Here is a 288358-nt window from a genome sequence, read left to right as displayed (position 1 = left end):
TTCCACCCAAAATAATCTTCCAGAAATTTATAAAACAACTGAAAAGTATTATATTCAATAAGAAATGAGTATAAAAATGGTCATGCCCTGGCTGGTTGGCTAGAACATCGTCCCATACATCAAAGGTTCTGGTTTGATCCCCAGTGGTCAGGGAGTGTGCAGGGGGCAGCTGACCGATGTTTCTCTCTCACATAAATATGTCTCATGTACTCTCTCCCCACCTCCTTCCCTTCCCTCCCTCCCTCCCTTCTCTCTCTCTCTAAAATCAATGGCTATATATACGAGGGTGAGGATTTTTTAAAAAAAGGAGGGTCATGGTTGAAAAAAGACATAAGTAAAGACTTATTCCATAACCATTTTTCTGAGCTAATATCTTCATACTGACAAGTATGACCAAAATATGTGGTCAGAGTGTCACTGGAAAGTGGTGCTATGAGGCATTTCTAGGTATAAGTCAGCATTTGTCTATTCAGGCTTTCAAGTCACCAGTAAGATTTCACTCTCCAGCAACCAGCTCAACAGCCATTTTTACAGCAGTAGCTTGTTGAGAGAAAATTTGAGAGGAATGCATGTAGAGATACGTTCAGAAAGCTCGTTAGTAGGCACAGGTGATTTTCATTACCTTATGTATTGGTGAGCTCATTCATCTGCTGATAAAACTGAAAGTCGGCAGGGGGCTCCAGGCCTGTGTCAATGTCAAGCCCCCACAACACATGCAGGGCCCACATGTGGAAATACACAAGCTTGTTTATGACTATGGAATGTAGCTTTGTCTCAGAAGTAATCTCACATCTGGAAAAAGATGAATTTTTCAATAACCAATAAGGTGTCAACTGTCTACCTGCTTGAAAAACAAAAGTTTTATCTCCATCCGACAACTTTCACCAAAATAAACTGAATATAGTACCAAAAACCCCTTGTATCAGAAATGCACAGTTTAAAAAATAATACTAATACACATATGAACATACCTGTGTGTGTGCTTAACCCCATTAAAGTAGGGGAAAAATGGATGTTTTTCAGTGTCCTGGAATGTGGAAGACATTTCTAGGCTTGAAATAAATCTAGAAGTCACAAAGGGAAGTATGATAAACCTAACCATGTAGAAATGCTCAAACTCTCCATGAAAAAAAAGAAGAGAGAAAAAAAAGACCAAAACCAGCTCAATGAAAAGAAATAAACTACACAAAAGTATCTATAACATATAAGACAAAGGGCCAATTTTCTTAATATTAGAATGCTTTTAAATCAGAAAAAGACAAATAACCTAATAAAAAAATTGGCAAAGGTAACAGTTCACAGAAATTAAATACAAATGACCAAACTACAAGTGAAAAAATACTGAGCCTCATTTATAATTGAAGGAATGCAAAATAAAACAATAATTAATGTTTTCACCCACTGCATTGGCAGTGACTAAAGGGTTTGCTAACACCGAGTTGGTCGGGGTAGAGAGAAATGGCCATTCTTGAACATTTCTGCTGGGAGGGTGAGCTGGTTCCTCCTCTGACAGCAACATGGTAATAGCTGTTTCCATATTTTGCAATGTAGAGCATGCACCCGTGTTTTTGTACTCATAATACACGGGATTATTACACCAACAGTATATAATCATTATACACATGTATAATGCACATCCTTACTTTTCCCTCAAAAATTTGGGCAAAAACGTGTGCATTATACATGGCAAAATATGGTAATATGTAAAATATGGGTACTCTTTGTCTCAATAGTTACAGCTCCTAAAAATTTATCCCACAAGTATATTCCCACAATGTGGAAAAGATACAAAACAACGATGCTGGCTGCAGCATTTTTTTCTCACACTAAATTACCAGTAATAAACTGAAAACTGGCCCATCGATAGGTGAAATAAATTAAGTATAATGCAAAAGAACGAGGCTGTGCACACCGATGCTGGCAAGTGGCCCAGCGTGCACTGTGACGTGCGGGCAGGAGAAACCAGTGGCAGTACAGCACACAACATGTACGGAGAAAACTTCCATAGAGATGCGGAAGAAACTGCTAACTAGTGACTCAGGGGAAATGAGGGCTTTTACATTTTCCTCTACTCTATGCTATTTCAATGTTTTTAAAGATCATCTATATCTTCTTAATTAAAAAAAGTCAAATACTAGCTGTTGAAAAGTACTTTCATTTGTGTTTTCATAAGAAAGAAAAAAAACAAGGGGTAAGAAGAAAAAGAGGTTCAGGGCCATCAATCTAAGAGGTAAATTCAGCACAAATGGGCCTCCAGCCCTCAACCAGCCCAGCCCCCCTCAGAAACACCAACCCCATTGGCAGAAGTCAGAAAGAACACAGCCACTGCAGACCCTCAGTCCTCTTGGGACATGGGGCCCAGTCACCTGTGGGAATTTGAATTTGGAGCAAGAGTTGTCCACCACCAACCAATTATATCTTGTGCTTGGGCAACAGCACACAGAATCCAAAAAAGCAAATTACTTGGCTTTAGGTTGCATGCATTTTATAATTCCATTTGAATACAGACATAAAACATTCCATTTTATTCAACAAGGGGGTTTCTATGAGGCACTAAGCCAAGTACTAAGAAGAGAGCAAGAGTGAAATAAAACATGGTCCCTGTCACCAAGTCACTGAAAATCTAGTGAGGAAACAGAAAGACATACAACCAAATGGAAGGCAGGACCAAGGGCAACCTGCTCCCATAAAGGCGCACCGAGAAATGAACCACATCTGGAGGACTGGAGATTTCACGGAAGAGGCAGCATTTCTCAGAGCTGAAGAATCTGTACGATTACCTTACTTTCCCCTCTTTTCTGCTTCCTCAAATCCTTTTCTCTACATTTATGTACAACAGGTCAACCTGACAGGGCCTGCCCTTTCTCCTGTTGCTACACTCATATAACTAAAGACAGTACCATCTCTTTTGTATAAGAGACCAATTGGTGCTAGGTATACTTTTCATTAATAAATATACTACCACATGTCTTTGATTAAAGTTCTATGTATTCAAGAGTTGTTCTATCATACTCATAAACCACTGAAACAGCTCAAAATATCATAAATTAGCTTACAAACATCTTTTCAACTGTTCTACATAGATTCCACGTACTAGTTCAGATTTTTGTTTCAGAAAATAAAGTCACTAAGAACAATCATGAAAAAAGCCAGTTTAGGATTTTAAGTCTATCATGGAAAGCACTCAATAATCTAAGCACAAAAATCTCTTATTTTGCCTGTGTGCATTTTGGGGATGTTTTTTTTTGTTTTTTGTTTTTTCACCTAACATTGGTCCAGATCCAGATGGGTACAGAGCTGCTGCTCTGTTGGAGAGAGAAAGATGTCTAACAACTTAAATCTAGAAAATTAAGTGGGTTTTTTTTTTCTGCCAGAGCCAGGTATACTTTTCAATATTAATTATAATACCATAAATACTTCTTTGATCAAAGTTTACTTTTTCAAAAGTTGTTCCAGCATACTCATAAACCATAAAACTCATAAACCACACAAAACACACTGGACACACCTCCCAGGCTTGCAACGTGCACTGTCACAAAGAGCACAGGTCCGATGCTCACAAAGAACTGCGTCTAACCGGGCTCCACACTCCGCAGCCGATCGGCTTTGGCTATCACTGCATGTCTCAGCGCTCCCGTTTCCTCCCGAGTACAGTTTCCCTACCTCACAGAGTTGTAGTAAAGATGAACAACAATCTAAGTAAACCCCCCAGTCCACTGACTGGCACAGAGAGGCCATTAGCAAATGATAGTTAAGGTAATCAGGGTTACTCCTATGAACCCAACTTTTGAAGCCGGTGTGGGGCACAGGTATGTTGAGCCACTTTGGGGGACCCAGAAAGCAAAAAGTAGAAAATACAAAGCTTCTCTTCTGCCACACTTAAGAACAATCAGAACACATGATTTCAAAAATTATGACAACTCTGACAACAAGTCTTGGTGGTGGTTGAAGAATACATGTATATATGTTCATGCCCTGGAGTCTACTCCAGAGATTCAGCTTTCCCATTTACTAGCTGTACGACGCTGAGCAGGCTGCTTAGAGCTGCCCTTCCCTCAACTAAAACAGAGCCAACAACAGTCTGCCAAAGTATTAATACTTCATGGGGATCTTGTGGAGGTTAAATGAAATGAGATAACCCATGGAATGTTCTTAGCGCAGCATCTGGCAACAGTAAGTGCTCCGAATGTTAACTACCATACCGTCCACAAAATCCCTGGCGCCCCTACGGAGTGACTGTAAGGGGTCTAAAGTGCTTGCTACACTAACATGTACTTCAGATATATGTGCTATTTTTCAATACTCTGCAGAGTCCAGTGTGGCTAATAAAATAGTAATTATTTTAAGAGTTCTATTCAAGTAGCCTTTAAAAACATGTAGTAATTACTGAAAAATATTCAAACAATAGAGAAATATACAAGGTAGAAAGTATGCTCATTCAGCCAACCCTCCCCCCACTGCAGCCCCCAAGTCACCTTCCTAGGGGAAACCACTGGAAGCACTGTAGTGGGCAACTCCAAATCCTTGTCTCCCAGTATATTCGTGAGGTTGGGAGGAGGAGGGATTAGTTTTTTCACAAAATGGGATCATACCACATGTATTATTTGTTTATTCAATAATATGTCATAAGTCTTTCCATATCAATGTAAAAAATCTTAACTCGTTCTTTATAGTCACTGCTTGATGGTTCAAATTATGGATAATTTATTAATCTATTATTTTAGGCATTTAGCTTACTTTTATTTTTTTTGCTATTAAAAATAATTCCCGTCCATGTGGCTCCGTTCTCGCAGCAACACCAAAAGGTTGCGGGCTCCATCCTTGGTCGGCGTGCATATGGAAGGCAACCAATCGATGTTTCTCTGCCACATCAGTGTTTCTCTCCCCCACCCCCGCAAATCAACACACGTATCCTCAAGTGAGGATTTTAATACATACATATGTACATACATACATACATACATACATTCCACAATGAACACTTTGTTTAAAGGGCACTCAACATATGTCCAGATCTTTCTGTTGGACGGCTTCCTAAAAGTGGATCTGCTGAGTCAAAGGTTTTACACATTTTATATTTTGGTAACTACTGCCAAATCGTCCTCCAAAAAGAACATAAATAAAACAGAGGACAATGTACTCTTTGTCATTAACCATCTGCTTAAAACATAAGAACAAAAAGTACACTATTGTATGGAGAAACTGTATATTTTTTCCATATAGAAAGTGGCCCTCATCTTAAAAAAAAATCGGAACTACAGTTACAATCCATTACCCTTCTCAACGTCAGAGCTGCTGACTGCTCGCTCAACATTACTCAGACTCTGACCTTTCCTGCAAGGACCTGACTCACGTCAAAACCAGTTTTCTAGTCCCTAGGCCAACTGGTTTGGTGTGGAGGGTGGTGGGAGAAGAGACTCAAGAGCTGCTGCTAACCACATCTAGCAGCCTTGCCAAACCCACCAAAACAGAGTTATTCCATTCAATATTCCCTTAAAAGCTCCACTCTTTGCTGTTACAAAGCAGCAATGGATTAAAACCTCCTAATCAATAATCATTGGCCTACAGGTAGTTTACAGGTTTCATTTTACCCCACAATATTATTACAGTGAAGAGCAAGAGCAGATAAAGGTCATGTTGGTAATTAAAGCTATATTATAGAAATATGCACACCCAAGATATGATTAAATAAGAAAATATTACTCAGTTGAGTATCATCATTAAACTTGCATTAATTTATAAATATTTAAATGTACCATATGATGATCATAAATAATGTTTTTGACAGTTTCTAAAGTAATGCAACCCATAAACCCCTTGAAAAATGACTGCAGAAGGGAAACAGTTGAGAAAGTATACAAGCCAGACTTACATTCAAATGCTGTGGTTGTTGCTTCAGGCAGAACCTGGCCTATCACATCCTAAACAAAGAAAGAATAAAGAAACACAATTAGCCATCTTCTTTATTGCTAACATGTGGCAAATCCTAGAGGAAATATGAGAACCTGGAAAAGATTTTTGACACGATGTGGGCATAAACTATAAAAACATTAGCTCATAATCACACTTAGCCTAGCAATGTAAACCCAGGGCTTAAATCTCTATTTAGGGGGCGGAGGGAGGAGCTGGGGTAAGGGGCAGGGGGATCTTTACAAGATCTTTTCTAATTTGGTTTCTTCTATAGGAGACTGTCGACTGTATTGTAGTAGAAAGAGTAAGGGGCTTGGGAGTCAGACTGGCCTGGGTTTGAGTCTCAGCTCTGCACTTACTTAGCTGTGTGACTGGGAACAAATTACTTAACCTCTCTGAGCTTCAATCTGATTATCCCCCAATGTGGGTCCAGTAATACTTACAGAAGTAATGTAAAAATTAAGTTAAAAATATAATTAATATAAGCTAGCCTAACACATTGTAGACCGTCAACAAATGTAATCCCTGATATGTAACTAGCAACACCCTTACTTGCATTCACAGTGGGAAAAGCTCAAAAAACAAGTTTCCATGATGACATAAACCTATAAAGCTACATTTAATAGAAACAATTTGTATCAACCTTTACTCTTAAGCAACTGAAAAATATATATTTAATGACAATAAAATTAAGGTGGTCTAGACTACAATAACTTTTTTAAATTATATAATCTAATATCAATGTTTAAATGAACCTATGAAGTTGAAAATACTTGAAAACTAGTCCGCAGAGACAGCGTAAAGAGGCACAGAACACTTTTGAGAACTAGTCAGGTCTGGGAAAAGTGACCCTCTGTTACGTCCACCCAACCCAATGGCCTGTAAACTGCATCGCTCTCCGGTAGCCCTGCCACAGCGTCCCTCCTGGGCTGTGGCAGGACGGGCACCAGGCAGCCGGCTGACAAGCTGACCAGGAACTATTTCTCAGCAGGGAGCCCACAACTCCTCCAAGCTGGGCACTTGGCAGAGTGGGGCTTCGACTTCCTTCTAAAAGCAGTTCTTCAGAAGCTTGTGCTGCAGTGTCAATCTGCATAATAGTCTTGCCTCTATGGTGCTTCCCCCCCCACCAAAAAATAATCTGCATATAAACTCAATCCAAGGGAATGACCTTCAGCAGCCCTCACTCTTAGGGCCAAAGGAGATGGTTTTTCCCTCTGACTCCTCTTAGCAAGTGAAACATCAACTTTTAGAGGAACTATTTGTTAAAAAATAATAATTCTTTCTAGCCCTGGCCAGGTATTCAAATGGTTAGTGTTGTCCAGATACTTCAAGGTTGTGGGCTCAATCCCCAGTCAGGGCATATACAAGAATCTACCAATGAGTGCACAAATAAGTGGAAAAACAAATCAATGTTTCTCTCTCTCTCTCTCTCTCTCTCTCTCTCAAAAACAATCAATACATGAAAAAAATTTTAAGTCTTTCTACATACTTGTAGGTGGGAAGTATTTATTGACAGGTAAATGGTAACTGTGGAGCGAGTATGACATAAACCATACAGACCATCAGTGTAAAGCCTGAGAGTGTGACTGGAGCCAGACCATGACGGTTGGACAATGGCTCTGCCACTCACTTGCTGAGTGACAAAGCCTCAGTTTCCTTCCGTGTAAAATAATATCACAACGGTACCAACCTAGTAGGACTAAATGAGTCAGTATCTGTAAAGTGCTTAGAAGATTGTCTAGCACGTACCATATTAGGGTCTGTTAAATAAAACAAGTCACTGATGACTGGAACAATGCAAAGCTGACCTCAAAAGGAAACCTTACACTTCAGCACCCGACAACCAGTGGAGGGTGGCCACTCACTCACTCGCTTCAGCCTTCCACAGTATTTATTGAGGACCTTTGGTCGCCAGTACGGGTGAAAAACAAAAACCAAAAGAACAGAGGACTCTACTCCCAACCCTCTAAGTCTAGGTTACCACTGGTCACCTCCAGGAGCTCCAGGGTGGGGCTCCAGGAGTTGTCACTCAGACAACCAGTCCTGAGACATGAACTCCACATAGTAGCAAACTCATTCAGGACATGTCCTGCCTATGAACAGCAGGCCCCACCGAACAGCAAATCTCTAATAACCAGGTGAAAACCCTGCTGGGCAGCAATGGCATCCTTCGCCCATCAACACAAACGAGGAGCCACATGTGCTTTACATTTAATGGGGGAAAAGGAGAAAGAAAAGGCGAACCTGCTTGTGAGAACCATCTTGTTTTATTAGAGGAACTGAAGCGGGGGGAGCGTAACGACCAAACCTAAAGAGTCTGAAAATTAGTATCTACTGGCCATCTCTAAGCAGGGCACTTTAACAATTTTATTTATATTTTCCAGTTTATTTTAAGTGATTTAATTCAAAGCAACCCGGTCTTCTTTTCAACATAACATTTACCTACCCTTAGAGGTTTCAAAGAAAACTTGTTTAAATATCTTGACAGTGATCAATTCTTCATCCTTTTTTTCTCCTTCCTTCCCATAAATCAGTCAAAAATCGTACAGGCCAAAAGTATAAGTAAACATCTACAATGCACCAGGAGCACAAAGAACACACAGCTTCAGGTGAAAGAAAAATAAGACTTAGGAAGATTACAAAACTACAACCTGGTCACAGACATAAAGACAAACCTAGAACACCAACAACTCAGAGCACTTGCAGTATGGTAACAGCCAGACAAGAAACATATATAAGTAGCAAGCAGTATTTGCCAACTCAGGAGGAAGGCAAACCAGACTCAGTGTAAACGGGAATTCACACAGATGCGGGCAATCTGAGCTGGGACTTGGGAGGCAGGATTCGAGCAGCAAGAGGGAAGGGGTGACATGCTCTCCTACCACTCCCTGGTTCAGGAGGTTCAGAACTCCCGCACAGCTCTCCCAGAACAGTGGACTCTGTCTCCAAGGAGGAAGAGAAGCACACAAAACTGAAAAACAGATAACCCAAACATTTCTGCCCTTGAGCACCAGCTAGGTCTACTGCACACTGCAGCCAGTCACCAATTAACTCAGACAAAGGGCACAGGTCCAAAGTGGCCAAATGACTTGCCCTGAGTCTCCCGGTTATTTGATGCAGCTGTGACTGGAGCTCCCAACTATTGACTCCTGTCCCAAAATAATCTGTTACAGTTGACTCAATGACTACAATTTTTTTCTGGCTTCTGTGTCTGGTTCTGCCAAATCTAGCTGTGTGACATTCACCTCTTCCCACTCCGGAGTGCTTCCTCATTTGAAAACTGGGATGAAGTAGGTTTTTATTAGAGGAAGGGGATGCTTTCAGGATTCACTTGGCTTTAACTTGTAAAGTCCCAAGCCAGAGCTGCTGATGTGGTATTTTGCCAATTTCTTCAGGCAGAGATGAGATGAACCTGGAGAACAGACCACAGGAGCCCTCCAAGATCTGGGCTTTGAGTTCAAAGAACCTGAAGGAGCACCAGGAGACGGGGCAGCACTCGCTGCCACAAGCCCTTCAGCAGGCCTTCCCGACAGAACCCGCCACACCTGTGCTACCCTGAGCAAGCGTGTGTGGGACACACAGCTCTCTGTGCTCTAGGTGGTGGGACCTTTTGTGCAAAGTTCACTTGTAGGCCAGTCAGCCTTGAGTCAAAGTACAATGGAGGGATGCTTGGGAAGTAGAAGACCCAGACCCCATCCCTTAAGTCCTAACCGCACCACTACAGCGCACTCACTCTGTTCCAGGTTGTTCTAAGTGCTGTCACATGTATCAACTACACTAGTCCTCAGAACTGTGAGGTAGGCACTATCTTTACACTCCCAGTCCCCTTTCTTTTAAATAACAGATGAAGAAACAGAGACACAGAAAACACTTGCCCAAATAAGTCTGATAGGGCTACTAGCAATTTAGACCCGAGAAGTCTGGCTCCAGAATTTGTTTTTAAACATGGTACCATTCTACTTAGTAACTTCTGGTACCTCAAATAAGTGAAAAAAAATCTCATGTTTCCCTCATCATAGAAACAATCTCACGTGATCCTCACAAGTCTGTGAAGCAGGTGTCATTGTCCGTATTTTACGAGTAAGGGAACTGAGTCTCAGGTGGAGCTGCTTACCTCCTTCCAGGGGTGTCCAACCCACTGCCCAGGATGGCTACGAACGTGGCCCAACACAAAATTGTAAATGTACTTAAAACCTTTTGTTTCCTCATCAGTTTTCATTAGTGTTTGTGTATTTAATGTGTGGCCCAAGACAACTCTTCTTCTTCCAGTGCGGCCCAGAGACACCAAAAGGTTGGAAATCCCTTAAACCACAGGTGGCAAACTCAAGGCCCGTGGACTAAATCCGGCCCTCCACCTTGTTTTATCCACCTCAGCACCTTGCTTCTACCTGACAGCAGTGCCAAGCTCCTTGCCCTAGTTCAGGAGTAGTTATATTTGTACAGTCCTAAAGTTACATTCAGCCCTTTGAAGGCAACCATGAGGCTGATGTGGCCCAAGGTGAAAATGAGTTTGACACTTCTGCCTTAAACCCATTTTTTAAAAATTCAAAACCTAGTGTGCCACTCACAAAACCGTGATTGCATGCATCCTCTTTGAAGCTCCCTCATTAACAACTATTTCAGTGTCCTATGAAACACCAGAAACAGGAGAACCAGAGACGGCCATCTCCTCCAATTTATCATTGGTGGAGGAGACAAACAAAATTATAACATAACCTACGTGCTTTGCCAGAACACAGCTGTGGGAACACAGAAGAGGGGCAAGTACCCAAAACTAACGTGAAGAAAAAGTGAAGATAGGCTGTGGACAGGTAGGATTTGGCTAGCTGAAGAGAGGCCGAATGGGCATCTGGGAGAGCTCAAGGTTAACTCTATATGCCTGGAGCTCAAAATGCTTCAGGTGTGATGAGATATGAAACTGGTGCCGGGCAAGCATGAGCCAATCAAGATGGGCCCAAAGGACCATATTAAGGAATATGGACCTTATCATGAGGGAAAACCTATATGCCTGTGAGTGTGTGGAGAACTCTGCGTGTAAAGAGGATGAAATTTGGCGTCCAGGAGTGGAGGCTGCTGGTTTACCCTAGCCCCTGCACGCCTGGCCCAGACACCTAAAAACTGGGTGGTCCATAACATCCAGAACTCAAAACAAAGGTACAGGAATCAAAAGTTGATTGGGTAACCTCGGACAGCCAAAAATCATATCACAGACCTTCCTGCTTCAAGAAACTCCACCCAGCCCTGTCTTATCTGGCAGGTAAGTTCCACTACAGATCTGATACTTGCAATGTGCTTCTTGGTATCTCAGCTCTGCCTCTGATACCTCAGTTATTCAATAAAATAGGAACAATACACTGTCTGCCTCAAATGGATATTAAAAGATGAGAAGGGCACTGCAGTATGTGGAAATAAATACTAAGTAAGAGGGAGGAAATCTGAGCTCTGGTACTAACTCCCCAACTCACAAGTAATAGAGCTTTGGAAAAGTCATTTCACCTCACTGCTTCTCAATAACTATCTGCAAAAAAAGATAAGAGGGCTCAACAAGCCACCTCCAAGCAGGTTACACCATGGTCTCACATTCCATGATTTTATTTCCAACACATCCCGAGTATTTATTATGAAAGCAAGGGTGCATCACTGATTCAAAAATGCACATTTCCCCCTTCTTTAATATCTCTGAAATCAGACTGTTTTCGTACAATGTGTGGCAGGTCACGGTTTAATGGGCAGCGTTTTTTTCTCAGTATATATAAGAATATCTTTACACCAATGACACCTTACATTTGATGAAACATGATAGGGTACGGCTGCCTTGCTTCCCTTTCCTGCTGGTCACCAAGTGCAGGGAACTCGACGGAAAGGTATTGCTGGAATCTGGCCAGGGATATTCCGAGAAAACACTTGGAGAAAAACTCTCTTCTAGACTCTGCTTTTTGTATCCTAGTTGGGTACTTCTGTGCCTACGTCCCAGTCCAGGCTGTGAGCTACTTGAGGGCAGGGGCTCAATCTGATCATCTCCACTTTCCCAGGGCCCTGCACATTGGCCAGATTTCAGCCCGTACAACTAATCAATGCATGTGGCTGAAGCAATAAAACTGACCCTCTAGGAAGCTAGGAGTGGCCAGGCCACTGCCACTAGCTCAGGCCACCAGAGTCAGATGCTGACTACTCCACAAATCCCTGCGCCCCACTCGCTGGGATTTGGACTCTGAAATTAACACTCACCAGAACATCCCTGAAGAGTAACTGCGGCCCGGAGTTCACTGTCCAGTCCACCGCGCCCCTATTTGGAATCTTGATGCGAATCACCAGCACCTGGTTCTCCATGGCATGGAAGGGGCCAAAGGCCAGCCANAAACTGACCCTGTAGGAAGCTAGGAGTGGCCAGGCCACTGCCACTAGCTCAGGCCACCAGTCAGATGCTGACTACTCCACAAATCCCTGCGCCCCACTCGCTGGGATTTGGACTCTGAAATTAACACTCACCAGAACATCCCTGAAGAGTAACTGCGGCCCGGAGTTCACTGTCCAGTCCACCGCGCCCCTATTTGGAATCTTGATGCGAATCACCAGCACCTGGTTCTCCATGGCATGGAAGGGGCCAAAGGCCAGCCACAGCATTACAGGTTAAAGGGGCTCACATCGCGGGGTAGGGGGTATCCATGGCCCCTTGTTAGGCGGAGGCTCCAAGGGGTGACAAGCAGACCGAGGGTAAAAGGACAGAGGGTGAGGGGTATCAGAAAAGTGGAGTGACCAAGAAGGGGCCCGCAGGCGCCGACTCAGGCCCAGGCTGTATGGGGTGGTGGGATGCCTCCCTAGTGAGCGGGGACCGGGCTAGAGGCAGGGACCAGTAGTAACTAGCGGAGGTCAAGAGGTTCTAGAGTCGGGAAAAGGCAAAACGGGACAGTGTAGCTCTCGGCCGTCAGTGTGGGCGAGGATTCGGCAGAGAGAAACCCCCGTTTTAGGGGAATAGAGCGGCAGGTGTCCACTCCTCCTTGGAGGGAGACAGGGGGTCCCAAACTGAGGGAGACTCGGTCCAAAGCGGTTAGGAAGAAGCCGCGGGGCCACCAGACTACGAGAACGCCGAGGGTGGGAGGCCCTCCGCGGGGAGGGTCGGGAGAGTCCTCTGCCCCAAGCCGAGCCACAAGACGCAGCACACGCCGGCTCAGTCCCAGCCGCCGGCTGCCTGAGGCCGTGCGTCCCGCCGGCAGCAGCGGAGGGAGGAGAAGGAGAAAGGCGGCAGCGGGAGCACAGTTACTCCGGAACCAAAATGCTCAGCGCCGGAACCAGCGGAGCCGCGAGCGGATCCCGCCTCCCGCGGCGCCATGTTGGAAGAGGGCAGCTCCCCGCCGGCCCCGCCCCTGAGTGCGAGGGGGCGGGACCCGGGGGGAAGAGAGCGCTGGGCACGTGGGCGAGGAGGGTGCAGACTGGAACTGCGCCCTCGAGAGACCCTGAAGTCGACAAGTGATCCTCCGCGCAACCGAGCGACTGGGTTTTGTTTCCCGACCCTCGTAGGAGACAGCGAGATGAAAACGTGTAACAAACGAAGGAGGAAACTGAAGCAACGTTGTAATCCGTGGTAAACCACTGGCTGCTGAAAACTGCGCACTGTTTGTCTTTACAGACGTATGAAAATGCCAGAGCTGCTGCTTTCTTCTGACTTTGTGAAACCTTGTACCAAAACATTCTTTGGGGTTTGTGCACCAACTCGGCAAGAGCAAGGCAAAAACAAAGCAAAAAAAAAATTGAATTGTTACCTTTCCCTTCTTCCGAGTCACACATCCAGAGGCTTGTCAACTTCCTCCCACATTAGCAAAGCTTATGTGGCTCTTTCAAGTGAGGTTTTTTACCCCACGATTGCTCGGAAATATCGTACAGAAATGCAGAGTTTTAACTGCCTGGAGACAGCTGCAGTAGTGACATCATCCTCTCTTACTAAACTAGTCCATAAATTGTCAAGTAGATAGCAGTGTTTATGCAATCGGTAGTGTCACAGGCGGTAGAAATAACCCTTGGTTATTTCTTGAGTGTCCTGTTAACCTCGAGTTTTAAAGTGTGTAATTTTGATGATTTATGGCACCTGTACAGACATTTGTTTAAAAATTGCAAGTGTAGGTTTGTCCTTTACCTCTTTCTAATGAAGGTGCACATACCACTTTACCTTGGGGGCTGAATTTTGTATAAACTGGTGGGCGAAGTGTCATTTTTTTCTAACAGATAGTTCATGCAAGAGAAAAAATACTTTACGTGTTGGTTAGTTTTGGTATAATACCCAAATTTTTTCTGCATATATTTTCTCTGCCCAAGTTTCTCTTGTATTTAATTTGGAACTCCGTTGTAGGAGACAGGTGATCTCTTTTCAGTCAATGTAAATTAGTAGCCTAGGTAGAAATTCATTTACTCAGATCTTCCAAATATTCTAGAAATTGCCCCTTTCCACCTGCACTTCAGTGCTGTGAAAAATAAAACACTTGCTGTAGGTCCCTGTGTACATTTATAGAAAGTTCATTTCCTATTATTAGAGAAAATAGACCATGAAACTAGAGATTTTCTGTGAACCTATGATTTGTTAAAACGGCTTTTTTATTCATAGTACTGTGGTGAAAATCAACTCAATTTGTACTTTCAATTCTTTTGGATATATATCCAGAAGTGGAATTGCTGAATCATGAGGTAATATTAATTTTGATTTTCTTTTGGGGGAACCTCCACAGTGTGCACTCTTTTATATTCCCACAAACAGGGTACAGGGTTCCAATTTCTTCACATCTTCACCAACATTTATTTTCTGTATTTTTTATAGTAGCCATTTTAATGGATATGAGGTTTTGATTTGCATTTTCCTAATGATAAGTGATGTTGAGCATCTTTTCACACACTTGTTGGCAGTTTGTTTATCTTTGGAGAATTGTCTACTCAAGTCCTTTGCCCATTTTTAAACCCAGTCATTTATCTTTCTGTGGTTGTAAAGTGACTTTTTTAATGAGAAAATTACATTTTACTGCTATAAATTTGGAGAGATTTTCATCTCTTTTTACCTCCCTCTCAATCATGAGTCATTCACCCAGAATCTGACTCCTCCTCACCACTTCACTGGTATAGTCCAAACTACCATATTTCTCTCCTACTCTTCTGTTTACACCCTTGCTCCTACTCTCAACAGTCTATGGTCAACCCCTTTGCCAAGATTAGATCAAGTCACCCCTTTGATGAAAATTCTTCAGATGGCTCCCTTGCTTGATCAGAGTAAAAACCAACATCCTTTCATTGATCTACAAAACTCTACTTGCTCTAGGTCTCAAACCTCATCTCCTACCATTCCACTCTTCCTCATTCTCACCAGCCTCCTTTTCACTATTCTTTGAACACAGACATCCCACCTCAGGGCCTTTGCATTTCCCATTTCCTCTGCCTGGATTGCTGTTATCCCCAGGATCCACATGGCTGACTCCCTCACACTCTTGACTCACGGGTCTTGACTTAAATGTCACCTTCTTGCTGAGGCTTTCCCTTAGCACACTGTTGAAAACTTCACACCAGCCCCCAAACCACCCCATCCAGTGATACGAGCACGCTGGTGTACACAACTTTTAGTTCCCTTCCCTAGTTTATTTTTCTCCTGGCACTTAGTTAACATGTCACATGTTTTACTCATGTGTTTGTCTCCACACTAAACTATAACCTCATGAGGAGATGGAACTGTATGTGTTGTCTTCACTGCCATATTTCTAGCACCTAAAATAGTACCTGGCACACAGTGGGCACTTTAATAATCCTCATTGAATGCAGGAGTGGATTTTGAAGACAAAGTGGATTGAGCAATAGGAATGTAACTACCATCCGCCTCTCCTGCCTGTCTGGAGCCTCATTGCTCCTTTGCCTTTGCACCACCACCACCACCACCAAGACTAAGACGACCATTATAGACTCCCATTGAACCAAAAATTCATGAAATCTCGACATGATGATCCTGTGTTCAAGAGTTCCACTTGTCACCTTCAGTGGTGAATGTGGGCCCTTGTGTATAACACTCAGCTATGAGGGGCGACCCCCCCAAAACTGGAATCATCTTCAGGAGGGCAGACCCCTTATAGCACAGACTTCCCCCGCTAGGGTGAGTGTTCTAGGGAGCGATCTCTATCAGTGTACCAGCTGGCGTTGTTGTAGGACACTGTTATTGGCTTCAGCAAAATAAAAATTTTTGAAGACTCTTTCAACCCATTTGCCCATTCCATGATGGGTGATTTCTGAGGGCACACTGCACTGAGTGTTCAGCAGTTTTTGACCAAAAATGGCGTGACCCCCGTGTCCTACCCCCCTTATTCACCTGATCTCGCCTCAAGCCACTTTTTTGTTTCCCCAGATGAAAAAAGTTCTCAGAGGGAAACGTTTTGCCGATGTGAAATAAGTGGAATGAAAAGTGGCAGAAGCACTAAAAGGTATCAAAATCGATGAATTCAAAAACCTTTGAGCAGTGGGAAAAATGTCTCCATAGGTGTATTACATCACATGGAGAGTACTTTGAAGGTGACTGAAGTTGAAACGTAAGAATAAATACACAATGTTTTATCAATAAATTATGGGGGGTTGGGTCCCCCTCCTTGTATGTATTGATTACTTGATTTTTAAGAATACAGGATGGAAACTGACTTTTCATTGGAGAAACTTGGCTGATACCATCCTATCCGAATGATCAGAGTTCACATCACTAGTTCTCTCAGACTGACTGAGATGCACTCACATCATGTACTCACTGAGATGGTGCAATAAGAAGGGGATTTGACCTCTGTGTTCTTCTTCCCCAAAATTCATAAACCTAATCTAATCCTGGGAAAAAATCAGACCCAAATTGAGGGATATTCTACAGAATACCTGACAAGTACTCCTCAAAACTGTCAAGGTAAAAAACAAACAAACAAACAAACAAAAACCCAAAAACCTGTCTCAGGCCTGAAGAGACTGAGGAGACATGGTGATTAAATGCAGTGCAGGACCCTCAGTGGAACCCTGGGACAGAAAGAGGACAGTAATGGAGATCTGGTGAAATCTGAACGAAGTCTGAATTTTAGTTAGCGATACTGTACCAGTGCTGACTTTTTTGTTTTGATGGGCGCCCACTGATTATGTAAGATAGCACTAGGGGCATCTGGGCGATGGAATACAGGACGTCTGTATTGTTTGCAACCTTCCTGTAAATGTAAAAGTATTCCAAAATTTTTTTAAAAAGTGGGTTTTAAACAGGAAGTTGCATTTCTGTATACCAGAAATGTCTTGGAAATTTTAATTTTAAAAGGATATCATTTACAATCGCTGTAACCACCAAACAATAAACATCAGCACTTCCCTCACAGCACTTAGTTGTCTATTCATTTTTTACAAAGAGGAGTGTGAAAAAGCATGTACAAAAATGACCGGACACAAATCCCTGGCAGTGTGACAGGAAAATCTGCTATCTTTTGTTCCGGCAGGATTGAAAAATACAGTGGGACCCATTCCAGCAGAAACAACAGTTCAACAGATACTCATGGGGAGCCTACTATGTGCTAGGTACTATAGATTGTATGCACTTCAGAAATAAATTCATTCTTTACTTTATAAGCCATTGGATTTAATTTCCACGTTATACATTCTCCTTGAGGTGGAGTAGACTGCTGTTCATCCAAATCACTTAAGCTTTATTATTTCCCTCTTTTCACTATTTAAATGCATCTATATTATTTTCATTATGTTCACTAACAAAATGGATCTCACATTTTTGTGGCATTTTACAGCTTGTAAAGCACACATCTTTTATCTAACAGAATTATCCTGTGCATTATAGAGAAGTCTGGCCCTGGCTGGTGTGGCTCAGTGGATTGAGCACGGGCCTGGGAAGCAAAAGGTTGCTGGTTCGGTTCCCAGTCAGGGCACATGCCTGGGTTGCAGGCCAAGTCCTCAGTAGGGGACACATGAGAGGCAACCACACATTGATGTTTCTCTCCCTCTCTTTCTCCTTCCCATCCCCTCTCTCTAAAAATAAATAAATAAAATATTTTTTAAAAAGTCCAGAGTAATGGTTAAGAACGTGGAGACTTTAGACTGAATGCAGGGATTGGAATAATGCTCACCATGTTTTACCTTGCGCAAGACTTCTTGGGTTCTGCAGCTAAAAAATGGACATAAGAATAGTGCCTAATTCACAGGGTTGCAATGAGAGGATTAAGTGGGTTACTTTGTATAAAGTGCTTAGTTTAGGACCTGACACAAATGAATGCTATGTGTCAGATAAACTCCTTATTGAATATGTGAAGACACTATGGCTTAGAAAGCTCTAATTTTTCTGGTATTCAACCAGTAATGCTCTTTGCATCCCACACAGTGGAACAGAAATAAATACCAAACTAAACAGCATGATTGGGAATCAGACAAAGATATTCAAGAATAATAATAAAATTGCACAGTTAAAGGAAACTTACAAAGTCANAGCTACGCCAGCCAGGGCATAAATAAAATATTTTTAAAAAAGAAAAAAGTCCAGAGTAATGGTTAAGAACATGGAGACTTTAGACTGAATGCAGGGATTGGAATAATGCTCACCATGTTTGACCTTGGGCAAGACTTCTTGGGTTCTGCAGCTAAAAAATGGACATAAAAATAGTGCCTAATTCACAGGGTTGCAATGAGAGGATTAAGTGGGTTACTTTGTATAAAGTTAGTTTAGTTTAGTTATTGTTTGGTCTTAGTTTAGGACCTGACACAAATGAATGCTATGTGTCAGATAAACTCCTTATTGAATATGTGAAGACACTATGGCTTAGAAAGCTCTAATTTTTCTGGTATTCAACCAGTAATGCTTTTTGCATCCCACACAGTGGAACAGAAATAAATACCAAACTAAATAGCATGATTGGGAATCAGACAAAGACATTCAAGAATGATAATAAAATTGCACAGATAAAGGAAACTTACAAAGTCACCAATCTAGACCTCAGCCCAGTTCAAGAGTTCCATCCATATCTACCTACATAATTTTCTTCTGAACAGCTCCAACAGGACTCGCTGCTTCAGGAAGTAGCCTATACCCCAACTCAAAACATTCTTGTCTCTTAGTTACATTGTTTCTAGTTTTGCTTAAAAATAATACTAACTCTTCCTAGTACTTTCTGTTTAATGTTTCACTTCATTTACTTCTCTTTATTGTTCAAGTACAGTTCTCTGCTTTCCCCCCGCCACACTTCTCCACCACCCCAGCCCTTCCCACTCCTTCCCAGTTCCACCCTCCCATGTTATCGTCCATGCGTCCTTTATAGTTGTTCCTCACTTCACTTTACTTCTACAAATCATTCTGTTTGACTTTAAAACAGCAAAATTCCTGTATGAGAAAAGAGATGGTACCTTTTGAAATGCCTCAAAAGGAATGCAGAACTGATTTTTAAAAATAATGGAGAACTTCCCCAATCTGGAAAAGAAAATAGATTTATAGGAAGTCCAGGAAGCTCAGAGTCCCAAACAAGTTGGACACAAGGAAGCATACACCAAGGCATATCATACTTACCTTACCCAAGATTAAAGATAAGAAGAGAATCTTAGAAGCAGCAAGTCAAAAGGAGAGTTATCTACAAAGAAGTTCTCCTAAGACTATCAGTTGATTTCACAAAAGAAACCTTGCAGGCAGGGAGAGGCAGGAAAGAAGCATTCCAAGTCATGAAAGGCAAGGACTTAACATCTAAGATTACTCTATCCAGCAAAGCTATCATTTAAAATTGAAGGGCAGATAAAGTGCTTTCCAGATAAGGTCAAGTTAAAGGAGTTCATCATCACCAAGCCCTTATTATATGAAATATTAAAGGGACTTATCTAACAAAAAGAAGATGATCAAAACTATGAACATTAAAATGACAACAAACTCACAACTGTCAACAACTGAACCTAAAAAAACAAACAAACAAAAACAAACTAACCAAACAAGTTGAACAGAAACAGAATCACAGAAATGCAGATCACATGGAGGGTTATCAGTGGGGAGAAGGAGGGAGGGGAATGGGGGAAAAGGTACAGGGAATAAGGAGCATAAATGGTAGGTACAAAATAGACAGGTGGAGGTTAAGAATAGTATGGGAAATGAAGAAGCCAAAGAACTTAATATGTACGACCCATGGACATGAACTAAGGTGGGGGAATGCTGGTGGGAGGTGGGGTACAGGGCAGAGGGGAATAAAGGGGAGGAAAAAATGGGACAGCTGTAAAGCATAGTCAATAAAATACATTTTAAAAAAAGATTCCAATCTTTTTCAGAATACGTAGAACAGTGTAAGTCAATTCATTACATCTGAGATATCATTTCAAAACTTGTTCTTATAAAGGTTCCATGTGATCCCCAATTCAAGTTTCCCTTATTTTATTAAAAATGAAGGCAAGCTTTCTTTTTAATTTTGAATTATTACACATTCATTTACATACAGCTTTCAGTATATGACAAATACTGGAACCACACAAAAAATTAGTAACGTGTGGTTCTCACCCAGCTCCGTCCAGAGGCGGTCTTTGTGGACCTGCATGCAGATCCAGAAACCGCCAGGTCTTGCTGACGGGTGAAATGACCACAGGTTGCCCTCAGCATGGCCAATGCAGAACTATCTGTAGGATGAATGGATGACTGTTGAGTGTAATCTAAAATCAAGTGACCTATTTAGAGGTTTATTCACAATTTCAAATTCTTTGTTCCTTTATTTTACAAAATTTGGAGATTTAAAAGTATAAGAAACTAAAATTTTGGCTTCATCTCACAGAAAGACCTTAACACCGTACACAAAGAAAGCTTACAAGCTAATCTACTTTTATGAATTATTTTCATCCAGTTCTTAAACATCCGCTTTTTTTGAAATAAATATATCTACTTTCGTTAAATTTATATCTACTTTTTAAAAATTATATCTATTTATTAGAGTATTGATATTTTATATTTTTATTCTTCCTTTGGAGTTTGGGTAAACAACTTTTCAGGTATGATTTTAAATAATCCATTTAAGTGAAAACAAAGTGAAATGATTCACTTTGTGTTTAATAAATTCAATGTTCTGTTTATAGAGAGATTGTTATAAAATTACTGATATATTCTAGCAGAAGTAGTAAACGTTATGTCAAATAACTGCTTAAAAAATCATACTACGTAGTGTTAATGATGTTACCTTAACATACCAGCTTCAGGGGCTGCATAATTGTTTCTGCCAACCCATAAATTTTTGAGTAACAACAAAATTATTGTGATTTTTCTTACTAAATAATTCATACATTACAAAGCATGTATGTAACAAGGTCCATGAATCACTAAAGTATATAATGATCATATATCTAATGACATATCTCTTTTCATAAGATGAATTCAAATAGATTTATGTATTTAGGTTAACTAAAAAATACTGCATTTATAAGGTTCATAATTCTATCATCTTCAACAAAAAACTTCTTATCTCCTTTAAGAATACAGCTTTAATGATTGGCTTTTAAAAGCTGAAAGCTTTTGTTTGTCAAAAATCCTTGTGTTTAAGGTACTTTTCATGAAGTTTTACAGCCTTTAAATTGATGCTATAAATATCTCTGATGATAAATTAATAATATAATGGAGTACTATGTTCATAAACTGTATTTAAAATGATATAAGTGCAACTAAAATAGCTATAAGCAATACTATATAAAGCCTCATTCTAGTAGTAGCTGATATACTTTATCCAGCAACTAGGATCTAAAAAAAGATATTTTCATTTACCAACATTGTACATACTTTTCTCTAAGTAATCTCAAACCAAGTATATCATTTTCTTTATGCTACTAAAAATTATCCCAAATGAGATTTCTTTTACTTAATTAAAACTAGGTTTCACAACTAAATATTTTTAAATTCCAAGACTGCAACATATGAAATGATGTTAAGTTCACATTTTACCTAACATTTTTTCAAACTCAGTTATTTTCTATAGAAATCATGCAGTTATATTTTAAATTATATTGAATTCCTTACTAATTTTTAAAAATTATTTCTGTTTACCCTGGCTGGTGTAGCTCAGTGGATTGAGTGTGGGCCTGCGAATCAGAGGATCGCAGTTCGATTCCCAGTCAGGGCACATGCCTGGGTTGCAGGCCAGTTCCTGGCAGGGGACACATGATACATTGTATGTCCCCGGCAGAGGCAACCATACATTGATATTTCTCTCCCTCTTTCCTTCCCTTCCCCTCTAAAGATAAATAAATAAAATCTTGAAAAAAATTATTTCTGTTTGTAGAGAGATACACAGACACAAAATTAACCACGTTAAAGCGCACCATTCAGTGGTATCGTATGCATTCACACCACTGTGCAGCCATCAGTGCATGCATCTCCAGAACTCTCTTCATCGTGTGAACTTGAACCTCTGTACCCACTGAACACTAAGTGCCCAATTCCTCCCCCCCTTTACTGGATTTTTAGCAGGTTTACTCAGAGATAATTCACATGCCATACAAGACTTCCTTTTAAAGTGTGAAATTCAATGTCCTGAGTGTGGTCAGAGTAGTGCAACCATCCCCACGTTGGTTTTAGAACAGTCTCATCACCCCCAAAGAAACCCCACACCCATTAACAGTCACTCCTCATTTCCTCCCAACCTCTCTACCCCTAGGCTGTTGCTAACCCACTTTCTGTCTCTGTAGATTTGCCCATTCTGGACACTCCATATAAGTGGAATCACACAATTTATGACTGCCTTCTTTCACTTAGCATAATGTTTTCAAGCTTATCAGTACTGCATGTATCAGGACTTCATTCTTTTTTTCTGGCCAAATAATATTCCATTGTGTAAATATGCTATATTTTATTTATCCATTCATCAGTTGATGGATATTTCAATGGTTTTCACTTTTTGTCTAGAGTGATTAATACTGCTCTGAACATTTGTGTACAAGTTTTTGGGTCAACATGTTTTCAAGTCCTTAGGGCATATACCTAGGAGTATAATTGCTAGGTCATATGGTAACTCCACGTTTAATATTTAACTGCTGAACTTTTCCAAAGTGACTACACCATTTTGCATTCCCAATGACAATGCATAGGGGCTCCAATTTCTACACATCCTTGACAATACTTACTGTCTTTGATTTTAGCCATTCTAATGGGTATGAAATGGTGTCTCATTGTGGTTTTGGTTTGCATTTTCCTACTAGTTAATGTTGAACATCTTAGTTAATATTGGTTATCTTTTTATGTGCTTGGTAGGCATTTGTGTAACTTCTTTTGATAAATGTGTGTTCAAATCTATTTTCATATTTATTATTTTTTTAAAAATTTTATTTATTTTTAGAGAGAGGGTAAGGGAAGGAGAAAGAGAGGGAGAGAAACATCAATGTGTGGTTGCCTCTCACATACTCCCTACTGGGGGAGCTGGCTACAGCCCAGGCATGTGCCCTGACTGGGTATCGAGCCAGTGCCCCTTTGGTTTGCAGGTCCACTCTCAGTCCACTGAGCTACACCAGCCAGGGCTCAAATCTATTTTTAAATTAGATTGTTGAGTTATGAGTTCTTTATATAGTCTGGTTACAAGTCCCTTATTAGATACATACTTTGCAAATTATTTTCTCCCATTCTGTGTCTTTTCATTTTCTTTCTTTTAAAAAATATTTTTTTTAATTTATTTTTAGAGAGATGCAAAGAGAGGGAGAAAGAGAGGGAGAGAAACAGTGATGTGTGGTTGCTTCTCAGACTTCTACTGGGGACCTGGCCCACAACCCAGGCATGTGCCCTGGCTGGGAGTTGAACTGGGAACCTTTTGGTTCAAAGGCTGGCACTCAATCCATTGAGCCACACCAGCCAGGGTATCTTCATTTTCTTGATAGCATCCTTCAAAGCACAAAAATTTTTAATTTTGAAGTCCAATTTTTAAAATTCTCTTATCATTTGCCTTTACAAACTTAAATGCTTTCCCAAAGTAGGAGAATTTTGTAGTAGTTTTTATATGAAATCAGTTTCTTTACTAGGATCTAACCGAACTTTTAGAAATACATTTACTAACACCAGTCTAGATTTACTTATTCCCAGTTGTATTAAATGTACTCTCAATTAGCAGAACAGACTTCTGGGAAGTAGCTGGATGGCCAGGCTTGTGCCAGTGGAAACATTTTCATTTAAAGAAAAAAACTCTCGACATCTGATCTCCACTTTATGTTAGAAACATACTCTGTGGACTGTCGTTGCTGCCAGTAGTAACACTTCTTATTGTTGGGAAAGCTCTTGTGAAATATTTGTCAAGCACATAAAGTGGTAAAAAGTGAAATATAGTAATTAAGATTTGTGTTCTATTGATTGTGTAGCTAAAGTAATTCTTCATTAGTAATGTAAGATTTAATAAGTATAAGTAGTTAAAGATTCTGGCTTGGCACTAGTCATTAACATGTAATTGAACTAGTAAAAAAGATCAGTTAAAGTTTCGTTGATTACCACCTTATCTTTGAAAGGCAATTAGAGACCTCAATCATTGCAACAAGATTTGATTGTGCAGCCTTTATTGGACATTGATCTTTCAGCAAAGTGCAGTTACATTTTCCATTAATTTACAGTAACACAGTTTAACTTTGATACCCTAGACTGTTGACCCAGGTGAGATGTAATGCTAAGTACTTGTTTAGGGTAAGATGCCCCCAAACGTTACTTCACTCTGAATGGCAAGTGCTGAAGAGTAGATACCTGAGCCAGTGGCTTTGGGATAAAGTTTCTGTTATCTGCATTAGCTTTTGAATGAAATGAAACCAAGATCCTTGTCTTTATGTCACACCCCCCTACCCCGCCAGTCATTCAAACATCATTCCTTCAGAGTTAGTTCATGAAGAATTATGTTCTGTGACTACCGTTTTGAGATAATATAAAAAGGACACAAAATAAAATGTCTATATAAAAAGAGATACATATGGTGCTTTTTTTTGAGAGAAACATTGATTTGTTATTCTGCTCATTTATGCATTCATTTATTGTTTCTTGTATGTGCTCTGATTGGGAATGGAACTTGCAACTTTGGAGTATCAGGACACAATGCTCTAACCAACTGAGCTACCCAGCCAGGGCTAATACATATGGCTTTTAGGAATTAAAATTGTTTCAGTTTTTACTGATGTCAATAATAAAATGAGTGACTAAATATGTGATGAAAGAAATTATAACTGTATATTTTGTTAAGACATTAGAACTGAGAAACTAGGGGTTTTTATATTATTTTTAAATGATTTTATTTATTTATTTTTAGAGGGGGAGGGAGGAAGAGGGAAACATCAATGTGTTAGCCTCTCATGCGCCTCCTACTGGAGACCTGGCCCACAACCCAGGCACCTGCCCTGACTGGGAATTGAACCTTGGGTCTCAGGCTGGCACTGAGCCACACCAGCCAGGGAGGATTTTTATATTATTGTAGCAACTTCTATCATGCTCCCAACCCTGTAACTTCATCTTTGTGGTGGTTCATCACCTACACAGGAACTAAGAACTCTGACTAGAAATTTCTTCCAATACTGAATAATTGATTTTTATAGAAATAACAATAGGGTATAAGGTTTTATACTAAAAACACATCACTAAAAAATAATTTTTGCCTTAATAATTTTGTATTATATTAAAGGCAAAATCCCATTAAAGAAATGTAGGCAAAAGGGGAAAAAAAGCTGTCTTTGGCTATTTCATTGACTAAGAAAACTGCTATCCAGGAGGCTGGGGTCCACGTGGAACCCCTTTTTGTCCAAGTCCCCCAGGACATTCAACACACTGACACAAGGTGCCATCAGGGGGTGTTCCTTCCTCCTCTCACATGGTCTTAAACATCTATTAATGAAGTCTTCTAAGTATAAATATGTATGGAATAGAAGAATGAGGATTACAAAAGCAGCTTTTACTGAAATAAAAGTACATTTGCTTATAAGCCTATTCCTCATACACGTTGAGATAGAAAGGTTTCCTGTTTTGTCCTCACATTACAGGTAGAAAAACAGAAAACACAAAGAAACAGTAGTTATTGGTCTAATGTTAAAAGGTGGTGCTTGACACTCAAAATAGAATCTCCTGACTTCCAGCATTTACACTTTCTCCTTTTTAGGCCACAGTGCTTCTATGTAATATACAAATTTAAAGGAAAAAAACGTAAAACATTATTACTGTTCAATGGGAAGCTTTTTTTCCAAAAGGTTTACCACAAGACTCAATAAATCCACTGAATGATATTTTAATATCTGAACCATGCCCTTAGCCTTCGCCGAGTTCATCCTTCACCGTGATCAACTCCACAAGGGCAAGAGGTCTATTGATTTTCATGTAATACAAGAAAATATTACATTTGCTTAATTGTTACACAGTAAGCGCATCAGACAAGAAATCAAGCCTCTATTTAATGCTGCAAGCAGCAGAGAATTACAGGGATCAATAGGGTAGTTTGTCAAGGATGTTCTCCAAGGAGACTTACCTATCACCATATGGACAAGAAGTCACACTGGCTACAGCTATTGAAAAACAGGTAAGCAGAGTCAGCAGTACAAATTATCAGAAATCAAACAGGCCAGTGTGAAAAGAAGTGCAACTATACTGAAAACCTGTATGTATGGTTTGGTAGTTAAAAACCATTTTATCAGCCTTGTGTTGGGACCAAACCTTTACAAGTATTGACAAGACCAGCAGCCATGAAGGAGCCATATTTGACTTAAAACTTATGAGCTACAGTTACTTAACTCTGCCCATTATGGAGGAAATCAGTTCTAGCCTTCCTTGCAAAATGCTACGTCAGTTTTATTATTAATGAAGCTTCATGTAACACTATCTCCTTTGTGTAGGCCGTTCATTTAACTAGTGTCAAATATGTTCTTCTGAACTAAATATATTGGCCTAAGTACTTCCTTGATTAAAGTGTTACTTAGAATTACTTTCAGATAAGTGAACAGTACATATATTTGAAGAACAGTTCACTCTCTGTAGCTCATTTAAAATGACTACCTTTAACGAAGCCAGTTTCTATCACTTCATTATTCCGGTGCTTCCACCTGAATCACTTCCACACACTTTCTCTACTGATTTGCCGGAAGCAGCACCCAAATGTCAGATTGAATTTTATAAAATATTTCGCTACAAAAAATGTGTAAAAGTTTGAGTATCGCAACACATTAACATAAAATGATATATAATGTATGTTTGTAATTATGGGAGAGCTCATAAATCTTAAACACCCATTGGTTTAGAAATTAAATAGTTCTACTTAGTTCTCCCTAAATTACTCCAAATTTCTGAAATCTACCATTCATCTGGGTATTTTGTAAGTACCCCCAAGGGTAACATTTTTTAATGACTTTGCTTTCAAAAATGCAATTAACTTAATAAAATTCTAATGCAAAACTGCCATCAGGGTCTTTAAAATTTCAGCCTACTTCCCATCACCAATAAGTCTATGGATATGTACCATTTCAGCTAATTGCTTTTATAAACAGTCATCGAATTTATTTTTCTGGGTCTTTTTGGATCTTAATTTTACCACCATGCTATTTTAACTATTAATATGTCTTAATTTCATTCATCTTGCTGCATTTACATTAACCAGTGTATTACTATAGTTGGCATTGGAGTCTTCAGGCAGTAAGAAGATAAACTAACACAAACAAAATAGAACTGAACTCACAGATACAGAGAACAGACTGACGGCTGTCAGAGGGAAGTGGGGTGAGGGAGCTGGGTGAAAATGGTGAAGGGATTGAGCAAAGGAAAAAAAAACCTCATTGATAGCCAACAGGATTGTGATTAGCAACTGGAGAGGGGTTTGGGGGGAGGTAGAAGAGGAGGAAGGGGGTGTAAATGGTGGTGGAAGGAGACTTCACTTGGGGGTGGTGAACACACAGTACCACATACTGATGATGTATTACAGAATTGTACACCTGTAACCTATATAAATAAAACCTATTTTATTTGCCAATGTCACTTCAATAAACCCAATAAAAATTTTTAAATATTTTCAACATTATACCCGGACCTCCCTTATCCAGGTAAATGGCACAAGGGCTTTAACAAATTTCCCCTTAAAATCCTGGCAGCTGAATGGTTTAGTTTTCAGATAGCAATTAGAACTGTCATCAATTTTGGATTTACCAATGGTATATTATCTCTACAATATATCCTAAAATCCCCTACTTCTTTTTCCAATATTATATAAAAGATTTTCTCCTTCATTCTTTGTGTGGGTGTATTTTCTCTTCAGAGAGAATTTGTTAATACCTAACTATAGAATCTATGTGTTATAATCATTTTTATCTGTAGTTTAATCTAGTTCTAGGGAAATAACATAGTGTAAGTATCATGTGTTTCTAGTTCCCACTGGCTAAACCAAGTGTGTGTGTATATGTGTGTATAAAATATATAACAATGTTTGACAAGCTTTGCCTCTTGAGGGCCATGATTCATTTTAAAGAACCAGACACTGCAGAAAGAACAAGATGTTTGCAAAAGTTTTATTTCAAAGGATCAAAAATAAATATTGCACATACACATGAGAAAATCCATTAATATTTATATTTTCCAATGCATACTTTCAATACATGGCACCTTCATCTTCTTTATTTAGAAAATAGACTGTTACTGGTCCATAACTGGTGTGCACAGTCTCTGTGACTCTAGCAAACAACCAGGAGCCAAGTCCATATAATAAAGTTGGAATACCTAAAAAAGAGACCAACATGTCATTTCGGAACACCGATACTCACTAATCATGCACCCATGTATTTGTCATGATACAAATCACACTTTAGCAATGTCAACAGATTATAAAATAAAATTATAAAAATATTAGTAAATAATGACTGTAAGAGCTTGATTTCATCTGTTCGTGGAACATGGTAACAACCATGTGCGGCTAGAGATTTTTTAAACTATAGATAGGGGTGGTAGAAATTCTAATTCAGAGTGCTTTACAAGCACTAATTAATTACCTGTAGGTAATTATGAAGTAATTCTATATTCTTTTCACAAATAAGCAAGCAGGGAATACCCATTAATTTAGTGGTAGATACTCCTGGTTGAGCACCAATCACTAAGTCAACTTTACTGTACTGTAAGTAAGACAGTACCACTGACAGCTAAAGTAATTTTCTTTGTACGACTTAAAAGAAACTGGGTCAAATAGCTGTCTTCAAAACGAAGGCAAAAGTTTATGCTAAGGACGACTTTAGTATGATAACAAGCAAGAGAAATGATCCCACTAGTATGTTTACATTTGACTTTAAAACAGTCTCGTTTCAACTTATTTGACTCCAAATAGGAGTCACATAATAGACTGCACCAACATGTTTCCTCCTTGGAATATTCCTGTTTCATAAGATTTTGCTGATACATTTAAGATTAGCTGCCATTTGTGACATGAAACTAAACATACACTACACTGAGATTTGGGCATGCACATGAGCACTCGTATGCATATGAGACTGTGTGGGACACAAACTTCCACGATTCCTACCTTTTTTAAGGCATTTATTTAAAATCAATGACCATTACCATAATAAAACATGTATAAAACAACAGACACACAAATCAATAACAAATACTGTATGCTCTACACAGTATTAATTTTATTGCTCCCATGTAGAAATTGGACAGAAAATGGCAATTTAAAGAAAGAGCCGTACGTTTGGAAAATCTTTTTCTTTCTAGTTAATAGGGAAATCAACACATGCTCAGGACCTAATATCAGTAACTTTTTTCTTATTTTTCTACAAGAGTACATTTGCTGTGTTATGCTCTTTTTGAGCTTGTAAGTGCATTGAACTATTTTGTGCTTATTCCCTGAAGCTGCATCCCAGCCACTGTAATGCCAAAGATTAATCAGGAGAAGCATCACTAGCTGGCAATGAGAAGAGGCAAAAATGCCCATTCAAGCTGGCACCTCTCTATTTTTAGGAATATACTGGGTCATAGCTTGTCATTATCACAGAGTTCCCTGGAACGCCTTAGAAACCTTTTACAGTATATTACCTCTTTACCCAAAAGCATCCCTAAATACTCCAAGGGAATGTCACGAAATATCCATAAAAACTAGCAACATAAAGCTATTTATAAATCATTTAACCAGAAAGTAAAAAAAAAAAAAACACCCCAAACCAAAAAACAAAAAAGGCAAACGGAACATGGGGTGGGGCAGTGGGCAAGAGAAAAAAAAGAACCAAACAGGTAGAAGTGAGCAAAGAGCAGAGGGAGCAGTTGAAATAAAAACTAAATTTAAAATACGATATCACAGCTTCAAAAGCTGCGTATCAAACAAGTGAGGAAAACAGGCTGTAAAAACAATGATTAATTTTCTAATACACTGAGAGCAAAATATGCCTCTTAAACCAATTGTAAGGACATAAGGAACAGCTGGTGACACTGAAAATTTTGTTTGTTTGATAGTATTTACTACAGTTTTCCGTTAAATATTAACACTTAAAAAATCACACAAATAAATGGCTAATTTTTTTTAGCTAAAATGGAGGACTGATCAAAGATTAGTAGCTTAATAACTACATTATCTCTTATAAAGAAACAAGTAAGAACCATCACCAGTAATGCTATTTTATAGGGGACTGAGTTGTGATAAAGGAGTCAGAAATTGTATATATATACACACACACATATATATGTTTTTTTTCCTGCTGTCTATCTGATACAGCCGGGCTAAAACACTACATGGGAGGAGTTGCCACTTGTCCTACATAGATTTTCACATTAGAAAAAAATAGTTTTCTTTATATCGCGTATGTTTTAAAGTCTTTAAGATTCCATGAAAAATTAAAATTTGTTTCAGCCTTTCTGAAACATGTAACATCAAAATGAACGGGAAAGTCAGTCCTTTGCATAATAAATCATTCTGAGTCAGCTGAACAGTAGGTAAACAAACCACTGTCAAATTAAGCACTTAAAAAAAATTAGAACTTCAAGCAAGTCTCTGATTACCCATTCATTCCAATGGTAGGTTGCTTTTCTTAAATCTCAATCTCCTTCCCAGCTGGATACCCAGACTGATAGACCTTCAGTACCACATCAGCTTCCACAGAAGGAAGGGCAGAGGAGAAAGAGAACAAATGGGTAAGAGAGTGATCTTTATTATTTACAAAATATAAAAATGAATGACTCCAATACTTTCTAATTTGGAAGGGAAGACAATGAATAGAATCCCGAGTATTTTTATTAACAGACTATGTATTTGATGACCCAGAGGGGCAACTGTGTCTCACAGAGTAGGAAAGAATCCTATTATCCAATGCACAGTCCCTACCTTCTAACAAAACTATAAAATCAACGGTACCAAACTGGGCAGTACATTACTCTTTAAAAAGCCCAGAAATAAATTCCTTTTATCAGTGTAATCCAATTTGTATTAAAGCATGCATGAGCAGAAAGTTTTTCTTTTTAACTTAAAACTCTTCTTACCATCTAAGAAGGATTTTAGAATTTCTAAAAGATCCCAAAGACCATTCAATAACTCTTCAACCTTCTCTTCCCCATAAAAAACTACAACGGTTTCTTTCTTCAAAAGGATTACCGTTCTATGTGAGAATGTTCTGGGTATCCTACTTTTCTTTGAATTTCTTTCTGTCTAAACGAGAAGCCCCTAATCATTAAGGTGTTCCTAAAATATTAAGTTTTAAATGGTGAAAACTTAAAAAAAAAGCATTCAGCTCATGTTATCCTTTTTCTCCCATTCTACTTTCCTAACCTATTATAATATTTACATCTGGGAGGAATGATTTTTTTGATTCTGCAAAGCTAAAGTAAACTTTTATTAAAAAACTTAACTCTTCTTGAATTTAGTCATCACGCCAGTGTTTCCAAATAATTATAAGTTGAATTTTCTAAGTCACCTCATCATTTCACCTGTTATCACCCTCAAAATTAGGTGGGCATGCTCTCTCTCTCTACAGTCCATCAGCCAAACAATAAGACATGTTTTAAAGGATTACACGTGGCTAAATAAACTGCTCCTTATTGGACTGAACCCAAGACAATCCCAGTGGGTAATGACTCAAAAACCCTGTAACTGACATATGTGAGTTATTATAAGCAAAAATATACACACCACATTTAAATTTAATGAGCAATCAGACTGTATTACAGTAATGCAATTGCTCTAGCTTTAATTCTAATTTTCAAACCTGGTTGGGTAACAGAGTTCAGCTCCCATGTCTAGATTTTGAATTACTGAAATCTGGATTAATTTGGTATCAGCTATTAATAGGTTCAGAACATCTTGAGGCCTATTTTTCACTGACCTATAAAAGATGCCCCAAGTCAATGTTCAAGCCTCTTCTGTCATTAACCAAAAGAAAATAAGCATTCTGCAAGAGTAAATACTATCAGAATTACAATACTCCCATAAAAACCTACAAATACTAAAGAGGGAGAGTCTTTTCACTGTATTTTAGGCCTATGAACTGAAGAAACCAACATGACTGGTGAAAATCTTTAGTGCTATTGGTAAAAGGAACCTGATGACTTCTCATATAAAGAAAACAAAAGAAATTTAAAAGCAGTTCCAGTTTTTAGAATATGAACGCAGGTGCAAAGTTTGTTCCTGGGGCAAATCCTGTCGTGCAGTCAGACATTTTTTAACTTGAAAGAAACTTTCCAGTGGCTTCCACTCTCCTCCTTGCTGCCCATCGTAGGGGTCCTCCCAGTTAACAATGGCAGGAAGGGGGATAGAATGCCCCCTCCCTATGGTGATCCCTCAGTACAGGCCTGTGGATAACGCCCACTTTCCAGGGACAACTTAGACCTGATAAGCATCAACTGGCTGGGGGCTACAAAAGACCAGGATCAAGGCCAGTGCTAGAAGGGTGCAGTATGGTGGGACGCGGAGGCAGTGTCTGGAAAACCCAGTAACATTGGGCGAGCGCGTGCCCGGGACAGCCTACACCGGGCGAAGCAGGGCTCCTCTAGGGCCAACGTGGTCTGACCTTGGGCCGGAATCTTGACCTCTGACGAGGTTCGTAGGCGTGCTTTTCAAACAGTTGGGCCGTCGTGGGCAGGACTGCCTCACCCTCCCGGGCCACTCACCGAGGTTGACGACCTTGAGCGCCGTGAAGAACCGATCCTGCTGGGCCAGGTCCTGCCAGGGGGCCTTGGAGCAGTGATACTTGATAAAGGGGAAGCAGCCCGTGCGCAGAACGTGGTAATTGGCGCCCTGCACCGGCCAGTTGAAGTGCGAGAGGCCGAACTGGTCGTTGCGGACGGCGCTGTAGGGCACGCAGAAGGAGGTCCAGTGCGGCAGGCGTCGCTGCAGCAGGTGCTGCGTCAGCACCTCCGAGGCGTGAGGCTTCGGGCGGGAGGCGGCGCCCGAGGCCCAAGGCCGGCTCAGCAGCAGCCGCAGCGCGGCCTCGTGGGCTTTCCGCACGGCCTCCATGGCCAGCCTCGCCCGCGTCCCCGCCCCCCAGACGCCGTGGGGCGCGCTCTGCCGGGGGCGGGGCCGCCCGGGCGCGCGCACGCGACCCCCACCCAACCCCGCCCACCCGGGGTGAGCGGCGGGGACGCTCCACAGGCCCCCCGCGCGAGTGCTCGACAGACCCCGGGGAGCGGCAGCGCGTGCGCACGAAGGTCCCGCGGCCTCCCGCGGAGGGAGCAGACATGGCTGGCGCGGGCCCGGTGATTGGCGCAGCGGGGTGAGAGGCAGCGGTGCGCGGAAGGCGGCGAAATGGCCACATTGACCTGATGTAGTCCTAATAAGCCCGGGGCTGCCGGAGGGCGTGGGGAGGTTTTATCAGTATGGGTGTGATAAACTTATGACTTAAATAACTATCCTGTCAGAGAGCGACAGAACTCACACCGGTCTCCCAGGTTCTGGCTCAGGTGACATCTTTAAGTGGGCGTTGTCGAGGAAACTTGGCAGAAGGCATCCTCAGGCTGGTGAGTTGAAAGCGGAGCCCCCAGGTTTGCACTGGCTCCAAAGTCAAGAATTACTACGTTTAGGTCTTCGTGGTCGTGTTTACCGTGTAAGTCTCAGATATTTCAAATTAAAAAAGTTTATTTTTAAAAAACGTCCCAGATCTTTCCGTGTGTCACTGGTGATCTCTCTGAGAGGCTGGTGAATGCTAGACCAGGGGAATGTTTTAGTTAGAAACCTTCATTCATAATCTTCAGTCACCCATTATCAATCTATTTAGGAAAATAGGTTAAACTTAAACTTCGCTGCCTCTTGAGATAACTTGCACAACTGCTTTCTAAGGAAGCATTTTCTTTTCTTTTCCTAAACTTACCTTATTTGTGGAAACCACATGTAAATAAGATGGTGTGTTTGGAAATCACTGTATGTAAGTGAATAATTATGTGTAAGCATCATATAATAATTACTAATGTTGACACTCAAGAGGAATGTAGGATTGTGTGGCCAGTTCGTACATTCCCCAGTTTTTATTGATTCATTTAACAGAGATGGAGCACACGCTACCATGTGCTAAATCTTGGAGGAACTTGTAGTCAGGCAAATAGTTTGAGCTTTACCTTATTCCCTATTAGATAGCAATTTTTAAAAGATTTTAGGTAAGGTGGAAATGGGAGGGAGGTGGGGAGGGCTGGGGAGTGGGCTGGGATGGGGGTAAAAGGCAGAAAACTGTACTTGAACAACAATTAAAATTAATTAAAAGTTAAAAAAAGATTTTAGGTGGAGGCATGACGTGGTTAGATTGGCACAGAAATGGCTGGAGGGAGGCTGAGACAGGAGTCAGGGAGGTGATTCAGTACTTTGATTTTCAAATTAAAAAGCGTTGGAGTCCTTTTTCAAACGAACTCTGTCACAGAACCTCATCATAAATTAAATGGAGATGGAAACTTGTGTTTTATTACTAAACATTTGTAAGTTCAAATTATTAACATTAACTTTATAGGTAAATAAAAAAAAACAGTGAGGCTGGTTTGTTGCTGTCTTGGGGTTTTTTTCTTTTTGTTTTGTTTTTAGCAAAAGAAAAGAATTTATTGGAAGGAAATTGGGTAGCTAAGATAACAAATAGCAAGTCTGTAGACCTAGCTCAGATCATGTATTTTTGGGCTCCTCTGCTACTGGACTCTTGACCGTGCTGTTCTGTGCTCAAAATATTTTAAAGTTGGGGGGTTATGGAGAACAGCTGCAGTTAAAACAGCCGAGGAACAGTTTATTTCTTATTTCCTCTGTTTTGGTTGTATACTATCAAGAAAATCCTGATCCTTCCAGAGAAGTAGATACGAATAGGAGTGGTTATTAAATGATTCACCCTGAAATCTTGGGTAAGCACTTTAATTACAAAGATGGCAGGTAGAGATTGATCCTGAGAGCTACACTAAAATGATAACCTCAAATCAATGTGTGGGCAGTTTTGAAATGTGTTAAATTTTGGCATTGAATCATTTTGTGGAGTATAAAAATCTATTTAAAAATAAAAACAAGTCAAATATTTGTGGAGCTTCAAGTATATCTCAGAAACCCTAGATTCAGTGGGATATAAGGTAAAAATTACTGATGAAGAGAAACAGAGATTTAAGGTTACATTGTATTATTTCATGAAGTCTTGGGAAAAGGATGGGGGAACCGAAGGATTCCTGTTAGGAATCCTGGGGTAACTGAAGGAAGATGCTCTCTTGGGAAAACCTCATTAGTGCTGATAATTTCCCTAATCCAAGGCTCTTTGACTATCTCCCTCCTTTTTCTAAGGTAAGAAATTCCTACAGATAGCTAGAGGACCACCTCCAGGTAGTTGATAATCACCCAAGAAATAGAAATTAAAACCACAGTGCAATACCATTACACACACACAAGAGTGGCTAAAGTAGAAAAGATGAAAAGTACTAAGTATTGGTGAAGAAATGCAGCTATTAGAACTTTTATACACTGCTGGCAACTGCTTTGAAAAATTGAGGGGGGGGCGCGTATGTGTGATCTATCCAGAAAGTATCCCACCATGTAGTATGAAAAATGAATGCGAGGGCTACACAGTATACATGCTGACTCAACGCATCTACCATCCCCACTGACAAGTAGAGAAGTCATCATTGTTCGCACATGCGCATTCCAGTCCACTCTCCTTGGCTGCCAGGTTACATTGATGTCATGCAAATTGTTCCTGTTGTATTAACAATGGCTGGACTTTCCCAGACAAACCTTGTATATTACAGCTGAATATACAGACATACCTTGTTTTGTCTTGCTTTTCACTTATTGTGCTTTGCAGATGTTGTGATTTTACAAATTGAAGACAAGACTCTCCACCAGCAAAATGATTACGGAACCTGCAGTGCCTCTGAGCTGTACCTGTATGAATTCCTTCTGACCCAGCAGTACCACTCCGAAGTGTATATTTGTGTTAGTGTGCTCGGGCTGCCATAGCAAAACACCACAGGCTGGGTGGCTAAATAACAGAAATTCATTTCTCACAGTTCTGGAGACCGGAAAATCCAACATCTGAATGCCAGCTGATTGGGTTCTTGGTGAGAGTTCTCTTTTTGGCTTGCAGCTCGGACTTGCTCTAGCCTTCCACAGCAAAGAGCTAGTTCTGGTGTGTCTCTGACTCTTCTGATAAGGGCACCAGCCCTATTGCTATTGGATTAGGGTCCCACCCTTATGACCTTCTTTAACCTTTATCAATTTCCTCAGGGATCCTATCTTCAAATACAATCACATTCAGAATTAAGGATTCAACATATGAATTCAGAAGGGACACAAATAGTCCATAGCAATAACCAATAGAAATTATGTGCATATGTTTTTAAAAGACATACTGTAATATTCATAACAATACTTATATTTGTAACATTTGACCTAGAACATATTCACATGCCCATCAGCAGCAGAGCAGATAGACAAACTGTGGCATATTCACATGACAGAATGCTGCACAGCAGTGAGAAGGAATGATTTGATCCAGAAGCACACACAATGTGTGTGAATCTCACACATGCAAGAGTGGAAGAAGCCAAACATTGAAGTAATTACTATATGATTCCATTTATATAAACTATAAATTTACAAACTAGTCACATCTCATTTATGCTGGCAGAGGCATGAGAAGGGTCATTCTCAGCAAAGCAATGAGGGAGGAGGCTAGTGTTCAGGAGGAGTATGAGGAGACTTCTGGGACATGGGGATTATCCTCTTTTATTTCTATAGCTTTCTTAACAAAATAGATTTTATTTTTATGTGTGGTTTTAGGCTCTCAGCCAAATAAGTGGAAGGTACAGAGATTTCTCATATGTTTGTGCCTTGTGCATGCATGGCCTTTCCATTATCAACACCCCATATCAGAGCAGTGCATTTATTATAAATAATAAACCTACAAATTATTCTCTTTCTTGTCTGCACTCTAATTAAATGGGTGTATTCAGTTTGTGGGTTCTTTTAACTGAACATGTATGTGTACTTTTCTGTATTTAATACTTCAATAAAAAGTTAGAAAATGAATTCTACAGGTAGTGTCATATTATTAACATACCTTATTAGCATTTATGAACAATTATGTACAGAGAACATAATAGTGGACATAACTGAAACATGGCCTTGTATATACATAGAATATTTATTCTTATATTGCTTTTACAACCTTACTGTGAGATCCTGATTTTCTCACAGATTTATTTTTATTTTAAAAAGATATTATTTATTTATTTGTAGATGGAGGGAAAAGGAGGGAGAAAGAGTGGGAGAGGAGCATCAATGTGTGGTTGCTTCCCATGTGCCCCCCTACTGGGGACCTGGCCCACAACCCAGGCATGTGCCCTGACTGGGAATTGAACTGGCAACCCTTTGGTTTGAAGCAGGGCACTCGTATATCTCTAATAGTGTGATTTAAAAGAAAGTAGGGTAGAGTTTAATTTCATTGCTATTCTCGGAGAATTATAGGCCAGAACTGGACGAATATGTCAACATGTTGGTAAAAAATAAAGGTTCTATGAAAAGGAGGTAGAAATGTTTACATTTGAGACTTTATTTACAATTTCTAGTTTGAGACTTACGGACATCTGGGTGAAGGAAAGATGGACTGTGGAGATGATTCATATTCCAGCATGCTTTGGAACTTAAAAACATATCTAACTGAGCCACCCAAATCTACAAGGAACCCAAATCCGCTTAATGGTCCAGTGCCCTCTAAGCCAAGCTCAGCACTAGAGGAGGTGGCAGTGAGTTACCCCTACAGCTTGACGAATGCTCATTAATTCTCCCCATGCCCCCCAGTGGCAAGCACTGCTCACAGCTCCGTTCCTATAGCTCTGTGTCTGCGCCGGCAAGGACAATGTACATTAGCTTTATGCGACGTTATCTTCCTGGAAGTTCTGAATTATGGCAGAAGTCAGGAAAGGAAAGAACGGCTGTATTCTTATCTCAATGATCTTCTTGAGCCCTTCTGTGGAACTGATTGATGTTTTTACAGCCCCTGCAAGGAGTCAGCTGGCAGCTGGGAGTGCTGTACCCGAGTAGCAAGAAGAATTACTCGGGGAAAACATTTTACCGTGAACATAGTGGGTACAGAATCTCATCCAAAAGCATCGTGTCCAAACTACTCTCAAGTTCTCCCTGACTGGAGTGTAAACTTCCTAAGTCTGGAGATTTATGTCTGTTTTGTTAACCTTTGTGATCTAGCACCTGGACGGTATTTGGTGTATAGTAGTTACTCTGCTTGTGGAATAATACGTAGATAAAGTTAACCCTACAATATGTAGGGTTGTTACAAAACAGAGTTCCAGGGAGTCTCCCCCATTGGCCAAGATGGCAGTAGGGGGAGGTCCTTACACTGAGTGCACACAAAGCTAGAAATATCAATGGACAGAGCCCAGGCATGTGAAAAGGTAACAAGATAATCAGAAAAGGCCCTTCCCCCTCCCCTATGGTACCAGATGGGGGGTGAGATCTGGGGAAGGCAGGCCCATGCACCATAGAAGTCAAAATGGCACAGGGGGAGGTGTGGGCCAAAGAGACTGTTCGTCTAACCTGAGGATAGAAGGGATTGGTTGGGAGGTGGCCCCACCCAAAGTTTACCAAAGTTTGGGAAGTCGATTGGTCATTTTGAGAAGGCACCTGGTTCATCCCACACCAAAGCTTCCTTGGGGAACAAAGCTCACTCTGGCTTACTAGCACAGTGCACTCAACCTGTTCTCTCCTTGGGCCACATGGCTGCTAAGGAGGGAAACTCTTGCTCTCTCTTCCTCACCTAGTGACCCTCTTGACCATGGATTTGCATGATCTCTTGTCCAGGAGCTCGCCGGCAGCCACATGGCTCATAGCCATGCAGGCTTTACTCGCAGGCTCCCAGAGGGAGTCTGAAATGGACAGTTGCCAGGAACAAGTTAAGCTGCTTGGATGGAGAGTAAGACCTGTTAGCATCCACCTGTGGACTCCAAAGGTCTTTGAAATGGAGCAGGAACTCTGGACACTGGCTTTTGTCTTGGTCTTGATAATGGTGGTTGAACTTTTTTCATGGCAAAAAGAGGAAATGGGCTTTGAGACAATAGTCCACCATTTCCCCAGATCACACGGCACTTGAATAAAACCTTTTTCCTTTTGCACCAGCATCTGCCTCACGAGTCTGGCTTTTGTGGTGACAGGCAGCCAAGCTTCCATTTTTGTTTGGTTACAGGGTCAGTGGTTTTAATGAAAATTTAATTTTGATAGTTGGAGAAATTAAACTACAGAATAGGTAAGAAACACTTATCTAAAATCATATACAGGAATCGAGAATCAAAATTCTGGCCTACCAGCTTTCAGTGAGCTTTTTATTAAGAAACATTTCCGTTCCCTTCTTCTGCTATGGATGCTGGAAACTAGCGGCAAGGAGACATTTGTGACTTTTTGAAACCAGACAACAATTTATGCTGGGAGATAACACAATCCATTTTATGGACATGTTTCCAATATCACAGATCTTCATAATATATCATCAGCTTTCATGGAAGCATTTGAAAACATGGCCCAATAAATTCACCTTGTCACGTGAGCCATGGTTAAGGCCCCAGCTTGGCAAAGCAAACCTTGTTTTACTAACAGACGTGTCCATGAACAGCATATGACATTTTATAGCACAAATAGTATTTTCATATCAGGCCTAAGATATTTCGGCTTTATTGCTGATCTTCAACCAACAATGGCTCTTAGAGCTTAGCTGGAAGCCTTCATGCCCCTCCCCAGTCTCACTGTCAAGTAGTTAATGATCTATAAACAAATATGGAGATGCCCTAAGGCGGCTTTCCATTTAAAGGGGCCTTGAATCATCACATAATAGAAATACTGAAGTCCACCCTGATTTGCGATTTGTCGGTTTTGGTTTTAAGGTGACTGGTATTTTCAGATGGGACAGGTTTTTCATGTACTCTACAATAAACATTAAATCTTATCTGATTTTTCTGTTCAGGAGAAAATTTTCAAAAATGTTTATCTGCGCTGGCAATTTCCATGGTATGAAATGCCTTTCTATTTGTGTATGGATAAGTGAGCACATTTCAGTTTCTTAAACTAAAAGTTATGGCCACAGAGGGTCCTAACATCAATGTAATAACACCTACCAGTTCCTGAGCATTTGGTCATCCTAGGAGGTCTACACCTATTGTCTCATTTAAACAGTGCTCCAAAGCAGGGGTTCGTTTTCCTCATTGTCAAGCTGAGGAAACCAACTGTCAGGGAGATGAAAACACTCGCCTGCCTTCACAGAACCGGCAGGTGGTGCAGCTGGGATCTTGCCCTGCACTGGAGGGACTCGGAACCCCACACATTGACCACAGTTGAAAAGGGTCATGTGACACTTAGGGGGACAGTACTGACACAGTTCAACATTCCTTAGATGTTGCCCAATCAGTAAGGATTCAAAATCCAGAATATGGCCTGTCTAGCCCCCAAGTCTCTCTGGCTCAGAGGAAGTGTTTCTGAAAAACAAGAACATGACTTTTCAAAACTGGATCACTTGCAACATTTGTTGTAAAACAGTGATTTCTATGTACATTGGAAGTACCTTTAAAGTATCTTTAAAATTGAGAACCAGCTCTGCATTGAGGAGTTTGGGTACCATCAACAGAGACCCCAAGTCAAAACAAGTAATCAGACCCTAAGATGTGGGTTTTGTTGGGAAAACCTGAGTAAAAAGTATGTGGGAATTCTTCAAACTGTTTTTACAAGTGTTCGTAAGTTTAAAATTTTGTTCAAATTTAAAAGTTTAATTTTAAAAACTTGGGTTTTCTCAGAGAAAGCATCTGGCCATAATCTGAGTAGCATGAGTAATACTGCTGCTATGGGTAATAGGCACACTTAGTCCACGCCAGCATGTCAGTGAGCCATGGCTTACTTACTTTCATTCCTTACTGCTGTTTCTCATCAAGCAAGATGTTAAAGCTAACTACACGCTCTATTAATTATATGAAGGTGAACTTGAGTCATATTTGTTACTGAAGATGATTAATAATTACCAGTTTTGCACACGTTTCTGGTGCATTTCAGTAAATAAACAGGGTACATTGTTGGGTAGTAATTGATTAATTAGCACATTCATCCTACACAGCTCAATGGTCTAAGGGTGCTGAGTTTGAGATATTGCTCATAATTATTATAAGAAACAAATCTGTTCCATTTTTCAGTTTATTCTTCTGTATGCTCAGGGTTTTTTTTTCTAAATCGAATGTTTAATGGTTCAAAACCTTATAGGTTTTATTCAGATAAATCAACTCATGAAAAATTGCTAGTCATAATCTCAGAATCTTGTTTTGGTGTGAACTAGGGTGAAAACTTTCACAAGGCTAATTTTAACATTAGATCTTGCTGTTAAACCAGATCAAATCCGGTAAATATAGGGCACTTCCCCGCCATGCAGGAAATGCTCATTGAGCACCTATGGGCAACAGGGGCACTGGAATCTCATTTGCTTCCCAACCGCATCACATAAGCTCAGGATTGCAAGTGTCATCAGGTTGGCACTTCGCAGCACTGAGCAAATACACTGTGTAATCTTCAGAGAAGTATAACAGCATGTATTGGTTGCTGTTAACTATGCAATAATTTAGGATCCCCGCCCCCAATTTATCGAGCCAGCATGCAGTTGAGAGATAGTGTAGCTGAGAGAGCTTTGCACAGGGAGTCGGGGTCCTGGGCCCTTCTCCATCTGTACTCTCTTAAGAAGCTATGTGGCTCTGGGCACATCACCACCCCCTTCTCTAAGCATGGATCATTCACCCGGAAAATGGAGGCTTCAGCCAGGGAGGACGAGGTGCAGGGGGGGCCGGGACTGCAGAGGCAGATAGACCGAGGTTAGAATCTGGGTTTCCTATTTCTGGTTTTATTGTTTTAGGGAAATTATTTAGCCTCTCTGAGTTTCTGCTCTGCTTACTTGAGTTTATCATAAAAATGAAATGGAATATGGAAATAGTTTCTAAACCATAAAATATAATGTGAATATAAGGCATTGTTAGTATTATTACTATCTTCACTGGTTGACATTATTGATAGATATTGGAAGGATGTGTCAAAACGCCCATGTACTGTTCTAATAGGAGATCATCAACATCCTTTATGCCATTGTTAAAATCACATTGGGTAAGAATTTCTCACATAACTTCTTCATAATTTATTTCTAAGTGAAAAACACAGTCTGCAAAACAGTGTGTCTGATGTGATCCTATTAAAAATTATACACACAAAGATAAAGGACTATATATAATAGAAACTTGGTATATAGTCAATAAAAGAAAAAATGCAATGTATATTAATTGAGCACTTTTACTACTGTTGGGTACTGTTCTAGGAGCTAGGCCTATCCTTTTACACTTAAAATCCATTGGGTGAGACAAATAATAAAGAACGAGCCCATCTATCATGTAATACATATTGTTAGGTGCTTTAAAGAAAAGTGAAGCAGGGTGATGGGGTAGAGAGTCAGGGTGCTGTTACGTTAGGGCAGTGGTGGTGGCGGGGGTGGCCTCTGACCTATTGGGGGTTGGTTGGAGCTGCGCTGCAGGAAACTGCAGGGAGGAGACTGTGCTGGGCCAGCGAACAGCGAGTGCAGTGGCCCTGGGCAGCCGTACCCCAAAACGTTAACAGTAATTATCCCCAGGTGCTGAAAAACGTGTTGATTTTTAAATTTCTCCTCTGTACTTTTCTGTTTTTCAAATATTTTTTATTTGTTTTTAATTTTTTGTTTCTTTTTTATCACAAGCAAATGTCTATAATTAGAAAAATAAACACAGGTATACCGAAAGACAAAATGATCATAAGAAAAAGTTCATAAGTAGTGTTAAAAGTTTACATCATCTATAAGTTTTTGTTTTCATGGTTTTAGCACCAAGAATCTGAGCTGATAGTGAGAAGGAAGCAGGGCAACTTCTGCCTGGGCAGCGAAGTTTCAAGAAGTGTTTAACCTTGGCAGTCGGTGTGGGCTTTACGGAGGGCCACAGAGTCGTCCTGCTTCTGTCCCCCCCCCCCCATTCTGACCTTGCTACAGGAACATCGGAGCACCTCCCAGAACAGCTGTGCCTGCCCGTGTGCACATGTGGCCCCAGAAACTGTATTTTAGGAGGTCTTTAAACATGTGAGATTAAAGGTGCCAGGTAAAACTAGTTTCACCATTTTGTCTCATTTATGCAGCTCTAAGAACATACCCGCTACACAGCAAAATAGAATGTTACAAAATGTACCTTCCCTCTCTCTCTGAGTCCAGGTGTGACTTAACGAAAAGCTCAGAGACAGCACTCCAGCCATCCAGCCTGTTGCTGCAAAGCAGATAGAAGGAGGAGATGTCCTCTGGCTTATACAGGGGAAAATGCACATTGAAAGCTTTTCTTCTGATGTTTGTCCCATCTATTTGCACCAAGATCTTCTAGTACAGAAGGTACACGTAATATCAGTTTAGATAAAAATGCCTTCAAAACAAAATGTTTCCATTACTTTGAGTGATTAGTGATACCTATGAGCTCAGTGCAAGAAAATGAAGGCCCCAAAATGCAAGGTGTGATCCCAGTTTAAAGGAGATGCTTGGCTTGCTGCTGTTGGTAGTCAGAAGGGTTCCTTCCAAGAGAAAAGTGTTTGCATTACAACTCACTCTTTTAAAATTGTAAAATATTTTGGAACCAGTTAAAATCGCAGCCCTTTCGCATAGTAGATGGGGAGATTAAGAGATTACATGAGGTTGTAAAAATATTTTCATCCATTCTTTCCAATAAGTAGAAGAGAAAGCTACAAAAAAGAAATCACCTCCTTGTGGGATAGATAAAATTTTGCCTTTTTGAGACTTTGATCATGGTGGCATAGAATCACAGAATATATCCTTGTCACTTTGGATAGCAGAACTTAACAATAAAGACATTGATGTATAAAAATACATCTTACCTAACCTCCCCCAAATTAGAGTCTTCTTTCACTTGCTCCATTTATTAAAAACAAGTTCATTATAAAACAGAAAATACGAAAGAAAAAGTCCACCATTAAGAAGCAAGCACTGTTAACATTTGGGGGTCTGTTGTTATAGTCTTGTGTGTGTGTGCACATATAATGCACACATTTGAAAAAGTCATGCAGTTGCAAAATATGCTTCTTCACTTTATAAATATAATTTCATTTTCTTTTAATGTAACCTATTCTCCTAATACATGATTTTTTAAAAAATAGCTTTTTGAGGTATAACATTCAAACACTGCATATATTTAAGGTGTATAATTTCAAAGTTTTGATACTTGTATATATCCAAAAGACCACTTTCACAATCAACACAGTGAAGCTACCCATCACACCCAGAACTTTCCTTCTGCCCGTTTGTGATCCTTCTATTCCTCCTTACTCCCCCAGCCCACGTCCCCCAGGCAACCGCTGACCTGCTTTTTGTCACTGTAGTTTGTACTGTCCAGGATGTCACGTAAATGGATATGTACTCTTTTTGTCTGGTTTTTTCATTCAGCCTGTATATGGAGATTCATGCATGTCTCTGAGTTTGTCAGCAGTTTATTCCTTTTCACTTCTGAGTAGTACTCCATTGTAAGGACGTCCCACGGTTTCCCAACCACCGCTGACAGCAGGCATTTGGTTGTTTCCAGTTCGGGGCTGTCACACATGAAGCTGCTGTGAAAGTTCACGTAAGAGTCTTGTGCACATACTTTCTCTGTTCTTGGGTGAATGACTAGGAGTGGAATGACTGGACCGCATAGTAGATGCAGTGACAATTTTTAAACAGTGGAACAGAGTCCCTCTCGATAGCTACTCCATAATTTTTAAGCAATACCCTGTTGTTGAACATTTAGATCTTTCTGGCTTTTCACTATTGTTGAGAATGATTTATAGAGTTTTGGCTTAGGAATGTGGCTATAGATATTGAACTTGAAAAACAAACTGAAAAATGAGTAGAAAGACATTGTAAAGGAGACCTGGAAATGAAGAATATGTTGTCAGATAATTTTGAGTTATTCAGTGATTGCAAAGTAGGTATTTTGTATCATCTGCTGGGAAGCAAAGTGGCATGAATCTTTAAATGAACCAAAATCTGAATTTGAATATCAAATTTATTTTGCAACTAAAGGGAGGTTGGCTGTTTTGGTGTCGAGTTTATGGGACCATGACTTCATCATGACATTCTTCAGGAGACAACGGCAATCAACTTGGGTGTGGCCCTTGTTTCCGGGAGCTATAATGAGCCATCTGGCTTCCTTTATAACATGTTGTTAAATTTTAAAAAAATTTTAAAATGTGGCATTTTATTCACTTTTCTTTTTCTCAATATGTATGCATGCACGCGTATAGGTGATGTATACAGTGACAAGTGTGGAAGTGAAACAAAATGTTAACAAAATGGGTAAGAAATGCTCAGGAAAAGCATTGTCACAAAGACCCCAAACCCACAACACTGCTCTGTGCGTGGATGCCAAAGTTGTATTTTTCTGTGCTATGTGTCGGGTCTTCTTACAACGAAACACATTTTTTTTTACCAACAGATTTTTAAACAGCAGGGACATGCTTATTATTTACTGTTTTGGTATCTTTCCCTCATTTACATAAATACCCCAGAAACCAGCAGTTTAAAACTAATAAAAGCCAGGGCCCTCCATCAAGTGCAATAAAGTTTCACAACCACGAGTTACACTGTTAGAGTGAAAAATAAACCTATATATGTGGTTATTAAGGGGTTTGGGGGAAAGTGTATAATCACATTTCAAAGTGAGAACTTCCATTTGAAGAAGCAATGCAATCATAATACTTAAACATTTATGTAGAATACTTCATCTTTGAAACATTCTCTTAATATTGGCCAATTAATCTCTGCTGCTTCCCTAAGGAGCAGGTATTACTATTTGCCATTTTTCTAGTTAGAAAATTGAGGAAGGTACGATCAGCCCATCGAGAGGGAGGGCTGGGGAGACAGGTTTCTGGCCCTCATTGTGCTGTGTGGCTCCTTGGGATGCGACTCCTAGGAGAACACATCAGATTTCTGTTCCTCATCAGCACAGACAAAGGAAGAGGAGGCCAGTCTGCCCGAGGCTTTCAGACACAGTTCTACCCTCTGAGGCCAGTGTTTGGAAAGAATGGGACGTGGCAGTGCGCATCTGGACTGGCAATGGGTGGGGCCAAACTTCTTCCCGTGAGTTAAGCAAAGTCCAGTGCCGCCTCCCTCCCCCAAACCTGCGCCCTCACAATGTCTTGGCAACTCAGTTTATAGTTTTTCGAATCAGATTTACTGTGACGGGTACATTTAAAGAGTTGGACAAATGTGTTATGCACATTCCACCCAGAGAAACAGTAAAATAAAACCAATGAGCACTTACATTTTGGGAAATAGAATTAATGTATGCTTGAGGAATTCTAAAAGGTAAACACTTAAATGTTAAAATACTTATTACCTTCCCCACAGGGACAGTGTTGGGAATTAATGAGATAATAAATGTGAAGTGCTTTGAGCTTTTTAGAAGAAAGGTGCAAGATGAATACAAATGATTATTAATTGTTAAAGCTTTCAGATGGTTTATCTGAAATATATTACTTACAATAAAATATATCTTTTTATAATTGAAAAATAGGATACTTGAAGTTCTTAGGATGACATAGCTCAACCTGCTCTCCAAAGTTCTCCCGGGTCACTCCATATCCTATTGGAAGTCTTTTTGAGCCCTTCCCCATTTTTGTGAATGGGGCATCCCTCACACCCATCTTTCAGAGGAAACTGGGGGGTGCATTTCCCAGCCCCCACACTCCCTGCAGCGCCCCCACCAGGGGGCGCCTCCACAAGGTCTCACAGACCCACCGTCCAGGGAGAGCTCCGCTGACACCACCTCCTCTTTCCTTGATTTCTGTGATCACATCATTGTAACACCCCATGTTGCAGTCAACTGTGCAAGCTGATTTCATTAGCAGGAAGTGTGTAAGTCAAACCGTCCTTCAGTACTTGAAGCCACTCAAGAGTTTGTTATAAGAGTGCAAGCCCTTTGATGATCTGGGACAAGCGACATTCAACTTCCTGCACAGCATGCAGGAATGTGTGGTAACAGAGCGCAGATCCCAGACTTCACTTAGCCTGAGACGCGGGATGCGACACCCTCGTAAGTCTCCTTTTCCTCGTATGTAAGATGGAGACAAGGAGTGGTACCTACTCACAGGCGTCGTTGTTGGAAAGATGCGACAGAGTAATGTGTGTAAAACTCCTAGTGCTACACGCCCGAGCCAATAAAGGTAGTGTATGTAGATAGTGGAAGGCGGGTAAGTAGATGCCACAGTTTGCCATTAAATATCTATTTGGGTTCTTTAAAATCCATGTGGAGTGGGTGGTGTGTAAAGGGAGATACCTATTATCCCCTAATTTTGCATTCCACAATGGTAGTATGGTTTGCTTCTCAAACCACTGCAAACATTCAATATTACAGGATGGGCCATTTCTCTGTTAAATGTTTGCTTCCCCCTCAATGGCACACAATTTAATAAAAAAACCTCTTATTGACAGATATTTCATTTTTCTCTTTAGAGTGGTAAAAACCAAGTAATCAAAATTAATTTATGTTTAGGAGACATTGTAAACATAGATACAATGTTTTCAAACTTACCTGGGTTTACCAATAGCATGGTGCCTTCGCTGCACATGTGTGCTAAGAGATAATGGGCTATGCTTCTTTTCAAATGTTCTGTAATTAAAGCGTTTCACTAATTTAATCTGGTCCTCTGGCTTCTTCCACTTAATTACTTGAAGTGATTGTTTTATTATACCAATTTTTCTCCTTTCACTTTGAAGCTGTAGGTTTTTTGGTAGAGAAGCTTACTCACTTTCTAGGGAGACCTGAGTCTGAGTATCGGGCCTGAATTTGGAGAAAGGCATTCTGCGCGCATGCAGAGAAGGAAAGTGCATTGTGTGAGAAACCCATCATGTGGGTAAAAAAAAAGGTACGGGAGAGTGAACTCATTTGACTATCGCCAGCAGCCTGAGGTTCAAGAGTGCTAATCAGAATCCACACACACCACTTCCCTGACAGATTCCGCAGTTTTGTTCAGTTAAGAGCGGATCGAGCCGTGTGAAAGGTCCACTGCTGTGCTGAACAAAACAGAGACAGTTTTCCTTTAAAGTCCAGAGCAGATGAGAGCCATAAGGAGACAGAGGGTTTCATTTACTCTCAGGACACGATCGTGCCAGTGAACTAATGAGTCTCTTGGACCTTATGTTGCTCTGGCTTCAATCGAGGGGAGAGTCTAATGGGCATGTAGTACTTCCTATCCGTCAAGTGTCTGGACAATGGGCTCCCTCATATGGATCAGAGCGATCTGGCAAGAAAAAGAGGTCATCCTCGTACCTAGCACAGGCGGGAAACCTGGCTAATTAATGTATTTCCAACTATAGCGAGACAAAAGCTGACACACACAGACACACGGTGATTTTATCGCAGAAATGCAGCCTGTGGCTGAGGCATAGTTGAAAAATTATGGAAATCCCATAAGGAAAAAAATACCCCTTCTTTCCCCAACATACTCCAATATTTATAAAGATATCATTCTTTAAAACCACTGTGTGATGTTGCTGTTGACACCTGCTCCTTTCGCTTTTTGTTAAAGCTGGATGATGAATAAATATTTGGCACAACTGTGAAGCAAATGCTGAGAGTTAATGTCAGCACTGCATACTTTTAACAATTCACCCTTTAAAGGTGCTGTTGAACCAAGCTTGCAAAAATCCTGCTGCTGAGTCCAGTGGAGAAGGAGAGGACACAAATGTTTGTTCAAGCTGCAGGGCTCGAGTTACACTGTATCTTAAACGAAGAGCAGATACTGCCCCCTAGACAAATTCTGCGGCTTTCGTTAACAAGGTACTGGCTTGCCTTAATTTTTTGAAAAATAGCAACAATTAAACAATAGTGGTTTGGTACAATAAAAATACAAGGAATGATAAAGGGTCTCTTTAAAAATACATACAAATGTAATTTTCTTTTAGAAAAGATGTTTTTGTTTGTTTTGCCAAATATCAATGATTAAGCTTTTATTTAATTTTTTTATGTGCAGAAGACAAATTACTATTAGAAATAGGAGGAGAAAAGTTTATGAAGCTTTAAAAACAAAATCTCCATTAGCCTGAAATTTAGGAAGAGGTAGATACAGAAGTCGTAGCAGTAAGACTTGTAAATTTCTTGTTAGTTATTTTTTCCCCGGAGTGTGGAAAGAGGAAGAGATTGTTCAATACTCTCAAGTGAAAATGCAAATAGGTTTTGGTTTAATAAGTGAAATAAACAATTTTTTTAAACAGAGCATTACATTATAATCTGTTCTGATATGCCTCTTAGCAAACAAAGCAAAGTAACTTTTTCTCTTCACCTCTTTTATTCCTAAGAGTAAAAGAAACGTTGCCTGTTCTTGGCTCCAGATGGGAATCCAAAATCAGTAATGTAGTCCAGGATCATTCACTTATCAGGTTTAGAGAGCTGGTTTTTTTAAAATCATCTTTAGACCGTAGCTCTTCTTCAAATCTCATTTTGTTTTCCTCTGTGACTCCTAGAATCACTTCAATATCGTTAATGGTGGTCTGTAAATGAACAATAAAAATAGTACTCGTTACTTAAACACCTCTTGCCACTCTTCCCTCCGGCGTCCCCACGCCCAGGCTCTCACGGCCTTTTGCAGGGGAGTGTGGTTTAGCCACTTCGACTCCGGTGCGCTCTGCCAACCAGCGCCCGTCTACAAATTGTTGGCTATCAGTCTTGATGAAATCAGTACAGAACCTGAGAGTAAGAGCTCGGAAACATTTACAGAAATTTTAATGGCTATTAAATGTAATAATAAAAGAAATGGGCTTATATTTTATACATCTTTAATTTTTTAATTTTTCTAATAATTCTTTTTTGTTGTATTTTACAATGTTGATCCATTATAGGTCAGAAAAAATAACAAATAATTTGAGAGTCACTGGTCCAGTCACCCCAAAATGATGGCTAGTAGGATGATGGGAGTATTTCTATTGGTTTCTGGGGGGGAAAATGGCACCTTTCCATTTTATTTTATTTGGCTATTTTTTTTACTGAGGTAAAATTTACATACCATAAAATTCACCCTTATAAATTGTACAATTCAGAGGTTTTAAATATATTCCCAACCACCCATCAGTACTATGTAATTCCAGAAGAGTTAGCCACCATTCTGAATTTACCGCACCCCCCCGCCCCCCGCCCCCTGCCCAGCTCCTGGCAACTGCTAATCTACTTTCTGTCTTTATCGATTTGTCTGCTCTGGGCCTTTCATATAAATGGAATCATACAATAAGTGGCCTTTTGAGTTGGGCTTCTTTCACTTAGTGTATTGTTTTCAAGATTCATTAATGTTGTTGCTTATGTCAGAACTTGACTTTGTTTTTATGGCTGAATGATCTTCCGTTGTACCTATTATCTACTGTTGCTTTGACTGCTTGCACTTTAGGTATCCTATCTAAGAAACCATTGCAAACCACCCAACCACGAGGTCATGACGATTTGCACCTACGGATTCACTGTATGGAGTGTTAGCCATGTACTATAATGCGATCCACCCATGTATCAGTTGATGGACATCTGGGTTGTTCTACTTTTTGGTTATTGTGAATAAGCTTCTATGAACTTTAGTGCACAAGTTTTTGTGTGAACATATATTTTCAGTTATCTTGGATGTATACCTAGGCATGGAAATGCCGGGCCATATGGTAACTTTTTGAGTATCTGTGAAACAATACACAGTGCGATGCCATTTTACATTCCTACCAACAATAAAGGAGGGTTCTGTATTTTTGTCAACACTCGTTATTATCTGCCTTTTTTTCCTAGCCATCTTAGGTGTGAAATGGTATCTTATTGTGGTTTTGATTTACATTTTTAGTGGCGAACAATGCTGAGCATTTCTCCATGTGCTTATTGGTCATTTGTGTATCTTCTTTGAAGAAATGTCTATTCAAATCCTTTGCTCACTTTTATTTTATTTACTTTTTTCTCAACTTTGTTTTAATGGGTCTCAAAATTCTGTGACAGATTTTGGTCAAGCTGTTTCCATTAAAAAGTACTGATTTTAAAAACTAATAACTTAAAAACTGCCGCACATGCAAAAGGCCCCAAATGGTCTATAAAACATTCTACTTTCCTTCTGAAGGTTTTATGATGCATTATAATCATTAACCAGCCCTTTACTATTAACTTAAATGGCCAGTTGAGACAAACATTTCTGAGACCATTCTCCCACCACCAAATAAGACTGGGGTGGCAAGCATCAGGGGAGTTCTCACTGAAAGGCCTTCTGAGCTTTCTGGGCAGACCTGGTGACTTTGCCAGCTCCAGCCGCCGTGTTGTCCGCTGCTTTGGTGACACTGACAGCAACCGTCTGTCTCACGTAACGAACAGCAAAGCGGCCCCAAGAGGATAGTCAGAGAAGCTCTCAACACACACGGGCTTGCCAGGAACCCTATCAACGATGGCAGCTTCACCAGATTTCAAAAGCTGTGGGCCATCTTCCACTATTTTCCGAGACTGATGACCGATCTTCTCCTTTAGCTCAGCAAACTTGCAAGCAATACGAGCTGTGTGACGACCCAGCACAGGTGCACATCCAGCACTGATTGGCCTGGACGGTTCAGGAAAATCAGCCGAGCTGTGAAGCTCAGCTTCCATTGGTGGGTCATTTTTGCTGTCACCCGCCACATTGCCAGGATGGACATCTTTGACAGACACATTCTTAACGTTGAAGCCCACGTTGTCCCCAGGAAAAGCTTCACTCAAAGATTTATGGTGCATTTCAACAAACTTTACTTTCGTTGTAACATTGACTGAAGCAAAGGTGACCACCATGCCAGGTCTGAGAACACCAGTCTCCACTTGGCCCACAGGGACAGCACCAGTGCCACCAATTTTGTAGATATCCTAGAAGGGCAGAAACAGGGGCTTGCCAGTTGGACGAGTTGGTGGCAGGACGCAATCCAGAGCTTCAAGCAGCGTGGTTCCACTGGCACTGCCATTGTTACGGGTGACTTTCCATCCCTGAACCACGGCGTGTTAGCACTTGGCTCCAGCATGTTGTCGCCATTCCAAACAGAAATCGGCGCAAGTGCTACTGTGTCAGAGTTGTAGCCCATTTTCTTAACTTCTTTAACAATGTACTTGTATCTCTTCTGGCTGTGGGGCGGCTCAGTGGAATCCATTTTGGTAACACCAACAATCAGCTGTTTCACACCCAGCGTGTAAGCCAGAAGGGCACACTCACAGGTCTGCCCATTCTTGGAGATCCCAGCTTCAAACTCACCAACACCAGCAGCAACAATCAGGACGGCACCATCAGCCCGGATGTGCCTGTCACTGTGTTTTTGATACACCTCTGAGTCCCGGGGCATCCATGATGCTCACGCAATGCTTGCTGGTCTGGCATTTCCACAGGGAGGTGTCAGTGGTAACACCACACTCACATTATGTTTATCCCAGGCCCAGGCATGCTGGAAGGAGCCCTCCCCCAGCGCAGCAGCCTGCTGCTTGAATGTTTCAGTGGTTCTTGTGTCAATCCCACATGTTTGTAGATCAGACAGCCGGTAGTGGTGGGCTTGCTGGCGTCTATGTGTCCAAGGACCAGAATGTTGATGTGAGTCTTTTCCTCCCCTGTTTTGGCTTTGATTCAGTGGTGCTTTTCGCGACCCTTGTGTTCTGGCGGTTCTGGTGGTTCTGACGCTAGAACCTTATCCTATATGTGACTGAAAAATATTTTCTCCCATTCTGTAAGTTATTTTTTCACTTTCTTAACAGTGTCCTTTGATGCACAAACATTTGTCATTTTGATGAAATCCAACTTACCATTTTTACTTTGGTTTCTTGCACTTAAGGTATCCTGTCTAAGAAAGCATTGCTAACCACAGGGTCATGAAGATTTGTACCTATGTTTTCTAAGTTTTGTAGTTTGGGGACTTACATTTACGTGTTCGGTGCATTTGACTTAATTTGTGTATATGCCATCTGTGATACAGGTGCAGCTTCAGGCAGGCAAATGTCCATTTTTCCTGGCAGCATTTATTAAAAATGGTGCTGTTGTATTTTATAAAAGTCTTGCTGTGGTGTTTTACACAAGGATTTTATAAAGCTATTCTTTTCCCGTTGAATTATTTTGGTATCCCTGTTGAAAATCAGTTGACTCTGTATGTATGGCTTTATTTTGGACTCTCAATGCTACTCCCTCAGTCTAGGGCCCATTCTTATGCCAGTACCCCACTGTGTTGATCGATCTCTGTAGCTTTGCAGTGAGTTTTAAGACTGAGAAGTATAAGTCCACTAACTTTGTGGGTTTTATTTCCAAGATTATTTTGACTATCTCGTGTCCCTTCATCTTCCCACAAATCTTATGATCATCTTGTTCATTTTTGCAATAATGCCAGTTGGGATTTTGATAGGCATTGCATTGAATCTGCAGATCACTTCTTGGAGTATTGCCATCTTAACAAGAATCAGTCGTCCAGTCCATGAGTCGAGAATGTCTTCCCATTCATTTCGGCCATCTTTCTTTTATGATGCTTTGTAGTTTTTAGTGGATGGAGCTTATACTTTGTTAAATTCATTACTAAGTACTTTATGAGCATAGATCTTTTAGGACCAGTGAAAGCTGATATAACACTGGGTCTATTTTTAAATGAATCTTCTCAGGCATGTTGTCGGCAAAGCAACAGTCAGTCTTGCAACTCATAAAATCACTTGGAGGAGTGAGGCGCTGTTGTCATTGTGGCCATGGCCAGAGGAACCAGGCCCTCGCTCAGGGAAACAATGTATCAGGAATTACATTCTTAGGGAGCTTCTGTTGGGCTTCTCATTTAAGAGAAAGATGATGTGGGTTCCAGTGGAGTCTTTGTAGTTTACTTGACCCATCCCAACATGATGAAGGCTCAGTCAGGCTGGAAATCAGATAAAAAAACCTGGAAATCAATACCAAGTGTTCATTTTTGCTCAGCTGGTACTTTAAAAACTCTTGTACAGATCTTGTTCCTGTTTTCTGGAGTTCAGAGACATCAAATCTGTTACACATGACTGGATAATCGGAACCGGCATCTTTAAAAGCCATTGGGGAGCCTCGAAGGTTAATGATGAATGTTCACCCCACTTTGGAGAGGGTGGAGCTCAGGCCCCACCGGTGTGCTGAGGCTTCCTTCTGTGTCTCCCCAGACACACTGCTCTTCCTGGTCTCAGAACTTCCCTGCCTCCAGAAATTCGGGCTCGCCACGAATCCCTAGGCAGACACTGACATGTAGGTCGATTATATTCAGAATTTTGGTAGCTTATATTCAGACTGTGACCGTCTTTGTTTTGGCTCCATTGTGACATTTTAATTTCGCCTCCACATTCAGAAAGCCCTGTTATATTTATAAGCTGGATTTGGAAATGGTAGCAAGTTAAAATAGGTCTACTATATTTCAAAGAAAAAGTTTCAAACTATTAAATTTAACTAACGGGTTCAGCAAAAACAACATTGACCCTGCACACTGTAAAAATGTACCACTTACAATGAAAAAAAATGGTTTAGCACTTGTTTACGATACAGCATGAGGTGTTTTCAGCCCTTGTATAGAAATCAACCAAAATCGTTAGTTAATTAACACCTCACCTTAAAATTGGTCTCGCCTTGCATATTAGGTGCTGATATTTCTTGATGGATGATGAAGAGATTGCGAGCAAAGGTCATGAGGACCCCCTGGAGATCATCACCGATTGTTCTGTTAATGATATCCAAACAAATGAGTTTACCAACGATTCCCCTCACATGCTTGCAAACAATCACCCTCTCATTTGTGCCTGTCTGGTGATGGAATTTAATGAGTGTTTTCAATCTCACAAGGTGGCAATCTTCAGGGAGATATGAAAGATGAGCCTCCATTTTAACTTGTCAACAAAAAGGATTTGTGCAATAAATATTTTTTATTAATCAACTTAGCAGAATATAGGAATAGATTCACTCATTCCCAGCAAAAGGCTACCACCAAATGAGGACAGTAGTAGTAGCTCATTTTAAAAATTAAGTGAGTTTAATAGGATTGTTCGTAAGTGTAATTCATGCCTAACAATTCTCTTGTCTACAGAGACATTTGCACCTCAGTATTATTTTCTATTTCACGCACACAAGTGACTCCTGCTACCTATAATGCGCCCCACCCACTTCCAGAGGAGAATGTGCCCCATTCATGGACAGCTATCTTTATAAAGCCAAACACACATTTTAAGGAGATTTCAGTCCTGATTGGTGTGGCTCCGTGGGTTGGGCATCATGCTGCAAATTGAAAGGGCGCTGGTTCGATTCCCAGTCAGGGCACATGCCTGGGCTGGGGGCCAGGTCCCTGGTTGGGGGTGTGCAAGAGGCAACTGATTGATGTTTCTCTCACATAGATGTTTCTTTTCCTCTCTTTCTCTCTCCTTTCCCCTCTCTCTAAGAATAAATAAATAAAAGTCTTTTAAAAAAGATTTCAAAGACACTTGCAAACCATCCTGTAGAATTACACTGTGGTTAATGAACATTCCCACACAACAAGGTTATTGGAAGTTTTAACCTGGGAACAAACCTCCAGGGCATTTTTTTCTAGCTATTTTTCAAACTTTGCTTCTCAAAGGAAAATAATAGATTAAATGAATGGGTTAATTTTTTAGAAGGTGTTCTGTTTGGAGGGGGTGAACCTAAAAAGCTGGCTGCCCCTTAAGGCAGCTGCAAAAAACTTTGGAATTGCTTCTTCCTTAGCTGTTATGGGTAGAGTAAGCCAGCTTATGTACAAGTCGCTGGACTCTCAGAATGGCTGCCTTCCAACCTGAGCATGCTTCCTCTTGGGTCAGGGTGGGATTGGAAAGCTTCCCAGGGCCCAGGGCAGGAGACCAGGGTCCTCTGTCCTGTCATCGACTGTGTGACTTTGGGGAAGTGATTTAACCCCTCTGGGCCTTCACTGCTGTAGCTCCGAATAGGAGGGATTGGGCTAGATCAGTGCTCCCCAACTTTCTGAGCTCCATTTCCCAAACCCAAGCATGGCCTACCCCTACCCTTTATAGCTCCTGAATATTAATCTCTCTTCTTTTAGAGGGATAAGTATTCCTCAAGGCAACTTCAGGGTCGATAATTTAAAAAATGAATTTGTGTGTGGGGGGACATGGAAACAACTGTACTTGAACAACAATAAAAGAATAATAAATAAGAAATGGGGTTGTGTTTTATTGCCACAGGGTCAGTACATATCAGACCCTGGGTGCTTCTAAAACCGCAGACTCCTGGGCTCTGCCCAAGGTCAACAAGGTCAGAATCTTTGGGTTTGGAATCCAGGATTATGTAGTGTCCCCAAGTCCCCCAGGTAATTCTCATATATAGTAAAGATCGAGACCTGTATTTTAACAAATTATAGGTGAGGGTACATGTGTGTGCATGCGTGTATAAGTGGGGGCCACACATGGATTCGTGCCCCTCTCGCCACTCCTCCTCCTCAGTCTGGGGGGGTCCTGGCTCTAAGCTTGGGAACCAAGAGGCTGGGTGACCTTGAAGTCCTTTGTCTATTAATTAATTTATTTCTAGAATTTCCTTCACTTTCCCTTCCCTGAAATTTCTCCTCAGAATCCACTGTGCTAAGAAATACCTTATTAAATGGAGCTGGTATGGAGTTCCCCTAGCAAAGCCAAACCACAAAATTCTGGCCTGTAAGGTCATCCCCGTCTTGGAGCCGTCACCTTTCCCGAAGAGGTGGCCAGTGGCAGTCTTCACCCAATGTCACCTGATGGCCATAAAGCCAAATAAGCCCAGCCACCACACAGAAGGCCTCTCCTTAAAGCTCCAGAGGAAATGAAGCAACGCAAAGGGGGAGAAAACAAAAGCTTCTATCTTTCATCTTTTTCAATATGAGTTACAGAAAATGAGGACCATCTCTTGGTCATCGTCTATTTAAAGTTTTCTATTCTCAACCTCCATGTCCACACCTTAGTGTGATCTCTGATACACCAGCTGTAATTCCACACTTTGAAGAAATTCCTCACACTGAAGAAAGCACAATGGGATGCAAGGGAGAAGCTCGGTGATAACCTTCAATCCTGTCTAATGTCCAGGGAAAGTCAATTTGCCAACTTGGTACAAACTTGCACAAGGGGCGAAGCACCTGACAATAGTCCAAGAATCTCTGTATTCTGTAAAAGGTTCCAGGGTGGCCCCACAACATAGTCATTGTGGTGTAGTGAAAGGAACACTAGATTCAAGGTCAGGAGACACAGTCTAGTGTGTGACCCCAGCAAATCACATCCCCTCTCTAGGCCTCAGTTTCCCTTCTGTATAATGAGGGTCAGTTGAGAGGCACAGTCCTTCCTTGCTGTAATGTACTCTGGCTCTAGGACTGCAGGAAGGGACAAGAATAGGATGGGTTAGAAAAGAGTAGGCAAGGCTCTCGTGGGTCTTTCAGGAGGCCCATGAAACCATGTAGGAAGTGTGAGTAGTGATAACCATCTAGGAGGTGTCCCAATAGGATGATTCCTACCACCAAAGCTAGTCTGTGGGTCAGAGCCTCCTTGCCGGAAACCTCAGGGGCACATGGAGGCACAGCTGGGTGGGCTCCTCTCGGTCTAATTATTCATTCTGTAGGTTTCAGCATCAAGTCAACGCTGCTGCTTGGTTAGTTTGATGATTGAGGGTTTCGTTTTTCACAAAACAGTCTCTTCTTCCAGCTCCTCAATTCTGGGATGGTTTTCCTCTTGCCTGGTTCCTGTGTGCCCTAGTACCCACCTGGGTAAAGCTTCCCTGGCCCATACCTCCGGATCTCTGCCTCTGCCCCATGGACACTGTTGTCATCTCATCCTGTGCATTCTGGGACACGGGCCCTGTTTCTGAGTGTCAGTTTCCGCCGATGGGCTCCCTTCATGCCATCCCCCTGTCAACCTGGGTCTCTGAAAGCAGCCTCCTCCTCTTTGAGCTCCTACGGTCATGCTCCCTCCACCTAGCCCTCAGGTTGTTTTTTCCCTCTTTGTAGTTGGAACCTTCTTAGCTGATTGCTTGTCTGGCTGTTCTTCTCCCCTCCTGAAGGGCACTCACTCCTCACTCCTCCTGGCCTCATCCCCTGTGCGTGAGGGTCTGTCCGGTTCCAGTCCCAGCCCAGCTTGTCCTTTTCAGTCCATCTTTCATGATGGCCAGTGCCCAGTAAGGCGAGCTCATGTCTCTGTGTTGTGACTTGTAGTTCTTTTTTTTAATACTCACCTGAGGACATGATGACTCATTTTTGAGAGAGAGGAAGGGAGAGAGAGAAACAGCAATGTGAGAGAGTAACATCAATCAGTTGCCTTTTGTATGTGCCCTGACCAGGGATCTCTTGTATGTGCCTGTGGGGGACCGAACCCACAACCCAGGCATGTGCCCCAACTGGGAATCAAACCTATGACTCTTTTGTCTATGAGATGATGTTCCAACCAAGTGAGCCATACCAGCCAGGGCTGACTTGTAGTTCTTATACAATCCCTAACTAACCCATTGTCTAAATTCCTGAGCTTAGAAATGTACTTGAACCTTACCCACATAATTAGAATAATAACTATACAAATTTCTTATTTCCCAGCTTGCCAACTTCGAATCCAGTTAAGTGCTTGGTTCTCCCAGTCCTGGTAACTGGTTGGTATCCTTTGCCCTGATATAGTCCTGGCATCAAAGGGACAAGTTTGGAAGGAGAAGGACAGGAAATATTTCATCTCTGGTCTTCTGGCTACTGGTAAGGGGCTGCTGCCCCTTCCTGGCTCATCAGGAGTGGACTCGCTGCACCGTATTTACTCATTTAGTTGGTTACCGAGTGTCCACCCCACCACCACATCAGCTTCGTGGGGGCAGACACCCCTCCTTTGGTTCACTGCTGCATGCCCAACACCTGGATCTGCACCTGGCACGATTGGTTCAGTGCTCTCACATTTTCCCATAGGTGAGGGTAGGGCAGGGAGGGAGCTGAAGGACAGAACATCACAAGGAAGTAAGAGCAGCTCCCGCCCTGCACATGCGCAGAGGGCCTGCGGCTCCACCGTCATCCCGGGTGTGAATGTGTGCTCGTTGGAATGTTGTGGGTCGAGTTGTCATTGCTGTTGCGGTCATGGCTGTGTAATGACAGGCTGGGGAAGAGAGCCTGGATGAACAGTGAGGGGACTCTTTTAAAGGGATCCAGTAAGTTTCACAGGATCACGGGACCCTGGGAAAGGTCGGGACCGGAGGGCAGGACTCAAACAGCCAGCTTCTCCTCCTCTCTGTGAGCAGAAGCTTTTAAGACTGCAAGCACTAGATCAAATTGTAGCCACATCCTAGCTCCAAAGGGGAAGAATCCAAAACATTCGCACCAATTCAAAGGAATCAGTGTGGGTGCACGTATGGTGCCTGCAGTAGCCGACAACACTTCAATAACACTTTGGTAACACGAAGGACTGTGCTTTGGATGGGGATTGAGAGCTGTCCTGTGTGCATCTTTGCCTGTTTCCATGTGCATCAGTTAGGACCAGTGTCCATCTGGGGAGCAACTGAGACCGTTTGGAATGTTGATACTTAATGCAGAAATTGGCTCTTGCTTGGTCAGTTTTTTTATGAGACCAGATCTTGGTGTGTATGTGTGTTTCAGTGTGAGATCACATTGCTTTAGAATGATGTCATAGAGAGAGATGTACAGGGCAGAAACCATTCCCCAACAAATTAGGAAGACTTAAAGGCACCAAGTGACCATATTCCAAGTTATGAAATGAGACACAATTCCAGATGGTAGCTCTCAAGTTCTGAGTCCTAACTGAGGAGACGACCCTGCTAGCCTTGCAGTCCCCCCAGAGAGAAATTTGCAGGAAACAGGGAGATGTAGAGAAACCTTCTGAGTACGGGAAGCAAGGCCCTTCTCAGCATGCGTGTGCCTTGAGAAGCCTGCATCGGGGGCCAAAACCGAGCCTGGGGAGGGCCTACGGACCCTGCTTTTTCGGGGGCCTCTTGCCAAAGTCACCAGAACATATTCCTACATATGCTGGCAAGCCTCCCACTCAGATGCCGGCAAGCATCTGAGCTGGTTCACCCTCAGTCCGACTTCTTGCGTGTGAGTGTGTATGAGTGTGTGTGTGTGTGTGTGTGTGAGAGAGAGAGAGAGAGAGAGTGTGTAATGTGTTGTTGAAACTAGCCTTACTCATCAGTCTGGATAATTAATTGATTATGAACCCCCACTGACATATCTGAAGCCATTTTATAAAATACTTGAAGATCTAAATAAGATTAACTTCCAATAAATCAGCATGCTGATTAAAGTGCGTGAGAAGCATCATATGTACTGGCTGTTAGAGTCTATTTTCTTAGCTCATTACATCTCATAGACATACGTCATACTCACAACATTCCCAGCCTGTCCCTCTTCAGGTGTTCATATAATATAAAAACAGTTCCTTGTTTGTCCTATAAGATTTGAACAGGGAGAAAAGGAAGAGCACATTACATTGAAAACAAAGTAAAGAAAAATGTACTGCACTACGACCACTAAGAGGGATTTGAATTAAAGCCTAAAGCTATGTGCAAATATTGTGAGAACCACATTTGGAAAGGCCGTCTCCAGAATACGAGGTGGATATGTTCTAGGATGGTGGTTTTTTTTTAAAGTTGAGATGTAATTTACATATATCATAGTGTAAAGTTAAGGTATACAACATGTTCATTTGATGTAAGTCCTCTATCACATCACATAGTTATTTCTGTTTTGCAGTGAGAATGTTTAAGATCCAGCCTTTTACAGTTCCGGAGTATGTGATGTAGGATCGCTGTCTATAATCACTGGGTCCCCGGGATCTACTCATTTTCCAGTGGCCAGTCTGTGCCCCCTAACATGCAGCTCCAGTTCTCACCTGCCCCCCACCCTTGGTAACCCCCATTCCATTCTCCATTTCTAGGGGTCTGGCTGTTCGGATTGCACAGATAAGTGATATCATAGGACATTTGTCTTTGGCTTATCTGATTTAGCACAGTGCGCTCAAGGTCCATCCATGTTGTTGCAAATGGAAGGATTTCCTTTTTTCTCATAACTGAACAACATTCCCTTGTATAGGTATCTTCTTTCATCCATTCATTCACCAATGGACACTTGGGTTGTTTCCATATTTGGCTATTTAGAAAAATGCTGCCATGAACATGAGGGTACAGATATCTCTTTGAGGTGGTAATTTCATTTCCTTTGGACAGATACCCAGAAGTGGAATTTCTGTGTCATACAGTATTTTTTAAAAAATTTTTGTGGAACTTCCATAGTGGCTGAACCAACTTACATCGTCAGCAACAGTGCACAGGTGCCCTTTACATCTCCACCAACACTTGCTCACTTTGGTCTAGGACAAAGTGTTGGGGAATCAGATCCCCAGAATATCTGCATCAGAATCATTGAGTGTGCTCATGACAACGCATTTTCGTGGGCATCACCCAAGCTCAGGGTCATGGGGAGGGGATGTGCCTTCACTTCCCGGGGACCCTCGAGCCCGCCAAAATATGAAGTCACTGCTCTAAGAGCAATGGTGGGAAACAGAAGCAGTTTGTTGTGTGGAAATAATTCACATTTCAGTGGAAAACAGTGTGTTTTCCTGACCCTATGGGAGCTATTTCACAAGTCCAGGTCATAGACAACCGAGAGACAAGCAGGTTCTGTCCAGAGTTTTCTTTACTTTTCCTCCCGCTCCCTTTATGGGGAAACCAGTTTTGCGCTGTTTGCATATTCATTTCGATATTCCTGATCTATTAAGATGTCTCTTTTGGGATTCCGGTTTGTACTGGTTATAACATGTGCTTAATTCTTCACTGTTAAATGACATCTTCATCATTGTTTGATTTTGCATCTGTATGAGAAACATTTTTTATTATGTTTTGAAAATTATCTTTTACTAGTTTTCTCCAAATTCATAAAAGTTAACACCAGAGTTGTCCAATGGTGGAAATGGCTGCCCCATGAAGTGGTGAATTTCTCATTTCAGGAAGTGCGGAAAAGAAAACATTTTGGGAATTTGGTAAAAGATACCCTGGGCCCAGATTTGAATGCCCACTGACTCCCCGTTGTATCAGGAAATCTGGGCATTGGACTAAACATTGGACTAGACAGTGGCTCCCAATGCTGGCCGCACATCAGAGTCCTCTGAATGCTTTTACAAATATAGTGCCTGCCCCCACCTCTAAAAAGCCTGATTTTGTTGGTCTAGAGTGGGCCCTGGGTATGGTGTCACGCTGAGCTATTTTGGAGCCTGAGACAAAGGAAAAATCGGTATGTTTTCATTTAAATTGTTGATATTGTTATGGGTTTTTGCATTCATTTTGATTTTTCACATATTGCATTGCAACACTATTCACCTTTATTTCCAAGGGTCTGTGTGTGTGCTCCCTTAAGTTTTGTGTTCCAGCTAAGTGCCTCAAGGGCTCACCCTACCCCCGGCCCTGCCTGGGCATCTGTGCTTTGCAAAGCTCCTCACTGAGGTCAGTCTAAGGGGCAGCCAGAGTTGAGGACCACTGACTGACCATCTGCAGGGTGTCTCATGTCCTTTACCGTGCTGTCCAGTGTGGCAGCCCTGGGGCATGTGGGACTGCTGAGAACTTGAGACACTAGTTATGGAGACAGAGATGTGTTGTAGCTTTCCAAGACTTAGTTCACAAAATAAACTATCTCAATAATTTTCATACTGATTCCATGTTGAAATATTAGCTTTCTGTTTGGGGAACATCTTTTTCTTGATGCTAATTTCTGAATCAATGAGATAAGCTAGGTTATGCTGAAGTAACGAAAAAACAAACAAACAATTCTTAGTGGTGTATAACAACAGGAGTGTGGTTTGGGCTCATGCTCCCCGTCCCACATGGGTGGGCGGGGTTTCTGGTCACTGCTGGATCACCTGGGGACCCAGGCTGAAGGAAGCTCTGTCTCGGTGCACATCCACGATTTCTGAGGCAGGAGAAGGACATGGCAACTCACGAAGTGGCTCTCACAGGTTCTGTGTAGAAAGGACATACTTTACTTCTGCTCATATTTCACTGGCCATGCCTGGCTTTGGGGACAGGGCCAAGGACAAACAATTTGTCGTGTGCCTAGAAGGAGGAGAATCAGAGGTTTTCCATAGTCCTGATGATTGGCACCGTGGCAACATCCTGGCCTCAGGAAATGATCGCTGCTGCTGGTGAAACTCTTTAGGGCCATGGCACGCTGCCTTGGAGTGTGTGGGGCCAGCCCTGCCCCACACTGTCTCGGCAGTAAACAGGGCACTTCCCTCCACGTGGCTTTCGCTGAAACTCCCTTTCATTAGGAAATCAGTGGCGGTGGTTTGGAGTACTGCGGAACCACCAAGCATGAGACCTACCATGTTGGTTACAAACTCAAACAATGCTTCCTTCCAATACTCAGCAAGGAAGAATAAACTCATAGGGTGGTCTCATTTCCCTTTTTTGTTTTTTCCCTGAAAATTTGGACAAGAACCATCGGTTGAAATTCTGGGACAACAATGGGGAGAAAAACATAATGTCGAGAATAAGGACTTCCAAGGGTTCTCTTCGGTGGCACTGACAGCCATCTGTTGTTACTGTTGCTTCTTTTTCTGGGAAGGGCACCGGTACTAAATGTGACCGAGACTGGGAGCTCCTAGCAGAGGTGACACCGATCTTTTCAGACTCAGCGTAACCCAAAGAGGCTTAGAGAAGCTGATGGTTAAACACAGCTGTTTTCTTCTTTTGTAAGGTAGTCGTGGTGGCTATGAAGAAGTTTGTGCTTCTTTATTTTAGCTAAGAAATATGCAAGGGGTGCCTAGATGAAATATTTTATTTGAAACGTTTCCCAGAATTCTTGGATGGGTTGGTAATAATATTTTGGAATACAGACAGTTGTTGCGGGGGGAAAGGCATGTAGGGGTCTGCTTGGTGGAAGAGAAGAATCATGTTTGACTGTGGAAATTACTGATTGAAATGTCAGTTCCACAGAATGACTGGCTGTGTGACTTTGGGAAAGTGCTTAAGCTCTTTGAGCCTAAATCCTGCAGTGTGACCTGCTAGAGATAATGTCTTCTTACAAGAGAAATATGAAGATTGAAGAGACAATGAAGTAGTAGCGCCCAGCTCAGTGCCAGCACGTAGTAGGTGCTCTGTAAAGGCTAAGACAGGCTATTAAGAAAACAAATGATGCTTCTGACCAGGGGTGGACCCCAGAGTGTGAGAAGATAAGAACCCACCTCAGGAAAACTAGAGCAAGGACATTGTTGAGGAATTTCCAAATTTTCCAAGTAGTCATGTGACTTGTTTTTCTCTACTCAGATTTTTAGGACCCTGTTTTTCTTCTCTCTCTCTTTCTTCTTGTACTTCATTTATTATTTGATGTTTTTCTTTCTGTTTATCCTCTCCTCCTTATTTTTTAAAATGGATTCTTCCAGTTTCTGGATTTTATCCTCTCTTTTCTTCTGCTATTTTTTCTTCATATGGTTCTACTACTCCATTGCCCTCAGTTCATGTTTTTCTTTCTCTTCCATTTCGTATCTCATCTTTTTTAAAAATATATTTTTTATTCTCACCTGAGGACATCTTTTCATTGCTCTTAAAGAGAAAGGAAGGGAAGAGCGTTGTGAGAGAGAAACATTGACTGGTTGCCGCCTTGTATGTACCTCAACCGGGATTGAACCCACAACCCAGCTATGTGCCCTGATCAGGAATCGAACCCGTGGCCTTTAGATCTATGGGATGACATTCCACCCATCTGAGCCACACTGGCCAGGGCTCATATCTCATCTTTTATAGCCGTTCAGCACAGCACAGGTGACCTGGAGGCAGAGCCGTGTTCTCTGTGCCCCAGGAGACTCCTGTCCGTAAGTCTCCTCACCCTCGGGGCAACTTCTCCCTCACACCACCACACACTGTTCCCTCGAGCCATGGCGGTCTGTTTCCTGTACTCAAACTTGTTCTTAGAAATGAATCTGATCGACTCAGAGCCACAAAGGTATAAATAACATAAAACGCGGTGCTTTACTTTTCCCAGGAGTACTGGAACTTCAATTAAATACAAAGCCTTTAGCCAAAGAAATAAATCTCTAATAATTCCAGGCACTAGAAAGTTATGGAGCACGTTTTCTTCCAGGCAGGACACTTTCCCTGCCACATACGCCTGTTCCCGGAGCTTGTTCTGCTTTGATCATTTAGAAGAAAATAAAACAGATAGATTCAGATAACGTTAAAGTTAGATTTAACCAACTTCTGGTACCTAGAAGTGTTTTAGTCTAATCAGTTTGAGGCTGAAAACTATTTAATTTCAAAGGGATTGTGTTCAGCAGCTGTAACAATTAATTTCAGGTAAATCAGTTCAATCTGGCTTTTCTCATTCTTTCTATATTTTACTAATGTTAATGTAATGTGCAAGGGAACACCCGCTCCATTATACACACTTGCAAACAGCATGAATGAACTTAACCGAAGGGCCTCGTGCTCCCTGACGTGTGTGGCGGAGGTTGCCATGTGTCGATAGGGCCGTCCTCTTCGCTGACGGCCTTGTGTGTAAGGTCCACATGCTTTTCAAAGTGCATAGGGACCTTTACATAGCCTACAGGACCTATAAAGACTTGACTCCTGAAAACTTCTGCATGTCCTCAAGTAGGAAAAATAAAAATAGATGGAGAACCGAGTATCTGCAGATCAAAACATTTGATTAGTTGGTTATTGCCCAATTCTTATGTCATTATCTACAAATTGCATTTAATGTGAGAGGTGAGTTACTTTAATAATACGTTTGCTGTGATGTGGAATGAGTCTGCCACGTGTCAGAGTGCACGGGTCACTCGGGCCTTGAATAGCCATCAGTGTCGGAGTCTTGAAAATAGGAACCAAAGTGCAGGAACGTGAAACTATTTCTCCAAGTAACATGAGTCTCTAGGCACAAAACAAGGTTTCTGGTTTAGGTAGGAGATATTACACTTCACTCGCCCCCATCCATCTGGGCAGGGAGCATCAATATCATTAAAAATAGACAAAAATGGGAGAAATTGCTTTTACTAGAACTCTTTCTTGAAAGAGTTCTATATGTAGGGAGAAGAATGCTGCTATGAACTGAATTGCATGCCCCTCCCTACAATTCACAGGTTGAATCCCTAACCCCCACGTGACTATATTGGAAACAGGGCCTTGAAGGAGATAATTAAGGCTAAACGGGGTTGTAAGGTGGAGCCCTGTCCAGATAGCACCAGTGTCCTTATACAAGAGGTTACAGAGACACCAGTACACCAACACACACTCTCTCTCTCTCTCTCTGCCATGTTAGGACACAGGAGGAGGCGGCCTTTTGCAAGCCAGGAAGAGAGCCCTCACTTGGGACCGAACAGACCGGCATCTGCTCCATGGACTTCCCTGCCCCAGGACTGTGAGAGACGAATTTCTGTTGTGACGTTTGTGATGACAGTATCCAAGCAGACTAAGACGAGGATGGACACTGATAAGCAGCTTTGGGTGGGATCAGGGAGCTTGCAGGTATGCGTCAGGATCAAGAGATGGTCCCCCAAATTCCTCTTACATCTGGTGAGCTACAGAGCTTTTGCCTTACCAAAGTGGGTGTGCACGTTTGGGGACAGAGCCGAACTTCCCAGGACAAAGAGCCACCCCCCCGTGGAGCTCTCTTTCCACTGTTCCCCAAGCAGCACCCAGCCTTCCTCTAAAAACACATCCCACTACTGTTTAAAGAGTATCTGTTTGAAGGGGCCCCAGATTATTAGCTGCCTAGATCATCCACACACCTGTATTTATTTGGTCTAGACCTGGCTAACTGTCACCCTTCATACCTCGATGTCATAGCCGATGCCGTTGGCCTTACACATCTGGAGAAAAATGTAGTGGAAAAACAGCGAGAGATGGTTGTGCCTCAGCTGCGTGGTCATCACTGCGTAGCGATGGGTGGCCTGCGACTGGAAAAGACCATGACTGAGTGTTAAGACTCTCTACAGAATGTTTACATAAACTTCTGCTTTTAGAATAGTTGTAGATTAACGGAAATTTACGCAGATGATACAGAGAGTCTGTGTTAACCCCTATTGCTAACACGTCACAGTAATGGTGCATTGGCTGGAACTAAGAAGCCAAATCACTACATTCCTATTCATTTAAGTCCATACTGTGTTTCCTTTTCATTAGTCCCCCCTTTCTGCTTCCAGGATCCCCTCTGCGTGTGGCATTATATTTAGATGTCTTGTTTCTTTCGGTCCTTCTTCTCTGTGACAGTCTTTCAGACTTTTCCTTGTTTTTGATGATCTTTTAACAGTATTGAGGAATACTGTGCAGATGTTTTATAAAATGCTTCTCAGTTTTGGTTTGTCTGATGCTTTTCTCGTGAGTAGAATGGGGTGGCATGTTTCTGAGGGGGCACTGCCTAGGGGAATGGCATTTTTGTCCCCTGGTATCAAGGGTACTTGTATCAACATGACTGATGAGGCCACTCTTGACTTTCTGGAGAAAGCCGCTTCACAGGCAATCAGTGTGTTTTTTTTTTTTTTTTTTTTGCATGAAAGAAAGAATGGAAAAATGAGGTATGCAGTAAGTGGATAGCATTTCCCTCTGACTCGAGACTTCAAAGGATATAATTCACGGGACTTCCAGTGAATGAGTGCTTTGGGGCAGAAGCAGGTGATTCACTAAGCACAGAGGTCAGTCACACCATCCCTAGAAAAGGACAATTCTGGGCAGTCACTCCAGGCAGGCCGTGAGCTCAGAGGACATCTTTTGGAAGAGGGTGTGGCTCTGGTGGACTTATCAGGAATTATTGCTGAAATAACAGGAACGAGCTACTAGAAGTTCTGGCTCCACTACTCAGTCACTTGGGAAGACCTGCCATCAGGCCTGCTGGCCCTGCTGCCCTGCTCCGTCCTCCACAGTGAAGGCCCACAGGCCTGAGCTTTGTATGTGGAAGTGAACTGTAAATACTCTGGAATTCCATTGTGGCTACTGAGCATGTAATTGCATGGTAATTACCATGAATTCACAAGATAATTCCAAGGTTATTTTTGTCTTCTAAACTTGTCTTATGCTGCCATAGTATATAAACCAGCAAAGACAAGCTCAGGCCCCAGTCAGGGAGGGAGAGAGGTAGGCAGGCATCTGGTAGCTGGATGCAGCTCAGTGCCGTTTATCCGGTCTCTAAACCACACAGAAGAACTCAGTGTCCACTACTTGTGGACAGCAAGTAAGGACAGGCTGTCCTGAAGTTTCTTCCTCTCTACAGAGATAGACTGCAGTGCCCAGTCCACCTAGACCCCAGCTTGTGAGTCATACCGAACCTAAGAGAAAAGCTAGGACATTTGGTATATGTCTCTAAGCTGCCATCTTTCCATTACCATCACCATCCTGACCTAGACGTCTTCGGCCTGAGAAGCTGCTTCTCCTTCCTCCATGGGAGGCAGGGGTGCCAGCAGCACTCTGTAGTGGACACTTCCATGGAGCCAGACTGACTGAGGCTCATAACCTCACTAGGCCGCAGGCTAGATGTGTGATCTCGAATGTGGCATTGAACGCCTCTGACTTCTGATGATTAAATAAGCATCTAGAGCAACTCCTGGCACCTGATAAATGGCAGCTAGCTCCTTTTTTTTGTTGCTGTTTCTTTGAAAGCATCTATAAGACCTAGAACACTTTGGACCTATACTAATGTAATTTCCCAGGCCGGTCCTTTCCCTGCTGGTCCCTGGTATTCTGAGCATTACCACCAGATTGTCTCCCGAACCCAGGTTCGTCAATGCTCAGAACTCTTTCAGGTCTCCTCCTCTCCTTCATGGTACAGTCCAACCCTGGCTGCATAGCTCAGTTGGCTGGGGCATCCTCCTGATATGCCAAGGTTATAGGTTCGATCCCCAGTCACAGCACATACAAGCATCAACAAATGAATGCATAAATAAGTGGAACAACAAATCAATATTGCTCTCTCTCAAATCAATAAATAAAAATTTAAAAAAACAAACAAACACGATGTAGTCCACAGACCCGGCTTGGCAGCTGGACTCTTTCAGACTTGCTCAGTGGACTGCTCCAACCACTTCTCTCAGTCCCTGCTTCCCAGATTCTCCGCCTCAGCCCGGCTGGTTCTTTGCCTCTCCCGACACACCACAGGCTCTTTGGCTGTTCTTCCTTCTTCTGGGGGAGGTTTCTCTCTCCTCACTTCACAGAGACTGTCCTAGTCTTCAAGGATGGACCATGTTCTATGTTGTGAACAGTGTGTTTCCGGCCCCGCCAGTCTGCAGTAGTGTTTCCCACGAACTCGAGCAGTAGGTTGCAGGGCTTTGCTCAAATAGCATGCCCGTGAGGGCTGGGCTTTTCTTCCTTTGCGCACGCTGTTTTATATTTCTTTCAACTCCTCAGGGTGGGGAGGGTGTCTAGTGTCTCTGTATTCCTGGCGCTCGGTGAAATTCCTGGCATATAGTAATTATGCAATTATAATTAATTAATAATTATGCAATTATAGTGCTAATAAAGGTGAACATACGTGATAGACCTACTTTTTAAAGACGTAACCAAATCTCTGGTTTCTGTGGGAAAAAGTTGTCAGTGACCCGGAGTTGCATTCCGTCCAGCCTGGCAGTGCAGGTGGCAGTGCCGGTGTGAGGTGTACGCGAGTGTGCAAAGACCTTGGAACAGGGTCCCGCACAGAGAAAGCACTGGACACAGGGTAGCTCTTATCATCATTTGTTAATTAAAATAATTTCGCAAATAAGGACAATTATTTAAAATAGAAGCTGCCCAGCTGTCCCATAAACCTTTTCATTAGAAAGGGAAGTGAATCAGCAGGCCTGGGCTTTGTCACTTCCTTAACAGGATGACCTTGGGCAGCTCACTTAATTTTGCATGGTCTCTGTTTCCCAGTCTGTAAAATGGGTATGATAACCTCTGTCTTCTTTATTTCTCAAGTTTATTTTGGGGGTCAAATATGCTCATGTCTATTTACCGTATAAAGCATTATACAAAGAGAAAACATCATTTTTAAAGGGTTGACTTGTGTAGCCTAGGCCCTTCAGATGCTGTGAAGTCTACCAAGGACATCACCACCTGCACGGGTTTATGGGATCAGAAGACCCCTCCATGTCCGTGCAACTCGATCAGTGCTCACCCAATCTCTGCCTGGCTCAGAGCAGACTGGGATCCCGTGGATAAAGGCAACATGCCTGAAAGCGACTTCATCACACAGGCGGATGAATCCTCTTCTGGAAGAAGAGCTTTCTTATGGCCTCAGCCAAACACCAGAGACTTCTTCAGGGATGAACTTAAACTCTTCTCTGGGGCCAGATCATTGACTCTCAGCCAACACAAGGCAGGTTGGGTAGTACAATGGTCAGACACACAGGCTTGGACGTCTGGCAGACCTGGGCTGCTCTGTCTTGGCCCCCACACTTGCTTGCTGAGAGACCTTCCACAAGTTGCTTGACATTTCTTAACCTCAGTCTTCTTATCTGAAAACAAGCGTAATACTGGCACCTGCCTAATATATCGGGTTGTATAAAGATTCATGTAAAGCGCTTAGTTAAAGTGCCTGGAGTGGCATGAAGGCTTGATACATTTTGAGTGTTATTATCATACTTTTATGTGCCTTGTAGTTATCTGCTGACCTATCTGTGTTCTTTAATAAGGCCGGAGCTCTTTGCTATTCATCCCTATGGCCTCTGGGCTTAGGAGAGTGTCTGGTATAACAGCAGTGAGTAGATACTTGCTGAATTTACTTCCAGTTGATTCTTGCTGAAAGTATTGACTGATAGCTAAAGGAATGGCTGATGAGGGCTTAGGAAGGGAACTGTCACATTATTAAGTCCTTATAAAAGATTCTGCAAGAGAAAGACCTTTTAATGGAAGGCTGAGGGATGGAGGGATGGGCCCTTCCTGTGTCCGCTTACAGGACATGCCCCCCCCCACCCCCCCGCACCCTACCTACTCTCCCCAAGGCTGCCTGGGCCAGGCCTGGTGCAGAGTCCCACTTTACAGACCCCATCAAATCCAATCTCTCAGGAGCCCTTGGGGGTCACATGGTCCTCCCTTATTTTACAAACGAGGAAACTGAGGCAGGCAGAGGATCCGCATTCATGACCCCTGACTTCCGACCAGTGCTCTTCCCTCCAAATGCCTGCTGGCCACATTGGGAATGTGTGGGAATGCCAGAGGGCTAGCCTCTTCTAGTAAAACGAGGGGAAAGAAACAGAAGACAAAACATTATCGGTAGAAGCCGAGTTTTATTAAACTACCTTTCTAAATCACAATCTAACAAGAATGCTTCAAGCTAAATAAAGGAAGCTGGAAATACTCCTTTTCACTGGAGAATATAATTTTGCTTCAGCCACAATTTAAATTGATTTAGTTCCGAGCACCAGCACTTGAAGTGTAGCGCGTATTCTGTTTTTGCCATGATACTCATGTTGACAGTGATGCATTTCAGTTGACATAGTTGAAATCCTCATGTAATAAATCTCTGCCTGGAAATTAATCATGTTTATAATATTCTGAGAATTAATAACACCCATTGCTCAAATCATTAACTTAAAAAAAAAGGAGCTTCCAAAATCTGTTCTCAGCAGTAAGGGACCACAAATAAATGAATGTTTGATAAAATAATCCAAGTAGCAGTTTAACAAGCGTAAACCCGAATGTGGTTGCAATAACACAGAACTATTGTTTAAGGGTTGGCAGAGGCTGATGAGGCTCTTATTTCAGTTACGAAGCAGGCATCCACATGCATAATGAACTGCTCTCTGAATTATTAATGTGCTGCTTATTTAGCCTCATCTGTCTAGAAGATAATGTATCCTAACTCTAATGAGTGATTGGCCTTGTACATAATTACAGTAGCAGCAGCGATGGGGGAAATGTGTGCCTTCAAAGAAGGAGTTCTAAAAATAAAGTCATCACATAAACTTCGTTGTTGTTGCATTCTATCAAAATCAAACCCGAAGCATTTGAGAATTCATAATAAATTACAGGAGACAGAATCATTATTAACATCATAATTTAACACAAAAGGTTTTACTTAATCATTCATTACAGACCATGTGCTGTTAAAAATGCTTATAAATGACTTGGGCTGTTTTAAGATGTTCTCGGAGGTGGTCCCTGTCGGCCACTCGACAGCTGCAGGGTGGAGGGGCCACACGCAGTGAGGAGGCCTAAAAACAGGTAGAAAGGGTAATGATTCACGCCCATTCTGACAGAATGTTAATTAAAAGTTCAAAAGTTGCTAGGTGACTCCTTTTCATTTGCAAAGCATGCTCCTCTGGGCCTCATCCGACTGTGTTTCTGCATTCGGCTGCTTGTCTTCGTCTTCGAGGACACTGGCTAGGAAACCTGTGCACCTGGTCCCCACGGGTCTGACTGGCAGCTCGGTGCCGCCTGTCATGGGGTAATGTCTCTGACGTGGGGTAACAGCTCTTCCTGGAGTCCAGGAAAGTTTCCGCTCCCTGCTGCATTGCACGTGACTTAAAGGAACAGGCCCACACGAAGCATTTTATCGGTGTTAGTTCTGAATGCACCCTCATCACGGCTCATCCACACACTTCCTTTTTCTCCAGTCTCCACAGGGGGCTGTCGACGGGCTGACTGTGAACCTGGTGGCATCACAGTCCGTTCACACTGACTAGTTCGAGAAGTTTCAGTTTTGTTGTAAATTGTACTGTGTGTGCAAGCATGCCTGCTTTTTAGAAAATTTGCCTATCACACATGTGCACATGCATGGGAGCATGTGCGTGTGCACACACACACACGCACAGGGGCATCAAGGGGTGAATCCTCATTTATCTTCCCAAAACCCAAAGCGCTTTCAATTCATCCCGACATCAGAAAACCTGCACAGCTTTTCCTCAGTGATGGCAGAGACATTTGAATTATTGAAGATCATAATGCCTCCCTCTCAAGTGCAGGCAATTGCTAGAAGTGTTTAAAACTCTTGATCACAGGAGAATTCTCGCATGTTGCCTGTAGCTAGGATTGAAACCTATAGGCAAGATGGGGAAAATGAGCAAGTGCTCCTAATTCTAAGTACAACTTCTGCTTACAGCCTTCTTGAAGCCTCACACTAAAACGCAGCAAACTGTCTTTGCATGTCCCCTGCTGAATACTAACTCAGCTTCCCGCTTCATGTCAGGAATGCCATGGAGTCAGGTTCGCTAAGTCAGGAGGACCCACGTTTTCCTGCTGTTTCTCCCTTCAGCTGGGAATTGAACTCAGGGTCCTGTAGGTCCCCTCGGTGAGGATGGAGGTCACGGGTTCAGTTGGACCTCTGAGATTCTCAGAGGGTCCTGGGGGCTAATTAAAAACAGTCTGTTTCTCCTCTCCAGTCCCACTCTACTTCCCTTCTTAATAAGCAAAAAGATCAGGGGATTCCTGTGAACAAGGTCACCTCTCGGGACCAGTGGATTGAGGAGGAGAAAAAGGCTACTGCCTAAGTCCCCTGAGACATCTGGCACCCTCCAAGCCTCCCTTCCAAGGGCACACTGAGTTCCCGCCCAGGGAGGTGCCGGCAGAGGCCCTGGGGGGACTGTCAAACAAGGGCTCTTTAAACCCAGAGGCACCTCCTGGGCCCAAAGAGGCTCGGGGCAAAGGCAGGGGAGGCTGCTGTGAAAAGGCCCCTCCAAGGCACCAGTGTGGGGTCCTATCCATCACTGGAATTCCTCTCTTATCTGTTTGAAGTATTTGGATCTCCAGGAGAGTTTCATTTGCAAAAAGGGTATGATGCCCACTATTGCAGAGGCAGGAGGAACCCTCTGGCAGATGTCAGAGCAGCTGTGGCCAGAGAGTCCGTCCACTCTCCTATCCTGTCTGCGCACGAGAGGCCTTTGTTCTCCTTCCCCATGGCTCACCCAGCCCACTGTCCCCACAGAGATCCAGCCTTTGCTACCCCGGGTTCTGAGGTTGGTGAACCTCAGCCATCCTAGCTCTGGGCTGATGGTGAGATGGGCAAGCGGGGTGGTGGGAAGAGGCAGATTGTTCGCGGCCTCACTGACCCAGCCGGGGAGTTGGGATTTTTCTGAAGATGAGAGGAGTCATTTTTCAATCACAGGTATGGGAGCCACATGCTCAGATTTGCATCTCACCTTGGCCACCTGACTGTGTGTGTGTTTGGGCTGAAGGAGAGACAGGAGGCCTGGGACCTTAGCGAGGAGTTGTTACAATGGTGGTGTGAGGCAATGAAAACCCAAACTAAGGCAGTTTGTTCATGGAGGGAGGGGAGGGGTCAGAGTTGAGGAGTTGAGGCAGTTTAGCATCATGAGCTGGCTGCTGACTGGGGGCAGGGGGTCCAGTCAGCCTCTGGCCTGACCCATCAAGAAGAAGTACAGGAAGGGAGACAACGAATGAGGTTTTGGGTAGTTTGACCCTGAGGACTTCATAGAGAAATTCTGTAAAATATCAGGCTTAGGAGTCTGAAGCTCAAAAAAAATGGGGGCTAGAAAAACATGGGTTTTGTGAGAAGTTGCTGGGAATTGAAGCAGCGGGTGTAGATGCGCTTGCCCGGGGACGTGAGCTGAGAAGAGAACTGAGGGAAACGCCAAGCAGATGCGCCCCTGAAACCCCCTGCTCTCGCGCCCTTCAACCTAGGTCTCCCTCTTTCTGGAAGGCCGCGCCCCTCTCCATGGACCAATGCGTTTGTACTCCAAAAGGCCACTTCTAAGAGGTTGACTTGCCCCAGGTTCTTTCCTCTCTCTAACCTGAAAGCACCTGGCCCCGCCAAACCCGGTGAGCAGCAGCCGAGTGCGGCTGAACTCGGGGAGAGCTGGGAAACCTCTGCTGCTTACCGGCACCGGCAGGGCGTCCTGATGGCTCACGTTCCTCTCTTTCTCGAGAACCGGGCGGGGCACCGTGAGGATGCCAGAACTGCAGTCCAGATGGCCATCGGTCAGGTACAAGGTGAGTTGAGTCAGGGCCAGCTGGTTACTGTAGGAGAGGTCAAGGTCTGTTGCCCACACCTGATTAAAACGCGAGCGTGGGCGAGGTTAGCCTCTGGTGGGAGAAAGTCACACCCACCCTGCCCAGCCCAGCCTGCATCAGCCCCAGCTGAACCAGTGGACATGTGACTGCACAGAGTGGCTGTTTTTGCTTCCGTTCTACTTCCTGCCGGAGAGGGCTGGAGCCTCCAGTCTGACTGTAACCAGAAGATCCAAGGTTCTCGTGGGAAGTTACACAAGTGGAAACACCTGGCCAAGGTAACCTGCTGGAGATGCCCCACTGCGACATGCTCCTGTGGACCTGGAGCTTTCTGCCTGTGGTTTGCCATTTCTAAGAGGGTCAGTGCAATGTTTTCTACTGAGAAATGGGACTGGACAGAAGCTTCCGAGGATGGGGAAGCAGAGTTAGAGCAAACAGAGGGGGAAGAGTGGGCAAATATGAGAAAAGGGAGGTTTGCCCTGATTTCAGAAAAGGCAGCTGGCCCCTCGGGGATTTCCAATATGATACTTAAAGGAAGCTTGAGGTTGGCATGTAAGTCTTAGCCCCACCGCTGCTTTACTATGAGCGCACAGGAAAGTCACTTCGCTACCCCAGCATGTCCCAGTGTCCTTGACTGGGAACCAGTGGTGACACCCACACAAGCGGAATCACAGGATTACTGGGAGAATACTGTCACGCAGTAAAAACAAAGAGTCTTTGACCATAGATGTATGTAATCTATATGCTGCTATTGTATAAGCTACCACCAGTGCTGTCCTTTAATTCCTTCAGCAATTAAAGATATTCACCGAGCATACACTCTGTGCTACACCAGAGATGACCAAAGTGGGCCGCACGCCACCTCCCCCCCTGACGCTGTGGCAGGACGTCCTGCATTGCCCCTGTCACCTCCCACCATAGGGTCTTCCTCCACTCAGTGCTCAGTCATTGGAGTGTCCACGGTGGCAGACGACATTCTGTGATCAAGAAAGGGAACACAGAGACTTGTGTGTCCAATGGATTACAACACAGTGCAATGCACGTTGTAATAAAAGGATGGGACAAAGTACTATGGGAGCAGGAAGGAAAGACAGACCAAGTCTGTCTGCTGAAGTCAGGGTGGCCTCGTGGAGAAGGTGGCATCTGAGCTTTGAAAAGCATCACACACAGGGTGGACTCCCATGTACCAAGTACCTACAGTGTGCTAGGTGCCTTACTGACACCTGAGATACTTATAATACCCTAAAGAATAACATCCCTGGGGCAGAGATAAGGAAACAGGTGCAGAGAGATGCCCAAGTCCACAAGCTAGGGAGTGGTGGTGCTGGGATTTGAACCCGGGTCTGCTGGAGGGGATAGCATCGATCTCAGTCCAGCCAGTGCTTGCCCTGGACCAGTTTCCCCGTCAAATGAAAAGTTAGAGCTGCAGAGGATTAAAACATGTTCTCGTTTAATATAAGCCGTGCCATGGAAGTGTCTTGTGGAGAAAACATGAAGTATGGTATTTCTGGAGTAGGCTGCAATTAGCAGTAATGCATTTTCACTGTAGGAAGTTGGAAAGGAACACATTTTCATGAAGACTTGATTAAACATTTTTTTCCTTAGAAGGCCTACACGTGCCCCGCTCACCAACTCGGTATGTTAAAATACATAATACATCTGCCCTAGAGTGGACTCCTCTCAAACAAATCTAGCAGCGAGTGACTTGAGTAAGCATTGAATGCAAATGGCATCATTATAAGGATATTAAGAGGTCAAGCTGTCAAGGCCCCTTGCTAAACTGAAGCTAATTTCAGGAGTCATATCCGCACAGCAATGCCCTTTTATAATAGCAAATAAATTACATTCGCAACAATTGTTAAAAACTAACTGCCAAGTATCTGCTGCAGTTGTAAATATCCTATTTGTCAACTTAGATATTTCCTGCTGGATGGCAGGGAATGTAAATCAGACGGGGACAGCTACTTTTCCTTAATAAGAGGGAGCTTGCTATTCTCACTGTGTTAGCCATTTCTTTCAGACCCTCGATCCTGATATTTCAGGGTCCTTGACCACAGGGACATGACTCTAACAAGCCCGATTCTTGTTTATGTTAATGATAGGAATGTTTTGGTGGTAAGGATTTTAATGCCACGGTAGTACCACGTGGGAGAAAGCGTGAGAACCAAGGGGTCTCTGTGCCTGGCCCTCACCGATCGTGCAAACTTGAGGGACTTATTTAAGCTCTCTCCATCTCTGTAGCCTTCAGTGGGAAAGGAGCAAATGATGGTACCTATGGGATTTCAAAAACAAAGTAAAATAAAGGCACATAAAATTGCCTATCCCACGACAAAGTTTGATACAAATATTACTTGTGGTTATTGAATGTTTAAGAGCAGTAGGACCTTAGGAGACACATTCTCCCTGGCCTCTGGAGCTATTAGGTTGCCCCAGGTAACCTGTTCTCCCCATTCAGAATCATGGTGTCCAACCTCAAGTCAACTCAGTCTAGTAAGTGGTTAGGTTTGGGCAAGATTGGTATTACTCTGTCTCCACCGATGATGCTGAGATTGAAAAGCAGTTTGGGGTTTTGCCTAAGATTATAGGGCGCAGGCCAGAGCTCTGGTCTTCTGGAGCCACATACATTTGCTTTCCCAGGCTGCCCTAGCCCCTTGGTTCACAAAGGAAATAGAACACATTTCTTTAAGGCTTTTCCTCAACAGCAGGCTTGCCTGAATTGCTCAGATAATTTTCTGTCTCCATCTGGTTTTTCCATCGCAGACACTGCCTGAGGCATGCTTATTTTGTGTACAGGGGTTCCTATCTCCCCCTCTAGACTGGCAGCCCCTTTGGGAAAGCTGCCGAGTCTTTGTCTTCCCACAGCACCCAGCGTCTGGCCAGGGAAAGGCTCAGACCTCACTGTGAACTCTGGGCAATTGTCAGGAGCAGGGCGGGTCTCCTGAAGCTGGTTTCAGATTCACTGAGCATCTCCTCTGCGGCAGCCCCAGGCTTTCACACGCATCTCACTAATCCTGTTCTCGACCTTGGACTTCAAGTTTCACTTTAGAGCAAGGGTGTCAAACTCATTTTCACTGGGGGCCACATCAACCTCCTGGTTGCCTTCAAAGGGCTGAATGTAATTTCAGGACTGTGTAAGTGTAAGTACTCCTTAACTAGGGGTGAGAAGCTCGGCACTGCTCCGGGTAGAGACCAGGTGCTGGGTGGGATCAAACAAGGTGGAAGGACATATTCGGCCCGAGGGCCTTGTGTTCGCCACCTGTGGCTTGGCGCCTATCCTCCCTCTGCACCGGACATGCCCATCACAGTCCCAGTGAGTGACGAGGGCAGCCTGTACAAAGGCCCTGTGAGTGTGGATGCAGAGAAGTGGATGGATTTTTAAATGTTCAGAAGGGTGCTTTGATATGACTTGCAGGACTTATAATGACTAGCTTGACAGGTTAATTGATTAGATGTGGGGGTGAGAAGAAGCATCGAGGAGGGTTAAGAGCTGGAAAGACCCTTAAAAATCATCTAATACAATCAGTTTACTTTGTAAATGGGGCAACTCTGGGATGAGAAGTGAAGAGATTTGCCCTAGGTTACAGAGCCGGGGAGCGAAGGTGCGGGTGGGAGACCCAGGTGTTTCAGCACCCAGTCATAAATCACTTGTTGATAGTTTGATTGATTGGTGATATTCAAAAATCATTTTGTTAAAAATGGCTAGAATACCAGAGAGACTTACATCAAGGCCGTAAGAAGCATAAGCAACATAAAAATACTCATCTCAGCGTTACTTGTGATGTTGAAAAACTGCAGCCCTCCAGCCTTTGGTATTGGCTAAGAGGGTTACGCCACAGTCAAGTGATGGGATGGTCTAGGGTACTGTTACTAAAGGTAATGATCGTGAATGACTTTTGATGATGTGGGAAGATACCACAAAACTGCAAGAGAAGGATATAAAGTCGTACGGGCAATGTGACTTCAACTTTCCAAAAATAATACTGTGCATAGAGAAGACTAGTTGAGCTTCTAACAAAAGGTTAACAGTCTATCGTTAATTGTAGCAATATTATGACAAGTGCAATCACATGGACCTTCTTGTCTATTCCAGATCAGCACTACGTAACCTGGTAACCAGTAGCCCCTCGTGGCGATTTAGTACTTGGAATACAGCTGGTTCACACTGAGATGTGTTGTAGATGTAAATTACGCATCAGATTTTGAAGATGAGGGAGATAAAAAATGAAATATCTCAGATATAATATTTTATACTGCTTATATGTTCAATGATAATATGTTGGCTATGTTTGATGAAATAATACACATTAACATTATGTTCCTCACTTTTTAAACGGGCTACAGAAAATAAAAATGACACATGTGGTTTACATTCTATTTATGTTGGATTGATCTGCTGGATTCTTCAGCAGGGGCGGGGCCAGGAGGGGGCAGGCGGGGGAGTGGGCGGGGAGCAGTGCTGCAGCCGCCCAGCCCTCCACCGACCCCACTGGCTCTGCATAGGACACGGCACTCACTGCAGCTGCCTGGGGATACCTGGGGTAGGGTGGGCAGAACACTGGGCAGAACACGGGGCAGAAGGCAAATCCAAGACACTGCAGCAGCCTCATCGCTTTTTCAGAGCCAGGCAGAGGCAAACTTGCCCAGAATTGTTCTGTTCCCAGGCTCTGGGCCCTGTTTGGACCACAAGCTTTGGAATGAAACGCTAATAGCTTGCTTCTGCATGGGAAGGTGTGGCCAAGAGGCCCAGTATGGAGCCCTTTTGGCCTTAGGTATTCCAGACAGGTGGAGGCTGCTGGCGCACCCCTGCTGCTTCTGCCTCTTTCCCGTGACAGGCAGGATGGATGAGAGGCAGAGCTTGCAGATGTGGGCAGATGCGTGGAGGCCTATATTTTGTGACTCACTCCAAGTGCAAATAAAGTTCTATAGCAGAGAGTTTCGTCTTGCCAACCTTCTCTTATGGGCGTCAGGGCGGGTATGGGATTGAGAGACTAATTTATAGATCGAATGACATTCATTGGAGACTTACAGAATTTCAGAGCTTTAAGAATCTGTAGATGGCCCTGGCTGGTGTGGCTCAGTGGGTTGAATATTGGCCTGTGAACTGAAAGGTCACCAGTTCGATTCCCAGTCTGGGCACATGCCTGGCTTGTGGGCTGGGCCCCCAGTGGGGGGCTTGTGAGAGGCAACTGATGGCTATTTCTCTCTCACATGGATGTTTCTATCCCTGTCTCTCCCACTCTATTCCCCTCTCGAGAAAAAAATAAAAGAATCTATAGATGTTTTGCAGACCCATCTCTAGGCTTTCTTTCCTCCTCTCCAATTGCCTTCTCCTCATCCTCCTCATTTGGATAAGAGGAAGAACGAGGCTCCAGAAGGGCGAGTGACTTGCTAAAGGCACCAGGGTCTGGGACAAAGAGCTGTGATCCTGAGCAAGTAGCCTCTTTAGCCCACACCGTCCTCGATGAATCACTGGGGATAATAGTGCTGGTGGACCTTTCCTCAGTTGCCTCTGGGCGCATCCAGGAGGTTAAACAGGGAATTGTGAACATTTCTCACTTGTGGAGAATTTTTTAAGGCACCGATTCGCAAACAAAGGCAACCAAGAGATGCCTCACTAAGATGTCACACCGCAGAGGCAGCGGCCGACTGCAGGGTGTGCAGCGCAGCCCGCCCTCCTCAGTGCTTGGTTTGGCCGGGGGAAGCACAGGCCACTTCTCTGACCATGTTCATGTTTTTATTCCTAGTCCCAACCTGGCACGAAGTCTACCAACGGACTGTTTGTTTTTTCTAGAGTGAGACCAAGCCCTCAATCTGACCTGTGGGTCCCCATAGTTCTGCCTAAACTGTAGAGGCCAGGCCACCTGCCCTGTTCCTCTGCTTGCTGGGTGGTGTGGCCACGGCCACAGGTGGGCCGAGGCTCCCTCTGTCCTCACTGGTTTGGCTGCAAACAGAGCCGAGGGCTTATTTCCCACTTACAACTGTGGAGGCCCATTGGGGAGTGTTGAGCAGAGAACCAATGTGATCTAACTGATATTTTTAAAGGTCGCTCTTGTTGTGCTGAGGAGATGAGACCAGGAGGGGTCAAGGAGGGAACCAGGGAGGTCAGCCAGTTAGGGGCTGTTTCGGGAATCTGGGTGGAAGGTGATGGTGGCTGGACTGACATGGTAGTACCAGAGGGTAAGGGACGTGGTGGAGGCAAGTGGCCTCGCTGGGGGAAGAGCACTGGGCTTCAGAGGGAGAGTCGGCCTTGCCCTCCACTGTCCGCGTTGATCTCAACTTCCTTCTCCTCTCCGGGCTTCAGTTTCCATGTCTATTAACAGTCTTTGTTTCTGAGGCTTTGTGAGGAGCAGGGACTACAGGAGACGCTGCGTGAGACTGGCACTGCGGGGTTGGGCAGACTCACAGATCTCTTTGGTCTTCTTTCCTGTGTGACTTCAGAAACAGAATCTGGGGCAGGCCTGAGAATTCCCCTGCTTGGCTCTTGCCTTCAGCACTCTTGCCTGCTTTTCAGAGGCTGGGAGCACAGTGACCGCTTCTCAGATGTTGTTTAAAAACAGGCCCCAGAAACCCTGGCTTTCACTGAGAACATACTTTCTTGATGACACCTTTGCTCACTTTCGTCTTTGAATCACCAGGGAGAATTGAGCTCTCCAGTGCGGTAAATAACGCACCTGATACTTCATTTTAAAGAAGGTGGCACAGTGCACTGCAAGAATTTTAAGTTAATAAAATATTAATGTGATGATGAGATTTGTTAAGAATTGTTGGAATTATGTAAAGAAGTCAATAGGCAGAGGGAATTGCAGCCTCTTGGCATGTTGCCACCTAGTGGCAGCTGCTGGGATGGCCCCGTCTCTCGGAGAGGCAAAGAACTGCTGTTGCCGCTGCCCGGGACAGTCGTCTGGGCCTGGTCAACAGTTGAGATTCAACTGTTGAGATTTGTGCCTTCCCCTCTGTTTTTATTAATCCCACCTACCCTTCTGGGCACGATTTAAATCGCCGCTCCACAACGCTGTGTCTGAGCAACAGAGAGCAACCATTCTCTGCACCATCAGCCCTGGACACCACCTTATATTGGGCCTTTGGCGTCCTAGGGCCAGAGGCACAAAACACCCGTGCCCCGCCACTGAGCACTCAGGGCCCAGTGGTCTGCTATGCCTGGGGTCTCCATGATTTTCAAAGGCTTTCAAAATATTTGGACTCTGAACAAAAAGACTGGGAGGGTTTCAGAACATTCAGAACAAAAAATTACTGGCTCCCAAATAAGAAAACTGCAAAATAACACTGTTTTGAAAAGATCAACCAAATTGACATGTGAGTGAAATACAATACGATTCTCATGCAGTTATGTTTATTCCATGAGAGCGCATTGAATGCATTTGATGTGATGGAGGGCAAAAGAATCTCTCAAACAAAAACAGAGCTCGGAGAGGTCTCAAACAGTCTGTCCTGCAGACCTAAATTGACCTCCATCATCCCCTCGTCCTCATTTATGGCTGAGGACTCTGGGAGGTGAACTGACTCGCTCGCTTCCCTCAATCAGGAGAAGAGCTGGGATCAAAGCCCAACGTTTCCATGACGCCGAGTTACCAGCGTTAATAGGCCGATTCCTTTGTAGTGCCAGAAGTTTCCCTGTGACTTTGGGAATTTTTTCAGGATTTGCAGGAATTATGTTCAAAATTAATTTGAGGATACAAAATGGAGAATATTGACATTAAACCTCCATCATCAACAGCTGCCTTTGTTTTTCACTGTTGCAAAAAAACAAAATCACAAATCTTTTCATATACCCTTGCCTTCTTGGCTTCCTTTTCCAAGTTTCTCCTACTTCCTCTGTAAACTTATCATTCCCCCCTCTATTACTCTTAAGATTGATGGCCTAACTGATATTATTTTTATTCTGAATGTACAGAATTAGTCGCTTTTTATTTTTAAGTATTTCTTTTTTATTAAGAATTTTGGGAAGCCTGTTTTTAAAAACTCTGACATTAAGCACTAAACTACAATGGCCAGGAAAACCCGACCTTTGTAACCTGCTGCAGGTTTTCAGGACCAGCGATTGTATACGCTCCTTCCACGGCAATCCAGCGGTTCAGTGTACCAATCCCACGCTGCAGAAACCCTCCTTCTTTAACTTTCACGCTGTAAAGGTCAGGGCTGGTGAATGTTGGCTTAGAAGTGATCCTTCAAAGTTACCACAAATAATCTCTAAATGGCTCTTTTGGTGAATTTACAAGCTCTTGTTCTGTAGTTCCAACAGGGAGGGTTCCTGGGCCTAGACCTCGTGGGTGTGGAAGACTGCTGTGCAAAGCTGGTGGGGGTGGGCACACTGCACCAGTCCTGTCAGTGCAAGGAGTCGGCACAGTGTTCACCTTTCCTTCTGTTTCCTCAGCAGCTCTGTTAAGTCATATATACATATAAATATATCTGATATACATATATATGTATATACAGGGTCCAACCGAAGGAACGCCTGCTTGAGTGTAGTTGGTAGGATATGGGTGTAATAATTTATAGTTTTAATTTGAACATTTCATCCAAAATGTCATATGGTGTGCTTGAGTGTGATATTGTTGTGTTACAGAGTTACATGCTTGTGATTTTGTAATAAAAAAGGATGTTATTTATGCTGTAACCTGTGTGTGTGTGTGTGTGTGTGTGTTTTTGAAGAACTACCTGTGTTGCAGAGTGTGTACACAAGAAAAATGGAATGTCAGCGCTATGGCCTTGGAGTTGTTCTAGTCTAGACCCTCACACTCTGGCTATGAGGCTCAGGAAGGAAAGAGGCCTGGTCAGGAGCAGAGCTCAGAGCTCAGAGCTCACAATTTCAAGTCCAAGCCAAGTTTGCTTACATTTAGAAACTCCTAGACAGGAGAATCAGACCCCAAACTGGGACTTCTCTTACTTGCCTCTGCGTCTCGCACAGTGTCTGGCACGGTGCTCCCGCCTCATGTAAGTGTGCATGGTCCATCTGTGTTGGGTGATTCAATGAAAAAACCCAGGATGAAAAAGTGTTTCCCTTGAAAAGATGGACAGGAGAGACCCCACTTCAAACCACAAGGATGGCTGAAATAAAAACGACGGCAATAAGTGTTGCCAAGATATGAAGAAACTGGAATCCTCGTACATTGATAGTAAGATTGTACAATGGTGTAGCCACTTTAAAAAACAACAGATTTTGGCAATTCCTCAAAAAGTTCAACTTTCAACTACCATGTAACCCTCAATTCTACTCCTAGGTATATAACCAGGAAAAATGAAAACATGTACACACAAAACTTTTACATGAATGTTCATAACATTATAATAGTCAAAAAATGGAAGCAACCCAAATGTCCATCAACTGATCAATAGGTAAAAGAAATGTGGGCTAGCCACACAATGGAATATGATTCAGCCGTCAAAAGGAACGGAACATTGATTCATGTTACAGCATGTTAAACCTTGAAAACATTATGTTAGGTGAAAGAAGCCAGTCACAGAAGACCACCTACTGGGTGGCCCCCTTTATGTAAAATGTTCAGAGTAGGGAAACCCACGGAGACAGAAAATGGTTTCCCCTGGCTGGGGAACAGCGTGTGGGGGATGATTCGTAACAGGGTCAGACCTTTTTGTGTGTAAGGGACATGGTCTAAAATTAGATACTGGTGATGGTGTGTGATTCTGTGACTATACTGAAAAGCACAGCGGTGTATACTTCAGGGTGAATTTTGTGGCTTGTGATATCTCAGTAAAGGTGTTATACACACACTCACACACATTCCAGTTTCTTGGAGGCCCACTTTTGGAAGGACACCTACCCAATTTGTATGGGCCCTTGTTTGTACTACTCAAGGGTGAATAATGACTAAATGAGGGAGTCTGTGATACACCACCTTCCAAACTGCCCTCTGAATTTGAAATTTTTTCTTTCTTTTTTTTTAAGGTTTTGTTTATTTACCTTCAGGGAGAAGGTAAAGGAGATAGAAAGAGAGGGAGAGAAACATTGATGTACAAGAGAAATGTTAACTGGTTGCCTCTCACATACCCCATACTGCGGACCTGGCCTCCAACTCAGGCCTGTGCCCTGACCGGGGATTGAACTGGTGACCATTCAGTTTGTGGGACAATGTCCAACCCACTGAGCCACACCAGTCAGGGCTGCCCTCTGAATTTATTCTAGTCATTCTTCAAGCCTATACCTGAAAAAAGCATTTCCATATGTGGGTAAAAAATACCTGTTACCTACACTAAAGCACACCAGTGCCCAGCAAGGGTTAATACCCAGGGCCCAGTACGCAGTCGTGGGCCGAAAGGGTTAATGGGCTGGCACCTGCCAAAGAGACTCAATGAGCCCCAAGGACACAGTGTCCCAGTGTCCCTTTTCTAAGAGCTGCTATACTTCACCCTACTTCCCTGCACAGGCTTTCATTTCATATCAGCCCCTGGACTGAGGGAGGCTGGGCCCGGCCACATCAGAAAGGCAGCCAGGCTGGTCAGTGGGCACGCGGCACAGAAAGCTCTGTCTTGGGCATGTCCACTTCTTCCCTCCTGTTGCTCCTTCCAGCTCTTTGGCTGTGAGCCCCTGCCCCCAGCCCTTGCTCCCCACAGGGACACTTCCTCATCCCCATGGTGTTAATCCTGTAATCCAATCAATCCGGACTCCTTTGCAGATGGTAGAGGGCTGTTTACGGTACTGAAACCTTTTGGAGTTGGTTATCTGAGACACAAATCTGGGCCCCAAGACTTTGCCCTCATTGTCTGTGGACTCTGGCATTTGAAACATTCAGCACCCAATGAAGCCAATACGCTTTCTTTTTTCTAAATATCAGCAATATTTAGAAAGCTGCTGATTTGACTGCCCGGAGGCCAGACCCTAGGTGGGAGACTTGTGGAGGGAAAGGGGAAGGAAAATTAATGTATATTAAGGGCCTATTATGCACACAACACTCTGGTATTTTCCTATGTGCCCTGACAGCCTTGTGAGGTAGAGAGTAACACCCTCATTTTGTAGAAGTGGGAGTGGAGGCTCAGAGGACCCAGAAGTGTGCCCAAGTTCCACGGCTAAGTGGCAGGGTTTCGATTAGGATGCAGCTGCGTCTGACTCTGAAGTCCGGGTTTTCTCTCCCAAGCTTGACCTTGGAGATTACTCTTCACCTGGGAAGGGAATCAGCTGCCAGGTGGAATGTGAGTGAGCCTTGTGAGGCTGGCAGTCACACCTGGAAGCTCCACCAGTTGCTCAACGGTCTGAAGCTGAGGAAGGCCTGTGATTTACTGTGGGACTTTGGGCAAGTCACTTAACACCTTTCTGCCTCAACTCCCCCTTGTCTGTAAAGCACTTTGAGAGCCTACAATACAGGAGCTGTATAAGGGCAAAGAAATACTTCCTTTCAGTGAAGGCAAAAGCCAAGGTTCCTCTGTGATCAATAAAAGTCCTGGTACCTTCCAGAAATGTACGGGAGAGCTTTAGGGCCCTGGGAGAATGCAATTGAGTGGCTGCCCGCAGAAAACCACCGTAGCTTCACCTGAGTGGGTGTGGGCTGTGCCGCGCTGCTAGGCCTCTGCTCCTCTGCGCCTCACCCCCTAGCTGCCTCCCACGGCTGACGCCCTCCTGTACCATCCGTCCCCAGGTTCAATTCTAGCAGATGAAAGAAATGGCGTTAAGGGGAATATTTCCTTTCTTCCGCCCTCCTCAAAAGAACGCAGGAGAAGGCCCGCAAGTCATAGCAGGTAAGTGTACATTCTTAGTTCTCGTTCTACCTGTCTTTGATAATCATTTTATACAGAGCACCCAAAGCCATTTATAGAAAAGAATTGTGAAAGGATTTCATTATTTTCTTCATCAACAAGTGAATAAAAAGTTTCAAAATACATTGTTTTCTCCCCGCTCACATCTGAGAGAGCGTATCCTTTGGTATACCACACGTATGGTATACCACACGTCTTTAATATATATGTATGAAAGCTTATAGCTATTTCTCTGAAGAGTGTCTTCTTTATATTTGCCTCCACTGAGATGCCCTCTTGTCCTGTGCACTTCTATTTAAGGAAGGTAGGGCATTTGGTGGCTGCCGCCTGGGTCCAAAAACTCAAAACCTGTTTTTCCAGTTCAGGGAAGAAGAGCTTCCATCCAGGCGCCCCCGGCGGTGGTCAGTGCCAACCTCAGGAAAGTCTGCGCTCTTATTGGAGCCAACTGTGACCTTTTTCTCCACACCCTTTTCCTTTGTATTTCCTGCCTGTGTTCTCCTTATGGGAGGTGAATTTTGTCCTTTTATTTGGGTTTGGATTTGATATTGGTTCCTGGCTTTGCTTGATCAAGTCTCAGTGGGTAGATTTGGTATAACTTACATACTGAGACATTTGTGGAAATGTCTCAAAAGGAAAACTGGAAACAATTAAAAACGGACTTCGACAGGTAGGTGCTCTCGATTGGACTAGCAATTTGGCCTGATGGGGAAGACCGACTCCCTGAAGAAGGGAAGCGTTTCGTGTATGTGTTTATAAGGGCTTGGAACAACAGGCAGCGTACTGGAGCTCATGTTTAAGGAAGTAAAATGTATGTTTAAAGAAATTGTATACAGTTCCATTTATGGAAAAGATTCATGTAACTTTATAAAGGTTTTCGGGGATTTTAAGGGATTTTAAGTGCTGTTTTAGACTGTACTAGTAGCAGATGTTCAACGGCGTGTTTAAGGTTTTGTTTTACTGAAAAGGCGATGGATGACTTGATATTTTCTTTTTAAAAAATCATACCAAAGCCACTACATTTTAAGTATAGCTCAAATTCCTTATTTCTGACAAGCATAAAAGATATAAAATAACATAAAGGCTCCTAAAGATAAATATTGCTATAGTAGAGCTGGAAGGTTTTGTTTGCTCGCTGTTTCCCTCAGAATTCCAGTCTTTTGTGTCATTTCTTGTGCTTTTTCTATGAAGACAGATGGTGTCAGTAATTGCCTATATATTTAATTAAGTTAAAAAGCTACATAGTAAGGTTTTGGCAAAAAGCAGAAAATTCCGGGCTATGAGCAAGGAAAGTAAAAGGAAACGGACTGATAGCCTAAGACACTGTTCCTCACCGGGTACACATGCTGATGTCCATGTGTGTTGGAATGTGAGACTGGGTTTCATTAATCTAATGGCAAGAACAAAGGCATTTATTCTGGAAGGTAAAGCCCAAACTAGAAATCTAGATGGCAGTTCTCCGACACTGTTGACCAGCTAGATGGGAACGACTGCCCATTGTCCACACCACCTCCAACTGCGGCCCAGTACCGAGTGGTTATTCTGAATTCCTCCGACTGTCAGGGTTTTTTTTTGTTGTTGTTGTTTGTTTTGTTTTGTTTTTGCCTGGGATTTTTCACCTAGCAGGCTAATTACTGTGAAATTATTATGGAGGAAAAAAGCAGTAGCTACGTGTAGAAAGTGGTTTGGAAAACTGAGTGAACCATTCTCGTGGAGTCTGTTTTCAATGTTCCCGTCCCATGAATCCACCTTCTGGCTCAACGGCAATATGGCGCTCCCAGCTGCGGCGCCGCAGCTGGGCCTGCTCGCTGCAGCTCTTAAGGCTTAAAAATGGCTACCACAACACTGATTTTATTCCATTTCGCTTAGTCATTAACATTTAATGATTACCTTATGTGCTGAGCACACGGATGGAATATATTAAAAAAAATAGGAGATGGGTTTTCTGGCTTTAAGCTGTTCAACTCAATTCAACAAGCATATTGACGCTCTACAAGAGAAACGTACATTTTCTTTGGCGATGGTCCTTGAGGAGGAGGGAGCGACTTGCAAAGCGTGTCACCATCAATTCAGTGCAGCACCACAGGGAGTTTCTGCCGGGAGAGGGGGAGCGGGCTCGGCAGCCAGCGTGGCTTGAACCCTGTCGTGGTCTGCACCCTGGATTTGCCACTTAGTAACTGTGTGACCTTGAACATGTCACCCTAGCCTCAGTCCTCATCTATAAAGTAGGGATGATAATTCCCGCTTCTCAGGGTGTGAGGATTAGGAATATTACATGTAAAATGCACACCAGAGTGCCTGGCACTTGATAGAAGTTCAATATATTGTTAGTGTTATCATTAATAATTGCTCTGGCCATCGATGGCACACTGTAGCCCTGAGACGCTGGGGCATGAAGGCAGTGGTGGGGGTGGGATTGATTCAGCCGGGTACCACACGAGGAGCTGGGTTGTGAGACATGTTGTGAAAGATGGGAAGTGGTGTACCGGCAGGAAAGAGAGGCCAGGCAGGCTGCTGGAATGAAGATGCTCGTGGAAGGCAGGAGGAGAATGCATTTACTGAACGTGGGAGTCACCAAGCACATGAGCTTGCTTGGCCTAGAGAGCACTTTGGATACGACCGATGGAAAAGGGAGCCGTGCTGCATGACCGGCAGGGAGGGGGCAGTGCAGGGCTGTTTGAAGAAGTAGGTGAGCCTAGCAGGGTGTCCAACCCTTTGGCATCTCTGGGCCACACTGGAAGGAGAAGAGTTGTCTTGGGCCACATATTAAATACATTGCGACATGTAATCACAACAAAAACTCTTAATGTTTTAAGTAAATTCACAATTTTGTGTTGGGCTGCATTCACAGCCATCCTGGGCCACATGCGGCCCGCGGGCTGTGGGTTGGACACCCCTGGGAGCAAACTACCTTTCACTTTGTCTCTCGAACAGGTAAAATAAGCTAAAATGGGTGTTAAGGACAATGTTGCAAGGTGATTTTTTTTTAGGCTTTAAACTTTACCTTTTAAAATATAATTAATCTTTTTTTAAGTTGTATTTCTTAATTACAGGTGACATGCAATATTATTTTCTATTAGTTTCAGGTGTACAGCATAGTGTTCAGACAATTATGTCATTTATGAGGTGTTCTACCCAATAACTGTAGCACCCACCTGGTACCACACAGAGTTATTATGCTGTTATTCACCGAATTCCCTGTGCTGTACTTTGCATTCCGTAACTGTTTTGTAACTACCAATTTGTACTTATCAATTCTTCCACCTTTTTCACCCAATCCCCCAACACCCTCCCATCTGGCAAACTTCTTTGTTCTCTGTTACCTATGAGTTTGTTTCTGTTGCTTGTTCTTTAGATTCCACACATAAGTGAAATCGTGTGGTATTTGTCTTTCTCTGTCTGACATATTTTACTTAGTATAAGACCTTCTCAGGCTACCCATGCTGTTGCAAATGGCAAAACTTCATTCTTTTTCACGGCCAGGCAATGTTTTACTGTGTATATGTACCGTGTCTTCTTCATTCCCTTGTCTATGGATGGACACTTGAGTTGCTGCAAGGCAAAATTTATCACACAACAACAGGCGACAGCTGGAAGTAGGGAAGGCCACTCAGCTTTGTGTTTGTGATACTTGGGGACAAGCTGTCAATACACGTGTATGGAGAACCTTCTGGTCTTTCTTAGCATCAGCAGGGAGCCTTTCCATTTCCCCCCACCCCGCTGCTGCCCCGTGTCCCGCGGAACTGTGGCGCCTCCCGAGGAGCACAGGATGTGGCGGGAGGGCCCAGATTCGCTCATTGTGAGATCTCTCAGTGCAGAGAGAAGTGCCAGCATTTCGCTCAAAAGGAAGCGAGGGTCTCCATGACGACAGTGGGCATCTGAGGTCCTGGGTGAGATGACTGGGTGGGTCTACTGGATACATGGACCAATCACAGCTCTACCCAAGAGTTGAGGTTTAGGTTTGTGTTCAGTTTGCTCAAAGTCGAAGTTTATAACATAGGGGGTTTATCAAATATTTAAGGACAGTCCCATATGGTAATATTTTATATAAGAAAAGTTGGCCACTAGATTACCTGCACTGTCGGTATTAAGAGACAAGATTGTAATTGTCACGGTAAAATTTATTGTCATCCTTGCCTTAGTGTTTGTTGTAGAAGTCATTATCACCACCATCATCATCATTATTTCTCGTATATTATAGGTCTGTTTCATTGACACAAAGATGCAGACCTTTTAAAGGGCAGGTCTTTTACTTCAGTGCTTCAAAACCCTTTGGGATCTATTTTTACTATACTAGGTATTAACTTGTGATTAACAATGTGCCTATTTTCATTTAAAAACACTGAATAATAGTCACTTCTGTTCATATCAAAGGCTCATTACATTTTAATTTAGATATACAAGGTTAACTTTCTTATATATAAATAAAATACCTTCCTTAAAGAGAGAAGGTAAATCTCATTGAGCACCCTTAGGTAGTACCTTGTATATCTTGAAAACAGAGATAGGGAGATCTTGCAAATGCGAGTACTAGAGGGGGGGACTCAGAGAGAAATGTGCATTTATTCATTTAATACATATTTATTGTGGGCCTATTATATGCGAGACATGGTGGTAGGTGCTGCGGACACAGCAATGAATAAGGAAGAACGGCAATATTTCTGTGGACCTTGGTTTTCCACTCTCTGAAATAAACATATTCATTTTTGATGCTCATATATCACTTTATGATGATAAAAATGCTCACTGACTTTTAAAACCAATGCTAATTCAATTCAGATCCATTCACAGTTTGAGAACCTGCTGAGGGCTCGGTGACAGATTTCCATGTGATTATGCCGTTTGATTTAATAAGAACAGCACCTTGTATCTGCTCAGCCTCTCAGAACATCCTGTGGGAAGGAGGGTGGGAAGTCGCCATTTGTCAACGAAGAAACCCGGCCCAGAGGGTTGTGAAGAAGCATCACACCTGGCAAGTGGGGAGACTGGGGCCAGGCCCCATTACCCATCCTGGTGAAACTATTTTCAGCTCTCTCCCTTTTTTTTTTTTCAATTCTAGGCTGATATATTTGTATTGGTAACTCTCAGAAACAGTTTTCAGAATGTATGGGATATTCTGTGATACTCATGGGGGGTCTCCATTTTTGTCTTTCCTCACAGTTTAGACTTTGTAACAAGTCTCATTTCCTTTTGTATCCAGGAAGGGCCATCCTTGCTGGTTGCCTGCTGATGTTTTCCATCTAAACTCTTTTCTTAAAGATTGGATTTTCTTTCCTTTTTTTCTTTTAAAGGTAGTAGTATCAGTGCTCAGCAGAGATAGCGTTATTTCAAAAAGCTCAAAATTATCTAAAAACAAGAAGTTTTTAGTCTGAGAATTTTAATGGAAGTCACGTTTGCCAACATGCTTGTCTAGTGATTTTATACACAGAAAGGGAGCTGGGGAACGATATGTCAGTGCACATTTACAGGAGATAGATCAGATGTGATATTTGCAAGGCTTGGAGCATCATTTTATCCACGTGTGATTCGTTCTTCTCTACCACCGCCTGTCTCAGCATCTTCATCCCTCCTTCTCACCCTCCTTCAGCCCTAATGGCCTCGCAGCTCAAATCCCACCTACTCCATAAAAACCTTTCTTGATTATTCCAAACAGAAGGCAGGTAAACTAGCATTACCTTTTTGATATCCCTTTTTATTGTTCTATGTAGTTGTCACTGAACTTCTTGTAATTCACTCTTTTGGTCTGTCTCCCCAGATAGATTGTGAACTCCCTAAGGGCAGGCACCTCTACTCTTGCATCCTTGCAGCCTCTCTGGCACCTTCCATAGTGGCTTGTACATAGTAGGTGCTCAATAAACACTTGTTCTTTCTTTTAGAATTTCTCACAAGTGAATAAGTAAGCTCAACAGATCTGGCTCTTCTAGAATTTTCAAAAGCCCATCAACCAACTGGCTGTCACATGGCTGTCACTGTGTTAGACATCACGACGGGGTTAAAAAACATTGCAAAGTGCAGTGCTCTCTGGAGGGTTTAGAAATCTCACGGAGGTGATATTTTTGCCTACGAGCCGACAAGAAGACAAAACAATTGGGTGCGTGTATATCAAAAGAAATTGGGTGAAAGGTGTGAAGTGAGCTGCCTGATGACAGGCCTGTCTGCTCTAATTGCTGTTCCCTCAGTACCTAGTGTGGGGTGGACAGCCCTTGGGAGGTGCTTGCTCAGTGAGCATGCAGTCCGTGCTCGAGGCCTTCGGGAGGTGTGTCAGGGCCCTCCCGGAACCACTAGGTGCCGCCGTCCGGGACAGGCTGGGTTTGGAAACAGGGGTACTGCTCTTTGTCTAAGGACTGGATCCCCTCACGGTGACATAGGGCAGAGCCCCTCCCATCACGTGGGAAGTCGCCTCTCCAACATGGCGGCCTTGTAGTTCCACATATCTGCATGGAGTCAGCCCATCCCCAGGGTACAGGAATCTTGGACACAGGTGCACCGCCACCAGGAGTGGTTTTGTGCTCTGCTCCGACCAGCTCCCTTTCCCAGGACTGGCCCTTTTCCTCACGTTCCCAGGTGACCCCAGGTTCTGCCTGATGATCCCAATATTTCAACCCTACATTTCCAAACTGTTCCTCCATTCTGCCACCCTAGGACCTCACTCTCACCTCCTCAAGTCTGGACAGGATTATCTGCCCTCTTGTCTGGAGCTGATTCCTAATTGTGGGTCCGTCCTGAGTGCACCACTGTTGTTTTATCCGCCTGTCTTTGGGTCCGGGTTCCCTCTCCCCATGCCAGCATGGCCAGTGACAGGGCCCAGCTGGGGCAGAGAGCAAGAATTGGAGATGCATGCAGTCACCTCAGCTCTCTGCCTCCCATGTCTGCTGCAAGACGCGTTTGTGTGTAAGGTCATGTACGTGAAAGTGCTTTGTAATTCATAACATTCTATACACATTTATCATCTTCACTACTCAATTTTTCCCGATTATGAATACAATGCATGCTTACTTTTGAAAATACAAACGCAGAAAGCACAAAAAACTGTCATGGTAACAACTTGCCATAAAGTTAGAGGCTTAAAAGTTCAGAGATCGGAACTAACATCCAGGTGTCAGCGGGGCTTCCTCCCCCACAGAGACTTTGCAGGAGACTGTCTCCTCGAAGTCCAGCTTCTCAAAGCTGTCTGCTCTCATTAGCTCACAGCCACTGCCCCCATCTGCAAAGCCAGCAGGACCCTTGTAAGAACACTGCCCCTCCTCCCTACAACCCAAGATAATCTCCTCGTCTCCTCATCTCAACAGCCTCAATCACACAGGGCACACCATTTATGGCAGCATTCACAGGTTTCAGGGATTTGGGCACAGGCATCCTGTGCCTGGGAGCAGGCTCACTCTGCCTACCACACCCTCAGTCCTCCAGTCCACAAGTAACGGTTCGTTACATCTTCTATTTCTTTAGTTTCTTTCTGCTTTGCATATATTTTTCTTTTTATAAAACTGTCATATTTTATATATTGTTTTGTTATCAGTGTTTTATCCTTCCACTATTCTTTTTTCCGTTAATCCTCACCTGAGGATATGTTTATTGATTTTAGAGAGAGAGGGAGAAGGGAGTGACAGACAGAGAGAGAGAGAAAAACACTGATGTGAGAGAGAAACATCAATGGGTTGCCTCCCGGACACACCTCGACCAGGGATGGAAGCCACGGCCTTTTGGTGAATGGGATGACGCTCCAACCACCTGAGCCACCTGGCCAGGGCTCCAGTATTTTATAAACAATTTCCTATTAGATATTCTTTAAAAATTTGATTTTTACTGTTCTCATAGCATTGACTTCTATTGGTCTGTTATAACTTGCTTAACAAATTTTCTACTATTGGAATTTGGGCTATTTAAAAATTTTTACTATCCTTAATAATGTTGTGATTAATATACATGTACACAATTTTTTTGTGATTAGTTCCTTGTAATATTTCTAAAAAGTACATTCTTACTAGTATTAGGTGTTGAATGTAAAAAATACTATGAAAATATCATTGCAATAGCTAATTTTTGAACTGGAAGGTTCTTCAAAAGTCAGATAAGCTGGCCTACTCACTTCCCAGCAGAGAACACTGAATGTGAGAAAGGAAGTGATGAGCTCAAGGTAATACAGTACTTCAGGAAAAACGCTGGAGCGGACTATTTGAAACATTAGTATGATAAAGAGCATCACAAATGAAATGCCAGGGCTCAGTATCAAAGCACAGGGGCGTGGGGCTGGGGCACCCCTGTTGACAGGAGAAGGAGACAGCTGGATTGGCTGGCAGATGGGTTGGGTACACTGAACAAAAAAATGCATTGAGTGAGTAAGTAAGTATATTGAGGAAAAGAGACTCAGGTTTATAACTGTTGGAGAAGGTACTTCTTTTTAAGCCTGGAAAAAGGGAAGTCTAGAATCTTGAGGTATTAGACTGGAGTTAGAGATATGGGTGGGAATGCATGGTTTTAAAATACACACACGGACACAGGCTTGTCAAATTAAGATCGGCACAGTTTTAAAGCTATAGCACTGGTAACACCTAGAATAATAAAAACAGAGGATGAGCCCTGGCTGGTGTAGCTCAGTGGATTGAGCGCGGGCCTGCGAATCATACTATCACGGTTCGATTCCCAGTCAGGGCACATGCCTGGGTTGCCGGCCAGTTTCTGGCAGGGGCCAGTTCTCTGCAGGGGATGCACGAGAGGCAATCATACATTGATGTTTCCTTTCTCTCTCCTTCCCTTCCCCTCTAAAGATAAATAAATAAAATATTAAAAAAAAACAGAGGATGAAATAAATAGGAAAAATGTATATACACTGACAGATACAGAAATGGTCATAGAAGCATATATACGCTTGTGTGTATTGTATGTGTATGTGTGTGTATATACATATTTCTTGCTCTGTCCACAGAGAGACCAGAAGCAATGACCCTCCAGCAGCAAGAGCTCAGATCCTAACCCCACCTCCCACCAAATGGACTCAGGCTCCTAGGCTGGTCCTATGTCTGGATCAGGGCCAGTGTCAAGTGAACCTGAAACAGCTCATTGTGCTAGAAAGTAAGACAAAGCTCAAGGTGTAGTGGGAACACCCGTCACGTACACAAGAGCCACTCTGAAGGGTCCCCCACTGGCTAACTCTGGCACAATTTGAACATCAAAATAATAACGTATGTAATATAATTGACTAAAGAGGGTAGAAACTAAGGAGTTCAAACTGGTATAAATACATACAGGCACACACACATCCATCCGTGCACACAGACTTATACACACATATGTTCACATGTGCATATACACATAAGTGAAAGATGGAGAAGAAAAAACTCTTCCTTGCAGTGGATTGCCAATGTGCAAATGTGGAGAGAATGATGGAAATAGAAAATGGACATAAGCCAGCAACTTTCAACCTTTTTCATCTTATGGTACACATACACTAATTATTAAATTCTATGAAATAATAAAAAATATCTGATTTGATAAAAATAAACTTATTTTTCACAACATGTGGCTATTGTTATATTAGCGGCTGTCATTTTTTTTACTTGACAATCTAAGGGAAAAGAGGTCAGTGCTCCTGACTAGTCAGTGTTACATGTTTTAAAAATTCTTGCAGCACACCAGTTGGAAATCACTGATTTACACAATGGAATACTACTCAGCCATTAAAAAGAAGGAAAACCAATTGGGTGTGTGTATATATCTTATCTTTTGTGACAGCATGGATGGACCTGAAGAGCATTATGCTCAGTGAAACAAGCCAGTCAGAGAAAAACAAATATCATGTGTGGAATCTAATGAACAAAATAAACTAACAAATGAACTAGAAAGAGACTGAGAGAACTAACTGACAGCTGTCAGAGGGGAGAGGGTCTTTGAGGGCTGGGTGGAAAAAGGTGAATGAATTAAACAAAACAACAAAAAAAAAAACCCCAAAGCCCACAAAATCTCAGAGAGAGACAACAACATGGTGATTACCAGAGGGAAAAATGGGGTCAGGGGAGGCAGGAGAGGGTAAGGGGGACTAAAGGGTGATGGAGGGAGACTTGACTTTGGGTGGCAAACACACAATACAGTGTACAGATGATGTGTTGTGGAACTGTACACCTGAAACCTAGATAATTTCATTAACTAATGTCATGCCTCAAAATTCATAAAAGTTAAAAAAAGTACCACTACCATAGTGGTGGTGGACTCAGGAGACCTTGGCAATGGATGCTGAGTTCTGTGGGTAGAAATTTGATGAGGAATGAGATATCTTGGACCGCCTTTCCACAAAATCTTACAAAAGGAAAAATTACAGACTCAGTTACAAAGGAAAGAAATAATGATTTTATGGTGGAGAAGCATAGCTGGGAAAGAAAAAGGAGAAAAAACACAATGACAGTCTGGGAGAAGACATTTGCAACATGGATAAGAGTCAAAGGGTCCTTATATACAAAGAGCTTCTACAAATCAGCACTTGTATTACAGCCCAATTTAAAAGGGGAAAAAGACATGGTAAGGCGATTAAGACAAGATATATAAATGGCCAACAAACATGAAAAGATGCTCGTTATCAGTAGTAATCAAAGAAATACTGAGGAAAACAAGATAGCATTTTTCTGTGTTAGACTGGCAAAAAAAAAGAGGTTGGTAATACACCAGCCTCTTCACTGTCACCACAGCGCCTGCCAATTAGAGCAGAGACTAAGGTGCTTTCTGACGGGATGTTACTTGCAAATGGCTAGACAGTACCCCAGTGATTCTGCAATTACAGTACACACATGTACTACACAGGGAACTAGCATACTCCCCTTGCCAAGGTAGAACCACCCTTTGACGTGCTCCCTGAGAATCTCCTCCCATGTTCTATCAAAAATTATCACACAAACGGCATATCCTCAAGCATCAACAGGAAGGGATAAGAAGTCACAGCCTGATGAAATCAGAGAAGCCCAGGTTAACCTTCCTGCGTCCCATCCTTCAACTGACACCTGAGCTCTTCCCTAAAAGCCTTGGTGGCGCCATCTGGCATCTGCTAGAATGCCCTATAGCTGTTCATTCATTCTTTCACCAGATATCTGCTGAACGCCTACTCTGTGCCAGGACAGAGATAGTGCTGAGAATCGAGTGAGGAGCAAAATGAGACAGAGTGCATCTCCTCAGAGAGCTTATACTCTACGGGGGCACAGCTTAATCTATCACCATGTAAATAAGTTCAAAACCATAACTACAGTAAGCAGTGTGCAGGAGAGGTCCCTGATGATATGAGACCCGAAAACAGGCAAATTTGACTGTGTCAAGGGGAGGCTTCCCAAAGAAAATGTGGCTTGTGCTAAAATATGATGGATAGGGAGGGGGTTAACTAGGTAAAGAAGAGGCAAGAGCATTTGAGGCAGAGGGGCAGCATGTGTAAAGGCCCTGAGGCAGGACATGGTATGATGACTAAGGCAGGCAGAGAGAGGCTAGTGCAGTTGGGAAAGAGAGAAATAGAGGGAGTGTTAATGTGAGAAAAAACTGGCACAAGGGACCAGTCAAGTGAAGGGTGCAATTCTTATTCCAGAACCCCACAGGAGCGTGCTGCTCCCAGGGATAGGACCAGCGCAGTGTTTAGAGAAGATTCCTCCGACTGCCCTGCGCATTTTCCCTATGGTATTCCCTGTGGAATTTCCCCATGGTTTCACGTAGCCAACGAGAATAAATAAAAACCACAAGTTAACTGTCCTCATAGTTCTATCCTTTCTACCACCCTTATTTCCCAGGACAAACATTTTGGGGAGGGCAGCCTCCTCTGCTTGCCCTCCCCCTGCTTCCCTGCCACCCAGGTCTTCCACCAGAGAGCACTGTCTCCCCTCTGGCCTCCCTCCTCCCAGGGCAGATCCTGTCTGAATGCCTCTCAGTTGGTCCTTTTCTCTCTCAGCTTGCAGGCCTGACAAAGGAATGTCAAACCAATGGAGGGCCCAGGAAGGCAAATAGAAAATGATTATTGAACAAGCTGAAAACTGCCCCAAACATAAACTCTCACTTTGAAACCATCATCAGACCGAAATGGAGAATTGTAAACCTGAGAATAAGGAATGTAAAACAAGGAGAGTGTATTTACAACACGGGGTGGCCAGAGAGGGAGGGCAGGGGGCCTTTACATCCTTTAGATAGAGGTCTGGTCACCCAACAGTAACAGAGAAGGAACTGAACATTAAGAAAAAACCAAGTCCTGCGAAGTAGCACTGAATTGGAACATAATCTAGACTTGTGCATCAGAGCCACGCCTGCACACGTGAAGGGTGTTGTAGATGAAATACTGAATAGACAAAAGCATGTTGTAGAATAATAATATATAGGAGGTTGATGAAATTACCCACATTACGTTTGGATAGTCCATGCACCATAATAGCCTAAAGGTAATGAAAGGAATGAAGTCCCAAATGGAAGACAGTGGCTGCCTCTGGCAGGAGGTGGGGCCAGGCGAGGGGGCGTGGCAAGGAGAGCCCAGGACGGGAGTGGTGTTGGCACCACTTTCTCTCTCAAGCTGGGTAGGGACACGTGACATTCATTATACTATTCTTTAAACCTTTTTATATTTATAAAATATTTCTCAACACATTATTTAGAAGAAAAATGGGCAACCTAAGTTGCTGGTGAACTATCAAGACAAGGACCAGAAACCAAGACTCTTGACTCTGTTCTAGCGATTAGCATTCTATTTAAAAACACGTTCTGTTCCTAGATGGCATAGAACGGTCTCACTATAAGACACAAGCAGGGAATTAAGGTCTAGGCAACAGAGCTATGTGGCACGAGCCGTGGTCATTTAAACTCCAACTATACCCAAAGGAGAAGACCATGGTCCTGTATTTCCAGACATAAAGCCTGGTCTCACACAGACTGGCATGGACCATGTACGTGCCGAACGTAGGGCGTCAGCTCACCCAGGGAGCAGTGAATCTTAGAGGCTCCCTCGAATTCCCTGTTGCGTGGGTGTGGACAGTACGGGGTCTACATATTTTGGTATGTCATGTGGCATCAAGTAACTTACCTGCTGTTCCATGGTTTTTGGATCAATAAAGGTCACCAGGTCTACAGAGAAGTAACCAATCACATTTCTCATTTTACAAGCGTTTCCAATTCGTTGGCACAAAGAAATGAGTACTTGGGGATCCACTGAGGTCTGAGGCACGGTGGTGCCGGAGGAGATGAGAGGGCCTTCCGCATGAAACTGGTCCCCTGTGGACAGCACCCTGATTTCTCCATTGGGCTCTATCAGCATGTCCACTGTCAGGTTGGTGACACTTTCTGCGGGTGGGTAGGCCTCGACCACGCCTCCTAGTGGGAAAAGCATGGGCAGTGAGAGGACTGGTTTACGGGCACTGGGCCCACTTAGAGCAGGAGGCAAGGGGCCCGGCCCTGGCAGATGCACTGGCTCTGGGGCCGGTCCCTGCCATGTCTTGTGAGACGCTGGGCCAATAGTTTCTATTCTCTAAACTTCCTTTCCCTCATCTGTACAATAGGCATAATAAAACCAATGGACGCGATTGTTTTGAGTCTTAGAGGTACAGTGTTTTTAATATTTAGCCCAATACTTGGCATACAGGAAGACTCGATGGTAGTTTTAGTCCTCATCATAATGAGGGAAAAACCACCGAAGTCATCCTGTCCATGCTCATTCCTTATGTAAATGATGAACCTGAGGCCTAAGGCAAATCCCTTCGGGGGAATGAGCTGCCCACAGTCCACAGTTCATGCCTGATAACTGGTGTTCTTTCTGTTCACCTTCGCTGCTGTTTGAAGCTTTGGCAGTTTAGGGCTTCATTAGGCATAAGAGAATGCTGACCACTATGTCAAGCTGAAGGATTCCTACAGAAAGCCAGTTGTAAGTCATTTTTTGAAATACAGAGCTAGCGGAAGCTGCCATTCTTCTTTTTTTTTTTAAGATGGAGAGACAGGTTTTGTTTGTTTGGTTTTTTCCCCCAGTGAGAGAGGAAAGGAGAGAGAGAGAGAGAAACACTGATGTGAGAGAAACATCAATAGGTTGCCTTCCATATGCGCCCCAACCTGGGACCAAACCTGCAACCCAGAGATGTGTCCCAACTGGGAATTGAACCTCTGACCTTTTGGTTTACGGGGCAAAGCTCCACCAGCCGAGCCACACTGGCCAGAGCACTGCTGCCACTCTTGAGAAACAAGTGTGCTTCCTTCTCATTGACAGTGAGAGCTTTTGCTTGGAATAACAAAAGCCATCTAGGCAAACTGGGTGCTAACCACAGCAACAAGGTCAGCCCTCACTAAATTTGTTGGTTAGTTCAGTGGTGTTTACAAATATCCCATGACCCTGATTTTCTGTTTTCAGGCCTAACATAAATCTTATTGTATACATTATCTCTCTCTCTTTTTTAAGATTTTATTTATGTATCTTTAGAGGGGAAGGGAAGGAGAAAAGGAGAGGAATATCAATGTATGGTTGCCTCTCATGAGTCCCCTGCTGGACACTGGCCTGCAACCCAGGCATGTGCCCTGACTGGGAATCGAACTGCGATCGTGTGGTTTGTAGGCCCGTGCTCAATCCACTGAGCTACACCAGCCAGGGCTATACATTATTATCTCTTTTATAGAAAAATTAAACATTACTTGTAAAGAATTAGATGATGTAATTTAAAAGTAAAAACAGCTGAGTTTCCCACCATGTCCAAGTGTCCCCTAGACATGGTGGGCTCAGGAGCTTGGCAGTATTAAGATACACTTGGTCTGTTATTTCACAAAAATGCTGAGGTGGCCTCTGCCCATACATAGGCTGTGAACAGCATGTATGGTTAAACCCTGAGATGTTAGCGGCTCTTAAATGCAGCCATCTGTTATTTTATACAAAGGCACTTTCATTAAATTTCTATGAAATTTAATATTTAATTTAGTTGGGACTGGCCCTCGAGAAAGCCGAGTTTTAGACGGAAAGCTGATTTATCTTTTCGGTTGGTCTTTGATATGCTTTTCTTCAGATGAGGCCGACCAGTGTGCACTGAACCTAAATACCAGTTGTTGGGGAGTTTGCAAGGTTAACCCAAGAAAACAACCACAAGACCCACAAAAAAAGCCCCTAGATTGAGGCTCTTTGGTTTCAGTAATTTTGTGACGTCAGCTGTCATCTGCATTTTGAGAGACAACGTTTCAGTGAAAACTCACTGTCCTTCATACTGACAAGACCACCTCAGATTTTTACTTTCAAGCAGCTCATTTGCATTGTGCCCTCAGCATCGTGACCACAGTCTTTTCATCGCTAATTTCTTTCCTTTCAAAGCAACTAACTCCTTTTCCTATAAAAATGTATTGCCCTGTGACAATACAGAAATCAAATCTGTAGCCCATTTTGTGGCCACAGGCACCCCTGAGAGGGCAGAAATGCATGGTGGGAGATGCAGGGTGATGGTGGTTTCAGCAGCGTCCGAGGGCCTGGGGAGTCAGCCTCACTCAGTCAGCGGACTTGACCGTGTAGGCCCGGTGTGCGAACGGGGCTCAGAGCTGGGCAGAGGTTTGAAAAGACGTGAACATACTTACTCAACCAGATTTTTGAGATGCGTTAAAATTGTAGGATCTGTGTTCCCATTGCCACATTTTATTGTGTGATTTTTCTTCGGTTACTTCTTAGCTTTGAGTCTGTTTCTTCATCTATAAAATTGACTCTTTAATAAAGCTAGTTCTGACCCCATTAACAGGAAGGAAGGAAGGAAGGAAGGAAGGAAGGAAGGAAGGAAGGAAGGAAGGAAGGAAGGAAGGAAGGAAAGGAAGGAAGGAAGGAAGGGAAAGAAAGAAGAGAGGTGAACAGGGGTCGAGGCAAAGCCTAAGCTGAGTTTGCACAGACCAGGCCAGACGAGGCAGTGGCTGGGAAAGCCCTTTCTAACCTGCGGAGCTCACGTGAAAATACGTAGATTAGATCAAGGTTTGCAGACCGAGTCTGGGAACCTCCTAACATCCCGTCCTGGATGGACCTGCTGATCATCACGTCTTCCCCTGCTAACTTGAGAAGAAAACCCTTATTCTTGGCCATTTTGTTGTTGTCGGTAACTTATTTTCTTCCAGTGGTGCTTGGGGTTGACTCTTTTCGTTTTGCTTCTGTCAGTGGGTGCGTACGGAAATTTGTAGAATCATGGAAATTCAGAATGGAGGGAACACTGGAGATCACACAGCGTTACCTCCCGGGCTTGTGAAGACCCCTTTCCGGCATTCTCACTAGGTGGCTGGCCATCCAGCTCCTCAATAAATAATTCATTCTCGGGGTTTGCCGAGCCCTCCCACCCCACCCTGCCCAGCCAGGGTGTTGCAACGACCAGCACATCTGTCCTTTTCAATGCTCTGTCGACACCGCGCTGAGGTGTGTTCCTTGATACTCACTGGCTCTGGCCAAATCTCCCGGAGCAGCACAGGCATAGCTCTGTGTGACACGAGCTGGGCTACGCACCAGCAGAGCAGTGATCCGGGGCAAGGTGGCTGATCGCTTGTACTGCCCCTGCCCCTCTGTAAGACCAGGGTGGTAACGGTACCGTCCTGATAGGATTCTTAGGGGGATCACATGAATTAACACAAACATACTCAGAATAGTGCCTGGCACACAGTAAGCACTGTTGGTGCTTATTATGTCATCATCATGCTATTAGCTTCATTGTGCTGTTGCTGTTGTTCCCCTACGATCATGACATTATTACATATTGATGTTAATATAACATTATTGCCACCTGATAGCAGTGACTCCCGTGGAAGGCTATCTTCTGTAGCCTGTAGTACTAACCTTCTCTTGTCACTCCTGTGGGTAACATAAAGATAACCTGGCTCACGCTGTAACCTGCCAGAGAGTAAGGGGTGTTGCATGGGTGTCGCTGGGTGTGATATTCACACAGGGACCTCTGCCACAGGGGAGACACACCATTCGCTCCACTCAGTCCCTCGCTCACGGACCTCCTGACGTCCTTAGAAAATGAGGAGGAGTCAGGAGGAGGAGGATGAAAGGAATGGAGGTGCTTTTATTCCAGGACTGTAGAGGACCCTTATTTAGAAATTCTACCTTCAGAGCTGGAGGCGGGACCGCTTCTACTCTCATAGAAAACAGAAGAGAGAACTAACATTTACTAAAGACCTGTTTGGGGTCGGCTCTGCAGTAGAAGCCTTCACATCTGTCTCACTGAATCCTCCTCTCAACGCTGTGAAGTAGGTGAATGAAGAAACTGGCCCTCCGGGGGTTTAAGGACGTGGCTCGTGGTGCTGGATGAGATCCAGATCGCGATCACCTGACTGCAAAACCCATCTCTCTGGAGAAGTCTGGGGCACGAGAAAAGGGCCTCAATCGTGGGTTGTGCACGTCACGCTTGGTGTGCTCAGCTCCTATTTACTTAAGAGGCTGAGTGCAAGATAAATATTTAGGCAAAGCTTAAAAGGAAAAGAGAGTCTACTGGAGGAGCACTTTTCTAAAACAACACCAGAGATGCAGGGCGTTTAAATCGGCCCCAGGTTGACCCGAAACTAGAATTCAAGGTTGTGGAAACTGACGCTCGATAGAAACTTTACAGTCTTATTTACCTTGACTGAGAAATGTGTGCAGGAATTTCCTCCACGTCGGGAAGCGTTTCTCATTGACTGGCTGAGCGTGCTGTGCTAAAATGCCCGCCAGCTCCTCGGAGATCTTCACCAAAGCTGGCTCCTGCAGAAACAAATTAAATAGAACCACAAGCAATTTTACTACAGAAATGAAAACTGCTTGTGGAGTGATTAAAAACCAGGCCTCCAACAGGCAAAAAAAAAAATGTGGTTACTGTTTACCCAGAGTCATAAAGCCATTTTGAAAAGTTTCTCTCTTTTTTCAGCCATTTCAGTTTTCCTATTCTGAAGCGATCGGGCCCCTCAGTATCGCTGCTTGCCTTGCCCTCGCCCCTGAAAGGCAGCATTCGGCCTGGGCAGCAGGGAATCCGGTTTCAGCCCCAGAGCAGTCCCACCAGCCGAATGTCCTTGGGCAATGTGCCTCCTCACTCTGGGCCTCAGTTTCCCTTTATGTGAACATCAAAGCCTTTAGGCCTGAACCTGTTCTACTCTATGACCTTACCAGGGATGACCCTGGAGAAATTACAGAGTGGGGAGGACCTTTCTTGCGTACCTCCATCTCTTTCAGCTGTGCCCTTACTCCCCTACCGGGGGCCCTCTACGTAACTGTGCAATCAGAGCTCTGGGCTGACGCTGTAGAGGTGGAGTTTTAGGTGGGGGCAGGTTGGACGAGTGAGGTGGGGGTGCTGGCCCCATTTAACTAGATGCGAGACTGGCCGCATACCATCATAAAACAACCTCAAACTACAGAGTCTCTGTCAAAACGAAAACAGCAGGAAACCCTCTGACCAATTAGAAGCTTGGCTTTTTGATAGAAAAGTCCTCAGTTTGCCAGGACAATTTTCTTTTGGAATCATCTTGGACTATCTAAAAATTTTCAAATAGAAGCCACCTCTTCAGATTTTATCTCTGCCAGAAGGAGGCCAGCCCTGTGGATACAAAACCATTTGATGGGCAGAATTCATACCTAAAATATGGACACGGGCAAGAAGAACTCGGGCTTGCTTTGGGTCGCTGGCAACTTCCAGATCGATACGTGAGCGCTCAGTGATTTGGGGAATCAGAAAAGAACCAGCTTCAGAGAGTGAGGCCTCAAGGAATCTTTGATATAATCTGTAAGCCCAGTTATTCACAAGCTCCCAGGCCTTAAGGTGGTTGTCCTCACCCTCTTCCCAGCTGCTTGGAACACCTGGCTCATTCTGGGTCTATTTCCCTCTGAAAATCTACAATGGAAGACAAGCATCTGAGAATATATATATATACTCTAGGCAGGTCCAAGTAATCTGAATAATTTCTGAAACATCCAGAAAATCATGGTGGAAGAGTCTTATTACTTAGCTTAGTAAATGCTTGACATACAAAACAAAATGTCAGAGGAAAGGGAGAGAGCCCCGGACCACATTGGTTCAGGACGGCTCCCTGCACGGGGCGGGAGGTCTGCTAAGAAGGGCAGGGGAAGCTGGCTCAGGCTACCAGCCTCTGCCCTGGGAGGCGGACAGGGAAACTGCTGTCACGGCAGAGGGTCTTTCCCCTTTTGTATCTTGCTCGAATGTACACACATTCTTTCTCCACTCTTACAGTACATTCCGTCATTGCCCAAAGCCCTGCATCTAAATCATAAATAAGAACACAGGACATACAGTCCCAACAACCTGCCTCTTGGTTCCTCCTTTGAGTCCTGTCCTCTACACTCATCCTTCTTCTTCTACACTCGTTTCAGCTAAAACCATTCTACTCTCTTAAAAAGACCAATGGTCTGTGATTCATGAAGTGGCCCAAAGCTGGGACCAGGAAGCATAGCTGTGGATTCCCACCCTGTCTGGGAAAACTGAGTGGCAAGGAAGGAAGCCACGCAGGCCAGGCCCTCTCCCAGGGCAGTGGAGACTTCCCTTTTGTTCTGCCTTCCGCCCTCCCTCTGAAAGGTGTTGGACCATCTGCCCAGTGATCTGTTATGTGATCACCCACATCAAGACATCACAGAGGAACAACTCATTCATTCATTTATTCATTCACTCATCCACATATCAAAAATCCCAGGTACTTGGAGTATCAAAATCAGAGAAGGACGGTGAATGGTGGTTGTTGGTCGGAGGAGTGGGTAATGGGGAGTTAGTGTTTATTGGGTACAGAGTTTTGTTTTACAAGATGGTAAGAGTTATGGAGACGCTGGTAGTGATGACTGCACAACATATGAACATATTTAATACCACCCAACTGTATATTTAAAAGCAGTTAAGATGGTAAATTTTGTTATGTGTATTTTAGCACCATAAAAATTGGGGAAAAATCACAGAATGTCAGGCCTTTTAAGTTGCTGAAGTAGGAGAAAAGGTGTTTATGTGTTTGGGGGGCTGGAGATGGAGAGGGTGCAGTAAAGAGGGAGGTGAAATGCTTGTCACCTAAATCCTGAAGTGGATCTCCATCCACTTGAGAAGCGAGCCCAAATTCCTCAGCAAGATGCAGGAGGAGGTGTCTCTGTGGTCTGGGCTCTGGTTCCCAAGGTCGTCTCTCCTCTCCAGGGCCTGGCCTTGCCCTGGCTGCCCTGGCTCCATCTCAGTTCTGCCTTCCTTCCTCCTCTTCCTCCCCTGCCTCACCTCTTCTGACCCTTAGTGAGTTAGTCCTGGTCACCCCTCCTCCAAGAAGCCTTCTCTGCCACCCCAGTTGGGCATCCTTTCTCTGTGACCTCTAGCTCCTCAATGGTGTGGTCAGTGGCTTTTTAAAAAAAGTATATTTTATTGGTTATGCTATTACAGTTGTCCCAGTTTCTTTCCCTTTGCTGCCACTGCCTGGTACTCTCTTCCCTACAGCAATCCCCTCCTCAAGTTCATGTCCATGGGTCACACACATAAGTTCTTTTTTCTTCTCCATTTCTTGTAATATTCTTAACATCTCCCTGTCTATTTTGTACCTACCAATTATGCTTCTTAATCCTTGTACCTTTCCCCGATTCCTCCTCCTCCCCACTGATAACCCTCCATGTGATCCCATTTTTATAATTCTGTTCCTGTTCTAGTTGTTTGCTTAGTTTTTTTTTTTTAGATTCAGTTGTTCATAGTTGTAAGTTTGTCATTTTACCGTTCAGAGTTTTCATCTTCTTTTTCTTAAATAATTCCCTTTAACATTTTATATAATAAGGGCTTGGTGATGATGAACTCCTTTAGCTTTACCTTGTCTGGGAAGCACTTTATCTGCCCTTCTATTCTAAGTCATAGCTTTGCTGGATAAAATAACCTAGGCTGTAGGTTCTTGCTTTCCATCACTCTGAATACTTCTTGCCATTCCCTTCTTGCCTGCAAAGTTTCTCTTGAGAAGTCAGCTGATAGTCTTATGGGAACTCCTTTGTAGGTAACTCTCTGCTTTTCTGCTTTTAAGACTTTCTCTTTACCTTTAAACTTTGGCATTTTAATTCTGATGTGTCTCGGTATGTTCCACTTTGGGTCCCATTTATTTGGAACTCTCTGTGCTTCCTAGACTTGTATATCTATTTTCTTCACCCAATTAGGGAAGTTTTCTTTTATTATTTTTTCAAATAATTTTTTAGTTCCTTGCTCTTCCTTTTCTCCTCTGGCATTCCTATGATTCAGATGTTGGCACATTCAGAGATGTCCCAGGGTCTTTTTATTCTCTCCTTGTTTTTTTTAATTCTTGTTTATTCATTCTGTATCAGTTGACTGTTTATTTCTTCCTTATGTTCTAAATCATTTATTGGAATCCTGGCTTCCTTCCCTTCAGTGTTGGTTCATCTGTGGATGAATTCACCTGTGGATTTTTCTTTATTTCACCTAGTGTAGCCTTCATTTCTTCCCTTACATGTTTGCTGTACTCAGTGAGTTCTCTGAGTATCACCAGTGTTTTGAACTCTGTATTTGGTAGGTTGGTTATCTCCATTTCATTTAGTTCTTTTCCTGGAGATGTGATCTGTTCTTTCATTTGGGCCATATTTCTTTGTCTCCTCCATTTGGCAGCCTCCCTGTGTTTGTTTCTGTGTATTAGCTAGAGCTGCTTTGACTGCATATTGGTGGATCTGTTACATCGTAAGAGGCAGAGCCTTAGGTATGCACCAGGCTCTGTGGGGTGGTCACAGGGTCGGGTGACCAGCTTTGCTCCTCTGTGGTGCTGTATGTGGGTGAGGGGTCGAGGGAACAATGCCACTTGCTCAGCTCTCACTCCATTTCCATTACTTCCTCCACTTCCCCATATACAACTGGTGCCCTTGTAGCTGCTGCCCTGGTGCTGAATCCCAGAGTGGGCGAATTTGTGCAGGTTCTAGGACCATGTGGGTCCTTTAAATGAACTCCCCTAAGTGACTGACAGTTTCTTCTGCTGCCCCAACCTCCACTGGTTTTTACAGCCAGAAGTTATGAGGCTTTATTTTCCTGGCACTGGAACCCTGGGCTGCGCAGTCTGGCCTGGCGCTGGGATGGCTTGCTCCCCAGGTGTCCCTCCTGGTTTTTATCCACCACATGTGAATGTTGGACTGCCTGTTCTGCTGGCTGCCGCTGCACTGCCTCACCACAACCACACCACATCCTTTCCCCTGTGGCTCCCCATCTCCGCCCCTCCTACCCATCTGGATGGATATTTCCTCTTTAAATCCTTGGTCGTCGGATTTCCGTACAGTTCAATTTTCTGGCAGTTCTGGTTGTACTTTGTTTTGAGGTTAGTTGTGAACCCCCTTATGGTTGTGTAGAGGGGCCAAGTGTTTCTGCCTATGCCTCCTTCTTGGCTAGAAGTCTGGTCAGTGGCTTTGAGGCCAGTTCTGCCCAGTGCTCGGGGCAGGGAGCACTAAATGTTTGTGGGATGAATCATGGCAGTGGTCACCCAGGGACCCAGCCCTGAGCAGCTGAAGTTACAGAATATGAGAAAATGTGAAACAGGCTCCCTCCTTGCTGCCCAGGAGCCACCTCGATGATAGCCACTTAAAAACTAGTAATTCTTACTGGGTGAATATTTGGGATTCCCTGCCTCTGAGGGGCATGGGGAAGATAAATGAGGCGACATTTATGAAGTATCACCTTGGACACAACATGCTATGTGAGGCCCAATAATTAACTTGCAAGGCTGTAGCACGTGGGAGGCATCTGGACACTGTGCCAGGTGTCCCCACCACCTCTGCTTACAAAGCCAGCTAGTCTCTGCTGTGCCCAGAGCCACAGCAAGGGGTGCATTTCCCAGAGGGGATTCTGCTGCGGGAGTCGGAGGATGACTTGTATCATGAGAAGTACAGTGCTGACGGCGTGGGCAGGGTGGCACTCAGTGGGCGACCCTGGGACACACAGAAGCAGCTGGGGCCATAATTACTTCTCTAAGAGAAAAACAGACAAATAATGGGGAGATATTAACTGTTTGACTTGTTTCTTTATTTTATAAACATCTGATAGGAAATACAAGGATTCTAGTAAGAGTGGCCTTCATACCAGTGAAGAAAATTATCTTCTTATCTCTACAAAAAAAATACAACAGGACCTGCAGCTCATATATTCAAGAAAGGGCAGCAGAATGACACTCTGTGTAAGAGTTCCAAGTTACCTCAGCCCCCAGACCCTGTCCCTGAGACAGCACGGCTTCTGCTGGGGACTCAAAGCTGCTTGTCAACTAGTGGGTGAGGCCAGAGCTCCAATCCAGGGGCAGAGGACTCCGTCACAGCGGTGGTATGACTAACTGAGGACACCTCTTCCTTAAGGCCAAGAAGGGCTCAGCAAAGGGCCTACTGATGTCAGGTGTGAGTTTCTGGTCTGGGGGACGGTTTCTGTTCCCTAGTGATTACCATTCCGCACAGTACAAACTTGACTACAACTTTAAGGGTGGGTGCTGGTAAGGGAAGATCTATAGCTATGCAGGTTCATTCTGTTTAGAATAAACTTATGTACATGCAGATACACACAGACACACACAGACACGTGTGCACACACAAAGACACACTATGCAGGACAAACCCCTATATTCTTGCGAACCATCAAATGGTACTTATAAAATACTTTCTCTTGTCACGGCAGGGTCCCATTCATTACCTCGTGCAGCCCTCCCAGGAACACTCTGAGGCCAACCAGCACGGTGTTGTCCCCTACTTTGCAGATGGGAAGTGGAGGCTCCCAGAATGGAGAGGCTTGTGTCAGATCCCTGCTGAGCTGTCAGATTCTGTTACTGCATGACTTTTAACGTGTGACTGAAAACAGAAAACAGTGGACTGGGGAGAACTGTTGCTAGTTTGCTTTCTTTTCTGCTTTTTCCACCTCCTAAAGTGTGTGTGGTGTGTGTGTGTGTGTGTGGCCTGTTATAGGCCAGCAACCAGGCGCATGTTCTCCATCTTACAAACTTGGAGTCAGTCGTTGGGAAGTTGCTTTTCATGGAGCCACATCAGGGTGGCGGACCGCTGAGTCGGTGTTTGAGAGAGCGGGTCATGGAGACCGAACGGCTCTGGGGCTGTGGAAAGTGTTCAACTTGTGGACAATAAATACATGTTAGAAAAATACCCTTTACTTTTTGGGAAAAAAGATCAGAATTCCAGATTTTCACTCTATGCCGATGGCACTGGCTCCGGCAATCACGTTAGCTGCCAGCCTTTGCGGAGCTGATGACTCTAGAGCCATTCCCAGGAGGAACTTGAACCTCATCTGCACCTCTGCACAGCCTGCTCCCCCTTTGGCCAGTATCCACATTTATCCCTCAGAGTGCGACAACAGTCATGACCTTGGAGGGCTCCAGGAAGCATGGGCCTTGCCTCTCAGCTCTCTCTCTTTTTCTGTTTTTCTATCAAGAAAGTGTAAATTTGAAGGAACAGATATTTGACTGAAGGAAATTCAGGACATCTCGGGGGAAGCTGCTAGCATATCCAATTTAATACTGACTAGAGCTACTTCAACTTCAAACTCCAGAGAGTTAACTTTCTCAAGTCACTCCTGTGTGTGTGTGTGTGTGTGTGTGTGTGTGTTGGGGAGGATGGGAGAGGAGGAAGGAGGAATACAAATTAGAACGCTCTAAATATCAGTCCCAGAAAAACTCATTTTATTTTAGAAGCTTTTTGGCTGGCTCTGCAGCGGTGAGCTAAGTAAAGCAATTTCTTGGCTAATCACCTCCAGTCTCCCACATCAGACGGTGCTTGGTGGTGTTCAAAAGAGAAACCAAAGGACCTGCCTAGATGGTCCTGCTTTACAGAGGTTTCTGATATTCTTAAGTGAAGGAATGGAGGGTGGCCTAGGCCGAAAGGCCAAGACAGTGGCCTGGAGCACTAAGCAAGACTGTCAGGGTTGAAAGGGGCCACGTGGACTATCCAAGATGCCCCAGGTGACAGAACAGGGGCTGGGCCTTCGACACTCGCACACTGTACACTGAGAATGCGGCTGTCTCTGACCTGGGTGAGTGCTCTCCGCCACATCTGCTGCCCCTCTCAGGAGGAAAAGACTGGGGAGGGATTTCAGTTGGCTAGTTGTACAAAGGTGGAGAATGGAGGGATTCCAAAATCGAGGGTGAGTTTGCCGGGCATGGGCTATTTTTTACCATTGTAGTCATTTTTTAGGTAAAAGAACAGCTCTCGCTTACTGAAAGCTTACCCAGCGGCAGGCCTGGAGCAGGGGGTTCACATTTATCATCGCAAAGCCACGCTCTGGACTGGTTACTATCTTCCCCATGTCATGTCACACAGACCTGAAGCAGCGAAACTGGGATTCAAGCCAGTTGCTACCAGGATGTCACAGCGCAGTGGGATCTGTAACTGCCATCAGTGGGCACAAAGGGTCACTTTGGGTCAGATTAGTTCATCCACATGTGACGCTAAGTCTGTGCTGTCGTGTTTATGAAAAATGGTAGAACGGACATCCATTGTTGGCTCTGTCTCTGTCCAGCGTTTCTGTCCCTCTCTCAGGGTAATGGTCAGTGTCTCTGTCCCTCTCTCAGGGTAATGGTGTCCCAAACTTCCTTTCAGGAACTGCCACTATCCCAACCTTGGCTACGCTGGTTGATCGAGAGTGATCCCACCCTCGGCTCTGAGGGTGGGCCTCCAGTTAGCAAAGCCTTACCCTGGCCACAGTCTTTGGTTCAGGACGGGCATGCGACCCAAGTGGGCCAGTCAGATGTTAGGAAATGCTTTCTGGGTCTTCTGAGAAAGCTACCAGGTGAGATGTTCTCTCTCCCTATTGTTGTGATCAAGGACAAGCGCGAGGAGGACATCTTTCAACCCTGAGGACGGCCAGCCTTCAGGCAGAGCAGACATTATGTGAAGTTCGGAGGAGTGATGGAAAGTAACTGGATCCTTGGCAATGTTGAGCCATTGGATTAAGCTTTGTCTGAAGCCAAATCTTTAAATCTTAGCTGAGATCATACATTCTCTTTATTTTTAAAGCTATTTTGAGTTGAGTTGGGTTTTCTATTACTTGGAGCTTAAACATTTTAAACTGACTCAAGTGGGCGGGCCAACCTGTGGACTGTGGAACCCACAGTGGACGCTGGAAGCCAGCAAGTGCTGGGGTCATTCCCAGGCACTGGTTCCTCCCGTTCTGCAACTGGTGGTGGAATTTCCACTTATTCCTTTCCACTGAGACCATTAGAAATAGTCCCTCTTTAGAGTGCAAAAATATGCTGAGAGGATGAAGAAAAAATGAAAGTGTTTCCAGCAAGTCGTAAACTGCTTCCCACACCTACTTAAAGTTTAAGACTGCTTTAATACTCCATGTTTAATTGTTAATTGAGAATTTAAAAAATCAAAAATGCCAACTTTGCCTTCGATGAGATGGAAAATTATGCTGCTGTAGAAGGTAACATAATGTAAAACAGCCACCATTACCAAGGCACACAAATGTTTTTGGTATGTAAAATTGCTTTGTAAAATATTTGCTCCATCTGCTGAAAGCGGCAAAGACAATTTCCCCTTGATAGCTAATGGCCCATTTCGGCTGTGTGGCAAGTGATTCGCTGCGGTGGCGGCTCTCATTAAACAGAATGGTGAAAACGCGGTATATAATTCCATACTTACGTGGCATTATCCACTCGCTGCTTCTCGAGGAGTCTGTCCCTCATTATCCAGGTCTCCACCTTGCTCCGATGTGCAGGCCTAGCAGCTGATTTGACTCGAGAAGCGTTTCGTCCAACTGAGGCACATATGTCGCGCCTCCATTCCAAAGCGCAGCACCACGGCTTCGCCCCGACCGGGAGCTCGGCAAAGGCTCCTGCGCCTTCAGCTTTCCAGCACTTAAACGGCTGTTTCTGTTTCCCCTCCCCACAGGGGGCTGTGGTTTTCTTTCTAGGCTCACCCAGTCACGCTGCATGCTGGGGTTTCGATAGATAAAGATGAAGTGATTCTTGAAATTCGTAATTGAACTTCGCATGTACACAAAAGCAGAGAAAATCTTCCCGGGGCCAAGCCTGCCTTCATAAAAGCTAGACAAACCCTGTCCTTTGGTTCCTGGCGTAGGTGGCAGCCTGTGACCGCTCTCTTTATGGGGGTCATTTGCGCTATACCCCAAACTACTTCAACAGCTGCTGAAGGAACAGTTGAATAATCCAGGGTAGTTCAAAAAAGAAGAATAGGTTCATGTTTTGGGAATGATACTAAAAAGTAGTTATAGCAGCAAGTGGCAGATTTAAAAAATGTTTTTAATGTTGGAAAATGGGTTTGAAGGAAATTGTATGCAATGGGAGTGACATCAAGTAAATACATATGACTGTTTTAAAGATTGCACCGCATTTTAAAGCAAAAACCATGCAATTTAAAAATCAGCTGCAAGTTGAAATAGCTATAATTATTATTATTGGTAATTGGTTTCTTTCCAGTTAGAGAAATATTGCTGGTTGGAAAAATCATGTAAACCAAAAAAGCTCTCTAATTGAGAATTAAAAATGAAAGAAAACACATGTGCCTTCTGGATTTAAGTTTTCTTTCAAGTGCTGGGGGAGAAGGGTGAATTTGTGGCATGAAATAAGAGGTTGTCAGGAGAAATTATATTTTCACTTTATACAAAAGGACTGGGTAAGCATCTACTCTTTAAACTAGGAGTGAAGAGCTGTACCTTTTCTGATAGTCCCATATGTACAGATGTAACATATACTTAAGGCAGATGTAATAGCATTATATGTCAATTATTCTCTTCTTTCTACAGGCCATGCTTATTAAAATACCAGGGTAATAAATCAGTGAATTCCAAAAGTGAGGATTTTTGTTTGATCTGGCACAATGACATGAAAGTCCCCGTCTTCTCAAGGGCAGCCCTCTCTCCCGGAGGGAGGGGCACAAGGGGGGGGGCGGGGACAGACGACCAGAAGCAAATGGCGCAGTCTCCAGCAGGGGCGAGTGAAACTCATTCTGAATTCAGTCCAAGTACCCACGCCTGCTCTGTGGTTTTCAGCCAAGCAGATATTTCCAAAAGAACTCTTTAACTGGGACTTCCTGGATGCGAAAACGCTAACCAATTCTCGTCCCTCTCATCTTTTGCTTTATTCCTTCCTTCCACGCTGTTATTGCGAAAAACTGGCAGTTAAATTCAATTGATTCCGAATATTCCGGATCCATATGGCCGCCAACCCTGGAGCCGAGGCGGCGAGAGCGCCTCACTGCTGTTCTCGAGCATTTGCCTCTCCCCTGGTCCCCAGATGGCGGGAGTAACATTTAAACCTCCTTTTCTCTGCCTTGTACAATAGACCTTGGCACCATTTCAACTGTTTACTCCGGTAATTAACAGCTCTGATACCCCAACAATTACAACTCCGCCACTCTCACCACAATAATGCTATGAATTAGTGAGAGCTAATGGCTGGAAGGTAGAGTGTTTCCAGACTGTGAGATCTGTGCATTTTTAGAATAAAATAAAAGGTACAAACAGCACGCTTGCAGTAGACAATGATTACCTAGTAATTAGTTTACACAAAGCTTCCTATTTAATGGCAAAACGCTGTAATTACCGTGTGACAGAAAATCAAAGGGTACTTTGTAAGCATATGAAAAATTAACACTGCAGGCCCATAGCTTTATGTACTGATTAGAAGCATATTAAATCAATAGGACACACAAACCAAACAGCTTGTATAGCTGATTATTCTATGTCCTCGGAAGGGGGACCTGGCTTTCGTTTAGCTGGGGGAGGCAATTTCCTCTCTCCTGTCATCTTCCTCAGGCACAGAGACGCCCCTCAAACCCAACCCTGGCAGCCTCATGAAAATAACCATTGAACTGGAAGAAAACATTCTAAGTCATTTTCAGAGATAAGGAAAAATATGTAAATGATTAAGACTTTCCAATGATTGTGGTGACGTGCTGCTACACTAATTAGAAAAGACACCAAGTGGAACCAGAAAATGGAGCGACCAGGTTTCGGTCGCACGGGCAGAATAATCTCTACCAGGTCAATGCCTCTTTACTCAACATGGAGAAAGTCCAACTAACTGGAATTTATTTTCTCTCTTCAAATGATAAGAAGCCAGCGTGCTATCAACGTTTGTTCTTTTAAAGGCATTAGTATCTGGGTAAATAAGTGGGTAGGCATAATCGGGTCACCATTCTGTGTCTTCAGTGACCACAATTTTATATAATGATAATTGATGCACAGAAAAATACTCCGGAACCCTGCAAGACCCTAAAAGACCTCCTGATACATCATCAAAGGAAGATTATATTATGCACACTTGTTCAATGTTACCTGCAATTTAATTGTAATGCAATTTTATGGTAATATTAGTAATAACAGGGAGCATTTCCTGAAGGTGTATGATGTGCTAAGGACATTGCTAACCGATTCACAGAGGGTAGCTCACTGAACTCTCACCATTTCCCCTTGAGGCGGGTACCAACGTTACCCCTCTTTACAGCTGGGTAACTAGAGCCCATGGTTCCCCATTAGTCACCTCTGTGTGCCTGGGCTGTGGAAATTCTAGAGCAATGGCCACTGTGTTCCAGGGACATTTGTGTTTTTCACAAGTCTCTGTAGAAAGGAGAAAACCTGCCACAAGGCAGTGGGTTGTGATGGTAGGGACCTGGAGGAGAACACTGGTCTGGGGTTTTCAAACAGGGGTCTCCTCTGACTGTGGCAACTACACTGGGCCAGGAGGAGTGTGGCTTTCAAACGAGGCACAACCACTTACTAGCTATCTGAGCTTGGGCCAGTCGGTTAACTTCCCACACACCAGTTTTTCCGCCTGTAAACAGAATAACAATGCCTTTCCTATCAAAGTAGCACCGCCTTCGTAGATAGTCATGTGGCAGTACCTAACAAGAGCCATAAAGCTGCTGTTCCTTGGTCTTTCTTCCAGGAAATTAATTCAACAAAAGGTGTTCAATTTTATAATAACCCAAAATAAAAGTAAACGAATTCCCCCCCTGCTCTCCTTTCTCCCTCCCTACCACCACTGCTACCACACACACACACACACACACACACACACACGCAAGCTGGACAAAACCTAAATTTCCAACTTAGTTGAATGGTTTACCAGGTTAGAGTAAATCAACTTGAGGGAATATTATATGCCCATTAATTGTGACATCCACATGTAAACATAGAGAATATTGAAGATCTGATGCTTAAATAGCAAATACACTATTGCTATAGCTATAGGAAATAAATACAACACATTGGGAAATTAATACACAAAAATGAAAGCAACTATGCTTGGGAAAAGTAAGTGGTACTTATTTGGTCTAAAATACCTTTCATCTTACTATATTACCTTTTAATTTTTTCAAAAAATTATGTAGTTACAGAGTTATGGTTCTTCGGGGTCACCTAACAAATACCTAAGAAATTCCACACGAAGCACCAAGCCCAGCCATCCAGCAGTGGCTCCCAGGACTCAGTTATATGGCCATCTGAATGGTCGGAAGTCGTCTCAATGAAGCCATACAATTCTAAGGCATGGATTGATTGATGGTTCTCTTCTGTAATAGTGTACTTGATTTGCTGACTGACTTCTATAAGAAAGCAAACCTATTGTGGCTTATTCTACCTTTTCTAGGCTTGGGTGCCTTGAATTAGTATATACATAATACCCCCCCTTGGTGACCTCCAAATTAATTTAAAGTGTCTAATAAAGTACACCAAAGTACAAGGAAAGGTAAAACTGCTCTTGCCAATGGCTGAAATAGCAATATTACATGGTAGCATAGAGCCAGTTCAAGTTCCTTTTTCTCCTTTTCTTGTAAGGGGTAAAACTGTGCCACCAGGACCTCTACACCTGATACCACTCACCCAGGGAAACAGAGGCCCAAAGAAGGTCCGCACAGAAAAACCGAAAGAGCGGGCAGCTTAGCTCTTCATATGGAGAAACTGCTCTACAAAAGTCTCTTCCAAACTCCTGTCAGCAGTAGTGTCTCTGCCACCAGGCCAATCTCCCAGGAATGAGGGAGGGAAGATTAACCCCTTAAAAAAAAAAATAAAAGAGTATCATCCCATAAACTGAAAGGTCGCTGGTTTGATTCCTGGTTGGGGCACATGCCTGGGTTGCAGGTTTGGTCCCCCTTGGGTTCATACAAGAGGTAACCAATTGATGTTTTCTCATGAATTGTTCTTTCTCTCTCCACTCCCACCCCTTCCTCTGTCTCTAAAAGCAATGAAAAAATGTCTTTGGGTGAGATTAAAAAAAAAAGAAAGAAACCACCACCAGAAGGATTGCTACCACAGCAAGTGTTTACCAGAGTCTCCCTACACTGTCTGAGGCAAGGGGGTCCAGGAAGGCTTCCCCCTTACACATGTGTCTTCTGAGACTTAAGCTGTTGTTCCTACTAGATGGAAAAAAATAGCTCTGACTGGCAGGTGGGAAGTGTGGAGGGTGAGCACGGTGGATTCGTTAACCATCAACAAGCATCAAGTACTTAGACGAGTTCACTGGAATCTTTTGGAGAATTAGGTTTTGTTACCCGGTAGAATGAGGAGGATAAACCAGCATGAAAAGGGTGAGGTCCATTCTCTGTCGTCACTGTGGCTGTCAGGAAACATTCTGCTCTTCCTAGAGCTCCCTACATGTCTATACTGATGTTTAAAATGTGTGTCTACAGCTCGTTAGCATTTGTTTGCTCCATGACTTTGTTTCAAGTCTCAGCTGCAACCAGTTAAGTAGCTCTGGTTCTGAATTAGACAGGTAGAAAGAAAGATGATCTTTGTACTGGGTCCTCCAGTCTACACTGAAACATGCCTCCGTCTAAAACCATTATCTGCGGAAGACGCAAGAGAATCTCCAAACGGCTCCAGCTCCCATAAACAGCCCTGGTTTTAATCTGTTGCCTACAACATGCCAATGAGAAAAATCATGGTATCGTGTCGTAAACTGCTATGCAAATGATGCTATTTGTAAGTATTAACATAATTTAGTGCTTACAGTCATAATCTCATTTCTAATAATTCTCCCAGAATGCAGTCTTTCTCTGGACTCTTAGCCTGCAGGGTAGTCTTCCATCAAGAAGCGGAAATTTTTAATAACCTGCCTGCATATATTTCGTATGTGCTGGGTGAGGCTTGATGTCACAACACTTTCATTATCAAAAGAAACAGGTCTACCAACCGTGATAGGACACGAAAACACACCTGTGCTCATGAAGTCACGCTTTGAGGTCTAAGTGGGCGCCATTATGATGGTCTTCTGGAACAAAAAAAATTCTAATTCTAAATTCTCAAAAGCTACACTCAACGGGGATTATAGTTTACTTCTACTCTGAATACAATTTTACTTTGAAGGCAAAAAATGTTAATAGTTTCCTATCCCTCTTCAAAAAAGCTCTTTGGAGCTATTTTATTTGTTTATTTAAAAAAATATTTGGGGCTTCTAACCACACCAAGGCTAAGCATGTGTCTCAGAGTATAAAAAGTTTTCTGAATAATAATTTTGCCCTTATTAAGTTAAAGAATGATTTAGACAGATTATTAATGATTCAAGATCTTCACATTTAATAATATTAATAATAATGCTAAATGTATTTTGTGACAATTTAAAATGATATAGTTTAAAATAATTGAAATGAAATAATATATAGTCAGGCTCCTAAGTACAATTCAGCCAATGTCAATATTTTTAATGTTTTTTACACTTAAAGTCAAACATTTAAAATTTATCATAGTCTAGTTTTAGGAGAATTTAAAACAAATATTGGTTTGAAATATTGAGACCAACCAATACTTTGCACACTAACACTTCAATTTTTTAAATGAAAAAGTCATATTTTCATCAATGACTCTCAACAGTTTTGCTTTAAGAAGAAACTTCTATACAATATGAAATAAAATCCATTTCAAAAATAACACAAGAGAAACCTCTATGGGCCTCAAAATTAAATACATTTTCCTTGTTTTATTTTTTTTTTCTAGAAGAGTAATTCATTTTGGTAGCCCTTAAATAATATGTAAAGAGCTGGCCGTGACAGGTTCTGCATTTAGTCCATTCACTGATGCAGGGGGAAGAAAAGCCCAGAATAGATCATGGGGAGAACAGTAACATTTGTCAGAGGGCTCTCTCTCTTCTGACTGTTCTGTAGATTTATTCCTTGTTTGACTTTAACAAGAGTCATGCGGCTCTCTCTTGCGTGCCCCTCGTTTCACTTGTCTTGATTCATATCCTCCTAGATGTGTGTGAGGACGATGGAAGCCCAGAGGGGATGCAAATCACTGTGCAGCCCACTGTCACGCACGTCAGTGGGGGAAGGAGTCAGTGACGGGAATTTACCTCTGAGTTTTCTTCACCAGTAGGTCAGCCGTGACAAAGATTTGGGATGAAGGACAGCTAAGCTAGGCTAGGCCTCTGGATGCAAAGTGAGGCAGCTGTTAGAATGGTGGGTTTAATTTATATATTAGGCCATATAAAATTACTTTAATTATTAAGCAAGTTTGGAACAGACTAAGAAGTTGTACAATTCATCCTTCCACCAATATACAATGCATGGAAGATTCTATACACTCACAGGCAAAGACATTTTACCTATTGTTCACCTTTGACCTGGAGATTTTCTGTCCAGGATGTATCACTTTTTCGGCACCTCACAGGGACCAGCAGTTACATAAATTTCCTTGAATTGTCTCCAGAAACACATGGCTGCTGACAGAATGCTATTACACATTAGTTTCCAGGTGACAACCATTCGCTAATAGAATCTGTCTCTCATAATAAAATATGGGCTAGCTTATTAATGTCAGTTGTTAGCAGCATATGATCAAGACCCACTTAGAGCAAGTGATGAGACTTGTAATACTGCCTGAATATGATAAAAAAAACTATTTCCTAATGATTACTATATCCTATTTGAAGACATGAATGAAGACTTTTAGGGCCCAATGAAGGGATGTTTAAAAGAACCTAACCAACCCATTGGCTAAGAAGGGCAAAATGATTTGCCTAAGGTTCACTGCCAAGCCCTGAAGAAGGTGCTTCCACCTCCTAGCGAAGCCTTTGGCTTTACTTCCTAACAATTCACAGACATGAACACTCACCTGTGCCCACTTCTTGTTCCAGTCTCTGCGGCCGTATCTGCTGCTCTCCTTCAGGACCCACTTGTGGCACTGGAGGTGGGAAAGAATGTCACAAAATGCGGTCCCATTTCCTCCAAACTCATAGTCCATCTTAAAGAGCCAGCGCTGGATTCCCAGGTGGTCAGCGACCAGCCGACTCAGCTGTTCTATCATCTGTGGGGACAAAGCCACAGCAACACGTCATATAACTAGTGTCCTGGATTCCTTTCTAGGGTGTTGGACTTCTCACATCTTCATGCCGAATGGTCTTATCCTCTTAGTTATTAAGGCAGATTAGAAGAAGTTTTAAGAGATGCATATATGGTGTGAAGAAACTACTAGCCAACGGGAATGAAGGTATGTTTAAAAGTATAGTCTCATTTATGAGAAGTTCTGAAATGATCATTTACCTGCTTTTCAAGGCAAAATAAACAATCCTTGAATATCTGTGATTGAATCTTGGTATTGTTTTCTCTTTTTCAGAGAGGTATGTGTTTGCTTATTGATTCAAGTGTTTGTTTTTTTTAGTTTCAACACTATAAACTAAAGTTAAAGACTGCACTAACTCTTTACAGTCTTGAAAACTAACTTTTTGGTGCTTTTTTGAGTCTTTAAATGTTATAACCTATAAAACATTTAACTTTTTCCTCATTAGCATGCTTGAATGCATTTGTGTGGTCACTTGGCCGAGTGTACTCTATCATATGTGTTAAATGAACACAATCCATAAAGGAGATAAAACACTCATGGAAGCAACTTTCCTGGAATACAGACCTATCCTACATTTTACTTAAGACAGCATTCCCTTAAGAACTGGGCTCAGTCACATGGAAAAGTAAGGGATAGAAGTTCAAGCCCTAGTACCGTGATGATAATAATAATGATAATACTAACATTGCTCTCAGCGGGAGCCGGGCCTCTGACTAAGCTCTTCACATCAGTTTTCTCATTTCAGACTTACATAACCTATAAGGTAGGTACCTTTATTAGTTTCATTTCATATGTACATAATTGAGACTCAGCTAATGTGAATCACTCGCCCATGATCACGCAGCCCTGAGTGGCAGACCAGGGACTCCGCCCAGGCTGCTCCGGCTCCCACACCTACGCTCGCTCGTTCTGTCTGCACTGTGCTGCCTCACGCAACCTGCAGAGAGGGAGGGGGGACGGTGGGGCAGCGGAAGAAGGTAGGAGAGACGCAAGAGAAGCAACTTGCCGGACCGTCAAGTCATTTGGGATTACAGCTCATACTGTTCTAGGACAGCCACGGAGAAAAAAACTCATTAGATCACAAAATGGTTTTTTTTTCCTGGCCTTCCCATCAGACTTTCCAGTCTGTACTTCCCAGGAAGAGACAAAGCAATACCGGGTGTTCGCTCTGCTGCGCCTACCCACCACTGTTCTTGGCTACGGTCTTCCGTACCTGAGGAGGCCTCTGCAACATTCTTATTCTCTTCTCTCTTGATGACTTTTTGCTCACCAAATGGATTTTTAGTTTTTTTCAACTAAGAAATGTGAAAAGACTCAAGATTATGGTTCACCTGAGGTCTGGAGCTGGAAGATTACCATTATTTTCATTAAAGGCAGTGTCTGCTCTCTTGAGTTGTATTTTTTTCAGCAGATCTTCCTGGGGATGTCACACCACACAGCAGTGTGGAAGTGATATCAAAATGGGCGTTCTTGGGATCCCTGGAAGCCCCATGCAACCATGGGGTATTCAATTAGGGCAAAATGGAATTGTCTTAGCTCCCTAATTATCCAGTTGTGTTTGTGGATAATTTGGGTGTTTAAATGACAAGCACTTTGGTCTATACACCATATGGCTGTGAGCATAGCCTTCAAAGGTTTTTTTTACTGTGCCTTCCAAAGTTCCATCCCTTCTTTCTCCAGTGCTGTGCTGAGAAGAGAGATTCCATATTTTTCATCACATTTTCCTGTATTATGATCATACTTTGCAAAAGTAGAAATGGCCTTTGGCATGTTAATATCCTATAAAATTCCTTTGCTAGTGTAAGGCAAGGTGTGATGGCCCAGCATTTTTTACTGAATATTTGGATGGACTGTATATTCAGAGATTCAACCACTAACAAAATTATCCTGTTTCCTCCAAATCCTATCATTTGTTGGTCCTGAGAATCCAATAAATGGGCGCCTGTTGATGGATCCCCTACAGGAATGGAAAGGATCAATAGTATTGTAAAGGCCATACCACGGGAAAGAGTTATGTGTTATCTGCAAGTGAAAATTGAACAATGCTTTAAAATAGCATCGCCATTTTTTTGCTTGTTTAACCAAAGCTGTCGATATTTCATACGGAGCACACGCCAGAGAGAGGACTGGCATGCTGACTCTATGGATCAAAACAGGAAATGCTCCTGGTGCTCAGACTTGATGTGACAGATAAATAAATAAACTACTTTATCATAAACCAAATGACTTTATGCTATTTCCAAACATTTATCATTTTCTGTTGGAGTCTATCTGTTCTTGCCATTCATTTTACACTGGTATGTAGTAAAAGTGGGAAAATAACTACTGCTAAAATCAGCTCATAGTCAGGGATATTTATTAACCTAAACTAAAATAATCACAGCTTTCCTTCACCAGCTTTAAGTTTAGGATGCACATCGGTAAAAAGTCAGTGCCATTGATTCCTCGCCATCTGCACATTCAAAACGCTGACACACTCAGATAGATTAGGTGGGACAGTCACTCTGCGGAAAAACCTCAGTGGAGTACTCCAATTCCTGATGATCTCGGATGTGTGTTCTCCAAATAAGCAGACTAGGACTCTGTTATAACTCTGTTTATTGTGATGCCGTTTTTCACTTGCCGTGGGTGTAATGACATCCCTCAGAGCTGGTGTGTCTACAAAAAGGTTTTAAATCCTACTTCTGAATACCGGTATTAGAAGAAGGTTTTACTGCATTAAATAAATGTGCCTGCATCTGGGCGCACGATCAACAAATAAAGTTCCACAATGTTTCATGGCAAAGATTGCCTGAGTTCTCATCAGCCAAGACAAAAGCAAGACGTGATATACATATTGCACATATGTTTTAATGTAATGTACTGTACATGTATGAACATTATTTAATGTAATGTACATGTGTGAAATTGTATCATTTTAAAATGCAGTTCACTTGTATTAAGTCTGTCAGTCAAGTATTCTACCAGGAGGCAGAGTGAAGCACTTTGTCATCTGCAAATTCTGGTGGAGGATAATGACAAGGGACCTAACAGTGCAGGGGGAACCTCTTTGCTACTCCTACTGCCTGTGTCTTTTCCAGACTCTGTGACTTTAAACAGCAACTTCCTTTATGAATCCACATATTGCCCAAGGACACTCTTGCAAGATAGAAACATTTTAGGGCAATATAAGAAGCTAATGGTATCTTTAAACTAGTCTCTGAAAAGCATGCTTGTTGAAAGGCTTGGCTTGGGGGCTCAGCAGATATGAGGCACACAGCATCAGGATCAGGCAGCTGAGAGGGCAAGGAAGAACCCCAGACTTGTCCCCCACAGGGTGCCTTGTGCACGGTTCTTTAGTTTCCCAGGGAGTGGGTGCCTGGGCTGGTTGTGATCGGCTCAGAGTCATGGTCAAGAGGTGGTCCGAAATAAAGGTCAAGAAATCTTATCAGCCATTTATCTTTTTATGTCCTTTATTGTGACAAAGGATAGCAGTTAAATGGGAGAATACCTGCCAGAGTTAACTCAGAGATATTTCTAGTGGCTAATATTTTTGTCTCTGAATCACTGGCTGGAAGAGTACACAGCTACGGACCGAGCCCAAGACAAAACCCAGAAGCAGTTTTATTCCTGGGGCCATTTTACCTTCTCCTTCTGGGACTTCCCCCCTCTTCCCTTTGTGGTTCCTTTCCCAGGGACCGAAGGGTTTTTGTGTGAGTGAAGGACGTCTGCATCCCTCTGCTGTAGGTCCTCTGCAACCTGGCTTGGCAGAAAAGCTCACTCCGCGGAACTTTCCAAACCCACCCCTTTTAGCCAAAAGAGTCACATTTCTCAGGGTCCTGCTCGATGACTGGCTAGCTAAAATGACAATGAACTAACTAATCCATGTTGAGGCGATAAAAATTGATAGATGATCGGTATACTAACAACATCTTCAATGTCTTAATCCAAATGAGTAAATATTTTGGGAACTCCAGCAATTTCCACAAGGACAATACATCTAACCATGAGGGCCTAAAGTAGACCCCAATCAATCAACCCAAGTATTCCCCATGGCCTTCACTGGGCAGGGATGGCTCCAGAAGACCAGGAGTCCCTGTGAGGTCAAGGGGATGTGCTGTGTCTGAACAGAGCCTCTCCTGTCCACCCCACGTACCTGCTGTTGGCTGCGGATGTCAAATATCCCGGGAGGGACTGGCACATTGGCACCGGCGAAGACCCGTTTGCTTCCAGACTTGGTGCTGTAGAGATGAGCCAGTTCAGGCTCTGGGCCCAGGATGGGGACATCTAACAGGTCCGCCACGGCCAGGTCATCTCTGTGGAGGAGCCCGCTGACGATGTAGGCCTCTTGTCCTTGGATGAGGTTTCTTATTCTTTTGATTGCCTTGGGACTGTACATGAGGTACGTGGCCAGGCACATGTGGTGCTTCTGGGGCAAGAGCATATTACTCTTGTTAGAAGATGTTCTTTCTTGAGTCCGCACACCTAATTTATAATGTTGCACACCATAAATGCATTATTAATAGCAGGCTGGGTTATGACCTATCCTGTTGTTTAGCAGTTTAAATTGATAAAAGCTGTTGGGGTGAGGCTCTATAATCGCTCACATCTTTAGTGTGTGGGAAATAGGCTCACTGGGAATAGAACTAATTACTACACATCTGTATTTATTTGATCCACGTGGAATTATCCTTCTGTCAGAAGGAAAAGGGGCTGGCGGCCTTTGGATAATAGTGATTCATCTCTGCAACACTTCTGGCATGGTTTAACACTAAAGTGTCTGGAAAATCAATACAAAAAATGAAGAAAAACGCCTCGCAGTATTCTTCACCGTACAGGACTCCTAGTCTGGCAACCGTTTAAGTGATTCAGTAGGAAAAAGGCACTTGGCTTGATACTCTCCTTCCCAAGTTCTGCTTCAGAGAATATGTACTTTTATAATGATTATCATGGTTCTTGGCCAACAACTCTGGGGAGGATTCATGAATAAAAAAATATTTGAAAATTTTAGCAAGACTCAAGCTCATTTTCCAATAGAAAACTCTTTTATTTTATTTTTGATTATTTAGACCCAGCTCAGCAATACATGTGATGGTCTCATTCAATTAAATATATAATTCTGGCATGTCTGACAGAGGCTGAGGACCAAGGCAGATGGTCATCGCGCACCAGAATGAATACAACCATGCTCTGCATTCAGGGAGTGGGGACACAAATGTGTGCTGCTCACGAATAACTAATACAGAGTGGGACAAGTCCATAAAGAGCTATGGAAGGCGTCGGAGGCATGGAGAAGGGAGGCAGAAGCCATATGCTGATGGGGAGAACTGGAAAGGCAAATCACTCATTCTCCTCGGGCCTCAGTTTCTTCACCTGTAAAATGAGTATAATGCTAGTCCTCATCTGATAGGGATGCTGGGACGGTTAAATGAGATAATGCATGCAAAGCACTTAGCACAGTGCCTTGGACATCAGTAGCACTTAATGAATATTACCTATTATTACTATGAGAGAGGTTGGGGTTGAGGTGATTTTTGAAGGATGGGTAGGATACTATCAGGTGAGGATGGGCGTGGGAAAGACTTTAGCCAAGTATGAACTGCGAGAAGACACGATCGTGCTCACTTTCTCTAGAGAAGGGCTGGGATTGGGAGTCAGACAGCTCTGGCTTTGAATCCAGCTCCATCATCTATAAGCTACCTGAACCTGGACAAGGAACCTAGACTCGCTGAGCCTAAGTTTTCCCATCTGTTAAATGTGAATAAAAATACCCATTTGCTGGGTGGCTCTAAGGATAAAACAAGATCGTGAATGTAAACACCTATGATAATGCGTGTCATTGCATTGCTACTCAATAAATGGTAGTACTTACGATTATAGAGAAAACTGTATTAGAATAAAGCCATTAAAATGTCATGCAAATAATACAATGCAAGATGCCAGAGTCTTAGGGAGTTCAAGGGATTTTTTAGACTTGCAACGACTTCCCCAATTCTAGTCAAAATTATCTACTCTACATGGCATGAAAATGTGGAGAAATGTTGAGCAACCATTCCTGGGGGTATCAGTGGCCCCAGAGTGCACCCTGTTGATGGGCACCAAAGCTGCTGAGTGCAGGAGAAAGGTGCTGCAGGGAGCCCGGGAATTCAGTCCTGCCTGAATCTGTAACTTGCAAGGTGATTTAGAAACCTCAACCATTCTGAGCCCCAGTCCCCCATATTCAAATGGAGGGTTGGACTAGACATCTCCAGGGTCCTTTCAGCTCTGGAATAACTTTTCCTTTAAAACCAGAGCTCTCCTGCACTTACTGCTTAATGGGTATGGAGTTTCTGCTTGGGATGTTGAAAAAGTTTTGAAAATGGATAATGTGATAGTTGTCCAACAATGTGAATGTGCCTAATGCCTCTGACCTGTACACTTGAAATGGTTACAATGGTAAATTTTATGTTATGTATACTTGACCCACCCCCCAAAAAAACCCCCAGAGTTCTTCTGAGAAGAGGATCTATTGATGCCCCCCATTGGCCCCTTCCTCCAGGGTAGGTGTTCTTTCCTTAGATCTATGCCACATGCCTTTTCCACTGTAACTGAAATCCATTTTCACAGCCTACTTCTGAGAATGCAGTTCTGGGAAGCCTGGGGCTCTGTTAGACAGTGGCTGGGTGGTGCCTTGTGTGTCTGTGTCTCCTGTCTGGTCAATCACTGTCTCTCCCCCTTGTTCCTTCCATTCCTTTCCTTTTCCCACCAATAATTCCAATCAGGCAATGTGAAAATAGTATATGCCTGGGAGAAGCAGTGAATTGCACAGTGTACAGGGTGGGCTTTTGGGGGCACCTGGATCGGTACTTCAGGGTGGCAATCCTCACACGTTAGGTCCACAAGGTTGAAGCATTTGGACATGCCTTCTCCCCTCTGATTCACATCGCCCCATGCTGATTCACACCCCTCTTTTGGAGATGAGGAAACTGAGGCTCAAGTGATTTGCCCAAAGTCACCCAGCTAGTTAACAGCAGAGGTAGGATTTAAACCCAGGTGTTAGGATGGTTGTCACGGCCCAGCTGCCACAGTCTCTCCCATTTCGCAGGCTGAGCGGTGAAGGGCTGGTGAGCATCTGAGGTGTGACGAGGGGCAAGCAGATGCAGCAGTAGATGTGACGCCAATGGTCTGAGCACGTCTCCCAGTGGGATGAGCTTCCACCTCCTCCTGGTTTGCTTCTCTCTCTTGGCAGGTACTCTACCTGACTTTGTATTACAGTATCTGCGGGACTGCCTTACTCTTCAGGCCAGATGGTGCCCTGATCCTGTGTTCAATCCGTGTTCGCAAAGGTTTGAACATGAGTGAGTGGCAGGGGACACATTTCTGACTGCAGGTCTTGTGTGACCATTTAGAGAAAATCCGTGTCACTAGATCCAGGCAGTGGATCACACGGAAGACAAAGATCTGAAATGGTCCTAATTCCACAGCATTGTAACTGCATCAAACTTATCACCACTATTATTTTTGACCTGAGACAAAAGGTAGCTGTTTGGGATATCTTTATAAGCATTAAAATGTTCAAAAATAGACACAATAGCTTTATAATAGCACCTTTACCCAAATCCAAACATTGTACAGTGACTTGGAGAGATGTACAAACAGATTTTTGGCATGCTTTTTTAAAAATCTCCTCAAAGTCATCCATTTGAATGAAAATTAGCAATGATACAATCTCTCCAACCCATTAAAAAGAAATAAAGCAGTAACTAAACATGAGCAGGAACTGATTTGAAAGAGAGTTAAATTTCTTCTGCATTCTAAAAATTTGATTGCCTATGAGTGATTACTCAAACAATTTAAGCTTAAGCTATGAGAAGAAGTATTAAGATGTACTTAACATAGTCCCTAGTTGTTTCTACTCGCCGTGATGCAAACCTGAGTTATGAATGGAACACAGTGCACCTGTGAGTGCTAACCGCCTCTCTCCTGCTTGGGAGTTGGAGTGGGCAGGCAAGGGTACCTTTCTCAGGTAATAGGATCATAGAGCTGGGAAGAACTTTGAAATGATAACCCAACACCGCATTTTATAGATGAAGAGCAAAGAACAGAGAGGTGAAGGGCTTGCCCAGGGGCACAAGGTCATCCAGGAGCAGTCATTCCAACCCATGACAGTGTCCTGAGGTCAGACAGATTTTGGTTCATACTCTGATCCCACGGGTAACTTTGGAGTAGAAAAATGAGTCTTGCTTTCCTCACCCACAGAAGGAGAGTGATCATTTCTGTCTTACTGCATTGTTCTGATAATGAAATAATAAAATGTAACCAAGCATTTGATACAGGTTAAGTTCATTGCCTTTCCCCCTTCCACACTAGCACCCTTTCTCATTCTGTGCCTCTTTAATGTATATGGGCATTTAAGACTCTCTATTAGCAGCTATCAGGAGAAAATCAAGAAATCCTACACAAATGACAGTGTTGTCTTCCTTGCTTTCTGACATTCACAGTAATTCTGCCACTGAGGCCGGGGGTGACTAGCAAGCACCAAAGCGACCCCTGCACGGGTTGTAGATACCGGGAGGTTCTTAAGACTATAAGTAAGTGGTGGAGACTTGTCCTCCTGTCTTTCCTTTGCTCATCCCACCCCACCTTTTGCCTTCCTCTTCCACAGCCCAGAGGTGCAAATGAAACAGAGCTTTGGGGGGAACATTAAGGTATCCACTTATTAAAAAAGAAAATCCTCATCTCGGTAGAAGAGAGCAAAATCTGATGACAATTCACTGAGTACACTAGCAAAGTTGAAAGGGTACAGCAGCCCTCCCCAGCCTGGGCAGGCCTTTTTTTGGTGGGCAGGGGTCAAAGTCATGGTGCATCAGAAAGGTTAATGGGTAGGAACTGAACACATACTTACTTCCTATGTAAAGCATGTGATCAGTGTCTCTGGCATGCAATCGGGGAGAGCGCTAACTTTGGTGCACCCCACTTGTGAATGGGCAGCTAACTTTATTAGCAAATTCAGATTCTTGATTATACCCCAAAATGGGTCTCCTCAAAATTGTACAGTTCATTAGGCATTAAAATGTTGGGTGGAGAACATGGGAAGTTTCAGTTCTTGTTAAAGCACAGCGGAGTTCCTTCCAAGCCGTCTCCTGCACTGCCCTACTCTGGAACACCGCCCTGTAGTGCCATGAATCCCCGCAAGCTCTCGTGTAGGGATGGAGTTCTCACAGAGTTCTTCCCATTCATTAAAAATCGGTACAAGTTAAACAACAACAACAGCCTGAACCTTGTTCATTATGAGCCATGTGACATGGTAAATAAGACGACTTTCCCTGAGGGCTAGGGGTGGAAACAGGAGGATGGAATCGGAAGGAATACCAGTGTGGAAATCAGAAACCAGGCATCCTGGTCTAGACTCCGTCCCTAATGAGCTTTGTGAGCACGGGTAGCCCAGCCATTCTCTACCTCGTGGTCCTCCACACAAAATGGAAATGAAACTGTAGATGCTACAAATTCACCTACTTGGTGGTACCACCCAATAACCTCAATTAGGCTTCAGTGACAGAGAAACTGGGAGGAGGCAGCTCAACTGAGTCTGAAAGTTAAACGGGTGTTTCTTTTCTACAGTCCAACTAGTAATGTAATCAGTAAAGCTGTTATACTCGCGATCATATTTCACCGATGTGTACCAGAGCGTTGCAAGTTATAAAATTTCCAATTTAATTTTACTGCATCCCTGACGCCGTAGTAATTAGAAGACACACTCACAGGGAAGATCTTTATAGCTTCAGGGGTGATGATTTTGAACCTGTCCTGCAGGTCACTTCTGTCCTCAAGGTTTCCCGACTTGACGGCTGCCTGTAGACTGAGGATTTTATTGTAATACAGCAGTAACTCATCATTCATTTGATGGGAGCAGATGTAGATGACACTCACATTTTCATCTAAAAACAACAGGCATGATGTTAATTACCGGTATAAAGGTAAATGACATTATAAACTCTGGCATCGGATTGATGTGGCACAGTTTAAAAAGAAGAGCATATCAAAAAGCCGCATTAAAGTTAATTTAGATTGGTTTCCTACAGATCTTAGCGGTGTAACTGGCTTCGGGGAACTTTAGCGTTTCTCTAAAGAAAAGATGAATGCTGGTAACACTGCCACCCAAAAAAATGGACACGACGGTTCCTCCAGAAGAGGAGCTGTAAGGTGCCATGGACGTGTCCTGTCAGAGAATACACAGGGAATCAGCCCCAGAACACCCATTAACATCCGTGGGAATTGCATACCACTTTAAAAATTCATCCCATTAACTTCAGTAAATTATGAAACAGAGCTATTAACTTTAAAAAACTGATGAAATGGCAATTTCTTATTCTGCCTAGTCTTGGCAGGGCCAATTCAGGGGAAAGTCCTGTCCAAATAAATGGTGTGATTATGGCCACAGCAATGGATTTCAGGAAACCAACCTTTTCCCTGTTCCATTCCCAAGGAGGAGCAGATTAGTTATATAAGACATTTACTAGTTCTTGGCTTAAAAGAAACACTGTCTCAATTTAACTGTTCTCTTTTTTAAGATGTGCTTCCTCTTCTGTACCTAGCAAGAAATCCCAATTAAATATCCCATCCAAATGGAATAGTGAGATGAGATTACCCAATGCAGGCTGAAAAATATTTTCAGGAGTATGGACAGGAAACCAGCAGCGGACGAAATTCATTCCTTCGCTCACTCACTCATTCATAAAATAACTGACTAGTAGGGGCAAAGCCCTTGACAAGACATAGGGGAAAATACAAAATCAAAGCAACTGAGATGCTGCCCACGAGGAGCAGCCATTCCGCATGCACTAAACAGCCGTAAAACACGGTGGGGCGTGGGGAGCACAAGGAAGCGCGCTGACCAGGTGCTTAGCAGAGTTCAGGGGAGGGAGCACTGTAAATATTCCCTCGGCCAGGCAGTGCTGAGAGGGGATTTGAAGACCCGGCCATTTGGTTTGGCAGAGCATACAGAGCCTAGGCTGATTAAGTTCTGGCTCAGCTGCCTCGGGACCCTGTGTACGTCATTTAACCTTTGTAAGCTCTGGTTCCTTCATTGTTAAATGAGGGATAAAATCACCTGGGGCAGGGCATAGTTTTAGGGAGTATTCAGCGAAAGAATACATTATATACCTATATTTCTGTTTGTATGGAAATAGACATGCAGGTTATGATGACTACAATGCCTTTATTAACTCTGTTTTGCGTTCTCACAACAGTATACCTACTTATGTCAACCCTCGTGTCTGGCACACAGTAGGCACTCAACAAACAGTACAAATGCACGAATCTCCTCCATAGCTTACCCATCAGTTATTCCCCACTCTACTCTCCACACCTGTGCCCCTTTCACCATTCAGTGACTCAAGATTTCACAGGAGGAGGTTGTGTCCTTTGTTGTCCCATCTTACTGATCTTGTCTTTCCCAACTCCTGGAAGGTAAGGCGTACACCCTTTCTGACATTCCCCCAGGCCCTGGTACAGTGTGGAATGTGCAGGAGGCACTCACTAAAGATCTGTGTGTTGACTAAAGGTATCTGGGAGAACGAGAGATTCAGGAGGTAGAAAGTCTTGCACAATTCATGAGCCTCAGGGCACTTGGGAGAACACGCCCCCTCCTGAGACAGGCATCTGTGGCCAGCAGCGGTGTCTTTTGAACTGACCTGGGGCTGGGCCCCCCGAAGGGGCTCTGTGAATGTAAATGTGGAGGTGGCTCCTATTTAATTTTGGGACTGAAAGGCCACACGAGTCTCAAAATAAATTAACTTAGGAAACTGTGGGTAAATAACCTGTATCTAATTGCTGAATGATCAAGTTAGTCATCTCAAATCTTGTGTTTCCAAGGAGAAAACAGAGCCTCACCAAACTAGTGGTTTGCAAGAGCAAGCTAGTATTTTTTGAAGTACTGAAGAAAGACACAGAAGAAAATTAAAATAACTTAAAGACTCCATAACAGAAAACTAAACTTTTCTTGGGAAGAAATTTCTAGGTTTCAGATGATGACAAATGGTATTGGTCGTTTTACCTTTCCTGTTGGTTTCTGGCAAAGGAATACACATCACTAACACTAACGCCCAGTATTAGTGTTGGCTTGACTGTGAATCTATAAACATTAAAAAGTGATAGGTCATTTTGGGAAGGAATTGATATGAAAATGAAGACTGCTTTGATTGCTAAGCAAGAGTCCATGCCAACCACTCTCTTTCTTAACTCATCTGGGAATTGGAAATACTAGCCGTTGGGTCTCCGCCTGACAGTCTTCACAACATGATCAATCAGATTATTTTTATTTCCCCTGAATAAACAGAATAAATGAACAGATTCTTTTCCTAGTACTTAATGGAATACATAAAGTACAGCACAAGGAATATAGTCAATATTGTTGTAACAACAATGTACGGTGTCGGATGGGTGCTGGATTTACCAGGGAATCACTCCCTATGGAGATAAGTGTCCGATTTCTTGGTTGTACACCTGAAACTCTTATAAAGATCCATTTAAAAAGATAATCGTTTACTCTTCCACAAAATTTTTATTAATTTTCCTAGTTTCTTATTTTTATTTCATAAGCAAGTCCTTCTTCTATCTTCTAACTACTATTTCTAAACTTTCATTGCTCCCCTTGAGAGGCTTCAGGATTGCTCTGCTATGTGATGAGAACAGTGTTCCAAGAAAAGGCACTTGGCTCATGATCTCAGAAATGTTCACCGTAGCGATATTTTCCATTGCAGGTAGAACCTAGACTGGATGGCTGGATTATTTAAAATAGAAGCCTCGTACTTTCAAGTCTTTTCTAATAATGAGAATATTTTGTCAAGAAATTCTTTGGAGATGCTTTGTACATACATAGAGGGGATATAAAGAGCTATGAAGAAAATTAATTCACATAAATTAGAGCAAAGTCTGCCCTCTGCTGAACTTGAGTGGTTTCCACCCAGTCAGGTTTTTAGTTGAAATAGCTCAGCACTAACAAATCAATCTCAAGTCATTAACATTTTTTGTAATGCTGAAAAAAAACAGTATTAAGTGCCTAGATAATAGATTAAAGCAATTACACTATTATTATTTTAGGACACTGTAAATTTCTAGTGCTGATGTATTTTTGTTACCAAATGGCATTTATAAAATAATAATGATGCTGAAATGTATGTGAATCATGTAAAGTATGTCATTCCAGGGAGCCGGCTAAGTTGGTCATGGATCATGTAGAATTCTTCTTTGTTTTGCTTAAATAAGGGCCAAAGCAATGATATTTTACGTTCTTATTTGGTAACTAATGAAAACCTAGTGTTTGTTTAATCCTGAATTTTGGCTAGTACGTCCCAGACTGGCTCGGTGTTATCACGGAGCCTTTGCCACCTTGATTCCCCAAGCCTGTCCAGAACCCCGGCTTCCAACGGGGTCGGGCAACGCCATCAAACCCTTGTGTCCTTTGCTCCTGGCTCCAGGGGGTGTCTGATTTAGTGCTGACCAAGCCAGTATTAGAACTTGACTTTTACAAAGACGTATCTATCACCCAAGGTTTGTGTTTTTAAGAATTTTCTCTGCAAGGCACCTCCCGTTTCCTAATAACTAAATGCTATATATTTAAATAAAAGGTTCTTCATTTATATCTTCATTTCCCTCTTACTCTTATAATGAAGACACAATGCTTTTAATTTCTAGTACCACCTTCCACTCATTTCCCAGATAATATACACGGTCCGACAGAAGTAACGCCTGCTTGAGTGTGGTTGCTAGGGTAATAATGTGGGTGTAATAATTTATAGTTTTAATTTGAACATTTCACCAAAAATGTCATATGGTGTGCCTGAGTGTAATATTGCTATGTTACAGAATCACATGCTTACAATTTTGTAATAAAAGATTTTATAATAAAGAAGGGATGTTATTTGTGCCAGACCCTGTACAATATTGACACAAAATTGTTGACTGGGTTCACTGCAAGGTTTGGTAAGTGAAGAAGCTTAGAGCTATAGGAAAGAAACTCTTATGTAAACCTACAGCAAACAAAATTTTAAAAACTACCCAAGTAAATGGGTTAAAGACGTTATTTTAAAATTCTAGTTGACTTCACTATAAATTTATTCTTTAAAGCAAAACATTCAATTGCCCTGCAAGTAAATGAGAAATCCAAGCCTTCTTCTTGGAGAGAGAGAGAGAGAGAGAGAGAGAAAGCTAAATAAATAAATAAATAAAATAAACATTTTTATCAACATCCACTGATAAACATTCCAAAGAATCATTGTGTAAAAGTATTTACTGTACCTAAGATGTCACACAGCCGCCCCAACTGCATGTTCTGCTGTGTGTCGAAGTCAGCAATATTCTGTCGCACAGGCTGGGAATATCCTAAAAGGCAGACAAGGTGTCAAAACCCAGAAGAGCAAGTGAGTACGGCAAAATGGCACACTAGGATTTTCAAAGTGTCACAGTTCACATTTCCAGGAAAGAATTTTCTCTGACGCATCTTGCAGAAACAACCTCACTCCTAAGAATGAGGTCCTTGCTTCTCAGGGGATTGAGCATTATTCCGGAGGATGTGCTAAGCAGCATCTTCTACAACAGAGAAAGGTTCATAGTTTTCAACACCGATGAAGCTGTTGGGAATCAGGGTTATAAAAACATGGGGATGTTTTCTGACATTTAACATTCAAAAGAGCATGTAAGAAAATTATGCTCAGATTTGGAAAAAAAAGAACGATTCTGGCTTTTTAACTTATGCTTCCTCTAGAGCATTTTGCAGATGTGTCCCCGGGTCATTCTAAACCTATACAAAGATTTCAGAGAGACCCCTTGATGTCAGGAATACGCATTTAAGTGATTCTAAATACTAAAGAAATATGCTTCTGCTCACACACTCACAAGGACATTTAACCTTTAAAGGGCCATAAAGGTTACCGAGGCCAGTGCACTATTTTATCAGTACTAGTGAAAGTCCTGCCAGCTGCCTTCTGGGGAAGGCAGAATAGAAGGAAAACACTGCAATGTGGGTCACTATTGTTCAAAAATCTTCCCCCAAAAGAAAAACACCACCACTTCCTACTGATATTTCAGGGGTTAAAAATGTAAGTGAATGAAAAACATGCATTTAGAAGGCACGCATACTCATAAGCAGATGCAATTACTTATATGAAATCCAGCAACTGTAGGTGCAACTTTTTAAACAAATAAAATTGCTTTTCACATTTTGAAGAGATGCTTCAATGCCTCCTTGTGGTTAGTGAGCCCAAACACATGTTTCAAGTTAAACCACTATAGATAAAGTGATTTTAAATACGGCATCTTTGAGATGCGACACGGATTTTTCCTTTTCAGCATAAGGAAAACTATAGCAATCCAGACAAGAGGGCTTCAGATCAAATGAACTCTGATAATTGGCTCTTTGCTTTGATGTCAGTGTTTAAACACCAGACAACGTCTGGAAATCAGATGAGTTTACAATTCATCTAAACATCTCCCTTTGGCTTTAAGCAGATGAACTTAACTAAACAGGCAGAAGGACTAATGGGTTGTTTGAAAAAATTATTAAATTTTAAAATAATCTGGGGAACCACCCCATGGGACATTTAAATTCATATAGACAATGACAAACAACACCGCTTTGGTGTGTGGCTGCAATATCGTGGCTTGGGATTTTGCATATGCATAATTCTATCTATACTCTGATAAATGTTTATAAAGAGGTATTGTGAAGAGCTGATATATGAGGCTATAAGAAGGCAAGAAAAATGCCTAAAGAAATAAGGCATGATTAAGAAAAGGGCCTGAGAGCTTTCCATGAACACATTTCCCTTCAAAAGTGAAGATAAAAGGCAGTGTGAGATGTCTCATTAAGATGATGTCCAATTTAAAATACAAAGGATGTCTGATCACTTTCTTGCCACAAATGCAGCACGGGAGTGAATGCGTCTGTGTTTCATTCAAGTGCTGGAGGTTAGTTTTCCAGCAAATTATTTAGTACCTCTGTTACCTCTGATCAAGGACGCGTATAAAGTGCCTATGCAGAATTATGATAGAACGGGTTACTCAGTTAACTCTACAAATACGCCCACGTTGAAGACCTGTACATTGACAATCTCAGAACATCTGTGATCCTTCATGTGATCCTCTGTTATAGAGGATCACATGAAGTAACAGATATGAAAACATTTCCATACATGGGAAGTGCTGGGTAAACACAAGGCACTTTAACATTATGAGGTACGTGCACTTCCAAAGCTCATACAAACAACAAATTCTGTGTGCCTTGCAACAGATGTGACAGACCATGCTGCATGGACAAGATACAGTGCACTGCATGTTGCCATCAGCAGAGCAGTCATTTTTTTAAAAGGTCAGATTTATTTTTATGTTTCATATCTCCACAAAGCACATGTGTTGGCTCCTAGGTGAGAAGACATCACTGGTGCTGATGGAATATATTAAATACAACAGAGACTTAGCTGGGACACTATCAGTGAGGACACTGTGCATTTGGAAGCTTCAGCAAACATGCCCAGCGGTAATGGAACATCACAGTTTGGAATATAATCTTCAAAGACGGGATACTTCACAGGTCAGACTAGAAACATGGGGGCAGTTTTGGGAGACTGTCTACTTCTACTCTGTCATGTGATAGACAGGGAAACCCGGGAAAGTGCCTTGTCTAAACCTGAAAATTACTACGGAGTTCAGATGCTACGGATTTAGCACTGGTGATAAACGTGGTTACATAAAATAAGAGAGAAGACAAGACTCTTCAAGTGCGAGCAGAGAGCTCCAGAAGGGACAAAGAGCCTTTGCCTTGTTTCCGACTTTTATTTTCGATTGTTGTGGTAGGCAGGAGAATGGGCCTCCAAAGGTACCCTCGTCCCCATCCCTGGAACCAAGAACATGAGCAGGGCAGTGCGCGGTGACTAAGCCTTCTCAGGACCGGTGCATGCCTCTGTGACAGGTGCCTGCCCTGGAAGTAGAATCACAGGTCCTTGTACTCCCATTCATTGTCCTGTGGTTGACTCCTAGTTTCTTTTGTCTCCAAGTCCTATTCCTTGCCATGGTGCCTAAGGCAGCGAAGGGGTTAAAAATGGACTTTCAGTGACTAAGCAGTTCTCATTCCTCTGATCTCCTTGGCCTGAGATGGCAGTCAGCCACGCTTTAGTCTGATGGGCTGCAGCGGTAGTTGTCAACCTTTCTCCCATGTTGAAACACGTGTTGGGAGATGTTCAAACGTGCCGCACACTGCTAGCACCATACACAGCATGGCAGCAACAGCAACTCCATCCATTTCTCTTCCACTCAGGAAAGCATGCCGGAGGCCAGCAGGGCAACAGGGCCATTGTTATAATCCTAAATTGTTCCAATTCATTAAAAAGTTAATCATTAGCCAACTTTGGGGTTCTAATAGTAAAAATGTAGGGGAACCTGTGCCACGCTTTACAGCTGATTGCACGTCCATGTTACAGTCATCTGGAGAAACGTGATCTAGACACTACGGTTACGTGCAAGTTTTCCTTACTTGTAAAGTGCGAAAGCACAAGATACTGAGGTAGGAGATAGCGTATAGCAAGAGAGAGGCCTATTGGGGTTGTTTATATAGTATATCCAGCACCAGGTTGGTGAACATAAAACTGAGAGTGGTATTTTGGGGGCTGCTGAGGGGGGTTAGGGAATTTTGTGGTGAAGATGCGGAAAGCACTGGAGGTACTCAAATATTTGTTGAGTTTTAAAAACATTCTCAAACCCAAGCTGCCAACTGGATTCTGTGCGGCTCTGAAGACCTTTCTCTCATAAGGGTGAGATCTTTCTCTCGTTTGAAATGTTCGTCAGTGGCTGGCACAGCACCGTGCACTGCTGCTAAAGCCAGCGATTCTCAAAGTGCCCTCTGGGGGCCCTTTCAGGAGATCTGCGAGGTTGGAATATTTTCTAAATAATACCAAGATGGTAGTTACTTTGTTCAACCTTATTGTTTCACAAAATACAAAACATTTATTAATATGATTCTAGATTTCACATTGCAACGAATACTTAAGAATTACTATTGTTGAGGTTTGGTATAAAATCAAAGAAGAATATATACAATTATCTGAAAAGGCTACAAAAACATAACATACTATTCCCTTTTCCAAATACATATCTGTGTAGGGCCAGGTTTTCTTCCCATGGTTCAACCCAAACAACATATTGCAACAGACTGAATACGGAAACACACATAAGAATCCAACTACGTCCTATTGAGAGGTTTGCTCACTTGCCAAGCTGTGCCACGCTCCTCACTACACTTTTTTTCTTTTAGAATGGAAATAAAGTTTTCTTTAATAAAAATGCTGCTTAGATTAAAATTGGCAATGGACTTAATTATTTTAACGTAAATTAAATATTCTTTAAATTTCTCAGTTTTAGTTTCTAATCCTGTGAACATCTGTAGATATAACCCACTTAAACCAACGCTCTTTAGGGTCCTCAATAACCATTACAAGTGTAAGTTTGAGAACCTCTGAACATAGGTTGTACTATTTTTAGGAGGATGAAGGTGACACAAATTATAGTGTTCTCTTAGTACCTGGATGGCACTTTTTAGAGCACACCCGAACGTGAACTCATCGCATGAGGAGCCCAGGAGCTGGGGCTGCTCGGCAGCCTGTCCGCTGCTGCTCTGTGTTTCCCGGTGCAACACAGATGGCTCGGGCCAGCTCGGCTATCTACCTAACCAGTGTGTGACTGATGGTTTGGGTTACTGGGTGACTATGACGTGGGTGAATACAAATATGTTTTCATTTTAATTTAGGCTAGAACTAAATCTGAAAGTTTAAGAGTGTTTTGTTCCTGATCCTAAAAGGTCAGGATATTTCTGAAAAACGCTATCTGGGAGACCTGGGCAGTACGTCTGTCTGCAGGATTTAGTGTGGCGGCACCAGAGCTGGACTATGGATTCCACGCTACTTGCCAAAATACATGTTCAGATTGCAAAGATTTGATTGAAAGTCCTATTTCCCAGCCCTGAGGTGGAAGGAACAGAGTCTATCTTGTTTTTCAGCTGTCAATGCAAAAATGAGAAAGTAGAAAGGTGCCAATGTGCTTGGGGGCACAGTAACAATGTGATTTCAGATATAACACTCTTGGCTGTGGTCCTGTGTCCACAAATGCAGGTGAGCACAAGGTCTTAGCTTCTGGAGGAAGGGAGTGGAGTTAGGAAGCAACTGTCCCATGAGCCCTTGCGGCTCTCAGTCCAGTGTCGGGACAGTTGTGTGCAAAGTCCAGTTTGTAACAGCAGAAACTGTTTTTTCCTGCACAATAGCAGGGCCCATGACCATATGGAATGGAATACCTTGGAGATCACTCATTGTATTAGCCCCAAAGATAATTTGCTGAAATAAAGTAGAGGCGGGAATCAGCTTAACTATGTTCATTGCTTTTAGCCATTAAATCCTTTAGCAATGAAATAAAATTACATACAGAAAAGAGAAAAACCTACCTCAGTATATCCCATTTTTTTTATCTTAAAGGAGGAAGAGAGGTGGGAGAGGAAACTCAACACTGGGGGTTTAATTGGCTGGCAGGTGCCTTGTGCACCCGCTCATGGCATCTGAGTCCACACTTGGTACATCTTCTTTAACGTCAGTGCACTTTAAAACATCACTGAGTTTAAGGGTAGTGCCAGGTGATGCGTCATAATAAAAATACACAGAGGTTAAGTTAAGGTGGACGAAATAATTTGCCCAAAGAAATTGTAAGCAAAGTTAGTTCACAGGTTTTGTTTGGACCTCTGCTTCTCCTAGAGGAATCAGGACTTTTTGTTCTTTCTCATTTGACTGATAGATTTTACTTAAAATAGATCCTAGCATTCTATTCCTGCTATGAATCATAGTATAATAGATCATTTTGTTGTAATTATATTTCATTAATAAAATTGATTAAAATATGCAATATTTAATTAACACATCAGCCTATATAATCTGGAAAGGATGATCTTTTTAAAAAATCATCTAATAAAATTACAAGGCTAATCCTTTTCTTTGGACAACAAATCAACAGCATCCCACCTCTTCTGTTGGTTAAAATAGCTTAAACTCTTTGTTACATCTAGGAATATGAGGTCTGTCCGGAAAAAGTCCAGCCATTGTTAATATAACGAGAACAGTTTGCATGACATTGATGTAACCTGGCAGCCAAGGAGAGGGGACTGGAATGTGCATGTGTGAACAATGATGACTTCACTGTACTAGTCTGTGGGAGCAGTAGATGCTATTGAGTGAGCATGTGTACTGTGTGGCCATCATGTTCAAAATGACTGAGTGAGTAGAGCAATGAATCTGCATCAAATTTTGTGTTAAGCTTGAACATTCCTCCATGGAAACTATCCAGTTGATTCAGAAGGCCACAGCTATAGGCAACTGGTGACTGGCAGCTTTATCATGATAACACAGCTGCTCATATATCATGTTCTGTGTAGAGTTTTCTGATGAAACATCAAATCACCCAGGTGACTGGGCTCCCTATAGATCAGATTTGGTGCACTGCAACTTCTGGCTTTTCCCAAAACTAAAATCACCTTTGAAAGAGAAGAGATTTCAGAATATTGATGAGATTCGGGAAGATGTGATGGGGCAGCTAGTGCCAATTGGGAGAACAGTGTGAGGTCCCAACGTGCCTGCTTTGAAGGGGACTGAGGTGTCATTGTCCTGTGTACAATGCTTGTGTCTTAAATCTTCTTCAATAAATATCTCTATTTTTCATAGTCCTGGGCTGGATACCTCTGGACAAACCTCGTATTACCCAAAACATATAACGGTCAATTGTGTTCCATCACTCCTCTTCTGAAAGAGGTTAACCTGCGTGTGTAATTCTCTTTATGATCATCGTATCAAGTCATGGATTTTTAAAATACACGGTAGCTACTTGGTGGTCAAACCTAGTACTGAGAGGCCATCCTTTCAGTGACAACCGGATGCCCACTGCTGCACTGTTTTAAATGTGAGGCAGTTATCAGCTACTAAATTTTCATTTTTAGGGGTCAAACAAATCAGTGCAGCCCCAATTGTCTAGCAGCATGATGTAATAACTTCTGGGCGTAATTCTACACCAGGATTGCTTTCAAATTTCCTATGGAAAGAGAGAAAGAGATCAAGGCTGTAACTTGTGTTAAATGCCTACCTGAACCTATACTCCCACCAGCAGACTTTGATTACTGAATGCCCCTTAACTCTGGAAACAGAAGGACTATATTGAGCAGACTGGGGTCCTGGTGCAGGATAAAGCAGCCATGCTCTGACCAGCCAAAATCGGCAAGTGCGCCCAGAGGAGGCGGTACACAAGAAAAAGGCACGCCAGAACCGTTTTTTAAAAGAAGGTATGGTTTGAGAACTATGTCTGTGGGATAGGTATGAGATGACAATTTAATATTACTCAAAATCAATATAATGTCCACAAGCCATTTTGTGAAACCTAAAGTGTAGCTTGTAGAAACGAATACTATTTTATCAAAGCTCAAGTATAACTCTCTTGTGAAAATGTGTGATTGGGCTTTTTAAATGTTTAGTTGACACAAATATCGGAGCTTGGTCTTATCTCTAGAAAAAGACACGACGAGCAATTTTTTCCTTAAAATGGGTTATGATGTTGTTAACAAACAAAAATTACTGTAATAGGAAAGATTTTCAGGCTTCTTATATATTTATTTAAACAATCTAGAAGAAAACTAGTTTTAATATCAGATTTAAAATAATGTTTCCTAATAGTTTTTCACCAGGTTTTTTTCTACCTAATTTGTATTCAGCAAGCCCTTTGGAAATTTTAAGATATTTTTATTTGAGACTATTTTTCATTGCCCGGTTTAGATTACTGACTATTCTTTCCCCAGCTCTGCGTCTTTGGAGGCCCCTCTCCATCGGGCTTCCCCACGGGGCCGATTGCACTGGGGTTTGGGAGGGTCCGAGGCAGGGGTGGAGGAGAGAGGAAATTTGTGAAAGCTGTGTCTAACTTTGTGCTCATCAACACTACAAAGTGGGGAGGGCGGTCCTTGTTCCTGTTTCTAGTTTTGAAAACAATGAAGAATGCAAAACAATATTTTGCACATAATGTCAGGTCAGGCCCACAATTCGTTGCAGAAGCACAAGGCTTTTGCGCCTTGTTCTGAGGATCTGAGCTGGTGAGTTGGGTCTGCGCTTAACCTCTCCGGTTGCAATCAATTACAAGTGCAATTTCTGTGCGCAAACTAATTTTGTGTGTGAAAGCAGTCCCACCAAAACAAAAGTCTACGTTAGAACGAAATTCAGATTTGTTTTGCCTCACTTACATCCTGAGAAGGAACTGATTTTTTCTATGAGTCAGAAAGACCAAAAGTAAAAGGCCTGGTATAACTCAAGAATTTAAAAAACTTTTCTACACATACTGAGATGTAAGCGCTTGAGAATCCAGAGAACTTTACCTTATTTTATTACTACAAATATTTTACTAATTTAAAATAAAATCTTAATCATATTTATATAATAACATTAATTCCTTTTGCTCTTAATGTTATATATTGTGTTATGGTTCTATGCTAAGTACACAGGCATGTATATTAACACAGGAGCATAAATAAATTGCAATTGAGTTCTATTACAGTAGATCGCTTAATGCCTTGCTCTCCTTAAAAGGTCTTAACAAAGAGCTCATAAGTAATATGTGGATTCAGTGGATTCTACTTGCTCATCAAAACCCTACCAAGTCAGCCTAGGAAATCTGGTCTCACCAAAAAAATTTAACACCTAGGAAGACTAAAAGGAAAACAAAACAAACAAGCCAGCAAATAAATCACAACATTTGGACAGCAGTTCGTGTTTTAAAAGAACTTCCCATGCAAATTTCTGAAATTTCCCATGTCATGTTGGCACACCTATTTTACTACCGTGTTGTAGAAAACAGCTTTTAAGTTCCCCAATTCATAAATGTAATTAAATAATTACATTAGTGCTAATTAACATGAAACTGCAGATTATTTAAGCGCAAAAAAACACTATTCAACTTCTTAATTATTCTTGTTCACACAGCATTTCCTTTTGCTCAGGCGCCCTAGGTGCAAATAAAGCATCCCATCTGCTCGTAATTAGAACTAAATAATTTCAGAGAATGTAGCTTATCATTTTGACTGCACATTTGATTAAAAACAGTGTACAAGCAATATCCTGGCTTATTGGCATAACAGCAATGACACACACAAGCCTGTGTTCCTCTATCATTAAAGAAGATAGAAAACATTATCTGTTATTTCAGGGGGAAAAATACAACTTTTTAGTTCATTTCATACAGATGAAAGCGAATTACAGCAAATCACCTCTCCACTGAATAGCAGCCCCCACATAATGACTTTATTTGCTTAATCCCCAAATTAAACGCCGTTTCGAGCGAGGGCCCTGTGTTATTACTCTCATCATGTCGAGAACATTTTCCTGCCGAGACCAATTTGAATAAAACAAGGGGCCTTCCTTGAACTCAATCAAGGAGCCATAATGTGGTGGGTAATAGAGGTTGCTGATAGATTTGCAGGCAAAAGTGTTATACCTAATGATGGGATATGGATAATAGTCCTCCTGGAGGTCCTGATGCGATTCCAGTTGGCTGCCAGATGCTAAAAATCAAGAAGAGCATTGATCAGTGACAGGAGGCTGTAGTGGATTCATCTAGTCAAACTTCAGCTGTTTTTCCACTGTACAGTTAAGCCAGGCATAAATTATATTAATTGATTTAATTACATACTTAAAACATCTTCCCCAATTAATTTAATTAGGTGGCTACATGATGCTACTGGCAGGGGAAGATTAGAGGCAGCTCACTTAATTAACAGAATATGAATGAAAAAAAGAGAAAGCAAACATAAATGAAATTGTGAGCACTAATTAAAAGGCTGTCTGCAAACTTAAATACTTTCTGACAAAGTGGTGACAGCAATGTAGACAAGACAGGATTTTTTTTCCTTAGCAAATTAAAGTGCCAGGAGGTATATATAGGGAGAAAAGTTAATGCAGTTACACCATTGATTTTCTGACAGACCACCATAGTCAAGGTGAAGGGACTTTTTTTTTTCTATAGAAAAATTGCGACAGAGTTTGCAGATTTCTGATTAGGGTTAAAATATGATGTATGGTACAAACAAATGCAATGTTTGCGCATCACACAAGGAGGAGAGTGGGAGGCAAGGGGGGGCTGACGGGGAAGGTGATTGGAGAGAGAAAGGGAAGATAAAGAGACATCGTATTGCAATCGTTCAAGCAAGAAATGTTTAGAAAAAGAGGTCTGCCTTAACAGCTGGCAGCCTTGTGTACCTTGGCTCGAAGGCGGAAATTCTGCAGGTGTCTTTCACGTGCTTCCTCCAGGATCTTCTTCATTCGAGTCTTATGGCAATGCAGGAGCCACGTGATGGCGATCACACCTGATGCCCACTTCCGCTGGCGATACGTCAGGAAGAACTTTCTGGCCTTGTAGCATTTCCACGTGGCTTGGATCTTGCTGATAGCCTTTAACTTTCCACCTTGGCCCTTGTACCTTTGCCCAGGGAGGTTTAGTATCTTTTGGATGGGAACTGGGTTCTCTACCACTGAGAGAAGGTCATTTTTGGTAAGTTTATTCTTCAGCTCAAATTCTGGAAGGAGGGCTACCAAATTGTTCCCTTTTATTTTGACTTCTGGTATTGCATAGTCCCTGAGAAACTTCTCGATGTGTTCTAAGAGAGAGAGAGTACTTCCCCAGGATGAACTAAAGCATTCCTTGAATTCTAAGAAGTCCGGGGCTGTCTTGTCTATGACGCCATTATAAATTAACAAGTCATAATCCCACGGTGATTTCTGAGCTTCAGAAGGTGATATGATTTTCAGGGACTGTGGGAGAAAAATGTCATCAGAGATGAAATAGAATTACGATCTTCTTTAAAGGAGTGGTCAAGACACACACAATATCACACCATCATTTATTATTCAGTGGTAGGAAAATATAGATCCTCTTTTTGGTTTAGTAACTATATGTCATATATGAAAGTCTGGCCAGTATATATCATAAAACTCATCACCAAAATAATATCTTAGAGGTCATTCAAAGCTATTATCATTTTTATAAAAGTGTTACTTAATTGCTCAAGGAAACTGAACATATAAAATTTGGGCATTTAGTTCACTTTGATATGGTCAACTGACCCCATAATCTCGGCGGTTTACTTTTTACATATGCATGAATGGAAGCAAGTCAGTGCTTTCTCACTCATAAGTGATCCACCAACCCTGAGAGACAGGGTGAGCCTTTCTTTGCACTCTTGGTGGTAACTTCAAGTACGCTCATCAGAGCTTTGCTGTCTGTTCTGGCATCTAACAGGCCATCACTTTCTAGCGTTGTGAAGCTCGGCCACCTTCTCTCAGTATCCAGACGTGATTATACAGGAAGCATTATGTTGGGTGTTGTCACCATTGCCAACACACAGAGTTGGGTTCTCTTGACACAGGTTCTTTTATTCTTAAATTTGGCGTCTTCTTAGGGATATATCTGGAGCTGTCCCCAGGTAGAATCTGAAATCGTACAGCAAACAAAACCAAGGAAGCATTTGCTTTTCATTTTGTTTCTAGCTATATGGATTGGTTTTTTAAATTGATGAGAGAGAGAGGCATAGATTTTTTTAGTTGTTCCACTATGCATTCATTGGTTGCTTCTTGCACGTCGTGCCCTGACTGAGGGGATCAAACCCACCACCTTGGTGTGCGCGGATGACACTCTAACCCACCAAGCAACCTGGCCAGGGCTGTGCAGAGTGAATTTTCAAGTCATGAAAAATACTACTTTTGTTTTTAAATGTTAAGATAGATTTTCTAAGAATAGGATGATGGCTAGCTTTTTCTCCTTTATACTTTGCTGTATGGAAAAAAACTGAATAAATGTTATTTTAAAAATAAAATCAGAAGAGGTTTGGGTCCCAACAGCAATATATGTTACATACACACCTTTAAAAAAAAAGAAAGAATTTTTGTGTCTCCCTCCACTGTGAAACCACTACATTTCATTACTGAAACCTGTTGCCCTAGGAAAAGACACTCTGCCCCAGGTCTGGGGGTTCCTAGCTTCCTGGGGGCAGGGTGGAGATGTTTCAGGCCCCACCTCTTCCTCCGTAAGCCAGGTATCAACTCGCTGTGCTGACTGCTTCTTGCTCAGAGATTTAAAGAACAGATTGTCTTCAACATGCCAATGTTTTCAGATGTATACGCCCATCTTTACCAAACTGCCCTCTTTAGTTTGAAGAGTTTTCACAGGACTCAAAGAAAACAAAGCACTCAGTCAATGTATCCATAACCATTATGCCACAGCCCGGTGTTGAGCATCACTGTATCGAAGATTGTTTATACTCTGTCTTTGTTAAACAAATGTTAATGGATATTAACTAACAAACTCAAAGCAGAACGCTATTGAAGGGAAAAGCAAGCCAAGAGATGTATTAATAACAGAAGCACTATAAGCAAACAGGAAACTTTTTATTTAACTTCGCATTCTTTTTCTTTTCCTAGGTTCTAGACAGTGGACATAATTAGACTGTCATCTCAAGTAAAAATGCCAAAAAGCAAGTGTTAACTCCGAAAGGGGTCATTTCCTTGAACTTTAGGAGTGGAATTTAAATAGCAGTGAGCTTTTTTATGCTTTTAATTTAAGAGTTGTTATAGGTGTGAGAGTGATGGGGAAAAAAAGCCTTCTCACCAGGACGCTGGCCCTTTTCTCATCTAATCAAGTGCCAAGAGAGAACGCAAACTGTGTGGCAAATGGAAATAAACCCTTTCTTTTTGGATGGGCCTGAGAGAGTTGGAGAAGTAGTGTCCCCTTCAGTAGACGCCAGTGCTAGCAGGAGAGGCTGCCGCTCCTGGCGGAGGACAAGTGACACGTGCTCCCAGGGAAATGGCCCGGGGCCACCCTCTGCCTTCCCCTGGGACTGGGTTCTGAGGGTGCAGAGGTTCAAATTCAGAGAAGAATGACAGTGCTTCATCAGCGAGAAACAGACACGCAAAATGATCACAGATGGCCATGTGTGGAGCCGGCTGGTCCTGCCAGGAGTCCCATGCTTGATTCTGTCAACAAGACCCTGAGACTCCTACAAAGAGCACAGCTATGGACAGGAGATTTACCAGAGACTCTGGGCTCCTTGGAAATGTGCAAACATTTTGAAATTCCTTATCTTTACAGAGAGCTACGTGGAACTGGGGCCACTGTTGAAAATAGAGCAACCCGGGGAGAAGTTTAAGACAGGAGAGGACGCTTACGTCTCTCCAGGGCAGTGCCGTTCCATGGGGTGGGTCTGGGGCATTCAGTTACACCAGCAAACGCACTGCAGACCTTTGTAAAGGGTAGCTGTGGGGTGACAATAGGGTTACAAATTTAACAGTGGCTCTTTGAGAACAAAGGGATTACACCTCCCTACCTTTTGGATGATATTCTGGTAAAGACCTGTTCTCAAAGGAAACACACTCTTGGACATCAAACAGACCACTCAGGCACGGGGAAACTGTGGGTTTGGAGTCAGCTAAAGCATAACTGTAGTACATCTGTCACAGAGAATGCCACACGTGGGAGCACTTTAGACTTAGAGCAAGAGAAGACATGTCTCTCAAGAGAAAGGTTTCCCAAATTAAAGCAGTGCATCAGCATTGTGAGATCCATCGAGCAGGTAGAGACAAAGCTGTTTCACAGCCTGCCAGGAACGAGAGCCCTGATTAAAGGTCACGCCATGCTTCAAATTTTGGTTCCTTCTGTTATTCTTCCTTTATCATTTATCTCCATGAACTTGTCTACAATTATTTCCTTCCTTCTATCCTTCCTTCCTTCCTTCTGGACTCCCTCCCTCCCTCCCTTCCTTTCTTTCCTTACTTCTCTCTTTTCCTCTCCTTTCCCTTCCTTTTTTGGTGCCAGATGTGCCTTACTCCTAATGTACTGTCACTTACTCAGTAGCCACATCATTTCCTTCTAGTGGGGTTGGCTCCCTGGCCCACACAGAGCCCAAACCTGTAACCACAGCCTGACTATTGGTATTGTGCTTGAACAGTGCCAACTAGTGTTCGAGAAGACATGCTCTTCTTCATTTGCAAGCTGTAATTCCTAATGAGGTAACTTTGAGAGTTCCTGGAGCAGCTATTTAGGAAAAACTCCAAATCTAAAACAAAGGGCAGGAAGCAGGATGACAGCTGCAGGTGTGGGTAAGTCACAGATGTGAAGCAGAAGAGGCAGGTCCGGAATGGCCTTCTAAAATTGAGAAGTAAGTGCCACCAAGAAAAAAATCCAGAAAATAAGGCACGCACTTCTAAGCTGAATGTCTTTATGAAAAATGGTCTTTTCATACGTGCAGACAGCATGCGGACACAGGAGTAAACTGGAGCCAAGGATCTCTGAATCGGATGTCCCCAAGGTCTCCTGATGGCCAATGGTCACGTGATCGGGGTAATCCAACATGGACGATAATTTTAGAGCATGATTTGCCTGGAAGGATAGACTAAATTATTGTACATTTGAATTTATATGTTTGGGTGTTCAGTTTCTCAGATGCCCAAATGTATCTAACAGTAATAGCGTAGGCAATTCCAATGTGTGAAAAAAAAAGCTCCTCCTGCTATTATGGGTCTAAGCGAGAGTCTAGTTTGGGGGATGAATGCAGTGACCCTCAGAGATGAGTCTTCATTACTCTCTGAAGACCAGGGATACCGTCCGTGATGATTGTTCTTTTATACATGTTGAGGGTCAACAGCATGTTAAATTTTATACAGAACAGATGTCAAGACCTCAGCTTGCTAAAATGTTAGAAAGACATATACAACATTTAGGGATATTAGTTGACTAAACAGGATTCAGGGACTCAGCATAATCACAGTCTTGAATTTTAAAGCATGAGGGATCTTGAAAGTCACTGGCCTCACCTTCACCACACTCAACAGGCTAGTATGGACCCAGGGGAATGATCCTGGCCCTGACGTCTTATTAACCTGGAATCAAGTGCATGCTCTCTCACTATCTGTTATGTACTCTTGGTTAAACTACAGTCTGCCATGGCCTGAATGCTTGTGTCCCCACGAAATTCACAAGTTGAAGCCCTAGTCCTTGGTGGATGATATTTGGAGGTGGGACCTTTGAGAGGTAATTGGGTCATAAGACTGGAGACTTCGTGATGAGATTAGGGTCCTTATAGGAAGAGACAAAAGAGATGATCTCTCTCTTCTTACCATGTGAAAATATAGCAAGAATGCAGCCTTTTGCAAACCAGGAAGAGAAGGAAGCGAACTCTCACCACACCCAGCCTGCAGAACTGTGAGAAACAAGCGTTGTTGCTTAGGCCGCCCAGTCTGCGCTCTTTGTTATGGCAGCCTGAGTGGATAAAACAACATCCTCTCTGAACCTAAACGTCTCTCATCTGTAAAAATGAGAGGTCCCTATCCAGTTGCTGTGGCGATCACAATATGTATGAAGAATCATTCACAATGTCTCACCTTAGCCTATGCAATTATTATTATCAGAGGAGAGGAAACCGAGGCTCAGAGAGGTTAAGTGAGTGGTCCGAGGTCACAGAGCTGGCTGTCATTCCCTACCCACACACCGCCAATGCCCACGGCCCTAATTGTCCGGAACTTCCCATATGGCCCATTACCAACCGTGCTCTCCACGCTCAGCCCTCCTTCTACCATTTCCTACATCAGAGTCAACCTGGCCTTGACCTGTTGTTTCTTTCTTATTTGCAAAGCAATCTGTTAAACTAACCCCTATGAACATGCTAATGAACCACAGTGTGGTGGGAAAGTGATGGATTTGAAGTGAGGAAACCTGGGACCTAGTCTGTCACCACGTCCCACTGTGGCCTTGAGAAGTCACTTCTCCTGGGGGAGTTTCAGTTTCCATTAGGGGACCACTCAAGGCACTTCTAACTTTGACACTCTGTGTCCTTCTGACTTAAAGTGCCACCCAAACAGGAGTATCTGCTGTTTAACAAACTCCTGACGCTAGTCGAGCCATCAAATCAAAGACAAGCATCTCTTCATGAACCATGAAAAAGACCCAGGGATTTTTTTTTCTTTTTACTCTTTTAGATAGGAAGCTTCTTCTAGCAACTCATGTGCCACAATAAAGAAACAGCTGTAAAGATGATCATGGACAGAGAACCCCAAAGAGTGATATCCCAGTATTTCAGGGTCTGCAAATCAACAAAATAGGTCTCCGTCCGTAGGACCTAGAGACAGCATAAGCCTTAAGTGCCCATTAAAAGTGAGAGTCGGAGCCCTTAACCTTTAGAAAGAGAACAAAAAGCGAAAATAGAGAGCTCATTGAGTGGAAACATATAAAGGAAGAGAACTGAGTGTACAGGCCACTCAGATCAGTGGCAATTTTCTAGGGATAATTTCTGCAATTGCTTTGAAAGGTATCTTTGTTCAAACAAGACTTCCTGAAACACTTCCTTAGGAGAAAAAAGATGCTCACTAGATAAATTCTTATGGGACAAAAATACTCAATGGATCAATTCTGGTTGAAGATCAAACAGAACAAAATCAGGACGATTTTTTTAACAGATGGAGTATATTTGCAGTCAAATGTGTAATTTCCTTTTCTAGAGAAACGTTTCATTTTACCGCTGCATTGATGTCATCTTTTCTGCTACCCTTCTAATATTCTCTGAGAGAATGTGACATCGTTAAGGACCACTTGGGGCAATTACGATCGATGGGGGAACCTGCTGGCGATGATAAGTGCGGGGACTTGACAAGAAGGGCATCAAAAGCAGCCCGAGTCCTAGTTTATTTCGAAAAGTCACATCATTATTTTCTCTGTGGGTAAAGGGAAACGAGAAAGCTCCAAAAGGGTCTCTATTCAAAGAAAAGCTTGACATTAGTTTTCCTGAGGAAAAGTGTGTGTATAGCAAGTCTGTTGATAACAGATCACTAAACAACACTTGCAGAATTCTCACAGCACCCCGGTTTTTCACACCCTCTATACCTACATGTGTATTCTGCTCTATTTTAATTCAAGGCACTTGTCACTCCCTGGCATTATATTAAATATCTGTTTATTTTCTGCCTCCCTCGCTAGAATATAAGTCCCACAAGGATAGAAACTTGGCTTATTTTCGTTCACTGCTGTGTCCCCAGTACCTACTATACTGCCTGGTGCGAGCTAAAAGCTCAATAAATATTAGATGAACGAATGAGTGAGTGAATGGTAAAATTTAAGCTCATAGCCACTGGGCCTGGATTTATAGCACAAAGCTGTTCTATGATCACACAGGTTATTTGAAAACTCATAATTTGAGTTTTGAAGTTTGACTACTTGGATCTGAAAATGTCCTTACCGGGCCAAGGAGTTCTACCACTAAGATTTAGCCTAAATGCAAAGATTTGTGTACACATATGAAGGATATTTATGGCAGTTCTATTTACAACAGAGAACAACTAGAAATTATTTAATCATTTTATTAATATTTATAATATAATAACTTCACATTGATAATTTAATGTCAAAAATAATGACTAAGAAACTTATATGTCTTTAAGACAGAATATTACATGGTCATTAAAATATTTTATGAAGAGTTTTAAATTATATATGTGAAGACTTTGATAAATTTTTAGGTGAAAAGAGTAAAATTGCAGTTGAATACACATTATGTTGCCAACCAAGGGGTGTGCCAAATGCTCAAATATGTGGTATTATGAAGAAAAATTTCTTGCACATTTTGGCATTTTTTCTCCTTTCTGAACTTTCTAAATTTTCTATGAGTATTCAGGTCATGATAATTCAATAAATGAAAATTATAAATTAAAAGGTAAAGATTGTATCTTGTGGCTTACTGATAATTTCACCTTTTCCTGGTGTAAATAAGTAAAATTATTAGTTACATGTAATACAAATTTACAGTTAAAGATGCTATGAAGAGAAGTAAAAACAATTTTATATGTTTTTTTCTTGTTAATTCCTTCAGACAAGAAGAAGTGTTTTGCAAATAAAACTGCTTAATTTTAATTCAAAAGTTTCATGCTCAAAAATACATGTGTGAGGGTGGCAATTTCTAATACATTACAGAAAATGGAGAATGATTTTACGAGATTCCACAGTTTTTCTTTTATTTTCAGATTTTTTTCCCCTCTTCTTACTTTAGGATGATCAATTAAACGAGGTTTCACGAGGGAAAGTGAGTCTAAGAGAGAAAAAAATAGCCTTAGACTTAAAAAAAAAACTCATCTTCTATCTCCACATTAAAGAGCTCTAATTCTTAGTCGGACCTCCCTCTCTCAAACCCTTTAGAATAAGAGAAGAAAGGAGACTGGATTGTTCCAGAATCACAAATCCAACTGGGGAGACGCTCTGCACTCTTCAGAAAGCAGGCTTCTTCCTCCCTAGACGGGGCTTGTTGAAGCCAAACCGCTGCTAGATGGCACCTGGAGGTTTTCATAGTTTATGTTTTTAAGCCTGGAAAGCTTTGTTCAAAAACAATGTAATTTGACTGTAAGGAGGAGAAACAGTTAATGCAGCAGCTGTGGGCGCAAGAGTCTTGGCCCACCTACTGGGAACTTCAGCTTTTCTCCTTGCCCTGGGGGAGCCTTGTAGGGGATGTGGAAGCTCCTTAAAAATATTGATCCAAAGACACTGAAATAGAGAACAGGCTGACAATGACCAGAGAGGAGAGGGGAGGGAATTTCAGGGTTAAAGGGGTAGGGTTACAGGAACAATTATAAAGGATACATGGACAAAAACTAGGGGGGGTGGAAATGGGAGGGAGGTGGGGAAGGATGGATGGGTGGGCTGAGATGGGAGTAAAAGACAGAAAACTGTACTTGAACAAGAATTAGAATAAAACTAAAAAATAAATTTAAAAAACAAAAAACCCCCACTGATCTGGTCTAATCTTACATGGACAGGGTGAAAGGGCGCCGCTGGGTGGGGGAGATACGTGCAATGCCACACATCTTGCTCGACTAAAATACAGAGCTGACTCACCTATAACATAATCGCAGTTTTCTAACAAGAGGTTCAAGAGTGTATGTCTGGGAAGTACTGAAGAAACTAACACTCTGACAAAATGACTAAGAGAAGTGAGAGCCCAAATTTGACACTAAAATTAATCACTCAAACATATTCTTTCTACAGAAGGAAACTTTACAGCAGGGGTATGGTTTAGGAAATAGGATTTTCTTTTATTTTTTTCTTGTTTTATTTGGAAAAAGTTTGGGAAATACAGAAATGTATAGAGATTAATGTAAAAAAGTGCCATGGATGGATGTTAACCTTTTGTTGTCTTTGTTCTAGATGTGTACGTATCTCTGGGGCTCACAAAGACAGGAAAGCCTTAACGTGCAGCGCCTTCAGACGAGAACCATCTCCACAAGAATGAATTAGGTTAAACTGTGCAGTCCCAATGTCAGATAATACAGAATACATATTACGTATGTAACATATAGCTCTTAAGTAAAGAAGACAAAAATATCTAAATTTCCAATATTTAAAAAATACAGTACATTAATATATTTATAATATAAAATTTAAATGTATAGTATTTAAACTATTTATACATTTACACATGTATTTAAATAAAGGGAACAACACATTAGGCACATTAGCCCATTCCCAGAAGCAAACATGGTCATGATTTTAACTCGGACCTTTACATCCAATAAATATATTTGCTTGTTTTACCCATAAAGTATATTTTTACTACCAGAATATTAATTGGAATCACGTGGATCTTAACATAGTTGTAAACATGATTGCCTTGAGATAGTAAAAAGATTTACTTGCTGAGAGAGGCAATTTTAGCAGCTTCAAATCTTTAAACTAGATTCCTGAAAATAAAGGCCTCAGATGCCTTGAAGTTACTACACACTCTGTTACAGTTTATTATTTTATCCCTTGGATCCTTGTACAGAGCCCGACTGACTCAAATTTACCCTTCAGCTTCTTGAGTTTTGGTTGTTTGGTCAACTGATCTAGAAGTTAGAAAAGGCTGTTAAAGTCAGAGCCCAAAGGGCAGGTGCAGTCATAACACAGGTGACCACCACTGTCCTGATATTGGGGGAAACAAATAAAAAAAGACACCAGAAATTGCTTGTATGTATGCATAATATTAAATAAATGAAATATTAAATTAGATTGGGAGGTCAGAGACATAATATCTTCTAGAAAGACTTCCATCCAAAATAATGGTGATTTAAAAAAATTGCTAGTGCTTTGGGGCTCTGGGAGCCAGCCACCCAACCCAGCTCTGCATCTGGCTTGGCCACTTTCTGGTTGGATGCCCTTTGCCTCTCTGTGTCCAGAGAAGGTCCTCCCAGTAAAAGGGAAATGATCATGGTACCTACTGCATGGAGATGCTGTGAAATGAGATGCTCCATGTAAAGCGTTCGGAACAGTGTCCCTAACGGTGTGGGAAGAATTGAGAACCTGGGATGTGGAGAGGCCACAAACTCTGGAACTTTACTCTGTCATCTGGACCCTCTATAGCCCTTTACAAGCTGTGCGGGCCTGGGGACAGTGACAACACACAGGTTTGGCCGCTGCTGTGAGCACTCATCGGGTAAGGAAGGGGCTTAGTCCCCAGCATGCACCATCAACATTAGCCGTATGAATACTCCAGATAAATAATGCCTTTGTATCCCTAAAGCACATCCTATTTTTAAATGCAGAAGCAAGCTCACAATTTCCTCACAGCAAGAAGTCAAGAGGAGCTAGAGGAAGGATCTAATTGCATTGATTAGTTTATCTAGGAGCAATTTGTCTGGGTTCGGGACTGTGTGGGAGATCAGTGCTGTAAATGTGGCCCTGTTCAGTCACGGCTCCACAGGAAAATAAGGAGACCCCAAAGGTGGGCTTTTTTTCCCCTTGAGAAGGGGCATCTAGCTCCCTCTGAAACTTTTATTGATAAGATCACTGAAAAAGGGAGGCCTAGAAGATGCTCTTTAAAATAAACCAACGAATTACGGTAAGGAGAGCTTTATAGGTGCAAAGCACTTTCACATGTGCCATTAAGCCCTCGAACCCTCATGGCAGGCCTTTGGGAAAGGTGGCGTTGTTCCCATCTGCCAGAGGAAAGGGAGGCCTGGCGAATCGAAGTGACTTGCTCCATCTGTTAGTAAAAGGAGAATCCCGCTCTCTGCTACTTTGAGTTTAGAACCTTCATCACTCATTCATGGCCCCATGGAATGTTCCCGGCTGGCACGTGCGTGCTGTATTGTGGGGACGATTTCATTTTTCCAGTGTTACCTTGTTTTAGTCGTACATGCACTGGGTGTGAGCACCCATATGCGCACACTGGGGACAACTGATCCTTTTTTTACATTTTATTTCCTTTTAAGTGCACTTTTAAAAGATGAAAATCTTAGATTGAGGTTGAAGACTGAAATGACTCAGCCAAATCTTGAGTATACTAAATAGCATTTTTGGACTAAAGCCTGAGAAGTAATTCAGTCCCCACAGAGAAAAACATTTTTTCCACCTTAAATAAACCATTTTTTTCTGAATACATGATATAATTTCTTTTCTAAAAGAAGAGTAAAAGAACTGTTGTGACCATCTCCAGCTGTCCAACGGCCTCCCATACTTCTGCCCTGCAGCAGAAGGAAGGGACACCAGGTGACAGACCCCAGATTTCAACGAGTCACACCAATTACAGACCTTCTTCTCCTGATGTCCTCTTGACCTTCTGCCTTTCCCCTACAATGAAGAATGAGACACAGTTTAAGTCAAAATGACTCTCATGGGTAATTTTACAAAACAAATAGGAGACACAGTCTCCGGCCCCCAACCCCACTGGCCCAGCTTCCCCTGCTGAACCAGCCAATTCCCCCTTTCCATGAAGGCAGGAGCTAATTACAGACACTCCCCAACCCAGACAGTGATGGTCTGCTTGCCAAAGGCCCTGCTAGCTTTGAAGAAAGAGTTTGACAAAGTAAATATTTGCAAAAACAACTATAACCAGATGCCAAGTCCCACTTCCATGGGACCCATGGAGAAATATTTACAAGGAAGGGCTTCTCGGTGTGCAGCACGCTGCTCCATGGTGGGGACTGATCTGGGGTCTCCTCTGGCTCTAGGACAGGCTGGGTGCATCACAGGCTTTCTCTTAGCCTTTTAACTTCCATGCTAGGGCGCTTTTCACAGAGCACATGAATAATTACATTTACTATTGAGGAGTCAGTTCAGAAATGTACCAGTTCAGGACCACAGGAAGGAATCTTTAACCACTACTGCTTTTAGCAGTAGGGAAAAAAGATATCTGAAGTCAATAGGAAATTAAAGGTAGGCTTAATTCAGAAAACATCATTTAAAAAAATTTAAGCTTTTCATTCTTTAAGCTTATTGTTTAAAACCTAGTTGTTTTGGACTACTTGTAGATGTGTTATCTGCAAAACTGTGGGCCACAAGAGCTAGAACACGGTGAGAATCGAAACAGGTGCCCCTGCTTGTTCCCATTATGCATATTAGCCCATGGCCTTCGCACAGCCTGTTAAACAGCTGAGTTTGAAACCATAATGGTGCAGGCCAAACGCTAGCCTGAAGGCCTGTGTGCCTTGGGATTTGGCCATTTACATTGATTTTTTTAACCCACATTTTTCATGAAACACAAATATTTGCCATGGCAACTGGGGTGTCACATGACATGCTGCTACATAAACAGCTTGGAAATCTCTTAAGGGGAAACAGCCCACCAGTGCTGCAAATCCAGTCAATACATCTTGAGGAGGATTTGGGCGTTAAAAGATGAAGGTCTGGGAAGAACAGGTAACAGTCGTACTATGTAGACACAGTGGGGTTAATTTCTTCTGTGTCACTCTTTGATTTCTCTCTCTCTTTTTTTAAGGGAGCAGCTGTAAACATGACCACAGAGGGTAAGCCCTGAAAAAGACACTGCCAGCTGTCTCCTTTCTAGGGTGAAAAGTTTCAATTATCACAAGTCAGTCTGTGCCTCATAAACATAAGAAAGCAAGCTCCAAGAGCCCAGCACCTTTAAGCCAGGAGAATCTCCGTGGAGATGAACATAGTGTACTATGGGGTCCCAATGTCAGAGGACATAAAATTCCTTCCCCTTCTTCATCACGGTAACCGCGCAAAATTGGGGAGCTTGCTTTTTTATCTTTGGCTCAAAGACAAGTGAAAAACAGCAAAACATCACAATAACACATACCATGCAACACAAATTTGGATACAAAGCACTAGCTACTGTGTTCCGGACTCTGGGACTGTCAACCAGTGAGCAGTACAGATTGACCCAGTCATTTAGTTCATTTCACAATAATCCGACGTGACTGATACTGTCACAATCTAGTTTACTTGTGTAACAATCCCCCTTGTAAAATCAAATGTATCCTGGAAACCGCTGAAAAAGTATTTACTTCTATGTGAAAGGTATGATCCTTTAACATACATGTACTACCAAAAATCTCACTGAGAATATTATAATTAAGAACAATTTTCCTCCATTAGTTAGGAATGGGAATACCTTTGATCTATGTTTCCTGGGAGAGATCTTCATGGCTTCTGGAACCTGCTGTGGTTTCTCAGCTCCAGCTAAATGGGCTGTCGGGTGAAGACGGTGCAAAGTTACCTCTTTTGAAAAGGGAAACCGAGTCACTGGTTTGATGCTATTGCGTTTGCACCTCGAAAGTCAGGTGCCTTTGTCACTCACTGACTGTTCACTATTAGTCTTTCCCAGGCCAATTCAACGAAATCTTTGTGAGCTTCGTTGACTTCAGAAGGAAAGCAAAAGGCATGGGAGGGCAACAGTTTCATCAGAATATATGAGGTCAGCTTGCCTTCTGCAAACTGCCTGGGCGAAAAGGCAAATTTTAAAAGCAGGCAAATTAGAGGGTACTATTTATCTTACAAAAATGTTTCACTTTAAGATTTCCTTAAATAGCCAAGTTTGTTGAAAAGGTAAATTCATGTCACTATATATGATGGACTATTCTATTGTGCAGTCATTAAAAAATGATTCTAAAGAATTCAAATGGTTTGGGGAGATAATTCAAGTTAAAACACACTAAATATTATTTTGAAATTAATTAAACCTATGAGCAACAACTTTCAGAGAACACGCTAGTCCACAGCATCTTGTTCACGTGTGGCATGTAGCCCACACCCTGGACGGTTCTTGGAAGAGAATCGCATCCCTCCAGTCGCCTGGCAGAAAATCTATCTGCCCTTTACAAACAGCCCAAGTCTGACAATCTCAGGGGAGAGAAATCTTTACACTACTCTTTCCAAGAAAGAGAACACATAATTTATATAAATAGCTAGTTGAGTCCAATTTAGTGAGTCCAATAAGTGAGGATTCCTTCCACTTACTTCCTTAGTCTACCCCTTTTCTGTCCGTTTTTAGCAACAATCTGGGGAGGAAGTGACAGTTGGTGATCAAATACAGCACATCGGTATACAATGTGGAATCTCACACCTTGAGGACCCAGTGCTCTCACGTTGCCTGGAGCCGGCTGCAGTGAATATCTTCGGCCATCTCTTAAACAGGAGCAGGAATTCCAGAGTCTTATCACTAAAAATCATCTCCACAAGGCAGATTTGTTTGTTGCATCGGACCAACTCAGTTTTACCACTTCTCTGGTTTCCCTGGCTTCCAGGGAGCCTCCTCAACCATGAGACTACCCACCGCCATCTCAGAGTCTGGGCAGTCAGCAATAGTGAGAGAAGACTCAATTTTAAGTCTATGAGTTATGGCCTCAACTTCTGTGCTCTTCTGCCCTGTGATCCACTTGGACTAGGGCCCTCCTGCTTCTGAAGGCCAGTTTGGACCCTGCACCTAGACTGCTTGGAATCCACAGATTTACCCATAAAGCTTGTTATCCCTATATTGGCCATCTTTTCATTTTCAGGATCTCTCAGCCAAGTGCAATTTTTGGTTAAATTCCCCTATTGAGACAAAAATAGCAGCTGACAAGTTTTCAAGTGGGCATAATTTTCAAAGTAAGATGTTTATAAAATTTGGTAGGATAAAGATCTAAAAATTGTAATTTCATATGGATGATCCATAGTTAATGATGTCTTAATTTTAAAAAATTTTTATTAGTCACCTGCAGAAATTCTGCCACTAAATTATAATTTCATGTAACCTTGGATTTTGTGGGACACATGCATTTGAACAATGTGTCTGCATCTTCAACAAAACTGTATGCTAAGGCACTTCCAATTTTGCTACTCAATTTCCCTTCTGGAAAAGTCCGTATGATAAATTTCGCCAGTTAATGCCAGGAGGAAAAAACCTGTCTTTCTGGTCCAACTTGTATGCTTTGCTGGCAGCTACTGACATGCGGCTGGCAAGTAGCCATCCCCTCTTTATGCTGAGTTTTAGTACCCCAGTATTTTTAGGGTAACAATGTGCCCAGCTCTCAGGATTGACAGTTTAAAAAATTTTTAAGAACACAGTTAAATTTTAATTTTAGATAAACAACACACAACATTTTAGTGTAAGTATACCCTGACTATTAAATATATTTAATATCCAATAAAGAACATAATTTTTATGAATGGCTTAGACTGAGATATGCTAAGTATATAGTGTATGTCCCATATCTTGACCCTGGTCGTATGCCTGCACATTCACTTCTCCAGCATTCTTTGTAGCCAGCAGTGGCCATGTGACCAGTGAGTTGTAAGGGGAAGTCCACCCAGGGGATTCCACTGTTTCTCCTCTTCCCATCTGGAATGTGTACATTTAGGCCCAGATCTGCAGGAGACCCCTTGGAGCCAAGAGGTGGCGCGCCTGAGGATGAACTCAGGCTGAAGACTATGAAGCAGAAAGAGAGCCATTAATCAGCACCACCAGCCCTAGTCTGCCTGCTTTCCTCACTTCTTGTGTGTGAGTCAAATGAACCTTATTATTTTAAGCCACCAGTAGTTAAGGTTGCCGGTATTTGCAGCCACATGCATTCCTGACCGCTACCCCTCCCGCCCGCCACTCTTTGCCTTATTGCTTATTGCATGTGCTAGGGCCTCAAGGACACTCACAGTGGCGGCAGTAGTGGTCATCCTCGAACTAGCTCTGCTTTTAACAGAGACATAGAATTCTTCTAAAGTTTCTCTACTAGGAATATTGTTTGCTTTGGGGTTTGGTTGAAAACAACAGTCAGGTTCAGAATATTCTCTTCTACTTCTACTCTGCCCAGAGGTTTTCTTTCCTTTCTTATTAATATTGAGTTATACTGGATGATTTTTTTTCATTTTGGCATAGATTGAGATGACCATAGATGGGGTTTTTCTTTTTTAATTTGTTATAATGGTAGATTATCACTAGCTTATTATAATATTCAATCTTCCTCAGATTCTTTCTAGATCATGATGAACTTGAAAAAATACTGCTAACTTTTGTTTAGAATGTTCCTGAAATTTATCTCTCTCTTTTTTCTTGCACTATCCTCCCCAGTTTTGGTATCAGTTATACTAGCTTCATAAAATCAGTTGGTAAGCTCACCTTCTTTTCTCTTTCTCTGGAATAGTATAAGATAAAAACTACCTGATCCTTTGAAGTTGGTAAATTTGCCTATAAAAAGCCTGAAGCTGTTTTATCTCAGGAATATTTTTGTGTGTGCATGTGTGTGTTTAAGAGAGAGGTATGTTTGACTACCAATTCAAATTATCTAATGAAATTGTTTTCTTTAAGTTCCACATTTTTTCCTTGAGTTAATTTTGGCAGTTTAGACTTTTCTAGGAAAATTTTCATTTCATTGAAAGACTGGCATAGACTAATCATAACATAACTTTTAAAATATTCTGTGTATCTATAGTATCTGTCTTTTCATTTAAAAATGATTTCTGTGCCTTCTTAATAAAATTTCTTTGTTCAGAGCTTAATTGGTAACAATGTAAGATATTTTCAGTGTGCACTGTGGTCATCCGATGTATGTATCCATTGTATCTATTGTGAAAGGGTCCCCTCATCTAGTTAGTGAACACATCCATCCTCTTACATATTTAACTTTTTCTTTATCAGTGAGAACATTTAAGTTCTACTCTCTTAGTAAATTTTATTTCTACAGTACAGTGTTACCAACTATAAACTGTAGTAAAACACAGTCACCATGTTGTACATCAGACCCTTTAAGTCCCTGCCAAGCACTTTTTTATTCTGTTTCTATGAGTTTTTCCTACTCTCTGTGCCTATGAGTTTAACCTTATTTCTCTCTCTCTCTCTTTTTTTTAGATTTCCCATGTAAATGGCACCATGCACCATGCAGTGTTTGTCTTTCTCTGTCTTGCTTATTTCACTTAGCAAAATATTCACCATAGCAAAATGGCAGGATCTTCTTCTTTATTAAGTCTAAACAATATTCCATTATGTATCAATATTTTACCTATATTTACACACATCACATTTTCTTTATTCATTCACCTAACAACAGACATTTGTATCTACACTTTGGCTATCGTGCATAATGCTGCAATGAACGTGGGGGTACAGACATCTTTCAAAATAATGACTTTGTTTTCCTTGGATAAATACCCAGAACCTGTTTTTAATTTCTTGAGAATGCTCCATACTGTTTTCCATAGTGGCTGTAACGGTTCACATTTCCACCAATGGTGTACAATGATTCTCCTTTCACCACATCCTTGCTGGCCATTTGGTGTTTATCTTTTTGACGACAGCCATTCTAACAGGAGTGAGAGGACATCTCATCGTGGTTTTGATCTGCATGTCCCTGATGATCAGTGACGGCAATTTAAGCACCTTTTCATGTTCCTGTTGGTTATATGTTTTTATTCTTTGAAAAAAAATGTCTAGTCAGATCCTTTGCCCACTTTTTAATTAATTGGGATATTTATTTTTTTGCTATTGAGTTAAATGGGCTTATTGTATATTTTGTATATTAAACCTTTATCAGATATGTGATTTGCCTATATTTTATCTCATTCCATAGCCTGCCTTTTCATTTTGTTGGTGGTTTCCTTTGCTGAGCCTGAAGAATTTTAGTTTGATGTAGGCTCACTTGTTTATTTATTTATTTTTTGTTGCCTTTGCTTTTGTTGCAAATCCAAAAATCACTGCCAAGAGCTAACCCTCCTGGGCTTTTTTCCTAGAGGTTTTATGTTCAAATCTTTAATAAAATTTGAATTGATTTTTGTGTATGGTATAAGAGATGTCCAGTTTCATTCTTTTTAATGTGATGGTATAGTTTTCCCAATACCATTTATTGAAGAGATTATTCTTTCCTCATTGAATATTCTTGGACTCTTCATTGAAAATTAATTGACCATGAAAACATGGGTTTATTTCTGGGTTCTCTGTTACATTCCATTGATCTATGTGTCTGTTTTTGTGCCAGTACCTTACTATTTTGATTACTAGAGCTTTGTAATATAGTTTGGAATCAGGAAGTGTGATACCTCAGCTTTGTTCTCTTTCTCAAGATTGCTTTTGCTATTTGGGGTCTCTTGTGGTCTCGTATGAAAATTAGAATTTTTTTCTGTTTCTATGAAAAAGTGCCATTGGAATTTTAATAGGGATTTCACTGAGTCTATAGACTGCTTTGAGTGGTACAACCATTTTAACTGTTACCTATATAACCATTTTAACTATGTTATATCTTCCAACTATAGATAGCCATTTTAACTATATTAATATCCTTCCATTTATATGTGTCTTCTTCTGTTTTTTCATCAATGCTTTGTAGTTTTCAAAGTACAGATCTTTCACTTCCTTGGTTAAACTTATTTCTAAATATTTTACTATTCTTGGTGTAATTCTAAATGGGATTTTTAAATCATTTCTCTTTTTGATAGTTGGGTTTTAGTGTATAGAAATGCAACTAATATTTGTTTATTGATTTTTTATCCTTCAACTTTACCAATTTAATTTATTAGTTCTGCCCATTTTTTGGTGGCGTCTTTAAGGTTTTCTGCATACAGTATCATGTCATCTGCAGAGACAGTTTTACTTCTTTCTGATTAAATGCCCTTCATTTCTTTTTCTTGCCTAATTGATCTGGCTAGGACTTCTAGACTTTATTCACTTCTGTGTTGAATAAAGTAGTAAGAATGAGCATCCTTGTCTTGTTCCTGATCTTGAGGGAAAAGTTTTCAGCTTTCACCATTGAGTATAATATTAACTGTCAGCTGTCATATATGGCTTTATTATATCAAAATATTGTACAATCCTTCTATATCCAATGTGTTGAGGGTTCTTTTTAAATCATGGAATGATGCTGAACTTCGCCAAGTGCTTTTTCTGCATCTATTAAGAGGATCATATGATTTTTATCATTGATTTTGTTATTGTGTATAATATTTATTTACTTGTATATGTTGAACTGCCCTTGAATTCCAGGAATAAAGCCCACTTGATCATGGTGTATGATCCTTTTAATGTGCTGTTGCATTCAGTTTGCAAATATTTTGTTAAGGATTTTTTGTATCTATTTTCATCAGGTATACTGGCCTGCAATTTTCTTTTCTTGTAGTGTCCTTGTCTGGGTTTAATATGAAGGTAATGCTTGCCTCATAAAATGAGTTTGGAAGTGTTCCCTCCTTTTCCATTTTTTTGGAAGAATTTGCTGATGAGTATTAACTTTAAGTGCTCAGTATAATTCACCAGTGAAGCCATCTGGTCCTGGACTTTTCTTGGCTGAGAGGTATTTGATTACTGATTCTACCTCCTTACTAGTAATTGGCCTGGTCAGATGTCCTATTTCTTCATTATTCAGACTGGGTAGGTTTATGTTTCTAGGAATTTATGCATTTCTTTGAGGTTATCTAATTTTTTTGTATAATTGTTTATAGTAGTTTCTTAGATCCTTAAATTTCTGTGTTATCAATTGTAATGTCTCCTCTTTCATTTCTGATTTTATTTACCCGAGTTTTCTATCTTTTATTCCTTTAGTCTAGCTAAAGTTTCCCCAATTTTGTTTTTTATTAAAAAATAGCTTTTAGTTTCATTGATATTTTCTCTTGTCTTTCAAGTCTCTATTTCATTTATTTTCACTCTGATCCTTGTTAGCTTCTTCCTTCTAACTTTGGGCTTAGTTTGTTCTTTTTCTAGTTCCATGGGATATAAAGGTAGGTTGTTTATTTAAGATCTTTCTTCTTTCTTAATATAGATGTTTATTCCTATAAACTTCTCTCTTAGAACTGCTTTTGCTGTATCTCATAAGTTTCAGTATGTTGTGTTTTTATTTTTATTTGTCTCAAGATATTTTAAAAATTCTCTCTTGATTTCTTTTTTGACCCATTGGTTTTTAATAAGTATATTGTTTCATCTGCACACATTTGTGAATTTTCCAGTTTTGCTCTTGTAACTGATGTCTCATTTCATAACACTGTGGTCAGAAAAGAAGTTTGATATAATTTCAGTTATCTTAAATTTATTAGAAGTTGCTTTAATTTATATTTATCTAATAATTAATGATGTTAAGCATTTATTTATGTATTTGTTGTCCACATGTCTATTTTGCTAAAATGTGTGTTCAGATCTTATGTCTATTATGTTATTGGGTTGCTTGTTTTCTTATTACTGAGTTTTGAGAGTTCTTTACATTTTCTGGACAAAAATGATTAAGTACATGTTTTGAAATATTAATTTCTAACCTGCAGCTTTTCTTTTCATTTTTAATACTGTCTTTAAAAAGGTAGTTTTAAATTTTGATGAAAATTTTGTATCTTGGCTGTTTCAATACCCTGGTTGTGATACTGTATGAGAGTTTTGTAATGTGTTATTTTTTGAGAAAACTGAGTAAAGAGTGCAAAAGATCTCTCTGTGTCTTACAATTTAATGTGAATCTACAATTATCACAAATTCAAAAGTTTAATTAAAACAGGGCACCAGGAGAATATGAAATGCTAAGCCAGACTAGGAAAAATTGTTTGCAATTCATATAACTGATAATAGATTAGTACCCAGAAAATATAATTAATTTCTATAAATAACTAAGAAAAAGAAATACAATGCATTTAGAAAATAGGTTAAAGCCTTAAGTCACTTTAAAAAATAGATCCTCAAATGATAAGTACACATCAGAAAACTGCTCAACTTTATTGGTCATCAGAGAAATAGAAATTGAACCCACCAAAAGATACCCCAACAGACTTGTCAGGATGGCTAAAATTTGAAAAGAAACCAAAAATATCAAATGATGACAAAGATATATATCATCCGGAATTCTCACATACTGCTGGCAGGAAAATAAACCAATTTTATCACCAGGGAAAACTGTTTGGCAGTATCTATGAAATCTGAGCATATGCATACCCTAGGACTCAGCAATTCTACTTTTTGATATATATCCAACAGCAGTGTGTACATATGTGCACTAAAAGGCATGTACAAGAGTGCTCAGAGCGGTAGTATTATTCATAATCATTTGATAGTATAAGCCGCTGAAATGCCCATCATTGACGGGATGGATACAGAACTGGGACACATTCATACATATTCACTCCTACAGTCATGCACATTCATCCTCAATGCCTCTCTTTCCCTCACTCCTGTCCTCCAGCCCATCCTCTGGGCTCCACCTCCAAAATACAGCCGGAATTCGTTCACTTCTCTTGATACCCACTGATACCACCTTCCTCCAGTCCACCATCATTCCTCATCCGATTTACCATAATAGTCTTTTAACTAGTCTTGCTTCCACTCATTCTCCCCTATGACTCACTGTCTTTAAAGCAGCCAGAATAACCTCATCAAAATATAAATCAGATCACCTCATCTTCCTGTTTAAAAGCAGCTTTTTAGTTTCACTGATATTTTCTCTTGCCTTTTTACTTTCTATTTCTTTTATATTCACTCTAATCTTTGTTGGTTTTTAATTATGTTTTACATGAGATCCTCAGACATTTTTCTTCTTATAGCTAACATTAAAAAACAAACACACCTAAAATATCGAGTGATGGCAAAGATATACAAAGTCTGCCCAGCAAGAAAAATAGACATATGTATTGAAGAAGTTACAAGATACAAGAAACATTGTACACAGGACAATGACACCTCAGTTCCCTTCAAAGTAGGCACCTTGGGACCTCACACAGGTCTCCCAGTGTCTCTTCCACTTTTAAAACACTCTGCAAAATCCTTTGTTGGAGTCGCCATCAGCTGCCCTGTCGTATTTTCCTGAATCTCATCACTTACCTGAAATCTCTTCCCTTCCAAAGGTGATTTTAGTTTTGAGAAAAGCCAGAAGTCTCAGGACACCGAATCTGGGCTGTGAGGTGGCTGAATCACCTCAGAGATTTGATGTTTCACCAAAACCCCTTGCATGAGATGTGATGCATGAGTGAGTACATTGTTGTGATGAAGATGCCAGTCACCAATTGTCCATAGCTGTGGCCATTTTCATTGCAATATGTTGCATCTCTCAGCTGATGAAGAACACTGAGGTAATACTCCTTATTAATTGTTTGGACCAGAGGGGCACACTTGTGATGGACAACACCTTCCCAATTTAAAAAAACACAGTTAATGTGGTCTTGATCTTGTTGTGACTTTGCCACGCCTTCTTTGAGCATGGAGAACCAGACTACTTCCATTGGGATGACTGGGCCTTCATTTCTGATTCGTAGCTGTAGACCTATGATTCATCTCTAGTTATGATCTTCTTGAGGAAATCTGGTTAATTGGTAGAAGTTTGAATCAAGTCATTAGCAACTGCAGCACAATGTTCTTTCTGCTCTGGTAGCAGAAGCTGCAGAATGAATTTTGCCGTGACACATTTCATGCCAAGATCCTATGTTAAAATCTCAGACATAGTAGCTTTTGGAATCCCCAGATCAGCTTCTAGTTCTCATACTGTCAGTTGCAGATCTTTGTTGACTGCAGCCTGTACATGTTCAACATTCTCGGGTGTTCTGCTCATTGCAGGTCTTCCAGAACATGGGTCACTTTCAACAGATTCTCAACCACATTTGAAGTGTTTGTGCCACACTTTAATTTGCACTGCACTCCTTGCATCCTCCCAGAAAAACTGAATCATCCAAATAGTTTCCACAGGGGAATGTTCAACACAAAATTTGATACAGATTCATTGCTCTACTCACTCATTTTGAATGCGACGACCACACAGTACGCATGCTTACTCGGTGGCATCTACCAGCCTTACTGACTAGTACAGCAAAGTCATCATTGTTCACGTATATGTATTCCAGCCCACTCTCTGGCTGCCAGGTTACATTGATGTTGATGTCACACAAACCATTCTCATTAAATTAATGAAGACTGGACTTTTTCCAGACAGACCTTGGTAGATTATCTAGATCTTTCAGTGGGCTCTCATTATAATTAGGATTAAATACAACTCCTCATCATGGTTTGAAAAGCTGCCATGCTGATTCCAGTGTGGATATTTAAAAAGAAAGATCCCAAAATATGCTGAGAGGTTTGAACAAATAAAGAGCTTAGTTTTCTCTCACACAAGAGCTGAAAGGAAGATGGTCCAAGGCTGTCAGGGCAGCTCGGCCAAACTGAACAAGGAGTTCATCCATGGCTCCAAAGTGTCTGCCCACCACAGCTGCATCCCAGCTAGCCAGAGAGAGGAAAGGAAAAGGGGAGATGGCGTTCCTTCCTCCTTAAGGGTATAGTCCGAAGTCTTCCTTTCCATTTGTGCATACATTCTCACTGGCAGGATGCTGGTCACATGATACCTCTGGCTGAAGGGAAGCCTGGGAAATGTAGTCTTTAGCCAAGATGACATGCGCCCACCCACAATTCTGTTATTGTGGAAGTAGGGAAGAATGAATATGGAGGACCACACACAGTCTCTGATCTAGCCTACATCCCGTCATCTCTCTTTACCTCTCCAGCCTCATCTCCTCCTCCTCTCTCCCTTGCTCTTGGCCCTCTAGCCACACTATCCTTCTTGCTCATTCCCTCCTTGGTCCTCAAGGCTTTTTGTACCTGTGCTATCCTATATTGGGAATGCTCTTTCCTAGAACTTTACACAATTGGCTCCCGCTTATCATTTGGATCTCAACTCAAGCTTCATAAATCTTCTGAGAGGCATTCACTGACCCTTCCCTCACAGACCAAGTAACCATTTCCTTATCACTCTCTGACTCACGTCGTTTAATTTCTAATGCTTATCACTTACTACTTTACTGCTGGTGCTTAAATTCTCATTTACTTACCTGGTTTTTATCTGCATCTCCCATTAGAATGTTAAGTACCGTGAGAGCGGAAATGTTGTCTAACTTTTTCTCTGGTAAATCCCCAGCATCTAAATGCTATCTCGGATAAAGCAAGTATTCAACAACTATTGTTGAACAGATTAACTCATTTAACCCAAACCCCTCATTTTATAGCTGGGAAAGCTGAAGCCCAAAGGAAGTAAATGCACACAATGGGAAATACAGATGATGTATCATAGAATTGTAGGCTTGAGATCTATATAATTATGTTAACCAATGCCACCCTAATAAATGTAGTAATTTTTTAATTAAAAGAAAGTAGGTGGCTTGCCTGAAGTTCTGCAGCTAGGCAGTAGATTCTCAGGTCAGTTCTTTCCCCAAACACCCCCTTTCACTCAGCCTCCTTGTTCAAGTTTTCTTGTACCATCTCACCCCTCAGCAAGCACTGCTCTGAACGCCTACAGCATTGATTTTGACAGCCGTTTGGTTTTTGTTCTTTGCTACTTTGTACTGGTGTTTACCTCTTTATGTTTGTCTTCTTTTCCCAACCAAGCTGCAACCCCCTTGAAAAGCCCAACTTTCTAACACAGAGAGAACATAGGCCCTGAGGAAGGATTCTACAAAGAAACTAAAGCTACTGTATTCAGTAAAGCGAAATTCCAAATCCTTACAGCTTTACAGCTTTCCTCTTGTCCTATTACTGAAGATAAGGGCTGGATGCAGGCAGACTAGGTTTGGGTGGGAGGTCACTGCTGTGCTTCCCCAACTAAGCAAACCTCCCACTGTCTTACCAGCGGTGGGAGTCTTACATGCTTCATCAAAATGATGCAGAGGAGCCGCTTTGGGTAGAACGGGTGGATTCTGCAAGGTAATGCTTGCTTTTGGTGGAATCAGTCCTCGTTCTAGCATACTCAAAATCCCTGAAAAAGGAAGATTAGAAGAATATGAGTTTGACTATAAGCATTTCCCCAAAGTCTGAGCTCTATAAATTTCACAAGTGTAACTTATGCAATGCATCTTTTTAAAAAATATTTTATTTATTTATCTTTAGAGGGGTAGAGAAGGAGAGAGGGAGAGAAGTATCAATGTATGGTTGCCTTTCATGTGTCCCCTGCCGGGAACTGGCTTGCAATCCAGGCATGTGCCCCGACTGGGAATCGAACCGCGACACTCTGGTTCGAAGGCCCGTGCTCAATCCACTGAGCTACACCAGCCAGGGCCGCAATGCATCATCTTATTTGTGAGCATATATCTAATGCCTTAATTCTCTGTGTGAAAAAAATAGCATATTTTAAATATACAGTACCTATATATTTAAGCCTTAAGTTCTAACCCAAAGGAAAAAAAGGCATTTCCAGTAGTGGTAATATGAAATAAACTTGTACTAAGATCTTTTCATTTTGAGGTAGAATTATCATTTCAAAGCAAACTAAAACTTCTTTACACTTATGACATTTCCGATTATTGATAATATTGTTTTTCCTTTTAAAATTCAGAGAAATCAGATACACAGCCTTGACAACTAAAGTGATCTTCTGTTCTGAAAGAAGGAAAATCTGTGTGATTGAAACCATGCCTCTGTTGTTTCAATGAGTCATATTCTACAAGAGGCATTTTTAGATGTTCACCAGAAGACGTGAAGGCCTTAATAGGTCATTTTAGTGTCACTGGGCAGCACGGTCAGTATTAATGCAACTAATTTACAATTCCTAGAACTCACACTGTGTCAGCATGGCTGTCACCGAGGCTTTTTAAGGACAAGAGACATTGTTAAATAAATAAAGAGAGCAAGAATAAATCAATGAATAAATGAATAATTGAACAAAGCCCGCTGTCAGGAGCAAAACTTTCATTAAGGTAGATCTATTGTATGGAAGCCAGAAGCCCAGAAACTCGGGGAGGACTGGACAGAAACTTGTGATAGGGCTTTAGCTTCTTGCTGCTCTCATGCAACAAGAAGAAAAGTGAATGAAGAACTCTGGGGCGCGAGGAAGTCCCGGTATACAAACTGTGGACCAGGCTGGACTAAACTGAAGAAGTTGGCACACGTTCTAAGGACAAATACAGCTTCCATTTGCCTTATGGCCACTAATGACTATGTTTGGTTATTATTAAGAATATTAAAGTCTAGTGTTATGGGAATTCAGAAGAAATGACTACCATAGGATTGGAGGGCTAAAGATGATGTCACTTGTAAGACAATGATTCCAAAGAAACATTCAGTTTACCTACGGCAGAATCATCTGGGGGAGGGGGTGGGGGGAGGAATTTCTTGTTACAAATGGAGACTCCTGGGCACCCTCCCAGAGCTATCCAAATTTTTGCAGCCAGGGCCTGGGAATCTGCATTATTGAATATATGCCCTGAGGTTTGAAACCCACTAGAATAAGGCCTAGGAACCCTCATTTTAAATAAGTGCTCCAGGTCCATCCTTTGTACTCTTAAAACTCAAGAACTGCTGATCCAAAGTACAACACTTAAAGCTTTTTTTGAAATCAGTAGTATTGTTTGAAACATTTAGATGAATTCTTTGTTCTCACAAATGTTTTCCACATATAAATATCAAATCTCACTTCCAAGAACTGCACCTGTTTTTGCAGAAATGAAAAGCAGAGCTTCTTTTCTCTCTTGTTCAGTGTATTTTTATTACCAGAGTGAGTTTCATTCTCTGAAAATCCCAAGAATATAAGCATGATTTTAACCCTTGCTTTAGTATATAGGTTGAAGGAATTCACTTAATTTTTAGACATACACACATGTGTGCATTTACCATTGGAAAGAAAATGTTAAGACTATGGGATGAGCAAGAGAGATGACTAGATAGCTTTTCATTAAAATGCTGGAATCTCTAGAGATGATCTGACCTTTGGTTTTGGCTAATCTACATTACAATTCTATAGAGATTAAGGTTAATTAATAGGAAACTGAAAGTCACACACATAATTCTTGTTTATACACATGCCAATAAATTCTCTCACATAGAGGGACAATTCTTCCCCCAGCCTCAAAAAGCCAGTGTGACATCTATTTGCAAATTCCTTTCAGTATTCTTGCTTTATAAATGTGTCTGTTGTTTGGATTATTCTTTGAATCAGTTGTAATATCTTACTGGTTTCCTCAATTAATGAGTTAAATAACATCGTTGATCTCATTTTATATTTGTATGAGAGTCATGGTTTTACTTAAAAAAAATAAGCTTTAACACTTTTCAACATCCCACTAAGACAGACAAAAGATTCATCTGAAGTTGCCAGAAATGGTGCAGCCCATGCAGAACCAAGTCCAGGCACATATTTTTCTTGGTTTCCACAGGTGAATTCAAAGTGGAAGTAGAAAGTTGTTGCTTCTGTTTTCCTAATTTAAATACTACTCCCTATTAATTTTGTGTTTTGTTTTTCGTTTTGGTTCCCTTATGGCTGTTAAATGATTCCTGTTGTTAGCCAAAATGACTGCAATTTGGTGATACCTGTAAATGAATTAACATCTTATAGAGATCTACTCCTTGTTGAGTAAGAAACAATAGAGAATGTAGTTTGATAGCCTGTTGTTTGTCTATTTGTGTATTTTGAGGTCAAATCAATTAGGAATTTCATGCCCACAAGAAAGTAAACTAAGTCATAATCTGGACAATTAAGTTTTTGTTTTTCCATGTTTATTTTTCATCTGTAGCTGAAATTGTAGAAAGGAAGTGATAAGCTTTTTCTATATCTACATGTCTATATATCAATAATTCAGAAAGGCCTTTATCTCTCAATGTGAATGTAAATGTTTTCCTGTCTCCAAATGGTATTAATAAATTAGATCACAAAAATCTCTTAAATTAAAGGAGCTCTGTTCTGATTGAATTATATAGAGAAATAATGTTTATATAAGATGAATATTACTAAAATTCCCAGAAAATAAGGAAATCAAGCTTCTAATAATGTGCCCCCTTCACTTCGCACATTCAGAAACTCTCATTGGGTCTCTTTACTTTTAATGGCAATAAGCTCTTTGCATAGTGCCAGGAAGAATCTGTTCTCCTTTTATTACCAATATAATTGAATGAATTCAAATTTAGTATTTAAGAATGATGCTTATTGATCAGGTCAACTAAAGGCGACTTTGTGGTGCCAGTGCGTACAAAGACCTCCCAGAAAAACCAGCCAGGCATGAGGTTTACAGGTAGGAAAGGTCACTTTCTGGTAGGCCCAAGAATCTTAGGATATTTGAAATCACCCTAGAAGAAAGGAATTTACCCAAATTTATAGATCCTTCTGTTAAAATCCAGTGGGCAGAGTTTCTTGGGCTTGATCTCTAGCCTTTAGATAGTAAATAATAGAGGTTTTGAAAAGTTCTATCTCTGTGTGAATAACACACAGCTACCTCTGTGTGAATAACCAGGCCAAACCTAATGAGACTAACCTTAGTTTGTGAAAAAACTTTTTGAGATCATGTTGATCATAATGGGAGAAGACTGTAAGAATACTATTTTTTTAAGTTTTGGAATAATCAAAAGTGATGACTAGATGCCTTTGGAATGGAACGCTGGAGCTGCCAGGGATCATCTGAACCTACCCTCCAAACAGACCATTTTATAACCCTGCTGAGACTGCGGTGAACTCAAAAAGCAAACCCTGATGAGGATGCAAATAGTTCTATCTATAGACACAAAAATACAGTCTGTCTGGTGTAGGGACACCCCTCTCCCATGGAAAATCCAGTTTTGCATCCATTTGTGAATTTATTTTAACATTCCAGATCTATAGATGTGTGTTCTTTGGATTCTCCTTTAAAGCAGTGTAACATCTTACAGATGCCCTCCTTCAATGGATGAGTTAAATATAATCTTGATGGATGTTCATTTTATATTTGTATGAGAGTCATGATTTTATATCTCCTTGAAAATTCTCCTGTAGTACCACTGTCTCATTAAATTTTCATTAACACTTTTACTTTCCCGTTGAATAGATTAGGAATTGGAAATTCATTCATTCTGTCATTCATTCAACCAATATTTGTTAAGTGCCTAATACGTATCAGGAACTATACTCTGAGGGTTAAGGATGCAGGGCAAACCAGAGAGCCCTCATGGGGCCTCTAGTAGCAAAGAAGACCTTAGAGAATTCCACGAGATGTAATTACAAACTGATAATCAATGAAGGAAAAACACCGATGCTTGAGGAAGTGACTTTTACAGGCAGAGGTACTGGTGGGGGCCTGATATGAAAATGCGTTTGACCTGACAAGGAATGGAGAGAAGGCCCACGTGGCTGCAGTGCAGAGCAGGCAGTGAGATGAGAATGGAGGGGGCAGATCAGCCTTGTCTACAGGGCTTAGAGTTTATTCAGGACCAGAGAGCCGCTTGCCTGAGGTCACAAGGTGCCTGAACTGAAAATCTGGGTTGTGTACCATGAGACTTATATATTCTTTATCATTGAAAATAAACTAACTCTTTTTTTGGATTTAGCAAGGTAACTCAAGAAAAAGAGAAGTGGGAAGGAGACAGGGAGGGCTGGGAGGCTGGCTGGGATGGGAGTAAAAGACAGAAACTATACTTGAACAACAATTAAATTTTAAAAATAATATCAATATATTAGAAAAAGAAAAAGTAGGGAAGTTTACCCTGCATTTTTCAAAACAATTCCTTCTGGATGTTGTTGACCTTTCACCTCATGCTGGACTTGTGTAGACCCAGAGTGAGGCTTCAGTAACATTTAAGCGCATCAGGAACATGTAAAAACTCTGGACACTATCTCCATTTCTGTGACTTGTGCTTTCCTGATGCTTAGATTACCTTGCACAAACCAGACATGTAGCAAGTATTCAATGAACACACAGTGAGGCATGTGTTCTCTGGTAGATGATTGAGAGATAAAAATGTGATTTTTTTTCTAGACCAAGCTACCATGTTTCTAGATTGACCTTTGTTTTGTAACATTTTTTTTATTGTGCCTTTTGCTAAAGCAAACATTGATTGATTCATTTGTTCACTCCTGCATTCATCCTAACTGATCTGGAAGAATATAAAATGGTAATAAAGCAAGAAATAGAAACTTTGCTGATGTTATTCAGTATTCCCAGAGAGTAAATACTGGTTGGCTAAAAAGTTTGGATGTGTTTGTGTTTTTCCGTAAGATGGCTCTAGTAGTGCTTAGCTGTCTTTGACTTCATTTGAAACAATTTTGTTAGACTGTACTAGGACAGCTGTCATAACAACATGCATTTAAAGAAACATCAAAATTGGTGAATTGTTGTGTACCCATTTTACTATTGAAGATGGAAGGAAATATGCAACATTTTCAGCATATTATGCTTTATTATTTTAAGAAAAGTGAAAATGCAACTGAAATGCAAAAAAAAAAAAGATTCGGCCAGTATATGGAGAGGGTGCCATGACTGATAGAACATGCCAAAGTGTTTTAGGGAGTTTCATGCTGGAGATTTCTTACTGGACAATGCTCCATGGTCAGGTAGAGCAGTTGAAGTGGATGGCAATCGAATTGAGATATTAATTGAGAACAATGACTGTTCTATCACATGAGAGATGGCCAGCATACTAAAAATATCCAAATCAATGAAGTTATTGGTGAAATGAAAAATATGTCCTTTATTTTACAGAAAAACGAATGGACTTTTTGGCCAACCCAATATTATGTAAACTAACTAAAAGCATGTGTCACAAAGATTTCTGAACAATGATGGTTCATAACTAGGAAAGTAACAGTTACACTTATGGGAAGCTAGGCAAGTTGAGTCACTTATGACTCTCGGTTCTCTTGAGCTTTGCTATCCGTCCACCACCGAGGCAGCAGACAGGCCATCCGGGCTATAGGACTTTGAATCTCCAAGTGCCAGAAGAACCATTGCGAACCAACTTTAACTCCACAGCACCTCCAGACAGCAAATAGAAAATGAGATAGAGATGATTAAAGACCATCTCACTTGGTTATATTTGAGATATGAAAAGGGACCCACTTAGGCACTCTTTACACTTCGGCCAGTTAAATTAAGTAGCAGGGAGAAGTTAAGAGGTTACTTTGGACATTTCGTCCTTAGTTATTCATTCATTCACTCTTTAATTTGCTTATTCATTTGACCAACATTTAGTATGTGTGAAAGCCTAGATATGGTTCTAGGCACTGAGGACACTGAAATAAAGAGCCTTTGTTTAACCTTTTCTTAAAAACTAGGAATCTACTGGTGCCGCAATGACTAGAATTGGAACTAAGACATGCATAGTTTAAATACTAATTACATTAATTCTAGCATCATATTTCTGCATAATAGATATTGAAGTAAGATCTTTAAGTGCTACCAAAATAGCATCAGAAACCATATCTGCTCAGAAACTTAAACATTTCCAGTAATATCAGTTAAACACAATACTTCTAACATGTAATAGCACCACCATTTAAATCAATATTGAGTCTATAGAATAATGGGCCTTAGAAGTGTCGGGACTTGAGTGATCTCGTCTGTTCAACCTTCTCCTTCCAGAGTGAGGACGGGACTTATCTGAGGTCCCCTAGGAGAATCAGTTGCTGAGCGGGAATTCAAACTCAAACTCGCAACCCCACCTCCACGCTCCTTTCTTTAGATGCCTGGACACGTAGAATAGTTATTGAATCACTGACCTCTTCTGGCATCCTCTTGTAAGACTGGTATGGGGGTGAAATAGGGGTCTGTGCGGTGAGAAGCCGGCAGAACTGTGAGGCTGCTGATGGTGGACCCTTGTATTAACTTCTGAACCTTCACCTAAATGGTCAAAAATTTGTTTTCAGCAGACGTTTTTGCTTTCAAAATGAACAGTTTTCTTCTTATAAACAATAAATAAGATTATGAATAGTTTCATTAAGTTTTAATAAAGTAGCAACATCGGCTCCGATTTTATTGCTCATGAGTAGTACCCTGTGCTATTGTCTGCTGTCAGGAGTTTGTGTAATTTAAAATAGTTAATTAAATCCAATTAACATGTTGTGTTTTCCATTATGCAAAGTCAGTATAGTAGTTAATAAAGGAACATTAAGATTTTGTTCAATTTTAATGACTAGAATATAAAAGTGCTAAATCTTGGCAGAAGAAATTTTGAATAAAGCAAAATTTGGTACAAGCAAATTTCCCAGGAAATACATATTAGACTTTTGAGGATAAAAAAAAACCCCTAGGAGAATTAAAAAATAAATATATCCTTCAACATTCAGAGGTTAAAGATGAACTCCAAGTAGAAGCTTGCAGCTCCCAGGAATGGTTAAAGACCTGAGAGCACTTATAATAGGTGATTACTTTTCCTAAAGTTATAACATGCTTTTATTATAGTTATGAAATATGAATTGTTCCTATCAAATAGTGTCTAGATTTTAAAGATTACATTACATATAAATCACATTTAATTTATAGCCCAAGAACAATACTTTTACCTTTACTGTAGGAGGTTATGAACTACCTGGGCACCCCCAGCAGGGAAGATGCAGCTGTTTGATACTTCTAGACCGATTTAAATTTTCAAGTAATTTTCCAAACATTAATTAATTTGCATAACTTCTGAGGGAACTAGGTAACAGTTTGCTATTTAGCCAGTAAAGAACCAAGACAGAAAGGTTAGTAGGTTTGTTTCAGGTCACACGATATATTAGATATATACAGATACACACACTTTAAAATATGCTGTATTTACACTAGATGCACACACTTAAAAATCACAAAATTTTAAAGTTAATCTGATTTTACATTAGTGAAATTTGCCACTGGACTCAAAAGTACTGCACCTTATTGCTCATCAAGGTCATGGTGACCTTAAGAAAAAGAAGGGGGAAGTTTCATCAAGAACCGGGGAGAGAATCCCTTTACAAAGGAAGTATCTGTTGGCTGAGCAACGCCTGTGTGGACGAAGTTGTTAGGGCCCTGCCACCGGGACACGGCACTGCAGGCAAACTGTAAAGAGCTACCATCCCACGAACAGCGAACCCTTTCATGATGTTTGGTGAGGACAGTTTGAAATGACCATGAAGAGGATTTTTTTACAGGAAAGTGAAGACTGTCAGTGCAATCCGTTTCCTCCCAGGTGAGTTTGGGGGGGGAAGGGGAGTGCTATGAGCATCGCCTTGAGGAGAGTGAGGAGCTCGTGTGCACGCGGCCTTAGCATGGGTCGCGGGTCCCGCTGACCCATTTGGTCTCCTCCTCACCGTCAGCTCTTCTCTTCACACCGCACCTCCTAAAGTCTCCCAATCAGGGAGGCTGAGAAAATCACCAAGTGCCTTGTACCCCAGACATGGCACATACAGAAGTGACAATAGTCAGCATCAAAAATGGCAGGTCTCAAGTGGAACCCAATCAAAAAAGCAAACAAACGAGCAAAAAAGAACCAGAGACATGGAAATAAAGAACAAACTGACAAGGACCAGAGGGGAGCGGGGAGGGGAATAACGGAGGACTTTGTACAAAGGACCTATGGACAAGGACAATGGGGAGGGTGTTGTCTGGGAGAGGGGGATGGGCAGGGAAGGCAACAGAGGAAAAAGTGGGGGCAACAGTAACTGAACAACAATAAGTACAATAAAGTAAAGTAAAATAAAATAAAATGGCAGGTCTTCAGCTCTCTGATTGATAGGCGGGTCAGGGAGGCAAAGGTAAATTGGAGGAAGAGAGATTCAACTTAAATAAAATTGTCAAGCACTGTGAAGATGTAAAATATAGGTTTGACGGTTTCAGGGCACAGAGCACAATTTATCTGGATTTTCTGAAAGCCTTTGACAAAGTGCCCCTGACAACCCGCTCCTGAAAGCTAACGTGGCAGGATCCAACATAAAACACCACAGAAAGTGTGGCACAAGGACGGGCGGAGTGCAGGTGATGTCCGGACTCTGCCCGGCAGCTGGCCCAGGCACAGTGCCTGTTCCCTTAACTCTTCAAGCCGCATGGGTCTCAGCAGTGTAAAAGCCAAACCCGAGGGCTACGCAGAACAGGGAGTGAGGTGGGTGTGTGTGTGTGCTTAGTGGCATGAAGGGGAGGTGACATCCTGGCAAATTTACAGAAATAAAGGCCGCAGACAGCCTGCTCTGCTCTCCTGTTCCCATGGTAAAGATAACCATTTCTGAGTGGAGGAATGTAACGACCTTCAGCCTTTACTGAGCACTTACTATATCACACTAACTTTAATACAATAAGCATTAAATTTCATGAGCAATGGAAGAGCTCAGGGCTGTGGGAGTGCAGAAGAGGGAGTAATTAACTCTGCCTGCTGGCACGGCGTGAGGCTTTGCAGTGACTCTCAACCCTGGCCGTTCGCTAGGATCGCTCAGGGAGCAGTTGGAAAATACTGCTGCCTGGGCCCTAACCCTGGGCCATTAAATCCAAATGGCTGGGCTGGAGCCTGGACCTTGGTATGTTTATAAAGCTCCCAGGCGGTTCTGATGTGCAGCCAAGGCTGAGATGTACTGCCGCAAGTGATATTTAAATTGACCTTAAAAGAAGCATTGAAGTGCCACGTGGAGAAGAGAGGGCAATGACAGGTGGACAGAATGGCGGGAACAAAGTGAAGTAGTGTACAAATACACGGAGATCTCATCGAAGGCGAGGAGCCCGTGTGGCTGGAGTGTGCTGTGTGTATCGGGAGGGTGGGTGGGGATGAGACTGGCGAGGTAGGCTGAGATGAAAGAAAATTAAAGACACCATCTTTATGAACGTGATGAGTGCCTAACACAGGTTGGGTATCATCTCCTTCGGCGGCTCCTCTACGTCCGCTTTATATTTTATGCTGGAACCGTGCTCTGGAGTTGGTATAATTGGAATATCGCATTAGGAAAGAATCATATTTTCAATAGAATGTTGTCTCTTATATCTGGTACTTTATTACTGTTTCTAAAACTATAATTCAGAACTCTATCACTTTATGCCTAAACCTTCTACAACAGCTTAACATTTTTTCAATATTTAAAAAACACGGGAAATCTTAAAGAAGAAAACAGCAATTACTTTCCTATCAGCCAGAATTAATCATTGTTAATATCTCAGTGCATTTGCTTCCAGTGTTTTCAAATAGAAAACCCATTTTATTTTATTATTCTGGAAATAATTATATATGTTCATTATAAAGATTCCAAATAATGCAGGAAAACACAAAGATAAGAGAACCCATGCCCAATAGCAGTAAGTGGCCCATTACCGCTGATATATCTGGAATGATTGATATATTGCTTTATAAAAAATAGGATTTATATTACATTATTAAATTTAATTTGACATGAATTTAATAGGAGGGAAAGTGGCCAAATCAAACCCAACAAATTATTAAACCTCAAATAAATATTTCTTTACCACAAGACTCCTGTATGTTAAAAAAATGCCCTCTGCAGGCATTGGCCAGTATTTTCTTTAAGGGCCAGATAATCAGTATTTTAGGCTGTTCGGGTCTGTTGTGATGGCTGGAAAGTAGCACAAGCAATGTGAAGCAAAAGTGTGGAGCTGTGTCCCAACAAAACTTTACTTGCAAAAGCAGGTGGCCGGCCCTCAGGCAGTAGTTCATGGGCCCCTGTTCCTCCATTACATACAGGTGAGCATGGCAAACACTCAGATTTTTTTATCGCATGGTTTTATTTTAGGTAACATACCCCAGCTTCAAAAGGTGAGAGCATCAGAGCTCTATTGCTACTCCCATCTTTCCTCCTGGCCTCCCCATTTTATTATACTACTAACTTCACACTGTCCAGATTTGTAATATTCACATTGTTTGGAAACCATAAATGCGATGACTGTGTAGTATTGGCTGCACCTGGAAATGGATCCCATGCTCACCAACAGTCCTTTGGTCCTGTTTCTCTCTGTGCTTGACTTCTTTATTTTCACTGGTTCCAAAACTGCCTTGCTTTGGTCACCAATCAGTCCCTTCCAAGTGTTCGTGGGCATTTTATATGGGCATTTTATGCTTGAATTGCATCTGGGGTCGTCCTTTCTTTTCTCAGAACTTCATAGACACCCCATCCTCGTCTTCTACGAGTGTTAGGAAATCTGATGCCAGCCTCGTTTTTCACCCCTTGTAGGTGATTTTTCTTTCTCCCTGAATGTTTAAAGGATTCTTGGTCTTCAAAGTTCAGGTATTTAACATAGAAAACGTGTTTATGTTAAATATTCTAAATTGAATTTTCCTGGGATTTGTGTGTGTTTTTTTTAAAATTTTTCACCTACAGATTCAGTCCTTTCTTCACTTCTGAAAATTTTTCTTGCATCCTATCATTTGATACATCTTCTCTTTCATTTGCTGGGTTCTGTTTTAGGGACACCAAGTGCCTTTAAATGTGGGCTCATCTTTATCTTCCACATTGTGATACCTAACCATTCATTCTCCTGGTTAGAATAGGACACCCCGAGTTTTAGCTGAGTGCATGTCGATCCAGTTCCAGACTACGTGTCCCACTCTCTCCTGTGGCTACATGTGGGTGTGTGACCAAATTCAGACCAATAAGCAGAAGAGAGAAGCGCAGCCTCTGGGCTACCTCCCAGGAGTGCTTGCCTTACATCTCCCAGGGGGCTGAACCAGGGGTGTGGAAAGGAGCCAGCCTGAACCACTGAAATGAGAGCGTCCGTAACCACAGGGGTAAGGAGATGATGGAACCTCAGGATAGCAGGAACCACATGGGGGAGACTTCTCGGCCCAGTGCTGTCCTGACAGCCTTGGACTTCTCCCCTGTGCACTCTCTGCTGAGTAAGCACTGGGCTAACCAAGTTAAGGCATTATTACAGTTTTTGATTTCTTTGTTATACCAGCTTAGCCTGTAACAAACTAATGTACATGTCTATTAGCTTCTAACTAATTTCCTTTAGCATTTCCTTCTGCATTTACTGTGCTTACAGTCTTTTCTCTATGTCAATACTTCAACATTCAGCAGTATTGGGTCTTTCTATTTATAATTTATTAATTCCATAAAGTATTTTGGTATTCAGTTTGTTTCCTTATGTCTGCAAACTCCCTTTTTATCTCATCCTGCTATTTTATCATCTCATGGTTGAGCTCCAGTTTTACTTAATTTATGGTCCTATCAAGCTGTGCTATAATGTGAAGAAATTGTGAGAAAATGCCTTTTGTTCCTTGAGTTATGTCTTTTTCTGGGTCAGGCTCTGTCTTTTGCAGCCCATGATCTTCCCATGCTCCTCCCTCCCCTCTCTTTTGTTAGCTTTGGTAAGATACTGACATTTATATAATAAGTCAGCGTGGTGACCACAGCATTTCTTTTCCCTTTGTGCAGACTTAGGCAGCTCTCCCCAGACATTCCACTTGCTGTGATGCAGCATGTCCTCCCCCACTATCTGGTACCAGTGTGTTTTCTCTTCCACCAACACATGAGGACTGGTTATGCCGGGTTTTCTCCACCTTTTTGTTACCTGAGGACTTGGGTGGGAGAAGCCTCTGTTTTAGGAGGTACGCAGTTTTTGTTAAACTTTGTAGGGTTTGCCCTGGCTGGATGGCTCAGTTGGTGGCTGGAATGTCGTCTCAAACAACAAAAAAGGTTGCAGGTTTGATTCCCGGTCAGGGCACATACCTTCTCTCTCTCAAGTCAATAAACACATCCTTGCGTGAGGATTAACAAATTTTTTTCTAATATGTAGGCTTTCCTCCCTCTCCTGAGGTTCTGATAAACATCCTATATCAGGGTTTGCCCTTTCCTGGTTAAGGATGAGGCTATGCCTCCCTACCGCCACCCCAGGGGCTTTGGAGCGTTTGGGTGGAATCCTGAAGACTGCACTCCTCTCTTAAAGAAGCAGGCCCCTATTTATTTTCCAATTTCAGCTGTTTTTCCAAAGTTCCCTTGTCAGAAGAGAAAAAAGATGACCATGCCTGCTTGATTGTCTTCTCTCCAGATTTTGTAGTGTTTCTGAAAAATCCCAATATTTTGATAACTTACCAGTAGTATTTCTGAGAGGTGGGAAGGGATTATCAGTGCAGCTATGCTGCATCCCTGTATTCTGCGCCAGAAGCTTCTGCTTGGTCAATGTTAAAAAATGTACATGGCCTACATGACCATAGTCAGCAACCCTGCCCCAACCCTCCTCCCCTTGTTCTGGAGGGGGACACTACAGATCGGGGAAAACAGCCAGGCCGCACATTTGATCCACCTTGTAGTGCAGAGGCAGAACGAAAACGCATGCCCCTGCTTCATGGCCCAGTGCTTTGTACTGTCCTTTCTTGCTTCCTGAGCTCTTGAACCTTTAAACCCAAACACAGCTCAGGTCACCAGCTCCATCCCTCTGTTCTCAGAGTGAAGCCCCACCACTCTGTGCCCTTCCCCACTCCTTTCCCAGGGCCATTTAACTTAGATAGGGTAGGAGTCTCACTTTCTCTTAGACTGAGGTTCATGGGCATTCTTGGGACAGAAGAAAAACTCCCTAGAAAGGCACCGGCAGCTTCAGAGTTTCCTGGGCTCAGAACACCTGTTCTGTCATTTAATTAGCAATGTGTAGGGGGGAAGTCATATAATACATAATGTCTCCAAGTCTCACTTTTATCTTCTGTAAAATAGGGATATTCTCATTCGCAGGGCAGCTGAACTTTATGTCAAGGATCTGTTCCTGGAGGCATTTCTTAATTCTCAACTCACATAATTCAAGACAGCCAGGCAAAGATTGGCAGGTATGGCTGACCTTTAATGTGTTACCTAGCCAGAAACTACATTTCTCAGCCTCCCTTGTAGCTTCATATGCCTTTGCGATGAGATTCTGGCCAGCGGTATAGGAACTGTAGTGATTCCACTGGTTGGGATACAGACATGATGGTGGGAGCATAGCAGCCACCTTAGACCATAAGGTGGAAAACCTCCCATACAGGAGGACAGAGCAGTAATGTGAAGGGCATGAGACTTGACACCATGGAACTGCCATATCAGCCTCAAATGATTTATGCTTAAAGTGGGGCATGAGAGAGCATTATTGTCGTGTTTAATCTACTGTCATTTGTTACAGTTGCTGAACTGAGATCCTAGATAATATAGAGTAGTTTCATTACTCAAGTAGTACCTCTCTGTGGAAACTCATCATAAATATAGCTTAAGTTCACTCAGAGTGCAACCAGCTGTGAGTAAAAATAAAATTTTGTTTCATTTTCAAAATTTGGATGATTTAAATTATGTCAAACTTTGTGTACAAAGCAATGATTTATAATGATTTTACATCATGGTATTTCAAATTTACATAATCCACATATGGTTCAGAATCACTTAATCTTCCTTGTGGCTGTTGTGAGGAATTAATAAGTTAATATATGGAGATGCCTAACATAAACTTTTTTCGTAACAGAAATTTGTTTCTTTATATAGATATTTTATTGGAGTATAACTTTCATTTTTGAAAAAGCATCAATCATAGGGCTCTTGGTTGATGCATTTCACCAGGTAGACACTGTGAGCAACGGAGCCCTGCAGACCCCCGAGACGCCGCCTGCTCTGGCCCGGGCACTGCTACCAGCCACAGGCACCACTGGGCTCAGTGCTGTTGCCAGGGTTGTTACTCTGCTTTTAAACTTTACCTAAACGGGTTACTGCAGTATGTATTTTTTGGTGTTGGGCTCTTTTCTTTTAAAATTGGTGTGAGATGTACTCATATTGTCACGTATAGCAGTATGTTCACATTGTGAACGTTTAAGTATTAATTTTGAGTTATAAGTGATAGCGGTAACCTGTAAGACTTGAGCCTCCAAACCTCCATTCTTTGGATTGCTTATAGTGAGTGTTCTTTCTAGAATGTTCTGTGTCTCTCTCAGCTCTAGCTACTAAATTGCTGTCGCTTTTTTACAACTAGCCTAAGGGCAGCCTTCTCTAGAAAATCACCTCCGATCTCTTCCCCCCGCCTCCTATAGTTTTGTTCTGTACTTCTCTTTTTACATTTACAGCACACGCTGCATTTGTATAAGGCATTGCACAATTCAGAACGCACCTAATTCTATCTTATTATCTCATTTGAAGAAGGAATGAATGAAGCAAAAGAATGTTTTAAAAAATATAGCGACTTAAGATTTATTGGGAAGGTACAATCAACAAAGATACATTGTTAGCAAATATTTTTCTTTTTGATAAAGGTATTACAGGGGCAACACTAAATGATGGCCTACACTCTATGGTGATGGTGGAATAGCTTATAACAGACTGATTCTCCTGAAGATAATGATAAACTCTGGCTAAAATATTTTTAAAAATCCAACTATTTGGAGTGTAGTGAGATAAATTGAAAACAGACAAAAGCTAGAGGGGAGCTGCTCTTGAAAGAAGGGAACTGCAATATTTGAGATTTTTGTGTGCGTGACTCCCAGTACTTTGGGCCTGGAAGTACTTCTCAGTCCACGAGACGCAAAGTGCTTATCATTCAAGAAGAAAGGCGAAGTCTTACTGTCTAGAGAATAACAGGATGGAAATTAGGGCTGTCATAAAGGCTCAGAATGATGGGGAATCTCAGAAAGGAGAGATCTGCAAGTCAGGGATCCAAAATGTGCAGAGAAATGCCATACAAATCCTTGGCTGACCTGTGAGATACACCTAGATGGGACAGGGTCTAAGGAACCCAGCAAAGATGCAAAAGTTAATGATTTGAAAAAAACGGGCAGAGATTTTAGCTGCTACTCACTAAGAATACAGTTTGGAATTTGAGTCTAGCCAAATTAATTCCCTACTTGAATAAGAAACAACACATTAGGGAACAAGGTAACAGAATTCAGAGTCTCTACAACATTTATAATGTCCACAATGGTAAAAAGGACTATGCATACAAAGAAAAAGAAAAATGTCCGCACAACAGAAAGAGTCCTCAATAGAAACAGCCCCTGGAGGTGACAGATGGGTTATGGCATGGATCCTGGTGATGTTTTCATGCGTCAATACTTATTTCCAAACTCGTCAAGTTGCACACATGAAATATGCACAGGTTTTTATATGTTAATTATACTTTTAAAAAGTATAAGGGGGTAAGGCGTTGTTTTTGCCCTGGCTGTGTGGCTAAGTTGGCTGGAGTGTCGTCTCGTACACCAAAAGATTGCAGGTTCAATCTCCCGTCAGAGCACACACCTAGGTTGCTCGAGTCCATATCTGGGTTTGATCCCAGGTTGGGGCACATAGTTTTGTTTGTTTGTTTTGAGAAAGAAACAACCATCAGGATGGTCCAGAGTACAGAACTAGCAGATAAAGACTTTAAAGCTGCATCTTGGCCAGTGTGGCTCAGCTGGTTGGAGCGCCGTCCCACAAAACCAAGGGTTCCAGGTTCAGTTGATGTTTCTCTTTCACCTGGACATTTCTCTCTCCCTTCCTCCGGCCCTTCCTCTCTCTCTAAAAAAGCGATGAAAAAATGTCCTCGGATGAGGTTAAAAAATACTTTAAAGCTTTTATACATATTTTAATGACCTTAAAGGAAAATAGAATCATAATGAATTAATTACCAGGTGGAAAATATTGATAGAGAAATAAAAATTATAAGACACAGAACCAAACAGAAGATCCAGAACTACGAAGTAAAATATCTAAAATGAAAAGATCATTGGATAGGCTTGACACTGGATTGGAGTGGGCAGAAGAAAGAGTAGTGAGCTTGAAAAGAGATCAATAGATATTATCCAAACTGAAGGACAGAAAGACAAAATATTTCTAAAGGAATAGATCCTCAGTGACCTATGAGACAATATTTTGTATAATTTGTATATAACTAACACCCCAGAATGAAAGAGAAATGTGGAAAGAAATGTTGAAAGAAATAATGACCAAATGTTCCCCGATATTCTGGGAAAAAAAAAATATATATATCTCCTAGAAGCTCAATGAATCCCAAAGCAGGATAAGCACAAAGAAGACCACACACATAGACAGAACATAACCAGTCCCCCGCAGGCTGAACACAAGGAGAAAAACTTGAGAACAGCCAGAAAAGAAAAAAAGATGCATTTTACACAGGGAATCAGCGATCAGAATGATGGCTGACATCTCGCCAGGAAAAATGAACCTTTAGAGCACTAAGAAAAAAGCCCTGGCAACTTCAAATACTTTTTAAAGGCAATATAAGAACTTTTTTTTTTCACAAAAGACGACGATATATTAACAGCAGGCATGTGTTACAAGAAATGCTTAAAGGAAGTTCTTTAGGCTGATAGGAAATTACACAAGTTGTCCTTTTCTTATAAATATAAAAGACTCAGATCTCTCTGGTAAATATGAAAGAATATATTTTTCTTCTCTTAATTTTTCTCAAAGACAACTGATTGTTTAAGGCAAAAAGACAAACCCAGCAACATATTGTTCAGTGTACAATTTATGTAAATTCTATGACAACAACAGCCAAAGGATTGGGAGATAAATGAAATTCAGTGCAAGTTCCTTACGTTGTATATAAACGGGTGCAATGTTCACACCAAGGAAACACTAATAAGTTAAGAATGTGCACTGTAATCCCTAGAGCAATCACTAAATGTAATACAAAGAGCTATACTTTAAAAGCCAATAAAACAGAATGTTAAAAATTACTTTAAATCAAATAACCCTAAGTCATGCAAGAATTAACTGGATAAAAAAGAGATGGGAAAAAATAGAAAACAAGTGGGAAAATTGTTGTTCTAATAAATCAAACTGTTTAACAATTATACTAAATGGAAATGGGCTAAACACCCTAATTAAAAAGGAGAGGTTATCAGACAGTATTTTAAAAACAAGATGAAAATATTTCTTCTCTATAAGAGATAAATTTGGCCCTGGTTGGTATAGCTCAGTGGATTGAGCGTGGGCTGCAAACCAAAAAGTTGTTGGTTTGATTCTCAGTCAGAACACATGCCTGGGTTGCGTGAGAGGCAACCACACATTGATGTTTCTCTCCCTTTCTTTCTCCTTCCCTTCCCCTCGCCCTAAAAATAAATAAAATAAAATCTTTTAAAAAAGAGATAAATTTGAATTTTAAAGGCACAGATAGAGGTCACAACAAAAAGATTAATATAATATGTAAACAGTAAGTAAAAAAAGGGAGTGTTTATATTAAGATCAGACAAAGTAGACTTTAATACAAGGAGTATTATTAAAGAGAAAGAGAGATAGAAGGGTCAATTAGCCAGGAAGCATAAAAATAATAAGCATTTAGTATGCCTATGATATTAAAACAAAATATGTGAAACAAAAATTATCAAAACTAAAGGAAGAACTGGACAAATCTTCAATCAGAGTTGAAAATTTTAAAATCCTTCCTCAGTAATTTGTATAAAAATACTTTTTAAAAATCAGTAAGGATATAAAAGATCTGAATATCATCATCATTAGCCACCTTGACCTAATTGATATTTATAGAACACTACCACCAACAACTCTAGGATATTCATTACTTTCAAATGTACATGGAACATTCATTAAAATAAATTACATTCTGGACCATAAAATAAGTCTCAATCAACTTCAAAGGATTTTGATCTTAGTGTTCTCTGACTCTAATGAAATTAAATTAGAATTCAATAAGAATGAGAAAAGTAAAACTATTCCCAAATATTTGGAAATTAACACACTTCTAAGTAACTCACTAAGAAAGAAATCACTAGGGGAGTTTTGAATTGAATGGTAATGAAAATGCAACATATAAAAATTTGTATATGCAGCTAAAACATAGCTTAGAGGGACATTTACCAGTCTAAATGTTTATATCAGAAAGGAAGAAAGTTCTAAAGTCAATGATCTAAGATTCTAAATGTTTTTTTTTAAGAAGAGTAAAATAGGAGTTCCAGTAAAGGTTGCATAGGTTGACTGACACATGTCACCTTCTTGTGCAACCACAAGAAAAATCACAACTAACTTCAAAACAAAACCACCCAGAACTGCCAGAAAATTGAACTGGCAGTTGAATAGCCAACAATTTAAAGAAACCAGATTTATCCACATGGGTGTGCTAAGACAGAAAGTCAAAGCAGCTTTACCTAATACAGAGAAACAAACACAGGGAGGCTGCCAAATCAAGGAGACAAAGAAATATGGCTTAAATGAAAGAACAAAAGAAAATCCTAGAAAAAGAACTGAATAAATGGAGAGAGCCAACCTATCAGATGCAGAGTTCAAAACACTGGTGATAAGGCTGCTCAGAGAACTCACTGAGTACAGCAACAGCATAAGGGAAGAAATAAAGGCTACACTAAGGGAAATAAAGAAAAATCTACAAGAAATAAACAAACAGTGAAGGGAAGGAAGCCAGGATTTAAATCAACGATTTGGAACATAAGAAAGGAATAAACATTCAACCAGAACAGAAAGTAGAAATAAGAATTCTTATTTCTTATTCTTAGGACTTATTTAAGAAAAAGAAGAAAAGATCAATACTATGAACATTAAAATGACATCAAACTCACAACTATCAACAACTGAATCTAAAAATCATAAATAACAACAAACTAAGCAAATGACTAGAACAGGAACAGAATCATAGATATGAAGATCATTTGGAGGGTTATCAGCTGTAAGGGGGAAGAGAGAGAATGGAGAAAAAGGTACAGGGATTAAGAAGCATTAATGGAAGGTACAAAATAGACAGGGTGATGTTGAAATAGTATAGGAAATGTAGAAGCCAAAGAACTTATATGTATGACCTATGGACATGAACTAAGGGGGGAATGCTGGAGAGAAGGGGGTTACCAGGCGGAGGGTGCCCAAGGGAGAAAAATTGGGACAACTGAAATAGCATAATCAATAAAATATACTTAAATAAAGAAGAGTAAAATAAACTCAAAATAAGTAGAAGGAAGAGAATTAAAAAAGAGGAGATAATAATAGAACTAACAAAGCCAAAATGATTTTTTGAAAAGAACAGTAAAATTGATAAACCTCAGCAAGACTAATCAAGCAAATGACAAAGCATATAACCAAGAGCAGAAATAAAGGAGAGAAAGAAAGAGCTGGAGGAGCAGATGAAGCAGGAGCAGGTGAAGGAGGAGGAAGAAGGAGGTCGGAGGAAGGCGGAAGAAAGAGGAAAGGCACACACAGGGTCACAGTTCTCGGAAGTGGAAGTGACGTTAGGGTGATAAAGAGGGGAGTTAGTAGCAGAAGTGACCACGGGATTGTGAACAGACTCAGAGAACGTGGTGAGTAGAGGTGACTGTAGAGGAGACACAGAAGAAACACCGTTTTGAACACACAGAGGCCTGCGGTGTGAGCACCTGCACGCCTCTCAGGCCTTGTACAGCATATCCCATTTTAAAAAAGGGAGTTTGTTACGATGGCCCAAGGTCTCCAAGAAAATATTAAATTGCAATAAAATGTGACCAAGGAAGGAAACATGTAATATCTTCTAATTTTTCCCCATTAAAAAGAGCTAAATAAAATTCAGCACTTAGGCAACATCCTAGAGATTTTATAATGTACCTCAGCATGTTAGTGACTCTGGTGGCCAAATGGTGCAAAAATTAGTTGACTCTCTTTAATTTCACATTTCCCAAGTTTATGGGACCATGGAATTTTCCTTCTGTGGAATACCTATTCACGTGCCAAGGAACCAGTATTCTTTGGAATACATTTTGGGGGAAAAAACTGATAAAATATTAAGATGTAGCTAGCAATTATAATTGCTCTGATGTGTTAATATTAGACCATTCTGCAAAGTTAGAAGGTAAGTGATAACTTGATTTTAGAGAAAATGTTTCTTTAAATGAGCTGGAAACACACTGAAGTCAGGATTTTTTGATGGATTCAGACTGACAAATAGAAATCTAATTATTTCTTGTTGCTATTTCCCCCTATATTCTTGATAGCATTTATTTGTACATCCAATAAAAATTTTAAAGTTCTGAAAAAGTAATGACTGGAGAATAGTAAAGTACCAACATTTCACCTATATATCTAATACATCTCATAAAAGAAAAAAATGACTGCATTGCTTACACTTGTGATTTTTGCATATTGGAGACTATTATGCCAAACTACCACTCAAACATTGTCACAAGAAAAGGGAGGGAAAGCAACGGAATTACCTGTGCCTTCTGTACAGTTTTTCATATGGAAACTTAGGACTATACACAAAAAATTGATGCTCCGATGGAATTTACTGTCTCAACCTTCACTCGGGACTCCCTGAGAGGAAATGAGTGAAATGGCAATCCTCTTAGTTAAGGTCTAAGGAAGACTTTGTGAATGGGTTTATCATTTATTATAATTATTTTTGCTGTTGCTCTTTATTCCCCTATTAAAGAACAGTGTGCTGGTCTCTAGGCATTTTTGTTTAAATACCGGCTAGGGTCACAAGTGAAATGAGGTTCGGTCCTCATTTACCTCATACCAGCAGTCGGGTTGGCACGCAGCTGCAGAGCTGCTGGGGCTCTTTTTAGTTAATCTGGCATCCCTTCCTGAGCAGTACTGAGACTTTTACTTCAACGACTCCACTGGGCTTTGCCATAATTTCTACGCTGTATCAGTAAAGTCTGCAGAAGAGATGCCTAAGCAAACCCGAAAAAGGCTAGGAGCACTTTCAGTTCAGGTATTTTTGCTTAAGTCAATAAAGGAATTAAGCCCCAAATACAAGTTAAGTCCATTTTAAAAACACAACATCATGAATTTAGAGAAGAAACTGATCTGTGAGGAATATTAGGTCATCTTAATACTGTGTGTGCACGTGTGTGTGTTTGTCCTTTTTGCACAATTCCTCTTGGAATAATTTTTCTAAGTGCTGAATCAGACTGTCATAAAACATAAGTCCAAATGCTTCATGAGCCACGTATTAATGGTATGACTCAGACACACATCTTAATCTCTGCAGTCCTGTTTCTTATCTGTAAACAGGGGTAATAGTCTGACATGTTCTGAGTATTAAAACTGATAACACATGAAAGTCACTAGGACAGGATCAGGTACATAGGAGGTACTCAATACATGTTTTGTTAAATGCATAAATGGAAAATGAAAAACATTAACACCTTCTGGGAATTTTATTTCTGCAATCAGAAGAGAAAGAGTTTCACCTGGCCTGCTTTTCTATTTTACTGGTCATATGCTGGTGGTCTTAGATGGGAAAGGAAGGGACCAAAAGGAAAGAGATTTCGATCAGTCAGAGTTATGGGTTATCAGAATTGGAAGAGGATCTTAGAGATGATTTGATCCAATGCCCTAAATTTACAAATGAACACAATCAGGCCCCAGGAGATCGCTTACAAGGGATCTGCCCAGAAATCACACAGAAGTTAGTGACAGAGCCAGGCTGGAGCCCAGTACAAACGCGGCTTTTCCCTGTAGTGAGGATTGTTAACGTTGCATGATGTTATGGTGTTTAAGGAAATCTTCCTTTGACTAACTTGAAAAACAGTTTCGTTTTTATGTTTTGCTTCTTTTCTTTTAAAAAAAATTTGACTTCAGTGTAGTCCATCTGGAATTTCTTTGGTATAGGATCTAAATCGTTAGCCAAGTGCTCAGCACCATTCATCTTTCAAGTCCTTCCNCTCCCCCCCCCCCCCCCCCCCCCGTCAGGTCTCACAGCTCCACCTTCTCAACACTGATTCAGCTGTCTCCTCCAAGATCAACGTCTGTGCTCACTGCTTCTTATTCCACTGGCCTGTTTATTTTTCTACTCATAGGATGTCATTGTAATTACTGTAATTTTAGCATATGTTTTAATAAGTAGCTCGAAAAGTTCACCTTCATTAATCTTCTTCAGGGGAGAAAATGAAGCCTTTGCCCATTTATTTTTCAAATGATGAACACTGGCAAGATGAAAAGAATTAACATCCTACACAAACCAAATAAAACCCACCAAATTTTGACTGGAATGACGTAGATACAAAGATTAATTTGGAAAGAACTGGCGTTCTTTTCTTTTTTAAGTTTTATTTTATTTTTTTTGAATGATAATATTTTTTATTTTTTTTAACTTTTTAAAATTCTTGTTCAAATATAGTTGCCTCCATTCATTATAATCATTTTTCCTTTTGGGGAATATAATATGTATTTTTATTTATTCAACTGTTCTTTGATATCACTCAGTCAATTCAAGGCATAGCATGTATAAGCTTTAAATGCATTTGATGATGATATAAGGAAAGGAAAATTAATTCCACCTAAAGAGATCTGGGAAGACATTTTTATGGCCCAGAAGAGGTGTTCTCTACAAATGTAGTCAAATGAGGTACATGAAATTTCATTATGTAAATTAACTCGACACAGCCTAACTCAGTCACACAGGTTCTTAACAAGTCATTAACCACATACACACAAATCAACAGTGAATTTGTACTGGATTCGGGCCAGGTCGGACACTGTGGAGATATGGTTCCCAGCCCTCAGAGGGGTTACCGTCTAGTTGGGGAAAGTTTCCATCTTCAAAGTACCAGCTCTAGAGAATATATCTTAAATGTTCTCGCAGCACACACACACTCACACTCATACAAAAGGTAATTCTGTGAGGTGATGGAGGTGTCAATGAACTTATTGTGCTAATCAAGTCATAATACATGTTTATCTAATCACATTTTATACCTAAGCAATATTATACATCAATTACATCTCAATAAAGCTGGGTGAGGGGTGGGGCGGGAGGGAGTCCCAGCTCGTCTTTTGCTCTGATCCTTGAGTTAACACCACCTCTCACTAAGTAGTTCGATCTTTTACTTCTGTTCCCAGACCAAGGCAGGGGATGCCTCCACAGATTCCTTGGTCATTGAGGAAGCAGATTTCAGCTGGGTCCCAGATCTATCCCTGGGATGCAGGTCAAACCACCATCCTCAAAGCTCCCTAAAGGTAGGATAGGTTAAGAATAAGAATGCCAACTTGAAAGTCAGACTGGCTGAACTTGAATTATGACCCTTCATCTTTTAGCCATATGACTTTAGGCAAGTTATTAAACCACTTTTGCCTCAGTTTCCCTGAGTATAAAATGAAAGTAGTAAGAGTACTTAACTAATTTGTAGGACTGCTGCGAGAATCACATGAGCTAATCTGTGCGTGTTGTACTTAACACCAGGCCCAACACAGAGAAGTACTCAGAGGGGCTGGCTACTAACTCACCTGCACTTTCCCGAGCAGGTGGTGCATTGCAGTTTACAATGCAGCCTGGAGCAGGGGCACTGCTAGGAGTCCTGCAGGTGTTCGAGATTAGAAAACGGAAGTCATGGGCGAATTATCTTCCCTTCTACTCAAGTCTAGGCCCCTACACTTGAAATTACAGCTAAATGGGACAATGAACCCAAGGCTGTGGGAAGATGGTGACAGGCGCTTCCCTGGGATTTCGATGTTTCAGGTTATTTACCATAATGAGAGGGTTGCAGTTTTGAAAATCCTTTGCTGAGACAATCTTCTTTCCCTTTAAATGATCATTACATAAAATAATCCGACATCATATATCAGTTATATCTTTAAATGGGTGGGAAAGAGGATGTCTGGACAATATTTTGTTGGTGGACAGCCACCCCTCTTGGGCGAGTGCCTGTTTTCACTTTATAACTTCTCCCGATAAACTTCTCCAAAGCTTGTCCCTTTTAAGTTAGAAATACAAAAGGGGACTTTAAAACGTATACAACAGTTTTCTTAGGAACCTCTTAAATCAAGTTTTTTTAGATTCCCAGGAAGATTTAAGTGAGATATTAGTATAGCGGCTTCTTGATTAACATTTCATATGACATTGTTTGATAAAATGTTACTGAGATGCCAAAGGAACTTACAGGTAACTCTGGTTTATATCAATGAAACTATGGCAAAATTGGATTTGTTACACACTGTTCCCTTGAACATTGCAGAGCTGGCAGATGTTAAGTGAGGACTCATTATAAGGTCGAACCTAGTCATCAGATGCATCTGGGCCTCTCAGCAGCTGGGCAGGAGGAAAGACGATTCTTCTGCTCTGAGTGGCTTTAGTGGCTTGGGAAACACAGGGAGATAAGAAAGTCGGGGAAACTCACCAAGGAAGCCCCCAAGAATAGTTTTCATTTTGCATTTGCTCTTTCTTTTGTACTTCCTTATCTTTCTCTTTCTCCTCTTGATATATCCTGTTTCTTCCGGCCAGGTTTCATTCTTCCTCTGGGTAGTACAATTATTTGGGTAGGAAGTACAATTATCTGAGTAGGAAGTATAGAGTAGTAACAGGGGGGTGCATTCCCCCAGCCCTGTCTCCAGTTCTCAGTGTTAAACAAGAAAAAAAAGTACACGGTTCATGTGGTCAGCCTCATGTGGAAGTCGATTTGAAAGGCCAAGGCCCCAAATAGGAATGTAGTCTGATTAGTGTTATCATCAAAGGAATAAGACATCAGCTGAAGGTAAGTGATCTTTCAGAGCAGGCATAATGAGAGGGATCGCCACAAAATAGGTATGTTCTGGGCTTACGTTACACATTCTGATTCAGAGGCTATGCTTTTAAAGAAAGTATATGGTGAATCACTCTAGTCTATGGGTACTTACTTCTGTTCTGCCAAAGAGGTTTTAAAAGACTAGGAATGTATACTTGAATTCAAGTACAGTTTAAGGTACAATGGGTTAGAATATTGGAGAACACAGCAATAGTATTTATTCACCTCAAGTACCTCTCGGGGGATAATTAACCTGGTCCATGATAAAAACACTTCTATTAGGCCCATTTCTCTTGTGGCTAATGCTATTGGGCAGCTTGCCGTAGTATTTCTCCTTCGCTGCATGTTAAACAGAACACTATTATACTATAAACATTACCACTTCTGTAGCTGTTCCATTTTCCTGTTTGCAATAGAAAGCAACAGCGGTGAGATGAAAGCATGAAGTTTTATTTTGACTTCATGACTTCGAGGAAGATGCAATTCTTACGAAAATCTGGAATGGCAGTCTAGATACATCTACTTTTTGGTAGGTTTCCTGCACCATCGACTGAGAGGAATAGATCTTTCATCCACAGGAAAAGAGGGTTTTAAATTCTTCTTTTTTGACATGTACTTTGCCCCACACTGGCTATTTGTGTGGATGGAAAGGAGACCTACCACAGAGAGTTCTAATTCGGGGGGTCATGGACCCCTTTGGGCAGTCCAGTGAAGCCTAAGGACCCCTTCTCAGAACGGTATTTTTATAAATGCTTAAACGAATGAACACTGGAAACCAGTGATATTAAAACACAGTTCTATCCCATGGGTCCCTTGTGCCTTAGATCTACTATGAAGCTGACTCGGTCTCCTCTGTCTCCCTAGTTTTTGGCTCATCAAAGTGAATCTATGAGTTTAGAAACATAACCTCTTAATATGAAGTCAAACAAATACCAAACTCAAGTCCAAAGTGCACAGGCACTGGGTCCCACCAGGGATCCCCGTCAGCAGGTGGCTGCTGACCTGGGAAGACCCCAGCGTAGTGCGAAGGCTCTCCTCCCGCTTTCCCACGTGCCCCTTCCCCTGTCCACTCAGGCTTGAAATCCCTCAATGGAGTCTAACTCCTTTGGCTTAATTAAATAGAGGATTTACTCTTGTTAAAAAGCAAAAGCTCATGGGAGAGGTAATACTCTAATGCCAAAGATTTTTAAATTAATTTTCAGCAACAGAATCTATTTTTTAAATGCAACCTTAAGTAGAATGCTGACATATAAGTGAATGAAAGTTTTATAAGAATTTAGTATGATTTTATATTTGGTTTTATATGTATACAAATAAGTATATACAGGGTGGGGCAAAAATAGGCCTACAGTTGTTCATATGGAAAATAATACAATAATTAATAAATAATAATACAAGAATAAACTGTTGCATGCACTCACAACTGTAAACATACTCTTGCCCTACCCTGCATATTAGTTATATATATTTATATCTGTGTGTGTATGTATAAATCAGCACTGGCAACAATGAGGCTGTTCTGATGAAGGCAAATTAAGAAGTTAAGAGTCATAGGTAACAACTGCAACTTTGCATCCATCACAGCACACGATTTTATTTTACCTGCACCAGATGGAGAAAATCCTCATGTAAATATGTAAGTAATTTCAAATAGCTAACAATTTGTACCTATAATTTCATGATTTTCTTCAATTCAAAGAATTCAGAAATTTTAAGAAAGAATGGGAATTTTTATTTGAAAACAGAATTCCTAACAATATCTGACAACTACTCATGTTCTAATAATTAAGGAGTAACTGTTAAGTATTCAATTTGGGGAGATTTGACAGGTAGATTTCATAAGTAATTTGAATCCTGACTCTTTACATACTTCATAACCTTAGGCAAGTAGCTAAACCTTAGTCTCGGTCTCCTCAAGTGTCAAATGGTTCTAACAACTGCATATAGGCCCCGGCCAGGTAGCTCATGTGGTTAGAGTGTGGCCGGGGTACATCAGGGTTGCATGTTCGAGCCCTGGTTAGGGCTCATACAAGAATCATCAATAAGTGGAACAACAAAATGATGTCTCCATCCCTGTCTCTGGCTCTCTGCCTTCCTCTTACTCTAAAATCAACACATAAAAAAGAATCTTTCAGCTGCATCTGTTGTACAGGTACAAGGGTTAAAGAAGACAGTGGACATAAGTGCCTAACATAGCGTGTGGCACACTTAATAATAAGTGCTATAATTGAAGGTCTGAATGACCAAAAGTACCTTTCAAATGTATCTTTTAATGTTTTCAGATGTTTCATCATGTCCCATTTAAATCATTTTTGGGAATCTCGGCACCTTTCTCTTTCCGGTATTCAGTTTCAGACACTCTGCTTTGTTTTGTACATTGAGTCCAAATTTTAAGATGATGCTTTATCGCTGCTCTTTTATCTGCAGTTGTACAGTAACACCGAAACCCTACAGTGCCAAGTGCAGATTGTACAGCACATTTCAAATCAGGTTGAGTGCCGACCCAAACCTAAATGAGCAACGAAACAATCCGCAATGCTGCATCGTCACGATGCGCCATGTACTAGCATAGTCGTACAGCTGACCGTTAACGCTGTGCCACGCATGTGCACCAGAGGATTTGCCTGGCTCTGAGTGACCGGCAGCACACACGTGCTGTGATGCTGATGCCAGGACACACGTGTTGAGTGCTTGCTAGGGGCGAGGCACTGCTTTAAGGCCTTGACAAGTACAAGAGTACTGGGTCATTAGATCTTTATTCATTTATTTGTGTGATTATTATAGTTTATATGAGAAGGTAAATGCATTTTAAAACATAAGTAGTACAAAGACGCACCCTATCTCATAACAAATACCTTTATAAAAAGCTCAAATACAAGTGCACGGTCACGGGCACCTGCATGCACGTGCCTGTGTCCAAGAGCTCGCAGAGTGAACCTGACGGCACAAGTGGACCCGTCGATGGCATCTCACTGGAGTATTGTGTGTGGTTTCGTATCCCACTTTAACATACTGTAATTATCACAAAAATGAAATATGAATTAAATGCTTACAGCCTTTCTGAAATTCATCGGAGTTCCTTTCAACAATTTGGAAACCAGAGCATTAAACCTATCGCTCATTTTGTACTGGAGTATGGAGGGAGCCAAATCAGGTCCTTTCCTGGATGCACAGGTTTGAGGAGGAAGTATGAAGTTTTTAATATTAATTCATTTTTCAGAAAGGCAGCCAACTTATTAGGTGCCTATTATGTGCCAGCAGTATTAATATATTATCTAAATTCCCATAACACCCCTGCCTAATAGCCACCACTGTCCTGGCATTGCAGGAGAAACTGAGGACCTAAGATGTTAATTTGCTTACCTAGGGCTACACACCTGGAAAATGGCAGATAGGACCCCCACTCTGTCCACTAGACTCCAGTCCTTCCCAGCACACCAGACTGCCTCCCATGTAGCCTCCCCACTTTATAAATGAGGACAATGAGAATGAACAAGGTAGGCACCTTGCTTCTGGAAACAGCCGGTCAGTGGCAGGGCTGTTATGGGAATCCAGGGACACCAGTGTTTCATTCAAACTCAGTTCGGTGGCCCAGTGGGAGGATGCTCTGGGCAGCCGGGGCTACTGGGGGCCAGAGGAATCATTACTTCACTTGCAGACTGGAAAGCACCTCAGTGTGTACTGCTTCTCTCCCCCAACCCCAACAATAACGCAAGTTTTAGATGACAGTATAGAACACGGCACAATATGTGTGCAAATTGCCAATAGTCATAACTAATATTTTCAGAGTACTTATTTGTACAAGGACCTTTGAAGTGCTTTGAATCATCTCGTTTAAATCTCAGTACCATCCTCTGAGATAGTCTAATTATGGACATTTACACATGAGGAAATGGAGGTTGTTTCTGGAAGATCCCTCCCCGACCCGGCATCTAGTAAGAATTCACACCAGGCAGTCTGGTCCAGAATCACCACAGCTGAAAAAGGCTTGGAGTCCAGCATAGGGTTGCTTTGGGCATGCATGCAGGATCTCAGCACAGAAACCCAGACACACAGCATTCTCAGAAGTCAGAGAACTGCCCTAAAGTGTGTGGCTAAGTTGGTAGGGTGTCATCCTGCAAACAGAAAGGTCACCGGCTCAATTCCTGGTCAAAGCACATGCTTAGGTTGTGGGTTCGGTCTACAGTTGGGGCATCTACACAAGGTAGTTGATCGATGTTTCTCTCCATTTCTCCCTCCCTCCCCCTCTCTCTAAAGTTACATAAGTAAAAAAAGAGAAATCAGAGAACTCATGACAGCTAGATTTTCTATGAACATTCTCTAGTGAGGGTACAGAGCCTCTAGCTGAGGCTCCAGCCAACGCCCATTGTCCCACAAAGGCGACACATGGCACTCCTGCCAGCACCATCACCACAGTGGTGGAACACGTGTGTAGGCTGAGAGTCAGGAACATGAGAGGCCATTGTTTCCTTGAAGACCCTGTCTAAGCAACTGGAAGAGCGCGCTCGGCCTTCAGTGATGATGGAGGCGGCGGTGCTGTGGAGGCCGAGGCCACTGCAGTCCTTGGGTCACCAGTGTGCGTCCTAAACAGGATATGGCAATTCTAAATGTCTTTAAGGCTATTTCCTTTTGTTCGACTAATTTAATCTACCAAATGCTCCTGGGAAAAGGGAGGGGGACCAAGATGCTGACTCCACATTTTCTGGAAAATCAACATTTTCTTCTTAAACTGCTCCCAGAGAAATCACATCTGATTGTTGTCTGCTGGCTCCCTTCAACTCTACCTCTGTCAAAATTCTGCCCCGGCAGGTGTGAGAAAGAAGAGATGCAGAACTTGAATAAATACCCACATCTGTTTTCGGAAAAGGGGAACAGAAGCAGCACAGAAGGAAGTAAAAGAGATAATTGCTGGCTGGAACTGCGATACATTTTACTTGTGGGCAGAGGGCCAGCTTACAGCAGGCGGAATATGCAGGCCCATCTTATTGGAATTCAGGGGTGGGCCTCCTCTCTTGTCCGGAGACAGCTGTAAACCAGCAGCCCATAGCATCCCAATCAGGCACCGAGTTTTGTCAAGGAGTGCTGATACGGACAGAAGCAGCTTTGTCTGCTTCCGCTGCACCCCTGCCTGGCGAAATGACAGTCAGTCTCTGATTCCAGATGACGAGAACTGGATAAAAACTTAAAACAAATGGCGACCTTTCAAAAGATTAATTTGTTTACCAACAAAATGTTCCCTCTTTGTCATCTGAGATGGGGGTGACCTTCACTTTCCCATATCTAGGCTGAAAGGATGCTGACTATAGTCATCTGTTAAGTTAGCTCCATCTCAGCAATTATTCCCTTTTTTATTTTTAGTGACAAGAAGGGTTTATTAATTCACTCTGCTTCTTGTTGTGCTTTATAAATGCAACAAGCTCATTCTGAATTACTGCAGTGTGACATCAATTTGTTTAAATCTAATTCTGCCACTGTTGCCAAATTATGTTGTGACTGTAATTGTGGCCATGTGCATGGGCTGAAAACACACTCACGCTTTGAAATAGCCCTTCCTTCCCAGCCCCTCCTCCTCACCCCCGCCCCGGACTTCTGGCATTTCTTCTAATCATTTGACATTAGCACAATTGCCTCATTTTCCATTACTTTATCATTTCAGAAATGAATGTGCTTTTAGGGGGGGAGATTACTATGTGCACCCCGAGTGAAACAGTGAAGAATGAAAGCATGATTTGTGAAGTGCGGTTGCTACCCAACTAAGTTAGTGAAAAACACTGCATAACATATGACTCATAAAAATCTAAAAATCATAATAGTATTAAATTCAACCTCATGAATAAATAAAAGATTCTAAGTTTACATTGCATTATATATTTATTTACTTGGAAAGTGGGGCCAAAGAACTGGTATAATTCTACAGCAACTCATATCTTGCCAAAAAGAAAAATGTTTTTATGATTCTTTTCTAGGTCACAACAGTTATAATCAGAGTTATTTGTGCAGCAATTCAAAGCAATGTTTCGTTTGGCTATTTTGTTATGCATTCATAATCGTTCTTTTAAAATTCATGTTAATAGATACATGATTCAAGCCTTTTAAGAAACCCTTTTATTTAAAAAAAATAAATCAACATCAAATTTTCTTTAGATCTTTTAATGTATTGCATTGGAATGTCTAACTGGAGCTAAATGCCAGTAAGTACAAAAAATAATCAGAGATTTCTTCTTGTCTCCCTACATACAAGGCCCTTTTCAGAAACCTGATAGAGGGAGTATAATTATTAGGCACATTTCATCAGTGAGTTTCACTTTTAATATTTTGCTGTAAACTGCCCTCACCAACAGTTAGTCGGATATAATGTGCTGAAGGCGGGTTTGTTGCAGGCATGAGTGTGTGTGTGTGTCCATGCGTGTCTGGGATATGCGCGTTTTCAAGGCACAAATCTTTGCATCAGCCCCTGATGATCGGGAAGGACACACTTCGCCACAAAATGAAGAAATACTAGTTTCTAGGAGCTACTAATGTAAATGAGCTTCATATTCAAGTTTGCTCCACCAAAAAATGCCCAAGATCACTTACAGGCTTTTGACAAGCTGCTCGAGTTTCAAAAGCAAGGAAGCACATGGCCCTCGGCAGCCCAGTAATAACCCGTCCGAGTGCTTTGAGTAGTTCTACAAAGCAATCAGCCTTGATGCTGCTTTTCTAGTTAACTAGACATCGCAACACCAAACACGGTGCTTCAGTTTGGGTAAGTGCTTTCAAAACATTTCTCAAAGCGGTAAACCACAACTGTATTTATTCCCCAGTGCTCTACGACCAAACACCTGAATATTTCTTTCATAGGGCTTTTTGCACAATGCTTCTGTTTTATACATCCAAAATGAAATTACTGTTTTTCAGTTAGTACACACACACACACACACACACATATATCAACATAAAATGATAGCGTCAACTATTTTGATTGAAATGCCAATAGTCAATTTGAGTAAAATGTACCTAATATATACACATTTTTAAATGCTCTGGTGTAGAGTTTTACGGAGTCAAGTTTTATTTTTTTAATCTTTAATAAAACAAATGAGCATACACCATCTATATGTCAGCTAAGGCAAGGAGCTTTCCCATATCCTCTGTTCAATATACATGGGCACAATGGCCAAGGTACTGAGCCTATTTGGGAATTAGAAAAAAATACATAATAAATGACTAAGATTCTACCTCAAATCTCAGATATAATTCTGAATTCCTATTTATGCCTGAATCATCACTCAGATTCATTAAAGCAAAGCATAACCCTCTCTAAATCTGGAGTTGTGCCCTTTTAAACTTCAATACTCATCAGAAAAAGTTTGCAGGAGATGTAGCGGTTGCCTTGGGCTACAAAGCCTCAGCATTCCACCAGCTAAGCCAATATTAATTCTAGATTGAAGGGGGAAAACCAACAACAACAAAAGATAAATCTGCTTCTGTCTCTACAGCCAGAGAAATAATATTTTTATTTCAAGGGCTTTGGGCTCATGGGAGCGGATAAAAATCCTTTCATATTATTCACAGTGACATTTTAAATAAAGTTTCAGCAGGAATAAAAATATCTAACTTTCTGGTTATTTCTTAGGCTATAAAAGTATTTCCATGATAAAGTGCTCTTAAACCAAACCTGTTAAGAGAACATAAAACACATATAAAGCAACTAAAAATATAGTAGAGGGTTACATGAATGAAACAGGCAGTTGAAAATGCCTATGCAGGACATTTGAAAGATTCATCGAAGAGGTTATTATACTGGTTAGAAATGGTTTTTCAATTTAATTCTAAAATTAATCTGGTGTTTAGTTTTGACTTCACCTAAGTATACATTTAAGAGCTTTTGAGAGAAGCCAGAGGTTAGAAATGTATTTAAAAATGTATAGATGTCTCCTGGGTACTGTTTTCAGTATTAGAAATGATCTCAAATTAAAGAACTTCTGAATTAAATGAAGCATTACTCTTAATTTTCCTAAGAAAACCCCACAGTACAGACAGAATCCAGTCCTTGCTTTGGGACACTTTCCAGAACATCAATGGTAAAGGCAGGCGCGGACTCTGAGATGCCTTAAAGCGACCACCATGCGATTCTTGTTCCCTGTCGTCATTTTGCTGACCTAAAGAATTAATCCCTGCATGCGTCAGATTTAGAATGGTTTTATTAAATGTCGTGTGTTGTATGAGTGTATATACCATTGAAGCTGATGCTGTGCTCGTTTCCTTCTGATTTTTTCTGGTGGTAAGCTTATTACCAAAGAAATAAAGTACTTAAAATTTCTCTGTTAATTCTCTTTGTTGTTAAATTCTCTTATCCTTGTTAAAATTATGGTACTAGATTATTTAGGAACCTCAAATAAAACAGTGAAATTTGAATGAACTACCAATGGATCTTTTAAAAATAGGTTTACTCCTTTTAATCATTTCTAATTATAAACAGAAGGAAAGCCACTCCATTAAATTCTAAACACAAAAGGATCAAAGTCTTTACTTAAAATCTACATTCTATCTTACACAGCTAACGTATTACTTTGAATTTTTTTTTTAAAATAAGGGCTCGTTAAGTCAACTCATTACTTACAGATGCTTTTCTCTGATTAATAAATGGCAAACTGATTCCATAGTGTGCGTTTATGGCAGCTCTGTGGTGGGCGTGCTCAGGATCCTGCATGATTTTCACATCCAACCCTATCTTTCGCTGAAACAAAGAAACAATGAAACTTTCATGCTGGAGGAACAAAAATGCTTACTAACATTTTACATCCTCAAAGGAGTATAAAGTTCTTTGAAAATAATTATTTTCATGCAATTCTCACTGGAAAAAAATATATATTTGGGTCTTTTATTTACGTTGTTAATTGTTCTCATTTATTCACAGAAAAGGAACTTTGCCGATTTTCCTCTGTGCATCCTATTGCTCACACAAGTGCTTCCTCAGACAGCATTTGTTTTCCCGAAAACAAAGGCAGAAGCTAAACAAGGTGGACAAAGGACTAGAATACCTGGTTTCGATTTATTTTTAGCTTCCCAGGTCAAGGATTTGGCCAAGGAAATCTATACTACAGACACACAGGTAGAGGGCTCCCTTGGTCTGTTAATGTAGCACTTTCCTCAAGGGGCATTTACAGGTAAATCTGTTTGGACTTGGTAAATTTACCACAAGAAATCTATTTACTCCTTCACAGAGAGTTTTGCTCTGAATAGGAAAAATGTATGCTTTCATTAGAAAAAAATAAAAGTAGCTCTCATTTGAACCATGTGTTCCTCATTTTAAATAACTCCAATTAGTTACAGCTGAGATGCTCAAACATCAACCAGCGGTGTAGGCAGCACCAGGGTGGTGGAGAGGGCGCAGGAAAGGTTTGGGTTCCCGTCTTGCTCCCCCCTGGACTGCCTTCGGGTGATCTTGGGTAAGTCACCTTCCCTCTTTGGAAGTCAGTTTCTTTATTTTCCAAACGTGACAGGCTGGATGGTCTCTTCTCACACACACCCCCTCTCCTGCTTTGGCACTGCATGATTTGATGCCCAACGGCGAGTTGACACTTAAGAAATAGGGTATTACGAACAGTTTCTGAAGTTTTGTGACTTTCTTACTGGGATACAATTCACATACTATAAAATTCACCCCTTTAAAAGTGTGTAATTCAGTGGTTTTTAGCAGATTTACAAAATTGTACAACCATCACCCCTCTTTAATTCCAGAATGTCTTCATCGCTGCACAAAGAAACCTCAAACCCGTTGTCAATCACTCCCCATCTCCTCCCATCACAGCCCCTGGCAACTGCTAATCCTCCCATCTCTTGGATGTGCCTTATTCTGGGCATTTCGTATGAATTGTAAATATGTGGTCTTTATAATGTTTAAAAGGAGGCATCGTAAGCAATTAAAACACCTGATTTCCTTTCAGTTAAGTATCTTAGTTCTGAGGGTAATCTTGTTACAATGCCTGTAGGAATCAGATCAGTTCATAACCCAGTTATGTCTTTAATCCTAAGCATGTATAAATTGGTTGTGCCTAAGGCCAAGTGAAGGGAAAGACTACAAAATTATTTACAGAATGTATGCTGTCTAATTTTTTAAAACTTTATTTACTTAGAGGGGAAAGGAGGGAGAGAAACATCCATGTGTGAAAGAGACATCAGTGGGTTGTCTCCCACAAGGCCCCCAGCTGGGAACCTGGCTGGGAATCCAAGCAGGTGCCCTGACTAGGAATTGAACCGGTGACCTTTCTATTTGCAGGCTGGCACTCAATTCACTGAGCCACGCCAGCCAAGGTGTCTACTTATTTCTTAACACAGTCTCCAAACCTTCCTTTTATTTTTTTTAATGGCAGTTTTTAAATCAAATCTCCAAATAACTGTACTCAACTGCCCACTTGATTTAACCCGTGCACGAACACAGGTTGCAAGTAAAGCCTATTTCCTTCCCCTTAAAGTACACACAGTGAGGACAATAATGTTGGGCCTAGTTATGAACAGGTTTCCTTCTGCGGCTGACTCACACTCACAGCACGACCCCAGGTGTCTGCACGGAAGCTCAGCACCTCTTTTATTGAAATTAGTACCGGAACATACCTTTTTTCTTCATTAAACTTTCTGAATAATTTTCATTTTACAAAGGGTTGGGACACTACTAATATGTTTATATTGACTGGATGTGGTTTCTGTAATTAGGATTTTTCCAAAAAATGTGTATTCTGGATATAATCGATGGTAATAACTTTATCTACCATGTCTAAGCTCTGTTAGAACTTTTTAATTCTGGGATCATTGGTAGTGGACCACAGCAGTTTTCTTAGTTTTATTATGCTCCATCAACTTTCTGGGACTACAGGATTGGAATAGGAAAGAAATGATTGAGTACAGAATTATTGTTAAAATTGGCATTAAAATCCAGTTTTCTGCCCAATTTTACATTTCTGGCCCTGACACAGATATTTTTCATAAGAAATCAAAATATAAAAAGAAATCCAACAGAAATGATAGGTTGTAATATCAGTTCTTTATTAGTTGGCTTCTAAAGCCATGGGAAATGTCCTTTAAAATTATTAATATTCTAGTATTTACTCTTTTGGCACCAAAGTATGTATATACCAAAATAATATGCAGCATACTTGATTTAATTTCCCTTTAAAAATCATATAAAGGAGTTTACTACATCTAAATAAATCAACATATCAAATGGTTTCTCTGAAAATCACTATCAAATACATTCACAATCTAAATTTATCTTACAATTTTACAAATTACATCTATTGAGATGTATAGGGAAATACATATAAGCGTAAGCTGCATTACTAGAGCCAGTTATAAGATTTTCCAAGAAAAACAATTATAGATGTAAGAAACAAAATTAATCAATCCATTAAGCAGGAAAACATGCTCTGAAAGATGATCATTGTTTTACCAACAGTAAGATAAATATCAGGAATAATTTCAGAAATTTTCCTTAAATTGGTCAAGAAAAGACAGCAATTTATTTAATCTATCTTGAGTCACTAAATAATCCAAACTTCATATTCTCTCCTTTTGAGAGTAATTACAAGCAGATATATCAAATGTGACTCTCATTTAGACTTTGGTTGGTAAGAACAAAAGTTATTATCAGAGCCAATTACTGTTTTACCTACATGGCTGCACAGAAGCAGGGAGCTCAATTTTCATCTCATCAGTGGTTTCGTGGTATTTATTTTATTACTATGCCCACAAAGCTATATAAGAAAGAAATGGCTTATGCTATTGAAACTAGGGCTTGAACACAAGAGGCTAAGGTTTCTTTTAGAAGAAGTTCTGAATTAAAAACACTAGGCAGCGTATAATGCCAGCTCCCCAGACACGGGCAGCCCATCAAATGACATACATCTGAGCAGTAGATCCCACACAGCGTAATCAAAATTGAAATGCTTCGCAGACAAAGTTGAGGCAGGCTATTTCCCAAGTTATAGTATTATCAGCATAACATCATTCTCAATGTTTGTTACAAGTAATGCCTTCTAAAGTGTATATTGCTTAATATCACGTTCCTGCTGGTTAAAGATATCTGCTGTTTAATCTCAAAACCAGAAAAAAAAAAGGGAAAAAAAATCCAGTTTCCTTTAACACTCTGATTCTTTCAACCATTATTATATTTAATGGAAGTACAACTTCTGGGTCAAGCTATGTATTCTAGATTTATTTGTAAAATTGGTATTAATGCCTACCTTCACAGAGTTGTTTGTAAGGTTTAAATGACTAATGTATGCTAACTATCTTGCAAATTATAAAGTACTATTCAGTTAGTCAACTTGCGACGGGCTTCTACTCATCAAATAATAACAACTGCAATAGATTGAAACACTTCAAATATAAAAAAATCCACAAGTTCTTAATACAATTTCCCTATCTCCCCATAAAACTTAATACAATTAATAATTTAATCTTGACTTTATAAGTAAAAGAATCAAGCATTTTTTCTGCTTTTTCTGAAAATCTATTTTTAAGATTTACCAAAGAGTTGATAAGGGAAAGTTTTTCATAGAAATTAATAAATGAAGGGGGAAAGATAGAATTATCAAACCACCACTACACAGTTCCTAATGAAATAATGTACAAGATTTGGGCAAATGTCCATAGTTGCTACATAGGTGAAAGGCGATGGAGAACCTTATATGAGACAGACCAAGCTGGTAATACACGTGGACTCACTGTTCTATGGTAACACCATTAAGAGAGAAAAAAGAATTTATCTCTGGATGTGCTATAAAAAGAAAGACACAACACCACCTCTGAAGTATTCTTGCCAAAAAGATGTCACCTGAATCTGATTGAGCCTCTGGGTAAAACTAGAGGAAGTACTAGAGACAGGGGACCATGTAAAATGACATCAGGAGATTGCAATCAACCAAATTCTGACTGTGGGAAAAACCTGCATGACAAATGACCCAGTTTCTTCAACCAATAAATGATACTTTTTGAAGTCAGGGACACGGTTATAGATGAAATGAGATACAATTGCAATGTGTGGACCTTCTTTACATCCAACAGTAGAAAGTCAAACAGAAAACTGAACGTGGGCTGGGAATTATGCAGTATTAATGCAGTGTTGAATTCATTAGGTGTGATCCTATTTTAAGATACATTTAACATAATATATTCTTCATCTGAACTATGTAAGGGTAAAACGATATGAGGCCTGGGATTTGCTTTAAAAGACCTCACCAACACCAAAAAGAGTGGAGGGAATAAATGGTATACAAATGGTAAAATTAGGGTAACTGCCAAGGCTGGTGATGGTTGCATAGATTTCATTCTATTCTTGTGTCTATTCAAAAATAAATTTTCTTAATAAAAAGCCATATTTGAGAGTAAAGTATACCCTGGCTGGTATAGCCCAATAGATTGAGCGTGGGCCTGTGAACCAAAGGGTCACTGGTTCAATTCCCAGTCAGGGCACATGCCTGGGTTGCTGACCAGGTCCCCGATTTGGGGCATGCGAGAGGCAAGCACACATTGATATTTCTCTCCCTCTCTTTCTCCTTCCCTTCCCCTCTCTAAAAATAAATAAATAAATAAATATTTTTTAAAAAAAGTAAAGTATAATTCAAATGTAATTATTCATTATCTTATTATCTCTAAATATGTATCAGTGACATGGGTGGGGAGCTCATATGGCGCTTGCACGTGAGGCGAGGGGCAGATGCCCACCCTGGATGTCTGTGCATCACTGGGAATTTTTGCCCTGACTAAAGATGGTAGTTTAAAGAAAGTAAAAGGTACTGGGGAACTGGCAAAAATGGCTGACACTAACACATTATAGGAAGGGCTGGATATGAGGTCGCACAGGAAGTTCCGGGTGAGCACTTAAATTAGAGTGGGCAAATGGAGCTGAACTGTGTGACAGGGAATGCCAAGCTGCAGACTCCTGCTTTTCTAAAAGATGGTACCTCTGAGTGGTGTGTTCTGCAACTGGTCTGGTTTGGCAACGTCTGTGTGTTTTGGGCGTTTTTAAAGGGAGCAGGACTTGATGGCAGAAATCTGCTATTTACTCTAAATCTGCATAACCTTTAAGTAAACAACCCCTTTCCTTTTTCACCAAACTCTTGCACTGGGAGTCATGCTCCTTGGTAGTGGGAAATGGAGCCCCACAGCTGCGCCAGGGCAGCATTGGCGGGGTTCTGTGACACAGTGGCCAACAAGGCCTGGCCCCCTACTACTTTCCCTACTTCTCTCCCCTAGCCCATCCCTCTCCAGCTTCCTTGCTGTTGTTCACACTCCTAATTCAGGGTCTTCCCATGTTCTGTTTCCTCTGCCTGGAATGCTTTTCCTCCAAATGGCCCAATGACTTGCTCCCTCATTTCCATCCGATTTCTATACGAGTGTCATCTTACAAGGGAGAGCATCCCAATAGCCCTTCCTCCCCCAGCTTTTCTTTCACCAGCCATCATACTACATATTTACTTTTCAAATTGTTTTTTGTTTTCCTAATGCCTACCCCACACCACCTAGAATGTGAGACCCATGAGAGCAGAGGAGTTTGGTGATGCTTAAAATAGTGCCTGCCTGGCACAATGTTAGGTAGGTAATAGCGGCTGACCAGTATTCATTAACAAATAAGAAGAATGTGTGTTTGCGGGGGATGGTGTACAGGGAAGGGGAGAGTAATGGCAGGGGCAGTGAGGACAACTGTTATTGAACAATAATAAAAAAATTAAAAGAATGATTACTTTGCTCTGGCTGGTGTAGCTCAGTGGATTGAGCACGGGCCTGTGAAGCAAAGGGTTGCCAATTCGATTCCCAGTCAGGGCACATGCCTGGGTTGCAGGTCAGGTCCCCAGTAGGGGACACATGAGAGGCAACCACACATTGATGTTTCTCTCCCTCTCTTTCTCCTTCCCTTCCCCTCTCTCTAAAAATAAATAAATAAAATATTAAAAAAACCCAAAACGATCGCTTACCATGTATGGAGGCACTGTTATGAAGATTGAAATCTGCTCACCCTTACAACAGCCCTATGAGGTAGGTACGTGCTACTGTCACAGCCATTTTAAAGACCAGGAACCGAGGCACAGGCAGGTGAGGTGATTTGCCAAGGCACAGGATGCAAAGCCATACTTCCAACCATTGTGTTGTCATTCATTGAGATACTACTCCAGGCTGGACACTGTCTAGGCACTGGGTATAGCAGTGGACGGAACAGAGTCTCTCTGCTTTAGATTAACAGAGACTTAAATAAAAGAATCAAATGCAATGGCGAACCTTAGTGGGTCTGGGTTTGGATAAAAGAGCAGGAGACATTTGGGAAATAACTGGGAAAATCGGAGTATGAGTTAGTTATTTGTTATATTGAAAAATTATTATTACATTTTTAGATGTGATAATATTGTGGGTAGGTAGAAATATGCTCATTTTTAAAGATGCATGGTAAAACATTAAGGGAAATGTCATTAGGTCTCTATTGAAACACTTCAATGAAAAATAGGTTAACAATTGTTAAATCTAGGTGAAGGAGGAATGGTTATTCACATACTATCCTTGGTTTCTTTGAATATCTTCATAATAAAAAGTTTTTTTAAAGCCATAAAAAAGGAAAACAGATGGAGCTTCCATTCTAATGAGAAGACGGCTCCCGTGGCCAGCTCACTGTGGGCCGTCCCTTCTCCCCGCTCAGTGGGGAGAAATGCAACCACCAGCTTATCAGCAGAGGTTTCCACCCTGATGTTAGCCACAGATAACTCAGTGAAAATCTCTGAAGAAACCCTTACCTGCCCGGCTTTTGCCTTCTTTGTTCTCTCACCATGTGGTGCCTCATGTTAAAAATCCTCAATTTTAGTTTCAATCAAATTTTGAGAATTGCTTTCTCAATTAGATCCCAATTCACAAAACTAAAGAAAAGATTCTTCCAGTCAAGACACAGGTGTTACACATGCGCATTCTACCAAATCACACAATTTTATGTTTGGTTGATAAAGCTTCCATTTTGTGGAATAAATACAGAAAATAACTCTCAAGCAGGGAGTGGCTTTATTTTCTCCTCTCCAGAAACAACCAACTATATCATGCTTCTAAGTTGGTCCTTTGATCTAAAGAGTTTAGAAATTTCTATTTTCAAATTGCCTTCAGACTTAACTTGCCACACACAACGAGGAAATCAAATACTCTCTTGGCTTATAAGCTTTTTGTCCTTCTCTTCCTCCTTTTCCCCTGTCTTTTTGCTTTTTATTTAAAACCCTTCCCTTGACTCTGATGAGCACCTGTGCCCAAGGTGCCCCAAAGAGGGTTTAGCGGGTGTTGTTAGGGACCGAAGGTGACACTATAAAGAAGAGCCATCAGAATATGGCTTTCTCAAATGTAAAAGAAAATCAATCAACAATTCTTAATTATGGTGCTTAATTATAGTTGAGCAACTCCTAATTGTCATGTAAAGTTTGGGGGGCTGAGAGTGCGGTGTAAAATGGAATTCCAAAGACAGCTATCAACTTTGGAGAGAGAGCTTAAAGAAGCAGCTGGGGTTTACCTAGTTTACATGGTTGGCTGTGGGCAATGAAAGGTGGCAATATCCCAGTTGGATTTCACGACTGCTTAAGAATACAAGCTTTTGAGTTGCTGGAACAGCTGGGGAAACAGCACCGTTTGTCATTGACTTTACAGTGCAAAACGAGGGCTACCCTTTGTGTCGGTGGTTACGCATTGTTAAGCAGATGTCACTGATATTAGAAATAAAGTGACAACAGGGATCCAGGCCCTGGAGGTGAAATCAGGATGGGAAAGAGCCTTGCCCCTTTCTAAACGAGCCTCACCCATGCTCACAGCGTTTCAAAGGACTGGGGTTATACTCAGCACGTGTGATTCCTTATCTTTCTAATCATTTGACAGGATTCAAAACTCTCTTGGGAAAGTCAACTTCTGGCCATAGTTTCCCCGCCCCCCGTCCCCGGAATAATGAAGCAACTATACATTGGACAACAGTCCTAATTTCAGATATTTTATTTTATTGTCTTTATAAACCAGAGATCTCAAACCTTCCACTTGTGGACCAACTGTGGGCCTCTGAGATTCTTGGCAAAATAATAAAAATTTAACTGAAACAGATACCTAATAGTAAGGAAGATAAGAAGTGTAAGCTCCCTTTATCACAGCATTCTCTTTTCATCAAAGCCCATGTGATTCTCTGGTATTTTCTTACCAGTGGGCTGTCTCCCCTCACTAGCATAGAAGCTCTATGAAAGCAGGGACCCGGTCTGAATCGTTCACCCCAGTGTGCCTCTAACAGTCCTTGGCACACCCTAAGTATTCCAGAGTGGCCAAACAAACCCAGTATGACAAATACAATGGCAGAGGTATTTGTGACAAGTACAATGGCAGACAAGCCTGGTTAGTACCGGTATTTCATGTGGGACGAGTACACCCTGAGGAGTCACTCTGGTGGTTTCATGTATCCATTCAACAAACACTTATTGAGAGTCTCCTGGAATTATAGAGCAATGAACAAACTCACATGGATCCTACCCTCCTTATAATCTAGTGGAAAGACAGACAATTTATTAAGAATTGTTAAAAATTTATATAGGAATTGTTTTTAAAACCCATACAACTCAATATCTAATTACCAATTGTGGCAAGTGTGATGAAGGATAAATGCAAGCTAATATAAACAATTATACTGGCTGTACAACTCTGGATATACTAAAAACCACTGAATCAAACACTTTTTAAAAGAGTGAATTTTATGGTATGTAAATTATATTTCAATGAAGCTATTATTTAAAAGAGGGCACTGCAGTGGTTAAGAGACAGCTCCGGACCCCTACATTTCTGGGTACACAGTGCTGGCTCTGACACTTACTGGCTGTGTTGTCTTGGCCAGTTTCTTTAACATTCTGTACCTTGTCTTCATCAATAAAATGAAGATGATAATAAGGTTAAGAGAGTTAGTATTTCCAAAGCACTAATGACAACACGTGGTACTCAAAAGCGGTGAGCTGTTATTATAATATTTACTTTTGGGGAGTCAGAGAGGAAACAGGAGTCAAATCAAAAGAACACTCCAAGGACGCAAAATCAGAAGACTCTCTTTTCAAAAACATTTTTTAAATTTATTTAGTTTTAGAGATAGGGTAAGGGAGGAAGAAAGAAAGAAAGGGAAAGAAACATCCATGCGAAGAGAAGCATGGACCTGTCGCCCCCCGCCCCCACGCCCCAGCGGAGACCAAACCTGCAACCCCGCCAGGGGCCCTGACCGGGGAATCTAAGGGGTAACCCCTCCCTTTGCGGGACAACGTCCAACCAACGCGCCGCGCGGGTCAGGGCCAGAAAACCCTTGAGCTCTATTCCGGAAAGTTTCTATTCTGGAAACTCTCTTTCTAGGGCTCTGTTCAAAAAGGTGTAGGTTCTCTGTTTTGATTTATTTTGCTTTCGGAAGAAAGGTCGTCAAAGAAATTGACCATGCCATGAACATTGTGTGAAAAAAAACCAAACAATGACGTTTCCTCATTTAGACAGAAAGCAAATTTCCTATCTTTACTTATACATTTTTTTCTAATAGTTTTATTGAGATAGAATTCATACCCCTTAAATTCTCCCTTTTACAGGGTACAATTCAATGGTGTTTAGTATGTTCACAGAACTGTGCAGCCGCCATCACTGTCTAATTCCAGAACATTTTTATCATCCTCAAAGAAACCTGATACTCATAGAGGCACTCCCCCTCCTCCCCTCCTCCTGGCCTCTAGCAAGCCTGAATCTACTCTGTTTCTAAGGATTTCTTTCTGTATTCCTACCTTGATTCTTGGAAAGGCATGTGGAAATGTACTGCGCTGTTTCTGGGGTTGCCAAAGTTTATTCTCAGATTCCAAAGGGAAAATAAATAATTTCTGATCAATTACAGTTGGAAGCAACCTAAGGGGGGGGGTGGAGAATTTAAAGTCAAATTTGCTATCTTAAAAGCTTCACAAATTGTAATTTAAAAACAACACATCTGGTTAAATTAGATTTTACAGGAAATGTTATGTTGGTAATTACAATAAATTAGACCAATCTTTAGCATTTTACCACTAAAAAACTGTAGCTGTTTATTAAGCATATGAACGTCTAAGTCTGATAAATACTGTTGCGGCATGAATAGAAAGCTCTGTCTCTGGCTGAGTTCATACGGCACATGACTGACAGAAATACTGCACTAGAAAACATTTCTCAGTAAACAAAGATACAACATGCTGTCTTTTGTTTAATAAAGTCAAACCACAGGGTAGCCAATGTTAAATGTGTTCAGAATGGTTGAACCACCAAGCACTTCATACTTACATTCTTTAAACCTCTACTATTTTGTATAATTGCAAAAACTTAAGGATCAGATTTGGTTAAAGGTCCTTACTAAGAGATGGGCAATTCCTTGGAAGAGCAATGTAAAACAAAATGCAGTAGTAAGTATGAGTATATGTGTGCCTTCAAATTTTTAATTTAAAAGCAGTTCTTTAAAATGGTTAACATAATTAAGATCAATAAAACTCGACCCCCAGTGACTCAATCTCTTGATTCTGCTGTGATACCTACTTCTGGAAAATTATCACTAGAGAGCAATTTATGGACTTGTGGTTTCACCCCAATGTGTAAAGAGCTTGGATGTTATCACTCCCAACCGTGCAACAAGGAAAAATGGTGAACAAACCAAAAACAACCCTTCTTAGAGCCATTAGAGAATTTAGATCATAGGGAGAACTGCTGCCCTGGACACTGGAGAGAGCGGCAGATAAAGACTAATAGTAGAGGCCCGCTGTCAGAACACGTGCTGGGAGGAGAACTTAAACTCCAACTGGGAGTCACTGGAGGCGCTGCTAATTAGCTTGAAGGTTAAACACTCTGAAGGGCCCAGTGTTGGAGGCCAGGCGGGGGTGCCGTGGGGGAAGCTGTACTTTCACGAGTTTTACCTCCAGGAGCCCCACCATGTTCTCATGGTAAAAAGTCAGAGAAAAATCCCCCCCTGCTACCAACAGGGAGAAGGGAAAAGAAATCTTTTCAAAACACTCCCAGAGGAGTTCTGTCCTTTGTTCTCTGCAGTAAAGGTAAGCTCTCCAGGAAAACTATTGTACGGAAGCCTTATCTGACTTGAAGAAGGGCACGTAGCTAAATTCTGCCCCCTCTGGGGGATATGCTGAGAAAAATTTGTGAAGGCAACAATCCACGGACACAGACCCACTAAAAGACTGAGACCTAATCGTAGGATTTTGGATGCTCTCTGCCAGCACACATTGTATCCATAGAGCCTCTGCATAGCAGAGGACTACGGATGAAAGTACTGCAAGGCTCAGACTCTATTTAGGAAGGAGGTTCTGGGGAAACCCAAAGACAATAGGGAAGACAAGACATCTACAGTTACAGCAGACAGTACACACAGCATAATTGACCAGGTGAAGGCCTACTTATCTCACTTCCTATTACCTAATACATCAACAAGAAAATGACAAGGCATGCAAAAAGGCAAAAAAGTCCAGAGAGACAAAGCAGACATCAGAGTCAGATTCAAATATAACAGATTTTGGAATTATCAGACCAGGAGTTTAAAATTAATAAGCATAAGATTAGCATAAGATTAATTAATAAGCATCTTAGCATAAGATTAATATGCTAAGGGCTCCAATGAAAAGCCGACGACAACATGCAAGAACAGATGGGTAATGTAAGCAGAGAGATGAGAACTATGAAAGAATCAAAAGGGGAAGCTAGAAATCAAAAACACTCTAAGAAATAGGGGACTTCTGGCCAAGATGGAGGTGTAGGTGGAAATATTGTACCTCCTCGCACAACCAAATTTAAGGACAATAAAAATTTAGAAACAAAAACACAACCAGAACAGACAGAAAATGAACTGTACCGAACAAACCATTCATCCAGACCCATAAGAGGGTCAAAGTTGGCAGCTGGCTGAGAGGGGTCCCGGCAGGAAAAGGCGGTGGGGAAGAATCGAGCAAATCCAGTGAGACTTGCAAGGTGGTTGGCTGACCGCAGACATATTTGCGCACAGATAAACCAGGCAAAACAAAACAAAAAATGGGCAGTGAGACAAACCGCACAACCCAGAGCCCCAGCAATGGGAAATAAAGCGTAAAATCATCTACTGAAAAAACTTGCCGGGTTTGAGGTGCCAGGAGAGACTCCCAGCCTCACATGAGAGTTTGTGGGAGAGACCCACAGGGTCCTAGAATGTACACGAGTCCACCCACCCAAGAACCAGCACCAGAAGGGCCGTTTATTTGTGGGAAGTAGCAGAGGGGACCAAAATCTGAGAGAGACCAGAGCAAGCACCATTATTCCCTCTCTGACCCTGCCCCCACATACAGCACCACAACCCAGCCACGCAGGTTGCCCCGCCCTGGTGAACACCTAGGGCTCTGCCCCTCATACATAACAGATGAGACCTGACCAAAAATGGCTCAATTAAAACAAATCAAAGCCCTAGAGCCTATACTTTTAAGCAACCAAGAGATAGCCAACCTATCAGATGCACAGTTCAAAACATTCCTGATCAGGACGCTCACAGAACTGGTTGATTTTGGTCATAAATTAGATGAAAAAAATGAAGGCTACACTAAGTGAAATGAAGGAAAATGCACAGGGAACCAATAGTGATGGAAAGAAAACTGGGACTCAAATCAATGGAGTGGACCAGAAGGAAGAAAGAAATTACCAAATAGAAGAATGAAGAAACAAGAATTCAAAAAAAATGAGGAGAGGCTTAGGAACCTCCAGGACATCTTTAAACATTCCAACATCCAAACTATAGGGGTACCAGAAAGGGAAGAAGAATAGGTAGAAACCTTGTTGCTAATTTGTGACTAAAATAATAAAGGAGAACTCCCCCAATCTGGCAAAGGCAATAGACTTCCAGGAAATCCAGGAAGCTCAGAGAGTCCCAAAGAAGTTGGACCCAAGGAGGAACACCCCAAGCCACATCATAATTACATTAGCTAAGATTAAAATGAAGGAGAGAATCCTAGAAGCAGCAAGAGATAAGGGGACAAAGGAGTTCCCATCAGACTGTCAGCTAATTTCTCGAAAGAGACCTTACAGGCAAGAAGGGGCTGGAAAGAAGTATTCCAAGCCACGAAATCCAAAGACCTACATCCAAGATTGCTCTATCCAGCAAAGCTTTCATTTACAATGGAAGGGAAGGTAAAGTGCTTCTCAGATAAAGCCAAATTCAAGGAGTTCATCATCACCAAGCCCTTATTGTATGAAATGTTAAAGGGACTTAGAAAAAGAAGATAAAAAATATGAACAGTGGAAGGGCAGCAAACTTAGTTATTAACAACCACACCTAAAACAAAAGAAAACTAAACAGAAAGCTAGATCAGGAGCAGAACCATAGAAATGAAGATCACAAGTGGGGTTAGCAACAGGGGAGTGGGAGGAGGAGAAGGGGGAGAAGGTACAGAGAATAAGTGGCATAGACGGTGGGAAGAAAATAGACGGGGAAGTCAAGTGTAGGAAATGTAGAAGCTAAAGAACTTATGACACAGGAACATGGACTAAAGGCGGGGAATGTGGAGGGAGGGGTGTGCAGGGTGAAGGGGAATGAAAGAGGAAATGAGACAACTGTAATGGCATAATCAATAAAATATATTAAAAAACACTCTAAGAAATAAAGGCTTCTTTTGATGGGCTTATTTATAGACTGGATACAACCAACAAAAGAATCAGTGAGCTTGAAGAAATGTAAACATACTCTAAACCTGACATGCAAGAAGAAAAAAGACTGAATAAACAGAAAATAATACCCAGCAACTGTGGGACAATTATAAATGATGTAACATACACATAATGAGAATATCAGAAAAAGACGAAAGGTTCAGAAGAAATATTTGAGTAATAATGGCTGAGAATTTTCCAAAATTAATGACAGACCCTAAACCACAAATCCAGGAAGCTCAGAGAATACCAAGCAGAATAAATTTCATTCCCACCCCTCACAAAAACAAAAAACAAACAAACAAACAAAACCCCTCCTACACAAATCATATTCAATAGACAAATCATATTCAAATTATGGAACCTAAAACAAAATCCTGAAAAAAGACAGAAAAAATCCAACTTACCTATAGAAGAACAAAGATGAGAATTATATTGAACTTCTCTTCATAAACCATGTAAGCAAGAAGAGACTTGAGGGAAATATTTGACACATGAAAAAGTCCTTACCCTGAAATTCTGTATCCAGTGAAATTATCCTTCAAAAGTGAAGGGGAAATAACAATGTCCTCAGACAAACAAAAACTGAGACCTGTCTTGCAAGAAATGTTTAAAAAAATCTTCAGAGAAAAGAAAATTATGGAACAATTTCCATTAAATGGTGCAGAAAAAAGAAAATTATGGAGTATATGAGGCAAAAAAAATAATCCAGACCTGATCACCATGTTCTTCTTTGTGTCCCAAGATTCCTAATTTGTCTGTGTCCTCTCTGTCCTTCAAAGTCAATTCTTAAGTTTGTTTTAGATATAATATTAGGGGTTTTAGTTGTACTTAGAAGAAGGAACAGGGTCTATATCATCTTCCTAGAAGTGAAACTTAGTATATTCCTTATGAAGACTTACCTCCATACACTATGTATTTATAAGTGGATTTGCATTGAATTGTAACATTGTATCCTATCCTCACCCCACCCCCATCACCAATAAATACTGTGAGAGTTTTTCCATGTCATTAAAACTTTTTGGACAGGACTTCCAGTCAAGATGGGGGTATACATAGAAATGCTTTGCCTCCTCATGCAACCAAAGAGAATTACCCCAAAACTTAAACCTCAAAACAAATAACACCCAGAACTGCCAGAAAATCAAACTGTATGGAAGTCTGAAAACCAAGGGTTTACAGAAGCCTCATTCATCCAGACAGGGAGGAGGGGCAGAGACCCTAAGATGAGTAAAGAAGAGAGGACAAAAAGAAAAATGAGTAGTCGCACATTCACATGTGGTAGATAAAAGTCAGGAGGGATACCTTGGGAGCAAGTGATCCCAGCCCCAGGCCAGACCACACAGCCCAAGGTACCAGTGCCAGGAAGATAACTCCCCATAATTTCTGGATGTAAAAACCAGTGGGGGTTGGTGGAGCAGAAGAAACTGACAGATTTTTAGAAGTCTCCACTTAGAGGGCCCACATTGTCTTAGAATGTACACATACCTACCCACTCTGGGATTCAGCACCAGAAAACAGCTGGAAGGGTACCAGTCACATATAGGGAGTGGGTTAGGTGACTGGAAATGGGGCAAGTGCCAGGCAAACCTTCAGAAGCCAGGCAGTGGCACTATCCCCCTCTCTGAGCCCTCCCCCAATACGGAGCCACAAAGCAGTGAAGCAGGTTGCCCCACCCTGGCAATTACCTACGGCTCTGCCCCACAAAATTTACAGATGGCTTTTCTATAATTGGCCACACTACTAAGACAGGGAGTCAAAGCAGCTCTACCTAATACACAGAAACAAACACAAGGAGGCTGCCAAATTGAGGGGACAAAGAAATACGGCCCAATTGAGAGAATAGAGTGAAACCCTAGAAAAAAAACTAAACCAAACAGAGATAACCAACATATCAGATACGGAGTTCAAAACACTGGTGATCAGAATGCTCAGAGAACTTACTGAGTACAGCAACAACATAAAGAAAGAAAGAAAGATTACACTATATGAAACAGAAAAATCTACAGGGAACCATCAGTAAAAGGGAGGAAGCCAGAATTCAAATCAACAATTGGAACATAAGGAGGAAACAAGCATTCAACCAGAACAGAAAGAAGAAATAAGAATTTCCAAAAATGAGGAGAGTATAAGAAGACTCTGGAATATTTCCAAATGTGCCAACATCTGAATCATGGGGATGCCAGAAGGAGAAACGGAAGGGCAAGAAATTGAAAGCTTATTTGCAAAAAAAAAATCCACCTAATTTGGCAAAGGAAATAGACATACAAGTCTAGGAAGCACAAAGTCCCAAACAAGTTGGACCCAAAGTGGGCCATACCAAGGTATATTACAATTAAAATGCCAAAGGTTAAAGATAAAGAGAGAATCTTAAAAGCAGCAAGAGAAACGCAGAGAGTTACCTACAAAGGAGTTCTCATAAGACTATCAGATGATTTCTTAGTAGAAACTTTGCAGGCAAGAAGGGACTGGCAAGAAGTATTCAAAGTAATGAAAAGCAAGGACCTACAACCTAGATTACTGTATCCAGCAAAGCTATCATTTAGAATGGAAGGGCAGATAAAGTGCTTCCCAGACAAGGTAAAGCTAAAGGAGTTCATCATCACCAAGCCCTTGTTACATGAAATAATTATTACATATTAAAGGGACTTAAGAAAAAGAAGAGCAAAACTATGAACATTAAAATAGCAACAAATTCACAACTATCAACAACTGTATCTAAAAACAAACTAAGCAAACAATCAGAACAGGAATAGAATCATAGATATGGAAATCAAATGGAGGGTTATCAGCTGTGAAGGGGAAGAGGGTGAATGAGGGGAAAGGTACAGAGATTAAGAAGCATAATTGGTAGGTACAAAATAGATCGATGTTAAGAATATTATAGGAAATGGAGAAGCCAAAGAACTTCTATGTATGACCCATGGACATGAACTAAGCCGGCATGGCGGGGGGGATTGCTGGAGGGAAGTGGGTAGTGGGCAGAAGGGGTCAAAGGAGGAAAAATTGAGACAACTGTAATAGCATAATCAATAAAATATATTTTTTAAAAGTTTTTAAATGTAAAAAAAAATTGGAGCCCTGGCTGGTGTAGCTCAGTGGATTGAGTGGGGGCCTGTGTGAAACCCACGATCACGGCTCGATTCCCAGTCAGGGCACATGCCTGGGTTGCAGGCCAGTTCCCAGCAGAGGAATCACAAGAGGCAACCATACATTGATATTTCTCTCCTTCTCTCCTTCCCTTCCCCTCTAAAGATAAATAAATTTTAAAAATCTTAAAAAAAACCTTGGACAATTCTCATTTTAGTAGATATATAACATACATATAACTGTGTTATGAATATAATTATTTTACTGTTAACATTTAGGGTATTTTCAAATTTATTCATATTAGCTATAATACTGAAATAAATAAACTTATACATAGATTCTTGAATATCGCTCCTTATTTCCTAGGATAAATTCTAGAGGCAAAACGACTAAATTTGAAATAATAATTTTAAAAATCTTCCCATATAATTTGAAGAATTTCTGTTGAGAACTTGACGCCTCCACCAGTAATGTAAGAGTATGTCCGTCCTGCTACTCCTGGATGAGCACCGAGTATGAGGGGGATTTAAGTGACCTGTTTTACTAAGGTGTTTAAAAAAAGTAGTAATATATTGTTTCATTTGGATTTCCTTGGTTTACCAGTTAGATGAAATATTTTTCCTATTTTTCACACATATACTTGTTATTTACATTTCTATGTCTGCTGATGTCCTTTTGTCTATGTCAAGCTTTTTTCACTGTCAGGAGCTCTTTATATTTAAAGTAATTTTTGTGTCAAATCTGCTACAGATGCTTTTCTAATTTTTATTTTTTACTTTATGGTACTTTTCAAAAATTATTTTTTTATTTAAAAAAAAGCCAAACTCACAGGAAAACTAACAGAGCAGTGAGCACCTAACTGCCCTTCACTTAGGTTACCAAGTGTCGACACCTTGTTACCCATTCTTCGTATCTCTGCCTACGACTGGAATGTAATCACGTTTTCTCTCGGCCAGATTTGAGGGCCTCTTTGTAACAACCCAGAAGAGACTGGCTCCAAGTGCTTCAATTACTGAGCAAAACTGTATCTTCTAATCTACTGTCACCATTTCATAGGAACCTCTTCTTGTCCTCTCATTGTTTCTCATTATTATTTATTGGTTTGTTTTTGTTTTCCCCCCCTCAAACACAAATACAACAAAATACAAAATGAAGATGTCTGTTCAGTTCTGACAGTTTTGGTACAGATGGCAGTCACCCTCCTAGTGTCAATAAGCCAAGCATGGTCATTAAAAACAATGCAAGCAGATCTCGAGAGCAGTAAGATCTGTGAAAGCCAGCAATGATAAAAAGAAGAACCACACTTAGACACAGAAGGAGAATCATTGCCAACATGGGGAAAGTAGTGTAACCTATTTTGAAAACAATGTGAAAGCACTTTAAGCTCTGTGGAGAAAATATGCCACTTTTGATAATGTACTCATCATAGTACGAAATCTCACATTTGCTGGCATCCATTATTATCACTTTGTGTACCTACTGGTGTTTGTTTCTATGAGTTGAAACTACCAGATTTTCCCTTGAGCAATACTTTCTAAAAAGGAGAAACATGTTTTGTGAAAATTAGCCTTTCTGTCTTTCAGGCAGCTCTGGTGTAGAAGACAGTAGATTGCAGACATTTGATGGAACTTGAATCTGAGTCTCACCATTGACCACCTGTATGACCTGGGGCTTGGAGGAGTCCTAGTTTTCACGTCTTTTAAAGGAGAGGGTAAGTATCTACCTCACAGGTTTTTAAAAAGTCCTTTGCAAACTGTCAAATGTTATAACAATACTGACTATGATGAAATTCATGATAGTGAAGATAATTATTTTGTGTCTGTTATTTATCATTGTTAAAGATATAGGGATAGTGGACATTTGGAATGAACTCACCCAATTTCCTGGGTTTTCTTAGACAGAATGAAGCCCCATATATCTGAACAATGTTGATTCTCATTTATTCATGGAACTGGGTGCTCTGCTGTCAAAGGGAGCAATAGAAATCTTGCTCCTGTGAGCAAGCCTTTATTATATGCCACTCCTCCCGAAAGGAGTTGCTGCCCTTGACTTCTGGTCTCTGATATTCATCAAACTCACAGTTGGAGCAATACTGGCAGTCCTACCAGCCTGACTGTGGAGTCCTACTCTGGTTCAATCCCAGTGCAAGAGGCTTCCTCCTTCATAGAATCAGGGTAGCAGAATTTCCAGGACCAGGCTCTTTATCTACAGAGGCAAGCTATCTCTGAGGCAAAACAAATACTTTAGAAAAGATTCTAGAAAGTCAGGCTTGTCCCAGGGATTCCAAGCACACAGTGTCTGCCTCAGGAACACCAACAGTGTTTGTTGAAATGCAAACTCCAGGTCCCCATCTGGGAGGCAGTGAAGGAGGACTGCAAACCACAGTGTAAGAACCATCACTCTTGATCTGTGTTCTCTCAAATAGGGTGCCCACAAAACAGGAGATGCATAAGACAGTGCCGTTGGTTGTGTGAAAAAAGTACAAGAACTTACTGCATAAAATAGGAAATATAACCCTGGCTGGTGTGGCTCAGTGGATTGAGCACCGGCTTGTGAACCAAAAGGTTGTCAGTTGGGTTCCCAGTCAGGGCACATGCCTGGGTTGTGGGCCAGGTCCCCAGTAGGGGACATGTGTGTGAGAAGTAACTGCTCAGTGTTATCTCTCACACTGACACTTATCAATGTTTCTCTGCCTCTCTTTCTCCTTCCCTTCCCCTCTCTCTAAAAATAAATAAATAAAATCTTTAAAAAATAAGTTATTTTATACTATTTAATATTCAGCTCGTCACTGCATCCCTCAAACGGTCATATCGCCTGCAGCTCTAGAGGCATTCTGAGAATGGGAGCACCAAGCTGCGGGGCACGGACTGCGGGGCCGGCACGGACTGGCACGTTTGCTTTCGAAGCATTAGAATGCACTGCAGTTCATTTGTGCAGTGAGTTCAGGGATTGTATCACGTAGTTTAAGCCTGAAAAATGGACAGGTGTCTTTAAAAGATTCTTTCAGAAAACACTTCGTTTTTGAAATATAATGATAGCAAGCATCAGTGAAAAACAAGTAAATGGCAAAAATGACACTTTAACATGAGCTTTTCCTTAGCTGCATTCACAAGCAAAAATGATGATAATCCCATTGAATTTATAAAAAGTCAGCCCCCACAACCCCAAAACTTAAACATTTTTTGAAAGAGTAACTGAAATATGGACTTATATCTGACCAGCACTAATGCTGAATCTCACCTAAGTGCAGAGTGAGATTTGGGATATTAGCTACAGTCAGTATACAGTCATCATGATTATCGAGATTAAATAACCAGGGCAGTATAATCAATAACCTTTTTAGAAAGAGAAGGAAATTTTGTTCTGCTAATAAAGTAAAACAATTACTTTTAAATGTTCATTTCACTTCTATCTCATTAAAAATTTCTACGTTGGGCCCTGGTCAGGTGGCTCAGTTGGTTGGAGCATGGTCCCATACACCAAAAGGTTGTGGGTTCGATTCCTGGTCAGGGCACATACTTAGGTGGCAGGTTCAGTTCCCAGTCAGGGCATGTATGGAGGCAACAGAGCAATGTTTCTCTCTCTAAAATCAATAAACATATCCTTCAAGTAAGGGTTAAAAACTTTTCTTCTACACTGGTATATTTTATAATGTATTCACTCTGTGTGACAATAAGTATGTTTTAAATAAATATATACATATTATGGCCATGTGGAATAAAAAACCAGATCCAGTATCTGTCCCAGCTTAAAAGTTTCACGAAACTGAGTCTCTCCTCTGATTTTCTAATCAATGCTGAGACTAAGCAATCTGTTCCTTGGTAAGTCATGTCATCGGTAATTAAAAAACACCTTTTTTACTTGGGTATTTTAAAGGCTTTCTCATGGAGCCTTAGAATAAAAATGCAACAAATTGGCCAGTCTTGCTCCTCCCAGGTTTGAGAACCTGAAGGAATTCTGAGTCCTGTAACCTGTGTTGCATATAATCGCCTGGCAGACTCTAAACCCAAACCAACCTATTCCTGACCATCTCCCCGGGCGCCCCTGCAAGCACAGCACCAGGTGTGACTGTCTGCCTGAGCATGTCAGTCACAGGTGACAGTCCCTGATCTCCTGGGTCTCCCGTTTTCCATTTCCATCGACTGCTGTGGCTTCTCTTCCTTCCGGAGCCAACCCCCATGCCTCACGCTTGGGCTCTCAGGGCCTGCCTCAGGCGTGCTCACTTTGAAGACCTACTTCGGACTTTGTTCCAGTTTATGACCTTGGCTCATCTCATTTCATTTTCAAATTACATGCCCCATCAGCGCCACACAGCCACAGCTATGACTGAGATGCTCCTGCCATCTCTTCCAGGCTTGTAAGGCTCATACAAATTTACCAGGCGTCCCATCTTCCTGATAGGAGGGCTGCTGGTTCCATTATTGTATTAAACAGAAAAGATGGGATCCAAGGACCACTTCTGGGAGACAGCTCCATGCCCCAATTAATGTCTTCCTTAACTCTTCCAGAGACCCTAATAAAGGCCAAGGACATACACCGATCAGGGGAAAGAACTGTACAACTCGGTCTTCATCAGAGACTTTCTGTTTGCGGCAATCACTACCTCGTTTGCTCTTTTCAGCTCCCAGGACCTGCAAATCTATAGCCTGGGGTCTCTGTTCTCTGCCAGGGTGAGGACAAAGAGAAGGGTGGAGGCAGGAGAATGTCCATTCGAGTTGGTGAAGACCCTTCTCCTGTTCACTTCCCCCAACCCCTCCTCTCTAACTCACTGTCTGCATGTCCCATCCTTGGGCCACACACTTCCTTCACCGCTACAGATCTCCTGGCTGCTTATTTATATCAGCCTCCCACTTTGCCCTGTTGGGATCTCTTGATTTTGAACTAAGAGTCTATATAAATTGGTAAAGTAACCTGCAGTATTTTCCTTTCCAAGAATCCGTTTTATTATTTTCCCTACAGTTTTCTTGTTTTAAAAGATTGTTTATATTAACCTACTTACAGGTCACATTTTTATCCCCAAATTTAAAAATTAAAGATATAAATGACTAAAAACTAGACATCATCCCTGGGTTGCCTCTGCCCAGGGATGTCAGATACCTGTAACACCACCTTCAGGTGGGGGAGGGGGAGACGGGTGCACTGTAACCCCACGCACGGTTTTGCTCCCACTACTGCATGCTAGGACTGGCTCTGTCTATAAATACGTGCAGCTCTTGTGCACTGTTTCTGAAGCTTGACCTCATTGTCTGATGTTACTCATTTATGCTTGATACAGCAGGTCTTCGCATCATGTCATTTTGTTCAACGTTGTTTCATTATGTTGATGAGAAGAAAAAAAATTGATTCCCAGCAGGGACCACTGTCTGTGTTGGAATTTGCACGTTCTTCCCATGTCCGAGTGGGTTTTCTCCAGGTCCTCCACTTTCCTCCCACATTCCAAATGTGTGCACACAAGGTGAACTGGTGTGTCTGCATCGTCCCAGTCTGAGTGAGTGAGGGTGTGGGTAGCGCTGTGATGGAAGGATGTCCTGTCCAGGATTGGCCCTGCCTGGAGCCCTGAGCTGCCCAGATAGGCTCCGGCCCCCTGCACCCCTGAACTAGAGTGAACAGATAGGACAATTACCTTGTTTTTTATTAATCTGCCATAAATGTACATATAGCTCACATTTGTTTCAATGTTCAATATTAGAAGCATTTGGGTCTGTATTTAGCAGTTTGGTGATGTTTTTATGAATAGAAATATGCTGTAGGAGTTTAACTCTTCTTGATATCAATTAGCCTATGGTAAAATTGTTTTTGTTGCACATCTTTGTTTCATTTAAGTTGCAGTTTCCAAGACTCTGTATTCCTTAAGTGAGGACTTACTGTGTATGTTTTTGATGCAAATACAGGCCACCAAGTTTTGAAGCTTAGTACAGACCTCAATCTACAAACACTGACATTCAGGAGGCCGATGTATAAGAAGGTCCAAGATGAAGCAAGGTCAATTCTCTTCAACTCGATTCTAATTTTAATAAATCATCTCTTGGGATGTATTACCCAATAAATATTTCAAGCAACTTTTATTATTTTTGTTTTTTATACCCTGATACCAAAATCATTTTTACAATATAGCACATGTGCTAAAAACTGCAAAGAAAGAACCGTGGGATGTGAATAACATAAAAACTGACTTGCATTCAAACAAACTGTTATTGTGTCAAGCATTATAACTCAATAAAGGAATTCAAAATAAAATTTATTAAAGTCCAAATTGTGCCATTAACTTCTTTTTTCATGTAATAAACATCCTTTATAAAATATTTGCAAAACATCGTATTTTCCATTAACTTTTTATGCATACCTTCTACTGAAATTGGTAGAATAGATACAAACACATCCAATAAAATTTGGCCTTTGCAGTTATCTCACCTGAGTGAGCAAAGTTATTTTTGGTACTTATTTTAGATCCTAAAATGGCTATTTTACTTACCATTTGGAAGTGTGGGGAAAATGTAACTTATCAGTAACAGGAGTGGTTAACACATGATGGTTTACAACATCTAAATACTTCTCGATGTGAATCTGTCACAGAAAAGTTAAAGTTTAGGTCATTCTAGCAGACTTAAGGTACTCAGCTAATTGACTTCATTTCATTAGGTTAACGCTCTGAATCATGGAATTAAGCCAAAAGACTAAACACACTATGCCTACAGTTATTACATGTCTAAGGTATAATTAGACATCTCAAGGCCAAATCACTCTGTTCCAAAGAGCATAATAAACAACTGAGACTCAAAGGCTGAGTGACGTGTAGCACTTGCCACAAACGAAACTATGCACAGTAGTCAGTAAATCGCTTAGCCAGGTAAATTTACTAGGCAGCACAGATACGGAGTGACGTCTTTCTCCTACGGGGACTTGAAGCAAGCATCCAGGAAAGAATTTGGCCTTTAGAGAACAGATCATTTAAAATGGGCAACCCAAAGACTCTGGCTGGGGCCAGCCCCTCACCCTCAGGGGATAAGGGACAATGGTGTGCCAGTCTGAGTGGGTACAAAACCCTCCACCTCTCTCACAGCCTCAGGAGCTGAGGGATGAAGCTGACTGTGAATGAAAGTCTGAGGCAAAAGCAAAGATACTGACAGAGGTCTAGCAGGTGGAGACGATCCTTACTTGGACCTGTGTACCTATACATCCATGTTGTATTTTATTTTATTTTTTAAAGTTTTTTAGAAAATTAAGATGTAACAGTATTATGCTGAGCAAAATAAGCCAAGCAATGAAAGACAAATACCATATGATATCACTGTTAACAGGAACCTAAACAACAAAACAAACAAGCAAGCAAAATATGACCAAAGACACTGAAATACAGAACAGGCTGAGAGGGACCAGAAGGGAGAGGGGAGAGAATCACAGGGGAAAAGGGGATGGACTCACATGAACAAGTATAAAGGACACATGGACAATAACTAAGGTGGGGGGCACTGGGGGGGGCAGGGCTGGGAATATAATACAGAAAACTACTTGAACAAGAATAAAAAAATAAAATAAAATTGGGCTTAAAAAAAGATGTAACAGTATATAGTTTGAGACATATGACATAATGGTTTGATATTCATATTTATTGTGAAATCACCACAATGTCTAGTTACAAATTCTTTTAAGATCTTTTTAAGCTCTAATTTCTTAGCAACTTTCAAATACATAGTACAGAATTTTTAACTATAGTCATCTTGCTATACATTACATCCCCAGGACTTACTGTTTTATAACTGGAATTTGTATACGTTGTGACCATCTTTACCCATTTCACTCAGTCTCACCTCTGGCAAGCATCAGTCTGTTTCTGTATCTATCAGGTCAGATGTTTTGGGGAGGGAGGGTTGAGGAGTTAGATTCATGAAATTATACAGTATGTTTTCATCTGACTTATTTCACTTAGCATGATGTCCTTGAGGTCTGTCCATGTTGTCTTAAATGGCACAAGAGGGGAAGAGAAGTAGAAAGAGAGGGAGAGAAACGTCAATGTGTGGTTGCTTCTCACATGCCCCCTACTGGGGACCTGGCATGCAACCCAGGCATGTGCCCTGACTGGAAATAGGATCAGTGACCCTTGGGTTCACAGGCAGGCACTCAATCCACTGAGCCACACCAGCCAGGGCAACATTTCATTTTTTATGACTAAATAATATTCCACTGTATGTATGTATGTATGTATGCATGCACGCATACATGCATGCATTTGTATGCATGTGTTTTTCTTTATCCATTAAACCATTAATGGACACATAGATTGCTACCATGTCTTGGCTATTGTAAATAATGCTGCAATGAATGTGGGGTGCACACAGCTTTTTGAGTTAGTGTTTTTTTTATGTTTCTTTGGACATATTGTAAACAAATATTATTCTTGTCTGAAGACTGGATTCTTTCCTGCTTTAAGATGTGTCTGTAACAGTGATTTTCAACCTGTGTGCTGCACTGCAAGAATTTTAAAAACATGAAATACCTGACTATTTAGTCAGGGGCACTGACCTCTCCTCTTTCCTCTTAAATTTTCAAATAAAATAAGCACAACAGCCAATACAACAAAGCTATCTGGTGTGAATGGATCAAAAGTATACCTTTTTTTGTCACATTGGCAAAAAATATATTATTTTGGTGTGCTGCACAATTTAGTGATTAGTTTCTGTGTGCCATGAGATGAAAAAGGTTGAAAATCATTGGTCTAGCCTTGGCTGGGGTGGCTCAGTGGATTGAGCACTGGCCTGTGAGCCAAAGGGTCACCAGTTCGATTCCTAGGTGGCAGGCCAGGTCCCCAGCTGGGAGAGTGCAAGAGGCAAATCAACAGATGTTTCTCTCACATATTGATATTTCTCTCCCTCTTGTTCCCTCCCTTTCCTTCTTTCTAAAAAATAAATGAAATCTTTTAAAAAAGAAAAAGGAAATCATTGGTCTATAATAATAAAGTCCCAATTTATTTCTCTGTTCCTAAAGTGGTATATTTCTTTGATTTTACCCATTGGGTTACAATATTACAAAAATGACTCTCTCAACTCTCTATGATGTACTGGTAGGAATCCTTTTTAGTCAGGCATATTGGACGAATAGTGATCATTTTTAAAATTCTTTTTATCAATTTAGAAGTTATCGCTGCATACTCTTACATTATCAGTATTTTAAATTCTGGGATGTGACAGGATGTGACTCAATTGATCAATCAGTTCATATCATTATCATTTAAAAAACCAGAAACAGTTCCTAATCACCCTAGATCCACCTCTGTTATAGGATGATCACTCAGAATCCTGTGAGAACCACAACTCTTTTCTTCTAGAGGAATCTTTGTCTTCTGGTGTTTTATTTAACATCCAAAGTTCTACTTACTCTTAACCCCATTTCAGTCCTCTTGATTGCCGTTTCAAGATTCTGAATGTCTAGAGTTCCTCCTTTTTCCTCAAGTGGGAATTTTGCTAATTTCTCCTTTAATTGATAAAGGTCTTCATGGACCTGTAGGTGTAAGAAAATATGAAATATTAAAAGACTACCTACAGAGTCCATCTAAAACGTCTATTTTAAAGGTTTTCAATTTGCTTGAATTGCTAGAGACAGTAAGGTTGGTTTTACGGTGTTCGTTGAAAAGGACTGTCCTTCTGGTTCCAAGACAGTCCTTACTAGAACGTTCCACTACTGTCTCGGATTTTGAAACACGAAGCTTTCATGAAGTTGCCTACTTTTCCTTTCCCCATTAGAAACAAATCCAAGCTAAGACTGCAATGCAGATGGCTTCTGCTTTCTCAGATGGTAAAGCAGTCGAGTCCAGCGACGGTAAGAAGTTTGTGCCAACCTCTGATTTCTATTAATGGGTGGAAAGGTAAGAAAACAGAACACTTTCAACACAGAGAGGTTCCAGTGAAAACTGTGCCTTTAGAAAGGTAGTTGTAAATATGTTCACAGGGCCCATTGGTTTTCTATTCTGGCTGGACCTTCCTCACTAACTGCTCAGATGTAGTTTTGTGGGGGGTGTGTGGCCTTGACTTTGTTTTAGACAGTCAGAATGAAAATGATCCATAAAGAATAAGCAACATGTTATTACTTTAACATTTTCCTTCAAAATGATGAATATCTTTCCAGTGTTAAGCACCCTCAGAATTAAATGGGCATTATGAAATTAGACAGCGCAAGAGTCTCTGAATTCATATTAGAATGCAAACTTCAAGAGATAAATACAGATGGCACCAATTATTGTATGGGCTGCTGCCACAAGAAAAACATTTTGTTATGCGAATTTATGAACCCAACACCTGTTTCACCAATAGTCACACCCATAACAATCTGCAGACTGGGTTGCTAAAGGCATTTTGAAATGGTTATCTTTCCCTTTTAGTCTAACTGGACTTACACACATTGACCCAGACTATTATCGATTACTCTAGAATATTCCCATTTAGCCAAGTATTCAAAAGATCAAAATCTGCATCTTTTCACTGATGGGCATCACAGTCTGGCAGACACAGCTGGTAATTTGTGCTCTGCACAAATTGTCATGTAAACCCTTCAGGGCTTGCAGATTGAAATTTGCACATACCTACTGCTTGTTTGTAAGCCCCTAAGGATGAAGATGTTCTTCTTTCATTTGTTCTGTCCAATTATGGCCGCAAACTGATTTACCATCTATTGCCTAAAGACACTCAGAAAGTACAAAGAAGCAGTTCAAGGACAAGCCCCACTTCCAGACTCCTACGGATGCACTGGATTGCCTTCGTGTAGCTGTAGTACTTGTAGGTTCATGTGTCAATCTGTAATTATGCCTGGTAAGTACCCTGGATTACTATCAGGGAATCAAAAGTCTGATTTCTTCATCTGCCTCGTGTGAACAATTATACTGCTCATAGAGCTGTGAGCTATGTGGAGGTCTGGTATACAGTAAGAATCAGTGAAAAGCAGATAATTCCTTGTTTTCTCACTAGTCACATGACGTCCACGTACACCATCCACATTTTCTCTAGTTTCTTTGCAGAGAGAAGATAAAAGAATTATTTTCTGTCATAGAATTGTTGAGTGGAAATGGGGAAATGTGCGTGACAATGAAAGAACACAGGCTTTGGAACCAGACAGACATAAACTAGAATCCTATTTCCTCTTTTATTGCACTAAGCTTGGTAAATTTGCCAAGCGTTTCAGAGCCTTAGTGTTCTCATCTGTAGAATGGAGATAAATAGCTACTTCTCAGAATGGTGGCAAAAATAGGACGAGTTAAAAATATGTCGAGTGTTTTGTATGGGGCCAGCCGCATACGAGGGCACCAAGCAAATGTTAACTCTCCTCTCCGGAACAGTAAAATCCAGGGCCTCTCTTTGCACATAACTGGCAACTAGTAAATGTTCACTGACTTCAATTAGTCTCTTAATCTTTCTCAAGAACTTTTCCCGTTACTTGTCTTGCCAGACAGTTCCTTCTCCCCTCTTAATGTCAATTAAGACATTAATGAAAGTTTCTTCTCCCCTCCTAAGATATGCAATTTCTGTTTGTACAATTGCATTTGTGATAAGTACTGTAGAAAACCACACTTGGGCAGGAAAAGTGACTAAGTTCTACATCTCTGTTCTTTCTTCAAACAGGCCCTATCTGCTATACTGAAATTTTACATGTCATCCATCATCTCTGCGATCATCAGATGCACTGCTTTTCATACATGTTGAAATCTGTGTGTAGGAAATTATTGTTTTGGCAGTTTGGGGACAGGGTTGCTTAATAAGAAGCTCTTGAAATATTTAATGCAGTAAAAATTTGCTCTCGAATATAAAAGAGCCATGTACCAGACTCCAGGTTGTCAAAAAGCAGTCTCATAATTCCCATTTTATTCATCTCTGCTAAAGAGATGGTTTGGCTGACTCATTCTCATCACTTTTATGTTGTATGCTTCTGGCAACGCAGACGGCAGGATTGGTAAGACAGCGATAATATAAAGGTGTCAGCTAGCTTCAGTATTTCTAAGGTTGGTGTTAACATATGACTGCTGGATTTTTAAAACCCACCATTGGATATATATAAAAACAATTTGATTGCCTAAGCTAATTGTAAAGGAAGTCTACTTTACAGGAGATAATGTAGTTTTGGGGAAACTGAATCAACTTAGAGGTGTATGTAATCCAAGCTACGTATCATACAGAAGAGAAAACTGAGGCCCAGAGAGGTGAAGTGACACCAATACTGTGATGTTGTATCCCATACGGACTAAACGGCGACCCCTGAATCCCATTCTGAAGTGAAAAGACTTCTGGCAGCATAGTCAGTTCACTATTCCAAACCACAAGGGGAGCAGCCCCTGGGAAGTAGAATTATCTCAAGAGAAGGTGTGAAATTAGGCATGATAATTCTCCCTGAATTCTGGTTTCTGTTTTAGAGTTGTCTCAGGTCTGTAGAAATAGAGAAAACTACAGAGGAACTTAATTGCTCCTGTAGTCAAATAAAGTACACTGTTGGGAAGAACTGGCTTTTTCTGTGTAGGAGTCTCCATTAGTGTTTCAATAGTTTGGAGTCTGTAAAAATGGGCCCTGGATTTGCAAGCCAATATGTGTAGTGAATAATTAACCTTACCTAAAGAGAGGTCTAGCCTTTGACCTTAAATACTGGGGGGTGATCTGTAGGCCCCTAAAGTACCCTGCTTGAGAGGAGTGTGTTTACTTGAAGGCTTTGGCCACCAGTCTAACAATGTGATTTATGATGGGGTTTTGAGCCACACTGTATCAGTTCCAACCTTTAGAGGAACCAAAGACTAAAAAGCATTAATTAGTCTAACCTCTGGGAACGGCTGGAGATGAGGTGTCAGTCATGTGGGACGGTGTGCGATTGAGCCACAATGAAAACTCTGGAAGTCTCACATCAGCTTCCCTAGTTGACAGCACTCTGTGCATGCTGTCACACACTGTGGCTGGGTCAAGGTAATGCTGTCTACGATTCCTCAAGGAGAGGGTGACTGGAATCTCTGCTTGGACCCCTCTTGGACTCTGCCCTATACATCTCTTCCCTTGGCTGATTTTTGTTTGTATCTTTACACTATAACAACACTGGCTGTGGACCTAGAGTTTTACTGAATTTTATGAATTATTCTAGCAAATCTGTGAGGTGGTCAGGTCTCCCAAATTATAGACTGCTGGTCTGAAGTGAGGGTGGTTCTGGGCACTCCTGAACTTGAGGCTGATGTAGATGTGAGGGCAGTCTTGTGAAGACTGTTTCCTCACTTTGCAGTTTGACTAAACTCATTCTGGGGTCATGGTGAAAAACAGGTGAGGTGAGATTTGGGTAGGATCCATCTTGGGGGAGGAAGTCTATGAAATTGGTAAGTGTAGGGGTTTGCATTTTGGAAAAGGTGAATTTACAGAAGTTTCTCCTAGGTAGGAGGTGAGATAAAAATCCTGGCAGGAACAAAAATTAGATTCATTACAGATCTGAGTGAGAGTCCTAATAGTGACTTTAGGAAAATGACTTTAAGCCTTAGTCAAATGGAACTCACTATAAGAGTAAAGAGTGATGATATATGCAGGAACATTTTAAAACTACATATGTAAATTATTTTTTATAAAGGTACCTGTCTCAGACTGGGTTATACTGGAGATGTTCTTGATATTTACCCCTTCAGAAAAACTATTTCTCCCAAGTTCTTAAATGTCACATTTGATATTTAACATTGTAACTTGATTTGCAATCCATTATTTTTAATATATTTTCCTACATGTGTGTTCCCAAGCAAGGGGCTTTTCTTTTTATTAAGGCATAATTGACACATTATGTTAACTTCTGGTGTACCACACAATGATTTGATATTTGTATGTACTGTAAAATGATCACCACAACAGGTCTAACATCTGTCAGTACACAGTTATAATTTTTTCCTGTGATGAGAACTTTTAAGGTTTAGTCTCTTAGCCACTTTCAATACAGTATTAACTATAGTTACCATGCTATACATTACAACCCCACGACTTACTTATTTGCAAGGGATTTTTTTGATCCAAAAAACTGGGGTGCTTAAGAAGAACAGTTCATATATTTCAATTTCTCCTCAAATTTAACACTTTCCCAAATGTGTCTTATTTGCACTTCCCCACTCCCCTATATCCATGGATTCATATTTCTCAGAACAATACATTTTAAAACGATGCCTCGGTGTGAGGTGGAGTAAAGATCCGAAGATTCTTTCCTAAGTAAAGATCACCCCCCCACCCCCACCCCCAGTATTTAAGGTCAAAGGCTAGACCCTCTTCCGGGGTGAGGTGCATGGTCTTCGAGTTTCACCAGAGGTGTAGTAGTGCTTCTGGAGCCCAACCTCCCGAGTACGGCACCCAGCGGTGAGTTGCGCTGCTGAACGAGGCCTGGTCTGGCAAATCCAGGGGCTCTCCCGAGGCGGTCTGGACGCAGCGCTCCAAATGGATGGGTGCGAGTGCATCGGCGCTGCACCGCTCGCCCCTAGGTGTCTTAGCTGGGACCGGGTCGGGAGGGGCTCAGTTCCCACCTGAATTAATATGCTACCGATGGGGTCGAAGTTTTCAGCCTCCTTAGCCATGGGTACACCTATGGGCGGCTACCTCCCCGAGGATGCTGCGTCTCCAGGCGCGGAAACCTTCGCGGTGGGAACTCGTTCCCTTGGCAACACCACGCTCCGCCCGGCCTGTCCTACGCTGGTTCCGGAAAAGGGGGTGAGGAAACAGTCAGGGCCGCCGGACCTTTCCGAGAGCGCGCCTCCCAGTCGGGTTACCCCCGCGAGCCAGCGCCGGTGGTACAGCCCAAGGCGGAAGCTGCTCCCCGACCGGACCGACTCAAGGGTGCAGCTATGGCTGCGGGCATTCCTTGTGCGCTAATTACCAGCTGCTCCTCCACCTTCACCGGAGACCGGCTGGTGCAACGTGAGTAGCGAGGCTCCTGGGCGGATCTCGAGGTTCTAAGTCTCGGCGGGCGACAGTCTCAGCACCGCGGCCTCGCTCCGGGCCTTTGTCCCCGCCGCGGTCTTGCGCTCTTCCCCCATTCTGCGTTGGCCTCAGGCCCCTCGGACTGGGTGTAAGTGCTGCAGTCCCTGCAGGTGTCTGCTCTTTCCCGCGTTGCCCTTCTGCCGGCCCCGCCCGCTGTGACGTTTCTTTTAGCTTTTCCGGCAAAGTGGGAGCAATCCCTGCCCCGCCCAGCGCACGGGTCCTGGTGGGGATCCTTGGAGGTGAAACCGAAGGCACTCTGGAAATTGTACCGAATTACGGGAGTACCTAGGGCAGGAATTGGGATCTTGTTGGTATCCCTGCCCCTGAGGTAGATAGTTTGTTTCCCCTTGGTTGCCCCTTAATGTATGTAAGACCTGCTAGCCTTGTCCCCTCCACTCTGTCATTATTCGCTGCCTTGCCTTCCTCTGGATGCTCTCCGCCGGCGTGGATTTTGGAGTATTCCTGGGGCTGTACTTTGCCTCTGGACCTTCATAATGGTTGGCAAACGTAGTAACTCTTAAAAGGAACCGTAGGCAAGGAGAACAATGTAGTGGAGGGGGCATAGGGCTGGGCGACAGGATCCATTCTTCCACTGAAGGACTCCTGGAAGTTGACTCTAACTCAAGACTCCTGTCCTCAGTGCTGGCCTCGAGTCAGAGCAGTGTCCTCAGCTGTAAGATAGGGAGCACAACTAACCTCTGCCCTTCAGTTTCTTATCTGCAAAATGGTGATAATTTCCGAGTGATTGTTGTGCTTAATCCAGAGGCCGACACATAGTTATCAAAGCACGTTCTCTCTCCAACCCTCAGTTTCCTGATTCTTAAAACGGGGCCTATGAACCTGTCTCACAGGATTATTTGAAGAACAGGTGATGAGGCATATTGAGCACTTTGTAAACTGCAAAGCGTCATACAACTATAACCTTTTTCACGAATCTGTCGAATGACAGAATTACGCAGGATGTCCCTCTAGCACAAATCTTCTATAACTTAGTTATCATTTTTATGATCACTTAAAAAGGTCCTCAGAAGATAAAAGTATATAGCACTTACTAAATGGTAACTAACTGCTCTAATTATTCCATTTCCTTACCGCTAAGGAGTGCTCCTTCCCATTTATTTCCTTTTGTTTTAAAAAATGTTTTCATAGAAATGGTGCATACTCCCTAGGTAAGGTTTAGCATATGGAGAAGAATGCATCATCCAGGGTCTCATCGCCCAAACACAAATACTGCTAACATTTCTCTGCATTTCCTCCCACATGTTTTCCCAATGCAAAGATTTTTTAAAAATTGTAATTACATTTTATATATAACTTTAACCTGATATTTTATATCTAATTTTAAAACATATTTTATACTTTACATATAAAATTTTAAAATGTTTTATATATCTTTAAGTATATAAAACATGTATAAATATGAAATTATGGGTTTATAATATATTTGTGATTTACATAATAGGTATATTTATACAAAATATATTTTGTATATTCTATATATAATTATTCAGAAAATTTTAATTCAATATGTCATAAATTAGTTTCTATAATATATTACATATAGTGAACATACCAACATTTGCTTAAGATTATTGGTGTATTTACCTATTCAAAAGAATTATAATTGACCCTTAAATAATTATAATTGAACTGTGGGGCCCACTTACATGTGGATTATTTTCAATAAAGACTAAATGTATTTTCTCCTCATTTTCTTAATAACATTTTCTTTTTATTGTAAGACATAAAAAACATAAAACATGCAAAATATGTGTTGATTGACTGTTGTCAGTAAGGCTTCTGGCCAACACTAGGCTATCAGTAGTGAAGATTTGAGGGAGTCAAAAGTTATACGGGTATTTTTGTTGGTGTGAGAGGGGTCAGCATCCCTAACTTTCCCACCTCCACTTCATTGTTTAAGGGTCACCTGAATTTGCATTAGGATTTTCATTACTGATATATAAAGTCCTTTTAAAATCAATCTCAGAAGTATTTGTTAAGCATTTTCATGGCTACAGAACTCATCATTTGCTTTAAGGATCAGAATTGGGAGACATGATCACTTCCTTGAGGGATCCGATACCAATAGTTGATGAATAGGAACACTGTATTAGGTTGGCCAAAAAGCCCATTATGTTTTTTTCTGTATGATGGCTCTAGTAGTGCTTAGTTGTCTTTAACTTCATTAGAAACAATTTTGTTAGGTTATATTGTGACAGCTGTCATATCAGTGTGAATTTTTTTAAAAATATCCAAATTGGTGAATCTTTGTACAGCTATTTTAATACTGAAAATGGAAGAAGATACACATTTTCAGCATATTATGCTTTATTACTTCAAGAAAGGTAAAAATGCAACTGAAATGCAAAACAGGTTTTGTGCAGTGTATGGAGAAGGTGCTGTGGCTGATCAAGCATGTCAAACGTTGCTTGCAATGTTTCTTGGTATGATTGACACTTTGGCCAAATATCCTTTGCTGTGGGGCTGTCTTATGCATTGGAAGATGTTTAGCGGCAACCCTGGCCTCTACCCACTAAGAAGCCAATAGCAGGAGATAGTGGACATACTCAAAATATCCAAATCAATAAAGTTATTGGTGAGAGTGGAAAATGTGTCTTTTATTTTATGAAAAAAATAAACGGACTTTTTGGCCAACCGAATAGTAAGAAGTGCTGGAGCATGAGTTCACATTCTGGGTTTGTATGCACAGAGTGTGTGAATGAAATTTGTTATCGTTTAGAACTGTCTGTTAGCAATTCCTTAGCAATCAGAACTATTTAAATAGAAGGTGGTGGCATTGGTGTAAGACATGATAGAGAATTGCCAATGATATATATGACAGTAGTTTAATTTCAAAAATATATACAAAACTCATATGACTCAACATCAGGAAGACAAACAATCCAATTAAAAAATGGGCAAAGGATCTGAATAGGCACTTCTCCAAGGAAGACATACAGAGGGCCCATAGACACATGAAAAGATGCTCAACATCACTAGCCATCAGAGAGATGCAAATTAAAACCACAATGAGATATCACCTCACACTTGTCAGAATGGCTATGCTTAGTAAATCAACAAACAACTAGTGCTGGCAAGGGTGTGGAGAAAAGGGATCCAACCCTAGTGTGCCATGGGTTAGAATGCAGATTGGTGCAGCCACTGTGGAAAACAGTATGGAATGTCCTTAAAAAATTAAGAATAGAACTGTCTTTTGACCCAGAAATTCCACCGCTGGGAATATACCCTAAGAATCCCAAAGCACTAATTCAAAAGAAGCTATGCAACCCTATATTTATAGCAGCACAATTTATAATAGCCAAGTGCTGGAAGCAACCTAAGTGCCCATCAGTATATAAGCGGATCAAAAAACTGTGATACGTTTACACAATGGAATACTATGCAGCAGAAAATGATTTGGTTTATGAAAATAAACCAAATCATTTTGGTTTATTGAGCTCCTGCCTTTTGTGACTGCTTGGATGGAACTGGACAGTATTGTGCTAAGTGAAATAAGCTATTCAGTGAAAGACAAATACCATATGATCTCATTTATAAGAGGAATCTAATGAATAAAATAAACTAATGAACAAAGCAGAACCAGAGACAGAAATGTGGAACAGAGTGACAGTGGCCAGAATGGAGGGGGGAAAGGGATAATGGTGGAAAGAGGGGAAGGTACTAGTCAAAGAACATGTGTGAATGACTGATGGACATGGACAGCAGAGTGAGGATTGACTGGGAGTGGGGGCTGGGAGGAGGAGGACAAAGGAGGGAAAATTGGGACAACTGTAAGAGAATAACAAATTCAAAAAAAAAAGAAATGGTAGAGAATATTAACCGTAAAGGAAGATTTTTAAATAATTACACAGGCAAAGCCAGCCATCATTTATGACATCACTTCTCTGGGAAAGCTCATTCTTCTGCATAATGCAGTTTGTTTCTAGATCTGTCAGACTCCTGTACTTAACAGAAAGGACATTCTTATGTACAGCTTAACCAGCATTGTTTAGCAAGAGAATAGGGATAAGAGCTTGGGTCTTCTAGTTTGTATTTTTCTGTAGCTGCTTAAGATATTCTGAGTGGAAATTTTTGGTTTATTCTGGGAATAAATAATTTTCACTTAAGCAAAGTTGTTTATTTTGTTGTTGTTGTTGTGGGACTCTGTCTTTGATTGGATTGTATATTTGCAACCCTTCATTTTCTTCAAAGGAAGAACAGTTGGGCCAGGAAGATCTACCACAAGGACCTAGAGTTGTAACCACAGTGGTTCAGTAGGAGATCGACTTAAAGCAGTGATTTCAGCTGGTAATGGGGGTGGTTGAGCTTTGAGTTGTGTTTAGCCATGACACAATGTATTTTACAATTTTCAATTAACATTAAAAGAGACCTTATGATTTTTATTTTTATTAAAGGAGTAATGTTAAGTCATCAACCTAAGGAGGAAGAAAAGATTAAATACGAGTTTACATTCTCTCCAGACCAAATGGGACTTAGATAATATATCTTAAAATAGATACATTATCTTCCAACGTGAGTGCAAGTGCATGCCTTTGTATGGGTGTGAAAGTAAAACTCAAAGAAGTGATTTCCTGAGGTTTTTGGCTCATAACAGTCGGGAAGACAAGATTCAGTTCCAGTTCTTTCATATATGGGAACTATGATCGCCTTCTTGGCAACCAGAACTGCATTTATTTAGGGTGGAGGTAGGAATATGAGAAATTACTGTAGAAGATTTTACTACAGAAGTATTTATGGCTCATAATAAGTTTACGCTTTTTCTTTTATGGAGTTGGGGCCTTAGTAGATGAGTTAATAATAAATGAAAATGCCTCTCTTCTTGCCTAATTTGTTTCCCTCCGAGTGGAGAAGGGAATTTGACTTTCTGTTTGAAGTTTTAGCCTAATCCCTTAGATACTATTAATGAGTGAAATGATTACAAGCTGTTTGTCTCCCTAATAATTGGCATTCCAGCCAGTAGGGGTGGAGAGCAGGAGGAGAGACACCAGGGGAAAAGTGCATCCGCCTGTGTTGCACCAAACCGTTTATGAGCATTGTGTCATCCGGAACATTCTGGGTGCGCGTAGACTCAGATGTTTATTTCAGGGCCGTCTAACTGCTTCTTTTTGTATTGAAGAGGTAAAAACATCTAGAAAGTATGCAGTGGTCATTCGATTTAAACAACTTCCTGCCTTTTGCCCTGTATAATTCCTCAACACATAGTGACACTCAATAAATAATGAAATCTGATATAAAACCAATTTTTTAAAAGGTTAAAGTATGAAAATTGTTTTAAATATGCCTGGCAAGAATAATCTGGACACAACATTGTGTTTATTTTGGAGTCAGTGTTCACAGATACCACAAACACATCTCTAATAATTACTTATCCAGGAAGCAAGATTGACGTAGGTTAAGACAGAGAGGATAGTTGTGAAACTCTTAAAGAGCCTTTATGATGTTTTAGGTTCAGTGACAAATAACCTATTTAAAGATTAATTTTCCAGGCAGACTTGAAGGCTGGTTCTACTCAGAGGTGGGGAAAAGTAATATTGTGCCTGAATCAAAATCAGGTGCTCAGAGCAGGAAAATGTGTGGTCATTTGGTAAGTAACAGCACTGTTATGCTGACATTAAAGAATTGCCATTCTGTCTGCATTCTGCTGGGGTTGTTCAGGGTGTTTGTTGGCGGGAAACGTGTGGATGGAGCACTGAGTGCTACCATCTTCCTAGCTTTCTGACCTAACTCTTTATTCCACAAATATTTACTGAGTCTCTTTACATGTGCCATTCTTGTTCTAAATATCTCAGACATGTGCTTCAGTTACCTATTTTGTCAGTAAAACAAGAGGATTATCTTCCAGCTTCCATGGTTATTTTTAGCACCTTTATTGAGATGTAATTTTTTTAAAGATTTCATTTATATAATTTTAGAAAGGGGGAAGGGACAGAGAAAGGGAAAGAAACATGAATCGGTTGACTCTTGGATATGCCCCGGTTGGGGATGAAACCAGCAAGCCAGGCATGTGCTCTGATTGAAACCAGCGGCTTTTAGCTTGGTCAAACAACACCCAAGCAACTGATCCACACTAGTCAGGGTTATTGGGATTTAATTTAAATATCATAAAACCCAGCCTTTGGGGTTTTTTTGTTTGTTTGTTTGTTTTGTTTATTGATTTTAGAGAGAGAGAGGAAGTGAGGGAGAGAGAAACATTGATTCGTTGCCCCGCCCATTCATGCATCCACTGGCAGCTTGTTGTACCGTGGGTGCCCTGCAGGGGGCGAACCTGCAGCCTTGGTGTATCATCAGGACTAGGCTCTGTCCGCCTGATCCACTCAGCCTGGGCCTGCCTGTCTTTAGTGTAGAACATTTCTGTCATCCTAAAAGAAATCTTGTGCCTGTTTGTCATCAGTAGCTGTTTCCACCCCCTGTAACCACTAATGTGTTTTCCATCTTTACAGATTTGCCTTTTCTGAATATTTTAGTCCCACAGCAAAGAATTACTTGGCCAAAATGTTAATATACCAATAAACAAACTTCACAAACCACTTTTGACATATTCAGTCAGTCATAACACCTTCTCTATACACTGCACAGATCTTTTTTTTTTGCACTTCAGTTGCATTTTTACCTTTCTTGAAATAATAAAGCATAGTACACTGAAAATGCTGTGTATCTTCTTCCGTTTTCAATATAAAAATGGCTGCACAAAAATTCACCAATTCTGATACTTTTTAAAAAAAATTCATGTTGTTGCAACAGCTATCACAATACGATCTAACAAAATTTTTTGAATGAAGTTCAAAACAGTTAAGCCCTACTATAGCCATTGTATGGAAAAAACTGAATGAACTTGTTGGCCAACCCAATATTTATCAGTTCACTTGTTGATAGACATTTGGGTGGTTTCCACTTTTTGGCCGTTATGAACGATGCTGTTGTGGGCATTCTGAGAACCTATTGAACTATTTTAAGAAACTTCCAAACTTTTCCAGAGTGGCTATAGTATTTTACATTCCCATCAGCATTGTGTAAGGGTTCAGAGTTCTCCACATTTTTGACAACATTTGTTATTGTCTGTGTTTCTGGTTTTAGCCATTCTAGTGGGTGTGAGGTGGTATGTCATTGTGCTTTTGGTCTGCATTTCCTTAGTAACTACTGACTTTAAGTCTTTTGATGTACCTATAGTTCATTCGTATACCTTCTTTGGTGATATCTACTCAAATCTTTTGCCCATTTTTAAGTTCTTTTTGTCTTATTAATGAATTGTAAGAGTACCTCATATATATTATTCTAGATACAAATCTCTTATAAATAATTAAAAATATTTTCTCCCAGTCTGTGGCTTGTCTTTGGTTTTCTTGATGGTTTCTTTTGAAATGCAAAAGTTTTTAATAAAGAACTTTAAATTTAAAGACTATAGAAGTCTAATTTATCAATGTTTTCTTTTTCCAAGTTGCTTTGACTGTATGTGGCCCTATTATGATTTTACCCTTCTTGAAGAATCTTTAGGAAACTGGGATATTGGACCTGTTAGCTTTGTGATATTTTCTAGTGGACCAAGCTTATTTCCAATATTTGAATACAGGGGCAACAGGATGAATGTTCTTTGTGAAACATTTTCTGTTTGGGAAATTTATCTCTGACATGTTCACTCTCCTTCACAGTAACGTATCATCTGCCATAGAGACTATTGTCATCCTGAGCAGACATTGACATTTTTTGTGAGGTTTTATTCCTTGATGCTGATTTGTTTGTGAAAAATTACCATTTGAGTACATTTTTTGATCTCATAATTGATTGGTTTAGGCTTATGTATTACTTCTTCCAGAACACTACCATCATAAATTATTGTTAAAGCATCTAAGATGAATTGCCAGGGAAGTTTTGTGGTTAAGATAATTAAAGAAGACATTTGAGATGCATTTTATCAGATACAAATGAAAGGCATTTATATCTGTGGTGGGAGCTTATGATGCCTGGCTGCAAAGGTTAGTTTCAGTTCTATAAGAAAGGATAATAGGAACTTTGCATTCTGAAACTTTTATTTTGCTTCTTGAATGCAGCTAAGTCAGTTCTACAAGTTCCTTTGTTTTAGGTCAGGGTTTCTTAGCCTTAGCACTGTCAACATTTTGGTAACCTCTGGGTAATCGCTGTTGTGTGGGCTCGCCTGTGCGTTGTAGGACGTTCAGCAGTATTCTTGGCCTCAGCCCACCAGACACCAGCAGCATCTCCCCACTTGTGAAAACAAAACCTTCTGATGTTGAAATATGCCCCCTTGGAAGCAGCATTGCCCCATAAAGAATGACTGCTTTACATGTACATGTAGGACTAGGTTTTGAATAAGTAAGTAATTTATAGAATAAGTAATAGTAATAGAATTTAAAGAAGCCCTTCCCCTCCAAATATGGGTGGGAATCGTCCATCAGCAGTGCCACTGGGGTTGACAAAGTGGTCTTTGCGTGCAGCCCATAACAGTTAGAGGCCGATGGTTCCCCCACACCCTCTCTCTCCTTGCCAGCCGTGTGTCTTTGCGTGCACGTCTGGTTCTGACTGCATTGTGAGGTCTTCTAAGGGCGAGCGGAGACCATGTATCTCCCCACCTCTGCTTGGAGGCTGTGGTGTCCATTGCCAGATGGCTATTGGGAGAAAGTAAGCTTGAGGAAAAGGAGGAGGACTGAGTTGGATTTCCTCTGCTTCAACTTTTAAAACTTCCACTGTGGTGTAAAAAGCCCCAAAGCGCATGGATATATGAATTGAGGTGTGACCAGAGAGAACAGAGAGTATGTGAGGGAAAGGTGATTAAGTGTTATGAGCTAACCAGAATTGCTGTACTGTTGTCAGGCAGTGGCATGGTGCTTCAATTCAGTCCAGTTGTCCTTCCCTCAGCAATTTCATACTGCCCCAGTGATTGGTCTGTCGTAGGGACAGAAACAAATATTGCAGATACAGTTAATGTGAAGGTTAGGGGCACTAAGGCCCCCAACAGTCAAACCTCTGTAACTTTTGGCTGGCCCGAAACTTCACTACTGTACTTGCACCGGGAGACTGCAAGACGATTACTCAGAGAACTCAGATATGAATTTCCCGGCATTTGTCTGTGTAAAGTCCCAGCATTAAGGTTGCACATTTAACCTTTAAATGCCTCACAGCGGTATCACCTACTCCCAGTACTTGGGGAGTAATCTGTTTGTTAATAACTACCACCAAGTGTTTGCCAGAGCAGCGCCCACTTATGTGACATCTTTAAGAAACCGTGACTATGGAATTCTGACTCGTTGCAACATGTGGAATGATTATGACTTTTAAAAGTCTCTTTGCCTGTTGCCAGTTAATGAAAACTCTTGACTTCCCTATTTTTTTCCCAAATCACATTTTACTCAATTCTTTGCTTTCATAATGGCTACTTTCTCCTTCAACTGACGTCAGATTCTGCTGCCTCCTATAATTTTCCTAATTGCTTTCTCTTCTGTGTCAGTTTATGTCTTAACAATGGGAAAGAAAAATAGGAGAGGGCATATTTTGGGAAGTGAGGGGCCAGAGCAGCTTAAAGGAGGTGGTTATTTCCTGATTGTAATGTTTCTTACCAACTCCCCTCCATGCGCCTGTAACCTGCCCTTGTGTCCGTGGTGCTGTCACATGTGCAGAGCACTGAGCTGGGGGGAGGAAGTGAACACTTACTGGGAGCCTACTGTGTGCCAGTGCTTGCTCATGCATTGTTTCAGTTACTCTTCCATAAGCTTTTGAGAAGTGTTTTTGTCCCCATATGCTGGTGAGGAAATGAGACACCTACAAGGTTTAATGTGCCTTTCTCACAGAGGGCCGGCATTCAAATGCTGGTCTGTCTGACTCCAGGTATGTGCCGCCCGCCTGTTTTATGACCTGGCCTTTCCTGGTTGGGTTAATACTGTCATGACGAGGGGAAGGGAGAGTAGCACCGGGTGCCAGAAGAGTGCGTACTGTGAAAGACACTCGGATCTGGGGTTGAGGTTATGAAACCCCAGAGGCTGTGAAAGCAGTTTTAGCTCTGTGAGAAAGAATAAAATCAACTGTATTCTTAGAAGAGTGCTGACCGTCTTGATTTGAGGTGTCGCCTCTCACTTCCCTCGGGGCATGGAAAGTAAGATCTAACCACTGGGCAACTTCTCTTCATAAGGAATGCCATGGTTAATTAAATATACATTAATTCTACTGGTATTAAAAGGAGATAAGACGAACAAATATAAAGGACACATGGACAAAAACTAGGGGGGGTGGAAATGGGAGGGAGGTGGGGAGGGATGGGTGGGTGGGCTGGGATGGGAGTAAAAGACAGCAAACTGTACTTGAACAATAATTAAAATAAAATTAGGAAAAAAAGGAGATAAGAATAATTCAAAGCAGTATCAATGCACTTAGTTTGGAATGTGCTTATTTTGTCTGGGTGGTACATAAGAGGGTGGATGGGGACATATATATATATATATATACAGGGTGGGGCAAAAGTAGATTTATAGTTGTGAGTGTGTGCAACAGAGTTTATTCTTATGTTAGTATTTATTAGTTATTGTATTTTCCTTATGAACAACTGTGACCCTACTTTGCCCCACCCTGTATATTTGTGTGAGGGAAAGAGGGAAAGTATATATTGTGATGACTTGGGAATTCACCTTTGAACTTCAGTTGGCTTCCTAATTCATACTAGAGAGAGTGTTTATGGCCTCTTATTGATTCTGAACCATAGAAAACTAGCTGCCTTCTTTCTTACCAAATGTGCACTTTCTCCGAGGGAAGGAACATTAGAGTAGGTGGGGAGTAGTGCAAAGTAGGGCAGGAGCAAGAGGAGGGAGGAGCTGGATTACTGAACTGAGACGCTTCCTTGGCACACCGCTTTCTTCAGCTCTCTTGACTCCTCCTTTTCACGTGGAACTCTAGGGGAAGTAAGTTCACCAAGGAAGCGAGAAAGCAAATAGGAGTTGCTGCAGAACTGGTGGCTATGTAAAACAGTTTCTTGAACAGGGAAAGAAATTCGTACTTGCATATCAAACTGGTGGGAAAGGTTTATCCTTACTACTGGATCTGGGTTGGCATTTAACTGCTGCCTGAAAACGCTACAAATTAACTGTTTTAAGCTGTGAAACCAAGTTTGTAGTAACAGACTCAGCAATTAATCACCTGGTGTTTGTTGTCTCTTAAAAAATGATGTATTACAGCTCCACCAGGTGGCTGCCAACAGTGTGAATGAGACAGGCTGACATCTACCAGGAGGAGGGAGAAGCTGCTACTGATTTTATTTGTGTATCATTAGACTACATCATTCTCAGTTTAGTGAAGGGCAGAGACGGGAGACCATTGAAGGTTTTTCTAGGAAGTCTGTCTGGCACTGTCCCCCACCTCATACACATAAGATCACTATGACTCACTTTTGACAAAAATACCCTGAACTCATAGACAGTTTTCTGATAGGTAATGGTGTTGCAGCCTCTTATATTCTGGCGCTCTCATTCTGACTGTTATTTTTGGTTTTCATAAAAGGGCAATAGGTTAGTTTTGGCTTGTGGACCATTAGACACTTGAGTGTGATATAGCTCGGATGCTAACTCTCATGACATGTAATGCATCACTGTGGTAGGAAGGGTGGCTGGTGACCTGAATTCCATTTTAGGCTCTGCTCCCGTTAATGCAGGTGACTCTTTGGCTCTCAGTTTTCTCATTTGTGAAATGAGTGAATTGTACTGGCTGGTCTCCAGACGCTCTTAGCCATGTACGCATACGTTTTAGTGATTTTTGTTTTAATTTGGAAAAGAATTAACTTGTTAAACATTTGCGATCCAACACAAAAGATGGAGGAAAGCTATATTTAGTATAAGCATTTACATATTTTAAATTAAACTCTACATTATGATATTGATGATAAGAACTAGAATGAAGCAGTCGTTACTGTTCTCTTTAGTTCTAATATGGCACAGATGTGATAATAAAGTCCATATGCAGCCTTGCTGAAAGTATCTGATTAGACATAAAATGTTAAAAATAAGTGAATTGAGCCATCAAATTGTTTTAGCACAAATAATTTTTAGAAATCCAGCTACTAAAACATTGAAAGCTGAAATTCATTTTTCTAATTTATTAGTTCTCTTCTCATCTAGGTTTAAAGAGAAGGAAATGGCTTCTTTCTATGTGTTCAGTAAATATCTTTATCATTTGAAAATCAAAGACAGCAGTTAAAATTTTAAGAGCTCTGAGTAACACTCATTGGTTCTTTGTATTCATTAGTGCAATGAACCATCCCTAGTGGATTCAGGTATTCTAAATTGCAGTTAGTATGACATTTTAATTGATTTTACTTTATTTTAAATATTTTATTTATTTATTTTTAGACAGAGGGGAATGAGGGGAGAAAGAGGAAACATCAATCTGTGGTTGCACTTGTGCGCCCCCTACTGGGGACCTGGCCTGCAACCCAGGCATGTGCCCTGACTGGGAATCAAACTGGTGACCCTTTGGTTCACAGGCCAGCACTCAATCCACTGAGCCACAGCAGCTAGGGCTGATTTTATTTTTTCATGTTAGTTAAAGACACTGTCTTGGAAAAAGCATAACCCCAGTTTTATTCCAATTTTTAACAATACAACCAGTGTAGGAAATACCAATAACTGATTGTGTGATGGTAGAAATGCTAGTCCCATGCTCCTTGTATTTTCCCCATTAACAACAAGATAATTCATTATTTTACTCTTTCTGCTTCCTCCTTAAAAATAAAATTTTATTTAAAAGATTACCCATGAATGAAGACTGGTCCATATGGTGGCTCCTCCTACTCTTCCAAAACAATTAGTTTATACATTTTTTGCTACTCTCTTTTGGTTAGTTTGCCTTCTTTCATATGTACCTTCATTGGCATATTGCTGTGTCACCTGCTTGGAGTTTGAAGTATTAGCTTTGAATGCAACATGGACTTTGGTCTTGAGAGTTTTTTTTCTATGAAACATCTAGATGAAAACTTAATCCTTGATTTTAATAACTTACATGTTCTTTCTGCTTATTTCCTACCTGAACTTGTCATAAGGCTCCATGAAGAATATTGCAGCTGGTTGGTATGGAATTGATTGATAATAAAGATTATGACTTTAATAGAAATTGGAAAGAACTACTGATTTCTTAAAGACTGAGTAAAATCAAGATTTTCAAATATTGGCCCAGACCAATTAGTTTAAGAGTAACAATTCTGGTTTTGGTGAAAAATTTTAGAAAGTTAGTTTCAAAGTGTGCCTTATGTCAATGGTATTTAGTTGGCCGAAAAGTTCGTATGTTTTTTTCCTGTAAAGGACACATTTTTCATTTTTATCAATAACATCATTGACTTGGACATTTTGAGTATGTTGACCATCTCGTGCATGGTAGAACGTTGATTGTTCTCAATGTCTCAGTTTAATTGCTGTCCATTTCAACTGGTTTACTGACCATGGAGCATCGTCCACTGAGAAATCTCCAGCACAATACTTCCCAGACCACTTTTGACATGTTCAATCAGTCATAGCACCATGTCCATATACTGAACAAATCTTTTTTTGCATTTCAGTTGTGTTTTTACATTTCTTTTTTTTTAAATTTATTTTTAGAGAGAGGGGAAAGGAAGGAGAAAGAGTGGGAGAGAAACATCAATGTGTGGTTGCCTCTCATGTGTCCCCTACCGGGGACTCGGCCTGCAACCCAGGCATGTGCCCTGACTGGGAATAGAACCAGCGACCCTTTGCTTCACAGGCCTGTGCTCAATCCACTGAGCTACACCAGCCAGGGCTGTTTTTACATTTCTTAAAATAATAAATCATAATACACTGAAAAAGTTGTGTGTTTTCTTCTATCTTCATTAAAATGACTACACAAAAGTTCAGTTTTGATAAGTTTTTTTAAAATGCACACTGATATGACATCTTTCACAGTACAGTCTAAGAAAATTGTGTTGAATGCAGTTAGATAACTAATTGCTACTAGAGCCATTGTATGGAAAAAAACAAGCAAACTTTTTGGTCAACCTAATGAAGTCTTATTTTCAGTTCCTGCTAATAACCACATGGTGAAAGGTTAGCAGTGGAAAAAACGCACGTGCACACATGCACATGCATGCTTCATACATTATTATACATGTTCCTAGCAGTCTTTTGGACTAAGTAATTTTCCCATATCTTTTTGTTGAGCAAAAACTATGGCAGTGTTCCAAATGTATATATAACCTTAGCTCTGGAATTTAAAACTTAATTTTTAGTTTTCAGTGTCTTTTAGTGAGTTTGAGAAATATGTTACATGTTCATCAATATTATGCATTGAAAAGGTCCTTGTGGCCATTTTGCCGTACTTTTTAATAATAACCCAAGTAAAGGCATGTTGTTTTACTTCGCTAAGTTCATTTTCCCCATCTGTATGAAATGGAGGTTGTAGGTATGAGCATGAGAGATGACAGTGTAGGTTAAAACAGTTTCTAATATGTCTTCCAGCTCTAAATATTTATGACATTATGGAAGCAAAATGCTTTGATGGTTCCATGAGCACATCTATTTTTGGCTTTTATTGGAAGAATTTTATTATTTGTACCCATGCTGGAAACGGGTTTCTGAAAGATTTAATTATATTCTGCATTGTTTTATTTGCTTGGCTATTAAACATTTAAATTTTGCCATAAGTGTCTTTGTCAAGTAAGAATTTGACTTGGCTTTCAAAGAATCTGAACAGGGCTGAAAATAAATGGAATTAGAGTTATTTATCAGTATGCATTCTTTTATTTTATTACTTGAATTAATGTGTAAGCATTTGACGCAATATGTGTAACTTTATTTTTAATGGCTTAACCTTAATGCTGTCTTCTTTTTAGCTTGCAATAAGTATGAAATAGTTAAAAAATTTTTAGGATTCTTATTATCTTCCATCACCCATGAAATTCATAAGCAATAAAATAAATACAGCTGTCATTCTCTCCTACTTGTTATTTTATGGGTGTTGGGTGAGATGACTATTTTGTTTTCTACGTAATCTAATCACAGTAGCATTTCTGTTCTTACAGTAAAAAGTCAGTGAATTAAATTATGTCACCATTACTTTTGTAATCAAATGATCAGAAAAGAAGATACTCTAATAAATGTGAGGCCCTTTGAAATCCTTAAACGAAGGGAAGTAGCCTAAGTGCCATATTATTCTGAAGTCTCTTACTGAGAAAATTGACTGATGGACATTGCTTTTGCACTTCCCATGGTAATATTGTGTCATTTATTTAGATATCCTTGGAACAGAAGATCTCGTTGTGGAAGCAACTGCCAATGATGCTGTGAGGTTTTATCCTTGGACCATTGACAATAAGTACTACTCAGCGGACATCAATCTCTGTGTAGTGCCGAACAAGTTTCTAGTCACTGCAGAGATCGCAGAGTCCGTCCAAGCATTTGTGGTTTACTTTGACAGCACCCAAGTAAGATTTTGTTTTTCATGGAGTCTTAAATAAGAAATTATCTTGTGCTTGGTATTTTTAACCCCTTATTTCTATGTGTGTGTGTGTATGCGTTCTCTTAATGTCTGTTTTTCTGCTTTTGTTTGTTTCTTTTTCTTCCCTCTAGCAATCTGGTCTTGATAGTGTCTCCGCATGGCTTCCACTGGCAGAAGCATGGTTACCCGAGGTGATGATCTTGGTCTGCGATAGAGTGTCTGAGAACGGTAAGAGGCTTTGGTGGGCTGGTGCGCACGTCTGCCACTCCTTGGTAAGCAGAGCACCTTGTTTCCTTAACTTAGAACAGCGTGTCTCATTTGACTTTATTTCTTTACAACAGTGTTTTCAGCTATTTCTCTGTAGAATCTTTCAGTATTTGCCTTTTTCTTCTTTTTTAAAAAATAACGGACACTTGCATTTGAGAAATCATTTTCTTTATATTTATTTGGGGTTCTGGTAGAATAATATTGACATTAATGGAAACACATTTGTGGATAGTATTGCAGCAATATTCATGTTTTATTTTTACTTATAAGGTTTTTTTTGCATGTTATTTTAGGTGTAAACCGACAAAAAGCTCAAGAATGGTGTATAAAACACGGCTTCGAACTGGTGGAACTTAGTCCAGAAGAGTTGCCTGAGGAGGACGGTGAGTGTTTATGTTGAGGGAAGACATGGCATTTGGTTTGAGATATGAGATTAGTTAACTCATGGAAGAAAAATCACAGTGAAATTCAAAGACAGTCTTTTTCTCCTAGCTGCTTGAAAAGATTTCTGCAGAATTCATCGATGTGGTCTTACCATTAATCAATGAATCCATTTTTGAGGATTCCCTGCCCATTTTAGGAGTTTTAAAGTGTTTGTTTTTCTCATGCATAAAGGTAGAGGATTTTAACCTTAAATCTTAGTCATTTCCCTAATCTCTTATCCTTTCTCTACATCCAGAAAAGGAGAGTGTGACCTGTATTCATAAGTCGGTAAAGCTTATCTTCCTTATATGGAATTCCTGGTAACCTAAGGCTGAATTTCCAGGAGCCACAGATGTATGTCAGTCCTATTGTATGAGTTCTGGACATTTGAAACCAAAAATGGACTCAGACTACCCTCTTGGAGGAGCTGTGCGCCTAACTGCCTTCTACTACAGTCGGGACCTTCTTCGGTTTCTTCCCCCTCTTCATGTCCCCTCCCGCACTTCTGTCCTCGTCTTTACTCCTTCCACATTCGCCTGTGCTAGTTGCTATGGCATCTACAAAGATAAGATGGATTTTGACCCATCAAAACCTTATAATCTGGTACACGAGATAAAGCATGCATACAAATAATTGAATTACCAAGTGGGATGTAGTATTATTTTAAAAATATTGGTACTGTGGTATTTCAGAGACAGAAGAGATTATTTTAAAGAAGGGACTGACATCCCGAACTCTCACATGTCAGCTGGTCCACTGGGGAGGAAACGGAAAACGTACTGGAATTGTGTTCAGAGGACCAGCGGGGAGGGGCATGGAGGAGATGCCGGTTGTTCCAAAAGGCATTTTAGGCAGGGGCAACCAGTGCAAATTAAATCACATAGGCAGGCTATAAGTAATCCTTATATGAAGCATATTCTTTAAAAGAATTAAGAAATGTCTTTCTATATTGTGGCTTGTTTGAGATTTTTTCAAAATGTTATCTTTGGGAATAAAACCTTTCCAGAGAAGAAGAGGACAAAAGGGAAATAAAAGGGCTGAGTTTTCTCCCTGTACACTTTTGAGAATATTGAAAATGAACAAGTGCAATGTCTTATCCTGCGTCTCTCTAGGTCCCCTAAAACCTGTGCGCTGCTCCGTGTGTACAAGCAGTGTGTCACCCATGTTTGGCACTAGAGTTTTCTTCCTGTTGTCCTTGAGAGTCAACATTTGAGTTATTTATTTAAATCTGTTTTCATTTTGGAATTTCTGCTCCTTTATGCCACTGCTCTTCTTCCTGCTCTTGACCTGAACAATGTTCTTGTATTAATTCAGCTTAATCTTAAAATAGATTTTTGACATATCCTCTTTAGGTAATGTAACTGAAACCTTCATAGAGTTCTTTAATGGAAACAGTTCTCAAGCCACATACCCTCATTCTTTATTTGCATGTATTACTTGAACATCAGTATGAGAGTTTATGCTTGTTTATGTTACACATCATCTTATTGGCTCTTCAGACCATATATTTGGTTCTTCATTGTATCATCTGAAGTATTAGTTATTCTTTCAAGAACTGAATCATTCATAGTTGAGATAAATGTGGCTTTTATTTCTTCATTTAAACATTGATGGTTGATAGCTTTAGCTGGTGTGGCTCCGTGGTTTGAGTGCCAGCCTGCGCTTCAAAGGCTCACTGATTCGATTCCCAGTCTAAGGCACATACCTAGGTTGCTGGCCTGGTCCCCGGTAGGGGGCACATGAGAGGCAGCCATAAATTGATGTGTCTCTCCCTCTCATTCTCCCTCCCCTCTCTAAAATAAATAAAATCTTTAAAAAATCTATAAAAAGAAACACTGATGGTGATAAACTCATGTAGAGTATTTTTGGTTTAATCCTCGCTGTGTTTCTTTGAAGTTGGTAGGTTGATATTTTTTATTTCTTTTTTTAATTTTAATTTTTTTAGATTTTATTTTATTTTTAGAGAGAGGGGAAGGGAAGGAGAAAGAGAGGGAGAGAAACATCAATGTGCAGTTGCCTCTTGAGCACCCCCTACTGGGGACCTAGCTAGCATCTCAGGCATGTGTCCTGACAGGGAATTGAACAGGTGATCCTTTGGTTTGCAGGCCCGCACTCAATCTACTGAGCTACGCTAGCCAGGGTGGTAGGTTAGTACTTTTTAAATGATTCATCCATGTCTCAGTTATTGAGTGCCTGCTGTTGTTCAGACACTGTTTTAGGCAGTGGAAATAATGAACTCAGTAAGACGTGATTCCTGCCTTCAAGGAGTATCCAGTCTAGAGAAGGTTACACTAATAAATTGGCAGTTCCACTACATCTTCTAGGAGAGGAGGGCATGGAGTGGTGTCATCCCCACTTATCTTTAAGAATAGCATAAGTGATATTTGCTATTGATCAAATAGCTAATAGGTTGCAGAACCCTCAGTTCAAATTAGTATCTAGTGGCCAGGCCACTAGAGACAGGCTCTGTATGGACCGTGCTCTCATAGGACACTTTCTTTTTTCAGCCAGATGCAGTCTTGTAATACTCATTATCTGAAGGATCTCCATTTCTTTTTTGCACATTCATACCTATAGTGTAGCTAAGAATACCACCCTATTTCTGATGTGCCAGCTGGGATTAGCACCTTGTTTTTTAGAGTACTATCAATTAAATTCCAGAAGCAGGATAATACCAATACTAAACTAGCTGAGTTGTTGGCTATTTTTAATGACAGTTTGCCTGCCTCTTACACTATAGTAATAGTAATTTCACTTCTCTAAACTATCTTTCTCTAATCAGGAAGTTGTTCTCTAGATATCAGTTATAAACAATAATTATTTTGTTTCCCAGGAGAAGAAAAGGCATTTGTAGGATTTTTAGCACACTAAGAGGACCATTCCTGTCTTCAGCAAAATCACTCTCTATAAATAACCATGAATGGTAGTACTCTAGCATTCTCCCAGGACTGTGTAATTAACAGAAACTAACATTTTCAGAAGAATATGAGTAGGTGTCATTGGTGAGGCAATGGGGATGATGGTATTATAGAAGCCTCTTAATGTTGTGTGTTTTTTCATTGTTTTAGTTTCTAGAATATTCTAATGGGAGCTCTGAGCTCTGTATTTGCTCCCCCCCCCCCCATTATATAAGTTACAATGTGAAATAACAAATAAGCAAAGTATATAAGCCACAGTTATTTAAAAATGTGGCTTGGTATACACACACGTGTGTATATATGCATAAGTGCATGTATAAATATATGTGTTTTATCCCCTGATTAGATGACTTCCCAGAATCTACAGGAGTAAAGCGAATTGTTCAAGCCCTGAATGCCAATGTCTGGTCCAACGTAGTGATGAAGAATGGTGAGTAACTTGGGACCAAACGTGCTGAGGAGTTTTCCTCCGGTTTTGTGTAAGGTTAAAATTATTTGGATATATCTGGAGCCATAGAATTTTAGCAGATCTGCAGATTTGTTCAACTTTAGGTCCCTAGTTGAAGGAAGAACTGAGAGTAATACTTCTAAGAATTTTAAATACCTGTTTAATAGTTAATTCAGTAAGAATTTTGAGCTTGCCTGTAATATGCCTAGAATTGGCTTTGGCTTTGAGATGTACCCCCAATATTATAAAACATGAACCCTCTCCTTAAGGGGCTCGTAGTCCACCTGTGCAGAACTTGCACTTTTTAAATGCTGAAATCACGCGTGGCAACTTGAGGTGAGTACAGAATGCCTGGTGCACACAGTAGTGCCTACAGGTCAGAGAAATGGCCTTAGCTGTGGGCTTGAGTACATGGAGCACGCTTCAAGGAGAAAGTGGATCTTGGCAGTGGTCTTCATGGTATGGTCAGGATTCCGGTCGGTGGAGAGGGAGAGTGACAGGCAGGGGAGGACGCAGTGCATCAGTAGTAATGGTTGTATATTCTAGGCAGGGGTGTCCAGCCTTCTGATATCTCTGGTCCACACTGAAAGAAGAGTTGTCTTGAACCACACATTAAATACATTGTGACATGTAATTACAAAAAGAAAAATCTCATCATGTTTTAAGTAAATTTACTATTTTGTGTTGGGCCGCATTCAAAGCCATCCTGGGCTGCATGTGGCCTGCGGGCTGCGGGTTGAACACCCCTGTTAGGGTCACTAGTGAAGTCTCACCGAGCAGTTGGCGCTAGCTTAGAAGAGAGAGGCCTGAATGCTAGGCAGGAGAAAGTGAGCTTTGTCCTGTAGGAGTCAGTGAGTCTCTAGAGATTTTTTAACGAGAGAGGGATGCAAAGAAGTTGGCATCTTTGAAAGGTTAATATGGTGATGTACAGGTATTTGACAGTTGAAACAAGTGGAGGTAGAGCCTGGAGTCAAGGAGACGAGGCAGCTGTTATAGCGGCTCACGAGTGGGGTGTTGGGGCCTGGGCTGTTGTGCTGGTCATGGTCATAGGGTGGAAAGCTAGTTCTGGAATGCAGTCTGAAGCAGCTGGGCTAGTTAGTGCACGTGAGGCTCTTATGTCCGGATTTATTTTAGGAGGCTGCCCTGAGAAGGTAGCACAAACAGGATGGCTTAGAACAACAGATGTTTATTGTCCCATAGTTCTAGAAGCCAGAGTTCTAAAATCAAGGGGTCAGCAGGGCCATGCTCCCTCTGAAGGTCGTAGGGAAGGATCTGTTCCAGCTTCTGGTGTTGTCCGGCTTGGGGCAGCGTAACTCCAGTCTTCCTATGGCATTCTTGCCGTGTGCCTGTGTGTGTCCCAACTTCTTCATTTCATGAGGACACTAGTCTTGTTGAAATAAGGGTCCACCCAACTCCAGTGTGACCTCATCTTAACTAAATAACATCTGCAGTTGACCCTATTTCCAAATAAAGTCACATTCTAAAGTACTGGGACTTAGAACTTCAACATATAAATTTTGCGGGGATACCGTTCAACCCGTAACATAGTCCTCTAAGAACTGCTGCTAGGGGAGTGTTTTTCTCTCTTGTAGCTCCTGGTGCCCCAGGAAGTAGGTGAAACACTACAGACGGGGAATGAGAAGAATCACAGCTTTAGAGGGCTTACCCGCTCTTCACTGAGATAGAGGGTTGAGTGGCAGGTCAGTTTTATAGCAGTAAAACATTTCATCTCAATTTTTGGTCAACACTTGAGTGTTAAGTGTGACTGGGACCCTTCAGCTTGCCTGGGATCTTGTCTAACCCATGTCATCATGGGAGAAGTTCCTTCTGGCATAGTCAGAAGTCATACTCCCTCCTCCCCTTTTCTTCCCCTCTCTCCTTCCTGCTTTATTCTGGGGGGATCTAATGTATCAGTTACATTAAATTGCAAAGCTATGAAATTATTTTTATTGCAGCAGAATTCCAAATAAGGCCCTTATAGATCTAGAAAAATATGGAGATTTTAGCCTCTGATGTCATCTTCCTGTTTAAAAAAAAAACAATTCAAATTGAGGCTTGGTCCTGTTTGTTCATTCATTCAGTACATCCTTGTTGAGCATTTATCATAGTGAGGCATTACTGTAGACTGTATCTTCACTATAAAAATATGTTTAAGTTATGGTACATAAACTGGATCAATTTGGAATAAAATTATATTCAGTGGTGCTTATTATATTTATGAGAAGTATTTTCAGAAAAGCTTATGTGGCGTCAATCATGTTTTGAAACAACTCCCCCCTCCCCAAGTTCATCTATTAAGGAAGTACTTGCCTTATAACATACACTTGGGTCTATACATTTAGAAGCTGTATTAAACACACTTTACTACTTTGGAGTTATGGTGAAAGGTATTTTCTGAAAAAGAAGCCATTCTGCTTAGACACTAAACGATATTCTTAAGAGACCTGCCAAGCAATGAGGCACACTGGAATTTTTGTGGTTCTTTTCCCTGAAGTATCTTTGCTTTCTTTCTTTCTTGACAGTATTGGTATGTTGGTTTGCCATTAACCAAACACCAAAATATTTTCCATTAGCTTAATTCCTTGTGTAAGAAGATCCTAGCCAATGTGGTATGAAGGAAGGAAACTTAACTCTCTTCGCTCTAGGAGGAGTCTTAGATAAGGATGTGCAGTGACATTTGGATACAGCCTAGGTCCTAGGAAGCGTGAAGGACACACTTGAAAAGCCCCACCACACTTCAGAGCAGAGACAAAGCTCTGTACTAATATAAGGCGGGTCGTTATGCTCTTCCAGGGCGACCCACCTCCTGAGGGCCTGGTGAGCCGTGCCTTCCTCTTAGCAGGCTTACCTCAAATGTGTCTGCCAGCAGGCACACAGACTGGTTGATTTGTTTTGAGGGGCTCCATCTTCTCTACTTCTTACTTTAATTTCCTTTCCTTTTTTCCCCCTCTCCTTTTATTTTTCTCTTTTTAAAATTGTGGTTAAATATACATAGCATAAAATTTACCATTTTAATTATTTTTAAGTGAACAGTTTAGAAGCATTAAGTACATTAATATTTCTGTGCAGCCATCACAATTTAAAGGTTTTTAAACCAAATTTTTTTAAATTAAAAAAGTTGGTTGACAGAGTAAAGAAAGATACTAGAGGTATTTTTTTTGTTATTGTTTTCAAGTGGAAAGTTTAACCAATTATTTAATGAAGGAATACATTTTTACACAAGATATTTGAGAATAAGAGAGGTAGCATGTCTAGTTCATTCTAAGGCTAGATTAACAGGATTCGTACACCTAAAGATAGTATCAATAAAGAAAATTAAGAGGCCATCTTCTTAACATAAACATAGATGCATGATCTTAATAAAAATATTAGCAATCTTGCCCTGGCTGGTGTGGCTCAGTGGAGTAAGTGCTGGCTTGCAAAGTGAAAGGTTGCCGGTTCGATTCCCTGTCAGGGCACTTGCCTGGGTAGTGGACTGGGTCCCCAGTTGGGGGCATGTGACCAATTGATATGTATCTCGCACACTGATGTTTCTCTCCCCCTCTCTTTGTCTCTCCCTTCCTCTTTCTCTTCAGTAAGTAAATAAATAAAATCTTTAAAAAATATTAGCAACCCTAAGCCAGAAATACATAAAAAGAATACGCATATCATGACCTAACTGGGTTATTCCAAGTTCACAACATTCTTCTTTACATTTATTTAAGTCACCACAGGAACCAGTTACAGGGGGAAAAATCACATGAATATGGCAGTCAAAAAACAAGAGCATTTAAAAACATCAAACTCTTTTTTGTGGAGGAGGATGAAGAAACTGAGCGAATCACAGTGGACTCCTGTGGCAGAAATCGCCAGTTTGCCGTACAGCAAATGCCGCACTGCGCCCGGAGCGGGGTGCAGGCAGCCGCAGCGCCTCTCGCTCTCGGCGCACTGCTAGCCAGTTTTCTGTCGTGTCCGTTAGAAAAATTACTGTGATCACAATTGATTCTGGGGATTATTACATTGCAGGTTGTATAATCAGAGTAATTATTTGGGGTGGTGTATTACCTATTTACTATTTATCAAGCAGAAATGGAACACTGAAGTTATGACATACTGGCATTTAATTTTGAACAGATCTAGGAAAATATTAGTTTGAAACTCTTTTAAAAAATCACTTTAAATTGTGCTTAGTTTGGAAAAATAATTCCAGTTCTATGTAGTAAAAAACATGGAAATGTAGCTGTTATGGCAAATAGCCCTGAAAATGTACAACTCTGATGAGGGTTTAATTTCTTTGTACTTTATTGCCCACTTGATATTCCAAGGCCAAATATTTAATTTGAAAATCTAGTCAATTAGAAATTTTTAAATGAGTAGCTTCCTTCCTTCCTTTCACCAAGATAAAGTAGATACATTTCCTAAATAGGAATTCATGTTCTTTGAAGCTCAGTTCTTTGCTTCTTACAAGTCTGAACTACTTTCCTGGTTATAGGATATCCTATTAACTTTCTGTCTCTAGTCTTTTCCTTAAAAGTTGATAATACACGAACTACCAAAGAGAAGATGGGTAAATTGGACTTAACCAAAATTAAGAGCTTATGTTCTTCAGAGGACACTTAGGAAGCTGAAGAGGTGACCTTCAGAATCTGTAAACCATGTGTTTGATAAGGATCTAGTGTCTAGAATGTACAGAGAAGTCTTAAAAAAAACAAACTTTATTTTTATTGTTGGCACTATTACAGATGTCCCCATTTCCCGCCCCCCTTGCCCATCTCCACCCAGCTCCCTTACCCCCTTGCCCCCTTGCCCCCAGCTTCACCGCACTGTTGCCTTTGTCTGTGGGTTGTACATATATGTTCTTTGGCTAATCCCTTCACCTTCTTTCATCCAGTCCCCCCCACGGCCCTCCCTTATAAAGAACTCTTGTACCTTAATAATAAAAGACAAATAACCCAATTTAAAAATGGCAAAGGAGTTGAATACACATTTTTCCAAAGAAGATACACAAGTGGCCAGTAAGCACATGAAAAGATTTTTAACACTGTTCAACACTAGAGAATCACATCCACGGTGACCTCTCACTTCATACCCACCAGGTTAGCCATAACCAGCCAGAGACAGTAACAAGGGCTGCTGCGGGCGTGGAGAGGGCAGAGCCCTCACACACTGCCAGTGGGACTGTAAAGTGCCAGCCGCTTTGGAACAGTAGTACTTGCTCAAAAAATTAGACCGTACGACCCAACATTTTTACTCATAGGTATAATACCCACGAGAACTGAAAACATATGTCCACGCAAGAACTTGTACAGAAATGTTTTCTAGCGGCATGGTTTGAATGGCCAGAAGTGGAAACAACTGAATTGGAAACAGTTGTCGAAAACAAAACGTGGTATATTCATGCCATGGAATGTGATTCAGCCATTAGAAAACATGAAGCGTGCGTGGGCGCTGCAACGTGGATGAACCTCAAAAACATGCTAGTGAAAAGAGCCTGACACAGAGGCCACCTGTTTTATGATTTCAGTTGTATGAAAGGCCCAGAGTGTTTAAATTGATAGAAATGGGAAGTAGATTAGTGGTGCCCAGGGGTTGGGAGGAGGGGTTACTAACAGGTGCAGAGTTTCTTTTGGGGGTGACTAGAATGTTCTGGTTTAGATAGTGATGATGGTTGTACAACTTTGCGAATATTCTAAAACCAACTGATTTTTACGAGTTTGAAAACGTGAATGTTAGGATATATGAACATCTCAATAAGAAAGAAGGAGGGAGAACAGAAAGGGAGGGAGGGAGGCCCACTGACGGCGACAGTAATGTGGAGGGGGTGGCGGCAGAGAGAAGTGAGGTGGCGATCATACTAACAGCAGCTGCTTACACACACTGTGTCTTCCTTAGTCACGATATTCCTCTGAGTGAGGCTTAAAGAGGTCAAGTAATTTTCCTAAGGTGGTATGAGTTCATCAGTTCTCAAACTTGTCTGCACACGGGAATCACCTAGGGAACGTTAAAAAGTACTGATGCCTGACTCTCACTCCCAGAGATTCTGAGTTCTCATCCCCAAATAATTGTAGTCTGCACCATAGTTTGAGAACTACTAATATTAGCTGTTAACTATCGAAGCCCTGATTTGAATTTAGACCTTTATAATTTTGAGGTCTTATGCATTTAGTTACTGTATCACATATCTTATAAATTACTATGTTGTAAAGAAACTTCTCCTTTATTGCAGTTTCTCTAAAGAATCAAATGATAGTTCTCAGTTTCAACGCTGCCACTCAGCTGTGTGACCTTAGGCAGATCTCAGTCTGTCTGGCTCTATTTATTTATTTAAAAATTAAATTTATTGGGGTAACATTGGTTAGTAATGTCACATTCAGGTCTACAACATTATACTTTCATGTATGTATACTCTGTCACATGCCCACCACCTGAAGTCTGGTTTCTTTACCATTTATTTGACCCTTTACCTAATCACCCCCCTCCCTGCCCCCTTCCTCTTTGTTGACCACCATTCTTTTGTCTCTGTCTATGAGTTTCTTTTTGTTTGTTTTGTTTGTTACTTTTTGCTTTATATTCCACATATGAGTGAAATCACAAAATCACATGGTTTTTGTCCTTTTTGTCTGATTTATTTTGCTTAGCATTATACTTTCAAGATCAATCTGTGCCACAAATGGCAGTATTTCATCATCTTTATGGCTGAGTAGTATTCCCCTGTATGTGTGTTTGTGTATACACACTCCACAGTTCTTTAATCGTCCATGAGGTTGATCTCCATCCTTGGTTTCTGGCTCTGGCTTCATATTCAAATCACCTTGGACGCTGAGACATCTTAGGCTGTCTGGGCCTCACCCAGACCATCTGTCTCAGACGGGAGGGGCGGCTGTAGTGTTTTTTAAGTGCCTCAGGAATTCAAATACGCAAGCCCTGTTTAGAACCACTGACTTAAGTGATAGTTATCTAGTTCTAACTGGTAAGTCTGCGTAATCCATGGGAGTAAACTGGGCATTTTGAAAGCTACATTAGCTCTCTGACTGACTTGCTTTCTTCTAGTCCTAAATCAGGTAGTATTCACAAGTCACTCCTGACTTGACAAAGCCAGAGAAAGGAGACAGGACTGTGCCCAGTGTAGAGCTGCCTAGAAGCAAAGGGGGAAATAGTGGGCTCTGCTCTCCACACTTTCTCGGTCTTATTTCTGGTTCGGGCTGTGTCAAGGTCACCAGGACTTGTGTTGAACAGGCCTCCTTAAGATCTGAAAGAAGTAATACAGCCTTTTAAGTAGCTAATTGCCAAAGAACATCCTTGAGACTCTGGGTTGTTTGAGTTTTTCTTCCGTCAACCTCAAATCTGTCTGTGGTCCACAATCTAAGATCTCATTTCAAGCAGTCATTCATTCAAAAAAATATTTATTGAACACTTACTGTGTGCCAGGCATTGGTCTGTGTGCTTGGGATACACCCATGAACAAAAGGAACAAAACATTTTGTCCTTGGAGTTTTCATTTTGGTGGACGGCAGTGGCAAATAGACAGTACAAGTCATTGGTCTATTAGGAGATAAGTGGTGTGGGAAAAAATCATAAAACAGGGCTGGGGTGTTGAGGTTTCCTGATAGGTTGTGGTATTAAATAGGGCGGTCCAGGGAGGTCTTCCTGGGGCCCTGAGACCTGAGGAAGGAGATGAGGTATTTCACCATGTGTGTACTGGGAGAAGAGCGTATCAGGTGCAGGGAACAGCCACAGCAAAGGCCCTGAGGTGCAAGCACGCTCGATGTGTTTGAAGAGTGGAGTGCACTGTGCCTGAGGAGAGCAGAGCAGAGACACTGGAAGACCGAACCATGTAGGGGGTTGAGGGCCATCATGGTGACTTGCACATTTACTCAGAGTCAGTTGGGGAGCTGTTGCAGGGCTTTGTGTGGGAGAGTGACGTGATCTGACTCGGGTTGCTCTGTGGATAATAGCTGTGGAGGTGAGGAAGGCCCCGGAAGATCTCTTAGGAGGCCCTTGCAATATCCCACGTGAGAGAGAGTGGTGGCCCAGATCAGAGTTGTAGCAATGGGAGCTCGAGCAAAGGCTAAGTTATGGCTATAGTGTGAGGCAGAGCCAGTGTGATTTCGTGATGCGCTTTGGATGTAAGGTATGAGAGAAAGAGAACAGTCAAGGAGGACTCCAGGATTTGGGCCTGAGAAATTGGAGGATAGTTTGCTATCAACTGCAGTGAGGAAGGTACAGGTGAAGCAGACTCTGAGGAGCAAGATGCCAAGTCAGTAATTCCGTTTTGAACGTGTTAACTGTTAGGACATGTCTACTAGACTTCCAAGGGGAGGTGTCAGGTAGCCATCTGGTGGTAGTAGTATGGAGTTCGGCATATGCATGGCATTCAAAATCTTGAGCCCGAGTGAGATACCAAGGGAGTGAGGAGTAGATAAAAAGGACCAGGGACTCAGCCCCAGCACATTTCAACATCAGGAAGACAGGGACAGGAGAAGGAGCCAGCAAAAGAGGAGGAATGATCAGTGAAGTAGGAAAACTGAGAGTATAGAGTTCTAGAAGCCAGAGGGGAATGTTGGCAAAGTGAAAGGAGTGGTCAGCTCTCCCAGATGCTGGAAATAGGTTAAGTAACATGAAAACTGCGAATCAACCTTTGGATGTAGCAAAGTGGAGGTTTTTAGTGACCCTGAAGAGAGCAGTTTGGGTGAAGTAGGTTTAAGAGATTGAGAGGATAAAAATAGCAGGAGATGGTGACTACTCTTCTGAAAAATTTTGTATGAAAAATGAGCAAAGAAATAGTTGGGAGCTAATGAGAAGAGTGTGCCTGAGTTTTATTGTTACCATTTTTTAGACGAGAACAAGAGCAGCATGTATGTAGGCTGCAGAGAAAGGACCAGTGGAGAACAAACCTGATGAAGTAGGGACAGAGGGAGAATTGATGGAGGGATGTCCCTGAGTAGGTGAGGCAGGGTGGGCTCTACAAGTGGAGGGATTCGCTTTGGACGGGAGGAAAGTAGATCTGTGGAAGGAGGCAGAAAGAGAGGGAGTGTGTAGGTACGAATGTTGCAGGGTGGAGAGAGGTGGCGTGGAAATCTGGGCAGGTTCATTCTGCTTCAACTTTCTCAGTGAAGTAGGGAGCCACATTAAAACTGAGAGGGCAGAAGAAGGAAGTGTTAGGATTTAAAGAGAGAGAAAATGTGAGTCATCTTGGAGCGTGAGAGAGTAGACAAAGCTAGGGGTGTAGATAAAATGTGATTGCCAGGCAGTATGAATGGACCCACTTGAAATTTGGTGTCATAAATTTAAAGTGAAGCAAGGCAACAACCTGGGTGTGTGTGTGTGTGTGTGTGTGTGTTCTCCCCAGCAACGTTAAGCTGTATGGGCGTAGGCATGGAGTAATCAGTTGTGCTTTTACCAAGCAAGGATATCATAGCAAGAGAGAGGCAAGGGATTAGATAGTGAACATAAGAGAGTAATTGTGATGACTGGTGATGGTATTAAGCTGGGTTAGAAAGGGAGAGAGAGAATCAGTTGGGAGAGGTTCAGTGAAAAGGTATTTGTTTCCAGGTCCCAGTGGAGTTGAAGGATCGTTGTTGGGTTGAGATACTGCAGAGAGGGAGTGAGCTGGAGAGAGGCTGTGGTCTGAGTGTAGAATGCATGAAATTCCGATTATGGAGGGGTTGTAGTTATTGGTAATAATGGGTCTTATGATCAAGAGGATAGGAAGAATGGAGATTGTTTAATGTAATAAGTTTGGAAAAACCAAAGCTCAGAAGGAATTTAATTTGAATCTCTAGTTAGGGTATGAATAGGGTAAATATGGACTTGATTTCCCGAACCCTAGACTGCTATAATTTAGAGACATTTCCTAAAGCTTAAAATGGTTTACTAATTATAAATAAAATGAAAGCATATTGAACCCAGCAGGAGGTAGTTCATGGAATACATTACACACTAGAAGATGGTCCAGGCAGAAAGTAGATACGGTTCACAAAGGGGCTACAACACTTCTCACGAATGGCACTTACACCTAATTGAAGTTAGGAAGTATGTGGCCTCAACTTTTAAGTTTTATCTTGGAGAGCAATTACGTTTTTCTTCCCAATATTTTTCTCTGCAGTGTTTTTTCTTTTCAGTCTTGTACTGACTGGACCGACTCAGATTACATGGTCTTGATTTTTATAGAATGTAATAAGGGGCATCGTTTTGTTTGGTACGCTAGTGTATGTGAATCGGCCAGGTGGAAGCTTTCAGAAAGTAGAGTCTCCGTGCATGTATCTGGCATGACATCTCTCTTTTACAGATGGGAAATGAGGCCTCAGGCAGGAGAGGTCACTTGCAGTGAGTGAATTCACGCAGTGAGTTCAGTACCTAAGATGGGACCAGAGGGCAGATAACCACCCTGACCAGGAGTGTTTTGTGGTTTTTCACTATAGGCTGTTCACTTACATTATTGGCTGGTTAGAGAAATGAGCACAGAGCAGTTAAATAATTTGCCCAGGCCGCATGGGAAATTATTGAGTACATTTCCCAGGGAATCCCCATCAGTGTAGGTGTTCTGGCAGGAGGACAATTTTAATGAGCAACCTAGAAGTATTGATCATATCTGAGATTTTGGACTTTTTTGTTTATGACATTTTGAACAATCCTTTTTAAAAGCTGTCTGAAATGGTATTGATACTAATTCTATCGCATTATTTTGCATTTTATCCAAAGTACAGATAAGGCTTCTGGATAGTTAATGGAGTAGAATATGTATATTACTTGTCCATGAAAGATAGTGTATTTTAAATTGTTTTAATCTAGAGTCATGACAGATTATTCTCTTCAATCTAAGTGAAGACTCTTATGTGTACATACTAGGTGCTCAGTTAGTGTGTTTTTGTTACTAATTTCACACTGTAAAAGCAAACATTATAGTACTGCAGTTGTAGGCAAATTATTCTAGAAAGATCTATAAATCTTCTTGATATGGGGATATAACTGCTGGGTTAATTTATAATAATCTAGCTTTATATTTTTGGCTTTTTCAATGTCCTGTTTTATAAGCTAAAGTATGTATTCTTAATGGGGCATTATTGCCCCCAAAGGGGTGAAGGTTGATTCTCTTGGGGGGAGCAAAAATATTACTTTTTATGCATAAAGCACAGAATGCATATAACATATAAACATGTATACAGTGAATCTGTGGCGTTAATGTTTCAGTGGGGAGGGCATGTCATAATTAGGGAAAAAATGTCTAAAAATGCCCAGAGGAGGGTGTGTATCTCCAGTTTCTGGCACAAAGCTCCTACTATGATACAATAAATTAGTACTTGGTTTTTGTCCCGGTTCCTAAACAGCTGCAGAGCGGTGAAGGTGAAAGGTGAGTCTTTGGTTGTTCAGTGACAAGCCCCTTTCAAGCACCCCAGAGTTTACATTAGTGAAGTAACTTCTGGAAAGCCTCTGAGGATGGGGCTCTGCTGCTGGGGGTCGACACTTTCGTCCAGTGCCCTCATCTCCTGGGTGGGGAGAAGGGCTGGAGGTTGAGTTAGTCACCCAGGTGATTAATTCTGCCTACACCATGGAACCTCCGTAAAACCCCACGCAGTGGGGTTTGGAGAGTTTTCAGGTTGGTGAACACACCGAGGTGCTGGGAGGGTGATGTGCCTGTTACCTTGCTCTTTGCGTCTCCTGCATCTGGCTGTTTGTTGCTGAGTTGTGTGTTTTTACAATACATTACTAATCTAATAAGTAAACTTCCTGAATTCTGTGAGCCATTTTAGCAAATTATTGACCTTGATAAGGGGGTTGTGAGAAAGCCCAATTTATAACCAGTTGGTCAGAAGTGCAGGAAAGAACCTGATATTTGCAATTGATGTCTCAGTGGGGTGGGGAGAGGGTGAGCCCTTAATCTGGGGATCCTGCGCTAACTCTGTGATAGAATTGAGTTAAATTGTAGGAAACACAAATGGTGTCCTCCAGGAACTGGAGAATTGCTCAGTGTGGAAAAACCCACACATCTGGTGTTAGAAGTGTTGGTTATAAGTGGAGTAGGAGACAAATTTTTCCTCTAGGGGCCTTAATGAAAATGGTCGAGAAACACTGGATCTGGTTGTATGTATAAGCTACGCCTTGGAGGAAATCCCCAGATACCTTTATATTCATTGTAAAGGTCAAACTTCTAGGGAAGTCGGAGTTTCCACTATATTCGTTAAAGATGTGACTTCAAAATGGTCCAGGAAATGAAGTGGTGGGGGCCTTTGCAATTGGTCTGTGCATTTTCGATATCTGTAGCTGCATCAGTTGGCTCACTGTGTAACCTCTCCTATGCTGACTTGCCTTGCATTTCCTAGACCTGAAAGTCAGGCTGTGGCTCAAGAAAAGGGAGGTGGAGAAAAACTCATCTGCCTACTTGAGTCACCCTTAGCCACTGTCAAAGCTGGGCTTATGGCTGTGGGGACCTTCTATTTGGGGCTATCTTATATAATCTGACAATGTCCCTTACTGTCACTATGAAAGGAGAAACTGTGGGTCAGCACTTTATGCCAAATGTGACAGATTTTAAAAGTTGATTCTTTCACAGTTGGTCTGCAGTGAGATTGCCTTCTCTCTCCACGTGTCTGGTGCATCAGAAAGCCTAGCTGGGGGGTATTTGTTACCATTACGTGGTCTGGGTAGGCATCGTGCTCAGTACTGTGCCTTGAACTCAGGAGGCACCAGGTAAACAAGACTTGGTTTCAAGAGAGAAGAAAAGCAGGTGGTTAGTAAAAGCCTGATGTGTTGTTTTGCTTTTCAAACAGAGCTGTCACTGCTTCACATAGGAGGGTAGTATTGTACACAGCATCCTTGTTCATAAAGTGTCAGTTTCATTCACCCCCAAGAACCGCTTGCTGGACTTTATCCCTTGAACGCTGATGAGGGCCATGCAGAGCTTAGACTTTCCTTGTGGCTCTTGGGTGTTCAGTGGGTCTTTTCCAAATAGCACCACCGAGTGAAGGGCAAGGAAGGGAAATTCTGTAATATTTGTTGTTCCTAATCAGTGAAGGAGAAATTAGACTAAACAAATATTACAGAGTTGTGACTTTGGTTTCCCAGCGCTAAACAATAATTATAGAGATTGAATTTCAAAAGCCCTGAGAGTCTATTGTAGTTTAATCTCCAATGATGCAGGTAGGTAAGGATTAAGTAGAATTTTTATGGTAGAAACAGTTCTTTCATATGATAGTTTTCTGTTTTCCCATTATAAATGAAAAGAATTATTCATCTGTTAATGTATGTTCCCCTGAATTTACTTGGTAACAAGATACCAGGGCAGAAATCACAGATTCCAGTTTAAGGAATCATTTGCAACTGATACGAAGAGTAGTGTCAGGAAACGAATACCAACAATGCGACACCCATCTGGCTACCTGATACCTGGGTCACTCCCCCAAGAGAATAGAGGCTAGTGCCTGCAATTTAAAAAAGAGAGTACGAAAATGATTAAAGTTTTGAATTTTTTTTTAAGAGAGAGAGGGAGGGAAAAAGAGAAAGAAACACTGACCAGTTGCTTCTTGCATTCACCCCAACCAGGGACCAAACCCACAACCCAGGCATGTGCCCTGACCCGGAATCAAACCGGTGACCTTTCTCTTTGTAGGACAATGCCCAGCCAACTGAGCTACATCAGTCAGGGCTAAACATTTGAGTTTATTGTTACAGAAAATAAAACACCAAGTTAGTGAGAGGAGGAATGGTTAGTGAAGAGGGTTTTAGTGGGGTCTGTCTTCCCTAGGTGATCAAATACATAGAATATACTACTGATTTCATATGTGTGTGTGTGTGTGTGTGTGTGTGTGTGTGTGTAGAAGGCATAATTTGGTAAAGGTGATTGTGTTGTGAAAAAGGAGGAAGAGGGAACTGAAAAATTAGAGAAGCTGGAAGGGAATAAATGAGTGAGTAAAATGGAGAGACTTTGTTTTAAGAAACAGTGCCCTAAATTATCAGTAAGCAAATGGATGATGGGAAATTTCTTCAGATTAGTCACTGTGGAGGTCCTCGCAGGCCTCCTTCTGCATCCACCTTGCAAAATGTTTTTTGTAGTCTTGCTTTGGAATTATTTTTAGAGCTTGTTATGAACCACACATAAGAAAAGTCATTTTCTTCCTAGTGAAGTCTTGTCTCATTGCTTTCATGATTCCCCTTACATGGTTCTGAGTGATATTTCGACTTGATTCTAAACATTCCTTTGAGGATTTTCAGGAGCATGCTGCGGGCTCTGTAGATTGGACCTGTCAATGGGAGCATCGTTGGAGTTAGTGTCAAGTTTTCCTCTGTGAGGCCTTTGGAAAAGACGGTACTCATTTTGATGTTGAGTTCACGTCATTAAGTGTTAGGCACATGTGTACACTAGAGGAAAAGACTAGGAAGACACACACCCGAGTGTTAATTGGCATCTTTGGGGATTTAATTTTCTTCTCTATACTTTTTCTATTTTCCATATTTTCTACAATGAACACATCCTTTAGAATCAGGAAAAAGAGAAGAAACATTGTCTGATTACTTCCTGCTCAGGTTCATTATGTGCTCAGGTTTGGGCGGCAGCGGCGGCTGACCTGGTGAGCAGGTGTTGAGGAAGAGCCCTGATTCGCTTTTCCTGAATCCATAGCCAGCCGCAGTGCTTGCGCCTGTTTCTCTAACTAAGTGCTGTTTTTAACAGTGTACTTCAAAGTTTTACCCCTTTCAAGCAGTAGTTAGTAAAAGAGGATACATTGGTTCTACTTTTATTTCAAGAACATTTTAATCTATCAGGCAGAAGTGGAATGTGATGTAAAAGTGTAGGTTAATTTCCTTAATGTTGGTGAACCATTTCTGATGAAGTACTGCTTACAATAAGTTTTNTGGTGAGCAGGTGTCGAGGAAGAGCCCTGATTCGCTTTTCCTGAATCCATAGCCAGCCGCAGTGCTTGCGTCTGTTTCTCTAACCAAGTGCTGTTTTTAACAGTGTACTTCAAAGTTTTACCCCTTTCAAGCAGTAGTTAGTAAAAGAGGATACATTGGTTCTACTTTTATTTCAAGAACATTTTAATCTATCAGGCAGAAGTGGAATGTGATGTAAAAGTGTAGGTTAATTTCCTTAATGTTGGTGAACCATTTCTGATGAAGTACTGCTTACAATAAGTTTTTATGTAAATAGTATGGTACAATTTAAAAATACAATTCAAAAATAGGTACAGTTTCTCTATGTGAGTTGAAGTGTCTTAGCTGTGGTTGTGGTACGTTTGGTCACGTTTATCACGTGGGTGAAAAAGAAAATAATTTGTGGGGAGAGAAGGAGGATGTTAAAGAGATCTTAAAACGTGGGGAACACTTGACGTTATGGTGATGCTAAGTAATTGTGGCTTTAAGGAAATAAAAACTGAAATATGAACAAAAAAATACATAACAGGTCATCCGAGGTATTTTGGGGGGCTGTGTTCACAGAAATTCTTAATATTGTGAGCAGCATATATAAGTTTGAAGTAAAAACATCTCTGTTTAGCTGATGCTTGCCGCTTCTGTCCTGTGAGGCTGCCCGTGGGTATTTCGGCATCTGTGATGTGTACTTAGCGCTGTGTTGGGAGCCGTGGGAGGAAGAACCCTTAGCTGCTGTCTGTGTTTGCAAGGCCTTTATAACATAGTTAAGGATGGCAGATAGATTTCAGACAAGTTCTTATACCAGCATTTCTCTCCAGGCCTAATTGAATAGTAAGGACAAACAAGTGGCACCGAGGGAGAGGCCACCGTGAGGTGAAGTCATCTAGAGGGACCTTCCAGGCTAGGGAAGGATGTTCATAATGTTGGCAGGAGGTAAGGTAGACTCTCCAAAACGTTTTTACTCTCCTTTTTCATGGAAAATATTTTCAAGAAATGACTTAAAAACTGAGAATTTTAGCCAAAAATGTCCTGACATCATTAGTAGATCTGTATCAGTGTTCTGAGGTTGGAGGTAATTTTGTGTCTCTCCCACCCCCAACTCTGGGGACATTTGGCAGTGCAGTAGGCACTTGGTGGCTACAAGGAGAGGTTCGCAGGACTGTCCCTGCCACTGCCGTGCACACACAACAAAGCCTCAAGTGTCAGTAGTGCTGAGATGGAGAAACCCTTGTCCACGTGTACTTGAAGGACAGCGAAGGGACAGTGGGTCCTGACAACCTGGGCTGCCACTAGTTCTTTGTGACCAGTGCCTCCCGGAGTTGCGGGACTGGGCTGGCATTAGATCATGAGAAACGTTAAAGTGGGTGCGATTCAGTCCTGAGCTTAGTTCATTTGGATTCACTCTAAACCAGGGATCTAGTAAAACACAGGCGGCAAACACAAGGCCTGTGGGCCAAATCCCACCCTCCACCTTATTTTATCCGGCCCGGCACCTTGTTTCTACCCGGCGGTAGCACCGAGCTCCTTGTCCCTAGTTAAGGAGTAGTTACATTTGTACAGTCCTAAAGTTACATTCGGCCCTTTGAAGGCAACCATGAAGCTGACGTGGCCCCTGCTAAAAATGAGTTTGACACCCCTATACTAAACGATTGCTGGTAAAAGAATTGTATGTGTATAAAAGACTTTTTTTTGCATTTGACCCAAGTTTGTGTCATATACAGTATTTGTATGTTAAGCATTGACTATCTCAACTTTTGTTCTTTGCCTGTTACCTCTGGGCTTAACAGAAAGAGTTAGGAATTTAGAATCAGAGTTCTGGATTTCAGGTTCTAGTTATGTGACCTTGGACAAGTTATTTATCTCAGTTACAGTTTACTCTGGGAAAAGGAATGATAAAATAAACCCTCTGTAGAACTAAAGGAGATAAATGTTGGTTTCTATTTGTGTGTATTTGTGTGTAGAAGGCTTACTTTGGTTGTAGAGAGGATTAAAGACAGTGTATGTTCGGCACTGAGAATGTTAACTTGCACACACAGGGTGGGGCAAAGGCAGGTTTACAGTTGTGAGTACGTGAAACGGCTTATTCTTATATTGCTACTTACTGTATTTTCCATGTGAACAATTGTAAACCTACTTTTACCCGAGCCTGTAGTTAGTACTCAGTAAATGTTAGCTGTTATGATTAATCCTTCCAGGAGTTCTGCATGGTGAGTGTCATTACATCCTCTGCCTGAGTGTGGAACCTGAGGTACAGAGAGGGCGTAACTGGTGTAGGACCGCACGGCGAGCAGGAGTAGGATTCAAACCCACGCCTTGATTTATCTTCAGACTCATAGGCTTACCATACTGCTTTGATTAAACAGCGGAGAAGAGCAGAAAAATGAGAAGGGAAAAATGCCTTTTTAAGGAATGATTTTGACTTTTCCCATACTAAAATTCCCTTTGCCCAGGTTTTCAGTTACCTGAGTGTCTCATGTTCCGCATGACAACACTGCTCTGTGGGGTGGATTTGTTCCTGAAATGACAGTGCACCTTTAGACCTTTAAAGAGATAAGCACACAATTTCATATATTTCAAAAAAAATTAAACTTTTATTTAAAAATAAATGTTAACAGCTCCTCCCAAGTTTGAGAATCTCTTATTTTAAGTCTTTATTCTAGAGGCTGTAGCTTTGTTTCTGGCACTTCCTGAAGGATTCTAACGCTAGTGCCCATGACCAGCCCCACTAGGTCTTTTCTCAGCGCACTGCCATTTTCATCTGTTGGTGCACTGGTGCCAGTGTACTAGTCTGCTGAAACTGAGCTACAGGTCTTTAAAACCAGAGTTTGATATACTTACAATGCCTTTCGGAGTAATTTACCTAACAGCTTCCTCTTTCCGCAGCTCCGAAGTTCAGAAGGATCAGTTAAGTAGGTGGATTAATTTATTCCTTCTGTGTCTGGTATTTTGTGGCATCAATAGAACCAGAGATACTATAGCTAATTTCAAGAACTGTCATCTAACTAGGGATGATATTTCCGTGCCTGGAATCCTGTGGAGAAAAATCTGGCAAACAAGGGAAGCTTTATGTAACCCTTTTCTACAGGAACCGTAGTTTTACAGTGGGTGCCCATGGGCAGAATTTTGCTAAACATCAAACTAAGCAAAACTGAGAGTTTCTTTAGAATTGTAAATGTATGAAATAAAATCCAACATTTTCTTAACAACATTGATATACAAGTAGCCCACTTTGGATAAACAAAAATGAATTGTTTACTAATTGTGAAAATTTCCGTGTTTCTAACTTCCTTACAATATAAGCAGTAGGAACACAGTGAATTCTCAGTTAACTAAACCCTGATTTGTGAGGAAATACCGAGCAAAAGTCCTTCCAGCCTATCTTAATTAGCCCAAAACCTGATTATGAGTTCAGTCTTCTGTGAACTTTAAAAGGATTCTGAAATTTAAGGTTCTTATTATTCTCTCTGTTAAGTAGATTTTTTAGATATATAATTCCAGCTGACTCAAACTGACTGTCAAGAGAAGATAATGCCTCTTTACTTTATAAAATCACAAACTTCTAGAGCAGAATGGACTTGAACAACCATGCACAGCAACCCTCTTACTTTACAGGACAGAAAATTAAGGCACAGAAAGATTGATGAGTTCGTGCAGGATGGCACGGGTGGGCAGAGCCAGGAATGAAAGCCAGGCTCTCTGACCTGGCCCTGTTCTCTTCTCCCTGTTCCGACTTCTTCATAATTTTGAAAAATTGAGGCTCTGATTTTTTTATTGTGGTAAAATACACTTAGCACAAAGTTGTTAAATTAAAAACAAATCTCTTTGGGAAAAAAGGCAGAGCAACTGTACAGGATAAACAATAGAAAAAATCTCTTTGAATAGGTAAACACATGAACGTGAAATGAAGTCAAAAGATGCACAAAGGTTTACGATGTACAGCACAGCTCCCTCTATCCAACTCCTGCCATCCCGGTCCCCTCCGTGGAGATGGCCACTGTGAAGAATGTGGCATTTTAAGTAGACTGCTTAGTCTAATAACGTGCCCCAGCTGATGTGATGGCCTTCTTCTGCACGGATTGCAGCCTGGCCTGCCAAGTTTAGGTCATGCCCAGCAGAGGAAAAACATAAGCTGTGGAATTGGAACACGGAGAGATTTGTGAATTGGATTTGAAAATTATCCTAAATCCAAGTTATTTCCAGTAATAGAAGTAGGTGCTCTCTTATAGCAGTACTCTGTTACTCAGATAATGAATGTCTTTTGTACAAAGAGCCTAAAGTATTTTAAAAGAGCCCTCATGTATCCTCATGACATGTGAAATCCCTGGCCGAGTATTGCATAATTGCATGCAACTGCTGTAGGGTCTATAACACATTGGCCAAAAAGGAAAAAAGGAATTATGTTAATGTTTGAGTTAACCTCCCCAGCCTCTGTGAAGCCGTCAGTGTGGGACACCACAAGCATCTGCTTCTCGGCCTCCCTCAGTGAAAAACCTCAGTGCCGGGTCCTTGGGTGGGGCACACCCAGGCATTTGGCCCGGGGAGTTCCAGCAGGGTGAGCAAGTTGGGTGAGGATGGGAAAAGGAGCTCCAGGAGTGTATGTGCACCTGTGACTCTGCGGCCCCAGTTGAGGTTGTAGAGCAGGAATAGCAGCTGGGCAGCAGCGGGCTTCCGGAACTGAAAGCTTAGAGACTGGGTTGATAGCCCCAGGCAGTGGCTGCCCTGCCATGGTGGGAGGTCGGGCTGGAGAAACTGCAGCTCTAGACCCAGGGCACCACAGACAGCTTTGCCCAATTTTAAAAGGCAAATCTCCCGCAGCGAAAGGGAGGAGGACGGAGACTGCAGGTGGTTCTCTTTGGTACCTCTGTGTGACTGAGCATCTGACAACAGGTTTCACCTGGTGGGGAAGTTTGGTGGTGGCTTAGAGAGAGATGAGACTGGGTTTAGGGAGAGATAAGGAGAGGAAAGGCAAGGTGGGGTTTTTTGACTTCTTTACCGTTAGACTCTTGAAATGTGGGTTTCGTGTTCCACTCTGCAGCAGCGTTTTGTTACGTTTTGTTTTCAGTTTCCCTGATCCTAAGACTCTCCGAGAGGACACAGTAGAAGTTCTGATTCCTTGACCTGTGTCCCAGAGATTCTGCCTCAGTCTGAAGTAGGAGGCATACTGACTGCTGAATACGGGGGTAGTTTTAACAAGTGTCTAGGTGGTCTGGGTGTTTTTATTTTTAGGGAACACTATCAGATCAGGGCCCGGACCTTTGTTTTCATCAGTTCTAATGTTCTGCTCTACATCTGTCCTCAATTATAAATACAAATATTGAGGGTATTGGGAGCCTTAACTGGCCCATTTACAAGCTCTGTCCAGAAAGTATCCAGCCATGTAATATGAAGAATAGAGACATTTATTAAAGATACAAGAAACACTATACATAGGACAATAACACCTCAGCCCCTTCAAAGTAGGCACTTGGGACCTTACGCACTTCTCCCAATTGCCATCAGCTGCCACGTCATATTTTCCTGAGTCTCAAGGGTCAGAAATCTCTTCCCTTTCAAAGGTGATTTTACTTTTAGGAAAAGCCGGAAGTCACGTAGGGCGCCATATCTGGGATGTAGGGGGTGCTGAGTCACCTGGGTGATTTGATGTTTCCCTAAAAAACTCTACACAAGATGTGATGCACGAGCGGGTGCATTATCGTGATGAAGCTGCCAATCACCAGTTGCCCACAGCTGTGGCCTTCTGAGTAATCTGAATAGTTTCCACAGAATGTTCAAACTTCTCACAGAATTTGATGTAGATTCATTGCTCTACTCATTTTGAATGTGATGTCCCCACAGTGAGCATGCTCACTGAGTGGCATCTACTACCCCCACTAACCAGTAGAGTGAAGTCGTCATTGTTCACACATGCGCATTCCAGTTCACTCTCTTTGGCTTCCAGGGTACATTGATGTGCAGACTATTCTTGTTATATTAACAACGGCTGGACTTTTTCCAGACAGACCTTGTATATTAAATTAGAGCTTTATTTTAAAAAAGCATGCATGTTCCTCATCTGTTTAAACACTGGAACATTGTTAGTTCATAGTGACTATTAAACCATCGATGCTGTTGATCTTTGCACGTAGAACTGAGAGGCGTTTTATTCTGTTGGTCCTGGCATCATAACAAATACTCTGATATTTTAAAATTATCCAGAATTTGTGGTAATTGGTAGAAACTATGTTTTACAGTTAGAACTATTATAAGGAGAAAATGGCCATTGTTTCATCGCAGTCATTTTCACAATTTAAAATGTAAATTAAAAACTTCAATGATTGTATTTTTTCTTCTCAGATAGGAACCAAGGCTTTAGCCTTCTCAGCTCATTGGCTGGAGCAAACCATAGCATCGCATCAGCAGACACCTGTCACTCACAGGTAAAGGTTTTTCCTTGGTCTTTTCTCCTCTTTGGCTTTAATTTCTCCCAGTAATTATGGATCTTTACGCCATTTATCATTTTTTCTTTCCATTTGAGAAGTGACAGAATATTAAAAATAGATAAAAGGAGAACTTAAAACAGCCTTCTTGTGCCCCGTGCCTGTTGAGAGAAGCATGCTTGAGCTTCAGACCAGTGAGCCCTTTCAAGATGTTTGCAGTCTGGGTTGTTTCATGTTTTCTTGCTAGGTTGCTTTTCAAAAAGTGCTAGCGTTTCCTTTAGGCATGAAGTTGCCTCCAGATCTTTAAATATAAAATGAAATCATGGTTCTTTTTCAGTAATTCCCATGTACAAGGCCCTGTACAAATCTGAGGCAGGATCCTTGCCCTCAAGGAGCCTGTTAGACGGATTTCAACTCTTTGTCCTCTAGGACGTTGAGCCAGATTTACCTTGGTCGGTGTGCTGGAAGCTAGGGCACCTAGACGGTCCTGCATTGGCTGTCTAGGCATCTTTTTCATCAGTCTGAGCTGTTGGTGTTAGGGTCATGTTCATTTCCACATTTCAAATAAAACGTGGATCTTAAACACAACAAATAATATGTTTTGATAGTAGCAAAATCATGGCACTTTCTAATTTTTCTTTGAGGAAAAATACTCCTGAGTTAGTGAATTTTTAGCTATGTTGTTATGTGATGCTCAGCCTTCTTCCATCTCCCCTTGCCTCTAGCTCCTAATACTGCTTCTCTAAAGGCAGCCAGTGGGTGGAAGTGTGAACCTTCTGGATTTGGTTCTGAAGTAGCCTGCTATTGAATTATTGCTTGCGTGCATTTTCCTCAACAGCAGCCCTGTTTGCCAGCAGCAGATAGGACTGAATCCCTCTTGGATCATCGAGGTGGTGCAGCTAACACAGCAGATGCTCAGGTTGATAGCATTGTGGGTAAGTTCCTCCTTGGGCTGCCAAGAGGCAGCTCTGTGGAACTTGGAATAGTCGATGTATCAGGGAATGAATCATCCAGGGGGGAATTGACTTTATATATAGACAAGGGAAGAAAATGTGAGCCTTGCAATGGCTGTCAGAAAAAGGAGGGAGAATAAATACATTACAAGTTCATGGGTATCATTTTTCTCTCTGATTCTCTTAGCAGGATCTTGATTCAGGTTGTCTTAGTTAGAATAGTCAGAACCGGGCAGTGAAACAGCTTTATATATCTGTATTCCATAGTTTTTCCATAGTATTGGGTTGGCCAAAAAGTCCATTTAGTTTTTTCTGTAAAATAAAAGACTCATTTTTCATGTTCACCAATAACTTCATTGATTTGGATATGTTGAGTATGTCAGCTCGCTCCCACACGGTTGCATATTGGTTGTTCTCAGTTCATGTCTCAGTTTGATCTCTATCAACTTCACCTTGTCTACCCGACTGTGGAGCATCGTCCAGTGAGAAATCTCTAGCATGAAACTTTGCAAACTACTTTTGACACATTCGATCAGTCACAGCACCTTCTCCATACACTGCACAAATCTTTTTTTGCATTTCAGTTGTGTTTTTACCTTTCTGGAAGTAATAACTCATAATATGCTGAAACTGTTGCGTATTCCAAATTCAATATTAAAATGGCTGCACAAAAATTCACCCATTTTGATAATTTTTTAAATGTATGCTGATATGACAGCTGTCACAATACAATCTAACAAAAGTTTTTGAATGAAGTTAAAGACAACTAAGTGCCAGTAGCCATTATACAGAAAAAGCCAAAAGAACTTTTTAGTCAACCCAATATTTAACAGTAGTCAAAATTGATGGTAACAAGAATAATATAACTTTATAATCCCTTTCACATCTTTTTAAAGTTATTTTATATCCACTTTCTCATTTGATAATGAAGTTAGGTAGAGAAGTTATTTTACGGGAACGACTGCGAGGCTCAGGGGGGTTCAGTAGCCTGCCCGAAGGTGCCCAGCAAGGTCCTGGCACAGAGACTGCAGTCCAGTCTGTTGCCCCAAAGGCAGAAAGCCCATTGGGGGTGATTGTAAGTGTTGTTTTGTCAGAGGGCTGTGACATCTCAACTCTCGCATTGTGCCATAGCGGGCCCCATGCAGTAACACATTTTTAAAAGCGCTTTTCCTCTGATAACAAGATAATCCATGTAGAAAACCCACAGGATTGTTTATAGAAACATATTAAGAAGAAAAAAACCCATGTAATCTCTTTTCTCTCTAGTTTAAGGTCAGCCTTGTCCTTTCATTTGAATCCTTCCTATAGACTTTTTAAAATTGAGGTGTAATTGACAGACCATATTATATTAGTTTCAGCTGGCTTTTAAACCTGCCAAAGTCCCTTTTATGAAAATAAACCATTAACCACAATGAAGAAGATAGTTAAGACAAGAACTAACCTAAGTAATTTGGGAAAACAATTTTGACTGGATATGTTAGGGCTAAAAACAAAAAGAACTGATAAAAAGTACTGTACTTCGCTGAATAAATTTGACTTTCATAGGAAAATGGCTTAGAAATTCTAAAATTATATGTATTTACATATATTATGGTTGAAAAATTAGGAAAATACAGTGTAAAGAGAGCTAGGTTTTCTCACTGTCAGAGAAGTTACAAATAAGGAAAGGGAAGGTTGGGGTGAGCCCTTTGGTATTAGACTGAAATTGAAGGTATCAGTGTGAACACTTGGTTTTTAAAAGTTGTATGTATAGTTAGAGCAATAGAGAAATATAGAGGTGTACATGCACATGTTCGTACATATGTGTATTTCCTAGATCTATCCACTGAGGGGGCCTAAAAGCAACAGTGATTCAGTAGCAACGGACACACTTAGCTCTTGGGTCTTGGTTTCCAACTACTATTCTCCAAAAAGATACCAGGGCTACCTGGAGAAGTGATGATTCCTGGGCTGGGGCAGAAAAAGGGCAGGATGAACCTGGAGCATCTCATGGTACCAGAAAGTAAGAAAGTGCTGGAAAGGATTGGGGAGCCCTGGCTGGTGTGGCTCAGTGGCCTGAGTGCTGGCCTGCAAACCAAAGGGGTTTCTGGTTCGATTTCCAGTCAGGGCACAGGCCTGGGTTGCAGGCCAGGTCCCCAGTCAGGGGTGCATGAGAGGCAACTACACATTGGTGTTTGACTCCCTCTCTTCCTCCCTCCCTTCCCTCTCTAAAAATAAATAAGATCTTAGAAAAAAAAGAATGGGGATATATTGAAAAGGCTGAGGAAACAACCTGAAAGAGCTAAAGCTGAAATAATTTGACCAGCAAAATAAATTAATGCAGCATTAGGTTATATAACCCATAGAATAAAATAAATATTTATGCAAACATACTACTATAAATAAATAGTTGAATAAACAAAACAATAACTGGGAAACAAAGGGCTTCTTCTCCTTACAGAAGAATTCCATTTAGTAAATGTGGACGGAATGAGGGAAATAGAAAATCACCATTGAGTCACACACCACAGTGATAGTTCTTACAGGCCAGATCCATTGATGGGCATTAAAATTAGTAGATGAAAATTTGAGAAGAAACATGATGTTTGCATAGTCTTAAAATATTTCTCTCAAGATATGTATTAAAAGGAGAAAATAGTAACTTTATCCCAGAAAACTGGCAGATACTACTTCAGGTGATGACGACTCTCTCATCAGAACTTAGACGTTTGTATCGACATCATCTTCCCCTGATGTGCACTGAACGGGCACTCAGTTTCCTTCTGTTTTTGCCAATAACCTTGGTCTCATAATAAGAAAACCTTAGACAAACCCAAAGTGAGGGACATTACACAAATAACCAACCAGGACTCTTCAAAAGTGTTTAGTCATAAAAGATGAGGGACTGTCACAAGTGGCAGAAGAGATTTGGCAGCTTGGGCCTGTGTGGATGCCGGAGCAGAGAGGAAAAGCGGAGGAAGTCTGAAGGAAGTCCATAGTTTAGTTTACAGCACTGCACTGTTGTTACCTTCTGGACGTTTATACTTATAGTGTGGTTATGTAAGATGTTAACATTAAGGGAAGGCAGGTGAGGGGCATATAGTATTTTTGTAAGACTAAAATTATTTCAAAAAATGTCTAAGGTTTTATTTATTTTTTTATTTATAGAGAGAGGGGAAAGGAGGGAGGAAGGGTGGGACAGAAACATCAATGCCTGGTTGCCTCTCACGTGGCCCCCACTGAGGACCTGGCCCACAATCCTGGCATGTGCCCTGACTAGGCATTGAACTGGCGACCCTTTGGTTTGCAGCCCATGCTCAATCCGCTGAGCCACACCAGCCAGGGCTCAAAAAAAATTTTTTTAAAGGCAAAACTAAACCAACAGAAGTAAAAACTTCAACTCCATGTTTTTTCCCTTTCTCTGCTACACTTCCTCCATTCCTCACCTCCCATTCACTACTCAGTGCACTCCCATCTAACCTTGGCCTTCAGTTCCCACCAGCTCAGCTCACCAACAGCCCCCGAGCCGCAGAATCTAATAGATCTCCTCCATTTCTCATCCTGGTCTCTTGGCAGCATTTGGTACCATGGATCAGTCTCTTCTGAAACAATGTCGTCTCTTGACTCACCCCACACATCCTATAGTTGGACGATTTTCCTACTTCTCTGATTACTCCTTCTTTCTTTGGAAGATTACTCTTTTTTACCTAGTCTGTACATATTGCCATTCCTCAATGCTCCACTTTGACTCCTCTTCCAAATCTATATTTAAGCATGAAGTGATTCTGTTTGTGTTCACAGTTCAGTTATCATGTGCACAAGGGTAAATCACAAATTTTCATCTCCAGCCCTGTATGCCAACTGCCAACACGACATGCCCATTGAGCTAAAGCAAATTTATTAACCAAAGTGCATTTTAACACCAAATTGTTTATTTGACATTGTAGATGCAAAGAAGTGTAAGTTGTCATCTTTGTCTCCCCGGAGCTTACAGTCTAAAAATGCAGGCATCGGCCTAACGCAATTAGGCCGATGTAGTTAAGGTTGTAGGCCTGAGTTCTGGACCACTGTGTTCAAATCATGGCTCTACCACTAGCAGTGAGATGACCTTGAGTGTGTTATCTAGCCTCCATGGGCCTTAGTTCCCCCTTCTGTAAAATTGGGGTTAACACATCTTTCCTTACAGCGTGCTGTGGCCAACATGAAACAGTGAAACGGTGTAAGTCAAAGCACTCAGTGTGCAGACACAAAGTAAACACTCTTACTGTAGGAGCATTTCTTACAGTTACAGTGGCGAGGTGTCAGAACACAAACTCGCACGCGCCAGTGCCGAGGCGGTCTGTAAACACTAGGTGTGGGACGAATCCAAAGGGAGGAGCCCTGTGAGCTGGCACAGTCCAGGGAGGGCATCCTGGAGGTGGTCAGCCTGGAGGGGCGGATGAGTTAAAATTCTGATTAAAAACAAATATTGATAATGAGGCAACATGCTATGGTGCAAATAGTAAAGGATCTGTAGCAGGAAAACAGGAATCTAAATCCGGTTTACCTCTGGAGAGTTGTGATTCTAATGAGTTCACTTTTAAACCCAGGTTTCTTCAGGTGTAAATTGTGGACAGTGATATCTGCTCTAATCAGTAATAGATGTGAAAATATTTGATGTACAGTGAAAAGGGTATAAATTTCAGGCATTTATTGCTGAATCAGTGTACATTAGTGGGGAGTGTGGCCTAGAGAGTTGGAAACACCTAAGTCTGAATCCAAGTTCACACTTACTAGCTGTGACCTTCAGCAAGTCACTCCAACACAGAGCTCTAGTTTTCTCATCTCTGAAATGGAAACCGTATGCCTTGCCTCATGTCCTAGCTGTTTATTCGGGAGGGCACACCAGTAGCCAAACAGGGTCAAGTACCATGAACTGTGAAGCTGGTACACAGGGCACTCATTCAGCGGTCGCTTTCATCAAAGCCAGGACTGATTGCCTTAGGATTCTGCGTGTTTAGCGCATGTATAAATAACGTGTGACAATGTGACAAATCCTTATTTCAGATCCCATGTTAGATCTGGATATTCAAGAATTGGCCAGTCTTACTACGGGCGGAGGAGATTTGGAGAATTTTGAAAGACTGTTTTCAAAGTTAAAGGAAATGAAAGGTAATCGGACCCATTGTGTCTAACATGTTTCCATACTGATACTCCTTGGTTTTACATTGTAGGGCTTTACTTTGTAACTGTTGATTAGATTCTATGCTCTGGTCTCATCTGTCTTGAGAAACTTAGCTACTGGGAGTCTGTGCGACCCTCTGGTGGTAAAAATTCCCTGGGGACAATTTTCCTCTTCCTTGGTTCTCTTTCCTCTTATTTTCCCTTCTTCTTCTGCCTCTGTTTCTTTCAGTGAGTCTCATTAAATGGAATCAGTGAGACCCCTCCCAGTTTACTCACATCATTCCCATCGGGAGAATTTGGAAGACTTAACTTTCCCGACAGCTGTAATGACTACACCATAAACATATCTTTGAAACCCATCTCCCATCTTCTAGTGTTAGAACATCCAAACACTCCAGATTCTCTTGTGCTATTAGACGAATTTCTTAAGATATATTTTCCCCCTAGACAAGGCTGCGACGCTTCCTCACGAGCAGAGAAAGTTGCATGCAGAAAAGGTGAGACATCAGTCAGGTATTTATTGAGTGCCTGCGAAAGGTCCAGTGCTGTTAGAAGGATGGCACTTACCTACTAATTGTACACTTGTATTTCCGAAGTGTCTTAGTGTGAACTTTTCATTGGATTTTTAACATAACTAATTGAATATTTATACAATGGTAACTTAGTTGCTGCAGTCAAACCAAGATTTTTCCAATGTATGTTGAGTGACATGGAACTTTTTATTGAGATGCAGGATGTTTGCCTTCCTATCTGTTGGGCTGGAAAACTCTTAATTATTTTGTTTTGTTTTGTTATTACCAGCACAGTAATGTTCTTGGCAGGAAACATATATTATTTATGGTATTCTACTGTATGAACGTGTCATAATTTATCCAGTTCCCCTTTGGACAGTTAGGTCATGTGTGTGCATTTTTTTCTTTTGTAAATAGGCTGTGTGTGTCCTCACACATCACCAATTTGCACAACTCTTTTGTATCCTGAGTATAAATCCCTAGAAGTGAAGCTCCTGGGTCAGGGTAGTCGAGGGTTTTGATGTATGTTGCCAGAGGGCTGGAGGGCAAGGTGTAGAATTTTAGGTCTTAGTCGGTTCAAAGTATGACACGAAATGAGCCGAAATTTAGCTGTTGGCTAAAATTTGTTGCATGTTTCTCTCCACAGGTTGCCAAAGCCTTCTGGATGGCAATTGGGGGAGACAGAGATGAAATTGAAGGCCTTTCGTCGGATGAAGAACACTAATTGCTCATCCTAGGGTTTGACTAACAAAGATGTCCCCTCCACCTGGGCCCCTGCCCTGTTATAGTTTGCTGAACTTTTCCTCATCATGTTGGCTGCCTCACTCGTTTATAGCGTCCCCTTGATTGTAGTTTTTAGTGGAGGGTTAAGGAGAGAGTTTTCCTCCCTCAGTGTATTACCAGGGAGTGAGGAGCATGGCAACAGTAAGGACTGAGAATTTTTCAGATACACTTCTTTCTAGGAACGGGGGTGGAATCAGAGGCTCAGAGGCCTGTGTGATTTGCCCATGTTGAAGAAGAAAACCCCTCAGCCACCCTTAGTCAGCCTTCTAAGTGACGTGCCCGTGTTCACACTCGATTACTGCAGATGAGGAGTGTGCGCCACCCCTCCAGGGTGTTCTGGATTTTCTGCTTCCAAGGAACTCACTGCTCTGAGCTTCGATGCTTTTGGGGAGAAGAAAGGCAGCAGCTGCCGATTGGATTTGTGCTGTAGTATAGGTGGGGCCAGTGACAGCGGCCCTCAGGTTAGTCTCTAGCTAAAAAAAAAATTGCTTCTGGGCATTTCAATGAAAATACAATGTCTGAGCTCACATTAGAAAGTATTGAGAAGCCAGTGTGAATTTCTAGACCACAGTAAATGAGGCAAAGCTTTCCTACTCTGGTAGGCATAAAACAGACCCCTTTGTCAAGTTGTTGGGGGAGGGAGGGGTTGCCTGTGTTAGAGGCAGAGAAACTTAAATCCCTAAATGGGCCACTGAAACAGTATGTGGTCACATACCAAGATTTTAGCATTAGTGATATGAAGAAACTCTTCTTGCTTGAGTTCTCTTGAGATGTCAGGTGTGTTGTCACACTTTATACCCTCAAGAGAAAGCAAGTTTCTTCTTCCTTTTCTCCAAAACACAGATCACTGCCAAAATAGCGACACTAAGGAGAGCGTGAGATGGGAAAGGATGTGAGTTCCTGAGTGCCTTGTGTTTCTTCCCGGGCTGAGTGGGTCAGCCGCAGGGGAACTGACCACGGAAGGGAGAGTTTCCAGAGGAGCGGTGGGAAATACGGCAACTAAACCATCCCCGGTGTGGCCTCCGCCGCGGCTGTGCGTGGCAGAGCACAGCAGAGCTGGACGGTGCTGGGACATGGGCTGAGAACTGCCCTCTGGCTGGTGCGCTCACTAGCAGACACAGGTTCAGACTCCTCTGTGCACGTCTTCCAAGCACCGCGGAATGAGAGGTGGATGGCAGGAGGAAAGGGTGGCCCGAGTGCCAGGCCAGGACGACCTCGGGGGCGGGGGGGGGAGGTTTCAGTGGTGGGAGCCGTTTCAGGACACTGGGGAGGCTGTCTTGCTTAGTGACTTTTTAAAAACTATTCTGAAGGATTATTGAGTCTGTAGTTTCACACCATTCCATTAGTGTTTCTTTGGGAAGGCTCCGTCAGCCATTCATTAGGAATGTAAGGGAAGTTGGCTCCCTGTTGCAAAATGAAAGGTGGAATATGCTTTTCTTAAAACACGAGAGGTTTCAGGTAATACATTAGGATCACATGGTTCCCGAAAACCGATCAGAAAAAGCTGTGAACTTGATTCTGTGGATTAAACAAGCCAGATGATTAAAATGTGATTTGTTTATAAAGTCTGTTCACGTGTGCTATGATTTTGTTGTCGTTCAGTAGAGAACCTATGTGAAGGAAGCCTTCCTACACTGGATTAGGCATCTAAGCATAGCGGCCCCTTCTAGCGGAATAAAAGTATCCAGTGGCATCTACTAAAGACCCAGGTGAAGAAGAGTGATCATGAGCTAATAGTGCAATAAAAGTTAAAATCTATCTGAAGTAATCTCCGTATGTGGTGTCACAAGTTACTATGAACTGTCCATCTGGGGTTTAAAATGAGAGACTAGGTTCTCCCCTCCCCACTGGCTCCAGTGTTTCTCTGTTTGAGTAACACACTGGCACATCGTAGCCCTTTAATTTTGGTTTGTATTTGTATTTGATAGTTTGATGAGTATGATCACAAAGTTTGAAGGTCCATGAGTGATGGAAGGTAGGGGAGAGACAAGAATAAACTTTATTCCCTGAGAAAATCATGTGTTATGTAATAATTTTAGAGTGATGAAGACATAGATATTTTTATAACTTTAAAATATGTTATCCTGCCAGAGTATGAGGAGATTGACAGAACCAGTTTGCTGGCTCTCTATTTATAGAACTTGGCCACATCTAATTCAGAGAAGCTGGAGATTCAGGGAAGCTAGACTTAGATGGCTGCGTAATATGGAATGCGATTCAAGGACCATGGAGCATGTAAGGCCATGACTGCAACTGCTCATAACACGAAACGTGATATGCGGCCAACGTGAAGTTCCCATTGTGGAGAGGCGGGGATAAACATGTTCGCCGTGGCTGATGTCCGATCCCCTCAACCTTGGACCAGTCTCTCAACAGTGACCCCAGACACAGAAAGTGCACGTGGACTGCCCCTGGCCTGCCTTGGCCAGCCATGGAAAAACAGTCTTAGAAGAATCACTGTCTAAGGGTAAGATGAGAGCTCCATGAACTATTCTGAGCTTGAGTGTTTGCTGATGCAAAGCTAAATTTAGCAGACACGTGTCTAGTGTGGTCAGAGGTCCTGATTCATTGAACTCTCTGATTGATGGAGACAGAGTTCCAGAGAGTGCTGTAATGAGTTAGAGTTGCCTTTCACCGCCCTCCCCCCCCCCATTTAAAAATAGATTCAGACAATTCAGCTACAGCATTCTGTCATTAGATACTAAATTTTATTAAAGGAGTGTAGGTGGGGAAAGTAAAAAAGTCTAGTCAAGCGTACCCACCTTAGTACAGGATTGGCTTGAAAACAACACTCTTAACTTCCCCGTAATTTGTGTGTTTCATAAAAGTAGCATGCGGACTATGCCAGGCAGAGTCTAGTTTTGATTGAGATTCTGGGTTTAGTTTAGTGCTACATGCTTGCACCTTTGGCACTAATGCCTGGTGGAAAGGGCCTTAGAAAGTCTCTAGGTTTTATATTTGAGCAATTCCTGTGTGCCTGTTACTAAGTATGTGTGTTACAGTTGCTCTAGCAGAAGCAGGGGCTCGCCCTTAGGTAACAGGTAACAGCAACAGTGCGGGCCTTTTGCTGGAACCCCACTGAGTCACATTGTAGCCCTTACACCTCTGCTTTTGTTTCCGGTTGGAAAGTACGGATTCAAAACCTGGACTTCATAGCCATCACACAGATTTGGCAAGAAAAAACCTTTTTTTCTCTAGACCTCTTTAGTGTCCATGTGTACATGTGGATTGACTCTTCCCATAACTTCTCATACTCTTCCCATAACTACAGATTTGGAAGGCATGAAAGTCACCTACAGCAGTTCATGACCCGCCTGCCTGGTTCCCTCCTGTAAAGAGTAGACAGTCATTATCTCTCCCCTTTATCAACCAGGTGGCTTTAGTGCTACAAAATCTCGGGCTCAGTGAGGCCTGGGGTAGGAAGGGGATGAAAACGGCAGCATAATTTTGCAGAGAAAGAGTCCCTTGGTCTGAGCCAAGGGGCTTGGTCTGCAGCAGTTCTGCTCCAGGAAATTCTCAGGAATTCAAAAGTGGAGAAGTTAGAGGCCTCAAAGGTGATAAAAAGCAACTAACCTGTTTCTTTAACCTGCTGGAGCAAGGATCCAGGGTCCAGCCAGCACTGACTGGGGACTGTCTTGGTGCCAGGCTGTGCCGGTTGCGGCAGAGGCTACACACCTGGCAAGGATGTGGCGTCCCTGCTCTAGGAGCTCATCGCCCAGCTTGGGTGGGAGGAGGGGACAAGGAAGGTAAGGGCACCAAAGATAGGTTGTGGGCAGAATGTGCAGAGTGCCCTGACCAGCCCTAATTGCTGTGGGAAGGAAAGCAGAGCAGGTTGAGAGGAGCAGAGCACGCACCTTGGCACAGCAGTGCTCAGATTTGAACCCACATTAGAACCACCTGCAGGGCCCCACCCCAGTTTCTGATTCGGTAGGGCCAGGGCAAGGGCCTCAGAATGCGTGTTTCTCACGTCCCAGGTGATGCTGATCTTGCTGGCCAGTGACCACACTTTGAGACCCACGGACTTAGAGGAAGTGATGCTTGAATTGAGCTGGAAGGATAAGAGTTTGGGCAGACAGGTGGAGGTAGGAAGGTCTGTAGTGGAAGTTATGG

At 41.5% G+C, this 288358-nt stretch overlaps 4 protein-coding genes and 1 pseudogene across 10 annotated transcripts in view; 1 reads left to right on the top strand and 4 right to left on the bottom strand.

The window, feature by feature from the left end:
• MAP2K5 (mitogen-activated protein kinase kinase 5) overlaps positions 1-13254 on the bottom strand; it is a 264505-nt gene extending 251251 nt beyond the window's left edge. Inside the window, exons 1-2 of one of the 3 annotated variants that reach the window (XM_037054215.1) lie at positions 12400-13254; positions 5873-5921 (exon numbers count right to left, since the gene is read on the bottom strand). In XM_037054215.1, coding sequence (XP_036910110.1) covers positions 5873-5921; positions 12400-12534 — 184 coding nt within the window. In that variant the 5' untranslated portion in view covers positions 12535-13254. The remainder of the gene's footprint in view (positions 1-5872; positions 5922-12399) is intronic. The other 2 variants (XM_037054214.1, XM_037054213.1) reach the window with 2 other exon arrangements.
• Positions 13255-28369: 15115 nt separating this feature from the next.
• Positions 28370-33373, bottom strand: CUNH15orf61 (chromosome unknown C15orf61 homolog). Its single transcript, XM_037054212.1, has 2 exons — positions 32957-33373; positions 28370-28591 (listed from the first exon to the last, which is right to left on the bottom strand). Exons 1-2 carry the CDS (start codon positions 33300-33302, stop codon positions 28464-28466), a joined length of 474 nt encoding a protein of 157 aa, XP_036910107.1. The 5' UTR covers positions 33303-33373; the 3' UTR covers positions 28370-28463.
• A 15373-nt stretch (positions 33374-48746) lies between these two features.
• IQCH (IQ motif containing H) lies at positions 48747-235872 on the bottom strand. Of its 2 annotated transcripts, XM_037054202.1 has the most exons (22): positions 235639-235872; positions 230511-230633; positions 227611-227702; positions 214145-214262; positions 203971-204087; positions 176764-176884; positions 169939-170067; positions 158526-158602; positions 156701-156739; positions 145366-145917; positions 144605-144671; positions 135353-135436; positions 130817-130992; positions 125232-125504; positions 120869-121060; positions 104457-104577; positions 99934-100220; positions 75053-75223; positions 67085-67207; positions 60655-60716; positions 54924-55032; positions 48747-49863 (listed from the first exon to the last, which is right to left on the bottom strand). In XM_037054202.1, exons 1-22 carry the CDS (start codon positions 235687-235689, stop codon positions 49738-49740), a joined length of 3210 nt encoding a protein of 1069 aa, XP_036910097.1. In that variant the 5' UTR covers positions 235690-235872; the 3' UTR covers positions 48747-49737. The 2 variants fall into 2 exon arrangements, with proteins under 2 accessions (XP_036910097.1, XP_036910098.1); XM_037054203.1 differs by lacking the exons at positions 203971-204087; positions 214145-214262; positions 230511-230633; positions 235639-235872 and having other exon boundaries at positions 227611-227689.
• Positions 51296-54383, bottom strand: LOC118992469 (elongation factor 1-alpha 1-like; annotated as a pseudogene).
• A 23-nt stretch (positions 235873-235895) lies between the features above and the next one.
• Positions 235896-285801, top strand: AAGAB (alpha and gamma adaptin binding protein). Of its 4 annotated transcripts, none has more exons than XM_037054208.1 (10): positions 235896-236029; positions 251341-251531; positions 251677-251773; positions 252106-252195; positions 255500-255583; positions 276776-276858; positions 277697-277793; positions 282837-282941; positions 283328-283450; positions 284112-285801. In XM_037054208.1, the coding sequence occupies exons 1-10, from the start codon at positions 235957-235959 to the stop codon at positions 284153-284155; spliced, it is 987 nt and encodes a 328-aa protein (XP_036910103.1). In that variant the 5' UTR covers positions 235896-235956; the 3' UTR covers positions 284156-285801. The 4 variants fall into 4 exon arrangements, with proteins under 4 accessions (XP_036910103.1, XP_036910104.1, XP_036910102.1 ...); XM_037054209.1 differs by having other exon boundaries at positions 235897-236029; positions 283401-283450; XM_037054206.1 differs by lacking the exon at positions 235896-236029 and adding an exon at positions 245852-245947.
• Positions 285802-288358: the final 2557 nt, after the last annotated feature.

Source organism: Sturnira hondurensis, unplaced genomic scaffold, assembly GCF_014824575.4.
Source record: "Sturnira hondurensis isolate 20B ecotype Veracruz unplaced genomic scaffold, ASM1482457v3 Scaffold0008196, whole genome shotgun sequence".
Taxonomy (NCBI): Eukaryota; Metazoa; Chordata; class Mammalia; order Chiroptera; family Phyllostomidae; genus Sturnira; species Sturnira hondurensis.
The sequence above is the reverse complement of the archived record's forward strand: the minus strand, read 5'-3'. Positions and strand labels throughout refer to the sequence as shown.

What these genes read in the sequence shown, in the direction of transcription:
- AAGAB (XM_037054208.1), top strand. Translation starts at nt 235,957, where the DNA reads ATGGCTGCGGGCATTCCTTGTGCGCTAATTACCAGCTGCTCCTCCACC. An exon ending in AGAGTTGCCTGAGGAGGACG is followed by an intron (nt 252,196 to 255,499) that starts GTGAGTGTTTAT and finishes TCCCCTGATTAG; the next exon opens with ATGACTTCCCAGAATCTACA. An exon ending in TCAGGTTGATAGCATTGTGG is followed by an intron (nt 277,794 to 282,836) that starts GTAAGTTCCTCC and finishes TCCTTATTTCAG; the next exon opens with ATCCCATGTTAGATCTGGAT.
- IQCH (XM_037054202.1), bottom strand. Translation starts at nt 235,689, where the DNA reads ATGGCTAAGGAGGCTGAAAACTTCGACCCCATCGGTAGCATATTAATT. An exon ending in GCACACATTTCTCAGTCAAG is followed by an intron (nt 100,221 to 104,456) that starts GTAAATAAGACT and finishes TTTTCCCACTAG; the next exon opens with GAGGCGTGGTCGAGGCCTAC. An exon ending in AGGGACAGGCTGGGAATGTT is followed by an intron (nt 55,033 to 60,654) that starts GTGAGTATGACG and finishes TATCATTAACAG; the next exon opens with AACAATCGGTGATGATCTCC.
- CUNH15orf61 (XM_037054212.1), bottom strand. Translation starts at nt 33,302, where the DNA reads ATGGAGGCCGTGCGGAAAGCCCACGAGGCCGCGCTGCGGCTGCTGCTG. An exon ending in GCTCAAGGTCGTCAACCTCG is followed by an intron (nt 28,592 to 32,956) that starts GTGAGTGGCCCG and finishes TCTCTTTTTTAG; the next exon opens with GTATTCCAACTTTATTATAT.